Genomic DNA, 288,358 nt, shown 5'->3' on the forward strand with positions numbered 1-288,358 from the left:
AAATTACATATTTGTTTACTCTAAATTTAGGGGATAATCTACCCCCCCAAAAAAAAAAATGTCTCAATTGAGATGTCTTAATAAGAAACAGGTCTACTGTATCATCACTGTAGACAGCAGCTATTTTATATGGACAGTCAGATTGTCACTTTATATATAAATACAGACCATCATAGACAGTTACATGTAGCATGGACCTATTACGAATAGGAATCATGCATAATAGGTCCATGCATGTAGCCAGGCAAGTCTGCTATTTACTAACTGCTAAAAGAAGAAAATTTAAGAATAAAATGAAACATTGCTCAAATATCACAATCCATCTTGACAATATTTTGCCATAGATGTACAAAATCCTTGCTTCAAAACTAAGGTACACCAATCATGTCTGGTCTCTACATGTTTCATTTGCAGTCAAACCATTTCTATGTTTTACAGAGCAGAATATTAAAATATTACATAATTGGTATGATCTTCTGACACCATCGGCTTTTTATAATACATAAGTACATAAGCCTATGTTTGGCATTTATAAATGTTTTATAAATGATTCACTCAACAAAACAAATCTTAATTGCTCCAACTTAACATCATTCACATCCAAATTTTATTTTGACTGTCTTGCATGTGTCCCTTTAGAGAGATTGATTCATCAGAAGTACACATACCTGGGGGTGAGATCATATGCTCTTATTTCAAGAGAGGATAATACCATACTAAATTAAAAGCTGCTTGCATACTATGAGTATAAGTGCACAATGGATATATGAAGGGACTATTAATATTGACCATCTGTTTCTATAGAGATTAAGTACAGGTCGGTGTTTGGAATACATTACACGTTGACTGTAAAATCTAGTGTTTTAAAGAACACCACTCAGTTTTCTGTGAGAACCACAACCATGAGTGTTAGAAATACACCATGGATTTAAATACTTATAACATCAAATAGTGTAAAAATAATCAAGAAGGAAAGGTATATATCGAAATTTTTAACATGCAACATTCAGTTTATATTTACACGTATAACAAAATCAATGTTTTCCTTGCATCACATTTATCCTTTCATGCAGCAGCAGTATCAAATTGGCAATATTCTACATCTTACATGGCAATACACCCAACACCCAAATACCTCTATTGTGAGATTTTGAATATCATTTTATCACACATTAGATTGGGGCAACTAGCAAGACTAAATTACAGAATAAAATTTAAAAAATTCAAGCATACATCCATGACATGTTCATGGTGCATTATTGTGAAGAAGAATCTTTCATAATGCTGACATGAACAAATACAATTAATGAATTTACTTTCATATAACAGAATAAAAAGGACTTAAATTATATTAAGATAACATTACAGATACGCATCACTGATGTTATTCAAGATATAACTTTTAAAAATAAGACAAATAAAAGGTGATGAAACATGTTGATCAATGCAGAACAAGGTGATGAGCTAATAAACAAAATAATAATGCTGATCTTAAGTATAGTAAATCACATACTCCAGCATGCCACTTACCACTGATGAAAAATGTAGGGTAATAATCTTTAAGGTCCTTTAAAGCCTGGTAAAGAGACAGTAAGTGTGAATTACATGTATACTCCGGTATCATTATCTAACATTGAAATTGTGTTGTGGAAATTGAATCTTTTTTTATCTGTTGATTCATTATGAAAATTTAAAGTTTGAATTTGAGGACATCTACACTACCAGTCACAATTCTTTGACTCACTAGTGCCCTCATTCGATGTATTTATTTTAATTTTTGAAAGGGACTCTGCACATTAATCGTACAAATTTTAGTGATTGAGCGTTAGAAAGTTGAAGGCAAAGATCCTCTGCATCGTTTAGGGCTTACATATAATCAAGTATTGGATTTGAATAGTGACAGACAGTTTTTTTTTTTTTGGGGGGGGGGGTTGCCATGCTTTAACCAACATTGCACTTTCTAAGCCTGCAAATATGTTGCAAAAAGGTAGGAATCCCTATTGTAGCATCCCTGATTATGAATGTACAACATGTGTATTATAATGTCAAAGCCTTGGAATATTGTAAACAATAGAACAAAGTTATTAGATTAAGAACTTAGTTTCTCTTGCATTAAATTATAAACTTGGCATAGTTTGATATTTCCTGTCATTTGATGAAACAATGGGTACAGATGAAACAGTGCCAAACAAAATCTCTGTTTCTTTCTCATGTCAATTTCATAACTGTATACTGCACTTTACTGTAAGTACTGTATCAGGAATCTAATAAACAAAGACATGTTTGAATTAATATCATTACCAGTGAGTTCTGTAGTGGAACAAGGACAACTTTTAAAAAAAATCCAACATAGGAAAGTGGTGTGGCGGTCCTGCTAGTCCAACTCTCTTGTAGAAACTTCCTCAGAAGAATGCTACCAGTATTTGCTTGTTGGTAGTGCGAGAAACTAGTGGTTCCCCTCAATTTTGAATTTACACTATTAAGTTTCCATGGTGATATCATTATCCATGGTAATAAGAACAGGGTTCTCGAGGCCTTCAAATGAACTAAAGATAATGCTTGGTGCTTGAAGTGAGAATACAAAGAAGGCAAATGGCCTTTCTGGGAGCACACTAGAGGTGCCACTATCACATCATTGTCCTTAGCAATGAGAACAAGTGTTATAAACTACATAAAAGGCTTGTTGCTACATGTAGAAGTGAGAACGCCAATGACTCTCCTCAGTGAACGCTCAGTGCACCACTATCTTAGAAATCCCAGCATTACCCTTAGTAATGAGAACATGCTAATGAAGTCATACAAAATGTTATGCAATATCTATGCAAAACCTACTGCTAAATGCAAACATACACTCAAGTTACTTATACATGTAAGTAGGAGTATTACGTAATGTAGGAGTATCATGTAATGTAAGAGTATCACATAATGTAGAGTGGGCAAAGGATTGTCAACTTTTAAGGACGTTCCACAGTTATGTTTGTGCGCATCATGATCTGCGCATATTTTACACTCTGCGCGCTGATGTCACAATGGATGAACTGGTGATTTAATCAGCTGTAGGTAATGTGAGCTGATTTTTCTCCTTATCTGCACTAACTGCAGATCCGATGTGTTATTTTATGAAGCTAATAAACTAGAATTATACCATGGACCATTTTTTTTATTCCTCTACAATTTCAAAATAGTATCTCTGTAGTGCTGCAAAGTATGATGAATATGACCCCGAGTTTGAATAAATGGAAAAGTGGTTTGGAATTTTTCCTCATATAGATACTGCTCTTGGCGCGTTTTCGGGTGTTTTAAGAAAAGCAAATTTGCTCTCATACATGTAATAAGAGTGCTGATAGTTTGAAAACAAGCACATGAACCCATAATTTTTAATGTTTGCACCTCTTAGGTTTGGTGTAAATGACATGGGTTTTGAATAAAGTGCATTTCTTTTACTTCTCAAGTTTGTTATTGAAATTTGACATTTTTGAGGTTGAATATCTTTCCCGCAATTTCTAAGAACTGAGAGTGTTGTTAGACTTAAATGAGTAAACAATTCACAGCAATAGAGATAGATTATCCATCTTACGGATACAATTATTAATCATATTGCAAAATTTGAGGAAATTTTCATGGATTTTGACTATTGGAATAGGGCTTTAAACTCATTGTTGTGATCTCGTGAGGTCTAAAAATGCCAAATTCTTTTGGATGCGCAATTCTTAAGAACATCATCCATTTTGGATTAACTTTGAAGCTCTATAGCAAAAAATCAAGCACATGGACCCATGTTAATTTTTGCATATTTGGAATATTCAGGTGCTAAAGTATCTACGTGCAAAGTATGATGAACATGACATGATTTTCAATGTTTGGGAGCAAGACTATGGAACCATTCGCATTTTAGACGGTATAAACAGACTTTTGCTTGTTTTCGGCGCATTTTGGGCTGTTTCAAGCCAACTCGCAATACTTTGGACACTGATAATTTGAAAACGAGCACATGGACCCCATAGTTTAAATGTCTTAACTTCTTCAGAATATATTCCTCTACAAATCTGGAGAGTATGATGAAAATGACATGGATTTTGAATGTTTGGGGGCAAAACTACGGAACCATTCGCATTTAGACAGCATTATTAGACTTTGGCACGTTTTGGGCGCATTTTGGGCAATTTTCATGCCAACTCGCATCACTTTGGACACTCATAGTTAAAAAAACGAGCACATGGACCCCATATTTTTAACTTCCCTACACCTTCGATATGCATTCCTCTACAATTTTGCCGAATTTGATGAAAACGACATGAATTTTGAAAAAAGTGCAGCTTACAAAATACTTTTTAAAATTTTTTAGTCGATTCACGTCTTTGATGATTTGTTTTTTCCAAGTTTTTGCACCATTCTTGCCAAATGAAGGCGCTGCTGACTCCAAATAGATATAGTTTTACCACTTAAAAGACTTTCTCTTACTTTGGTATACACTTTGTTATATATCTTGAAAATTTGATGAAGTTTGATTGCATATCATTCAAATACGGTGACTTTGAAGACCCGTAGAAGAAAAATGAGCACATGAACCTTTATTATTTTTAGCATTTTCATAATGCATAGATACCAAAGAAACTCTCTGCAAAATTTGGTGAAAATGACATGGACTTAATTTTAACTGTGGAACGTCCTTAACTGCACACAACTGATCATGTCTATTAATAGATGAACAAGTGGTTTCATTTATAGATACATGTATTCTGACAAAAAATCTAGTTTTTCCTTTGTTATATTGAATATGAGTGTTTCAGAACCATCACATCAGAGATAAAATACTCTTGAAAAATGTGAACACATTTGGCAAAAACTGTATAGCAGGGTACATGTTGAGTATCATTGGGGATTTCACTATAGATACATGTATGGGCCAGGTAAATTATTTTCATAAATGGACAGTGCATATAACCACATACTGACTACAAAAGGTCAGGAAATACTGAACATGTATTTACCACAAATAACACTTTGGGGCATGCATGTATTTATTCATATACAATTATAACTTTTCAAATATAAGCTCTGCTTTATAGAGGCAAGTTCATATTTGATCATGCAAGTAAATAATGTTGTTAATGAAAAGTAACTATTTAAATTTAAAAAAATGAATATTGATATCAAACTTATAATCAATGCTACATAAAGATAGAGTATTTTAAATACTGGAATAATATATGGTTTGATTGTGATAAAAAGAACAGTACATGTACAGTGCCAGGACCAAACGCAATAACTCAACCTTCTGTAATACAGGTTGGAAAGATACATAGGTTTCCATACCAATCAATCACATAATCTATGGTGTCTTTGAAAATCATTTTGTTTAGAACTGATAAAATTTTACTGTTATCTTCATTTGCATCTATCTAAAAGTGAAATAAATATAACATAAACCAACTAAGAACGAAATAAATAAAGGTTCTATATTTGGGAACTCCTCAAAGAGTAGTAACTTATTTCCTTTTCACCAATATTATGAATAAATAAAGGGTAGTAGCCAGAAGAGAAATAATAATTTTGAAATGAAATTTGAAAATAAGTTATTACCACCTTTAAAATGAAAGTCTTGACTCAAGAGTACAAGCATGTATACATGTACATCACATCATGGATGCAATATCAAAAGAGAAAGATTAAGTTTTATAATATAACAGATTAAAAAATATATAACCAGATACATGTACATGTATATTGTTCTTTCATACTTAACGGTCTCCATCATGTGTTGTATTACATTTGTGCTCGCTCACAATGACAGTAGTGACAAGAACTGTAACAGTATGACTGTATTTGATTCTCACATTTTGTGGGTAGGCGATATAACAGGGACTTTCCCGAAAACGAAATGTACAAGTACTTCATTATCAGAGACATAATACAGTACATGAACTTACAAATACTTTCTTAAATTGCACAAATACAAAACTAAACCATATAAAAAGGATACCCTTGAATTATAACACATGTAAATGACAGGTGGACCAATCTAGCTTATCAATTCATAATAACACTGGAGGAATTTGGCAAATAAGATAGGACTTTGAACTGTGTAATACCATTACAGTGTCTCCTTAAACAAATAATAATCTACACCCCATACACCTGGAAAACTACTCTGCATATTTTCAGAGATTGAACTTTTCCTATTGAACAGTAGGTTGTGGTATTGTGGAACACACTGTAAATCCAGAAAATACAAATCAGATCAATAAAATACCTGTAATGCAGGTACGGGTAATACGATATACAGTAGTACTACCACAGCAGTACAGCAGCAACAGAATTTATAACAAGATTTGAATTTGTGATCACTGCTATCAGTATACTGTAAATGGAAAACTGACAAATATTTTTACCATCAATGGACTTTTCCAGAGATACTTGTAAATGATTTGATTTGAAGTAAGATTTGAAGTCAAGAAAATTGCCAACATACATGTACATAATTTAATTGAATGTGCAATGTACAGAGTACATGTAATGTGTGTGTGTGTACCTGGAGCATGATCTGACCAATGATTGATGATATGGAATTACAACTGGAAATTTAAGAATAATTTTTAGTCACACTTACATCTCAATGAAAATACACCATGTTTAGTGTAGAATTGGAAAGAATGACATTCTGAATAGGAATAATCTTTCTTGCAGTATATCTGAACCTTTTGCAGACCTTGTCATCTGTTTTCACAAAAATCATGAAATCAAACAGATCAATTGCAATATTTAATTAAATTGAAGTGAAAGTGAGAAATATTTGTTAATGACCACAATGGAAATCAAACATTGCAAAATTGACAAACCAATATCTTGAATTTATTGCTGTCCCCACAACCAAATGAAGAACAGGACAAAACTACTCTTGACTTACGGAAATTATTAAAACCACAAGTGACATCACTGCTTATTAAACCTTTGTACTTACTGATGCTCCATGTAAAAAGCTCGAAGGGGATTTTTCTTTTGACAACTACAGTATGATGAAAAGTTAGAAATACTTCCTGTAACTTACTATAGCTGCATTTGATCTATAGATACCTTGTGGTACATGTAGATTTGCCCTGTGCCAACTGCTATCAGGTCTACTACTACCTCTACAAAAGCTTGTACATGTTCTGTAAACTTATCAATTTTCTTTTTTTTCCCATGGAAGAAGACAATAACACTTGTACACAAAGTTAATATTAATGGAAGTTATGGAACTATCTCTATCTCATCTCTATATATTCTTAATCACTTAACTTTTGCATTAAGTTACTGAAAATATCAATTGAAATAATAATACAAATATTTAATCAATGATTTCTGTATTACCGTAATTCAAGCCAGTTTTGATTTCCATTTATCACAGACCCCATACATGTACGAGTGACATACAAAATGCACTACATGTACATGTGTATTTTACACTCTACAGTCCATCTCAGGGGTCTCGAGTGTATACAAATTATTTTTTATGGCAAGGCACTACGTTTTTGTACATAATATTAACCACAAAACACCATTTAAGTCCGAACTATTACAAATCTATAAAAAAGTTATTCTTTTAATAAAGCTATATGATATATGGCAGTTAGCTTTTTTGTAAGACACATTGGGTGTATCGATCAATGTATTGCTCCATTTAAAACGTTTGTATTGAAATAAATCATTGCTATAGTAATCCTGAATGATTTACCATACATTTTGCTTTTATATTCTTGGTTGTACATTTGTAAAACTACACATCTATCATGAAGATCCTGAATTTTAGGATATCTCCTGATTTGATTTGTGAAATAATTATCTTTGCCAGTATTGTATACAAAAAGTGTATGCATTATCACCAAAACTCTATTGTTGTAACATGACGGAATCAGAAAAAATAATTGTTGGTTCTTGACACTACTGGTGCCACTATGTGCTACACTAAAATAGTAAATGTGAAATATTTGCAGCTTTCATAAACCAATCAAATTTGTATCTTAATTATATATTATTGACTCAGATAGAATAGAGAGAGACAGCAGCAAATTGAGTGAAAAGGTTACACATTTACTGTTGAACTCGCTCGTAATTTTCATTCTGATTAAAAGCTTCTTAAAGATCCCTGGCTAATCAATCATTACAACAAAGTGTGGCTACATACATGTAGCTATTATCATTTTGTAATGATGTCTTTTTGTGACCTACATTCCTAGAAGATATGTCTCAGGGGCAATACTGATGTCTCTGGTTGTTGCCATGTTTGATAAAACTCTGACAAGCACTCTGATGAGATTCCAGCATTCATTCACCCTCCTTAAACTCAGAATGGTATCTCCTCGGACTTGGAGCTGATGCCTTTCTTTTTTAAAAACATGTGCACAGTTCAATTAAAACCATCACCTCCGGAAAGTGTTCAAGAGAAATAGAGCTAGAATAAATAGTTAGACTTAACTTTTGGTCTTCCATTCTTGAACAGCAACATATAAAATGAGCATATTTCCTGCGGCCTGCTCACTCTTTCAATAACTCCACAACCATAAATCTCCACCCAGGCAGCTTTACATTGTCCTGACCTTACAACTCCTTTCAGATGGTGTGAGAGCAGCATATTCATTGACTCTTCGCCTCTGTTCCCAGAAAGATTTCAACAATTTGTTGCCTTCTCTTGAACAAGGATTCACTGTAGAACACATGACTTTGACTTGTCAGTTTGATGACTGATTGCTTTGGCAAAACAAATGGCTGACATCCACTCCAACTGGTCGGCTTCATTTTCTGCTTGCAGAAAGAAGGACCGATTGTAGTTCAGTGGCTGGAGTTTGAACACAAACAACTTTTGGTCCATGATTGAATCTGAAATGTCTGTCCCATCCAATGGTATGCTTTTGTCCAATGACTACATGAAAGGAAGAAAAAAAAAAAAAAAAAACATTTCATACATATATTCATTTTAATGCAATTAAAATGTTTAGCTTCTTGGTTTAATCCTTTTTTTTTAATTGGAGACAACTGACCCCACCCAAATTAATTGCATCTCAATGAGGTACATTTTTTTATTTTTTATTAGAGCTTAACTTCCCTTAAAGGTCAAGTCCACCCCAGAAAAATGATGATTTGAATAAATAGAGAAAAATCCAACGAGCAAAACGCTAAAAATTTCATCAAAATCGGATGTAAAATAAGAAATCTATGACAATTTAAAGTTCCGCTTATTTTTCACAAAACAATTATATGCACATGTACAGTATCTCAGTGACATGCAAATGACACAGTCGATGATGTCCATCACTCACTATTTCTTTTGTTTTTCATTGTTTGAATTATACAATATTTCATTTTTTACAGATTTGACAATAAAGACCAACTTGACTGGACAATATAGTATTAAAACAATATGCTAATTCCACATGTTCAGGGAGGAATTAATCTTTGTTTCACTTGACAATGAGGAGAAAATTAGAATATTTTATATGAAATACAACAGAAATAGTGAGTGGATGACGTCATTAGTTCATTCGCATACCGACCAGGATGTACATATAACTGTTTTGTGAAATTAAGCAAAACTTTAAAATGTCATAACTTTCTTATTTTACATCCGATTTTGATGAAATTTTCAGTGTTATACTTGTTGGATTTTTCTCTTTTTATTCAAATCAATTAATGGTTGGGGTGGACTTGTCCCTTAAGTTGGACCTTTCTACTCTGTCACTAGGAGCGTAACAAATCATGTGGCCACTCTCATTATTCTATCACTTTCATCATCAAACTTAACCCAGGGAGCTCTGGCCCGCGAAGCGGGCCGAAGCCTCGGAGTCCACCATGCATTTAGACATAGACACAGGACTAGGGTAGATTGTGGTCTCAATAACTTGGAAAGAAAATTGTGAAAACAGAAATTATGCACTTACCACGATTATATGGATGAAGGTCTATCGCGTGGCAGTATCCTGACATCGAGGCACAGACTGGAACCTCAAAAAAACGAAAAGTTCTGTCGCGATACCTCTCCTAATTCTTTCAAAATTCATAACAAAATTGCCGATCGAGACTGGGGTAGGAGAGAACTTTTTGTTTTTTTGAGGTTCCAGTCTGTGCCTCGATGTCAGGATACACGACAGACCTTCATCCATATAATCGTGTAAGTGCATAATTTCTGTTTTCACAATTTTCTTTCCAAGTTATTGAGACCACAAACTACCCTAGTCCCGTGTCTATGTGTAAATGCACGGTGGACTCCGGGGGAGTGATTCATCAACATTTTTGTCCGACAAGTTGTCAGATCTGACAACTTTCCTTGATGTTGATTGGCTATGGAGCACTGTTACTATGGCAACTGTCGGATAAAATGGGACTTGTCAGATAAAACGTCCGACAAGTCCTTTCAAAGTTTCATGAAACGCTCCTTGGGCTTGGGTTACATCAAACTCTAATTTACTAGTCTAATCCTTTTCAAATTAATTAAGATACAGGATGGGTAGATCTACTATAAGGTAGATCTTACCCACCCACTTTCCTCTTTTTCTCCCCGCCTCCAAAACAAACTCATCATCATTTTCAACCATGACATGCATGTATCACATGATCATCACACAACCGCTTCAATTCATCACCTCTGAGTTGTGTCCATAAATTAGCTCATCCCTCCTCAACGCGAACCAACGCTTTTTCCATTTTTTCGACACCCGGGATCTTTTCAATAACCAGCCGCATTTTGTGTCATCCAAGTCATAAATATCATGGCTACTTCTCGTGCTTAAAGTGTTGTTCTTGGAGCCTGATGAATTAGAGGAAGAACAGGCAGAAGATCTCTCTGAGGCGTGAGAAGAGCAGGAGCCGTTCCTCCCTGGATTGGCAGCCATGGTTGTTTTGATTCTCAATGCAATGCAATTGCAAATAACCAACCACACATGATAATTATGTACGTTTGTCAATAATACTATTATGGTATCCGCAAGGCGGCTAAGAACTGTACTAGTAGTCCAGGAAAAATAAGGTTTGACCTCAAACAAATTGCAACAGAATTTTTTTCACCACAATGCATTTCCTTGAAGTCCCCAAAATGACATACTAAAAGTCCAGAAAAATCCAAGTGGTGGAAAGACGTCTAATTTGCATAAATCCAAAATGGCGGCCATCGTGAGAACTTTTCATGATTATTAATAGTAGTACAAACACTAGTCTGATCATAGCACCTTTAAAAATAATGATTAAAGCATCAAAAGTTCACCAGTGTTATATCTTACCATAGGCTTCATTCTAAAATTAGAATGCAAGTCAGATTTGACCTCTGATGACCTCTAGAGGTCAATGACCTTTAGGTCAATGACCTCAAAATATCAGAAAAATTGATGATTTGCATCATTAGTTCATGATAAATATGGTTATAATGCAAAAAAAATCAATATTGACTTTCAGGGTATCCTGATATTCTAGAATGAAGTTTGTGTATTATAAGTTTTAACCTTTGACCCCGGAGCACAGGCAAAGTTCAATGACCTTAACATATTCGAATATTGACACTTAGCATCAATGGTTTATGGAAAATAGGCCTCTTGTGTAAAATTGCTGTACAATTTATTTCAGCATGAAAATATTGTAATGCATTTCCATGAAGTCTCTAATACGACATACTAAAAGTCCAGAAAAATCCATGTCGTGGAAAGACGTCTAATTTGCATAAATCAACAATGGCGGCCATCGTGAGTATCTTTCATATTTATTAAGAGTGGTACTAATACTGATCTAATCATAGCTCTTTCAAAATTATGATTAAAGCATTAAACTTTCACCAATTGGTATTATATTTTATTATATGCTTGATTTCAAAATTAGGATGCAAGTCAGAGTTGACCTATGCTGACCTCTAGAGGTCAATGACCTTAAAAATAAGAACATTTATGTTTTGCATCATAAGCTCATAATAACAATGGTTTTAATGCAAACAAAAATATTAAATATTGACTTTCAAGGTATCCTGATATTCTAGTAAGAATTTGGTGGGTTTTAAGATTTGACCTTTGACCCTGCAGAGCTAGAAAAGGTCAATGTCCTTAATATTGTGGAGTATTGATGCTCAGTGCTCACTGTTTTACGATAGGCTTAAATAGGCCTATCATGTAAAAAAAATTGCAATACTATTTATTTCAACACAGTGCATTTCCATGAAGTCTCTAAAATGACATACACGAAGCAAAAGTCCCGAAAAACCCAAGTGGTGGAAAGGCGTCGAATTTGCATATATCCAAAGTGATCCAAAATGATTAATGGTAGTAGTACAAACACTGGTCTGATCATAACACTAAAATTATGATTAAAGCATTGAACTTTCACCCATGTTACATCTTATCATAGGTTTCATTAAAAAAATGTGGATGTAAGTCAGATTTGATGTCTGCTGAACTCTAGAGGCAATGACCTAAATGATTATTGACGTCGAAATATCATAAAAATTGATGTTTTGCATCATAAGTTCGTTATAAACATTGTTAGTTTGTGAGAATAATTAATTCTAACTTGTAAGGTCCTTTTATATTCATGAGAAAATAGATAAGTATTAAAAGTTGTGACCTTTAACCCTGAGGGCTTCAAAGGTCACTGGATTTAAAATATCCAGTAAATCCAGTAAACTTAACTAGTTTACTAACCAGCTTCTGCTGAATAGAGCAACCCGGTACAAGCCACAGCAAAGTGAATATCTTCCATGGAACCAATCGCTTTGCAGCACGCTTTGCTATACAGTCCCATTTTCCAGAAATGTAGAGGAAGGGTAAAGTAATTGCTATCCTCAAACCTGGGCAAGATCCAAATGTGCCTAAAAGCTTTAGGCCAATCCCCCTACTATGATATCTCTACAAGCTACTTAAGCATCTCATCCTGAACAAAAGATGGTCCAATTATAGAACAACATCCTATTCCTAACCAGGCTGGTTTTTAACTTGGGAAATAATATACAGGCTAGGTTCTCAACCAGACTCAGTTAACTGAGGACAGTTAAGTAACTAACGGGTGTAGAACATTTTGTTGAATTAACAACTGCATCTGACACTGTGATCTACTCATATAATGGTACAACACATTGAAGACATTCATCTGACCAAACTCATCAAACTTCTACTAGAAAACAGATTTCTCTTGATGGAGCTCAACAGGAAGACCAGCTGTAAAGAATTCGAAAGAATTGACTCTTTCAAGGTAGTGTTCTCGCTCGAGTCCCGTCTTCTTCTCTTCTTCTAACCCAACCTAGACAAAGGTTAGCTTGTTTCATCCCCGCAATCCTCATGCTTGGAGGAAATTCAAAACAACCTATGGTTGGAATTCCCTTATAGAACTGTGACCATGCAATTTATCTTGGTGTCACTAATGGTCAGTCACATTAAGATGAAGGGGGAAAGTGAGGATCCATAACAACCTTGTCAGGAACTGACAAACTCCTCCTGGAAGCCAGTACTCTGCTACAGAGTATGCATGTCTCTAGACAATAAGTGGGAATATCACACACTATCTAAGGCCAAAAAAAGTGAAGTCTGTATGTCCTGTCAGGTATTACCCATCTTATGCAGATCAATAGCTAGCACCACAGAGCTCTTAGCAAAGCGAATATACCGTCCATCCATTCTATGATACCAAACTAGTTGAAAAAAACTAAAATCTAGGAAACATATTTTTAATTCTGTTCAACCTCTGACAGAGTCACCATTATGACTAAGTGCAAGTTATGGGAAGAGAAGGGCAATGTCATCCAGCATCATTGTAAGCTGCATCTCCCTTCTAAAGGGCAACTACACAAGATACAATCTAGATAGGAAAACTTCCATATCTGTCGGGGAGTATACACAGATTATAACAGCAAAATTTTAATTGAGGCATTTCACATATCATGTCAAACCTACCCAATGCTCTAACCTCAGTCAGGATCGTACTAGCAAAAAAAGACCTGGGGTTCGTTTTACTCATGCAACTTTACCATTGTGTCAGTTACCATTGTAACATGGCTCAGCAGCCAATCAAAATCAAGGTAACCATGGTAGTTGCCATCGTGGCAAAGTACAGCAGTTGTAACTCTTTATGAAACGGGCCCCTGATGACTGCAAACAGAAGGCTGTGCAATAGTCCCGGTCTAACATTGTCTAATCAAATATATGGCATTGAATTGTAGGGCCTACATGTAGACGATGGGCACAAAAGATTAACTTTTAAATAGTCAAAATAATTAAGAGGGAATTGCTGAGTATTGAAGATTTTAACCCTTGACATCTGAGGGCCTTTAGAGGTCATTTTCAGAGGTCAATGACCTCAAAGTATGAGAATGTTAGTACTTAGCGTCATTGGTTCATAACAAACAAGGCTATCGTATACAAATGATACAGTTTTGTTATTTTTCAACAGATCATTTGGGTAAAGTCGCAGATCTCAGCATTTGACTGCTGAGAAAAGTGAAGGTCAATTATCTCAATTATCAGTGATGCCGAGTACCAACATTTTTACATTTTAAGACCAATCATCTTTAAAGGTCTTCAAATTTCAAAACTCAAAGCCTGTAGCAATTATCTCTTGAATTTTCAGGCACATAAGAGTTGATATGACAAATATTTAAACACGAACATGCGAATCAGGAACTATCGATATAAAACATCAATTTGCTGATATTTCAAAGTCGTTGACCTTGAGGTCATTGCCCCGTAGAGGTTAATGACATTATAACCACGGAGCTACTCACCAGTGACTGTTTAAGGCTTTCATTTTTAAAAGAGTTATGATAAACCAGTGTTTCTACCGTACCTGGAATGGGATAATCATGTAACATTCTAACGATGACAGCCATTTTGGATTTATGCAAATTGGCATCTTTCCACCTCTTGGATTTTACTGGACTTAAAGTATATCATCTTGGAAACTCTATGGAAATGTATTGTGTTGATATAAAATGTATTGCAATATTTTTACGTGAAAGCCTTGTATATCATTAACCAGTCAGTGTCAATATTCTATAACTTATAGCTCATTGACCTTTGTCATCTCTCCAGACAGTGTCAGAGGTCAGAACTTCAATTTACAAAATTCTCTCTAGACTATCAGGAACGATACCTTGAAAGTCAATAAAACATATTTATTTTGCATTTTAACCATTGTTTTATGAAATAATGATGCAAAACATCAATTGTCTGATATTTCAAAGTCATTGACCTATGATCTGACCAGTGTTGGTATACTGCTACTATAGTAACCATGAAAAATTCTAACGATGACCTCCATTTTTTATTTATGCAAATTAGATGTCTTTCCACAACATTGATATTTCTGGACTTTTAATGTCATTTTGCAGACTTCATGGAAATTCATTGTGCTGAAATAAATTATATTGCACTTTTTACACGAGATGCCTGTTTATCATAAACTACTGAAGCTAAGTATCAATATTCTAACATGTAAAAGTTATTGACCTTTGCCAGGTCAAAGGTCAGAATCTATAATACACAAAATTCTTTCTAGAATAACAGGATACCTTGAAAGTCAATATTGAATGATTTTGTTTGCTTTATAAATATTATAATATTCATCATGAACTAAAAATGTAAAACATCAATTTTCTGATATTATGAGGTCGTTGACCTTAAGGTCATGACCTCTAGAGGTTAAATATAATTTTAAAATGAAGGCTATGGTGAGATGAAGCCGTATGGCAAGTGAAAGTTAAATACTTTAATCATAATTTTTAAAAGTGCTATGATTATACCAGTGTTTGTACTAATATAAGTAATCATGAAAATTCTCATGATGGCGGCCATTTTGAATTTATGCAAATTAGACGTCTTTCCACGACATGGATTTTTCTGGACTTTTAGTATGTAATTTTGGGGACTTAAGGGAAATACATTGCAGTGAAAAAATTTGTTGCAATTTGTTTGCGGTTGACCCCCCAATTCAGTTATTTTTCCTGGACTGTAGAGCTAACACAATTTTTACAAATTTGAAATGAAATGTGGTTGCGTTTATTTTGATACACACTGCACAACATGATATATCCAGGGGCGTGGCTTCGTCAGTCCCCCCCCCCCCTCCCCCGAGAGGGCTAGGCCTTGATGTGGCAGCACTTTTTATGTAGCTGACAGAGAAACGGCTAATCTTATCTCTCCAAGTGGTTAAAAAAGAGTAGATAAATACATACAATTTTTAACTATACTCTATACATTATACATATAGTCTTCGAAAATGCATACAAAAGCGACATTTGTGAAATTTGAGTAGTCAATTTTGATACCTTATAAATTTATTAAAAAGAAAGAGATCAAGTTAGAATTTCATCCACATGCTAATAGTATATCAATAAGGTTTTCTGGAACATTTCTAGGTAATTGCTTTATTTTTCTCCGATTTATGTAAAATCATGTATTTCCAAAATTTTAAATTTTTGGGAAAAATGACAAAAAATGAAGTTTTCCACTTAAAATATCATCCAAATGACCAATTTATCCCATATGAATAGTACCAAATTGTAGGAAATTTATTTCTGCTTCATATGACACCAATTTTGTGGCAATTAGATGTTCATGTCAAAATCTATGTACAAAAATTCAAATTTTCTGAAAATTTGGCGGCCATTTTGGATTTATGCAAATTAGGCGTCTTTCCACCACTGGGATTTTTCTGGACTTTTAGTATGTCATTTTGGGGACTTCAGGGAAATGCATTGCGGTGAAAAAAATTATGTTGCAATTTGTTTGAGGTTGACCCCCCAAATCGGCTATTTTTCCTGGGCTATAGTGTACTATGCACATATCAAACTTGTTATACTATAGTAGTCCAGTGGCAGATAGATAGGGGGCCCACGATGAACGGAGATTTGCGAAGATTACTCGAGCCAGGCCTAGCTCAAAACCACTACGTTTGGCGACTTTAGTATCCCTTTAAAAGAAAATTAAAGTGGAAAGGTTTCAAAGGTTGAGTAATGACATTCGATAAATTTGTCAGAAAAGAACCAAAAGACTGTTTAATAGCACTCACTACACCACCGTACTCTATAAAGTTTGTACGAACATTGAATCTTTCTCTAAATTTATTCAACGAAAGAAAATTTCCTGAATCATTCAAAATATCATTTATAAATCTCACTCCCTTCTTGGGTATTAGACCATCCGATAATTCACCATTTGAAGCACTTGATTTATAATCATGTATACGAAACATATTTCGTTAACATAATAATGAAAACTGGAATATAGGGTATGAATATACATATATTTATTTATATTGACTTGAAAACGGGATATTTTAAGCGCCATGTAATCCTCTTCAACGGGACATTTTCACTGAACAGGCGATTCGAGGGCGACTTTGATATTTTCCCCCACTTCTTCCCATTTTATATTTCACCTTTCTTTCTTATCTTTCTTTCCCCTATATTCCCCCCCCCCCTCCCCCGAAATTTTTGAAAACTTAAAATAAAAATGTATGGTAAATGCTGCCACAGGCATCGTCTTCAAGATGTAAAATGCTCCAAAACAGCATTTTTCCCTCTTCGAATATTTAAATTTTCTTATCTGTTTGAAAATTTCGCTTTCGCTTCGTCGTCGAAATGCATCATTTAAAAAAACTTTTTAGCCATCCAAAGGCGTTTTATTTGGTCAAATAATTTCATAGTATAAACAAGCAAAAATTATTACAAAATCAATAAATGAAAACAATAAACAATACTACAATTTTCTCTCAAGTAGATAAAGAATGAAGTACCATCCATTTAATATCAAATTTGTTAAACAAACCCTATTTAGAACTAATATAATATGACAAATATATCCAGGGGCGGATCCAGGATTTTCCAAAGGGGGGGGGGGGGAAACATTTTTCGGAGGAAAAAAATTAACAAGCAAAAAAAATGGTTTTTAACCCCAAATTAACGATATTTCGTACCAGAGAAAATTTGACAAGCTAAAAAAAGTATTCACTTTTAAAAGAGGGGGCACACCTCTCTTTTAATGTCATTTTTACATTAACAATTTTAATTTTGCTTCTCAAAGGGAGGGGGCACGGGCGGGCTGTGCCCCCTGGATTCTCCAGTGAATATGTCTCTCATTTTCACAATAAATAATGTTTTTCATTTCGTTTATTTCCATTTTCAACAATTACAGTTTGTTTTGTACATTTTGACATACAAATAACAAAACATATTTCAAGTATATATCCCTGTACAAAAATTATATGCAAGATTATTACATATCAGGTTAATGGAGGAGGCTGCTAAAAAGCGGTGCTTGTAGAGTGCAGCCTCCTAATAAATATTCTTGTAGTTACATGTATACAAATCAAAATAACAACTTGAGCATTAACCAGTACAATAAAAAGAAATAGGGGGAAATTAAAATAGAAAAAGAAAATAAGAAAAAGAGAGATTTAAGGTCTCCAGAATCCAGCCCCTACTCACAAACGGACCTCGCTGATCAACAGGAAGAGATGGAAAAGTGTACGTCACACGATAATCATGTTTGATTTTTAAAAAAATACAAGAGTTTGAGTGATGAAAGGTTAATTCAATGGTTATCTTAGAGAAATTTTGTGATTTTATATTTAAAGAATTTAGGCTTGGTGATTCTTTGATGTTATTATTAATAGTTCCCCAGAGTCTAGGGCCTTCATAAGTAAAAATTGATTTTGCAAGGATGGTCCGTGGTAGTGGTAAATGGAATTCATCTGATTGACGTTTGGGATATTTGTGAAGAGAGTTTTGTTTTTGTTGAATGAAGAATCAAACATGGGTGGTAACATATTGTTGTTTAACTGATACATGAATTGACCTAAGTCTAAGTTATATGTGTTTTTATTTTTAGAATGTTATTGTTGAAAAACTAGTGATCTGTGTGGGATCTCCAGGACAAGTTGAAAATAACACACAACGCCTTCTTTTGTAAAAGCAATATTCTATCTAGGTAGATTGAGTGTGTATTTCCCCCAAACAATTACTCCATAATTTAGATACTAAAATTAATGTTGAATAAAGCATTTTTAGGGAGGAAGTTGGAAGAAAACAATTTACTTTGTTGATAACACCAATATTGCGTGAAATTGTACGACATATAAAGTCAATGTGTGTTTTCCAAGATAATTTGTTGTCTATTATAAGACCTAAAAATGTTGTTGTAGTAACAACTTCAATGTCTTTATTGTCCAGTTTAATATTAAATGGCAATTGTTGTGAAGAATTGCTAAAAAGCATGCATTTCGTTTTTTTTTACATTAATTTACAATAATTTTATTAGCCTTAATCCACTGTACCAACTTTTCCAGTTCAGTACATTATTTAAGATATCGGGGTTAGAATGGGAGAAGAGTACATTTGAGTCATCTGCAAAATGGACATAAGATAATATTTCAGAGGAGTTCAGGGGGGCGTTTCATCAACATTTTTGTCGACAAGTTGTCAGATCTGACATCTTTCTCTGATGTTGATTGGCTGAGAGGTACTGTTACTATGGTAACTGTCGGATAAAATGGGACTTGTCGGATAAAACGTCCGACAAGTCGGATAAAACGTCCGACAAGTCCTTTCATGAAACGCCCCCCTGGATGTCATTTATATATTATAAATAAAAGTGGGCCCGGAAGGCTGCCTAGAGGAACACCCCTTTGCATTAAATTCAGTTTGGATAGTACTTTGGCAACCTTGGATATTTTTTTATAGCATATATACTCCTATAGCATAGTGTTGCTAGTATTGAATACGAAAGCCCGAAAACACAAATAATACATCTTCTGTAAGGTTTACTACTGTGTGATGAGGAATTCTTTAATAACAGTTTATATTTATATTTAAGGGGGATGGTTATGGGTCAATTGTTAGGCCCCTAGAAAAGAGGGATGGGGTACATCATTGATGGGCCCAAGAGTACCAGATGCGGGGGGAATAGGGGCGCCCCATATTTGACCCTATAAACACTATATATCTATTTCGTTTCTATCAAGATATCAGAGCTCAACAGGAACACCATAATTGAAACAAAGAATAAAAAGCACCATGCAGCTAATGCATGAGGTAGGGGTGGCGGAACCCGGAGAGGGAGGGGGCTTCCTTTTTCCGAAACCCTGTATAAAAAAACGTAAACATGCTTGCTTAACCAGTGATTATTTTTTTACATGGCTCGTGCACCACCCCTCCCCCCTTTGTGCTCAGCCCCTACTTTCAAAACCGTTCAGATGTCACCAAAGGGCCCTATGCCTAATATGTACATGACTTGTAGTCTATATCTTTCTTTTCTTTTTTTCTTAAGAAAAAGAAATAGAAACACATCATTACTAAACAATCCTTCGCCACGGAGGGCTTCCGTTGACGCTAACTTATATGAGCCACTTTTTAAACAAAATTGAACAGAAGAGGTAAAAAGGGTATAATTTCGGGTGCACCTTTGGGTGATATAGGGAATACGTATTTAAAGATTCATGTAGACCTAATTTTGTAACTAAATATATTGTGATATGTCAAACTAAAAAAAAAACATATATACCTCCCAGTATCAAAAGTGAAAGAAAATGCCCGATTTCACCATATTTATTTCTTCTTATCGAGATAATGGCTCTCTCTATTCGCCAAAATGATCAAATCAAAGGAATTCCTGTTAACGGGCATGATGCAAAGATTTCTCTTTTAGCAGATGACTGTTGTATTTTTGGATGGTTCTAATTATTCTTTTAATCACCTTTTTAATACTTTACTACATTTGGTTTGCATTCTGGATGCATAATTAATTCATCTAAAACAGAAGCCTGGATTGGTTCTAAGCGGAATTGCCAAGTATTGCTAACCGGAGAATAACGTGGAAGACAAATACATTTAAATCTTCGGGAATCCCCTTTTCACTTAATTTTGGTTCATTCTTTGATTTCAATTATAAAGTAACGTTGAAAAGAATGGAACAGACTATTAACTGCTGGCAAATGAGGAATCTTTCTTTGATTGGTAGAATTTGTGTTATCAAGTCTCTTATTTTGCCTCAACTTTTATACCTTTTTCTGTTCTTGGTATGCAAGTTCCTTCTAAATTTTATAAGGACTTGAATAAAATGTTTTTTTAGATTAATTTGGAAAGGAGGCAAGGACAGGGAAGAAAACTGATGTGCAATGATTATAGCCAATGGGGCCTTCGAATGGTAGACCACTATGCATTTGCCCTAGCTCAAAAGATGTATCGGGTGCAATATCTTCTTGATGACAGATATACTTCGACATGGAAATATATTGAATTGTGCTTTTTGGAATCTTTTCATCAAGACTGAATGTGTTTTAAGATCTCTTGGATGGGTTGGGTGTATATACACAACTTGATGACTCTTTAGGCACTTGGTAATGAGAACAGGCCACTTTTTATATCTTTGATTGTAGTTTTTCTGACTTAGGTGCATGTCAGTCATAAAAGTTTAACAGATTGATTCGTTCCAAATCCAAACAATACTTTTATTATGGTGCATGGTATGATAAAAATGTTCACACAATATCAGATTTGCTTAATCCACCCACCCTTCCCTGGCCATAAATGTTTTAAGAACTAATCTTGGATTTTAATATACCCCATTCTGACAGAATATCCCTAAAGACTGGCATATTCCCAATCTTCAAAATACTGATGTCCATAACAGTGATGATGTTCATCATATGTTAATTCTAAAATATAGGTATTAAAAAATTACCCAGCTACGCTTATAATATAAAAATTATTGAGTGTCAAATCTAGCCCTGACGCACGTTGTGAATATTGGAGCAGTATCTTACCCATTCCTGACAATATTTCATATGAGAAAATACATTGCAATAACTTCAAATGTTCGATAGACACTAAAATTCGTTCTTTTTATTTTAAAGTTTTTCACAAATGCATTGCTTTTCATTATTTTCTTTTCAAATTAAAAGGAAAGATTCCCCTTTGTGTGAACTTTGCAACAAATTCCCTGAAACATCGGTTTATATATTTTGTGATTGTGAAGATTTTTTAACTATTTTAATACAGAAATTTAATTCCAATTTTACTTTATCTTATTTTAGAAAAATGTTTGGTGATCCGGATGATAAGTTCATATCCTACTTATTTTTATTATTAAAGTACTTCATTTTCATTCAGCAAAGTTGATCCAAACTTTTGAGCATTTAGATCTTATTTTAAGAAGCAAAAAGAAATTGAATATTGTGTGACCAGAAAAGACACAAACTCTCGGATCATTCTAAGAAATGGAATTTTGAATTATAATTTGTTTGTCATCTGCTCATGTATCATTGATATGTATCCTGTTTACTGTGTATAAGCATACGAATACTTGCCATCAAAGTTGTGTAAAATATCACGTCTGTGTCATTGCATAAAACTTTCCGCTTTTTTTCAAAATTATAATTTATATGAAGAGTTTGGTTGCAAAAGGGGTTAGGTCCACTTTGGACCATTCCGAGAAAAAACATTATTCTCACTCATTGCAATATTCTCATGAGAAACTAAATTGTCATGATGTACTACCCTATCATGTGAACATAAAATTAAAAGAAATCTACCTGTCTTCAATTTTTTTCTATATATTCTTTTAAAAATTATCATTGTGGACCTAACCCCTTTTGCAAGCAAACTTTTATTCTGCTCGCGATTCGAGTTGAATTGTTTTTTTTAGCGAGATGCGAAATTTGTTCATTAGCGTTAAAATATATTTTCAGCTCACCCTATGCGCTCACATTATTTGGCTAACGAGGTGGGAGCAAGATAACGTATCCTTTTCCCAAATTCAGCATAAACAGCTCTTTCGAATTCCCCCTTTACAGGTTATAGGCCTGCATATATTTTCAGTGTTTTGCATTTGCACTGCGGTAGGTATAAAGATACTCTTCGTGTACATGATAAAATAATCAAGTCATGCTTCACACTGTTATGTTTAATGAGATAAATAGATCGTTCTGTATTGAAATGACAAAAAAGTTACACCTCCCACTTCGCGGTCTCATCATATTTAGCAAAATACCTATCTTTTTTTATAATTTTAAAAAGTGAATAAAATGTCCCCATCATCATCATCATCATCATCATCATCACCATCATCATCATCATCATCATCATCATTATCATCATCATCATCATCATCATCATCATCATCATCATCATCATCATTATCATCATCATCACCACCATCACCACCATCACCACCACCACCACCACCACCACCATCACCATTACGCTCCTCCTCCTAGAATGACCTAGATCCTCATCATCAGTGCACTATCAACGAGTATCGAGTATAGTAGTGCAGGAAAATTTGCAGTCTAGCGCCATCTGCGAACTTTATCTGTTCAATGTTATTCAGATATTATTTTCCTGGAAAGTGAAACTCTTGCAACAGCATTCAGGCCTTAGAAGTGGGCAAATTTGCCCTAAATTCTATTGACGGAGTGTGGAAATGGCGCAGGCTAATGTTGGAGATACACTGATGGTCAGGCATGAACTGAAACATGGTAAGTATACTTCATTTTCGTACGAAATTGTAAAACATGGTCAATTATGTGGGACCTCTTCTCCAAAATATGACAGGCACTGGACTGGTTTCGGTACGGTACGGTACCGTACATACCGGGTACAGTGCGTCGCGCTGCTGCCGCGGCCGTGGAGTTCGCGCTGAACTAACTGTACTATGACTATGAAGTATGATTATGAATTAGGAAGGATTGGTTGGTGAATGGTGATGGTGTTTACTGTATGATCATGATGGGGTGACCATAATTTGCGCACATTTTAAAAATTATTTTGAAGTTGATTTTAAATTAAAAAATGATCACAGTTCACACAAAATTAGTCAAAATCATGACATAAATACCTAGCCTTAAAGGGGAAGTTCATCCTGAAGAAAACTTTGTTGTAAAAATAGCAGAAAAAATAGTGAAAAATATTGGTGAAGGTTTGAGGAAAATCCATTAAAGAGTAAGAAAGTTATTAGAGTTCAAAGTTTTGGATTTGTGACGTCATAAACGAGCAGCTGCCCCATGTCATGTGTTATGTAATATAAAATGCATGAATTTCAAATTTTGTATGGTTCCTGGGGCCCGTTTCTCAACACCGTCATAAGTCTAACTTCTTGACTAAATCGGAGATAGTGAGCTACTTGTCCGCTAACCGTTTCACGAAGCCCTCTTTACCAAGATCGGGTACAACAACCTCACTAAATATTTATGACACCTCCGAACCTGTCATAACTTCTTTCTTAATGACGTAGAGGCATCACGTGGGTAGACTATGACCACTCCTAGTACCAATGAGGTCTAAACATTAGCATGTATGGACCTCATAGGCGACAATGCGTTAAAAACAGGTTAGAACTTCTAACCGTACTGTTTCCTGCACCCAAGTATGATATTACTCCCAAAATATGAGTTTTGTCCTCGTTTGTTTATCATTTATTAAAAGATTGCCCATTAAATATATTCCTATTCCTAATTTGAATTTAATAAAATAAAGGTAAACTTACATTTGAGTCATTTTTCGATCTTTTTTTGGCAGTCAGTCCGGTCACCGTCGAGTGCGATCAAAGCGGTATGAAGCTGATTTTCAGATCACGTGATACGTGTGGTCATCACCTGATCAATCGACTATCCTTTTTTAAAGACCGCAACAATTATAAATTTTATTATAAAATATATATAGAATAAATTATTGCATAATATTATGTATATTTCTACAATTAAAAAATATTTTGTGATATAAATTTAATATTTGACGTAAAAATCGCTATTGAACAAAATATTTATTAAAAAATAAAAAATCAAACAAAATAAAAAAGCCTTGGACACAGTGCAAAAAACCTAACGATTTGGCCGCGTTGTTAACAACTATCGTAAGGGGCGCTTTATTTATAAATAAAAAAGAATGTACAGCTGTCTACCGCGACGTGGTTTGTCGCAAGATTTGGGACAAATCCGTGGGAATTCTGGAGAAAATACATCAAAAGAACTGGTGAGTACCGTTTAAACATTATCAAATTACTAAATAGATTATACATACCTTGTAGATTTAGTTTTTAAGGTGATATTAGTGCTTAGTTCTAAGCTAGGGAGGCCCAAACGCGCGTGAGCGGAGTCCCAATTTATTAACACGGGTAAGTATTGCGGTGTCGCCTAGAGTGACTATGACATGCAAAAGTGCCTAGAAATTTTAAAATTATAATCTTACGTAATCAATCATAGAGCTTGAAATAACATCACAAAACAAGTGGGTTAATGCATTCAAGGATAATTGTAATACAAAGAAACTGTAAAAACTGTTGGTAAAACGCCACAAAACCATTCATTTTGAAATAGTAAAATGATTTAATCGATAAAGATTCTACCACGTCAGGCCATCCATAACTGAACTCGTATTTGTTGTTTTCAGACCCCTTTGAGACAGTTGGATAAAATCTATTTCTAATTTATGCATAATTTGTCAAATATCGTATGTTTCGGTATCAATGATTAAAAATGTTTCGTTGAACTATATTTTGATGACGTTTGGAATCGTTAAAGACCGTATAATTATCATCATTTTACAAAGAAAACTGTTATGGTTTACTTTCGTAAACTATTAAAATTGGATATCCCGGGGGTACCCATCTCAACGTCCACAAGTGATTTTTTAGTCATGAAATGAATTATTCATAATTTAATTTTCTCTGCAATTGAAGCTCCAGTATTCATGGTCTAAGTATGTATGATGCATAATTTACCGGTGCTATTGTTTTGAAAAGATTAATATCGCAATTTATCACAATATTTGCAATTTTGTTATAATTTTTCTTTTTGAAAATTATGCTATATTGTGACTAAGGCTACGTCTCGTCTGCTCTTTTTACCGTTAGTATCGATATCAAGGTATTCTAGTTAGGAAAACTTTCGAGAAACAGGTTTAGTAAGATTAGAACTAACTCCGTGGTTGGTGGATAAAGATAATGACTAACTTGTCCATGTGTTGAGAAACGGGCCCCTGATGACTTAATTTTGTTTTCAATTCATGATCGGGTGTGAAATGATTTGTCTTTTGATATACAAAAGGTACAGTGAAAACCATTTTCAATTTTCTGAGAAAATGACATTTCATTGATTTTTTACCATTTGCTATGTAGGAATGCTGCTCGCATCTGACGTCACAAATCAAATAATTGAAATTCTAGTAACTTTTTAATTGTTTGATGAATTTATCTCAAACCTTCGGCAATATTTTTTATTATTTTTTCTGCTATTTTTACAATAAACTTTTTGTCAGGGTGAACTTCCCCTTTAACTTAAGTTTATGTAATGTAGGCATGGTAGGTATGTGACAAAAAAATGAAAATCATCAAATATCAATAAATTTGGTATCATTTGAAAGCTCTTAAAAAGACCTTTCAAATGATACCAAGAACTCTAATTTTCATCAAGAAATTATAAAGTTATTCCAATTTTAGTCGCGCATATTCATCCAATTTGTGGTCATCGTCTTAAAAAGTCAATGGAATATAAAACCGATTTTTGTTACCATTTTGAACCCAAGTCTTCAACAGGCTCTAACTTCTTTGTTTTTGAGCCCTTTTAAGTAATTTAGGTATCAATGGAAAGGTGAAAGAAAGCTCAATTGACGTGTAATCATGTCACTTTGCAATTATTCTTCTTAATATGTGTAAAATAATTTCTTCTTATTAATTTTAATTAATTAGGCAAATTACTCAAAATAACAATTACTCGCCTCTTTTTTTGCTAAGTAGAGGTGATCATGATATTTATATAATTTAGTTGGCATCAAAACAGCATCATATAATTTCCTAAATGAATTTGTTTAAAGTATTGTTTATGTAATTTCTAATGTATTTCTTTGTTTTTCTGATATAAATTACAAGCTCTTTTTCAACTTTAGTATTGTATACATGTATGTACGGGGGACTTTTTGTACATATGAAAATTATCATTCCTTTTGTACTTTGTATGACCAAATGAAAATACAAGTGTGCTATTTTCTGATGTATTTGATTGTTTCACCAATTCCTTATGTATTCTATTGTTTCAACAATTTGTTATACAATATGTAGCTTTTGATTTTAGAGACAATGGACAATTGATTACAATTTTTTCGGAGGGATGAGCAGCTGAGTGTAAAATATGTATGTAGCATTGTATGTAATTTATTACAAGTATCAAGAAGGATAAAAAATTAAGCTTTAATATATTCTATCAGTTTTCAATGCATTTATTAGATTTGTATACATACATTGTATATCAAAGGCCCTGTTTGAGCTCTCTTTTTTAAGAAAAATAAATAAATTCAGATTCTAGAGTGAAATCACTGCACATAAATGTACACATTTTTTACACATACTTCCATATTATTATGAAAAAAAGATTTTGTAGAAAAGAACTTAACAATCCAAACTTACCAATCTCCCCATGGATAGACTTGAAAGGCACCAAATTATTAGTTGAAGCAAAAAGAAAAGGAAAAGAGTGGTCTGTTTCTTTCAAAACAAAACAACCAGGAAAAACAGATATCAAAGCTACAAAAACAGACATCAAAGCTCCAAACAAACACAACAAGAGAAACAAAAGTGACACAAAAACTTGTACCAATCCCATCCCCATTTTCCAGTTTAAAACACAACCCCCACCTGCACCCCTAACAAAACAAAAAAAAATTAATAAAATAGAGAAAAAAAATCATAAATACAGGACTTAGACCCATCTGGAAATGAAATATTCTTTCTTCTGAGTTTTCATGTATTTTCTTACAAGAGTGAAAAAAAAAACCAACAACAACAAAATAAACAACATAGTTCTTGTATTTTAATTAAAAAAAATCAACATTTAAGATATTCCCCTTTCAAAAGCAAATCCAGTGTCCAAATAATGAAACATGATAAAAAAAAAAGAAACTACAAAAAATTAAAAAAGAAACCAAAAAATAAACAAAAAATAAATAAACAACAAAATGTTTGTATTTTAATTAAAAGTCAAGTGAAGTCAACATTTATGACATTCCCCTTTCTAAAGCAAATCCAGTCTCAAAATAATGAAACATGATTGAAAAGTTTCCAAATATATATTTTTTCCTACAAAAGAAAAAAATAAATACTATAGATTTTGCATTTTAATTTAAAAGTCAACATTCATTGATATTCCACTTAAAAAAGAATCCAGTTTCCAAATGATGAAAAATGATTGAACAATCAACCACCTTGACTCTTGACTTGGGAAGAAGAAATATTTTTGTGACAAAATGTACAGGTATTAAAATCAATATCAGAATAATAATCTACGGTATAATAACATAAATTTTCAGAAAAAGGCACAATATTATGAAGTAACAAACAATTCAGATCCAGTCCAATCCAGCATGAACAACTCACTATCGACCGCTCCCGTCACCCAGCCCTCCACATCGGGTAGCTAGACTGCCGAGAGACCGGCGGGAGCCCACCGCATCGAGTAAGAGTTTCTAGAACATATTTGAATTTTGAATATGATGAAGTTATTATAAAGTGTACACTATTTTGTATGTGAAATGTATGTGAAATAATTTTTTCCATAAAGGAAACCAAAAGCGAAGAAGCGAAGCAATCTTACTGGAAAAAGTAAAATGAGAGGAACAATTTGAAACAAGTTTCATCATAATCGGTTGATAGATAAGCAAGTTATGGACGTTTGAAATGTCTTGTTGCACTTTCTATGGGGATCCTTGAATTGACCACCATGCTTCAGAATTGCAGATTTTGTGGACAACTCTTCATTTGTTTTGTACACAAATTTTCAGATTTTCCCCATTATCTTTCAAATTGCACCTTTCCTCCTGAGCATATGTCATGGGCAAATGTTATTCACACGGCATATTTTACGGTCAGAAGGAGATGTGGAATATGTGAAATAAAGGGAAAAATTTGAAGAGTTGTCCACAAAATCAGCCATTTTGAAGCATGTTTGCCAATTTGAAGATCCCCATAGAAAGTACGAGACTTTTCAAAATTCCATATTATATAGCTTACAGCTTATTCTATAGCTTTTTCTACAGTATAACAGATTTTGATGAAACAAGTTTTAGATTGCTCCACTCATTTTCTGATAAGATTCTCTCCTTGTATTTTGGTTTCCTTTAGTACACTGGGGGTTAATGAGGTGTCAAGATGTTGTTGACTCGTATGGTAGAATAAGGCCGTGTTTATGCTTCCACTTTTCAGGCCACAATCAGCGTTTCCAAACGTGATTAGTCCAAAACACGGTTGCGTCCATTCTTACTTTCATTTAAACGCTGTTTCAAAACGCCGATCGTAAACTCACAAAAAGGTGCGTTTGTAAACGTCGTTCGACCAGAATCAGGCTTTCTGGGGTGGTATAAACAGAACCACGATAGTAAACGTGTTTAAATGACGTCATTTGGTACATGCTTCCGGTGAGATGAAAATCCGCGGGCAAATACAGTCACATTGCTCCATGGTCGCATGTTACCTCCACGGAATTACCTCTCATCAGCTCTCATCTCCCTTGTTTTGCATTAGTACTATTACTAGTATTACTCTTCCAATTTGTCATCACGATGAACGTTGAGGGATTTACACCAAAAAATAACCTGGAACATGAGTTATAATGAGGAGACATCGCAAGATGCCCCAGTAGCATAAACAAATAGATATTTTATTATTTTGTATACTTAATATTCTTTTTTTTTTTTTACTATTATCCTCACCATGGTGGAAATTATATGGCTATATCAAGAAGCTCTATGCAATGACTAAAATATCGGAAATTGTTCGATGTTTATATAACAGTCGACGTACCTTCCCCATAACAACACTCGAAAAAGGGCACGCCCAATTTGACCTCGTTTTCCTGCTCAACAAAAATTACGATGTGAAGCCAGCTGGAGATCGTGATTTCGCCTCTGAAAAGTTAAGCATAAACAGCACTCCCAGAACCACGTTTACGATTGGCGTTTTGGATCGACGTTTGAAAACGCTGATTCTGTCCTCACAATGGAAGCATAAACACACCCTTTAGTATACCCAGTTGTGGTGTGTCCGGACAGGTTGTGTGTGCTTACGATCAATTTTAGAAAGTCATTTGGAAAAAGTTCAGCAATTTTTAGCACAAAATGATAAAAAATATTATAGAGAACAAAATAGAAGATGACTACAAATATTGAATTTATTCTTAGTGTAATCCAAAGACAAAAAAGGAGGCTTCAAAAATATAAAATGTCCAGACACCCGACCCCCTATCCTATGCCTATATTGTATGCTATATAAAGAGGATTTAAAAAACTCAGTAAGTTGATGATAAATAACGTGATAGTTTCACTGGCATACAGAATGGGGTTGGTGGGCTTAGGGGCCATTACCCCACCAGAATTTTTTTCAACCCCCCAAAAAAAAGAGGAAGGGAAAGAAATTAAAAGGAAAGAGTGAATTACTATTTTCTGAATATTACGTCAAATTGTATCCAAAATTATTTTTTTGTATTAGAAAAGGCAAATTTTTGCTCGCTCGCGCACTTTGCTCGCTTGCAAATTTTAGAATGTTTCCTCCACCTGCCATATCTGCCCACTCAAAAGTTTTGGCTCATCATGCCACCTTAATACATGTACATGTATATTAATTTTCACATCTGTGTCAACTTATTTGATTAATTTAATTCTGGCATATTAATCTTTTGTGTCACCTGAAAATAGTGGCGTTAGCCTGGCCAGGGATGTTAAAGTCTAAATAATATAGGCCTACATGATATCCTGTATGAATGTATTATTTCGACTGTCTAAATCTGGTCACCCGACTCCTTGGCTCTGTAACACATACTGTACATGTAGGTTTGCAGTGGATAGCAAGTATGAAAGAACATCGTTCATTTGTTCTCAGTCATTGAATTGAACAAAATGTGCCCAGGAGCCCCATAACAAACAAACTTGATTGGCCATTGGTAATTGATTGCAACCTTTTTTGTTCCAGATCTTTATTTTCTGTCAATGTTATTTCTCCCTTTTGGGGTCAAAAGTCTTAGAGGTGAGTGTAAGAACTTTTGTTATAAACATAGATCATCTCATAGCAGTGACTATGATCTACATGTAGATTATTATAGGGTAAGAAAGGTCAAAGATCAAAGAAGTCTTGTGTTTTTTTGTGTTTGCTGAAAGAAGTTTGCCAGAAACCTAATAAATACTTTTCCCCGTTGGTCTGTTAAGGCGATGCTGCACCATCCAGAGTTTGCTCAATCTCGAGATTTTAGCCCGATCGACCCTCTTCGCGATTAATCTCGAGATTCAAGAAACCCCGTCTCCATCATCGCAAGAAGAGCGATTCCTGCTTGAGCGAGGCATCGATGCATTATTGTCTGACGCCGTGAATAAATAATCCCGAGTGCGTCTGCACCTGCGAATTAGCGCGATAATTCGTAAAATAGCGTGCTATTTTGCAAATAATCCCAAGTTGACTTGGGATTGCAATCTCGAGATTAATCCTACGAACTAGCGCGATAATTGCGTCTCCATTACAAATAATCTCAAGATTGTTCAGATCGGGATAATTTGCCGGATTAGTAAACTCGGGATGGTGCAGACGGCCCTTTAGTCTGTTGGTATTTTGTTCAACCTGTATTTCTGCTTCAATTATGTTGACACTTCGGACATATGATTCTTGGACAATACCACAGGTGTGTTCATGGGGGATAGGGTCAAAGGTCATCAAGGGGTCAAAAGGGCAAATGGTATGAGGTCATCCCTTATCTGAAGTTTTTGTTCAACTTGCTCTCATTTCTTTATTTCTGCATCAATTATGTTCATACTTGGTTAAAAATGATCCTTGTCTAATACCAAATGTGTGTTCATTAGGACGATGGGGTCAAAGGTCATCTACAGGTCAAAAGGTAAAATGGTATGAGGTCATGTCCATCCTTTTTTTGCAGTTTTTGTCTCACCTGCATAGCAGAGTGAGACTATAGGCGCCGCTTTTCCAGCGGCGGCGGCGTCAACACCAAATCTTAACCTAAGGTTAAGTTTTTGAAATGACAGCATAACTTAGAAAATATATAGACCTAGTTCATGAAACTTGGCCATAAGGTTAATCAAGTATTACTGAACATATTGCCTGAGTTTCAGGTCACATGAGTAAGGTCAAAGGTCATTTAGGGTCAATGAACTTAGACCATGTTGGGGGAATCAACATCAAAATCTTAACCTACATGTAAGGTTAAGTTTTTGAAATGTCATCATAACTTAGAAAATATATGGACCTAGTTCATGAAACTGAGGTTAATCAATTCTTACTAAACATACTGCCTGAGTTTCACGTCACATGACCAAGGTCAAAGGTAATGTAAGGTCAATGAACTTTGGCCAAGTTGGGGGTATTTGTTGAATTACCATCATAACTTTCAAAGTTTATTGGTCTAGTTCATAAAACTTGGACATAAGAGTAATCAAGTATCACTGAACATCTTGTGCGCATTTCATGTCACATGACCAAGGTCAAAGGTCAATGAACTTTGGCCATAATGGGGATATCTGTTGAATTACCATCATAACTTTGAAAGTTTATGGATCTGACTCATGAAACTTGGACATAAGAGTAATCAAGTATCACTGAACATCTTGTGCAAGTTTCAGGTCACATGATCAAGGTCAAAGGTAATGTAAGGTCAATGAACTTTGGCCAAGTTGGGGGTATTTGTTGAATTACCATCATAACTTTGAAAGTTTATTGGTCTAGTTCATAAAACGTGGACATAAGAGTAATCAAGTATCACTGAACATCCTGTGCGATTTTCAGGTCGCATGACCAAGGTCAAAGGTCAATGAACTTTGGCCATGGGGGGGGGGGTTATCTGTTGAATTACCATCATAACTTTGAAAGTTTATGGATGTGATTCATGAAACTTGGACATGAGAGTAATCAAGTATTTTTGAAAATTTCGTCCGAGTTTCAGGTCACATGACCAAAGTCAAAAGTCATTTAAGGTCATTGAACTTTGGCCATATTAGAGGTAATTATTAGATTGCTCTCATACCTTTTAAAGTTTATAGATACATGTATAGTGTATAATATGTGGATATAGGGGTAATCAAGTTTCACTGACAAGTTTTAGGTCACATGATCAAGGTCAAATGTCAATGAACGTAGTATTGTATCATTATATGAATGGTGTTTTTTGTGACTAATTATTTGATAGTAGTTTTCAAAGTCAGCACTGCTGCTATATTGAATCGCGTGATGCAGGTGAGACCGCCAGAGGCATTCCACTTGTTGTTCAATTTGCTCTCATGTCTTCATTTTCTCCATCATCGATTATGATTACACTTATTTATCTCACACGGTAATAATACTGATTATTTGGTAAAAATACTGATTTGGGGGGATAAGAATACTGAAAATGCAAAATACAACTTGGCAGCTCTGCACTTGGTACAAATGATCCTTACAATTCTTATTTCTTTGTGTTTACACTTGGTATAATACAATCCTTGGGTAATACCCCATGTGTGTTCATGAGGATGATAACGTCAAAGGTCATCTTGGGGTCAAAATATCATATGCATATTTAATTGATCGCGAAATCAGGCAAGACTCATGTAAAATGTCCTTGAATGAAATTAAAAATCTGATTCATGCGTATATGTGGGAATGACAATCTGATTATAATTTCCAATATATGACAATGTTAGGAGTGAAATGTGCAGGCCTGCATGTTTTATTCTTTTGGCAATGCCGGACAACATGGGGCAAAATCACATGGGGGAGGGGGGGGGGGGGCTTGGGGCGAAAACGCCCCAGCAATGCTCAAAAGAGCACTGGTAATTCAAAAGGGAGCCGTAGAAAACTTACATTCATTGCAATGTTATATGTTGCATATCTAGGCAGTAAGTTGTGAAAAGAATAGCCCCCAATATAATTTTTTTTTTTTTTTTGGCCTGACAGACACACACTGTAGACTGTGGGCAGTGAAGCACCCTTCCATGCGTCTTGACTTAGGTATTGAGTGGTAAAAATGTACTTGAGGAGGGTGAGCATAACATAGCACCCTGACATTAAGTTAATCTTGATAACAGCAGGTCAAATTAGAAACATACTAAGGTTTTGTTAAAATTTGTTCCAGAATAATCAAGTTACATATAGGCTTACTTTCAAATTTCTCATTTTGTGATGTCACATGCGAGCAGCTCCCTCATATGTCTTGTGCAGAGCTGCCAACCATTACGTTTTTGCCGTAATCATTACGTTTTTTCATTCAAATTACGGCATTCTGGTTTTTCTTTTCAAATTACGTTTTTTGACAATTTTGATAATGTGTGTACATAATTGTATGTATGTGGAGTGCGTGTTGAGCCCACTGAACTAGAAATACGTATTTCTAGTTCAGTGGTTGAGCCCGAGATGAGCCTGGTATTTGCGCGTGCGTAGTCGCCCGCCGGCCGGTTTTCCAACGCACTTTAATAATTTGATAGCGTGCACCTACATATACGTTAGTTGAATATGCGAGCGGCATGCATGGTACGAATCGCGATGTATAGCGACTGGTAAATACGTCTGTAAGGATGATGACGTCATCCAAGATGGCAACTTACGATGACAAACGAAAGGATCGAGGATGATATGTTTTGATCATCATTTGAAAGGAAATAACAGTAACTGCGGTCTAAGGTACGATATTTCTGAATTTTATATATTTTATCTTAAATTTGCATGTAATTTCTTTCCTATAAAGTGATGTTTTATGTACAAAAAAACGATCCGAAAATCAGATTTCAGAATTTAGATCTAACGTTACTGCTAATACGTTGTCTTTACGCACGGGCCAACACTCTTCAGGTGATCGAGCCAACGTTTGTTCTTGCAGCGCAGAGCGAGGAGTACGATGAATTGGATAGGGTAATTCCCAAATGTAGTAAGAGAAGAGTCCATTTGTAATGGAGGGGGATTTCCCGGGTGGGCCACTTACATTGACGAGTGGATACCATGCGCGACCAAAAAAACACGTAAAAAGGATGTCTTTTTTACGATAGGGCACGTTACGTACGTACGTGATAAGGGTGTCAAAAACACAAAAATAATGAAAAAAGGGTATCTATTTCGCTAGGAAAATTACGTGTTTAGGGTCGAATTCGCGGGGATGATAAAACAAAATTAAAACGTTTTATAAAGGATGTCCTTTTTGCCCCAACACTTCGTGTTTAGAGTCCGATTTGCGCGAGGTGTAGAAGGTGGGGTCGTACTAAACCAAATAAGGTAAAGCCGACGACCGAAGGACCCGTAACAATAAAACATTCCTGTACTTGTTTAGGGGTTCATTTCAGGGAACATTTGCCAAGAGTATCGTTTTGTTACCAATACTTGTTAAGGGTAGGGTTTCACACGCCAATACTTGTTAAGGGGCGCATTTTCAGAATATAGAAATTACGTGTTTAGGGTGCTTTTCGAGACCCAATGGTCGCGCATGGTATCCACTCGTGAATGGAAGTGGCCCCCCCGGGGGGGATTTGGAGGTTTGAGGGAAATTATTATTCCATTTGCAAAATTTTACAAAAATACTCATCATATATATTAAAGATTGAATCATCAAAAGATATTTTTCATATACTTTAAAATTAATTGTTGTGATAAAGAAATGACATTTTGAGGCTATTTTCTTGAATTGATTAATATCAATTCCCTTCGGATAACGGTACTGTCTGGTTAATTTTCATCAACTCGTAATCGTATTAAACAAATACGATCAATTCGGCTTTGAAAAGACCTGGAAAGCTCTTCATTGTCCCTTGAAGTAATAATTCTGGGTGATATTCAACATTTATTGATAGTTTCACATGATTTATACTAGAGAGATGTCCTACTGCCTTTGGAATTCATTAAAAAAGTCGGCACTTTAGCATTCAGTTTAGCAGGAATGGGAAGATTTCTTCCCCGGTTCTGGCGGCCTAGATGTCTGCTCTATAGTGCCGTCAGTGCTGGTGATGATTGAGTGTGCGTGCAGTGTGATTGAGGCTGAGCTGTGCACATCGTGAAGTGATTTACGATGGGACTTTTGTGGAATGATTTCAACTTCTTATCTATAGATCTATTTGAATTTTAGATTAGATTGATTTATGAATAATTTTTCTATATTTGTGGAATGTTACATGTACACTTCCATTTTATGACACTTTAATTTTAAAGGGTACTGTTTGGCAAAAACAATGTTACTTGGGAAGAGAAGTCTGAATTGATGTCAACTTTTTTTTATTATTTCTCTTAGTCTACAATTTGGTAGTTTTGTCAGGAAACTCAACATAAAACAATTAATTATTTTAGAAGTGGAAAGGAAGCCCCAGAAAAATGGGGCCCTAAAAATGTTCACCAGAACTGATTTTGGTGCCCCTGAAAGAATTTTTTCTCGACAGATCTTCACTTTGATAAGTGCTGGAGTAGGTTGCACTACAAAATGAAAGGCCTACTTGTCATTTTTAGAAAAATTTGCCTAGGTGCCCATTTGACTAGAATAAAAGTGGCCTTCATGTCCTTTAGAATGGCCTTGATACCCCTTGAAATTTTGGGGCATCCAAGGCCACTTTGCCGGTTGCCCCAAGCTGAAAGTGCCCATTTGAAAATGGCCTTGCCCCTCTCAATTCTTAATTCAAGCCCTGCTACTGACTTAATTAAAATAAGGGTCCAATTTGTAACGCTCCGTTACTTAGCCCAGACTAGGCCTAGAGATTAACTTTTTTTAAATTGTTCACTGCATACATACTTTTTGCATTGGATGTTTGTCGCATGTGGTTTTAAGGTTCGTTTTAACACATTCCTTTTTTTTGTTGGAAATTCCTTTTTTTGGCCATAATGATTCCTTTTTTTGCTTGCACAAGGTTGGCAGCTCTGCTTGTGATGCAAACTTCATAAAATTCTACTTTCTCATATAATTGAAAATAGTTATACATGCAGAGAATTTGTCAGTCATCTTGAACTGAAAAAAAGCAACCAATGGACTTATTACATAACCCATCGGGCAGCTGCTATAAACCCATACATGTATATGATGTCGCAAAATTAAAAGGCAAGTCCACCCCAGTAAAATATTGATTTGAATAAATAGAGAAAAATTAAACTTGCATAACACTGAAAATTTCATAAAAATCGGTTGTAAAATAAGAATGTTATGGCATTTTAAAGTTTCGCTTATTTTTCACAAAGTGATATGCACAACTCTGTGACATGCAAATGAGTCAGTCGATGATGTCCATCACTCACTATTTATTTTGTTTTTTATTGTTTGAATTATACAATATTTCATTTTTTTACAGATTTGACCATAGGGACCGACTTGACTGAATCATATAGTATTAAACAATGCTAATTCCACATGTTCAGGGAGAAACTAATCACTGTTTCACTTGACAATGAGAAACAAAATACAAAAGAAATAGTGAGTGGATGATGTCATCAGTCTCCTCATTTGTATACCAACCAGGATGTGCATATAACTGTTTTGTGAAATTAAGCGAAACTTTAAAATGTCATAACTTTCTTATTTTACATCCGATTTTGATGAAATTTTCAGTGTTATGCTTGTTGGATTTTTTACTTTTTACTCATATTATTTTTTTATTGGGGTAGACTTGTCCTTTAAAACTGGAAAAAAAATTTCGATCATAACTTGGTTCTACTTTGTTGGATTTTCCCCAAACCACCAAATTTCTGCATTCTTTTACTAAAATCAGCCTTCTTCCTCGATTCTACCGATTGATAATAGACTGTACTTTGGTGTTGTAAGTGCAATTGTGCAAACTGTTATTGTGGTTTTACATGTAATTGGTGTTAAAATTAATGCATGTCTGGTAACCAGACAGACAAGGTTGCCAGGTGAAAGGTCACAACATGCATGTAATTTACACTGTACATGTGTGCATGGAGAAGAATTACATGTACACTGTACTCTGAAACCTGATTCACATTAAATGCGAGAATCATACCATAATAGAACTTGCTAATCCATCAAGGATGGAAGACAATACAGACTGACCTAGGAATACTGGCATTCCCAAGGGCAACATGCCCCAGGCCCCTGGGCCAGAGCTAGCTGGTATTACAGAACCCAACCAACCAGAACCCTTGGAGTCCCTGGAAACAGATCCCAAACAATATAACGCGCCAGTTTGGTTCTAACCGGTCACTTGATCCTGCACTGTCTACATTGAAGCAGGGGACCCTAGAATTGTACAGACAATAAATACAACCCTGGGAAAGTTAGGTGTTTTCCTGCTTGCTTGCATATGCTGTTTAGTGCATGTACTGTGCTAACGGCAACAAACGTTATGTATGGTTTTTGCACAATCATATCATATCATGTGTATGTATGTATACACTATTTAGTAGATTGTGTGTAATGCATGATTGTGCTTGTTATATTGGGAAATAATGTAAAATAACATGAATACGTGTAGGCCTATAAAAGTAGACCTACATGTACTTGTACATTGCAGATAATGGAATTGTTGAAATTTTACTATAAAAAATAGAGTAAAAATATTGTTACAAGAGTATTGATATTTTTTATTCTTCAAATTCCCCCCCCTATTTACTGCTACAAAGTGAAAAGTTCTGTTTCAATTAAAAAACAAATCATAGGGTGTATGTAGGCCTACATGTACATGTAGGCCTACTATAATTACTCTAAATTTGAATAAGGTTTTGAAAGAAAATGCTACTGTATCTGCACATTCCTTATCCACATGTCAATTCCTGAAAAGAGTTCAATCTCAGTTATACATTGAAAAAAAAAGACGTACATGATTTATACATTTTTTTCAGTTTACAAAAATCATGTTGATCAATAAACATATAAACAAATAGATGAATTAATACTGCACACTGATAAATGAATGAATTACAGGAATAAATAAATAAATTGATTAGTGATATATGAATAAATAAATAAATGAATACTTGATACATTATAACATGATGTCTATTCATTGAATAAACTGTAAAACATCCTTTCCTTATTTGATCAAAATGTGTGAAGATTGCTCATTAAACTGGGTTCCAAAATAAACTTATCAAACTGCACAAGCGCACTACACAAATTCCACTCAGTCAAAATGAACAAAATTTTGACATGGGCTAGCTTCAATAATCTTTACTAAACACATGTCCAAAAAGAGATATGGTTTAATCACAAAGAAGCTGTAGGCTGTAGCCCCTCAAATCGATTGGTTCTGGAATCCAGTCACAAAATGGCAAAAGAAAAACCATTGAAAATGAGATTGAATTACTTTGTGATTAAACCAATCTTTTAATTATTGACATGTGCTTTATTAGTAGAGATTATTGAAGCTAGCCTGTGTGAAAATTTTTGTTCATTTTGACTGAGTGGAATTTGTATAGTGCGCTTGTGAAGTTTGGTAAGTTTTTTTTGGAACCCAGTTATTGTATGGACTATCAATATAAAACAAATTTAATTATAAAAGCAACAAAGCACATAACAAACTTATAATCGAAAAACAGAATACAACAAAAAAATAAACACAAATAAGCATTTAGAAGTACATGTAGGTTATGGATAGATGGCTACAAGAGCTACTTTAATGGTAATTCATAACTTTTAAAGCATTTATTTTAAATTGTTTCAGACATTTAGAAGTGTGGACTGGCCTAAAGCCGTCCTTCCCAATGAAGAATGTCACATGATATTGCTTAGTACTATCAAGTTCATTTATTTATTGTTTTTCAGAGTTGAGCTGATATTGGTTCCCATGGTAGCAGTGTATTTCAGCTCCACCCATCTGTTTAGTCACAGGTGTGATGAGCTCACACTATCTATATGCTAGGGTCTTGTTTCACAAAACTTAAGGACGTTCCACAGTTATGTTTGTGCGCATTATGATCTGCGCATATTTTACACTCTGCGCGCTGACGTCACAATGGATGAACAGGCGATTAATTAGCTGTGGTTATGAGCTGATTTTTCTCATCATCTGCATGCTAACTACAGATCCGATGCATTATTTTATGAAGCTAAAAAATGGAATTATTCCATGGACCATTTTTAAAAATATGTCTACAATTTTGAAATACTTTACTCTGCAGTGCTGCCAAGAATCACGAATATTACCCCGATTTTGAATAAATGGTAGTGGCTTTGTTTTTTGTCTTCACATAGATACAAAGCATTTGGCGCATTTTTGGTGTTTTAGAAAGCACATTTGCTCTAATAAAAATACTGATAGTTTGAAAACAAGCACATGAACCCCTATTTTTTAATGTTTGCACCTCTTATGTATACCTTCCTCTACAACTTTGCAAATTTTGGTGAATATGACATGGATTTTGAATAAAGTGCAACATTTTTTGTACTTTTGTAGTTTGTTATTGTAATTTCACATTTTTGAGATTTGGTTTTTGTTATCTCTTACGCCATTTTTAAGAACTGACAGTGCTGTTAGACTTAAAATTGCAAACAAATAGCACTATAAATAGATTCTCCATTCTAACAATACAATGATTAACTCTCTTGCAAAATTTGATGACTTTTTCATGTATCTTGACTGAGTATTATAGGTTTAAACTCATTGTAGTGATATTGCGAGGTCTAAAAATGCCAAATTCTTTTGAATGCGCAATTCTTAAGAACATCAATTTAGGTGAACTTTGAAGCTCTATAGCAAAAAATCAAGCACATGGACCTATGTTAATTTTTGCATATTTCGAATATTCAGGTTCTAAAGTATCTATGTGCAAAGTTTGGTGAAAATGACATGGATTTCACTTTAACTGTGGAACGTCCTTAAACTACATTTGTATAACAAGTGTTAGAATTTTATGAAAGATCTGCCCTTGACCGATGAACAGCACATGTGCAAGTGGGTATCATGAATAATGTTTTCTGGATGTGCGATGTACATCTGCCATTATTATTATCCGGTATAGGAAATGTAAAGGTGGATCTTTGTGTTTTCCATGGCTGTTTATATGTAAGTGTTTGATGATGTTTGGAGGTTATTGAATTATGGTGTGGAATTCTTGTTTTTAAAATGATCTGTCATTTCCTACATTGATTTTAGGGGAGAATGGGGGTCATGTGTCTCCTTCATTGAAAAATGTCATTGATATTCAGGGTTATTTATGGAAACATTATAGACTTATGTATTATTGTAGTGACAATATGAATGCTTTCAATAGGTGCTTTCACAACTTCCCAATTGGTATTTATAACACAGTCTTTAGGTGCATGTAACTTTGGATTTTGTGTGAAGTATCACATTATTTGATGAAGTACAGTATCTAACATATTCACTGGTGAAGATGCACTTTGGTTTTGGCTGAGGAAAAAATATAAGAGTAAGTAAACTCGGTTTGATGGAAAAACCACATTTGATGCGGACTATATCTAGTCTACAGTTGAAGAACTTTTCTTTCTTTTATAGATTACTGGGTATTTAATCTTTAAGGCCCCCTCACACCTAACCGAATTGCGATGGCTGGCGAAAGGCATTTATTTTAAATTGTTTTCAATGGTAACTGATAGTAAATCATATTTACCCTTCGTGTTTTGGGTTCGTACATCTTCTGAACTAACAGCTGCAATTATTCAAATTTGCACGGAAATTTTGAACATGTTAAAAATTTCCCAACGAATTGAAAAATCGTTGGTCATCTGTTTTAATTTGCATCTCTTATTTAGTCTGCGGTAATCATTCGTTTATTGTTCGTGTGTTTTTGTCGCGCATAGTCCCTCTTCGCGCTATTGCCAAAGTGGACCGAAAGACTCGAAAGAACCTGTAACGAAGCAACACAATGACACAACGAACAAGATTGCCCGATCTATTCCCTCGTCTTCGTTTCTAATCGCACGCCATATCAAACCATTGCTCACTTTTCGTTCGTCTTATTGGGTTATATCAACCCTTCGCTCGCCTTCGGCCGTAATTTTCTCAAAGAGGTGAAACCGGAAAATCGATATCCTTCGCATGTCATATTTATCCTTCGCTTACCGTTCGTTGATAAAATTTGACAATAGTTACTGATCGCATGATTTGACAGAAATTTAATTTGAATTCGTTGAATTCGCGTGCATTTCGTTCATTTTTCCCATTCGTCACCCTTCGTCTGCCTACATTCGGTTAGGTGTGAGGGGGCTTTTAAGGCCTGAAGAAAGTATTTTAATTCACATATATTTTTCTGATGGGGCAGATGTGAATAAGCTTCTGGTGTGTGCTAAAGATTGTTAGAAGATATTGTACAGGAAGTTTTTATTTGTGTCAGTGTCATGTGCTAAGTTCATATGGCCTGATCTCAAGGATTAACTACTTTTCAAATTCCCTATCCAATTAAAATATGGCCTAATATTGAGGATCAACTACTCTCATGAATTCCCTATTGGCAGGTATTTTGAAATGTTCAATATTACGTATGCGGTTTTATGGTTTTATATGCCATGGCATTGGAATTGTTTATCTAGTACAAGTTTATTATAGGCCTAAGGGAAACTTACACTTTTCCTGTGGTAATTTTGGTGGAAAAGAGACACATAGATTAGAAAATGTGAAAAGTAAAATCTTCAAGTTATGAGTATTCCAAGACTCTTTGTTTGTAATTTTCCTTTTTTTTTTTTTGGGGGGGGGGAGGGGGTAGTGAGAAACCCTTACCAGTTTACTTGTATGGAGAAAGTTTAAACATGTAGACCTACATGTAAATATGGGATGTCTGTGAATGTGATCTCTCCTGACTGAGTTTGACAAAAAAAACAACATACATGTAGGCCTATACAAGTAAAGAAGAAGAAAGAAAAATGAAACCAGATACGTTTTCGTCGATTGTGGTTATTTTGTGGCATGAAGGGTCTTGTAAAGGCCACAATGTTGACAATTCCTTGTAATGGAGTAAATAATTCTAATGAAATAGTTCCTTGATTGTTTACATACTGTACATGTACATCCGGTGGTATTCATGTTGATTATTTCCGGCCATTCCCATTTTAGATAACATCTTATACCTGAATAGATGGATTTAATGTGCACATGATCTCTGTTTGTATTCAGTATTGTTTATGAGTACATGTATGAGATTATAGAGTCATGGAACATATTATAAAAGTCTAAATGCATTCTCAAAGAAGAACCATTTTTGAAAAAGTAGAATTTAAAATGGAAAAGAATGGAAAAAAATTGAAATTTTAATGTCGATTCCTTCAATAAATCTGCTTTTGTACAAAAAAGTCAGAAGTCAAGGAATGGCTAGCCATTTTGATTTTAATAAGTAATGCTGTCACATCCACGAAAAAAGGACCAAGAGATCGATTTGTGAGCTACCCTGTATAGAGAATCCATTAATTACCTATTTGTTTGTATTATTGTTCTTAACTTGTTATTAAGGACCAATGTACATGTACACAGCCTCTATTAGGTGTTATACCTACATGGATTAAAATCTTTATTTTTCTTCATGAGCTACATGTATCACTCTTTGCCAGTTTGCCTGCACATCTGTTCTCACTTTTCTTATTTGACAATTGACATGATATCAGTATCTACACTCTAGTTGTTGTACCTTCTAATTTATTAAAGGTTCATTCAGTAATCTGCAAACTGCCTGGGGGCTGTACAAAAAACACACATGTAGTGAAAAATGCTGGAGATGTCTGATATAATGTATGTATACATTGATCATACATAGATTTGAACACTTTGATTTCACACAGTGATCAATGTAATTGATCTTAAAAATCAGCACAATGATCAAACACTATGCTTTTTGTCACAGGGCCCTGGTTCAATAACAGTGTTAACGTCTTCCTATTGTTGTGTTTTTTCTTTATGATTATAGCCAACCTAACAGGACATGCAGAGAAGGTGGGGCGAGAGAACTTTGAACTGTTGAAGGTGTTAGGAACAGGAGGTAAGATACTGGTGCTTTCACACCTCTTGTCACTGTAGAAAAATTATTGAAGTAGCATCAATATTCATTGCTATTGAAAAATATTTTTTCAACTATATTCGCAATTTCGTATCATTCGAAATTGAAGAATGTTATTTAATGTTTATCTTCAATTTTTCCAAGATGTGCAAAAGTAGAGGATTGCAATGGCAGTACACACATGCACTATATGTATTATGATTGAGATAACTGTTTGTAGCAACTATTGCAATTTGCAAATTAGAAAATACATTGTACATGATAACTCTGTCTCTGCTTTGAAAACGAGATCCAAGATTGCATTGTATTTGTGAGCAATTCATGTGTCCTTGATCTGTTTCAGTGTTTCTTGTCTTAATTTGTTTACCTGTAGGCTATTATGTCAACCAAGCTGATGCTTCTGTTGTTATGATTCACTCACATATCCTAGACATGTACAATGGAGTGACAGTATCAATCACTCGTCCTCTCTGTAAGAATTCATTCCACACCTGTTATTGTTTTTAGGAAGTCTTCAAGGATATGTCCAAGATAGAAAGAAGATCTCCAATCGTCTGAAAGATTGAAATTTAACCCTATCAGTCCTATAATGTAGGAAATCCCATTCTTCTTTTAATAATTATGTAAGGTTACTTTAGCTCCAGATTGTGTGCACTCTTGGATAGGGTCTCCACTTTGAAGGCAATTTTGTGAATTCCGGGAAACCTGGACCATCTTTGGGAAATTTTGGGGAAGTAAAAATAAATTCTCTTCTGATTATAATTATACAATGATTGAATACATTAGCAAGTTTCAATAAATTGATGTTAAAGGGATGGTCGGGGCTGAAAATATTTATATCTAAATAAATAGAGTAAAATTCACAGAGCAAAATGCTGAAAACTTCATAAAAATCAAATAACAAATAATGAAGTTATTGAATTCTAAAGTTTATCAATATTTTGTGAAAACAGTTATATGCATATCGTCATGAGTATTCATTAGGTGGGCTGATGATGTCACATCCCCACTTTCCTTTTTCTTATGTTATTACATGAAATCATAATTGTTTCATTTTTTTCATATGTTTGTAAATTACATGTATGTCTCTCCATTATGATGATATAATTTGCGGCAATAAATAACTAATGCACTTAATCAGTTGAATAAAACTGATTTCATATAATGAAATATAAAAGAGCAAATGGGGATATGACATCATCAGCCTACCTAATGAATATTCATGAAGACATGCCTAGAACTGTTTCACTGGAATAATGCAAATCTTGAAAATTCAATAACTTTGTTATTTGTTATCCGATTTTTATCAAATTTCCAGCATTTTGCTCTGTGAATTTTACTCTATCCGGCCTAGATCATCCCTTTAATTCATAGAATGATTTGCCTTATAAGTTATTATTTAGCTAAAAAACTTCCTACTCTTGCTTTGTGCTCCCATTGGTGAGTTTGTCCCTATTTTAGGAAGTGTGTGAACAAAAGAGGTATTCAATTCCTTGATTTTTGTCACGAGGGTCAAGTTCAGGCTCGCTTTTTGAATTTCTTTTAAAAACGAAGTTTTCAGGAAAGCCCTTTTAATTTTTGGAAATCTTGGATTCACTTTTGGGTAATTTATTTTTTGTTTTTTCTGTACTGTTTTGGAGAGAATGTGATTGTCTTGTACTTTAAATACATTTGAGGTAAAATTTGAGTATTTGTTCACCTGCAAAGTAAGAGGCTTTATTAGGGTTAATCCTAAAAACAGACAATTTTGTCAAGAAGCTGTAGTTTATTTTGCATTGTTGTAATCAAAAGCTTGCTAATTTCATTTTCATTTCAACTTAACTGGAGCTCCTATCGACCAAGTCAAGTTACTGTGATCTGAATTCACTTGCATGTTTTGAAAATGATTAGGCTGAAGAGCACAGGCTTTGATAATGGTCGATGACTGGAATTTACATTAATCATTGCAGTAGCTAGAATTACAAATTACTGTACATACCATAGCTGTCATGTAGTATGTTGGAAGCTCCTTGCACACAATTGCCAATTTCACAAAATAAAGTCCTTGAACTGATTTCTTGAAGGGAACATGAGACCTTGAAAATGAAATTGATTTCTACTACTGTACATGCATTCTTATTTTGCTTGCCATTGAGGTAGAAAAATAAGAAAATTGATTTGAATCTTCAAAAAATTTGATTATTGTTACAAATTGGGAAAAGTTGTTACATGTACATGGAACAAATTTATTACCAATAAACTTTGTAGTTTTCCTTCATTTATGAACAATAGTGAAGAATGACAGAAGATTTCTATAATTATGATAAAATTTGAAATTTTAATAATTGAAATTGTAATATTTTTTTTTTATTTGTGAGTCATATGCCAACAGCTCCCCCATTTATCTGGTGGTAAAAAAATTGTAGAGTACCTGCAATTTCAATTTGATTTTGAACCTTGATTACATGCCAGAATTGTCAATCTTCACATTACCATCATAACTGGAATACATGTATCTACTACCTGTAAGTACATTTTTTTCTCAGATTTTAAAATATAATTCATGGAAGTCATTTCCAATATTATTTCTGCAGGGTTGACAACTGCTACCACTGAGGGCCCTGCATATAACAATTACACACTGTTCCAAATAAACTTACCTGCCTATAACATTCACAGGTTGACGTGATCAAGTATTGAAAAAAGGGATACATGTATTTTGTATAGTACTTTAAAACGTTAATCACAAGTCAAACTAAAAACAATTTGGCAAACTTTCTTCTCCTTGACACAGAAATAAAGACTCTAAAACATTTGTTTAGGCCTAAATGTACATCCTCAGTAATGTTCTGTTTCAAAGAAGGATGGTAGGTATATCAAAGAGTTGAAAATACCTAGTCAAATCTATTGGACCTTTGTAACCTACATTCATGTTTAAAAGACATACTGTAATAAAATCTTCCCTATCCTGCCTGTGTTTATGGTACCATGTGAAAACATGATTTTAACACCCACATAACGAGGCCCTCCCGTATGCCTTGGCATTATTAAATGACTTGTGATTTCTCAGAAGAGTCATAGCTTCAGTGTCACTCACCTTCTCTCTTTTATGTGACTGCACTTGGACAGGCAGCAAATCTAGGAAATGTCAATTGCAACCCCACTGGTTATTCTTAATGCCCCTATTATCAAATACGATAAATGAATTATTGTATTGTCTGAAATAAAACCACTGAATTATCACATTACATCACCATTATTCATAATAAATAAGACAAATGTTATACAATTGAACGAGCAGATTGGAGACAGTTATATCAATAAGATGAGGGTATGAAGGGCAATAAAAAGCAGAGCTTGTAATTTACAGTTTCCCTATAAAGCTTGTAATTTAAATGATATAACAAGGGCGGAAAGGGATTTAAAAAATATCAAAGAGAAATTGATTTTTGAATGATAAAATTGTTCTGAGACATTAGAAAAAATGAGAATAAAACAATAGAGAAGGCATAGAACGAGTAAAAAACAACTGAGCAAACAGTAAAGCTGGAAAGAACTTCAAGAGATAGTTAGAAGTGTTGTGGCTCTCAATATACAATGCCTATCAGACCATCACATAATAAGTGATGTTCTATTAATGTTTACTATCGTATTTCACTTGGTTTTATCAGATTATCACTGAATGCAATTTCTATAGATCAGATTACAATTTGCACAGAAATGATTAAATTCCGTTGAAGGCATCTGCTTTTATTGATCAAAAAGATGTTTCAACTGCCCGGGAGTTTCATTATCATTCAATTGAAGACGTATCCTCAAGGAAAATGACCTGAAATTGATGACTCCACAGAGTATCCTTTATTCAAATGTAATGACGAAGAAGGATTTGTAAAGATTCTAAAGGAAGAATACAGTGGGCGAGACAATAATAAAAATGTTTGACATAAACCTATATTTTCACATTTTGCATAGAAATCTGACATATATTTCAAGCCTACATTGTGCAAATTTCCATACACTTTGTTGGATCTGTTTGAGGTCGTTTTGTGATTGTTACCACAAATGGAGTTTATCATTTACCATGCAGTAATCAGGTTTTATTTCCATTGTAGTTTGGAGATTAATAATTATTCAAGAATGATTTCATCCTGCCCCTTTCCCCCGAAATAAATATAAACAGATGAAGAGTGATCAGTGTAGTTGAATATGAATGATGATGAAATCACAGATGTTTATTTTCTTTGAATTTTATTTCCTTTGCTTCTACACTTGTAATTATTCAATATGATTGTGCCATTATTTGCTTCTCGGCCTGAATACAACGCACAGTTTTATCTTTGTGAATGTAGCCTGCAGAGCCCTTTGAAGAAATTCTTACTACAAGAAGGAATCTCTATCTTTCTGTCCTTGTCTCAATTGTATCTTTCCTTCTGTGTTTTCCTGTCACAAACTTGTGATGAGTATGATTCACAATGTTACATCTAATTTTATCAGCCTCCATTGAGCACGTAATGGTTTCAGATTAACATGAGTGCAGAGATTGATGGCTGTCATTTAGGCGGTGTTCATCAAAAAAGATTTTAGACTGAGGGATCGTTTGATCATAGAGGTAAAAAGGTCCTTGATTATAGGCCTGCCCCAACTCCCGGGTCTAACCCGTGAGGTGAGTCTGATTCACACTTTTTTCTGCGTGTAAACATTTTAACCTTGTTCAGTGAGCTCGAGCTGACTCGCCTTGTTTGCTCCGCCAAAATATTAGGACAAGACCTGCGAGTTGGGGCAGACACAGCAACTTTTCTCCGTGTAAATACAAAGTTGAGTCGGGCCCGGCAACGCGATGCTGGATAATCTGTGGGCCGAGTCTGCTCCACGAGGTGGGTCTGCCCCACAAGCTGGTGTAGCGTGTAAACGCCATAGTAGTTATGATATTAATAAAAGGCCCCTTTCCAAGAGTCTGAGCTAGTATGTTCAGGGAACTCCCCGGTCTGTTGATGGCTGTCATTGAGGGTGTGTTCATAAAACCAGATTTAAGACTCTTGAGTCAGTTGATTGATACTGTGCTTTACATTACAAGGCACCTTTCCAAGAAAGAGCTGTGTCTGTTGATTGCTGTTATTTAGGCTGTGTAACTCAATTTTAGACTGGGAAGTCATTTCATTGTAGTTGAGGACTGAGGTACCCTACCCAAAACTGTCAGTGGTATCTTTCCCTGTAGGAATCTGCAAGCATCTTTACATTGCTGCTTACCCTCACATTTATCATGAACAAAGCAATGGAGAATGTGGGGAAAGTGGCTATGAAAGAGGAGGCACTGACTTTAAAGCTGGATTTTCGCTTAAAGACTTGGCTCTGATTTTTGGTAAAGTGCCCAAAGGCCATATTGGCATTAGGCAGCAAAAGATTATTGATCTGAAACTGATTAATTGTGCTATCGAATTATCTGCATTGAATATCAAGTATGCAAGATCATCTGACAATTTCAGTCATCATATATGATGAATTTCAAATTCTGAAATTCACACAATTTCCAACCACTGCTGTTGACCTCTGCTAGGAAATTGATGTTTTGACCTAGCAATATGCAAAAGGCAACTGTTTGGTATAGGTGCAGAACTCTCTATTGGTGGCTTCAGACTGCCTTTAAGTTCATCAGTTCCAGGTATTTGGGCAGTGTGAAAGCAAATTACGGGAACTTTTAGCTCAGCGTGTACTGTAGTTGGGTGCGGGCTAGCGATTTTGAATCTCATGCCTTGCTTGCTTATAAGACCATATTGCGCATGCCGGTAACTTTAGGAACTTATCCTGAAGGGTAGGTATCGGGACTGTGTGAATGCGAAAAATAATTAACTGGTATTTTTTTAGCCTGAAAAAGTTCTTGTAATTTAACGGGATTCTTTGAAACCACCTTCTGTATCTTTACAGGAAGAGCAGAGCCAGGATGATTTAAGGATGATTTTAGAATTAGAATTTATGTATGCTTACAGTAAATTTGGATGCTTCTGGTGAATGGTAGTTATTGCCTGATATCAAGCAACCTTCTTCAATCCGAAAACAGGTCACATGCTGTTTGAGAAATGAGCAAGGAACCCTATCGACTTGATAGTAGGAAATCTATGAGTCATAGATAGTGAGAACCTCAGTCAGAGGCCATTTTATGTGCAACCTTACTCAAGTCAACAACTTATGAATGTTGAATTCATATATGTATGTATTGGCATTGAGCCTTCATAGTAATTACTCAAGAATAACAATGGTTCTTTATAAGCCCACCCTGTCAATATTGTCATGCTGTTGCATAGAATTTACCATTGATGAAAACAACTAATGATATTTACCTTGGTAACAGGGCTCAGGCCGCTCAGGAGCCAATTAAAAATAATGTTTCCATGCTTGTGTCACATAATGGCAAAGTTATCAAAATATTAGGTTTTGGGCAACTGGAATTTATTTTCAGCACCCTTCAAAATTCATAACACTGCAATCACAATAACCTCATCTAACCCTGGGTGGAGTGTGGTAAATGTTTGGTGTTCCATCAATGGATATCAGTAATATGTTTCTCCTCTGGGGGGGGGGGGGGATTCATAACTGGTATTGTTGCAACTCCTACATGTATCATTTACTGATACTTGTATGAGAATGTGAGGAAATTCATTTTGTATAATTTTCATTCAATAGTAAAGGGAGTAAAGTTTGTAAAGATTATACATGTAGATGTACAGAAAACAGCATGTTGAATATATACAGTACAGAGGCCATCATAATTTCGCTGACTGGTAAGGCAAAGGTCTGCCTGCCAGCATGCTCATCTGTGAGAATTTCTTGAAAGCTAAAAAAAAATTCTTAGGATATAATGATTTCATATTAGTCCCCAAATAGATAATTCAATAAAATTATTAAGGAATCACACAGATCAGAAAAAGAATCACAAGGACCTAAAAGTCATGGTTAATACAAGTGTAGATCTTTCCTTATAATTCTAAAAACAGTTTTGCATTGAATGTTCTGATTCATAAAGGGGAATGATATTCATGGTCCATTGCAAGACATTCAAGCACTAGTTGTTTTGTATTGATTATACAATTTGTATGGTGATACTTGAAATGTATTGCTCAATATGTTCATTATAATATACATTTGTTTATTAAACATGCCTAACGGCATTTTGACCCCTGTGGAGTATTGTACATTTCCTCATGTATGTACATGTACCCTCTATCCATGTGCTCATCAGTCATTATTTACCTGCAGGCACATGTAGTTTTGTATTCTATGGCAAATCAGGAATCAACATGCTCTTTCTGTCTTGGTTTTGTTGTGGTCCAGGTAACTAGAGCATAACGTACAGAGTAGCACAAATCATAAATCTCATGATTACTGTAAGAATTTGAAATATATCTGATTTCAAAACTTACATAGAACTGCCAACTGGAATTTTATGAGATACTAGTACTTCACAATTTGTTTTGTATGTATACATGCATTCTTAATTGAATCATTTGCTTTTTTGTATGCACCGTGTATGGAACTAATTTGTAGAATTAAACATATGCCTGAATAATCATTGATTTAAGTACCATGAATAAATTCAGTCATAATAAAAGTACATTTGATGAGTACACTCGGTTTTTGTCTCGCCTGCATAGCAGAGCGAGACTATAGGCGCCGCTTTTCCGACGGCGGCGGCGGCGTCAACATCAAATCTTAATCTAAGGTTAAGTTTTTGAAATGACATCATAACTTAGAAAGTCTATGGACCTAGTTCATGAAACTTGGAAATAAGGTTAATCAAGTATTACTGAACATCCTGCCTGAGTTTCAGGTCACATGACCAAGGTCAAAGGTCATTTAGGGTCAATGAACTTTGACCATGTTGGGAGAATTATTTTCAAAATCTTAACCGAAGGTTAAGTTTTAGAAATGACATCATAACTTAGAAAGTATATGGACCTAGTTCATGAAACTTGGGCATAAGGTTAATCAAGTATAAGTAAACATCCTGCTCGAGTTTCAGGTCACGTGACCAATGTCAAAGGTCATTTAGGGTCAATGAACTTTGGTCAAGTTGGGGGTATTTGTTGAATTACTATCATAACTTTGAAAATTTATGGATCTAGTTCATGAAACTTGGACATAAGATTAATCAAGTATTAGTGAACATCCTGCCTGAGTTTCAGGTCACATGACCAAGGTCAAAGGTCATTTAGGGTCAATGAACTTTGGCCAAGTTGGATGTATTTGTTGAATTACCATCATAACTTTGAAAATTTATAGATCTAGTTCATAAAACTTGGGATATAAGAGTAATCAAGTATCACTGAACATCCCCTGTGAGTTTCAGGTCACAAAACCAAGGTCAAAGGTCAGTTAAGGTCAATAAACTTAGGCCATGTTGGGGTAATTGTTGAATTGCCATCATAACTTTGAAAGTTTATAGATAGAGTGAATGAAATGTGGACATGGGTGTAGTTGACAAGTCTTATGTCACCGTTCAAATGTCATTTATGGTCAATGAACGTGGTATTATGTCATTATATGAACAGTGTTTTTGTGAATGATTATTTTATAGTAGTTTTCAAAGTTAGCACTGCTGCGATATTAAAATCGCGTAATGCAGGCGAGACTGCCAGAGACGTTCCACTTGTTTTAGTTTAACTTCACTGGACACCTTTTTTGTTAAGGTGATTTATAATGAATTAAAGTACATGTAGTTGAATTGTACAGTTTTATTTACTCTTGTTGAAGGAGAAACTATACAAAATAAAGTTTCAAGTTTCTTAGATTATATTTTATTAGCGCTTGCACCAACAACTTTTGCTATAAAAAGGAAATGCCAAAACGAATCTCTGATAACATTGCAATTTTCAGTTAGATGTACACGTACACAAGTAAGCAACGGATGGAAACTGAATTGATAAATTCATGATTATCATAAACAGTGGATTTTTGTCATCACAATATACATGTAGGTTATTTCATACATGTATGTTCCAAATCAATTGTTGGGTATATAGGTCTACATGTTGGTCTTCATTTGAGCTATATGCAGAAATATGCAAGCCATAGTCAGCTCTAGGTGTCCCTTGGCATTAGCCTATAGGCCTACAGTAATTACGGGTATTAACTGTCTTTGTGGGTTTAGTAAAAAAGATTATTTCATGGTAAACATAAGCTTTATGAAATATTCATTAAAGTTGGTGATAATAATCCACTTTGATATAGCCTACAGTAGGCCTAGGGTTTGAGACATCGTCAATGTTTCTACGTGCCTTACGCATCAGTAAGGATGCAGCTGCTTGCAAAAGAATTTAGTAACAAGATTTGGCAGTGGAAAAGAGAAAAACACAGTTGAGCAACCTTTAATGAAATCCAATATGTTTTTGAATAATAATTAAAATCAGCTAGTGCCCCTTTAATCAATACATTCTGGTTCATGTAAAGGTCCCTGGATTGAAATTATGTTGCTTTTATCCTTGAGTTGTGTTCAATCAACAGTTGTAAAGATCTCTCTCACTTCCCCTATTTCCTTTCTACCAACTGACACGTTCCGTTCCTCCCTCTTTTTCTTTCTTTGGACCCCATTCACACTATTAATGTGAGTGTTGAATGTCTTTCTTCATATGATATGTGAGATTATCTAATCCATCTTAGCAATTGTTTATATTTGTATACATGTGAATTTTGCTTATCTTCACTTTCATTAGGCATTCTCAATGTTCAAACTTCCATTATTTTTAAAATTATATGAAAATAAGATATGTTTTGTTACTCAGCTGACTGTACAGTGATTAGATGGGACTTGCAGAAATATAATGCACATTGGCCATTTTCTGACTCTTGTAATGGTTGAGGATTAGGGGTCCATTTTATTGAAGACTTACAATGATATCTTTGCTACTTTGCCAATTATATACCATAGAAAACTTGATTTTTTACGGTTGAACATTGTTACTGTGCAGAAGTCATCATAATGGTAAAGTTAGAACAGTTACGTCCTCTTTGAAAAGGAGCCCCTGAATTTAATTTTCTGGGTATGTTTTATGATGGAACATTATTCTTTCTCCCTGATGTAAAATGGAAACCTGGTAGGAACTAAGAAGTGATAGCCAATATATTTGTATTTGTGTATCCTTAGAACCTCCCCAGGTGGTGGAGAATATTCATGCGTACACATGTATGTGCAGGGAAGCCTGAATCATATGACCAGGGATCTGTAAAGTGTTATATAGAGTCATTTATTGAATGCTAAATATCAAAACTCACACCTCAGTCACATTTGCTCTACAACGGCCGTACGTCAAGTAAAAGCAGCCATTGTATTCATTTTTATTCAAACCAACTCTATGTAGCTTGTAAAAAAAAAGTTAAAACGGCTGTTTGCGACTCGACGTAAGGCTGCCATAGAGCCAATGTGACTGAGGTATGAAGAACAGTCTTTTTCAAATCAATGTCAGTTTGTAAGGGAGCGTGGGCCCAGTGTGGGTAGCAAGACAAGATGATGAAACCCTTTTTACTGTAAATATAGAAACTTTTTACTTAAACTGACATTTTACTTTAATAAACTGTCATTCAAGTAGCAATATGAAAAATAATTTCTTGTCAAAAGGTTATCGTCAATTTGCTTGGGAACATGGACAGCATGTCATTTAAAGTCACTCCTTGCACTTGTAAAAGACAAGTATATATTATTCAAATTACGTACTGCATGATCAGGCAAGCAAACTCTTGTAAATGCAGAATGATAATTTTTTACAATGACAATTTTCCTATTCCAATCCCAATTGAATTGTACAGTATGGTTTCTCTTTGTTTGGTGCGCCCATCATTAGTCAATAGCCCATTCATATACTAGCTGTTCTTGTAAAACCAAATCATCAGGGCTAACCCCATGGACTACAGTAAAGAGCAGACTTGGCTTTAATGTACAATATGTATTTAACAGGACTCATATTAAAAACAAGTGTGAAAAGCAAACAAAATGTTCCTGGGTTCAGGAAAGTAGGGCCACCCTTCATGAGGGTTAAGGATATTACAGGGCTAAGAATATAGTGTTATACAGTGAACAAATGACATACATAGGGAGGATTGACAATGAAAGGACATGATCCAGCCACTTGTTGAGGTTTTCCTCCTCAAATATTGACAATCAAAAGGACAGAGTGTAAGGTACAGATTAGGACCTTGTTAATTTAAAATTAATTGATAAATTAATATTTTGTGATAGACAAGTTGCTTGCATAGTTAGGGTTATTCCCCCACCCATATCATTGGCATGGAATCCAATTGCTTTTAACAGTCACAAGGAAATCTGCATGTGTGATAAACATTTTAAAGCATGGAATAAATTATGTGGATGCAATAAAATGGACATCATGTAGGATGTGTATATTTTTTATACTTTGTACGGGCCAGAGGTGGCCAGAGTGGGAATACTGGTGGTAAATACTGTCTCGATAATTTTTGAGGAAGATGGGAAATAGTTGGAAATGCAGTGAAACACTACAAAATATACTTATTTAATGATTTTGAATATTGCCCAGGTGTTTCTCAAGAATATTCTAGCATTTCCCTCAAGTACTTCCAAGCATTTACATATTTTTCAAATATTCCCCACCTGGATGGGAAATGCCTAAATTTCCTTGGAAATTGCTGACCCGGATTTTGTATAATTCTAGGGCACAGCATGGAAAGTATTGATGTGATCACTTTGTCCTGAATAGATGTCAACTCCATTTTCTCTTCTCCTTTCAGCATATGGTAAGGTATTCCTGGTTCGGAAGGTCGGTAACCATAACCAGGGTAAGCTCTATGCCATGAAGGTCCTAAAGAAAGCAACGATCGTCCAGAAAGCCAAGACTGCAGAACACACTATGACTGAGAGGCAGGTCCTAGAAGCAGTTAGAAGTTGTCCATTCCTAGTCACATTACACTATGCCTTCCAGACTGACTCCAAGCTCAACCTTATACTTGGTAAGACCTAAGGGCCTTATTCTATTGTCACTATTACCGTTACAGGATTAAGCCATTGTTAAAGAGGGCAGCCTTTGATCTTGCCATGCAAAAAAAAAAAAAAAACAATCCAATTTTATCTTTGCTTCTACTTGCAGTCACAGCAACATTGTAAATGGTGGTGTCACTGGCCTGGTTTCCTAAAGACGAGAGTGATTTGATCGATCGCATATCTTTGTAAAGCAGGGCCAAGATCTCATATGCACAAATGTAACGGCTGAATGGGTATAGTTATATAAACCAAACTGTTGGCTGAGAGCGATAACAAGATTATTTTCATCTTTCTCTTGAGATGTCTTGAATAAATTAACAGTGAAGTACCGGCACTGTGCTAAAAGGTTTCAACTGAAAGTGATTTTGTGGTATCCTTGTAGATTATGTGAGTGGAGGAGAACTATTCACCCACCTTTATCAGAGGGAGCACTTCAGAGAGAGTGAAGTCCGTATCTACATTGCTGAGATTGTCATAGCTTTAGATTGCCTTCATCAGGTGAGTCAAAACTTTCTCCTTTTTTGTTTTGTAAGTTTTAAGGAAGCATCATGATGTAGTGGTTCTGACACTTGCCCTATAGTCAGAGGGTTGTGTGTTCAAATCCGTTCTTGGCATGCATGTTCGTTGGCAGGATAACTATCACCACTATCCATCGATGTGGTTCATTCACTTGTCCCTCAGTACTCATCACAAGGGTTGAGGGTACCAAACCAAAGACACTACTAGGGGAAGACTGGACACTTCAACGATTTTTGGAAACACTGTTTTGTTCATGAGGAAGGGCACCCACCAGCGTTGAACAAGTAAATCTACGCACATCCGCACGGGGTTGTGTATAAAACATATGGGAAAATTATAGAGGGTGTGATGAAGAGGGCACTGAGATGGCGCATGGGAATTATTCCACCTTCCTTCCCCAGGAGTATCTAAAATATATCCACTTCATAATTTGTGGGCATTTTTTGAAGAGTGAAATTAAAAAAAAATTAAATATCAAAATCGTTCCCTCCTTCACCCCACTACCATTTCCCCCATATGTTTTATACACGACCCAAAATGACAATATGTGAATGCATACCTAAGCAATGCTTTCAGGGGCTCTTCCCATGTGTTTCATTATGCGCTCTACCGAGTGACCAGACTTCCCCTTGTAGTGTCTTTGACCAAACTGAGAGTAGTATTATTTGGCACCCAGATGGATATGAGTCACAATGTCCTTGTCATTATAACTAGCTCTTCTCACTTAATATATACAATAGTAACAACTTGAACTGAAAGGTAAATAGAAATCACATAAAGGGAAGTCTTATTGTAAATAATGCTCATTACCCATTGGGGGATTACCCATGGGGGATTCCCCCACTTGAGAACTACGCATTGGTATACTGTGATCTATTCTATTAATTTCTATCTGGCTGAAACCATGCATATCATGCTTGTTGGAACGAGCAAATAAATATTTGTCGGGCTCATGAGCATGTTGTTACATGTTATTGTAATACTACATGTAGATTATAAATACATGCATAAGTATTTTTTCTGTTAATTGGTTAAGATTTCAATACATCATATTTGTGCATTTCAATAAGAACAGTGTCATTTCCTAATATCTTAAACTCTTCTTGTCTTTCCAATTTAAACATATCAAATATTGTTTTGCTACTTGAATTTCTTTTTAAAATTTTCTGTCATGGGATAGAAATGACTTGCCCATACCAGAATTTTCGCCCATTCTTAGTAAGATAGGTGACAAAATCAAATTCAACTAGAATTGGGAATTAGAGTTTGATGGCTAAACCAGACCTGCCAACCAGTACGTTTTTGGCGTATTTAGTACGTTTTTGCAACCAAAATACGGCAGTATGTTTTTTCCTTTAAAAATATGTTTTCGTAAAAAAAAAAAATTGTAATTTATTGAGAAAAATCATCTCTATATGTCTCTATTTCATAAAACTTACACAAATATGTTTATTAGATCAATGTAATTTCAGGTAACTTGTTTTTTTTTCAATCATTTTGTTAAAACCAGGGTGAGATATACACATGTTTAATTTTTTTTTTTCATCTGCAAGAGCATTTTAGCTTGCATGCTGCTTGAGCGCCAATACACTTTTTGGGGGAAAATACACTTTTTTTTAATCACAGAATACAATTTTCATTCCCAGAGGTTGCCAGGTCTGCTAAACAGTAAGTTTCCATAAACATTCACTTCAGTATTTATTTTACTGCCCCCTTTTCACATTCACTTTTTAAAGAATTAATCAACTTTATTACTTATGAATATTTATCTACCCCTGATGTGAACATATTATGAATATATTTGTAGACTCATGTCTATGTGGATTTGGTTGTAAAATTTGATTTTATACCTGAGAAAAGTAAGCTATTCAGCTTAGAAAATCTTATTAAAGTTGTCAGTAATTTCGCAACAACTTGGAAAAAATGGGAAGACCAGGAAATGTCCTTTCATCTTTGTATTGTGAGATAATTGTGAGATACTTTCCCCTAACTGGAGAATTAGAGAATCCTGTTTGCTGAGAGCTGCTCATGATTCTTTTTTTTATTGCCAATCAGTTATGTTAGTGTTACCTTTTTTTATTCAATTACTTTTATGGAAAATGAAGACTTTGTTCAGAAATGATAGGAATCCTCATTTGATATTGAGTGCTTTTGATTTGGATATATACTTGTACAACAATCCAGCTCTATGATATTACACATTTCAAGTGTAATCTTGTGACATTTATTCGTGTTATCTTTGTTTTCTGCATGAGATTGAGAGTGGCTTAATAGTACTGATGTATGCAAATCAAAGAGAATGCTTGTTAAGTTGTGTATAATGTGAAAACTATTAGTAAAATTCTGCCTCTATTTGAGCTCCACCTTTATCCAACTAGCAAGATTTTATCAAGGGTGTAATCAAACCAAATTATGAAACTAGCCTTTGCGATTCTTCTTCGGCTGTCAGAGATGCACAAGCCAAACATCGTCATGGCAACAGCAATGGAAGCTGTTAGATGTGTGGGTGGACTGGCTGGCAGGGTGGAATATTATCCAGTGGTTTGCATGCATTATGAATGGCACTTCCTGCTTATTTCTTGCTTTCTTGCACTCTCTCATCTCTCCCTCTCTCTCTTTCCTCCCTCTCCCACTTTCTCCCTGTCCATCTATCATTCTCTTTTTTTTCTTTCCTGCCCAGGGTTGCTTGTCACTCTTCTCTTAAAGGACAAGTCCACCCCAACAAAAAGTTGATTTTGATAAAAAGACAAAAATCCAAAGAGCATAACATTGACAATTTTATCAAAATTGGATGTAAAGTAGAAAGTTATGACACTTTAAATTTTGCTTAATTTCACAAAACAGTTATATGCACATCGTGGTTGGCATTATATGAAACATGAAATACAGTGTATTCTAATGTTATCCTCATTGTCAAGTGAAACAACGATTAATTCCTACCTGAACATGGGAATTAGCATTATTTAATACTTTATGATTCAGCCAAGTTGGTTCATATTGTCAAATCTGCAAAAAATGAAATATTGTATGATTCAAACAATAAAAAACAAAAGAAATTAGAGGGACATCATACGACTTCCTCATTTCCATGTCACTGACTTGTGCACATCACTGTTTTATGAAAAATAAGCGAAACTTTAAAATGTCATAACTTTCTTATTTTGCATCCGATTTTGATGAAATTTTCAGTGTCATGCTAGTTTTATTTTCTCTATTTATTCAAATCAAATTTTTTTTGGGTGAATTTGACCTTTAATGTCTCCCTCTCTACTCTTCCTTTTATCCCCTCCCTTCATTTTCTATGAAAATAAGTCTCTCTGTTTTTATACTATCTATGTTTTTATACTATCTATGTTTGTCTGATCGCTACATTTGTTCTCTTCTCCCTCCTCTCTCTTTTTCCCTTTCCTCTCTGTCTCCCCTTCTCTTCATAAAAGTATCTTCTGGCATATATCCCCCCATCCATCCTTTTTTGTTGTTCTTGCTCCAGGTCTCTTTCTTTTAATGTTCTATCTCTCTTATCACTCTCATAACTCTTTCTTCCTCCGTCTTTTTCCTCTCTTTCTCCATGGTGTCCATTTATCACTATCACTCTTTGCCTGCCCAGGGTCCTTTTGCGGTGAATGTGTGGGGGCAGGGAGTTGGCTTCAACATTCAGACCCTATCTGTCACTCTCTTGATTACCCATCCAATACTAAAATTCTCTGTATAATGATGTTTGGCATGGTTAAGGCAGAGTACTTCGACATTCTTTCTCTTTTCATAGGGTAATACACCATTTAGATGTGGAATTAGCAAAAGAAAAATGACAGATGCCTTGATAGAGAGAGGAGAATTAAGTATTCTAAACATACCATTATTTTTTTTTTCTGTTCTGTACATATTCAGATGTTGTATCTAGATTTTATTTAAACCAAAAACTTCTGAAATATGCAATTTGGCTTTATCACAAAAAGCTAAAGATGGGTCATTGAGAGCATAGTGATCTTTGTATTTAAATTATCCTGAAATCCCTACATAGTTATTATTTTTAACTATTCAAAAAAAAATCTGTATGAACAATAATTTTCATAAATTTCACCTGTTTCTACAGACAAAAAAATGATGCTTTGATAAAAGACTAGCTATCACCAGAAACCATAGAATTTTAAGTGGTAATTTTGTATGTTAAGGAGGGTGACAAATTTTAGGGAAAAAATATGAATAAAATGAATACCTCCAAAATTAAGCCTGCATCATGAGTTTCATAATCATTTTAGCAATTTGGTGAGAAATTTTGACTACCAAATAGTTTGTTCTTGCTTTCAGAGTAAATTCAGACACAAAATGTCTATTAAGAGGAGACTATGTATTAGGGCAATATTCAGAACCCTGGGCAAAGATATTGTATGAACCCTTTTCATGGATTTGAACATTGTCAAATATGGCACACTATCATGAACCATATTCTTCTTTTCAAATTCTTCTCAACAAATTGGAATGGAAAGCAGAGAGGGAGAAACCCTGGATCACATTAATATCTGCCGTAGATTCCATGTGTATCAGAATAATTAAACACCACAGGAGTCTGTTGCAGAAAGAGTTGCGTTTAAACGCAAGTAAAAAAATCAATCGCAAGTCCCAAATGCACGCTGTTAGTAGAAAATCAAGTTCAATTCAATTTTATTTCAATCATAAAATCATAAAATATATACAAAGTAACATGCAACAATCGAGATTTAATCTAATGAATGAAATTGGAGACTAATATGAAAGTTTAAAAAACTTGTAAGTTTATAGTCCCCCAAAACAGGGAAAAGAAACACATGTTACGATATAATACAAACACACACACACTATCACACACACATACACCATGACACGCATGATACATAGGTACTTAAAATAGAGTTACAAGGAATAGGAAGAGACGAGCTGTCTCTTCAATAAGACCTTAAAAGATGACAATGTAGTGCATGACATAAAATTATTAGGTAAATTGTTCCAAATACGGGGACTGTTGTGTCTAAAAGAGTTGAGTAAGGACTGAGACGAAACCTTTGGTTAATGGTATTTTATACATGAGCGGGTATTATGGGAATGGATAGATTTATTAAGAGTAAACATTTGACAAATTATTTTAGGTGCAATACTATTATTAACATTAAACATCATTATGGCAATTTGGAATGTATATATATCATAAATCGTAAGTGTTTGTAACCTAAAAAATAAAGGACGAGAGTGAGCTTGAAAATGAGAATTTGTACATATTCTAAGAGCTTTCTTTTGCAGTTTGTATAAAGATTCTAATTTAGTTTTCCCCACTGCTGCCCAGGTAATGGTACAATAACATAAGTATGGTAAAATTAAACAGTTATACAACATAAATAATACATTTTGAGGTAGGGATATACGTAATTTACGGAGGATACCAATGTTTTTAGATATTTTGTTTGCAATATATTGTCGATGGTCCTGGAAAGATAGAGTATCATCAAGAATTATTCCTAAAAATTTAACTGAAGTGCTCACATTCAAATTAACATGGTTTATAAGTATTATAATATTATTACAATTATATGGGTGGGATTTTCTTTTAAAATATAATACACACTTTTTGTCATTGTTTATAATTAATTCATTAGCATCAAACCATTGTATAACATTTTCTAATTCTCTATTTACCTGTAATATTAATCTATTGAAATCTTTATGACATGCAATTAAGTTGGTATAGTCGGCAAACAGTATAAAACGAAAAAAGGATGAAGAAGAGCTCAGATCATTTATATAGCTCAAGAAAAGGAGAGGATCCAGTATAGAGCCCTGTGGGACTCCACACTGGATCCTCTTTCTATCGGAAACAAAATTATTATAACATGTGAAATGGAAACGATTACTCAAATAATTCTTAAACCACTGTAAGGCTACACCACGTATACCAAACTGTAATTTACAGAGGAGAATATCATGGTTGATGACATCAAACGCTTTAGATAGATCAAGAAATAAGCCTAATGTTTGTTAATTTATTTTGGGTGTAATCATGAAGGTCAAGTTGTGCATGATTTTTAGAGTTGCAATTGATTGCAACTCTTTTTGCAACGGACCCCAGGTTTTGATAAGATCTCAAAACCAATTGGTTACAGTTTATTTTATCCTATCCATTAGCACCAAGGAAAATCTAAGTTTCTTAATATTTTGTCTGATCAAAAATTGTAAAAGAATATTTAGAAAAACAATGCAAAAATATCTTACCAACAACCCATTACTTTCTATGAAATCTCTGTCGTGTATTCATTGTAGGGGAAATGAGAGAAGTTGTAGATGATTTCACATGACACTGTGCCAGTGTCCCATTTCATAAAGACTTTGATATAATAACAAATACATAATTTGTAGAAATTATTAATATCTACAACAAATTTACTATTAGCCAAACAATTAAATGATTTCAGTAGCTTCAAAATTTTGTTGCGAAATTGTTATTACAATACGTGTCAAGTTTTATGAAATAGGTCCCTAGAGTTTTTCATAGCAGGCAGCCTTTCTAGCTTCCTGAAGTTCCTGACTCTGAACTCGTGTTTTAAACAGCTCTAATGATCACAGCCGCAAAGGAGTAGGGTAACTCTCGCGAGTTGACTTATTTCTTATGAACCCCAATCTTGTCCATTTTTCAAATTATGTCATTGATGTACATACAGTGTGACAAAGGCACAATTCATTTCCTAATTGTGTTGATGACTGCACCTTTAATATAAAATGAAACTAACTCATTTTTTATTGTATATTAAAGGGCCTCTATTGATTATACTATTGTACTATAATACTCATAGTATTCATACTGTACATGCACAATGTAAGAGGGCTCATGTACTGTATGTACAGGACTCAAAAGCAGAAGTTCATCTGAATTCAAAATACATGTAATCTTCAACAATATCTAACCAAAAATGTACATGTAGTAAGATTTCGATTTCAGTATATTTTAGCAACTTCTGTTTTTTAGTTTCCATTGCAGTTGACCCGTATCGTCAAAGCAACAAGTTAGTTTATTGTACAATTTATCAAAATGTTCACTAAGGATATATTGTACAGTCTGGTACACAAATATAATGCAGTGCATGAAGCTCGGAAATTATAATTGTGTCAAATTTTGTACATAAAATCAGAGGTCAACCATGACCAGGCCACAACTATTTTACCAAAATGCATTTATGGATTGAATAATCTCATTTTCATTATATTTATTCTGAGAACTAAATTCTTTATCATGTCATGTATTGATTGAAACAATTGACTATTGGATCCACTTTAAGAAAAGGAAATAATATTACCTTGTGTAATTGCCCATTGCTTTAGAAAGGGAAAAGTGTGTGGGTGTGTCTCCTCAAGTTGATCTAATTTAGGGCATGTGCAAAGTGAGTAAGAAAATCGCACTTGATCCAAACAATCTCATTTTTTTCTGAAGTTCATGTACAACAAGAAATTTCTCCATTGGTGTATCAAGCTTGTTGAAGCAACAGAATGTGAAAATGATCAGTTAAGGGTTGTTTTCCTATTTTTGAGTGCCACATTATGGTTGATTAGCATTACATGTATATGTCACTTATTCACTCATCAAATATACGCTTTACCGAGAGCCTCTGTCACACCCATCTGATCATGAACTTTGTCAATGTGAAAGCAAAGTATGCATTACTAAACTTTGTCAATGTGAAAGCAAAGTATGCATTACTAAACTTTGTCAGTGTGAAAGCAAAGTATGCATTACTAATATATCCTTATTAGAAAATTACATGTACCTGCAAGTAAGTAGGTACTTGACTAACAATGGTATCATTTTATGAATTGGAATTAGAAGAATCAAGCTGAACTACTATAAGCTATGAATATCTTTCGATAAAATAGCATTTATGATTAGTTGCCTATTCAGTGGCACACTTTTCAAAGATTACAAGATGAAAAATACTTCTTGAACAATGTCAGTATGATGAGTCACAGTAAGAATTCTAGTCTTTTGTATTATGTATGAGTGAACTTGTTACTACGTAAATTTGTACTGATGAATTGTATAGACCTGCAGGGCATCGATGAGGTCTTTAACCCCATGAATTCATGTGTATTATCTGTTTGAACATGCTCGCCCCCAAAAATGTACTATTTGCTCATAGGGAGTAAAGGGCACAATTATTATTTGGGCTTAATTTGAATGTGACAGTGTGTTGCTTTGTTGGTTTTTACAAAAAGTAAAAACGGGTATGTGACCTACATGTTCTAGTATTTTGTAAGGTTTTAGGTTTTACCTACATGTATGTGGTATGTACACAGAAAGAAATGAAATTTGGAGCAAGGAGACACTCCTGGAGTTATTCCAATTGCTGTACATCTTTGTTGTTTATGGATTTATTTTCAAATGATTTTTCTATATGTTTGTTTAGAAACAGTATGGAATGTGTTTAGGCATTATTTTTGTCAGATACTTAATTGAAATCATAATTTTATTATTATGTCAACACTTGTGATTAGGAATACCTTTTGATAGGCATTCAGTATTATTCTTGTATGACTTTTCTCCATTAGTCTTATAATTATTTTTTTTGTTGGAACCTGACTTTCAAGTTACAAAGAAATATTGATGAGTCCATCTGAAAAAGCCTTTGATTTTGTACTCTTTGGAGTCTGATTGTATAATTATAAGAATACTTGTTCAACTGTTATCACTCATAACCTGAAAAATGTAATCATTATAGTCATTTATGTGAATGTCTGTTAAAGGCAAAATGTGTGTATTAAAAAGTTACAATCAAATAACGCATATCACTTCATGTAAACAGGACAATGAACTAGACATTATAATGATGTGTTAGCACTCACAGGTGTGCCTTTCATTTCCTAATGATTCCTTACATCTTTATTTCACTTGCATTTTTGGCTTCTTCAGCTTGGAATTATCTACCGTGACATCAAGCTCGAGAACATCCTATTGGACAAGGATGGTCATGTGGTCTTGACAGACTTTGGACTTAGTAAAGAATTCCTCACAAGTAATGTAAGTATTGGACAACATTTTCTTGAATTTAGGCTATTTAATCTTGTAATCTCAACATGGTATGGAGTAAATTGCCACTCTAACTTTTGTCTTGCGTGCATAGCAGAGTGAGACTATGGTTACCAAGTTTTACTGAACATCCTGCCATAGTTTGAGGTCACATGTCATGACCAAGGTCAAATGCCATTTAGGGTCAATGAACTTAGACCATGTTGGGGGAATCAACATCAAAATCTTAACCAAAGGTTAAGTTCCTGAAATGTCACTATAGAAAGTATATGGACCTAGTTCATAAAACTTGGACATAAGGGTAATCAAGTATTACTGAATATCCTGCCTGAGTTTCAGGTAACATGACCAAGGTCAAAGTTTGTTTAGGGTCAATGAACTTTGGCCATGTTGGGGGTATTTGTTGATTTCCATCATAACTTAAAAAGTTTATGGATCTGGTTCATGAAACTTGTACATAAGAGTAATCAAGTATCACTGAACATCCTTTTTTAGTTTTAGGTCACATGACCAAGGTCAAACGTCATTAAGGGTCAATGAACTTAGAATATATGTTGGGGAAAACAAAACAAAATCTTAACCAAGGTTAAGTTTTTTTTAATGTCATAACTCTAAAGTATGGATCTGGTTCATGAAACTTGTACATAAGAGTAATCAAGTATCACTGAACATCCTTTTTGAGTTTTAGGTCACATGACCAAGGTCAAACGTCATTAAGGGTCAATGAACTTAGAATATATGTTGGGGAAAACAAAACAAAATCTTAACCAAGGTTAAGTTTTTTTTAATGTCATAACTCTAAAGTATGGATCTGGTTCATGAAACTTGGACATAAGAGTAATTAAGCATCAGTAAACATCCTGCATGAGTTTCAGGTCACATGACCAAGGTCAATGAACTTTGGCCGTGTTGGGGGGTAATTGTTGAATGCCATCATAACTTTGAAAGTTTATGGATATAGTTCGTGAAATGTGGACATAAGGGTATCAAGTATCACTGATCGTCTTGCACAAGTCTTTTGTCACACGATCAAGGTCAAATGTCATTTGGGGTCAATGAACATAGTATATTATCATCATATGAATGATGTTTTTTGTGAATGATTATTCGATAGTTGTTTTCAAAGTCAGCACTGCTGCTATATTGAATCGCGTAATGCAGGCGAGACTGCTAGAGGCGCTCCACTTGTTGCAAATTATTTTCTCTGAAAAAGCATGACTGTGTATGTTGATTAACCAATCTTATTGTATTTATGATTTTAAACTGCATAAAACTAGTCTTAAACAAGCATTTTAAAATTAAACTTATTTTTTAATGCATTTTCTACCAATATCCATGCCATGGACAGTCCTGCATTTTTCATCTTCAGTTTTTTAACATTATCATAATTTTTTTGGATCATTTTTCTTCACTTCTTTCATTTTTTTTTCAATATCGATTTCAGTGGTTTTTTTACATTCGATTTATTACACAAGCTTGTAGAATACAAATATATAAACATGCTTAATGAAAATTGAAAGTGAATTTTTTTTCAATGGTTTCTTGGTATAAGTGAGCTTGCAGTTGAATTATGAAAGCAATTTTTTTTAAAGACCCATTTATTTTCTTTTTAGTGCTAATAATATTGTTCATCTTAATTTTACACTGAAAGCAAGAGTAAAATCCTTTCTTTGATGTGAGTCAAAATACTTGGCATTTCGTTCATGCATGTACAATAAAGAGGAACAGATCAGAAATAATATGTCCAGAAACTCATCTAGGTGAATCTGAATACTCTCATAGATTTTGTAATAAAAACATAAAGAACATTATAAGAAATGCTTGTGAGCTATCTCATTTGTTTGTAAGGTCATTGTCTTCTATTAACATTATTCTTCTGAATTTTAACATTAAGATTTAAATTTTATTCTTTTCATATATGTGACACTTTAGTATAAAAATAAAGAAAAACTGAAGAATCATAACATAACAGAATCCAATTTTCTGTTTTTTTGCTCTGCACATGCTGTAGACTAGAAGTTTGAAACCATCAAAATGATAACAAGATATAGGCCTAACCATAATTTTCAGAATCATACATGTAAAGTTTCAAATCCACAACTACATTATGTAAAGGAAAAAATAATTGGCCATTGAAGTATTTGAATATCTCAGAAAGTGATAATACTTTTTCTATCAAAGACAATGATGTTAAGTCCAATTATACTTTTTCAGAATTTTTAAAGGCATTTTCTTTAAATAGGAAAGAGGAAAATGTTTAAACTTATTTGATATGTCTATTTCCTTAAAGAGCAATTAGCATCATCATGTGGCTTAAATAACACAATTAATTATTAGTGTTGGTTTACTGAACTGATTTATCATATGCTATTCCAACCTATGATCATATGGTTCTTTTATGTGAAAGCATCGTGGTGTAACAATTCTGACTCTCACCTTGTAAAAAAGTAAAAAAAAGGGGTTGTGTGTTCGAATCCCACCATGGCCTAGCATCCTTTGGCGAGGCATCATTCCACAATATGCCACTCTCCACCCAGGTGTTTAATGGGTAACTGGTAGGATGCAAAAGCCTATGTACAATAGTATGTCTAGCAATTGAGTCTTGAAACTCTTGTTGAAATGCTCCCCAGGCTTGCCATTATCCGATGACCATAATAATTACATTATGCACCCCCTAAGCGCTTAGAAACATAAATGATAATAATAATTATAAAAAATAATAATAGTATAATAATGATAATATAATAATAATGATAATGATAATGGTAATAATAATGATAATAATGATAATAATAATAATGATAATGATAATGATAATAATAATAATAATGATGATAATGATAATATTATTATCATTATTAGTATTATTATCATTATTATTATTGTTATCATAAATTATTTAAATCTTTTCCTCTACTATCCTATTTGCTGTAAAGAGGCTACCAAACAGCTATATTTACATTTCTGTTTTGCTCTGCCCGCTTGTTATGATAGAATTTGGTAATAAAATTTAATTCGCTATTATGAAGAATTATATGTACATGTAATGTATGTTTAAAGCATACTGTGTATTTCATAAAATGCACTGAAGGTTAATATCGTAAAATTATCTAAATATATTTATTTTATAAGATACCGCGTTCTCACTTAGCCCAGCTTGCGGATCAGACTCGCCTTGCGAGTCAGCCTCGGCTCGTGGGGTCTTCTCCTTCGCGTTCACATTTAGCCCCAGGTTGCGGAGCAGGCTCCCCTCGCTTGTCAGTTCTGCCAATTACCCACAATCCTCTGCAATAAATATGTAAACCGACTCTGGCGCGAAAAGTAGGCCTGTGCGAATGCATGTACTATGGAGGGAGTTCATATACCAGTGGTACAGTGCAGTGAACTGATGGAAATCGGTTTCACGATACACAATTCGTAAGGTAATATGACTGTGTATAAAATCGAGTGTACACTGGACGGACTGCATGCATAGAAAAACAAAACTCGAATAAAGCGTGTGAGATACACCGGAAGTTCGCTATCAATTGCCAGGGTAGACTCGGCTTTCTGTCCACACTGCAAAAAATTGCCGTGTCTCCCCCAGCTCGCAGGTCTGATCCTACCTTATTGCTGGGGCAGAAAAGGAGAGTCAGACTTGCCTCGCGGGGCTGATAATTTCCCTTCACATTGGGGAAAAAAGTGGGTCTAAGTCACGAGCTGGGGCTAAGTGAGAATGTGGTATGAGTTTGTTTTATGCTTGTAATTATTATTTTGATGGCTCTATTCAGCTGAATAATCATACTTCTACAATAGATGTGAACCTCCTCACCCGAATGGTGCCATTTACCCCCCATGATACAAGCACTGCTGAATGATGTTTCGTAAAGCTATTTTTGTAAATACTATGTAAGACTTTACGCATAACTGGTAACCCTTATCGATGCCAAATCATATTCTCAATCATTTTGATTCCCATTTGCTAAAGTTGAAATCCGATCTCTGTATATTTAAATTACTTTTATATAGCATCTGAAATGCAAATTTCGTAATTTGGCAATTTGATTAGGGTTATGGGAATTTCACACCTACATAGTTAAAACTGGAAAAATCGGAAAATCGTTTAAAGGGATGGTCCCCACTGAAAATATATCTAAATAAATAGAGTAAAATTCACAGAGCAAAATGCTAAAAATTTCACCAAAATCGGATAACAAAGAACAAAGTTATTGAATTTTAAAGATTTGCATTATTCTGGTGAAACAGTTCTAGGCATGTCATGAATATTCATTAGATGGGCTGACGATGTCATATCCCCACTTGTTCTTTTGTATTTTATTATATAAAATTAGGTTGATGTGGAAGAGGTTCATCGTGGTGAAGGATTGAGTAGAAGAAATAACCAGTTGTCTCACTGTATCAAACGTAGTAGGAAAGAGACGTTTCGTCTGCAAGCTGCTAGACTTCATCAGGCAATGAGCAAAGACGCTGCTGCGCATGGGTTATAGCGTCGGGAGCTATTGTCTGGCTCCACTCGGGTGTGAGCCGCGCTGTGATTGGCCGAAGCCGCTGGCCAATCAGGGTCCGCTCTAGTGCTTGGTGCCCGCTGGAGCGTGCACCGTGCGCTGTGACTGGCGGATGCAGCCGGCCAATCAGCGTCCGCGCTGGTGTCAGGCACCCGCTAAAATTAGGTTTATTCAAAATTTTCCACCAAGAACTAAAACAGTTGGATTGACAACTGATTAAAGTGCATTAGTTATTTATTGCCGCAACTTGTTTCATCATAACTGAGACACATCATTTACACATGTATGAAAAAATGAAACATTTATGATTTCATGTAATAACATAAGAAAAAAGAAAGTGGGTATGTGTCACATCATCACCCCACCTAATGAATATTCACGGAATGTGCATATAACTGTTTTCACAAAATATTTATAAACTTTAAAATTCAATAACTGTTATTTGTGTCCGATTTTGATGAAATTTTCAGCATTTTGCCCAATGAATTTTACTCTATTTATTTAGATATAAAAATTTTCAGCCCGGACCATCCCTTTAATAATATTTAGGCACAAGAACAGAGCAAACTAATCAGTATTGAACTAGAATCAATGACTATTTGTTTCATGTAATGCCTCACAGTTCACCAGTCATGTGTTAAATTGTGTATATTCATTTCAATTTTCATAATGATCTATTTTGAATATTCATATGATTTATGAATAAAAAGTAATGAGCATCAGAGAATTTTCTACGATTAAACACTTTCTTAATATTAAATCAAGCTAGCACTGCATGCTGACACACAAGTTAGACATATTCATTTCTTATTCCTGTGATATATCATAGGGGTCATAGAACTAGATATTCTGGATATTCAGTGTAACATTACAGCATAACATGATACGCTTCTGCTATGAAAAGTGCGTTCACCCACCAATGCTGTATATCATGATACTGTGCTAGAAGCAATCATTAGGGGCACTATCCATAATAGAACGTACTGTACATGTATCATTAATGTATGATGTAGGCTCAGGAACAAACATGTACAATATGCTAATTAATGTTGTACAGCTACATTTACATACATGTATGTAAAAAAACAAAAACAATAGTGATACCTAAATGAACATTGAGTGTGTTTAAATAATGTTAAAGGAAATTTGTCCTTTCACATCTTACTATCTAAACTCAGTCAAAAGAGCTATCTGGTCCCTTATCACACTCTTCAAGGAGTGAGACAAACTCTCATTTTCGAGTGAGATTTGCATCTTTCTAGAGTGATTTTACCTCTTTCTGGAGTGAAAGTGTCTAAAAAGATGCAGAGTTCACTTCAGAAGGAGCTATATAATTCACTCTATAAGGAAGTACAGTTCACTCCAAAGGGATTAGTCCCATCTGTCACTCTGAGAGGAGTTTGATTACAGACCAGATTATCTCTTTTGCATTTAGAGAGTAAGTGCTTTTTATGGTTTAATTGAAAATGATATTTTCAGTCCAGGGTCCCGTAACACAAAGGTTAGCAATTGATCGTACGCTTGATTTACAGGATTGATTGTACATTGTAGTCAATGTAATCAATCGTAGAAAAATGAAAAATGTTCTACACTCATTGCTATGCTTTGTGTTATGGGCCCCATGTGTTATTTATCCTTCCATTCATTCCAAATTACCTTTAATTTTGATATGGGCTATTTTGATAATTTGAGGGCTAAATTGCCTTTGAATTAGCCCCTAACCAAGAATGCACATCAAAGTGACCACCCAAGTATTTGTAATTGAAATTTAAAAAAATTCTAAATGAATTTGGTTGAAAATGAGTATTTGCTGAGTAAAAAGCAAACAAGCAATAAAACAAAACCACAGAGCATCAGGTGGAAGTGTATTTTTCAAAGCAATAAACAAATTTGTTTTTTGTCTGGATTTCCTTATTTTATCAAGTTTTGTTGAAGTAATGACTTTCAGTTCTTTTAAAATAATTTCTCAATGCCTTTTCTCTAGTTTAGCTTTAATTGTATTCCGCTTGTATTAGCAATTGAATTATTCTGGTATTTCAGATTATCGTTCTTTTCCCAATTCATTTTAACAGGATGACAGAGCATACTCGTTCTGTGGAACGATAGAGTACATGGCTCCGGAGGTAGTGAGGGGCGGGAGTGACGGTCATAACAAGGCTGTTGATTGGTGGTCTCTAGGTGTGTTGACCTATGAACTTCTTACAGGGGCTTCCCCATTCACAGTGGAAGGGGAGAGGAATTCACAATCACAGATATCACAGTGAGTATCAAAGTCACAATCTTTGGGGAGCATTGGAGGCAAATAGTGATTTTGTAGATCGTGTTATTTGGCTAAATAGAAGGAAAAAAATAAAATAAAAGAAGATGGAATTAAGATGTATTTGCCTTTTTCCGGCAACCCATTTTATTGGATAACATGATTATTTTCCCCCTGTAAGAAAGAATTTAATTATTTTCATTCTTTTGTGATGCACCTTACGATTCATAAATCTAAAGTGCGCACAGTCAGCCTTGTTGATGCGCTCACTTCCATGCGCGCAAACACACGTGCATACAAAATATGCATGTACACATGCTCAGTGGTATACCCTGAGGGAGAGAGCTCAACTGTGCAGTGGAAAAATAAAAATGCATGTTTGCAGTGCAACGGAAAATAAAATTTGTATGCAGCACAAAATGAATCAAATATTGAATGGCTTTCAATCAATCAAATGACAAGAATCTTTGAATGAGTTGTATGATTTGATATCTTTTTGGTAATTCCAATCAACAAAATTTCTTTTAATTTTTGATATCGCAATCTAGCTTACGACATTATTCCTTAGCCGTAGCTAAACAAGCTCAGCACATGCACAAAAAATGAAAAGACAATTGTAAACATTACTTCTTATCGATTACAAAAGGTGTCAAAACTTTAAATTACAACATATTTTAGAAAGATTATAAGCCCCCCAAAAAAGAAGTCAAGAGTATTTTCACATTTTCAGTGCATATTTAGCATAGAAGACGCTTTTGTTATAAATATTGTTATTTAAAAAAAAGAAACTATATATTTAAAGATAAATTCCAGTTTTGGTAACGATCTCAAAATGACTTTTTACAAAATCTAATATAATGACCACCCAAGTGTCTGTTTGTATGAATAAAAAATATGTGCCAAAGGATTCTGGAAGAAATTGTGTAATTGCTGAGAAATAAGCAAAATAAGCGCGGATTCTGTCACTTCCGTCGGGTCTTTATTCCAGCAATAATAATACACTGTCCCACGTGCGCTTATCTGTGTTGGTGATCTTCAGTGTGAACATTTTTCAGCGTAGATTTCAAGATTTCACAAAGTTCAGTTTATGTAACTGTACCAGATCTAGATCCTCGATGATATACTGACAATTAAGCCTGGTTTTACAGACTTTCTCAAGAAATCAGTGTTTACTGCAAATACTGGCATTTCTCTTTAAGGGTATTTCACTCTTGATTAATCAACCATCCGCTTTATTCAGCACTTGGAATCACAAGTTGAGGGGATTTCGGGGATATGAAATTTGACCACTGGCGTCATTTTAGCAGGGAAGTTCTCCAGTGAGCTTTCATATTGGCCTTTTCCCCGGTGAAGTTTGCCGGAGAAACCGTTTCACCTGGGAAGTAAAGTTATCCACCTCTCGAGGTGGAAAGGTTTGCCGGGGAAGTTCTCCTGTGTACCTTTCATACTGGACGCTTTCCCCTTCGCTGACGAACATCACCGGCGAAGCTTACCAGGGAAAAGCGCAATATGAAAGGGGTATTAGAGCAAAGGCCATTCAGAACTATCTTTTCAGCTATGTAAGTCTTTCATACCTGCCAAATACGAAAAACATTATTTTTGGTCAGTGTTAAACAAGTACTTGTATTATCCCTGAAAAATTCTGCAAATCGGTAGGCCAATGTTGAGATTAATTACACCTTGCTTGTTCACGTAATACGGGAAATATCTACATTCTTGGTTCCATATTTAATAAGACAGGAGGCTGAAAGGAATATGGAACCAGAATGTAAATATTTCCTGTATTCCATAAGAACATGCAGGGTGTAACGGTTTTATCACTTTAAGTGTACCCTTATTGTAGAATAAGGGGAAATCACGACAATGAACTGAAACCCTGCATTTTGTGAGTAAATCTTGAAAGGAATCCTTCATGCCACAGTAAAAAGGGAGTGCATTTAACCATTGATATTGTTTGGCAAATAGTAGTGTGCAGCGCGATGCTTGAGTATGCTGTATTAAACATGCTACGTAATATGGCCTCATATTACGTGGTTGACTTGAAATCAGTTCTGGGCATGCGCCTAACAATGAAAACAACATTGAAACAACAGTCGAACATCAAATATATGATACAGGCTCATTACCTGTTTGATCTCTTTGACCAAGTAATGCGAGATTGTCTTTCAGATAAATTGACCAATCAGAATACAAATTCATGAATACGAGGGCCCACTAAGTGATAAATTATGATATTTCCAGAACATTTGCTGGGATATATCCAAGGTTGAGGTGATATAATAAGTGTGAAAACACACTGTTTCAAGAACATACTAACTTTTAGGCAAGAGTAATGCATGTCTTATGCTATAGCAATGCAATCATCTTGTTGCTTGGTTATAACCAAGGGAACTTTATATTTTGTCCAGGTGGATATACCTATGTATACACAAAATAAATTATTGGTATTTTGGGGCCTGAACGAGTTTTGTTTACATACATTTTTGTAATCAGGCTGGTGTGAATATGCCCATTTTCTCCATTTATTTTGGGTACAAAATGGTTCATTAGCTAAATTCAGTTCCAGTGTTTGGAATATAAATGGAGGAAGGACTTTATTGTCTCTATTTGATCTAGTGATCTACTTTTGGTCCAGCTCCATATGCTGGTTCTCATCAGCCTAAAGTTTTACTCAAATTTTATAATATCTTTAACTCCTTTTAAAAAAAGTTCAATCTCAAGATTAACAAAGTTATGTATCTATTGACCTGGCGGATTCTTACTTGAACATGGACATTGACATTCAGTTAGAAAGCCTTTGTAATTTTGGCTCAATGAATACCTTGCAGGTATGGACAATATCATGATTTGTAAATCATCCTGACCCCAATTGGAATGCATCTTCATGCGTAAATTAGCTTTGATAATTCCCAAATATTTTTTTTCCTATCAAAATGGGGAAAATTATCCCAAGATGAACACCACAAAAAAAACGCTATTTGTGTCCTCATTACAAATAATGAATTTTTAAGATTTGAGATAATTTGCCAGATCAGAAATAGTAGGATAGTTCAGAAAGCCTGGCTGATTGGGACAAGCCTCACATTCAAATAGCTCTGTCTGACCCAAATTCTAGTGACCTGGGAAGGTCATTTGGGGCAAGTGTCTGGCGTAGCTAGCCTTTGCTACAGCTCCCCATCAAAAGGGAAATAAGGTGATAAACTGTAGTTCATTGTAAAAATTAACACTGAAATTCTTAAGCTAAATGAATTCATCTTGATATGTGATCCCTATGGTGCCATTACTTATATTGGTTTTAAAATGATGTAAAATACAAATAATAACACAATGCAATAGATTCTCCTTGAAAGTATTAGAAATAACATTTATTTTAAAAATAAATGAAGAAATATAGAATTGTATCATCTGGTAATTCTAAGGTAAATATCAACCATTCCCTGTAACTGTTGGTGCAATAAAACAACATTTGCCAAATATTTTTTTTCAGTGTTTCCATAGCTCGAAAACAAATTTCCTGAAACTGAACCAAAATTTCCCTAATTTCAGAGGAATTTCCTGGAATCTTTTTTTTTAAAAATCATACAAATATACAGCGAGTCTGAACTTGGGCCTAGTGACTAAATTTAAAGAATTTAAGATCTTAATTTTCATGCACTTCCAATTGGAACAAAATAAGTCACTAATGTGAGCAAAAAGTGCAAAAATATTTCTTTTCCTGAGCCTTCCACTCTTCCTGATATTCCAGGAAGAGTGGAAACACTGGTTTCTTTGTACATACAATACGTGCCACGAGACCAGAGCAAATCTCTATCTATGATGGATGTCCTGTCTGTGAGGTGATTGATTTGATTCCATAGACCTAATTTACTTGTGAATTGTTAACTTATTAATGTTGACAAATAGTATCTAAAGAATGTTTAGGGATGGTCTTTCCTTTGTTAGAAGAAGAATCTTGGGATGATGTATTTAGTACAGAATGTGTTGACGAGTCCTACGAAACATTTATTGATATCTTCATGAGTCATGTTAATGAAAATATTCCCTTTGCAAAGCCCAAGTCCAAAAATTATAAAAGATCACCCAGACTACCTTGGATAACGAATTCAATTCTTCGTTCGATAAATAGAAAAAATCGATTATACTATAAATATATATCAAGATTAACTGAGAATACTCGGAGCCAATATACTAATTATAAGAATACACTTACAGGGGTCATCCGTACTGCTAAAAAGGCATATTACCATGATCAATTTAATCAATGCAAGAATGATCTTAAAAAAACATGGAAATTGATCAATTCTACCATCAATAATGGACCAAAGTTTTCAAAGATAACTAAGCTTATGCATAATGATTCTATTATTGAAGATAAAGTTCAGATGGCAAATATTTTCAACAATTACTTTTCACAAGTTGGATTTAAGCTCTCTAGAAGTATACCAACAAACTCCCATTCATTTCATCAATATCTGGGGGATAGAAATCAAAGTTCTATGTTTTTCTCTCCTACGAACGCACAGGAGATAATTAAAATTATATCTAGCCTAAAATCAAATAAAAGTGCAGGATTTGATAACATTGATAACAACCTTTTACTAAAAACTATGAATTATATAATTGACCCTCTTATTTATATATTCAATTTGTCATTATCATCGGGAAATATTCCAAAATCAATGAAAATTTCTAAGATAATACCAGTCTTCAAAAAAGGTGATAGTTCTTTAGCAAGTAATTACAGACCGATTTCATTGCTTACAAACTTATCTAAAATTCTTGAAAAATTGGTTCACATACGAACCATATGTTTTTTTAAAAAGCACAACATCCTATCCGATACTCAATTTGGTTTCCGGGAAAAGAGTAGCACTTCCCACGCAATACTTTCTTTGGTTCAAACAGTTGCCAAAGCTTATGACAAGTCTTCGAATACGATTGGTTTGTTTTTAGATTTTTCAAAAGCATTCGATACAGTTGATCATAACATTCTCCTTTATAAACTTTCTCATTATGGAATAAGAGGGGAACCACTAAAGTGGTTCAAGAATTATCTAACCGGGCGTTCACAGTTCGTTTCACTTGATTGTAATATTTCTGAACGTAAACCTGTCCTTTGTGGAGTTCCACAGGGCAGCATTCTTGGCCCACTTTTGTTCATTACTTATATAAATGATATTGATATGTCATCTAGATTGCTCCAATTTATACTTTTCGCTGATGACTCTAATATATTTCTGTCGCACCCCGACCCAGAGCAATTGACGCAAATATTCAATGACGAACTAAAAAATGTGTCTAATTGGATAACAGCTAACAAACTCTCTCTTAACCTAGAAAAAACTAGCTACATGCTATTTAGCAACAAGATTACGAGTGTACCAAAAGATGTAATTTTAAATGATATTGTCATTCAAAGAGTGCGATCTACTAAATTTTTGGGACTGATCATTGACGACAAACTTTCTTGGAAAGCACATATTGATAATATTTGTAAAATCATTGCTCGCAACATCGGTGTCATTAGAAAATTAAGTTACTTCTTACCCCATTATATTTTGTTATCATTGTATTCAACGTTAATTTTACCTTACTTGAATTACGGAGTTGTTGCGTGGGGTAATGCAGCGAATTATCAAATTAATAGACTTTTTATTTTACAAAAAAGAGTGATTCGTATTATTAGTCATGCAGAATTCAGGGCACATACAAATATTCTGTTTTTGAGAAATAAAGTCTTGAAGATTAAAGATTTATATTCTTTTCAACTCGGACAGTTAATGTTCAAGTTTATCAATAAACAATTACCGTTACCTTTTAATAATATGTTTATAAAAAATGATACAATTCATAAACACTTCACTCGCCAGGCGAGTTCCTTTCATTTACCTCTGAATAGAACATCGTTTGCACAGAAGACATTTGTTTTTACTGGTCCAAAATTATGGAATTATTTTTCAAAGGATATTATACAATGTAATTCAATACACAATTTCAAAGGAAAACTTAAAAAATATCTTCTGAATTCATATTAGATTATCGTTTTTTCCCAAAGTAATGTAATTCAGAACTTAATATGTAAATGTGTTTATTAATTTCTCTTTGTATATATGTTTAATCGTTTTATGATTTCTGTATACAGTGTATACTGAATCATTTATTTTTATTATTATTTAATTTAATTTTAATTTTTTTAATTTTTTTATTCATTATATATATATATATATTGTTTATTTCTTTATTTTATCTTATTTTTAATTCATAAAATTTACTTATAAAAGGGGGCCTTCACCCTACAAGCTCTGCTTTTTAGTTGGTCTCCTTCCCTTTCGATTTCATGGTATTATTGTATTATAAAAAAATGATTTAAATGTTATATTTTGTAAATATGTATATTGAACTATCATTGTAAATGTAAAAAGATTGAAAGAGAAAATAAATGAATTGAATTGAAAATTGAATTGAAATTGAAATTGTTTACCAGTATATTATACAAATATTGACTGCTCATGAGGATGACTGTGGAATCATTCCCCAGGTGTTTTTCAAACCAGCCCTTCTATCACCCCAAGACCTTGGCTGAGGGGTGATAGAAGGTGATAGAGGGGCCGGTGTGAAAAACATGGAGGGAGTGATGATTCTACCATCATAATACAGAGCATTCCATATTTGTTTTATTTGCCTCATCGATAATAACAAGATCTGTTTTACACTAAATCGATACTCAAGGGCTATGGGTATCTATAGGTGGTTTCAAACCGCCTCGATCACAATAATCCCCGTTAAATTACGAGAACTTTTTCATGCTAAAAAATACCAGATAATTATTCCTGCATTCAGACCGCCCCGAAACACACTCTTCTGGGAAATTTCTCGAAGTTATGAGCGTTCGCAGTACTGTCTGGTAGCAGACGGAAGAAGTGTACGCTTTTCAACAGCGGTATGTATCGCGATCTGGGACGGCCGGCCAGGGCGGGAGATCCGCCTGCGGCCGGCCTAGCTCTAGCACGTACTAACTACATGTATACTCGATGCGCAAATCATTTGTTCCCTTGATCATCTGCAATTGCACTAGATTTCTCTCCACATTGAAATTAAGGCCTTGGTGGCCTCCTCACTCCAGTGCGATGTCATCTGGTATGAAAATGTAGAATACCTGTAAATATCACCCTTAATTCGTAAAAATAATTTTTTGAAGAAGAATCAACCGCCGAGTCAAAGTCGAAACCCTGAGTCACGTTGCATGAAAAGTGCAGGTATGTTTATCGCTGCATGCACTGGCGCTGGCCGGCTGACCGTGCCGGCTTGCTCGCTCGGTAGGCCTCGCATCAGCCTCGCATATCCATGCATACTGAACAGCGCGCGCTATGTACTGGAAATTCACTTATCGCGGTGATCGATGGGATACAAGTGCTCGTACTTTGCTTTCAGATTGCCAAAATACCCACGACCTTGGAAAAATCCCCACGAAAGTTCTCGTAATTTCGCCAAGTACCTACTATATAGCGGGTATTTTCTTTCGGGGAAATTACGCATAGTTTGCTTTCACATTACCAAAATACCTGGTATTTTCTGATTGGGGTAAATTTCCCGAAAATTCCTGGAACTGACAAACTTTGAGGCGGTCTGAAACCACCTTATTTTAGGACCACTTAAACTCTTTGTCATATAAAGCTAGTTATTTTGATCCAATAATTCAAATGAGCTGCTATGCTGTTTGTCAATTGGCACCACCGTAGCACTTGAGCCGGTAGCCGGCTGCGCGTTTGAGATCTAGCAGCAGCCAGCAGCAGATAGCTCAACCCTGGAGCCACCTACATGTAGCTGCGCTTGTATCAACACAAGGTGTGGCCCCGTCCTCGGGGGTTATGCATTCTATCACAGGGTTTGATAGAAGAAATTGAAAGCAAGTCAAAACCCTGAGATGATAATAGACAGAACTATGACATCTCACATGATGTACTTTTGACCAAAAAGTGATTATTAGTATGAAGTATAGTAATTAGCACATTTTTTTAGACCAGAATTATTTAATTAAGGCTAATCATATTTTTAATGCTATTCAGAATAATTTCCACATATTTTTTTTCAATTCAGATCATTAAACCAATATTAAATATAAATCAATTACAAAGCATAATTACTAGTATATTATGTAACAAAATGGTTAGGACCAAAAAAGGAGCTGGAGCTTGTAAAACGTACAGTATAGATTCAGTGTTCATGAAGCAGATAAAATGTGCACTCTTCAAGTCCTGACATTAAATTAAAACTTTTAATAAAGAAAAAAAAAAGCAGATGTAATTTTTTCTTCAAAGTGATAAATAATCTGTTTGTAATAAAACTTGTCATGATATTTATGCTTGGCTATTAATGGAAAATATCAATTAAGCAATGCAATGCAGGCTGAATAGTCTTGTATTTTAATCAGATGATGTAACCCAGGGATTCTCAAATGGTGGCGAACGCGCCACTTGTGGCGCACCGAGCGCTTGTGGTGCTTGGGAGCCGGTATAAAAAAAATAAAAATAAAGGAAAATTGGGGAGAAAAAAATGTATTTACCAGTACCCTGGGCTGGAAATAAGGATTTGGTGATCATTTTAATACAAAGAGAAAACAAAAACTCTTTACTTGACGCTTAATTGCTAATTGATTTCTTCAAATTTTGTCCAGTTTAGCACTCGATAACCCCTTTTATGGAGGATCAATGGTGTTCTCCTTTTTATTTATTCTATGCTGTACAAAGTTTATGTGCCACACAAGTGATTTGAAAGCCCCGTTTGTAGGATTTCTATTTCTACGGCGAGTAATTTTGCATTTCCATATACGTTTTGGTTAAGAGTTAAACATCAAATAATTTGATATTCAAAGAACATCCTGATCATAAAAGATTATAAATTTGGGACATAACAAACAGAAACTTTGTTTCCGAAGCCTATTAAAATCCGAAGTTGTAAAAGTGAAATATGCTCAGATGTATTGCCTGCCGTGATTGCCTGCATGCACTCTTGCTTAACATGAACTGAATGAATGATACTGCACGTGAGTTGTAGAGAGAGAGGGGCAGTTTTGGGCATTAGTGCAATGCAACGCGTGATTTTCAGCCCTTGCAAAATCGGGTAATATAACTTCAGCCACTGGCTTACAGATGGGGGTGTGGATTGGGGGGCCCCCAAGTGTTTCACGGCCAAGAAAAAAAAGGAGAAAAGGAAAGAAAAAGAAGGGGAAAGAGTGGAATATTGTATTATTTTTTAAATATTATGTCAAATATAGATTTTTGTATTGAAAAGTTCAACATTTTTGCTTCAGCTGCCATATCTATATAGCCCCCTCATTTTTTTTTCTCATTACGCCATTTGCTTCAGCCAATAGATCTGGTGCAGAACAGTCTGAACTAGTGGTATCATTGGTACATGTATGTTGTGAAATAGTTACTAATCATTTTTCTTTTAATAAATATTGTGTAGTTTTTAGGCATTTGTATTTCTTCTGTTGATATTAATTAGAGCCCCTCTGGGCAATTTAAAAGGCCTCATATTCCAAAACTTCTGGGGGCTCTGCCCCCTCGACCCCCACCAGGGGCCTCTGGACCCTCTCCGCAATACTTTGCTGGTTTGCGTAATGGATAGTGGAGCATTACAGATTCTCAGCAAGAAATGTGGAGCTTCAAAAAAAGTAATTGAGAATGGCTGATGTAACCAGTCAATGAGACTTGAAAAATTATTTTCCCTGAATTTAATAACAAAAAATTGCAAGGTAGCTTCATTTACACTGGTAGCAATTTTTTTTCTAATATATTGGTATTTTGTTTGAATTTAATACAGATCAGCAACCATCTGTAGATTTGCAAAAAGTTCCTTGTTACTGCATCATTTTAACACTGCTTATAAAAACAGTATGAATAATGTTATTAAATTATGATATTAAATAAGCTTCAAAGGGTCGTTATAAATAGCAATACTCATATCAACAGGTCATTGCTGATTTTCCTAAGTACTGCTCTGTATAATGATGTAGTAAAAAAAATCTGATGTTCCCTTTGTTTTCTTAAGATAATTCTTAATTCGTTCACAATTATTTTTTGTGTAAATGAACCTATATCTGGTAGTGAGCAATAGAATAAATTGCCTTGACACTAATAATATTCAATACTTATAGACATGAAATGAGTCATGTTTATTATAGAGAGGCCTTGCTAAGACTATTATATTTTATTTGTATCTTATGTGTTGCTTTGGAAATATTTAATTTAGCTTTCTGATTTGATGAAAAAAAAATCTTCATTGAATTATTTGGCATGCTATTTAAGATGAACATTTGATTATATGAAATATAGAATACTTTAATTGCACATTCTACTACAAGGAAACAACCTGAATGAATCACAATAGGTTACAACAATGGCAATCCCACATATTCAAGGCGTTAAACCTTGTTCATGTTATAATGAGGAAAAGAGTTGGATATTTCTTTTTTTCATAATTCATTTGTCATAAATTAAAATACAAAAGAAATGAGTGGGTGATGTCATCAGTTTTCTCATTTGCATATATCAAACCGAACTGTATTATGAAAGTAAGTGAATATTTCACAGCATCATAAAATTCTTTTGTATTGTAGTTTGAAATCAAATTTAATTAAATTGTCAGCAGATTATGCTACTTTGACTTTTCTCTTTTCATTTAAATCAAATTTTGATTGGGGGTGGACTTGCCCTAAATATTAAGAAAAACAAGTTTTGGAACAGACTAGCGAGAGCAGACTATTTGTTGTGTGTTATCTGGTCACTGATCAGTCTACACCTGGTGACCTTATGTCACCTACATGTACAAATAGGTCATGTTCACATCAGGATTACACCGTTATGTTGGATCATCAAGCAAATTGTTAAGTAATGGTACAACTCGTGTTCACACTCTATATAAGTACAGATCACTGTACAATGTTTCTCTCTGGACATGATAGGTTCACAATTCATTAATGCTGTAGAATGTATTATGTAGATTGATTACTCTAGAATTACATAAGAGCCCTGGTTGTGTTCACATAATTTGTTTTTTACCATAAGGTCATATGAGAGAAATGATACATGTTTCTGTGATAGCTAATTTGCTAATTTTAGTCTATTAAAAATGAATAAATTGAGAAAATTCAAACATTTAGTCCTAAATGCTAGAAATATAATTGAAAGTGGATGTTAAATGAGAAAACTGACATTCTAAGGTCTCTCTTGTTTACACAAAAACTGTTATATGCACATCACTGATGATTTGTCTATGACTTTAATATTATTTTATGTTATCACATAGAACACATCATTTTTCCTCCAATGATATCTTCAGAAGTTCCTCTAATTCCTAATGGAAAATGGACTATCATGATAATTTATTGTTAATTGGTGGCGATCTCATGTAGCATCAAATTTATCTAAAAATAAAAAACTACTACTATTGTACATGTGTAACAAAATTGTGAGTGTGTGATAATTTTTCACATGCTTTTTACTCTGTATTATATTAGTTATACATGTGTATTGTATGTATGAAATGCTCTTAAAGGAGAATAAAACCCTTGAAACCAGCTGAATCCATATCAAAGAGAAAAATCAAAGAAACATATTGTTGAAAGTTTGAGGAAGATTGAATGAATAATAAGAAAGTTATGAGCATTTGAATGTCGAGATCACTAATGCCACGTAGATCCTCCCATTGGCAATGCGATCAATATCTGTGATGTCACACACGTACAACTCCCTCATTACTTTAGTACTTATTTCACTTATATTCTCACTTTTATAGAGTCTATCACAAGGTGAGGTGTTCTCTTTATGAGAGGACAAGTACAGAGGTTCCACAACATTATATCATTGATGAATCGTTTGTCATATGATTAGAATGAGCAAAAAGAGATGTTTTGGGGTATATTTTCAGTGTCCAAAAGGGGAGAGTTGTTCATCTGTGACATCATAGATCTTGGTCGCATTGCCAATGGGAGGATCTCCATAGCATTAGTGATCTTGACATTCAAATGCTCATAACTTTCTTATTATTCATTCAAACTTTCAACAATATGTTTCTTTGATTTTTCTCTTTGATATGGATTCAGCTGGTTTCAAGGGTTTCATTCTCCTTTAAGGTATGCATGTACTTGTATCAAATTGAATTTGTCATTGACTGAGGTCAAATGTTTATGAAAAAAAATCAAATATAGGCAGATATTTTTTTTGGCTGCTTGTCACTGGGTATTTTTGTATCAGCTGGCCTTTTCACAGAAAATCTTACCTGTAAGGTCACTGGACATATTTCTTGGTGTTATGGTTTTTTTTGTAGTCATATTACTCAAATCAATACTGGTACATATATGTAGATGACAGAGTATGGTTTCAAAATAGCTCAGGCCATATTCACATCTGAACCACTTAGATAGGTTTCTCTTATGCTTTTCACACTGCACTTTTTTCCCTTAGCCCCAGGAAATTGGTGGGGCTAAGGGGGGTCCTAGCCCCACCAATTACCCGGGGTTAAGCTTAGCCCACTTCGTTTTCACACTACGTTTTAGCAAAGTGGGCTAGCACGGTAAATTGTACGGTACTATCTGGCCATGCAAAAAAGCAGGGTTAGCTGGCTTATTGTGCCACAATTGCGGTGCTAAGAGATGCAGTGGGAAACGAAACAGGGCTAAGCAAAAGTGGGGCTAAGCATTAGCTAATCACAGAAGTCGAAATTGCACGTTAATCGCGCTCAGTATGGTAAAATCATCAATATTTATGAGCTGTGTGATTGCCGGGGGTTAAGGCGTTAACCCCAGCTAAGCAATAGTACGGGGTTAAGAAAGACAGTGTGAATCGAAAAAAAGATGGTATGGGGTTAAGGATAGTCCGGGGTTAAGGATAGTATGGGGTTAAGGATATGCAGTGTGAAAAGCATATCTGTGTATTTGTTAATAGGTCCGACTACTGTCTCTGTTCACATGTGCTTTAGATTGTAAGGTCTACTGAATTCCTCTGGTATTTGTGACGAGTGTGTCTACATACATGTAGATATGTGCAGATAGTATGGAAGTGAACACAGAAATACCCAGATATCTGAGTGTGCCATGTTCACATCTGCTGTAGATGTATGGTATACCGTATTTCACTGGTGTTTGTGTCGAGTGTGACTTCATGTACGTACATAATAAAATGAAAACAGATATATCCAGATAATCTTTTTTTTCAAATCATGGTCAATGCACCATTCATCATTCATCAATCATTTCATCAAAGTAAAAACATCTCTAACCAGTAACGCCCTTGTGTGCTTATGGTATGTAATGCTCATGTCTAAATCGCTTCTCAAGAGCGAGACTTAAATGATAATGTGAACACTCCCTTGATCTGTGCACTTGAAGTAAGAGCAAGATGTTGGACAGGAAGAAGGAAGAGGCTTGGAAAAAAAATCATTTAAGAAGGATGTGTGTAAAAGACATTAACTACCCTAACAACTCCGTTCTATGCTTTGATTTATAAAGTTTAAGGGAAAATCCTGTTGTTGGAAGCTGAAAAGAATTGTGAGGATTTTTAATGTTGGTTTTCCAATCATTTAGGAAGAAATTTACAATAAAGGGGTCATCTCTTCTCAGATCCCCTCAAATTCAAGCAATGATAAAAGATAGCTAGGATATTGTGGAGGGTAATTTGTGCATTCTGTGTGGAGTGCATGTTACTTGTATGATATGAATCAATTCTTTTCATTTTGGTGATTCCAAAATTTTGCAGTGGCTCATTGAGAAAAAGTTTGCAACAGTTTTGTGGCATTTTCTTCCAAAGTTTAATCTTATGACTAGAAAGGAAATATATCTTTATTGTACAGTGCATAATCCTTTGCATTATTTTTTAAAAAGAATAAGTTTGTAAGTTTCCTCTCAGAATACAATTACAAACAATAAACCTTCCTCCAGCTACATGATTGTTATTTCCTCCATTATCTTCATGTAGTTTTCAGATAAGTAATGTTTTCGTAAAGTATTTAGTCGCTGTCACATACCTTAATTAGTATATGCATGATAGAGGAACAATTCTTCTGAGCAGTCAGATAATTGATGTTCAGTCGATCAATTTCATTGTAACTGTGGGAATAAATTGGTACAAGCCACATGAATCACAGATACATCTTGGTTTACACCACTTTCAAAGTGTGATGATGTTCCTTGTGGTCAGATAAGTGCTGTTTTGTGGTTAAAACAAGAAGCCATGGATGTCATGATGTATCGGTTAAAGAGATACATTGTATTTACATGTATATAAAAAAGTTGAATCCCTTCATGTGTTTTTTTTGTGGGGGGGGGGGGAGGGGCAAAGCAGATGTCATTCATTTGCACAGTTGATATACATATTTTTCAAATAATAAATTTTGATGAAGGAGGATTGTTTTAGTTTGTTTGTTTTGTTTTACATATTTAGTCCTCAGTTTGCTTGATCCTGTTGCAGTCTCTATAAAAGATATTTACTGTCATTCTTGTTTCACACTCACATTCAATGAAAGATAATATAATACAGTCTGTCTTTAGATTTCTTTGATAATGCTTGTGAACAAATACATGAAAAATGGAAATATGTAATAGATGAATGATTTTATTAAATTCCTAGAACTTAAAAGATTTTCTGATGCATGATGTGTAACATGTTTTCCAAGTTTATATAATTTCACTGTTTTCCCTTTGAAATTTATCACAGACGGATCTTAACCAGCCACCCTCCAATGCCGCATACATTCTCCAAAGAGGTCAAAGATTTTATCAACAAGTTACTCATCAAGGATCCAACCAAAAGACTTGGATGTAACGGGGTGAAAGACGTCAAATCTCATTCCTTCTTCAAGGTATGGTCTATTTTAATAGTGAAGGTAAAATGAAAAGAAAAAGAACAGGTGACCTAGTAATGAGAATATATAAAGACAGGCCCACTGATGAAACCTGGTTATATTCCATGTTCCTTGCTAAGCATATACACTGGATAGAAGTTTCTTTTATTCATACATTCTAGTGGGTGTTTTATAAAGCTATTTGTAAGTTAAGTATGACTGGTGAACCTTTTTTATGCGCAAAATAATCACCAATGAACATTTAATAGTCAATATCATTTACCACAAGAAAGTATCACCAGTCGTTCTGAAATTCGCTCTTAACTTATATCAGCATTATGAAATGGCCTCAGGTCTGATAAAATATACAAATATGATAGGAATTCATTTTAATGTAGTTTCATAATGGTCTTGCATTGTTGCAATTCTGAGCTGATTGAGCTGTTCATTTTGTCAGAAAAAACAAGAGACTTCTTGAAATAGAGTTTTCTCAATGAAGAATAAAAGTTATTAGTCATATGGGTTTTAATTTTTTAGATATATTGCAGACGTGTGGATCAGTGGATATGTCCCCAGATTTTGAGCCATGAGGTCCCAAATTCAAATCCCACCATACAATAAGCATCCTCTGACAAGGCAGTAATCTGCGTATCTTGCCAAAGCCTGGTTAATGATTTGTAAACGCTCAAAATCATTGGTATTACATGATTCAAAATTATTTTATTACATTATTTTGTTGAGGGATTGAGCCTAGAAAATGTCTGTGACAATAGGTACCTGCACCCTTCAGAACTCATATCGACTGAGAACAGGACACCAGAATTCCTTTGGGTGCTTCATTTGTTTTTTACAGGGTTGAACTGGGAAGATCTGGCAAAGAAGGTATCTCCTCTCGCCATCGGACTTCTCCTCAAGGGGGAACTGGATACCAGTAACTCTGAATCTATTATTTTTTGACAGGAATAGAAATGGGAAGAAATGGAGGCTACAGTGGTACCTCTAGCGATCACACCCCACACTGGGAACTGGACACTAGTATTATTTAGTTAGTTTTAGTTTTATTATTTTTTTACAGGGGTTGAAATGGGAAGATGTAGAGGCCAAGAGGGTACCTCCACCCTTCAGACCCCACATCAATGGGGAACTGGATACCAGCAACTTTGCAGAGGAGTTCACATCTCTCATCCCTGCCGACTCTCCAGCAGACATTCCCAAGACGGCCGATGCAAGGGTCTTTAGGGTAAGTCTATAATATATGTTAAGATCTTGGAAATCATGTGAATTTTTAAATTACAGAAATGTACAAATTTTGAATCGAAAGTTTTACTTTGAAATATGGAGCATTTATCCTTATTACAATGGATATCCCACAAATAGATCTCACTTTTGCAATGGTTATTATCTTGGTGACCTTCAGATCATAATAAACATATTTTGATTCCGGTGAGATTCAGTTATCGTTTGCTGTGCTGTCCTGGATAAGCATGTGTGTTTGTCGTGAATGAGGTTATCTGTGACACAAATCAACCTCCATGTTTTTCGTCTGCAATATTTCATGGAAATTGTATACTGTATGAACATTATTGATGCCAGACTTTCTTAGGGTGATTGACCCAATGTATTGAAGACAGTGATATATGGAGAGAATGGGAAGGCTACAGATAGGGAGAGAGAAATGGGGGAGGAATGGCACAGATAGTCTTTTCAGTTATTGACTCATGGCATATAGACAGACATGCTGATAAAAACACCTACACACGCCGCTGAACACTGATACAGACAACTGAGAGACACAGAGACAGACAGTTATAGAGAAAGATGATAAAATGAGGGAAAGAAACGATATAGATTGCAAAAATGAGGAGGAAGGGGTGGAAGGGAAGGGGGAGAGGGGGTTAGGGAGTAGAGAGCAAGACACTGAATAGAGAGGGAAACGGAAGGAGCCGGGAAATAAAGAATAAAGGGTGAGAAATATAAAGAGAGAGAGAGAAAGAGGAGTGGGGAAGGATATAAAAAGAATGGGGAGAGAGGGGGATAGGGGAAGAAAGAAAGATAATAAGAGAGGGGGGATAAAGGAGAGGCAGGCAGGAGGGTGAAGATAGAGAAAGAAAGAGAGAGAGAGAGAGAGAGAGAGACACTGGCACTGAGACAGCAATGTGACAGCCCTCCTCTTTATCCTCAAGGAAAGTCAAATTTACTTTCATTATGGATGTATTCCGCTGTGTCTGTGCTCTCAATTATATCCTATCAGCGAATGACTTCAGTCTCCTCTCCCTTCAAAATCTAGATGGCTACCAGAAGAATATAAAGGTCATTGGCCTGTATTTTCACAAAATTCCTATAAACTTCAAGCCAGGATCTATTGCAGTGCGTGGACCGCTGATTTTATGAATTCTCCAAATGTCAATCTTTTATCTTACACAGCTTACTGCAAATGTATGATATTGAAGTGAAATAATGTAACATATGTTATCTTTGTATAAAATGTATATATGATCTTTAATTTGTAGCTGAAATTCCCTCATTTTTTGGGTAAATAGCAATATTGATAAAAAAAACTGAAAAAAAGTTAATTTGAATTATCTCCCGTAATTCAGGCCATTGATTCAAAGTCAAATTCTACTATTCCTAGAAATTATTAAAGATTATATAAAAAGATTAAAGCATGTTAGTGGCAGGTTTACAAGTAAAATATAAACAAGTTTGTCTTAGGCTGTCATTCACCAAAAAAAAGAAGAGTAAATACAGTTTTTCTCACTTTAAGATGAACCCCTTTAAAACAAATTCCTGTCTGGGGGCTTTGACTGTATCATTTCCAGATTTTTGAAATATTCTGCAGGAAATTTGCTTAACAATCATGACTGCATTCTCTCCTGTATGAGGCATATTAAAAGTATTTTTCTTGGAAAAATAGTAGTTAATTCGGTACAGTTACAGTGGGAAGTATTTCATTTGCTGGGGGGAAGTGTGATGGTGAGAAGTGGAAAAAGGAAGTGGGAGGGGAGAGACGAGAAGAAAGAGAGTCGTGGAGAATAAGCAGATCAATGTATTGTCTTTATGGTGTGAATAAACAAAAGTATTATATGTACTACTTTTTCTTTGAAGAAACAGTATTTTACGGTAATATGCTACAGTTGAAGAGGGAAGTTGTTCATTGGCAGGGGAAGTGTGATCGCGACAAGGGAATAGGGGAAGGTGGTTTGAGATATTGCATGATGGAATGGGTGGGGGTGTGTAGGTGTGAGTAAGAGAGGGGTGAGGGTTTGGAGGAAAGGGAAGGGGTGAGATGAGTGAAGATGGGAAGGGAGGGGAGGGTAGAAATAGTCATGGTGTAAGGATGTGTATGTGTATGAGAGAGCGAGAGAAAGAGAGAGAGAGACTGTGTTACAGATAGACAGAGATAGCATGACAGGCGAGGGGATGGACATCCATGAGGAAGGGGAGAAGAGGAGCAAGAGAGAGAGAGAGAGAGATGTAGAGTGGGTGTGTGGCTGATGATCTAAGAAGTCAAGATCTAAGAAGTCAAACTCTTAGCATATTTCCACTCTAAATTTAAATAATCAACATCCATGTCATTGTTAATTTAATCTTTATCTCTTTGATTAGGAACGAGCGATTACTTTCTTCTTGGTGTATTAGTTTAACACATCTTCAAGCCGTGATTCATTTCCTAAATGATTCATGTTAGGTTGGGGAAGCTCAAATTGCACGTGTCCTGCTACTTATCTGTCATATCATGTCAAGTTAATTCTCATGTGTTCATTATCATATTGTAGTAGAGAGGGAGAGGGGAAGGGAATGCCGGGGGGGGGGGGGGACAGGGAGAGAGAAAAGGGAGGGGGCAGAAAGGAGGCTAACGGCTCTGGCACACACATTAGCTTTGCCTGCTAAATGATCTCATGCACGGTGACGGTGTGCGACAAACCTCCATTATTTATCATTTTTAGATAGCTTATTTCTTCTATTTCATCTAAAACAGTCTAGGAAAAGGTACAATATACCTCACATTTCACCATAATATTTTTTCTACAATAGCTAATTAGTACTTAAAATAACAGATCGTTGTGTAAAGTTAAGAGTTATAATTCATACTGTATAAAGAGCTCTGTTTCCCAATCTAATGCTTGCTAAGGAAGCTCTTATGATCATCTGTAATACCTACGTTCATGCTTGAACCTTTGTTCCTTTTGATTATTTCAAATAGTTTCACACATCTCAATTATAAATTTAGTATGATTTTTTTCCTTGTGACTTTTTATTAGTCCTTGAGAAACTGGTGTATGATAACAAACATATAAGTAATTACTAGTAGTTACATCAGCAAAGCTCTTATCAATTTGATTTGGTAGGCATTTATTGTTGGTATCATAAAGTGTATCATGGTAATGTATTGCTATGAAACCAATACAACAAGGGTTTGATCACCTGATACTCTTTTGAAAACTTGCATACCAGCTGATAAACTCGCTTTTACCTCTACTTGTATCATAATTTCTCTTGTTATTTCATATAGCATGCTTTCAGTATACATGTATGTTAGTATTACATGATATCAAAGAAAAGGGGGTACATGGTGTCATTCTACGCCGTAGAAGTCGGGGCAAGGGGCCTAGTAGACCGGAATAATAAACACCGCCTTAAAAAACTCCTCAGAACAACAAGCTCAAAAAACCGACCAACAGAATTTTTCCATACCCTTTCTAAACTCGCCATACTCTCCTCTTTTTCGATATTCTACGCAAGAAAAGAGCGAACCTGGGGGGAGGTACGTCACTTGGACCCGTAACCATCCCCAAGGGCCCAAGATAATTTGCCTAACTATGTTTTTTGCGCAAGGCAAATGTACTTTACTAATATTACTCTCATAACTTTGTGATGTCAGTAGCTAATTAAGTTGATTTGAATACACAAAAACATATAATGATCACAGCCGTATATATAATGATAATAATTAAGAAGATACCGTAGTGGAAATTGGGTACAAAACACCTCTCATAATGTTGTCTGTACATTTCAGGTTGTATGCAGTAGTTGATTAATTCCATTTACATATCCAGCTCTGATTTAGAAGACTGATTGAGTGTTTTTTTTTCCAACGTGATATCAACGACAGCTTTAACTAATTATTTTCCTGCATTTATGTTACTCTAAATAATTCTCTATATTGGTATATATACGTATTACTTGTCTTGTAATCCATGTACTGACCTGCCATTTGTTTGGAATGGAAACGATGGACCTGGTCTCTTTATGTATATATTGTATATCAGTGTCTTTGAACTTGAATAAAGTCATGATGAAACAACAACATCTTGTTCATCATAAACGTACCTCAATAAACATCAATGAGATTTATTTTAATCTGTTATTCTTTTATGTTCTATTATTTCCTCTGCAATATAATCATGTGGTGTTTATATATTGACTGAGTTTTGGTTTTGTGTTTTAGATTAAGCATGGATGGAACACTGTGCTTTGAGCATGTTGAGCATAATAATTTAGCAGAATGGACAAGTGGTAGTGGGTGTTTTAGTAGTCTCTGTTGAAAAACCTTAGATGACATTGACAGCTATAGGTGTGAATGGAAAGTTTTAGGATGATATTTTGGTATTTGGTAATATGATCAGGCTTTTATCCATTTAATTTGGTTCCCCCAATCTCTGGCCTTTTTTAATATTACCAATCTTGTTTCCAAAATCTCTGGCATTTTTTTTTTATATTACCAATCTCATCTCCCAGTGTAATACATTCTATACTCCTAGTCGTTCAATCCTTTGGTAACACTTGAAAAGTAATTGCTTGAATTTAAAAAGGGTGTTTTGAATCCACTGTCTAATAATAGATTCCATGTATTAATTATAATTAAGGTTTATTTATTTTGCATGCATGAAGAAAGAATCTAATTATATATATATATATATATTAAAAATGCCTTAATTTTTTTAACAAAAAAGTTCTGTGAACTCAATGACATTGACAAAAGGGCAAATTTATTATTGGATTCTTTCTTGGTTTCAGCATCCTATTTTGGGCAAGACATGTCAGTAGCAAGGCAACTATGGCAAAACTGAGATATTTTTATTTATTTATCAAGGTGAATTTTAAGCAAATAAGAGGCATAGAGGCATAAATTATTAAAGATAGATTAGGACATACTGGTAAATTCTGGTTTTGCATTCATGTGTAAAACCAATAAAAGATCTTGTTACTGGATAACAGATTCAAATTACTATGATTTCAGACACAGGCAAGCCATGGGACAATTCCACACACCTTGAGTCATTTTTACATCAATATTAATTTTGCTACAAATATTGGACATGACCTTTAATTTCCTTTTACTACATTACATGTATGTACAACTTCCGGTTCCTACCAGTAGTGCAGTGCAAACACAGGTCTAGGATGTCAAGACTAGTCAATCGAAGTCATTGCCATGGCCAATATTTTTTGGTGACCATGCGTATCATCTTGTGTCTCAGGGCTCTAACCATGCGAGAGATTCTCCTGAGATGCAGTAACAATGAGAGAGACAGCAAGGCAGATGGTGATGTTGTCTCATAAGGGCCGTCTGCACCATCCCGAAGTTTCAAATTAGCGCGCTATTTCTGATCCGGCAAATTATCCCGATCTGAAAAATCTCGAGATAGTTGGCGGTGCAGACGCAATTATCGCGCTAGTTCGTAGGATTAATCTCGAGATTGCAATCCCAAGTCAACTCGGGTTTATTTGCAAAATAGCGCGCTATTTTACGAATTATCCCGCTAATTCGTCGGTGCAGACGCACTCGAGATTGGACTCGGGGTAATTTATTCATGACGTCAGTCCATAATGCAATTCGCGTTCCACTTCCGCCTTGGTCAAAACATAAACACGTGCGGAAGTCAACTTTATACATGCGAATAGCGTTCATAAGCAACGATGGTGTCCCACCAGTGAATGGATTTTGGGAGAGACCAGACCGAAGGGGGAGGCGCTCATCGACGATGGTCATATTCAATAACAACACTGACAGCAGTGTTGTCTTATTCCTTCGCAAAATGTGAGCAAATAGCATTTCTTTCCTCCTTCTCTCCCTCTCTCTCTCTCTGTCGTTGCCTCCTACTCTGCCATCATATTTAACGAAGAATACATCACTTCTTCACTCGCTGAGCTGAGAGGATTGTTGCATAACACCGGTTGAATTCGGCGAAAGTGCTAGTGAAAGGAGTACATTGCTTGCATATCGCGGGAAGTTATTCAAAAGCGCGGGCCGTTGAAACTCCAAGATCCGAAAGTGCGCATGCTCGTAATATCGGGCTTGTTGCCTCGCTCGAGCAGGAATCGCTGTCGTGGGATGGTGCAGACGGGGTTTCTTGAATCTCGAGATTAATCGCGAAGAGGGCTGATCGGGCTAAAATCTCGAGATTGAGCAAACTCGGGATGGTGCAGCACCGCCTATATAGACCGTAGCAGACTATGTTTGAACGACCATTGGTGTGTACCATTTTGGTACTTCCGGAGTTGTTGGACACAAACATGTCACCTTTTACTTTATTTGGTTTGTTCTGACTAATGTGATCTATTCCACTGCTGCTTCAGATATTGTTTAAGATCAGGAAGGAGTTCTGGACTTCCGGCTTGTCTTGATATTAACATGTTTTCTTCTTCCTCTATTTGTTTTGTCACTAAGAAATAGATTGTGTTTAATGACTAAGAACGGGAGCATATATTCATACATGAGATAAATAGCTAGATTGTTAATCATTGTAATGTTTATGTGAGATTAAGTTTTACTTACCCTTTAAATAGGTATTCTACATGGAAGTGGTGATTTGTTTCACTTTCACAGTCAACTTCTAGAGTACAACAAGTATATGGCATATTGTATTGTGGAATTTCTTGCAGTCCTCTGCCGTGTATTGACCTATTCCATTTTTTAAACAGTGAATTTTGTCTGCAAGAATTGCAGGGGGGGGGTGTATTATAAACTAAGAAGAAAAGAACATTCAATTGATCATACAATGATTCAGTGCTATCTATTCTTATGTAAAGTTCTCATTTAGATAATTCCTTCACCAAACCAGATTGATGAAAATTTTATGATCAGGGCCTTGTTGCATACAAATTACTAGTGTGTGCTAACTTTTCTATCCAATGGTAACTACCATGGTAACGATGATCAACAGCCAATCAAAATCAAGGAGGATTCCATGCAAGTGACCATTAAATGGCAAAGTTACCATAATGGTAACTTATATGTAATGGGCCCAGGTCTTGTTATTCTAATTATCCATTTCTTGAGAGTTTTTCAAGTGTCATGTAAATGTCTTTCTTTTAAAGTACCTCTGTAAAACAAAATATAAGACTTAACGAGACAAACATACTTAAGAATGATTCCAGTGTAATGTTTTCTTTCAAGCTTCTGGTGTTCCTAGCCTTTTGTTTAAATCATGTTATTTGCTACATTGTAATACCTTGTTGTTAAAGGAGAAATATATTGATTATGAATATGGCCTTATTATATATCAGTGGAAAGGTCATGATGTGGGGATTATCATTTGGTCATTCAAAAATACCATAAGTAATTACATAAGGTGGAAATCGCCCATTAAAAAGCGCTAAAATGCCTCTCCGAAATACGCCTCCCAGCGGTCTCTGAATTGACTCGAATTTGATCACGTGTATGAGTGTACAAGAGACGTAATTGGCTCTCCCACGTCAAGCTCCATTGCATGCAAAACCTGTTGCGAGGGTACGTTTTCTCCACACTGTCACTGAATACTTTGATCACGAAATGAAAGAAAATCCAGAAGTTTATCTAGATTTTGGATTTTCAAATTGATGATTTTGAAGATGAAGAGAATGATGATGAAGTTTCTAGCTCTAGTGACGTGGATGGAGGTAAATTAGGGGAATTACGCCTCTGATGATGAGTCTGACAATTCAACTTGCATGCCGATTCGCTACTCATGCAGCTGCTAGTGCTAGCTGCACGTACCGCGGGTCAAAATAAATCCATGATAATTAATTCCAGTCTGACAATCTAGACAGAGTCTCTTCCCTCATTTACTCTAAAGATGGAAAATAATGATATAACTGTACTTACAAACAAGTGAATATATCCGAATCTGAAGGCAAATCAACTCAACCAATAGCAGCAGACGATATGCACCGACTATAATATTCACGTGGCTGGGATAAATTGTCACTCGTTCTGTTAAAATTAAAATTAGATGTAAAAGATCATCCGCATGCAACATGCGTATAGCTCGTATGTAAACAAACCATCACAAACACACATTGCTTGCTCGCTTTGGCTGAGCTGAGAGAGTACGGTAGATGCACGTGTTGCACAGCTCTCAACCGGCATTTTGGATGGTTTGTTTACAATCACATACGGAACGAGCTACGCATGTTGGGGATGATCTTTACATCTAATTTTAATTTACCTCAACTATTTACCTAAAAAAAGGTTTTATCGTAATTTAAAAATAGTACGAGGTGTTACTATATTTTTTATAGATAAATAATTCCCCGAGATTCGTAATTTTGTCAAAATATAATGAGGTAGAAATTATACCTAACAGAACGAGTGACAATTTATCCCAGCCACGTGAAGTTTATCGTCGGTGCATATCGTCTGCTGCTATTGGTTGAGTTGATTTGCCTTCAGATTCGGATATATTCACTTGTTTGTAAGTACAGTTATATCATTATTTTCCTTCTTTAGAGTAAATGAGGGAAGAGACTCTGTCTGGATGGTCAGGCTGGAATTCATTTTTATGGATTTATTTTGGCCCGCGGTACGTGCAGCATGCAGCTAGCACTAGCAGCTGCATGAGTTGGTAGCGAATCGGCATGCAAGTTGAATTGTCCGACTCATCATCATAGGTGTAATTCCCCTAATTTACCTCCATCCACGTCACTAGAGCTAGAAACTTCATCAATTTTCTCTTCATCTTCAAAATCATCAATTTGAAAATCCAAAATCTAGATAAACTTCTGGATTTTCTTTCATTTCGTGATCGAAGTATTCAGTGACAGTGTGGAGAAAACGTACCCTTGCAACAAGTTTTGCATGCAAGTGGAGCTTGACCTGGGAGAGCCAATCACGTCTCTCGTACACTTATACATATCATTTAAAAAAAACCAATTTCGCGGACGTAATTGTGCGTGTTTGAAGCATTCAGAGAGAGAACTTTAAACTATCAATTAAGTGACTTTCATCGGTCTCCATGATAAATGATGTACACCATCGTGTTCTTCTTATTTTCCCCTTTGATTTGATATATAATTCTTTATTTTTATGATTTTCAATATATTTCTACTTTAAATTTGCATTTCATGAATGTAGGTTAAATACAACCATTAGCTAAATCCCATTGTTTTTGTATAATGATGTGTTCAATTAAGCAAGTGGAGGCTTTATAAACCCTGGGTTAACTTAACCCACTTTTTACATTTTACATTTTAACACGATGGGGTTGTATTTATGCCATGAGGCCAAATGATGTGATTCAAATCCTTAGGTTTTAATGAACCCAACTTCATGAATTTAGGCGGAAATGTTAAACTCTGAAGTGATTGTAAGAACAATTGGGCATATTCCCTATATTCACACTGTCTCTTTCTGTCATTATTTCTTTTCTTGCAGGGTTATTCCTTCATAGCTCCTTCCATCCTTTACAGTGACAATGCCATAACCCAAGACATGCTCACCAAGCCGTCTGAACACAACCGTCCATCTCTTTCCTCTATTCTCTCAATACATGAGCTTAAGGTAGGTACATCTGTCAATTTATCCCTGAGTAATGTCAATAAAAATAATCTCTTCACTGGTTTTTTGATTAGAAACTTTGGGAAAGTCAAGCTTGGAAAAGGGGAAACATTATTAGGTGGTTTCAGACCGCCTCGAAGTTCGTCAGTTCCAGGTATTCTCTGATCGGGAAATTTACCCCGATCAGAAAATACCAGGTATTTTGGTAATGTAAAAGCAAACTACGCGTAATTTCCCCAAAAGAAAATACCCGCTAAATAGTAGGTACTTGGCGAAATTACGAGAACTTTCGCAGGGATTTTTCCAAGGTCGCAGGTATTTTGGCAATGTGAAAGCAATTTACGGGAACTTTTAGCCCAGCATGTCGTTGGGCGCGGGCGCCGTGGGTGGCTGCTGGGCTAGTGGTTTTGAATCTCGCACCTTGCCTGCTTATTAGACCATACTGCGCATGCTCCTAACTCCAGGAATTTATCCCGAAGAGGATGTTTCGGGGCGGTGTGAATGCAGGAATAATTAATGGGTATTTTTCGGCCTAAAAATGTTCTCGTAATTTAACGGGGATTCTTGTGATCGAGGCGGTCTGAAACCACCTATTGTGAGCTTACAAGTTTTGTCATGTAGGAATAGTAGGCCTACTGTAGTTCCACTGTATTAAAGGATTGCTGTTCTGACGCCATCATATTCACATAAAATCATTAAATTGTTGAGGTTGAATGTTTGTGTGTAGTCCCATACATGCATTGTGTGTGCAGTGCACTTGGTGCTCAGCAGAATTTCATATTTTTTGAAATAATTTTGATAATTCCAAATCTTACAGCATATTACAGTAATTCTTAAATGCATTTCAGTCACTATTTCTCATTGATTTTGATACAGTTTCTTTGATGATCTTGAGCCTAAAATAGAAATTGTAGTGACGATCAGTTTTCAAGATAGATTGTACTCCAGTCAATACAGTTCTATCATAAAATTTGTTTTCTACAATCAGTAACTCAGTTTGTGTCACAGAGCCCAGAGTTGATTTTTAAAAAATCTTTAAGTGAAACATTACTGCAGGGATTTCGTTCAACAAAGGCATTTTCTTTTGCTGTACTTGATTGAAATCTTTAGGATTCTACATTATTTAAAATAAAGCCAAGCTCTAAGTATGGGTTGCTACACTTATTGGATACACTAAATGATACAAATGTTATTTTAAAGCCATAATCCATTCCAGGGTAGTGAAAACACAATCTAGGTTGATAGATTATCATAATAACATTTTGGCCATTGTCATGTCATCATTCATGTTGATTATCAAAACAATCCAAGTGATTCGTGAAACAAAATGGAAGAGACAAAGAAGGGTGTTCCATTACAGTGAAGGCTGTATTAGTAATGCAACAATTTTACTTCCAATTTTAACGTCCTAGATATACATACAAATTGGAGAATTCTGTGTAAAGTGAACTTTGTTTACAGCTTAATTGAAAGTGATATTCTGGTTGATGGGAAGATGTAAGATGATATTTTGTTTGAAATCATAGAAAGTTTTCTACTGTATTGTATTGCTCTTCAAATGTCCTCACATTTATATAATCTTCAAATAAGACCCTGCCATGTTTATATGAATTTATGTGCGTAGAACCTCTGACTCTTGACATCAAGGTGTCTAAATTTTTGATGACTTCATAACTTGCAGGAAAATACTAGTTCAGATCTTTGATAAACCTTTCCCAACAACTTATATACAGTTTCAGTTAGACCTGGGTCATCCAGGTTTTTTTTTTGTAGACCAGTGCCAGCTCAGGATATTTTGGAGACCAATGGACCACCAAAATAATGAAAAACATAAGAGATTCAGTATCACCAAAGACTATGAATATCAACCAGATCAACTAGAAATCAATATCACTGTAATTCTACAGTGGAGTAACTAAAAGTGCAAACAATGCAAACAGAACAAAATGGTTGCACCCATGCAATTGGGATTATAAATTTTTGTGCCAGTGAATTAAAGCAAGAAAGTAGAGAAATCCTGCTCCAATACTATTATGTTCATTGTTATACTCAGTTGATTTATTGTTTAGGAATATAGTTAGTATCATGTGAGAGTTTAAATACATAGATCTAGATAAGGAAAGAAAGGACTTAAAAGTGGTTGATGTTTTTATTTATTTTAGCGGTCCACTGGTCTGGAAGAAATTTCACCAGTGACTGACTGCCTCGGGCAGGCACTGGAGGAACTCCCGGTCTGACTCAGGCCTTATCTCAGTAACAGTTTCTTTCAAAATTCAATCTCATACTAATCTCTTCTTGGGTTCTTATTACTATGTCAGTGTTCTTTTATTTTCATCAGGACTCTCTCTTCACCAAGCAGTATGTGTTGGACATGGAGTCAGCCCCCTTAGGGGATGGTAGTTTCTCAGTTTGCAGGTATAACATTCTTCCCTAATCCCTACTTATCACAAACAAGTGTTCTTTTTGAACTTTTATTTTTATCAAGTGTTTTATTTTCCTGAATTTCCCATTTTACTGTGTAAAGAAATACTTCTCCCCAATAACTTGGTTGAATTTGATTTTTTTAATTTGATTTGAAATTATTTGTTCCACTTCTTCAACAAACAACATATATGGAGTCTGTTCAAGATAGATCTTCCTGATTTATTATTAAATTCTCAGTGAGTATGAGATATAGCTGGCAGCTCTAAAAACGTGATTTTAACATAAAAATAAATTACTTTATACATGTAAAAATACACAAATCAATTGTCTTGTATTTAATCAAACTGTCAAGAAAGGAAAACTTTCTAACTTAGTGTCTTATCAAAGTTTCAAGAAGGGACAACTTTGTAACTTTAATTTTTATGTTCCTTAACTATTTCTATAGATATCAAATGATATTGCTTCTTTTTTATATATATCATTTATACTACAATATTATTAAGACACACTTTAGGTTTCATAGAAAGTACTCTAATCCCAAAATATTACAAAATGGGTATCACCAAATATGTTATGTAACAATCATATTGCGCTTTTTACAAATGTTTCAAGTACTGGCAATATTATCAACCCCAATCATGTTATAATTTTACTACGTTTTCAGGAGATGTACACATATAAAGACTGGCCAGGAATATGCTGTGAAAATTGTCAGTCGAAGGGTTGCCTGTACACAGGAGATTACAACGTTACAACTCTGTCAGAAACATCCTAACATTGTACATTTCAAAGAAGAATTCAAAGACCAGGTATAAACTTAAACAGTTGTTTGTGATGATAACTGATATTTGATCATTATAACAAGTATGACGATCATGAGGAAAATATGACCTGAATTTCAATGAGGTAATTTAGTTTTCTCTAGGACCAAACATACCCCTGGAAATACATGGTGTATCGTGAAGCATCCACACTAATACTTTTTATTCAGTGGAATTAATGACTATTGAGAGTTGTGAAAGCTAAAATGGTAAATAAATTGCTAATTACCTTGGTTTGAAACTGAATCAAGGCATGAGCACCCTTTGGTAGTCATTACTACCATTGCTAAGTCACTCAGAATAATAGGAGGACTGTGCTCTCCTCCAACACTGAGGATGAATGCCCTTAGTACTGAAGGTCAATAGCATATTGACTTTGTTTCATAACTGAGGTATCATGAGAAAAATTACTTGGCACTGTTTCCTTCAAACTTGTTATGAATGATAATTGTTAGAATCTATGAGCCCTCGGCCAATGAGATTTCATCATTTCGGTACCTTATAACAATGTCTTGTGGATTGATATGTCGAGTTTACCTCAGCCAGTGGGCTTCCCTGACACTGAGTTTATTTATTATTTTGATCTCCATCCTGCAGCTCCATACATACATCATCATGGAATTATGTAAAGGAGGAGAACTATTGAGTAGAATAAAAAAGAAGAAACATTTTGACGAGCTTGAAGCCAGCATGATCATGAAGAAACTGGTCTCTGCCGTGGAGTACATGCATAGTAGAGGGATCGTTCATCGGGATTTGAAACCAGAGGTAAAATGAAGCCCATTTCTTTTTAACTGTTTATTGTCCACATTCTGAACTTGGGTTTAATTTAAACTGAAGTTGTGGTTTCACTATGGATATCCGAATGTGACACAAGTCTCTTAATAGTAAAGATTTAATGTGTCAAGCTTATTCTGCACCGAAACCATTTACAACTCTGTAAGAATAATCAGTTTTCTTTACCATTTATACATGATGAATTTGTGTAATAAACACTTGGAGAATGAAACATAAACAAAATCTTTTGATATTTTGGCTTCTAATAATTTTAGTACTGACAAAAAACATGTTCTAAATTAAACCAGACTTCAACATAGAGTTCCGAAGTGTGACTTCATCAGTTTTCAATTTTTGCATGTTTAGCATTTTTTATACCATATTTTGGTAGAGCATGATGAAAACCCCCCCCACAACCCAATTTGGTGGGAATCGGTCAATGGGGCACCAAGATATGACCTCATGAATACATAATAGTAATTAGCCCTATCGAAGTCAATGTATTATTGGCCTGGTTCCTAACATTTAGAGGCTTTTTTGTGACGTCATCACTTCGGTACTCTAAATGTGCTTACGTATTCAGTACTGTGGAAAGTTGCAGTGAAAGTGGCATTTAAATATAGCTTCATAACTTAAAAAATCAACTGTTAATGCGTGCATCTGATTGGTTGAAAGTAAATTTGCCACCTTTGAGCCATAAGAGTTAAAACCTCTTTAGTGATGAATACAGAAAAGATAGAAAGTGGATTCCAGTTAGCTTTTTGGAGCTGCAAGAGGATATCAAGTATCAATTCAAAAAAGAGAAAAGTGATGAAAGAGCATGTAATAGAGAATAGAATTGTAATTGAAAATCCCTCTTTTATATCTTACAGAATATCCTTTTCACTGATGATTCTGATGATGCCGAACTGAAGATCATAGACTTTGGATTTGCGCGTATCACCAACAGCAATCAGCCTTTGAAGACACCATGCTTCTCCCTTCACTTTGCCGCTCCTGAAGTGCTCAAGAGAACGCACGAACCAGAAGGGGAGTATGATGCTTCCTGTGATGTCTGGAGTCTCGGAGTCATCCTGGTAAGTGTCCAAAGATGGTGTTGGTGAATATGTTTGAAGTGAGTGATTTAAAATCTGGTATTAATGTTGTCATAGGTGTTGGTGCAATACAAGCACTCATCACCTGGTAAGTGTACAGCGTCTGGTTTCAAGTCTGGTGTTAAAAGATGTGTTTGGAGAAAAAAACTGATCAACTGTTTTTTTTAATATGTAGATGATTTTAAATGTATATACAATATTTGACTGTTAATCATTTCTTTATGTAAACATTGTACAATTAGTTTTCAGACTACAGCATTGTATTATTTTTTAACATTCCCCTCTTCTCTCTTCTTCTTTTATAGTACACCATGCTGTCTGGGAGGGTACCATTCCAGGATCCCAGTATATCAAAGAGCAATAGTGCTTCAGAGATTATGAAGAGAATCAAGCACGGTAACTTTAGCTTTGATGGAGAAGAATGGAATTCAGTCTCCGTTCCTGCCAAGGAATTAATCAAAGGTAATTGATGTGGTTCATGTCATTGCATTTGTTTTTCATTATAGAAAATATTAAAATGTTTGAAGAGTGGACTCATGATTGAAAAAGCGTATCTAACTATGGCAACAGGCGTTAATTTGGTGCACTGTTACAAAAGCACGCATCAGCATTGGACATTTTTAATATATTCGGTAAATAAGCATAATTTGTACAGGAAATCTGCATAAACCATGGGTTCAACTGATGGTATAAAAAACCTCCTTTGTGAATTCAGGCCTTTATGTCTATGAAAGTTTTTTACATGCATTAAAAAAATTATATAAGTGTAGGAATATTTGAGAGAAGACCATTTATTTAGATTTGTTCAGTAAAAGACAAATTTAAATTTATCTTTTAGCTGGAACTACAGGCTTAGAAATATCATGTCCTTACTTAGACTTGCTGCAAATATAATGAGGTAACCAATGTTCTATTTGTTTTCTCTTGAGGTTTGCTCACTGTTGACCCAAGTCAGAGGATAACCACTGATGATCTCCTACACAATGAATGGATCCAGGGACAGCAGCTATCCAGTTCAACGCCTCTTATGACCCCAGACATACTCAATTCATGTGCCTCAATCCAGAAGCGTATGAAGGCTACCATGCATGCATTCCATACTGCCCATCGTGAAGGATTTCTCCTCACCGACGTGTCCAATGCACCCCTGGCCAAACGACGGAAGAAGAAGAAGGATTCATCGACGGAGACTCGCAGCAGCTCCAGCGAAAGTTCTCACTCCCAGGGTTCGTCCTCCCAAGAGAGTACGACTCCGACCCCTACAGCCAACCCTGTTCTGAATTTGCCTGTAACAACAGTTCCATATGCACCAATAGCAATCGCGACGAGTGTTTCGTCAATCCCATCTGTTCAGCCTCTTCCAAGTCTCAGCAAGCAAACATTTGCCAGATTGGACCAGTATGAGAGCTCAGACTCATTAGGTTTCTCACCAATCCTGCCAATCTCCGCAGGAAGCTCTCAGGAGCCCCCACCCTTGCTTGTTAGGCAGGATTCGGGTTATGTTGGACAGCTGTCTGAAACCCAGGTCACACCAGTGCCAAGGACAAATGTAGGAGGACCCCATGAGGTTACCTTCAACCCTATTCTCGACTCCTCCATGTACCCATACAGACTCCAACAACCTCTCATGGGTTATACTAGTTCCATCCCAGAGTATCTTTCGGTGCAATACTCGTCATCAGATCAACCTTCAATACCTAGGACAGTACCCCGAACCGTGCACCAACCGCACCCCCTTCCAGTTCCTCCTCAACACCTTTCGCATTTGCCAACCATCAGTGAAGACCCTTCTACAACGTGATTCTCATCTACAACGTGATTCTACCCCCCTTTCCTAGGACACTGGGTGTCTTCACAGACTGTTTGAATGAACATGAAAAATATCAGGGCTGTATTATTAAGTAACCTCATAAAGTGTTTTTTATTATTGTACTAATTGATTTTTAGCATGTTTAATAGTATTGTATTTATGAGAATCAGTAATACTATGTGAAGTACCTGAGGGGGAAACCAAAGATGTTGTTATGTCTGCGCCATTGGTGCTTTGGCTCTTGTAAAAGAATAATAAAAGGAGCTGCACAGCTAAAATTGAGTAAAGATATCAAGAAATGCCTTTGCATTAGTTGCTTTGCCATGATGTGATAGATGGTCCATTTGAAAAAGTAAATGAAAGGCAACCTCATGATATATTATCTGGGCAATGTCAATGGAAGAATCTAGTCAGGATCCAGTGGGTGGTATAACCACAGGAGCAGCCTAATCATGATCTGGATCAAACATAGTGATGACAGTCATGATTCATGATTGGAATGTAACTCACAACTTAGATTTGGTGTAATGCTTCTAGGACAGGAGCATCACCTGAACCCTGTAACACAAAGGTTTGCAATGCACTGCCAAATGAAATAAGCATTCTACTTGGTTTTTGGTCAGGGTTTTGAAACAAATGCACATGCAACATTGATCTTGATTGGTCATTGCCATTTAGTGATTGATTGCAAACCTTTGGAGCCCATGATCATGGTTAAAGAGCTTGCCTTACCCAAGAAGGACCTAAATCATCATTTAGTCTATTGCTTGAAATGTATGATAGGACTGTTAAAAGACTGAATCAGGCATTAGTCATTGAAATGGTTTGTGCATGTGGACTTTGCGAAGACAGCTTGGAGAAATCTCTGAACTTGATTGATTGTTTAAGGAGAAACATATGACAATTCCAACTCTTAGAAATATATGCACATTTAACCAAAGTCAGTATTTTCTATGGTGTCATGCAAGCAATAACATTTGTTGAAAATATATATTTGTGTGTGCGTCAAAAATAATTCCATTGATTGATTGATTAGTTAGTTAATTAATTGAGTGAGTAACACAATTGCAAACTATATGTAAGCCAACAGTTGAATTGAATATTGTCTCGAAAATCACCTAGAAAATGGGTGATAAATGGGGATAAACAAGGGATGTCTGTGTCTTTGAAAGTTATCTTTACTAAAGCGTGACATCTGATGTCATGCCAAGATTCATAGGTATTTTGATGTACTGATCATTTGATGACAAGTTTGGTGTTGATTTTGCTTGTCTCTAGGAAAAAACATGGAGCAATTGTGTTTGTATGTGACTGGAGAACAAGCACAAAGCCAATCATAGTTCATTCATACTTGGATACACTGCCATCTGCAGTGTTGGGTAATGTCTGCTGAAGCATTGGTGTGCTTTATACACACATATACCTTGTGCTGGCCTTCTTAAAATCACAGAGCTTGCAGTTGGTTCATCCTTTCCTAAAACTCCCATTTTACAGAGAGCAAGACTGCTGAAAAACCACTGGAAGACCATGAACTGGCTTGATCTTGTAGTGATCTCTTGATCTTTCAATGATCTCTGAGGTCTTTCAGGATTCTTGATTGATCTTTCAGTGATCTTTGTAGTCTTTGTGATTTAAAAAAAAAAAAAACTTTTGAAATTGATCTTGGGGTTGTAGATAGAGTGAAGGATCTTGCCAATGTTAGATTTTTCAGTGGTCTTTTAAGGACCTCAGTTCTCTTGAATGGGGCCTACCTAATAACAGACATCCAGGCTGCCCTCAGACATGTCTGACTAAAGGGATGTTGATGATTTTTCACAGGAGTTAAGTTGCATCATAAAAACGTCCAAAGGCAGTCTCCTACAACGTAGTTACCATTTTAATGTTTGATTGAAAATGGAAGTCTTCAGTAAAGTTTTTGAGTGATCATGAATGTCAATTTCATGGAGAGATGGTGGAAGAAAATAGGTTTAATTTTTGGCGAAAAAATTGAGCCTTAAGTGAAGTTATGTCCATTTCATGAAGAGATGGTGGAGAGATATTGGTGTCACGAGCAGTTTTTTAACTTATGACCACATTTTCTCTCCATGGAAATGCATAAGAAACTTGTTTAGTGTTGCCATAGCAAGTTCAGGGAAATAGTTGCACCATTGGAAGCTGTTCCTGGTTGATCAGTTATGACATACAGCAGCTGTCTCTTCCACAGAGATCTTATTCACATGGGATAAAACAAGTTCTCACTTGTGGTTGTGTCACAACTCTGTTTATATACACGGATATGCAACAAGTGTGGCATTTTATTGATTGATGGGGGTGGATTGCAAGCAGCGAGTGCCTTAAGCTTTCTTAATTTATTTGTTTTTAACAACCAAACATGAGATTCACAGGAATAAGAAGGAAAATAATAAACTTAATGTTTTATGATCCTAAGATCAAATTAATTGACAATCTGAGATGGAAAATCAGGTTTATGTTCATGAATGCCTTCTAAAGAAGAATCCAATTGAAGAAACATCTTGTTGGTACAGGGCAATTAAGTCTTCATGATAGGTAATGACTTAAGGTTTTTCATTGTTTGATTTGATTAACTGTGATTTTAAGACTAATTTGATTGTATGTTGATCCATGAAAGTGATCATGTCAGTAATTAATTATTTTGTTTGTCTTGTCTGATCTGTCATACTTAATTTTGTGTCTGTGCTTCCAAGAGTGAGGATTTTCAAAAGATATAAGTAATTGGTAATATTTTTCATAAAGTCAATATTTTATTTATTCATTGACTTTCAAGGAGAAAAATCCTTACAAAAACTATCACTCCAAAAAATAGTTTCTGAAAAGAATGAAGTCTTACCTGTGATATCTCTATACTTGATTCACTTCATTTGACTTTGGCTTTGATTGATTGGTTGGTCTATAGTTGCATCTAATGTTAAAACAAACTACTACATATTTTCATGTTTAACCAGGCAGGCAAAGTATCATGGGAATTATGGCTTTAACTCTCATCTGAATGAATGTTAGTAATGGAAAGTTGAATGATGCATGATGTAGTGCCTTTTTTTATGAGTTTTTAACTTACTATCTGACATATGCCACAAAGGAACACAGTCTTTGTTACCTTATACTTTTTAATACTGTGCCATTTATGGAATGCTGAAGTTTTGTCATGTATGGAACCCCTGACTGATAATTTACATCATCTGCTTGGATCATTAGAATAGTACCGTGATGGCATACTCCCCAGTGAGTGGGGAATGTGTATACATTGACTCTGCTTATTAGGCTCATCATTATGTATGCAGTGACTGTTGAATATGAAAGTAAATCTTGTCATGCGGACTTGAAATTTGCCAAAGTGAACATATCTGATCCTTGATGCTGCTTTAGGTCATCTGAGTTAGTGGCCAGAAAACGCTGTCACCAATTGACGTAGGCACAACTACTGTTGATCATGTAAATGCATAATATCATTGTTTTGGAAACTGTACGGCCTTTAAAGAGACTCTTATGTACAGGCCTTCTTTAAAAGGTCTTTTTGAAAAAAAACACAGGTAACTATGCCCAAGTTAAACCTCTTGGGACTACGGTATACAGGTGTTTGACTTTTTGAGTTTTAGGTAATTGATACATGTGTTGCATCATCTGGTCTGAAAAATAGGTTTGACTTCGATGATTGCTATGGAGAGTTTAGTTTAAGTTTAGTGTTATACCAATGGAAGTAAAGTTTACTGCCTATGATTGGCAGGATTGCTTTCACCTGGGAAGCAAACATACTATCTGCTTGTCACAGACAAACTTGGATGTCTGTACCAAATCATAAAAATAGGAATATTTTTCTTCCGTATTCATATTACATACTTTGATGAGCATGTATCAAGCTTCAATATTTGTATTTCACATGCAATCAATGAATATTTCTTCTCTGTGGTGCTTTTTCATCTTCTATCAATATTAGATGAGTGATGTAATTGAAGAAGACAGGTACTGAATGGCAAATAATTTGAATTTGTCTTCCAACTTTGAGAATAGAGTGAGCATCGCTTGATGAAAAAAAAAGAATAGAAATAGACAATGGATGCTGGCTTAGATAGTCTTAGCAATTTGATAAGGAGCTGAAAGGGGGCTTTTTATTGCATAAACAGACTCATGATTCTTTTTATTAATTTATGTTTGTAATGGAATGGGATTTTTTACAGCCCCATTGTACATTGTATTTTACCTGTTTGTTATTCAACATCTTACGGAATAAGACACAGAATTACCCTTCAACGATGTTGATTGTGTTCATTCTTGTGGTGATAGGCAATCACATTTTCATGGAAGGATATTCAGAAAAGATTTATCAACCTGAAGAATTTGATAATAAAATTGTCTTATGTATATGTTTGCCACATTAGAAATATTCAACCAATGATACAAAATTTGCAATAAGCACTGATTTCATGAGAAAGTCTGTTAAACCAAGGTCAATTATCTGGTACAGTTACATAAACTAAACGTTTTGAAATCATGTAATCTAAGCTGAAAAACAATCACACTGAAGATTGTCAACACAGAGAAGCACATGTAGGAAAATGTATTATTATTGCATGGAAAAGACCCAACATCTAAGTGGAATGTGATGCTTACTAATTTCCCAGCAATTACGTAATTTCTTCCAAAATCCTTTCGCACATTTTAAAAATTTATCTGTCTTCATAAATTTGATGTGGTTGTTTTATTACATTCTGTAAGATCTCATTTTGAAATCATTGCAACAACAAGAACTTGCATTCATCTTTTAGTTGTGTATTCAGGTTGTCTAACCAAATACTGCTCTGCCTACTATTGGACCCTGTATCATAAATCATACAATCAATCATACAAACAATCAAAGCTATAAGCCTTTGACAAACCATCTACATAAAATCACAATTGTTTGTATACATTGATTGTATCTCTCCATGTTATAGGGTCCAGAATAACTAAAGAGACTGATACTGTGATTTTAGCAATGGAAATATATGCATGGTATATTCAAAATGGCTACTCTGATACCACATGAGAATGCTCCCTGGTGGAGACAACAAAATTGTGTGTAGTCTGCAATGCAAATTCATGCACAATGTAGAGTAATTGGATCAATCACTTTATTGAAAATTGTTTGATACACAGATCTACAGATTGTAATTTGTATGAATATTGGTTACATATGGATGAAAATCTATACAGTGTCAGTTGCTTGATATTTTGACAATAGTCTATGCAGATCAAGTAAATGTTGAAGAGAAGGTTGTTTACTTTAGATATATAAAAACTATTTATTGGTTGTTTTGTAAAGGTCACCTTGTAGATTGGATAACTAAAAAAGTGAGTTCACATGCTGGTCTAGTACCAGATGAGACCTGGGGCCCTGTAACACAAATGCTAGCGAATGAACAGAAAATGAGTTTTTCATACTAGAGTGCATTGATACAGTCAGTTTTTCAACCAATCACTATAAACTTTTTGCTACATGGCCCAGATTGAAAGCCATTTTAAACAGACAGTTGTGTCACTGATAAGATTTTCACAGGACTAGTTTTATTCACCCTTAGAATTGATTACATATCTCTTTTTGGTCCTTCTGACATACAGTATAAATCATTAGAGGGTTTGTCTGTTGTTTGACTTTAAAAATCAAGGTATCAAATGTTAGTACACGTATGTATATCAATTCAGTAGAAAGTTTCTGAGACAGAAAGGGGGCTTCTCCCAAAGTTGGTTCAATTTCTCCTAATCCCATGGACTCTGAAGATTCTTTTTTAGTAGAAAATGAATACAATCATGTGTTTTCCATCTCTTTCATCAAGAACAACAATGATAAGAAAAAAACAACATATAAACAATGGTAATATCAGTTATTGCTTTAATTATGAAAAGAAAACTTAAACATTCACCATGATATGGCACCAGAATTTGCACATGAACCCACTGCTTAGTAATAATTACCAATAATAACTTCATTTAAAGACTCTATAAAGTGTCTACTTTCATGGGAAATTTGATACCATCACAGTGTTCACTTAGTAACTGGTGGTATCAATCGCCCAGCATGGAATGCTGTGTACATTGAATAAATGGAATCATATGATGAAGTCATGATTGATCTACATGTACATACAGTGCTCAAATCAGACTAATGAATGTCTAAAAATGGGACAGCCTGTCTGATGGGACAGTATAATTGGCTGAACCCTGGTGTCATTGTATTCTTAGTGCATTTCTGGTGTCAGCAAATGATGATTTTCTCCCAACAAAAGCTCAAAACAGACTGACTATACAAGAATGTTAGGGGATGTATTATAGGATAGTTTTTATCAATTGTAAAGTAATCTTTAATGACATAAAAATATGTTTGCTGAAATCCCCTAAAAATGTTGAAAACTGCAAGTAATGTTTTAAAAATATAAATTATAGACATTGTTATGTCATCTACACCACTGAGGTTTTTTCATGTGATCAATTTTTGGAAATTTACAGAACCCTAATTTTACAGCCAGTTTTCTAAGCTTGAATTTGTATTATAAATTCAGCATAAATTAGTAAAATTAAGAGAGAGTGCATTCCTTTCTTGTCAGATATATTTATCATGTACAAAAGATATCAGTATTTTTTTCAGTCTTTAGTGGAAATTGCTCTTCTCTTTACATCATAAAGAGGTGTCTGTATAGTGTTAGTTGTAATAGCAGTATCCTATATTTTATATTGTACAGAGAGTTTGACGAATTGTATTTTCTTAACTATATTTCAAACATTATTTTATTTAATATGTGCTAAGCACAGTAAAACAGTTCATTTTTTAATGTTTTGAAGTTCAAGCTACGTCTGCCAATCCTCTTGGTCTCTTATTACTTGTCAAAATCACAGCCGAGTAGACTAAAATTACATAAATGGTTAAATCCCATGAAAAGTTGTCCACCCAAGGGATAATAAGTCCAATCTGGGTGGTGTGATATTGAATTTGTTCACCAAAGTCTCATCTAAATGTATGTTCATTTGCCTTGTGTAACGATTCATGGAATAACCAGTCTGTCCCAAGGGGAGCTGGCCTGGACTCCTGGAAGTCTCTTCATATGTTTTAATGGAATTGTGTTGGATACAAAATGGGACTGTTTTTATCATGTGAACAAAACAAAAAAACCTTTGGTAGGCATGTTGGTGCATATGATTCAGTTACGTTTAATTTTTCTTTGCTAGAATTACAAATTTATTTTGTTCTTCTTAATTCAAATTTTAAGATTTCTTTCTAATGTGAATGGTTTGTGAGAAATCTAAGTCAGGATTTATGAGGAGTGATGTGACTTTTTAATTCATAAGAATTGTTTTATATTTATATTTAAATATTTTAAAGAAAATATTACATATTTAAGCAGTGTCTTGAGAGAAAAAGTGCATGAATGAACAACTGTATGTAATTAATTTTAGCCTATCGAATTCCATTGTATTTACCATGTACTGTAATTTATGAAAATATGAAATTTGTAAATTGAGATTAGCATTTCAAACTATCATATTTTAGATACTTTAATAAGATATATTGTATAGAAATCCCTGTGGCATTCTCAAACATATTGCACAATTTAACAGAGATGTAAAATATCTACTAGTTTTTTTTTTATTATTACTATCATATATTCTATGGGACCAAACATACTAGCTTTTCTATATAGGTCTATGTATATAATATAAAAACTATATCATGATGTATATATAAGTCTATGTTACAATGAATTTACAAATAATATTGAATTAAGAAAGAGTAATGATGTGAAAATATAGAAAATTTACTCATTTTATCAGTATCTGAAATTGTCAAATTTTGCTAATTTTCCAGAGCAGGAAGAATCTCGTCTTAGAAAGCTTTGTTCCTAAATGTTGTGCTTGCCGAGTTTACAGTTTTATGTAAATATATTATGTCTTTGGGTTTATGAATTTACTATTAATGTCATATAATCAAATTTCCTATTTGTTATATAATTTTCTTTCCTGTTCTGGAGCACCGCTATCATCATGAGACATGATTACCTATTTTCATTTTATATGGAGGGAGACATTGAGAGATAATTGCAATTATCCATTGATGCATTTTTTTTTCAGAGGAAAATTGGAACACAAGGAGTATAGGCCATTTATTAATGCTATTGAAATTTATGCATATTATGTGGTTGTGAAGTGCCTGAATAAAAAAAAAGTTGATTTACATTTACCCATTACACCCTTTGTATATTAAAGTGTAAGGGGAAACCCGGGTGTAGTGGTCCACCTGCACTTCCCCAATCAGTTATATCTGGAGGAGAAACCTGTAGGTCATAGTGATCCAGTTCAACGTTCTCCCATGCGACAGGTGACTCCAAACTAATAATCATAATAACATGGTATATGTAGTTTAATCATATTTTATAAGATTTAAATATCAAATAATAGAATGTAGCAATGGGGCCTGCAAGCCATATTTCTTTAATCTCACATTACATAATTTTAAAGATAAATTCAATTTACATTCAGATCATGCTATTTCAATTACATTTGAATTAGTATGAGTAAAAACAAGAACCATTCATATTCAGATTATACACATAATTTACACAAAATTTTAGTAGCATTACAAAAATGGCCCGAAAGTGCTGGTAGGTGTGATATTAATCTTTGTTGCCATATCAGCTTTAAGAGCCAGGGGGTATGACCTGTTTAAGAATATATTTTTACATTAAGAATTGGTATATGATCACCTCTCTTGTTCATTCAAACAGATAATTATACATTTATAGGTAATGATGTAGCTCATGTTTGTCTCTAATAGAAACTGTATTTTGTGATTGATTCTATAAAAGATATGAATATGGTCACATGAAATAAAGGTTGAATCCCTTTATTACTGACTGCAATGCAGTAGTCTGCTGGCTCAAAACCATGATTTTTGTAGAGTGCATTACACAGAGTCTGAAAGTAGAGACTAGGTTCACCGTAGTGTTGCTAAGTTGACAGTCTCCACCTTAGACAATAGTTTCAAATTTCAATCTGCAATTTCAGACTAGTATGAAAGTATTAAAAAAAAACTGTGTTTTACCAAACTGTAGACCTTTTGGAGTATATAGAATGTAATTATTGTCATTGTGTCCCTCAAAGGTATATAAAGGGCAACTTTCTTACCATTTTATCAGCTCAATACATACTATTTGATATTCATAATAAATTCCTTCTCTGGTTGAAAAGTGTTGTATTCTTTTACTTTGTCTTGTAAATGAAAAATGTGTTGTTGAGGGTGTCATAATTTGCATTCACATACATGTACCTAAAAATAACCAGTATTTTTTTCTTTAATTCAGTATAATTTGTTAGACATGTGGGAGCCCTTGAATATTTAACTTTTTGTTCTTAACATGATTCACATTATTGATGCGGAATTGCACGACATGAAATATATTTTTTCAAAATTATGATTTTAAATTGCATTTATTTCTGTATGTGAATGCATCTACTATCACATCCTGCATCAACCTTGAGTGATTAGTGATGTCACTGTAAAGTGGAGTAGTGGACCTATCACTGGACTGGGAACTATCAATGTTTGAGGTTCAGACAACTCGGGTCTCTTTGATCCAATGGTTATTGTTGGGAGAGGATAAAACCTTGTGAAAATCAACAAAATTGGATGACAAATAACTTCTTGCACTTTGAAAACAGTTTTAAAGTTAGAGCAATTAATTTTATTTGTATTACCCACAGAGGTTTTCAATAAAAATTTTGCAAACTGCACAAGACATTATGCACATGTATGTATAGAAAATTCACAATACACAAAATATATATATCTCATTTCATAATTTCTGATAAAATAATTATCTGAGAACAATGGCTATTACAGCACCAATGTCATCAATAATTACCATACCATCCTTTAATATTGATTCTCCCATAGAAATTACTTTCTTACTATATTAGACAGTTATATTCAGAGTTTTCATATCAAGAACTTTCATAAATCTTCTCACTTTGGACCTAGAATCTGTCAAAGTCATCTATTTGAGTGAGGATAAATAAGAGGAAGATAATGCATGCTTTGCATGTTCTGGTCTAAAAAAGTACTATCATTTAACTCACAGCAAGTAGAATTATGCAGACATAATACCTCGGTCACATTTGCTCTACGGCGGCCTTACGGGGAGTCAAAAACAGCCATTTTAACATTTTCTACCATAGCTACATATAGGTAGTATGAATAATAATGAATAAAACAGCTGTTTTCGACTCGCCGTAAAGCAAATGTGACCGAGGTATAACTATTTGAAAAAAAAAAGCCCACCTTGCATAATCTCAAGCCAAAGAAGTGATTCCTGATAACTAGGTATGAGATGTTTTAAAATAACCCAAAATACAGACACACTTTAATAAGCATCTTGATATGTACTGAATTGAGTATGATGGCCCAATACATCTTATGTATTACTTTATTGCTTTATTCATGTCTGTATTTCATGCTGTTTTAAATAATCACTAAGATACACAATAAAAATAGTATAAAACTTTTAACCACCCTTAAAAAAGGAGGAAAAAAAGAGCACTTCTAGATGCACTTTGTTTTCTCTTTCATAATTCAAATAATCAATTTGCTTGCCTTCATTAAAGAGCATTATCATTCATTAGAAACTACAATCAATATTCAAATCCTATAATTACTTGAGAACAAAAAAAAATTGAATTGTGATTAAAACGTACACAACACTGAAGGCAATAAGAAATGTTATGAATTATATAATCAATTTGAATACATTATTAACTTAAAGACTGTATATAAAATAATCTACAATATATCACACACAAAGTTGTATTGTACAGTAGTGCAAAGGTTCTGACTCTCGCCTTATAATCAGAGGGTCTCGTGTTCGAATCCCAACGCGGCCAAGCATCCTTTGGCAAAGCATCAATCCACACTTTGCCACTCTCCATCCAGATGTTAAATGTAGTAGTTAAGCTTTTCAATGAAGTAGTATGCTAAGCAATTAAGTCTTGGAACTCTTGTTGGAATGCTCTCCAAGGAGTTGAGAAAGTGCATACATTGTGTGCGGGTATGCCAGGATCCGATGACCAGGGTAATAATTGCAATGTAATATGAATGTAACTATTCTTGTTAATTTCATTCTCCAAACAAGCAGCCAATCATGATTGGTCCACACTGGATCTCTATGATGTACACGATGGCTGAAAGCAAAACAAGAACTGCATTTTTTAATTTCATTCGGCAAAAGAAGATGCATTTATGCCCAGGAGAGCCCTGCATCGTACACATCCAGAACACAAATAATGTAATATTTATATTGATTTGATAGTATGGAAAGTGGAGGATGATACTTTCTCCCCTTGGATTATTTTGTTTGTCCCATACATCAAATTTGCACTTTGAAATTTCCTTTATTGTTACCAACAGGGATATGAATTCAATTAAAATTATGTACATTATATCTGGTTTCTACCACAGAGGATCTTTTATTATAAGCATTTAATAACATACCTTGCTTAATATAATATATACATGCACAGTAGGCAATACTAGCTAGATTCCTTGATGTCTGATGTTTTATCCCTTACAGCCTTCATTTGTCTTACTGCTGAGTCTGTAATACACTTCTTGAATGCTGCTACATGGTCTTGGCATTTCCTCCAGTCACGATTATCAGCCATGCATTCCTAAAAAAAAACAATCAAAAGATATTAAATCCTGGAGTTTGACAAGTAATTTTTATTCGCAAAACACATTGGTATGGTGTAGAACTAACTTTATAAATTATTCCTGAAGCAGCAATATTGCAGGGTTCAGCTTTTCCACTTATCAAATGTAACAAAATTTATAAATCAAGGTATGATATAACAAGATTATAATAATATAACAATGTTTATACCGGTATTACTTTTTTATTTTTTGATTATACATTGTACTATAAGCTCTCACCTTAAACATGATTCATTTATTGGTCTGATATAAGTATGTTTCAAAAGTGAACTGGACAATGTTTAAGTTGCTTATTTCCTCTTGATATAGCAGATGAATATTTGATTTTTATTTGCAGTCAGTTCCTACTAGTTATTCATCATATGCACTGGCCACAAACTTAATTGAAATCTTGAAATTATTACTTTTTTAAATTCAAATCAAAGTTAACGGGCTACATTATAGATCTATATTTTTTACTTCCCACCAAAACGCCAGTAGAGAGGGCCTCACTTAAATATGCTGAAAGTATTAGAGAGATTAATCAATATCTGTCATAAGCATGTGTGAGTTGGTTGAGATGTTATAGCTTTGCATAATGTGTTAAATATTCATGAAGTTTAATCTTTGACGGAACTATTCTGACGCCGGGAAGAAATGAAAATTTAAGGAAAATAGCTGCCCCCGGCTCACCCGCTTTCCTATTCAGACCAAATAAGATGTAAATAACATTTTAAAGTTTCGCTTATTCTTTTCACAAAAAATGGGCACCATTGTTTTTTTTTTTTCCAATATGAAAATGACTGACAAAAGCTTTTTCGGAGTAAGAAAGTTATATAGAATTCTAGATCTATTTCTTTCAGATTTTTATGAGATTTTTGGTAGTTTATTTGGTACACTTAGACACCGTTCTCACTACTGTCCTAAAACTTGTTTAGTGGAAACTAGTTTAACATGAGAATAGTCAGAGCGGTCTTGGAAGCAATCTTCCAAACCGGTTCAAAAAAACACTTCACGATGTAGCAAAAAACCATTTCGCTTTGCCTCGTTAAACTGGTTTTAGCGTGAGGACACAACCGTTCTTCGGGAAGCGATCTTTGTACATTTCAAGCGCCACTGCACACACTGTATGTGGAATGCCTACACAGCGGTTTCAAATTTCGTGTGAAACATGTCACCTACTGAGAGTGTTCCCATCCCATAGCAACAAGACGGCTTTCGTGAAGTGGTTTTGAAAACCACTTTTGGGTGATCAAATGAGAACGATAGCAAAGCGAGATTCCAAACTGGTTTCCTGAACTGTTTTCCAGAAAACCAGTTTTAGAAAGTAAAATGAGAATGGTGTCTTACTCTTACTCATAAGATAAATTTTTTGTTGTGAATTAAAAAGAAATTCATGTTAAATCTTTAAGGAGAAATATATTGATTATAAATATATGGTCTTATTATATATTAATGGAAAGGTATAATGATTTGGGGATTATCATTAGGTCATTTGAAAATAACGAAAATTATACATATGGTGGAAATCGCCAATTAAAAATCGCTAAAATGCCTCGCCGAAATATGCCTCAGATCGGTCTCTGAATTGACTCGAATTACTATAAATGACGTGTATGATGGTACCAGAGACATGATTGGCTCTCCTACATCAAGCTCCACTCACGTGCAAAACCTAATGCAAATGCTAGTGAGTGTGCAATTTCTCTACACTGACACTGAATGGTTCGATCATGAAATGGAAGAAAATCCTGAAGTTACATTTTATATGCCGCGGTTGAGACCCCCCTTTTCAGCCTAAATTTCTGTTCCAGAGCATCACCCATTAAGGCAGCCATAGAAATTCCCATTTTTTCCCGTTCCGGAGACCCTCAAATTTGTGATTTCTCGCTCCAGAGAGCATCCGATCGCATCGTCATGATCTACTCAGCCAGTCAGAGCGGTGAGCTCGATAAGCACGAGCCGAGCCATTATATGCCGGCGCACCTAAGCTCCCCGAGCCAGCAGCTAGTTTGCACTGGCCCGATATGAATCCGTATGAATCTAGCAAGACACACACGCGTTTTTTTTTACAAAGCTGCTACTGATTATGCCTACGATCTAACGTTAATGAGTTCCAGAGACCCCCGTTTTTTTATGTGGTCCGTTCCAGCTAGAGCAAAGCCATTGGCATTGCATTTTTATCAATCGTTGATCCAAGAGCTTCTTCGGAGCGGAGGCCCTCATTTTATGACCAATATTTTGTTCCAGAGCCCCCTATTTTCTATTTTCGAGTTGGCGCGGCACATAGGTATCCACTTGCCAATGAAAGTGGCCACCCAACTTCCCCCCCCCCCCCCCCGGTATATGAACATCATCATGAATTTTCATTAGGTGGGCTGAGGCTGATGTCATGTTCCCGCTTCCCCTTTTTTTAATGGCATTACGGTACATGAAATAATGAAAATTGTCTGATTTTTTTCTGTCAGTTCAAATCATAATTTGTGGAGAGCGCTAGGCTAAAGTTAATCTCTTTGACCTGCTTGCTGCAAGCACCAGTACAGCGGCCCAGATACCGATACCACTGCATGCATGCGCATGCCCGGCGCAGTCCCGCGCGCCGCGCTGGCTGAGATGCCGGCGCGGCCGATATCCGCCCGGTACGTACCAGCACTCACGTCACTGGCAGACGGCCTTACCTGAACAGCGTAGTGGAGCTCCAAACAACCAGTCTGATTGATCATTTTCTCTACTGGATCCTCTTCATCGTCTGGATCAGGCCTGGATCTTACATGGGGCTGAGGTGATGGCACTGCCTGATCTGGAGTACTAGACGTCTCATTTGTCATTTTCAATATATAGAGAGTGTTAGTAGTTTGTGCATGCGTAGCCGTAGACAGTTGCATGTTTAGTTATCTAGTTAATAAGCAGCGTACGTAGCGTCGCGTCGCTACCGGCACGGTAGTCTCTTGATCAGCCACGCCGCACCGCGAATGGCTGCCTTGGCGGGGTACAGCTCAGCTATATAGTGTGTGTTTTGGGAGTTATTTTGTAGTTGTACAGGGCCAGGGTTGGTGTTATCATGAAATGAACGTTACTGCATTAACAATTAGACCTAACATTAGAAGAAGATAGACTAGAAGAAGGAACAGGATCATGGATGAGGAGAAAAAGTGTACCGGTAATACTGTAGGGGGGGGGGGCAGAATGTGAGTGTGGGTGGTCCCCAAGTCTGCGCACCTAACGATTAGAGTTACGATTTAACAAACATGAATTTCATTTTAATTTCACAAAATCTTTCAGTTAATTATGTTCCTTTAATTATTACGAGTAAGTGTGCCAAATATCTCATCAAAATTGGAAATTATTAGATGATTTTCTTGATAAAAGCAGTAATTTTCACATAAAACGAAAAAATGGTGCCCCATGTCAGCGCACCCATTCACTTTGCATGCGATCCAAGGATTTTTATGAGAAAGGCTGCATTTTGAGGCTGTCATATGAAATGCCCAAAATTCATTACCACCATTTTGAGTCGTATTTTTTAATGAATAGCTGTCAATAGATGCGTATAGTTTGTGCTTGTTTTGTTCTTTTATGGTACTAGAATTGCGCAGATACGCATATCCGCAGACAGACTTGGGAGACCTTGCCATACACATGTATCTCATTGGTGGCATGAAGCAGAATTTCAATTTTATAAGGTCCCTCCCCCGGCCAAGTCCACGCCAACAAAAAAGGAAATCTTAATTCAGTGTAATTTTTTGTCATAAGACAAATAAATTTGCTTCATGAGATGATGGCCACGATTGCCATATTGGCCAATTTTCATGATAATAAAATTCTAAAAATAATTATTTTTTATTATGAATAAAAGGTGCAATTTGTGAAAAACATTTGCAAATTTAACACCCAATTTCACTTCAATTTTTTTTTTTTTTTCCAGATGTGTAATCTAATTTTAAGGTTTCCACAAAGAAAAATTGTGAAAGCCAATTTTTTTTTCCTTATGTATTTTTTTGCTTTTAGAATTTATGTATTTCTTTGTTTTTTCTTTTGTTTTTCATTGTTTTTTCTATAGAAACTATTACAGACCACTTAACAACTGAATTTAACCCTAAGTTAATTCAGCAGACCAATTAAAACGAAAAATAATCACCCTTTTATGAATTTCATCTCCTATAGACTTTGTACACAAAGTATAAAAATGAGCTATTTTCGACATGTCTCGTATGAAGTCACCTGTATGTCACAAATTTGGTCTCAAAAGTTGCGCGAGACTTTGAAGAAAAATTCTTAAAATTTTGCAACGCTATCTTATTGCGTTTTGGAAATATCGCGCTCAGTGTCGAGGGGGCCCATCATGCCCCCCCCACCAGTCAGATACTCTAGACCTACATCAATGAAAAGATATGCTTCCCCTCTATCATTTAAAGCCCATCTCAACATTTATAATGCATGCATGACTGAGTTAGATCAATGCTGCTACCAAATTTTAATTTGCACTAGAAAATTACTATTTTGAGTGGGTTTTTCTGGCTTTTCAGTACTGCTATTTATTTGGAAAACAAAGTTAATAATTTGAATATCCATCTTTTCCTCTTCCATATGAAACATGCGTAAAATATGAATGATCGAGAAAAAGTGCATGAAAACATGCTTCATTCTTCCTTTTAGACAGATCGTTGAAAAGCAAGCATTTCGTTTTTCAACAAAGCAGCAGATAGTATTTAAAAAAATCAGGCATATATTTTATGTTTTTTCAATATTTAATTAATTTCCACAGTCCATTCTGATGGTATACAGGTAACTCTGCCTAAGTCAAATCTCTTGGGACTAGAAAAATCTGTTAGACTTAGGCAAAATTTGACTTAGAAGAGGTATTATAACACATTTTTTTTTCAATCTGGTCTAAAAAAAATTACATCAACTTGGGCAATTATTTGACTTATGGCAGGTCGACTTAGGCAGAGTTTCCTGTATTTGTATTCTATTATGTTCAACTGAAGTTGATCTATTCTTTTAGGGATTATGCTCTATTTCCATCCAGTAACGAGCTTCTTAATGGCAGAGGAAAAGAAGAGTGGTGTGACTAGTAATCTGAAAGCCAAGATTGTGATTCAACAATGTCTGTCTGCAACACTACAAGTCAAACCTCAATCTGATGGTGTAGAGGCTGAATATGTAGAGGTCTGCTTCAATTAATCACTCATTCCTTTTTGTAATTGTGACTCTGCCTCTTGGGACCACAGACTTAGATGATATTTGATTAAATGTTTTGCATATTCTGAAAAAAATGAATGCTTTGAGTTAGATGATTATTAGAACCTTGGAAGGTCGACTTATGTAGAATCTACTGTACATGTCATATCTTAAAGGAAAATTGTTATGAAATTTCCAACAAAATCTATTGAGTATTGGCTTTAACTTCATTGCAGGCAATTGCAGATATCATGGGATGTCAATTGGCTATTGCATTTAGCCACACAGCCAAGAACGTGAGTGTAGGTTAATAACATAAGATAAAAGAAAACAAAAACGCATTGAAAATAACCTAAATTTTAGAGTGGCTTTCATTCAATACTAATTATCTGTTGATCACCAAATTGTGTAACTCTCATGGAGACCCTATGATTACCGGTACACTATTGTTTGTTGTTATGTTATTCCTCCAACAGATTGATCGAGGAGTAGTTCTCTATGTGTGTTTCTTGAAGGGAGCAGATGAAGAAACAGTAGAAAAGATGGGTGAGTTCCTGAATTTCACAGTAGTTTATCAGGTAGTATTGTTTGTTTTATAAAATTTCCACATCCATCCCCTGCATCTTGCTCTCTGGAATTGGTCATCCCTATTCCTAATTTTTGTATGTTTGCTGAGTATCTCTTCTTTAAACTCTTACATAAATCACTCTCCCACTCCCTTTCATATTTCATTCTCCCATATTTCCACATCTCTTTCTCATTCTCAACTCTCTATTATCCGTGTTCTTCCCCCATCTCCTACCTCTCCCCCTCCAGTAATCCCCCTCTTTCTTTTGTTCTGTATTACTATTCATTCCTAGTCTTTCCACTCTGTTTTTGTATTCTTCTATCTTCTTTTACGATGATTTTCCAAAACAATTATATTTTTGTGAACATAAACATACTTGCTCTCATTTAGTACAGACATTAAATGTAAATCAACATTGTTTGCTAATTTTTACAGCTAAGTTTGCCCTCAACATTCGGTTGAGCGAAGCACTCACTGGCTCCAAGTTGGTGTCCATCTTAGACCTGCCCGGAGACATCCTCGTTGTTCCCCAGGCAACACTTGGTGGCAAGGCTAAAGGGAAGATGATGCAATACCATTCCAACATCTCAAAGGACACTGGGAGAGAACTCTATCAAAAGTTTGTTGATCTCTGTGAAGCTGATATAGCACGCAATGCAAGGACTTCAGAAGCAAATTGTAAGGTCAGGGGCGGGACCTATGGAAATAGGCAAGTGTTATCTCTTCAGACTAATGGACCATTTACACATACTATGGAGTTTTGATGCCTTTCCATGATTTGATGGTCTTCAAAATATGGTCAGAAGCAGGACCTCGGGTAGTGAGCAAATGCTGCCTTTGTTACCGATGGACCCTTACACATAGTCACATACCATGAAGTATTATTGCCAACCAGTGACTTGATGACTTTGTTTCAATATAAGTTAAATTTGGAATACATGGACGTTTTACATTCCTACTATCAACATATATTTTGGAAATATTTCATTTGAAAATTGTTCTATGTATAAATGCCATGAATAAAGTGCCAGTAGTTTTGCAGTTCACATTTCAGTTGTAAAGAGTAATATACAAGACAATATGAAACATTCCTCTGATATAGAAAGACCTGTTGAATCCAGCTTCAATGTACCTCGTTATAGCAGTAAATCTTGATAGATTGGATCTGATTAATAAAATAAAATCAAGAACTAAAATTAGAAATGTGTAGCTTGTTATACAGGAGTGCTGATTTATGAAATCTCTTTACCATAACATTAATGTACCTTTGTATTGTAGGTTAATATAAAACCAAGGGTCTGTTGAAACAAAAGTAAAATTTTGTTTTCTTCTTGAATCATGGAACATTATTCAGCATATTAGACGGCTGAAGTATTTCAATCAAATTCAAAACATGAACTTGCTGAAAGTATATTCCGCAACATTTCAACAGGGTATATTCATTTTCATCAGATGGTAGAAGGAGTCCGAGCCAGGTTTTAGAGAAGTCTGCAAGGCCCAAGATGTCCCTCTATTGTCTACCCAAGTGAAAGATCACATGACACCCAACTCTTTGCCACATACTCGCTCTACAACCTTTTAATATTGGGAGAGGTGTCCTTGTCTGAATTTTGTGGAATATATTTTTGATAAGTCCAAATGTAGATTTGTAATTCTCAAACTGTTTGCAGTCAAAGCAAATGAATGATAATATCACCATACAGTTCTATAGAAAATATATATATTTTTCATCATATTGATATTGTCATAAAAGAGAATATTACCAGCCAATAAATTGCTTCTCAACTCATCCACTGTTTTTTTTTGTGTTTTGTTTTTTGCCATGCTAGCAATAAAGTTCTGCTTTGCTTTCTTTTAATTTAATTGATTGAGTATGAGGGAGAAACAATAAATAATTTAAAAAAACACAAAAAACAGATTGTTTTAGTGCTATAGCAAATGAAATGATCTCTGGAGAGGATAGATATTAAGTTCTTTGAAAATTTGGTCACAATGATCCTAAATCAGGAATGTTGCTTAAATAAAAGATGTAGGGTTGTATGTCAAATACATAATCCAATGAAATACAAGTATCTTGAGCTATTAAAGGACACGGGCTGTTTCTTGAGCAATAATGAAAAACATCCATGTGTACGACCACATTGATTTCTATCCAGGGTTTTCATTCAGAAAAGTAGAGATGTGGTAAGGTCTTTTAGCTATTCGACTAATGGCTCTCAGGTTGTCCTCAAGGAGTTCTCTTACAGGGGATTTTCACCCTGATAACAAAGGTGTCTACATAAAAGCAGGAATAAAGAAGAGATACATTTTGGTAAATGTTTGGCAAAAATCCAAAGACTTATGAATTTTTAAACTTGAAATTGTGATTTCATATACAAAAAGCTGCCCCATATGGCATGTTATATAAAGTTCATAGATTCATTTGTGTAATGGCTTACAATTACTGAAAATATTCTACTGATAGAAGTGGGTATGAAATGATGATTTAATGAATGCACAAGTAAACTCATTTTGCTTTAAGATATTGCATTTTATGAAAATGACTTTTCTGCATGTGAAATTACAATATTTAAACTAAAAAAAAACAACTCATGGATGGATTTTCCCTGATCTTTCACCAATATGTTTCATTTGGTCTGCTTTCGACAAAAAGTGACAAATTGAAAAAAAAAGTATCACTCCAAACACTTATCTTTTTTTCATAGAAAAAAACCCATCTTGATAATGGAATGGTTTCAAACTAGCATGATGAAATATTAAAAAAAAATATCTTTCTGCATTCACTTAATTTGTTAAGGCCCTTTTTAAGAAATATAAAATCATGATTTAGAGACGGCGCGATATATCTTGACAGGTAAAATTCAAATTATACAAAGAATCAACAGATGAAAAAAAAAGACTTATTTTATCCCTTCACTTTTGTACAGTTGGAGTGTGGGATGATACTGTGATATTATTCACATTTAGAGTTCAAAACCAGAACCTTTTACCTTAGCTTTAGACAAGCTTTTCAACAGTGTTATATGAAACATGGGTAATCTGCAAAAAAAATTGTGCATGAAAAAAAAAGTGAATTTTTTTTAATGAAAGGTGTCGTGTGTGAATGTGATGGTGGAAAATAATTTGTGGCGAGACTTGTGTGCATCAGTGAATGATGTAAGTGATATGAACTCTTAACATTGAACGATTGTAAATACAAGATAATTACTTTTTATATAAAGCAATTTAATATCACTTATCCATTACTTCTACATGTACATGTTACATGATAAATATAAAATCAATATTTTTTTAACAATTCTGAAACTTGTGAGTTAATTGTGAATGAATTTTGTTTACAATTTTTTCTAAAGAAACATAAGGACCCATGCTTGTGATAAGAAAATTCATATGAAATAACATGATTACTTTGGAAATGCATATTTCTATGCCATCAATCATGCATTGATCAATATCTCTGAATAATTGGATTGTGAACTACCAAACAAATCAATAAATCATTACATATCTATGCCACTGAATACCAGTAATTCCTTAGGGAATGCCCAATTTGATTTCAATGTGTTTTGTGATAAATATTTGAATCACAAAAGACTATCATGAAAGGAGGAATAATAGATTTCGTTAGCATGGCAAGAGGGAGTCTTTTCCCTTAGGAGAGTTACATGTATGTCCACACAGTACAACCTTTAACTCCTTAAGACAGTGAAACCTTTTAAAGAAACACTTATATTCAAACTGAAAGAAATGTTCCTTCCAATATGCTATTTTACCTAGTTTCCACTTTCATCATTTGCACGATTGAAACCGTGGTCTAAATCATGGATTAATTGTATTGATTGTGTCAGATCTTAAGGTCAGTCGTGATTGTAGAGAAATATTCTGATGGTTAAAAAAATTTCCTGTTCAGCTACGACACGCCAATCATAACAGGTGAACGGCAGTGGGAACAGGGTATTAAGAAAGGTATGTATTACATTTCTTCTTTGCTCATGCACAAAGTGGTCCGAGTACCTGATCACCCTTTATTCAATACTCAGGAATCAGCCAGGCTAGCCAGCTTTCCATGTCGGACATGACTTTATAGAGTTCTCTACTGACTTAACTTATAAGCTGTTCTTAAAAGCGCTGGCTGGATGGAGAGGCTGGGGGCAAACTGGGGCTCATGCACTGCTGTGAGAGCTAGCACCTATGAAACAATGCATAAAACATGTTTATTCCAGTGTATAAGGAGTTACCCTCATTACATTTTACATCATACAGTCCAATGCTTTCATTGTGTAGTCTCATTTGGCAAGGGTTGCGAGAAGCATCTCCATCTTATGGATGAAGTTTCGTCCTGGCATCCGAGCCATGTCCACCTCCCGGAAGCCCTTGGGTAGATTCTCCCACTTCTCATCGGTAACAACATCGCTGAGGATCTCAGGTTGGGGTAAAAGGGGCGATGCCTTGCACCCCTGAACCATCACGGTGATGCCTTCCAGGGGATCAGAGCGCACTGCTACAGTCCTGTAGGATGACACAAACAGAGCAACTTCCAATAATACCTTTCAAAGACAATGCACATTAAGGCACACATTTCTTAAGAAAAACTGAAATAGAGACATCACACTAGTATTTACAACTCCCAAATCAGAAAAATCCGAAATTTTGCAAGTGTAATATAAGTAAAATATTTATATTTTCAAATTATGAGAAATTTTTGAGGAAATTATTGAGATCGTAGGGAATTTACAATATAAATTGAACATGCATCAGATTAGAACTCAATGGTAACTTGCAAAATCATTAGGTATTTCAATGAACTGAAAAAAATTATCATACAGTGTTTCTTCTGATCAGACAGGTATGAATACACCTACCTAATATTAAATAACAATTACTTCATACTCAATAAGCCAAGGATATGGTTAATTGATCAAAATAATGCATTTTTTCATATGCATCATAGATGACGTCTTTGTTCTCATCTACAACCAATCACAGCATACAACCTAAAATGAGATAATAATTGACATTTTACAACAATTGACAAATACACAAATTATACGTTTGCAATTGTACTTACTTCTGACCATTGGGTGTTGTGAACATGAGTGCTGAGGTACTGCCTAGCTTGGCAGCTGGTCCTGTCCCAACTTGAATGTTATTTTGAAGCATGTGCATGCTCATGTGTTTACATAGCTGGGCCAGGATTAACACTTGATGTTGCGAGACCTGAAAAAAATAACAAAATATTAGCCAATAATAAAGAATGTTCGAGATTTTTGAAATGGTACTGCTTAATTTGTTAACAGGGGATTTCTCATAAGACTTAGAAACTTGAATATGGCAATCAAACGCAATATTTTAAATTGCATCAGCTATTTTGGAAGCATGGCCACAATAATGAAAACATAGGCACAAAGTTTGGTTATCTCATCTCAGTAATACTTAAAATTCTAGTCATTTATAAATATACTTTTGCAATGTGTACCTTGCTATTAACAGTTTTCTAAAACAGCCCTCCTCGTGTAATTGGCCACCGAGGAGAGGGAGGATAAAACTGGAGCACATTTAGCACCTTGTCTAGAAGATGTGTTTTGTTGGTACTGTCAAACCTGCTCTACCTCCCATCTGTATGGAAGAACCATCTCTCTATAAAATAAGTTTAGTTTCCAATGAATACATTTCCCATTGAAACATACCACCTTCCTTGTTTTCTGTATGGAAGAACCATCTCTCTATAAAATAAGTTTAGTTTCCAATGAATAAATTTCCCATTGAAACATACCACCTTCCTTGTTTCCTGTATGGAAGAACCATCTCTCTATAAAATAAGTTTAGTTTCCAATGAATAAATTTCCCATTGAAACATACCACCTTCCTTGTTTTCTGTATGGAAGAACCATCTCTCTATAAAATAAGTTTAGTTTCCAATGAATAAATTTCCCATTGAAACATACCACCTTCCTTGTTTTCTGTATGGAAGAACCATCTCTCTATAAAATAAGTTTAGTTTCCAATGAATAAATTTCCCATTGAAACATACCACCTTCCTTGTTTTCTGTATGGAAGAACCATCTCTCTATAAAATAAGTTTAGTTTCCAATGAATAAATTTCCCATTGAAACATACCACCTTCCTTGTTTTCTGTATGGAAGAACCATCTCTCTATAAAATAAGTTTAGTTTCCAATGAATAAATTTCCCATTGAAACATACCACCTTCCTTGTTTTCTGTATGGAAGAACCATCTCTCTATAAAATAAGTTTAGTTTCCAATGAATACATTTCCCATTGAAACATACCACCTTCCTTGTTTTCTGTATGGAAGAACCATCTCTCTATAAAATGAGTTTAGTTTCCAATGAATAAATTTCCCATTGAAACATACCACCTTCCTTGTTTTCTGTATGGAAGAACCATCTCTCTATAAAATAAGTTTAGTTTCCAATGAATACATTTCCCATTGAAACATACCACCTTCCTTGTTTTCTGTATGGAAGAACCATCTCTCTATAAAATAAGTTTAGTTTCCAATGAATAAATTTCCCATTGAAACATACCACCTTCCTTGTTTTCTGTATGGAAGAACCATCTCTCTATAAAATAAGTTTAGTTTCCAATGAATACATTTCCCATTGAAACATACCACCTTCCTTGTTTTCTGTATGGAAGAACCATCTCTCTATAAAATAAGTTTAGTTTCCAATGAATAAATTTCCCATTGAAACATACCACCTTCCTTGTTTTCTGTATGGAAGAACCATCTCTCTATAAAATAAGTTTAGTTTCCAATGAATAAATTTCCCATTGAAACATACCACCTTCCTTGTTTCCTGTATGGAAGAACCATCTCTCTATAAAATAAGTTTAGTTTCCAATGAATAAATTTCCCATTGAAACATACCACCTTCCTTGTTTTCTGTATGGAAGAACCATCTCTCTATAAAATAAGTTTAGTTTCCAATGAATAAATTTCCCATTGAAACATACCACCTTCCTTGTTTTCTGTATGGAAGAACCATCTCTCTATAAAATAAGTTTAGTTTCCAATGAATAAATTTCCCATTGAAACATACCACCTTCCTTGTTTTCTGTATGGAAGAACCATCTCTCTATAAAATAAGTTTAGTTTCCAATGAATAAATTTCCCATTGAAACATACCACCTTCCTTGTTTTCTGTATGGAAGAACCATCTCTCTATAAAATAAGTTTAGTTTCCAATGAATAAATTTCCCATTGAAACATACCACCTTCCTTGTTTTCTGTATGGAAGAACCATCTCTCTATAAAATAAGTTTAGTTTCCAATGAATAAATTTCCCATTGAAACATACCACCTTCCTTGTTATCTGTATGGAAGAACCATCTCTCTATAAAATAAGTTTAGTTTCCAATGAACAAATTTCCCATTGAAACATACCACCTTCCTTGTTTCCTGTATGGAAGGACCATCTCTCTATAAAATAAGTTTAGTTTCCAATGAATAAATTTCCCATTGAAACATACCACCTTCCTTGTTTCCTGTATGGAAGAACCATCTCTCTATAAAATAAGTTTAGTTTCCAATGAATAAATTTCCCATTGAAACATACCACCTTCCTTGTTTCCCTTTGGTGGTCTTTATAGAAAGATTCATTGTCCCTTACCATACACGTGATGAGATCTCGTAGTTCTTGTAGATGGTGTGTAAGTTTAACGACCCGCCCATCTTTCATTACCGCCTGAATACTTTCCGTCTCTACACATAAGTGGAGAGAAGACCTGCAAACAACCACATATAGATATTCATAAATATATCATCAATCTAGGTCAGTAGTGTTAGTTGATTTGTATGAATTAAATTTTAATGAAAAAAAAAAATCCCTGGAATTATTCATATTCTAATTCTCTTTACCATGTAGGCACAAATAATTTGTTCCTTGCTACACAAATTATGCTTTGTAAAGCAAAATCCTATTTCCTCCTCATGGGCAACAAATTCAAAGAGAACTTATGTTGACATTAAAGTCGAAATTAGCAAATAAGCAACAACATAATTTACCTGAGTAGTTGTTCATAGATGTATCCACTGGAGGTCATATGAACTTTGACTGTTGATTGCAATGGTTGAGTCATAGCTCCCCAATGTGCCTGGATACTGGGATCTTCATACTCTCCTGACATGTCATCTAGTAACTTCCCAACCCTGTAAAAACATAGATATAATCTTTAAGTAAAAATCATAAATGTAGATTTTATTTGTATATAAATATTCAAAAGAATTCTATATTCATTGATTTATCAGGAATAATAGAGCAAATGTTCTCCTTGACAGGATAAAAACCATAGATTTCATTGAAAAAAAAATCAATTGTGATTAAAGAATTGTCTAAACTCACCTGTGCCTGAGGACAATGTGCTTTGCCTGCTTCATAATCTTCTCCAGTAAACATTCCCTAAAGAAACAAATTAAACAACAAATTCAAAATTTTGACTTAAGGCAAATCCTTATACAGACCTTACTGTATATTAATTCAACTCAACCAAACTGATTACATAACTACAGAAAATAATATCATAGTTTTTTTATCTGTTAAAACAATTAATAAAAGACTAATTGAAAACTGAATAATATTAAAATTTTCTGTTGCTGTTACATTCTATATCCCAAGTACATGATCCATATTCTGAATGATAAAGTGATTATATTTAAATAAACAAATATAATAAACAAATGTTTAAATTGCTTCAAAATAAGATAATGCTACTTTAAATTAAATTCAACTGACTAGTGATTTATGGTCCCCAAAGCAATAATAAATACAAAGGTTTGTTCTGAGTGCTTACGTCTGTTGAATTTGAGCAATTTCCTTGTGCCCTGCAGCCTGAAGAGACATAGTTCTCCTACGTTTTGCCGCTGCAGTGTGAACAGCTGTGATAGGCCTAGGGGTAGCTCCATTCAGGTTGCCACGGTGAAGTTCTCGAAGCAACTGATGGAGGGAATGCTCAAGGGCATGGCTATGGTTTGGTTTCACTGCAGCCTCAGTCTATGCATGTATGCATCAAGAGAAAAAAGGTAGAATGTTTAGTCATTTACATACATTTTTTTTTTGTTGTTGAAACGTTTTTATTTAGTATAACCATCTCATACACATATTACAAAACGAGTTTAATAACCATATAAAATAACAATGTACAGTATGGATAGGTTACATTTTGATAAAAAAAATACATACAACACAAAAACAACAAAGGGAAAAGAAAAGAAACACAGAGAAGCAATACAGGTCTGTTCGTCTACATTACCCAAAATCTAATAAACTCAATTTTTTAAAAAATCTATACATAGTAGAGTCCCTATAAGCAATACACTTTTCTGTTCGGTACACTTGTTTTAATTTACTGGTAAACAAGTCAAAACAAGGAAGGATATTAATATATCTACACAGATATAAAGTTTTCTTTGCTACAATAAGGCAATGATTCAATAACACATCTTGCTTGTTTTTAATTCCGAATAAAACCTCTTCATCCTTTACTTGGATAATTTCTTTTTTAAATTTAGTATGCCACCATCTTAGAAATTCATTCCAAAAATATCGAGTATGCGAACATTCTACCAACAGGTGTTCAATTGTTTCCTGTTCTTGTTTACAAAAAGAACACATCTCATTATCTACAACTTTCATTTTCTTTAACTTTGCATTTACTAGTAAGCATCTTGTATTTATTTTATATTGAAATATTCTTGTTCTTGTATCTGGAATAACTTTAAAAGGCAACTCGTAAATAAAACTAAAATCATCTTCACTTATAGCATACCTTGATCTCCAATATATTTCAGAAGTAGGGGTTTGGTATTTATCTTCTTTTAATATCATATTTATGATCTTGGTTGACAATTTTGATATAAATATTTTTTTATTACCAAAAACTATACAAATATCTAGCTTTTTTAACAGATGTCGCCTCTCGAAACAACGAGCTTTAACTGTCTGTGGAATAGCAGAAACAATTGAACGCCAAAGAAGATAGTTTTTAAAGCCAATTTGTTGCCACTTTATAAAAGGGATTAATTGACCATTTTCATCAAATAAATCTTGTATAAACCAAACACCAATATTGAACAATTCCTTCACAAAACAACTGACACCTGCTATTTTTTTTGTCTATTATTCCAAATAATACTTTCATGAGAAAATGCATCATGGTTACTCAGATCTCTTAACTCAAAATAGGCATATAAGACCTCTTTATAAAAAGAGGGTACAAATCTTAGTTTTAAACAATCTTTTTTATCAAAATTACAATAGAGTAAAAAGTGACCACCATATTTTCTTATAAAATGATTAAAATATATCTTCCATGAAGAAAGTCCTTCATCAAAAAATCTTACTATCCATTTTATTTTGAGTGCCTTAAACATTGAACGAATATCGATCATATTCAGTCCCCCTTTAGAATAAGGGGCAATCAGTGTTGACTTTTTTATATAGTTCTTTTTTCCATTCCATAAAAAGGCATGTATAATTTTCTCAAGTTCTTCCACCACATGTTCAGGGACAGACAAAACTGAGGCACAAAATATGAACTTTGACAATTTACATACATGGCATAGGGCCATCATAAAGAGTATAAAGTTTGTAAGACTTATGGCAATTAATTAACTTAATACTAAATAGGCAAGGTAAAGTTACGCAGATTTTAAATGTATAACTGATTAATATTTTCAAGTTTACTGGATAAATCATACTATTCATGGCTTCATTCCTTTACATTATATTACAAAGTTATTACTGAATAGCTTTTGATCTTATCTATGAACATCAAAATATTTCAGTTTGGGACCTGCATCCTCTTGAAAGTGCATATAAATATGAAAGCCAAGTATACATAACTTGCATAATGGATACAAACATTCATCTAAGTATACATTATTTTCCTATTGAGTTTAACTCTAAAACCGCCGGGGGAGGGATTGAATCAACCCCCCCTTGATTTTCTGTGACAATTCCGCTGCAAGAAATTTCTCGACCGTGCCACTCACTGACTTTTTACTATGAAGTCTTGCGCATCTTTCAAGACCAAATTTATGATGCCCGAGTATGTGGTCGAAAAATTACGCAACATAACGTAAGGTCAGACCCCAAATTGCTCCAAAACGTGATTTTGTGTACAAAGTCAATGTAAATTGAGTTCTCTTATCTTCTTCATAAAGATATTATTTTTTTTACTTTCAGCATATGATATTTTAGCATAATTTTACTTCAAAATGGTTCTGCTATAAATTTGGTAAAGAAAAGAAAGAAAAACAAAAGGTCTAAAAACAGAGAAATATATAAATTCATAAAACAATAGATAACATGTGAAATTAATTTCCTAACAAGATTTTTTTCATTTGTAATTGTTAGCAATGGTATAAAGAATATTAACACCAAAACTTAGCATCCTAGGAGCTTTTTTTAGTGAATTAGAGTAAAAAGTATGATTTACTTATGAATTAGCATAATGAATGAATATTTTAAAAAATCTTACTATTTCTAAAAAATTGTCCATAAAGCCCCGTAGATAACATCCTACACCATTGTCATGCCAATTTTCACTGCGTTCGCGCGATCAGCGGCTGAGATCTCAAATTCACCCCCCCCCCCCCCGGGTCACATAACATCCAAAAAAGCCCAATCTGTGTAGGGTTAAGAAGATCACTATCAATAAAGAGTGGTTTTCCAGCATTTTCAATGAGATTCATGTACAACAGTAAACTTTATACAATTGCTACAAAGAAACAAATAAGAAGTATAATTAAAGCCCACAGACAGAAGGAACAATGGATCACTTTAGGATGGAGTACAACATGCAAAATAAATTTCTATATTTTCCACAACCAACAAAATTCATGTGATACAGGGTTACATAAAAATTCAAATTTAATTTATATACCCAAATGGAAGAAATAATAGTAAGCAATCCCTTATTCGGAAAATGTATACTAAGTTGCCTAGACAAACTTAAAACATCAACTAATTAAGTGGTGAAAAAATTAGTTTCTCAATTCATCCTCCACAAAGAAATAAAACAATCATGCACATATTTACAATATCATATCCATTACAACTTTACATATTAGGGTAACAATGATTGTGATTTAAATTATGTAAACATCAGCGAACGTAAGCAACCAATGGCAGGGCTCAATTCAATAGATTTCCTTAGAATTTTATGAGAAAACTTTTTAAGACTAACCTAATAAAATTACCCAACCCATGTTTATGATTCTGGTTTCACATTTTGGGGGTCTATAAAAAAATCTATTTCTGCATGGTATTCCCAATAATATTTTACAAATCCATAACTTAACATCTATACAAAGTACCAACATATTAATAATAGGCTGTAGGGGAATATCCATGCAGTTAGCGGCCTGAAATAATTAACATTTACTCACTTTAGATGGTAAAATTCTCTGAAAAAGAATATAATTGAGTGAGGGAAAGCTGATCATTATACTTACAATAAAATTATCAAAGTTCATATGCAACACTACATTATTTTTCTCAGAGATTCAAGTACATGTTTACATACTCCAACTTGTCACTTTTTTTCTAATAACATTAGGCAGTAAATTTGCATCAACATGAACAAATATCACATACCATAGTACAAATAAATAACAAGTGGAGCGCCTCTGGCAGTCTTGCCTGCATTACGCAATTCAATATACCAGCAGTGCCGACTTTGAAAACAACTATAGAATAATCATTCACAAAAAACACCTTTCATATGATGGTAATATACTAGGTTCATTGTCCCTAAATGATATTTGACCTTGATCGTATGACCAAAGATTTGTGCAAGACGATCAGTGATACTTGATTACCCCTATGTCCACATTTCATGAAGTAGATCCATAAACTTTTTAAGTTATGATGGGAATTTAACAAATACCCCAACACAGCCAAAGTTCATTGACCTTGGTCGTGTGACCTGAAATTCACGCAGGATGTTCACTGATGCTTGATTACTCTTACTAGATCCATATACTTTCAGAGTTATGACATTAAAAAAAACTTAACCTTGGTTAAGATTTCATTTTGATTCCCCCAACATAAAGTTCATTGAACCTAAATAACCCTTGACCTTGGATATGTGACCTGAAACTCACAAAGGATGTTCAGTGATACTTGATTACTCTTATGTCCAAGTTCCATAAACTAGGCCCATATACTTTCTAAGTTATCATGTGATTTAAAAAACTTAACCTTAGGTTAAGATTTGATGTTGACGCCGCCTCCATCGGAAAAGCGGGGCCTATAGTCTCGCTCTGCTAAACAGACGAGACAAAAATGATCCATTGAAATCACACATATATTCTAAGATCAAGACTGTATTTTTCCTTCATTATTTCATAAAACAATCACATTTTTTGTTAATCCGACCTCATTTTTTTTTTTCGTTCTTACCCAACTTCATGAATATAATTTGAGAGCATTACAACCTTTCATATATGAATTACAGACACAAATCATTTCATGGGTCCAACATACAGGGGGTCAGAGGTACACTAAATACTTCATAGAATTGCCTGAAAGCTTATGCACTTGAAAGTAGTATATGGAGGTGTTTGTTTTGTTTTTATTTTTGATCTGATAGCTATTATCAGACATAGTAATGCAAAACAGCTTCATGAGACATAACACCTACCCTCCTCTGTGTATAGACTTGTTTAACAAAACCATCAGTCACCACCAGCCCTTTCAATTCCATGCACACTTCATTATCTCACAAGCAAATTCAAACTTAAGATAGTATTTTGAAAGGCTACCAAGTAGTATTGAACCTTACCTTTTTGTCCATATTAGTGTCATGACAAAGTGTGATACAGAGTTGAACACCATGAAAGATGTGAGAGATTATCTGATTCCCAACTACAAGGTGAGGGACTGGTGCTTTTAGTTGCACTGCTTCTCTAGCAATCTGCAGATGTGGATGAAAACAGAGGAGCATGAGTTGAAATTAGATTTTTATTACTGTCAATGCAAAATACTCAAATTAAAGAACTTAACATAACTACACATAATTTTACTCTTAAAAATATGATTGTGTATGTGGGGATGAGTGACTGGGTAAACAGAATATATTTTATTGAGTTCAAATGACAGCAAAAATATGCTAATCTAGTTATCAAAGTTTAAGGAATTTTCTTCTGAATATATACCGGTACATACAAACTGACAGGATATAATCAATTATTTTCATCATTATTAAACATTAACATTATCAAAATACCATTGATGCATTCATGCAAAATAGCAACAAAACAGCAATGGCGAAATACAATTATCTTTGTTGTCCATTTACTTAAAGGGTTTTTGTCTTTTTTGAACTTTTAATGATATTGACAATAAAATTATTATTTTAATTGATAACTAATTTTCTAACTTAATTATATATGAATAAAGCTCCCTTCACTGGCCAACACTGATCCAACAGAGTTCGAGAAAAGACAACCAGAGACTATGCCCTCTTACATTTCCTGGTGAAAATCATTCAACAACTGATAAATATTAACACCATAAAAACAACAACATCAACAATAACAACATAAACAAACAAACAAGGCTTTGTTCGTACCTGTGCAAAGAGTTCCTTACAGAAGAGAACATTCTGAGCAGCTTCTAACCTCTCCTGCCAGTGCGCATCAGAAGAGACATGGCTTCTGCTGGGATTCTGCACCAAGGCACTGGCAATATCAGCTTGGCCTGTGGGGGTTTCACAAAGATTTAAGTGTGATTTAGAATGCATCAATTGGTCAGCTAATGTTCAGGGAATATGTGTTACTGTGAATTCATCAATGAGATTACATGTTGATTACGTTCTTTCAATAAGAGTGGCTTCCAGTAATCTTGCCTTCAAAACTTCCCTTAAAACTTACCCTGTTCCTCAGTATTGCATTGTCTTTACTATTCCTTAAAAGAATTCTTGTTTATGTATTAATCAATTGTATCCACTTAGTGCTTCTAAATAGTGGTGATGTTGCGTCTCAGTGGATAAGTCACCAAACTTTGAATCAAAAGGTCCGGGGTTCGAATCCCACCACAGCACTCGTGTCTTTTGGCAAGGCGTAAATCTACGTTTGCCACTCTCCACCCAGGTGTAGTAAATGGGTACCCAATAGGAAGAAATTCCTTGAATTCCGATCAGGGTAGCTGTGCCAAAGCAGGGTTAATAATATGCAGTGCTTAAAAAAATTGTATTAAGCGCCATATGAATGTTGCATATTATTTTTATTTTTAATTATCAAATATTCTTTATCATTACTACTATTATTGCATTTATAATCAACTTTACCTTCTTGTATTAGCACCTGTATGTAGCTAGTACCCTGTAGATCAGATGGTATGGTAACCCTAATAGCACAAGGTGGGATACCTTTCTGTTCAGCCTCCTCTATCTCCTGGTCAGTAGACTTAGCCACTTCAAAGGTGCCCGTGTGCCAAAAACGAGAACCAGCTACAAAGGAAATACAGAATGAAAGTTGGGTAATTTCCAAGTTTGATGTTGACGTTGAGAGTGAAGCTCAAAACACTGAAAGTTGGTTTACGAACATGATACCAATGTCAGAAATTATGTTAGCTCAACATCTAATGAAGTCAGTCTCGTCATCAACTTCAACTGGCATATGATTTGTGCTAGATGAGATGCCAATAATTTTCCCTTGTATTTTTGATAGAGTGGTCCTGACTTCTGACAAGAGTATCAATCTACAACGACTGCATCACCACTTTAGTTGATGCATATTTAAATGATTGAGAATCTAACGTGCACAAAAACATGTTCAATTCGTTGGTAAAGTCATACCTACTCCATTAAAAGCTTTATGAAACCAACTTGAGCAACAAAGAAATTATCACTGAAACTGACCAGTCTTGAAGCTAAGATCTCCTAGAATGTTGTTGCCAATTTTCTTCAGCCTCCAATGCATTCTGAGTCGATGGAGTTCTCCAAAGAAATCATCCTTTGCATTCTTCTTCTCTGCGCTGCCTCCAAATCGTCTGGACTGCAGCATGCGGGTAGCTCCATTGGTCAAGATGCTGGCAGCTGCATCCAAACTCTGTAATGAAAATATAAAACTTATTAAAACACAATCACAATTGAAAGTCAAACTTTGATATGCAATATTTTGTTCACCCTAGCAATGGATACTAAGATTACTCTGTTTTTAAAATGATTTTTTTTTTTCGTTTCTCACGTTTGTATTTGTAGGGTAAACCTGATTCATATGTTACACAGGTTTAATTTTTTTTTAATCTGAAATTTTCTAGTAATATTCATCATCAGCATCACATGGCCAGTACTACTATTCAACAGATCAAGGGAAAAGCCCATATCCATGTGCCCCACTTCTATTTGCTAAAATATTGGAATTGTGTTCCCACTTTGGGGAAATGCCCTTTTTTAAAAGTAATAATCCTTTTCAACCAATCAGTGACAAACTTTAAGAGGAGAGTATTTTGAAAAATTTCAAATATTTTCCTTGCCCAAACTAATATGAAATCCTTGATTGGCCTTACAAAGCAAAGAAACGATAAGTGCCATTAGACCTGATACCTTCTTTTTTTCAACAATTTGCAGAGCATGCTGCTTGGGTGTGCTTCCCTCTACTGATACTGGATCCAGTACCATGTAGGGTTGTTCCTTGTTGGCTGATCTGGCTATGTGAAGAACATCTGACAGTACACTCATCTCTGTCAAAGCAGCCCTGACATTTTAAAAAAAAAAAAAAATGACAAAAAACATACATCCTCAGAAAATCTGGATAAGGTGATTAATATCATAACGTTCATAGAGCTTCTTCAAGAATATATCCACTGAAATAAAGAGTTCTTGACAGTAGGTAATCACATGGCTGAAGTTTTGTTTTGTTTCTTAACCCTATGTTGCATGATTACTGAATTCTTGAGTTTATACAGTGACCACTCAGTTCCAATAAGAAATTGGTGAATGCAGAATTATAATAATTAATGCTATTTCTCCTGATTAAACATGAATCATATTAGTGCACTGAACACAGAGAGATCTTGTGTCAATTTAAATGTTAAAAAAAAATCTATAGTTCGCTGATAAGGTTAAATGATATCTATGCAAATGTAACAGTGGCCCTGATTGCCAACGATCTAGCAGTTGATTGCAAGCCCTTACTAGCCCCAGGAATCTCACCTGACTTTGTTCCTCACTGACTCCCATGGCCATTGTGGCTGCTGGAATGAAGTTGTAGCCTCTTTATCTTCTGTGTCCTGAGCATCTTTCTGTGGTGATTCAGCATCAGACTGGGTAGCGAAATCTATCTTGTGGGCCAATTTTGCCAAGTTTTCTGACATAGACAGGGGTCTAAACACATAAATGAAAATTAACTTTAAGAGTATTCTAATATAATATATAAATAATTTCATCACTAGCTCTTTAACAAGACTTTTCATCAAACACACTGGTCTAAACATCAGAATCTAGATCTAATTGCACAAATAACAAAAACAATGACATCAAAAGTCATAAACAAACTCTTAAAATGCCTGATAATATAGAGGAAAGGGGTTCTATTCTATTGGTAAATGAAATAATAATTACTTAAACTACAGTACCAATTCAGATAGATATTTTTTTTTTTTTTTTTGGGGGGGGGGCTGCAGAAATCGTCAGTTATGGTGGTGTGACCTTAATTCGCGCATTACCTAATTTTGTGCACAGTCGAATATCTCAATATCTAATCAAAATCTTGAAAAACTGATATCATCAACAGAAAAAGTGACACAAAACTACGCAGTGTATTAATTTTTTTTAGGTAGGGTCTTAATTTGTGAAAATATTGGCAAAACATCGGCAAATTTTGTTATCGTTTGCGTCTGCTCCGAGAAAATCTGAACTTATCAACAAGCTTCAAGAAATTGTCGGTTTGCAAGCAGAGGTCTCCAAAGAAGTAAGTAAACTGTGATACCATCCGAATTTATGGTATTTTAACTTCCATCTGATACAATTATCTTACCTTTGTCTGCTTGATTTCTTTTCTAAATCTTTGCAAAACGATTGTGCGTAAACTAAGGTCACACTTTTATATGGCACTTTTTCAGCTGAGCGCACACTAGTCGATCGTCATGGAATTTTGAGATCGCGATACCAACGAAACCCATGACCTATTTTACAATTCCGTCAAGCTAATTTGACTTTAGGATCTTGCCTTCCGTTTGGTATTTATGATTTTGATTAATTTCGTGTTGAGAAATGTCTGATTGAAAATCAACTTCATGATGATTTTTAAAATGTGCGCAAATCATACTTAAATTTAAAATAAAGTGCCAAGTCCCTTCCAAAATTCATCTCAAATACGCCTCTGAAAAAACACAATTTTTATGATGATCATACCTGGATGAGACATGATTACCCCCTCCCCCCCACACACACAAACACTAACAAGCTCGCCTGTAATTGTATATTTTCTGATTTTTTTTGGTCTCCTGCCTCCTGGGGCCCGTTGGCGTTGCAGAAATTCCGCCAGAAAGAGATGCGATCAATCGCAACTCTAAAAATCATGCACAACTTGATTTTCAACCAATCAACAGCGCACATTTGGGACTTACGATTTATTTTTTGACTTGCGTTTAAACGCAATTCTTTCTGCAACGGACCCCAGAGCTCCCGGTCTGGGTCACTCATTCAATGAACAAGGTTATGATATAAGTTATAACCTTGTTCTCAGTTACATATCCATGTGTGGCAAAATAAGGGTGGCAATTTTGGCTTATTTTCTCTTTTTCTATGGGACAAATGCCTTGATTTTCTTACACTGTCAGTTTCCAACACAGCTATTCATCATATAACTTGGCTCTTATGTAAATTTGATTCTTTGAATTATTTTTTCTTAATTAAAAATAGAGATTGAAAAATGAAAATTTTCTTGCCATATTACTTTCCACCAATAGAGGGCGTACACAAACATATGCCCAAAATTCAAGTTTTTGAGCGCTCTGGTGAATACAAAAATTATTCCCAAGTTACTAATGAAAAGTACATTGCAACTGTATGGAAATTAGTAATTTTGGTCACAAAAGTGATATTTAAATGATTTTTTAAAGTGTGTGCTATGTATAGTGAGTGATTGTATTACCGACCGGCCTTGTATTACCGAACGCGCGCAACATACCGTATGGGTACTAGTATTCAACCCGGCATAATTCAAAGATTTTGACATATTCCCCAAAATATTTAGAAATAGGGAATTTATCTTAATTTCACACCTTTGTTATTTCCAGGGTAATCTGTTGTCGATATTTTCTTTGTCAATCTGTCGACTCTACGCGCGGAGGATCGAATTATGAGGCGATGGCCTTTTGCACTGAATGGTACTAGTATTCAACCTAGTGAGGATTGATAGCAAATCTCAAAAGGGTTTAGATTGCTAAATTAGATCTAGATCTATGTAAATCTCTGGCTTTGATTAATTCCCTGTTTGGTCTCATCTCAAATGGTCTAGTCCATAGTCGGATGGGACAAGGGCAGATTGAGAGATAGGGCCATCTTTCATCGCTAGGTTGAATACTAGTACCAAAATCCATCGCCGTATAATTCGATCGCCCGCGCACACAGTCAACTGGTTGAAGAAAAAAATAACGGAAAAAGAATAACCAGCATTTGCTCTTGGAAATAAGACGGGTCTGAAATTCAGGTAAATTCTATATTTCTATATATTTGAGGAAACTCTCCAAACGGGTTGAATACTAGTGCCCTTACGGTACGCATCAGAAAATAATTTCATATGCTCAAAATTTTGCAACATCCTTACAAAGAGAACTTGAATAGAAAGATGATGAAAAATTGTAAAAAACACATTTTCAAAGTCTTAATATTCTTAAAATAATAAAATATGGTCAAAATAGCTCATCAGTGATTTTGTTGTTTTCTCAACTTTTCCCATAGATAACACACGTTCGGTAATACGATACCTTTTTCAAGTGACCAAAATATTTCACATGCAAAGAGGGGTCCGATTGGAAGCTAATATCGTAAAAAGAAAAAACGATTTAGGCAAAATTTTTACATATTTATATTTTGTAGGTAATTGTGTATTTATGGTGAAAGTTTGGTGAATTTTATGAGAATAATGTGTTTGATATGATTGAATTCATGAAAAGTGTTCGGTAATACGATCCACTACCATACAGCATTGGCATACCATAATCCTATCTGTAGTCGTGTAGATTCCCCACAGCCTCAGGCAGGATGGTTGCAGTGAACAAGTGGTCTGGGGCCGATTGCACGAAAGGGTCTTTGCAAGGACCGTCTTTCGTGTCGCCCATTTTTTATGATGCGCCATGAGAAACGCATTTCAAATAAATAATCTGCAAACATATTTTATTCGTCCGTTATACTTATAATAAACAAAATATTTGTTTATAAAATGATGTGATATCTAACAAAATTGTATAAAATTTGATTTAAAAGCAAGCTTACGAATTGTATTTGTTTATCATAAATTTCAGAAACACCCCGCTTATAGCGCATCATAATTAAGATGGGCGACACGAAAGACGGTCCTTGGAAAGACCCTTTCGTGCAATCGGCCCCTGGGTCGTCGACTTGACCCCGTACACAACAACAACAAAATCGCACAAAAAGCAATATGTGGGACCGAAGATATAATTTGTAAGTGTAACTGTGTCGAACATGAATTAAGACAACAATCAATGCAATTGAACTATTTAAAAAAAATCTTACTTTGTGTAAGTCTCCAATCCATCGAGAGAAATTTCTTGCACTTTGTGCTCCTGTAGAGATTCAAGGCTGAGTTTTACAGAAGGTCCTGCCATTTCAATCTTGATCGGCAAGTTTTCTCTTTTTTTCTCTGCAACAGACAAAGTTGCATTGTGGGTGAAGGTCTAATGACGTCATCAGCTGCCGGTGTGCGAGAATTCCCCGTCCGTCCCCAGAAATGGCCGGTGAGTTACTCTGTTTATCGACTGTTTATTTGAACTTTAACGTGTTTTTATGTCGACTAATCTACTTTATTAACATTTTACATTATTTTTCTTTCAGAGAGCCCCCCAAGATTGTATTGCAACTACTGCCAAGAGGAGTTAAAGTCCTTCAGTGTGAAATGTTGCGACTGCTCCGATGCCGAGACTTTCGATCTTTGTTTACAGGCAAGTTAAAAATAGCACAGCAAGTCGGCTGCTTACACTTTCAAGGTCAACGTCATTAAAGCCCATTTAAACTGTTGTTCACTGCAATACACATAATTTTAAAATAAAACATGGGCAATAAATGCTTAAGGACGTTGCTCCCATCTTATATTAGGCTTACATATTGAAGAGCGGCAACGCCATTGTGTGTAACATGGTTTTGAGTAAACGGTATAAGCTTAGTGGTGGTGTTGTGTGTGATCTTCCCCCATCCGCCCAGGGCATTCTTCCATACATGTGCGTTGTACTACACACAAACACATGTTCATTGATAACACGTTGTGTGTGTACTGAAGCCAACGGGGGTCCGTTTTGGTATTCATTTCCTGTTGGCTCACACTGGCTTGCATGTTGTACTCTACATTGTTCAATGTTTTATGAAGGGGCTTGCAAAGGACAATGGTCGTACAGCAGTACCAGTGCAATGTATTATTTGTAGTTTTTATTGCTAATGCAAGCTGATGCTACATTGCTAGCCTCTCATGCATTCAGTAATTCCCTTTGTCCCCTTTGTTCTATTAACTGAGTCTTATTATATTATATGAGCCAGCCATCTTGAGGAGGAAAAACCTAGAAGTGATAGAACTGAATACAGAGGCATAACATGCCTACATTCATAAACTTCCCTAGGTATATTATAACAGACTAAAGTCCAGGCTCAATCAGCTAAGATCTAGAATCTACATATATTGTTAAAAATCCATGGTTAATTTAATATGGAGCCATTTAAATTTCAGTGTTGGGCATGAAAGGCTGAATTCGTGTTGTCTACTTTAATTTTTTTTCTTTGATTAAAAATGTTATTCTTGCCTTGCACTCATAATTTATAATTTTTACTTTCATTTTGGAATATTGTTATGAAATTTATGTAATTGCATGTCAAATAATCCTGAAAATGTGAGGATTCCTTTTTTTTTTTTGGGGGGGGGGTCGAAAAGGTCTTCTTGTAGCTATTATGTCTATTTGAGTTGGCAATAAGTATGCATTTAAATGCAAGCTACATGTACCTGTCCTTGTGATAATGCAGGGTTTTAAATAGTTAATGCAAACAACTGTTTTGATTTATTGAGCAGAAGTAATTTTTAGCAGTATTACAATGAATGTTTACAGAATTTTTTGTGTTATGATATGATGTATAGATTCTAGATTGTGAAATTCAAAGAGTATAGATAATTTTTTGTTCTGTCATGTGAAGTGCCTGGACATCAAATCCCTATCATATGACGTGTGCTTTTGTAGCTTCATATTGATGAAGGCTAGAATAGGGAAGGGTAATGTACATGTAAGAAGGCCCATGAACTCGAGTTTTGTTGACCCCTTCTCCCCCTTCCCACCCACCCAACAAGGTGGAGTTACATGTAGTTTTCTATTAGTAATGCTTTTTGGAAACTTTAAAATGAAAGACTTTTTAGTAAATTTGTTTGATATTTATCAAAGTTGGCAGTACATGTATGTTCAGTAGGATATATCATATTGAATGTCATCTCCAGAGGCAATACATGTTTAAGTCCAAGGTCAAACTTGATAGATCTGTAAATTATTAAATTTTACTGGGGTCAAAAACATTTGAAAGTATAAAAGCAATACAACCAGAACATGTACGTATTATTATGATGTTGGATTGTTTTTATAGTCAAGGTCAGATACTATTGAGTACACAGAAAGTAAAGAAATTATATGATAATGATAGCTTATCTCCTTGTGGTTTTATTTTGAGGTTGCTTTGAGATTTGTAGAAATCACTAGTATGAACTGATTCAACTGAAACAAAATTATTTATTTTGTATTTTCTTGTTTGGAATACGAAGCAGCCTGGGGATTAATAACCTACATAGTCCAGAGGGAGAAAGAGTGATGCAAAATTTAATAAATTGCCTTTTCATTTAATTTCCTGACATGTGTGCCCTGTTTTTCAGCTATGACTATATTTTTAGGGGTTACAAAAAAAAATCCCAAGTTGATCCACCTCATCTCCATTTTGAAATCATTAAAAACTTGTTAATATATATCAAGAACCCACAAGTTTTGTACTTTATATAAATTATTATTTCAATGTTTCACCAACAGTGTTTTCGTGCTGGAGCTGAAATTGGTACTCACAAGAGAGATCATGGATATCAGATAATGGTTGGTCAAAGTTTTTTTATATTTTCATAGTTATGTTGAGGGTTGGCAAACAAAAGGCCTTAACAAAATAAAACAAGTGTTGTTTTTTTTTTTGTTTTTTTAATAGAAAATTGGAGTCGAGTAATTTTATTACTACCAATTAACTATGTTTGGATTTACTGAAGTGTAAATTGAATTTGTAATTGTAGGCAGTGGGTACAATAGTTGAATTGAGCTCATGCTTCATGATATATTTATATTTTGTTGGTGTTACTAATTATTTGGTATATTTGGCAATTTTTCAGGTATTAGAATGATGAATCTTCAGTTCAAGAAATATTGCAATCACTTGAAATTGCCATTTTTTCAGGAAGGATTGTGTGTACAGTGTGATGTTGTGGTTATGGCTTCTATTGATTTAACCTTAGATTTGTGTGCAGAGTTTGGACTGATAAGCACTGGCATAAAAAGTTGTGTTTAAATGGCCCAGACTGGTGTGTTTTCAGTAAATGATTAAAATGGGTCAGTGAGCATGAATAGAAGGAATCTTTAGTCTGAAGTAAACATTGTTTGGGGGTGGGGAGAAGGGGCGTTTTCACAAGCATTTAATTCCTTGTTCAGACTGTTGTGTGTGGGGAGGAGAAGTCCCTCCTGACCAAAGTTTTTATGATCCCATTGTTTTATGGAGTCTGTGTCCAAGCCTCATGGAGAATGCATTTTGTATCCATGTAGGCCCTATGTGTATTACTAATATCACACTGTACATGTATGGGCACATTGCAACATTCAATGTAAATTATCTGTGTCCTATCATTTCACTTGCAAAGTTTACACTATCTCCTCCATATTAGTCTCCAAGGTCCTTGAACAAGGGGTTTGGTCAAGGAGGTTTTGTACAGTAAAAGATAATGAGCCCGCCCCCTAAAAAAAAAAAATAAATAAAAAAAATAAATAAATAAAAGGTCTTCAGTCTTCATTCCCAAATAATGATGATTTATATCAGGAAAAATTCGACAAGGAAAAAAAAGGTCCTCACTTGTGTGTGCATGAAATTTTGAGGGAAATAAAAGTCCTCACTTGCATATATGCACAACATATTCCCCTATTAAAAAACAAATATTTCTTATGGCTCTCAAAATGGGGGCGGGTGGGGGGGGGGGCACAGGCCAGATGTGCCTCTACCTGGATCTGCCATTGGTCTTGGTGACCATTCATATATAACAGTATTTGAGAAAATTTTCTTATTTGGGGTTTCTCCCCTCAAACAACAGTCTGAATATGGGGTTAGTTACCCAGTGATTTCACACAACCTTTGTTCACTCATGCATAAGTGATGTGTCATGAGTGGCTTTGATTGTAAAGTGTTTTATTTTTCTTTAGTGCTTTGTTCTCAATTAGTTATGGTGAGCCACAAATACAAACTTTTGTGTGTGTGTGTTTGTGTGGGTGTGTGGTAAAGTTTGTCTTCAATTCTGTTACTATTTTATGATATGTTGTCTGTAATTTAGTCTAATAGTGGCTAGTAGCCTACTATAAACCTGAATTCAGAATTGTTATTTGTCTTTGTCTAAAAGTAGTAATAAAATGGCATTTTAAAGGGATTGTCCAGGCTGAAAATATTTCTAAATAAAGAGAGTAAAATTTACAGAGCAAAATGCTGAGAATTTCATCAAAATCGGATAACAAATAACAAAGTTATTGAATTTTAAAGTTAATCAATATTTTGTGAAAACAGTTATATGCACATAGTCATGAATATCCCCACTTTCCTTTTTCTTATGTTAATACATGAATACTACAGTACTTCTTTCATTTTTTCATATTGTGTAAATGATCTGTCTCCATTATGATGAAATACATGTATGTTGCGGCTATAAATAACTAATGCTCTTAATCAGTTGTCAATCCAATTGTTTTAGTTCTTGGTAGAAAAAATCTGAATAAACCTAATTTCATAATATACAAAAGAACAAGTGGGGATATGACATCATCAGCCCACCTAATGAGTATTCATGACATGCCTAGAACTGTTTCACCGAAATAATGCAAATCTTGAATTTCTGTTCAGACACCTGTGACTTTCGACTAACACTATTTCAATTATCAGAATATGATTACCGTACTATGATTAAGATTTAGAAATATAGAAAAGAATGGGATGGAAAGAGAGAGAGAGGGAGGATACAGAGGTATCAAATAATCTAAATATATGTGAAATATATGAAGCTGTTTCCCATTTGTACAATATTCTCATCAATAACTATCCCTGATGCAATAAAACTAAAGGCAAAAACTTGTCAGTGGTGAAGTTGCATTTGGAACTCCACTCAAGTACCGTACCTGTATATTTTGATTGTTGCATAAAAATCCATTTATGCATGAATGTGTAGTACATGATCAATTTTTTTATGATGAATATCAGATTTCATATGGATGGTATATCATCAGAGGGGATTAACACTAAGGACAATAAGCTCAGTACATCAATCAGAGGAAATCTCTGAGCATATTAATCGATCCTGTGAGTTAGTATTGTATACAATGTGTATAGAGAGTGGGAAACAAGTAATACCCCGTTTAGATCTACCAAAAATCTAGAGTGCTCTCGGAGGCTACCGCAGGTCGTCCTAGACGAGTCGTTAGATATAAATGGTCTAGCACAAAGCACGAATCTGAGGGAATTGCGAGGGGAAGTTCACTCTAGACAGTCTAGCACAATTGCAGCATCACGCGGCGTGATCCACTGTTGGACTGTAGATCTAAACGGTCTCGGCGTGAATGCAGCGTAGAAAACGGAAGTCCTTCATCGGAGCGCGCGATTCTCTCATATATGTATGCACGTGATAGTCATCGTGTAAACAATGAGGCCGATTTGCCAAACATATATTGACAAAAATAATATATGACACTATTGACTTTTAAAATGTATACTAAAAATTGTGTTACATTTTATATATATATTTTGTATTGGTACATGTATGTTGATTATTTTCTTATATTTTTATTCGCAAGGACGTTTTCAAAACAAGTGACTCGCTGGACTAGGCTAGCATGTGCAATTGTGATTGAAGTTTGGTAGTGAAAGTTGGTGTTTTGAAAGCTGTGGTTCGCTTTGAAAGTCCGAAAGTTGTTGTGTGGCGTGCGCTTTCCTCCTTGATTGACATTTTTGCCATGACAACGCAATTTGCGTGTCCAAGGGAGACGATGTATCTCGCGATCACCGCAGATGATCTAAACGGGCCCCCAATGTTCACCTCGTGTTTTGATATTGAATTTCATGCTGTGTTCGTTCTAGCCGATTGTCTAGCGTGACACCAGAGAGAGGTAGATCTAAACGGGGTATAAGAGGGAGAAAAATTGTGAAGGGAATGGGGTGAAGGGGCAGGTGGAGAAGTGAGAGGGGACGGGAGGCAAAGGTGTTTGCATGGTGAGGGGAGAGGGGAAAGATGGGAGAAACAGAAAGAGAGGAAAAAGGGGGATTATGAAAGAATCTATTGAATGAGAGTAGTAGGGTTACAATAATATGACACTACAACCAGCTGTTGATTCACAATTCATGTTTTGTTTACATTTGCGAGTTTCTTTATTGACATCACAATATGCACTGTACATACTTGTATCGTAGTGTTCAAAACAGAAATCAGTAGGCGATAATTGAGAGAGATGGAGGGGGGGGTATTACATTACATGTACCAGAGAATATATCCAGAAAGAAATAATGTAAGTTACATAGGCCTACATACATTTAAATATAGTCGGGGCCATCCATCATATTTCCATAATGAACAATCTCCAAGTATGTTAATGCCTGTTATAGACCACTCAAAGCCTTCCACATGTCACTGATCGTGTGCATAATTCATCTCTACTCTGTATGAAATGCATTTAATATGAGAACCTGGGAAGGAGTAGGCCGCCCACTCCATTCATAGTATATGAAGGATCTGCAATCTATTCATGTACGTTGTCATGATCAGTGTCCCCCTGCCGTGTGTATGTGTAATTTACCGGTATTAATTGATTCGCCCACTGTGAATGTGTACATTGTAGGTATGGATGAGAACTTGTATTGTGTATGAGGTACAGTATGAATGAAATAAATGATATTTGTTATACTGTGCAGCATATTTTATTGTAAAATGTGTTGATTTTGTGAGGTAAGAAACCCCAGCTGGGAAATAGTGATTGATTTACTCCATATATTTTTTCCTCTACATTGTTTTGTTACATTGTGCTTTCAAGTAATGTACAAACGTCACATAAGTTTAATTTATTTAAACATTTTTTTACAAAAGATCATTGCGCGGAAGTACTATTAAAGCACACTTTTTACAATCATTAAAACCAACATTTTGAAGAAAGTTGTTATTATTCAAATTCAAGACATATTTTCATTTTAATTGTACATCTGAAGAAAACAATTACCAGGTATATTGATCCATAGCAATTTACTTACAATATTATACTGCATCAAGTTAAAACAAGTACATCACTACATGTTAAGCTCCTGAAGTGCCCCTTTTCATTACTTCAATGAAACCCTTGATTTTTAATGAACTGTTGATCAGTGTTTCCATGGTAGTTATTGCAAAATTACAGTGATAGTAAATTCAACAGGTTTACTCGTTTCTATAGATATAATCACTGACTTCCCCTCTTTCAGAATTTGTAATTTACCAACATCACCTCATCTTTTCAAGAATTAAAAGAAGGCCTCAAGTTTATTGGGGCATAGCCACTTTTCAAGTGGGCACACTGTCATGTTACAGCACAAAGTCAGTTTGTTAATATGTCATGAAATTCTTTGGGTTTGCCCTCGGGTACTTCATATTCCAGTTACTCATAATTTTCTATGCAACTTACTGTATAAACAGTTTTTATGAAATGAACTGCGTGGACATCTAAGTGAAAATATTACTATGGATGTCATCATGTCAGTACAAGTAAATGATCTTTCTGGTATGGAAGGGACAAGTTGGAAAACATCCAAACATTTATAGAATCAATAGGATTTTATGATTAATTTGAATACTAGTGAAATATTTATTTTGTCATTTTTTCTGTCGAATTGTTATTATTTAATGCAGGACAATTCTCTATTCCCTTCTGGAGGTAGAAGTAATTGGAGCACAACAGAAGAGAACAGTTTGCTGGATGCAATTGAGTCATTTGGTTTTGGAAATTGGTAAGAAATGCCACAAAGGGTTTGCTTGTGATTTCATTTCCAAATCCCCCATGATGTTTTGTCTAGAAATTGGAGGATCAGGAGAGAAAAGTTTTATTTACTGTTAAACAGTTTTTTTAGATACCTTATTTATGTCATTTTATTTAGGCTGTTTATCTTCATTATCATGGAAGGTATTTTAAATCAATTACCATGATTCAATGTTTTGCTCACTTTGTTGAATATCTAATACAGCTCATATTAATTTTTTAAATTAAAAATCAGTATTTGCATATTGCTTTTTGAAGATACTCATATTGTCTGCCTTCCATGTTACATACTGTAGATATCGTGTTTATCTTTATGTGTATTTTGCAAATTCATAAAATTCTCTAAATTCATGCAAACCACTTGTAACTGTGATTTCATCATTTGGCTCATACTCATATAGATTTGTGATGCCATGCTATTCAAGTAGGGGAGACGGTGGCGCAATAAATCAATCCTCCTTTCCCTTTAACAGTATTGTCTACTGCTTGATCTAAACCTGTATGCCTGTGCTCGAATTTGTGCTACAGTCTCCTTTAAATATATGCCTAACTTAATTTTTTAGAAGAGTAGAGCAGGATTATATAGACCTTGGTGAAGTCAATTATTTGTTTTGGTATTGATTTTCTTCATTTTTTTTCTTCACAGGGATGGAGTTGGTAACCATGTAGGCTCCAAGACAAAAGAAGAATGTTCTGACCATTATAACACTTTCTATGTACAGGGAAAGATAGGAAATGGTAAGTAATTCATCAACTAAATGTTGATGAGAAAATTCACCTTGTACTCTATATACTGGGAATATTTTTTTAAATAAATTATGACATTTGCCCTCAATAAAACTGACCTTCCTGGAATGATTTGGCTTAGTTTCCTAGTTCATGTGAAAAATTCTAATGCTCTTAAATTACCTTGAATTAAGCTGTTCATGACATGAGATAAGAATGGAGCTAAATGTGGGTCAGATGTACCAATAGATCAATTACCTTATGGCATTGCCCCTGAAAAATGAGGACCAGAGATATAGACCTACAGGAAGAATTTTATCAAATAGATTGTCAGGATGCTTAAGATATGACTGTTCAATTGAAGGAATAGATAGCTTGTGCAAAGCATCTTACTTAGCAAAGGAGTGGAAGAATTGTCAGGAAATCATGGAGCGAATGTCAACAATTGACACATTGTTGGAATGGAAGGCATAAAGCACTTAATTATATCCCTTTGAAATTAATACTCTCTTCATTGTGCCAAATCACAATATTTCGGTAATATCACCAATGCCCATCATTACGAACATTCTAAACCCCATGCCTGTATGCTTTAGAATCAAAGTTAGTTCCGTATTGGGCTTTTATAGATTGGTGGCAGCCATAGCGATGCAATAAAATAAAGCCAATGCACATCTTTAACAAAAAAGGTCGAGCATTTTTCATCTTCATTATTAAAAGAGAAGTGACTGTAACCAAAACTATATGCATATATCAACATTTCTAGCTCTTTGAGGGATGTAGTATTTTGATGTGTCATTAAGATTTCAGGCTCACATACTGTAGAAGCTTCATTTTCCAGTTGTTAGTAAAGTCATGTGTAACTTTGCAAAGTTTGTCACTCGTAACAAATGAAGTTTGATGAAACAAATTATTATGATTTGGTTCACAAGATTTGCATGTTGAAATAATGACTTTTGATAAGTATACATTGATTGTAAAAAATGAGAAGAAAGTTTGATAGAAGTGTTTTTTTTTAAACCACTTTTTCACCCTTTTCCTGCAGCAACATTACCCGAAACCCGATCTGTCAACTTTATAGACCACACAGGGCCAGAAGATGGTAAGACTTCTGTTGTTAATTTCTCTCTCTCTCTCTTTTATCTTTCAGCCAGAAAATTATTCTTATATGAAAATCCCTTTTATGGTATCAATCTCGAGATGAAAGTATCACCAAATTGTCTTTTTTATGAATAAAGACTATGTGCCAAATTATTTTGATACCGAATTCTATTAATTCCTTAAAAATCAGCAAAATAATCATGGTATTTCCTGCTAGGTGACCAGTCTTTTCTCAAGTAATAGTAATAAAAGTTCCCTCTTGCTTAAAGATAAATACCATTTGTGGTAACGATCTCAAAAAGAATTTAAACAGAATCCAATAAAATGACCACCTAAGTGTTGTATGTATAAATAAAAGATATGTGCAGAATTGCACTGGAAAAAATGTATAATTGCTGAGAAATGAGGAAAATTAGCAAAGAACTCCATTATATGTTGGGTATTTTTCCAAATAATTTTAATAAACCATCCCACATATGCCTTTTTGTGTTAGTGATCATCAGAATTATTGGTTTTCAGCCAAGATTTCATGATTTCACACAGATAAGTTTATTTAAATATACCAAAACTAGATCTATGATAATATGCTAGCATTTGACCTTGATTTTAAAGACTTTTTCACGAAATAATTATTTGCTGCATCTACTTTCTTTTACCTTTAACTGTGTTGACGTTCTTGTGTATGATGGCTTTTCAGCAAAGATTTCATTATTTCACAAAGTTTGAATTTACTATGTTTAGCCGGACAGTGATACGGTTACAATCAGCCTTAATTATAAAGATTTTCTCATGAAATTATTGCTTGCTGCAACTACTAACTTTTAGCTTTAAATTCTCACAGCCATTTGCTATGTTACTTTTCTGTAGGTGAGGTTTCAACTTTATTACATTTTTAGTATTTTTAGTACTTGCTTGTTAAACCTCTCACTGCATATTTTGTATCCTTTGTGTTTTAGGGCCATTATCTCCTACATTAGGATTAACATTCAAGCCCGTCGACCTGACGACATCAGAGCAACAAGAACTATGCTACATGCCATTAAGAGATGACTTTGAAAGGGTAGGTCAATGAAGTGCTACATAGATTTATTTTCACAGCATTTGTATACATATGCAAATTCTGTTAATTATAATAGCAAAAATGAAACAAATCTGTCACAAAATGTCCCAACTAGTAGAAATTATCAAAATATGTATGTATGTTTTATTTTTATTTTTTAAGTGCATATTGACAAACTACACCTTTAAGAATTACAGGGTGGCATCTGCATCAATAGTCCTTTTTATTGATGCCATAAGAATAATTTTTGGAAAGAATGTTGTATCTTTGAAAGAGCAATAGCTTGCTAACTAAACTAGCATTTTAGTCAGCAAGTGTTAAAATCAAAATGAATATGGTGCTTGCTGGACCAATATATTTTTTTCACCAAATAAATTCTTATTGCTCTTTTTGCTTTTGTCTTCTAACCAGGAATTCGATAATGATGCAGAAACACTTATTAGCAACTTAGCAATAACATCAGAGGATGATGAATTAGATATATGTAAGTATCATGACAACAGTGTTAACAAATATGTAATACTTGTATCTGAAAGGGCATTCAGATATGAGATGTGATTAGTCTTCAGCTAGTCAATAGTCACATGATATCAATTACATGGTCAATTATATGATCCATAAATTGCACCTTTTGTGAATTCACAGGTCAATCCACACAAATGTTTTAGTATGTATAGTAGTAGAAATGTAACAAATCATGAAACTTAACCCTTGGAAACCTGACAACCTTGTCAATTTAACTTAACAGGAAACTCTTTGTTCTGTTCATAGAATGTGCCAAGCAGGCCAAGATGCTGTAAATTCTGAAATTTCTTTTTAAAAATACAACTAATGTGATTATTAGGCTTTCTAGAGATTGTTTAGATCACACATACTAAATTGTACCCAAAAGATTGCAACTCAATCTAAAAAGTAGTGAGAACAAGTTTTGGCTACTGTGAGATATGAAAATGAAGAAAAAAATGAATATGAACCTGTCACCTATTGTTTGCTGGTCAGTGACTCTACCTACTTGACCACTTCTAGTCCATGACACAGTCCTGACAAACCAAAAGCTCATAAATGTATATCTTTATAATTGAAACAGAATGTGTTTACAGCACTCCCATTTCTGTTTATCTACAGCACTCAAGCTAGCTCATGTAGATATGTATTCAAAGAGATTAAAGGAGAGAGGTAGAAGGAAAACAATATCTAGAGAGAATGGTCTTATCAACGCTGCAGTGTCAACAGCAACAACAGCTTCACCTGGACCTCCTCCGTCTTCATCATCACAAAAACAAAAGTCAGCTTGTAAGTTGGATGTTCAGGTTTTGATAATGACCATTTATTTATACCATTTTTAAAGATAGACAGAATTACAACAATGTTCATAGGTACGATACAACAAACATAATACAAGTTAAAGAGAGTGCTTTGAAGGAGTATAAACTTGTAGGTAGGGCTCCCTACAAGTGAACAAGTAAGAATCGATCATCACAACAGGATATCCAAGAGTATTTGATATCATTATATGCAAATCATAGAAAAAGGTCATGAATACTCCAATGAATTATGTGTATACATTTAGTGCTGTGATACTTGCTCTGTGATGTCAAAGAGTTAATGGTGCTACTGTACGTATTCAAAATGTCAAAGGTTTCTGAATAAACATAAATCTTCAACAAAGATTTTTTAAATGAGAGGAAGCTTTCCATATTGCTCTGATAGTGTTTTAAAAACGGTTTGATGAGTAATAGCATAAGATAGTTGAGATGCTGCTGAGTCATTGAAGATCTCAGTTAGCTCTTTGTGTTCTTCACAGCAATGGAGGAGCACTCACTAGCTGTCTTCTTCTCTGGAATAACTAAAATTTGCTTCAGGAGAGTGCATACTTGAGATAGTGATCATGGTCCCAGTCCTCAGGTGTAATAACCTTTGGCAATGTCTTATATTGGTTGTAAGTTTTGAAAGTGGCTTTCATGGTCTATATCTAGTAGGGGTCTTGGATCATACTTTGAGATCAATTCTTTGTCCACTTTATGATAGTTGCAGGTTTTGGACAGCAGCTAACAAAGTTTTGCATACCCTTCATACCAGTCTTGTTTGAATCTGTTTTGAGTTTAGCTCTTCACCTTTTCAATTCATTTATTAATCATAAAACCATAGCAACCTAAATGGAAGACATCAATACTAAGAACAAAACAGTCTTTATTCTAAATAAATAAAATACAGGTTGCATACACAGTAATGGTCAGGAACAAAGGTGGTTTTAATGGAGGTCCTGCATACAGGTACATGCAAATTATATGAACATATGAAGAGTTTGGTTGCAAAAGGGGATAGGTCCAATTTGGACCATTCAGAGAAAAACCATGTTTTTATTCTCACTCATTGCAATATGATAATAATAATGATAATAGCTGGATCTATATAGCACTTTTTGCCTGAGGATACAAAGCGTTTTTTCTATTATTACCCCGGCTTTAGCTCGAGCTACCATCACCGGCGCTCATTGCATGCAAGGATTGAATCCTGCCGGGTACCCATTCACCTCACCTGGGGTAGTCGTCATCCCCTTTGCGGGCCTTGGCACTGTAGGATCACAAGAATCACTGGCAGCTCCCCTGTGTGTGGATAGGCTCTCACCTGGCCGATCGTTTCGATGCTTGGGAACACCAGTAGATACGGCTGATAGAGCTCTGCAGAACAAGTCCATACCGCTCTAAGGCGTCATGAATCATTTTAATGAAGTGTGACGCCCAAGACTCTAGGCAAAAAGAGGCAAGACTGCCTGATTCGTGGGGGCTTACGTTCTTGTGACTCCTCCTTATTCTTCTTTATGGGGGGCTCCTCGGGAGGAGAAGGTACTCGGGAGGAGAAGGTACAAGAGGCTCTGGGCCTGGCTGAGGTTCCTTGTCAGCCACCGTCCTGGGAAATTAAAAGCGAAATTTGTTATTACCATTCATAATGTCATTAATTCAATCCTCACCACACAATCTAATTCATTCCATACTGTATGATGTTCACTTAAAAATTACGTAAAGAATTGTGTGTTTTATATAAAATTAACTCCAGATAATTTCAACTGTTCTTTCTGGTTATGTTATGAATACAACAAAAATAAGCAAATCTTCATCTTTTATAGTTAATTTTTTCCCCTGTCTTCTCCTTCTGATTTCCAGCTCAAAAACGCAAGCCTTCCAAGGAGGAGTTAGAGTTCCGGGAGAAGCTGAGACCATTAGTTAGATTCATCCCTTCCACAGACCTTGAAGAAATGTTTGATAATATACAGAGTAAGTATCATGCTGTCTAATCCATATCAATTCCCAAATGTAGATATATCTTAGAAGATGTTGTGGTCTTGTGAAATGTTCTTTAGAATATCAAGGTACAGGATACACATCCCAGGTATGTCACTAGGATCCTTTCCAAAACATTTTAATTTACTTTTCACTTTTTTCACTGTTAACTTTGACTTGAGTGAGGAAGATAAAACCATTTGGCCCCCAGTACCTACAGTAAAACAACTCAACTTACGACTTGAGAAAAGGGTTACTTGTTACCCCATGATGCTACCCCTATATTGTTGTTGAGTTGGTCTAAACATTTTTGAAACATTCAAGCTACTTCTTCCCCTTTTTACCTTTGATTTGAGTGAGAAAGATGAAATTTATATTTCTGTATCTACAGTGAAACAGCTTGACATATGGTGGAGGAGCTGTGGTGTAGTGGTTCTGACTCTCGCCTTGTAAATAGAGGGTCGTGTGTTCGAATCCCCCCACGGTCGGGCGTCCTTTGGCAAGGCGTTAATCCACACTTTGCCACTCTCGAACCAGGTGCTAAATGGGTACCCGGTAGGATGTGAAAGTCATTGTAGCTTGTCCAGTATTGTGTGCGCCTCACCAGCGACTGACTGGAATACTCCACAGGGAGTGGAGGATGTGCACACATTGTGTGCGGGAATGACTGATTGAATCCGATGACCGGGGTAATAATATATCTGTAAAGCGCTTAGACACGTCGTTCCGATGTATTAAGCGCTATATAAAAGCGGATTATTTTTATGGATTGACAAAAGGGGAACTTGTTAACAACAAATTTGTACATTTCATGCTCATTTTGATCTCTAATAACTGGCAAGGGAAGAAGTACATTCTAAGAAACTCTAAGAATATTTCCAGACAAATTGGTTACCATTTAAACCATTTTTGAAAGAACAACAAATAGTAAAAAATCACTGAATGAGACAGGTTTTAAGATTTAGATATTCAATGATAGATTGATCTTGTATATGTGTGCTATTGAATTTTACAGACATGTATCAATCAGATATGATTATTTACTTCTGGGGCCAACCATCTAAATAAGCGAATTTGAAGTTCCACTCTGCGCATGATCAGAAGATTCTGTTCATGATCAGAGGAGGGTCATTAAAGTGCTATAGTAGTTTGAAATTTAATGAGATAAGCACCAACTTTAATGTCGTGATTATTCATATATTCTTTTGAATTATGTTTTTCATTTACATCCACAAGCAACAACAATGCATCTACGAACGGCTGGTATTTTACTGTTTGCCATGTACATTGTACAACATGCTATTAATATGCATTCAAAGTAGAAATGCAACAAATACCTTCATAGAGTGTTCATTGGTATGCTATTCTAGTCACCTGGGGTGGTATTCTGAAAACGTTCTTATCTTTGTTCTTATCTTTTATCTTATCTCATTGAGATAAGAAGACGCTAAAATCATTGCAAATCGGTATTCTGAAAATCTTCTTAACGCGTTCTTATCTCTGTAAGGACTGCCTCCTTCTTATCTTCAACACGCCCATTTTTAGGATATTACCAATCAAAATGCGCTTTATATTGGCAGTTTAACCAATAGAAGCGTTCCTTATGTCAAGAGAATCATGGGCGCTGCGCGTACACTGTTTCTGGCCAATTGCGCGAAATAGGCATTTTATACGCAATGACTGATTATTATTTCGAGACACGTGCACAATTAAAGAAAGAAAGAAAGAAAGTAACGAAAAAAAGTTAATAAAGCATGTACGAATAAAGAATAAAATAGGAAGAAAGAAAGTAAGTATGTAAGAAAGGAGACAGAAAATGGTCAGAATGAAGCAGAAATGAAAAAAAATAGAAATAAAAGGAACAAAGCAGAAAATAATGAAAGAAAGAGTAAACGAAAGAAAGCAAGAAGAAAGAGCTTTAAAAAAATTAAAAGAAAGAAAAAAGAATGAATAAAAGAAATAAAAAGGAGGAGAAATAGAACGATTATCAATGATAAAGTGAGCAATAAAAATGAAGGTAAAAATAAAGAAAGAAAGAAACGGAAAGAAAGAAACTTAAAGGAAAAAAACGAAAAAGGACAAAATAAAAAGATTAACAAGGATAAAATGAAGGAATAAAGAATCAAAAAAAGAAACGAGTCAGAAAAAAACAAGTGAAAGAAAGTAAGAAAGAAAGAAAGAAAGAAAAGGAAGGAAGGAATAAAAAACGTAAAAAGTGAAGGAAGAGAGAAAAAAGGACAATGAAACAAAGAAAGAGAGAGAGAGAAAGAAAGAAAAAGATAGGAGAGAAAAGATAAAAGAGAAATTAAAGCAAAAATAAAGACTAAAGAAAGATAAATCGAAAAAAAGGTAAATTCAAAGAAAGGAAGATAAAGAACGAAAAGGGAAAATAAAAAGACAGGAAAAATGAAGAATGAATTTTTAAAAAAAGAAACGAAGAAAAAATAATGGAAAGAATAAAGAAAAAGATTTTAAGAAATCAAAAGAAAGAAAGTAAGACACAAAAGTGTCAGCAAGCAGAAAAAAATGAAAGAAAGAACAAACGAACAAAAAAAACGAACCAAACAAATAAAAAGAAAAAAATAATAAAAGAAAGATAACAAAGACGAATAAGGGGAAAGATTTTAAAATTAAGGGAAGGAAGAAAGAAAGAAAAGGGAAAAAATAAAATGAATGAATAAAAAGGGGGAAAAACAAATATAAAGACGAAATAATAGATGAAAAAAAGAAAAAGAAGGAAGAAATATGAGATTACAAAAAAAATGAAGGAAGAAAGAAAAGGAAAAAAAAGAAAGAAAAAGAAAGAAACAGAGGAAAGGGGGAAAAGCAATAATAAAGAGTCAGGAAAAAAAAAAAGGAAAAAAACGAGAAGGGAAAATAAAAAAGGATGAAAGATGAAGAATAAAAGAAACAAAGCAAAATAAAAATAGGAAGAAATTAACAAGTTCAAAAGAATAAAAACAAAGATATAAAAGAAGAATGAAAGAAAGGAAGAAAGACAGAAAGGAAGAAAAATAGAAAATAAACAAAGAAAGAAAAAAGAGACACAAAACAAAATAAAGGGTGGATGAAAGAAAGGGTGGGAAGAATACTTGTTACAACCAGTGGCCATCTATTTTGAGCAAGAAAGAACGCGGACATCATGAAATGTGATAAGCCTCTAGCTATCTTAAATATTATCATAAATATCATGAAAGATAAGAAAGAAAAAAGATTAGAAAGTTTTCAGAATACCACTTATTTTTATTTTGTTCTTATCTCTTTAGCGCGCTTTTGTATTGTATGCGTGAGTAATGAATTTACGCGCTCAGCATAGGATGGAAAGCAAGATAAGAAAGAGATAAGAACAAAAGATAAGAAAAAGATAAGAACGTTTTCAGAATACCAATTTGAGATCGTGACGTAGATAAGAACAAAATTAAGATAAGAACGTTTTCAGAATACCGCCCCAGGTCTATTCAATTTCTTCATCCTGATATGTAAGGCATGCTTACATAATATCTTGCTTTGAAATCTGCCTATGATAATGAAAGAAATGAAAGCTCCTTTGACCAAAATTATTCATAAAGTAACTATGAACTGGTCTATTAAAGAACGTGACTGGGCTTGGACATTAAACCTATGCATCAATTCATAGCTTCCCCACTCAGCTTGAATTAAAAGTGCATCCCACAATGCCCAGCTCTTGTCCTGCCCTCAGTTTACTTGGTGATTTTTTTTTTTTACTTTTTCAAGATAGAATTCTAGCTTTAAATAGTTTTGGTGCCAATGTTCATGTTCATCTTTGCAGAAGAGAAAGAAATTAAATCAAGAATAAAAGAAGTGGTCAGATGTAGAAGAAATGGAATCACAAAATTAAAAGGTAAGTTACTATTTATTGACACATTAATTCAATAATTGGATGAAGCAAAACTCTTACTTTTTTGCTTGGCTAAGAAATTTGGCTAAGTGGTATCCAATAGAATACTTGTGTTATTATACTTCCGGACAGTCCCATTAAGTATTTTGGGGCTTTATAAACTCTTGAAATTATTTGTCTCTGTTTTCTATTTCACATCAAACGTTGTGATGCTATTGAGTTACTATAGCTTGAGCAGTTCATGAAGTGCAGTAAAACTGGAGAAAAATTTGAGTTTGACATATAATAAGGGTTTGCTTTTTTATGGAATCACCCTTCAGTAAGCCAAGTTCTAGCAAAAATTCAGACTGAGAAGCAATATGAAATTTCATGTCATCGCAAAATGCTAGGCTGTTTACATCTCAAACTAAATTGTAATCCTGTATAGCTCAAGATTACTGCAAAAGAAATTCTGTACTTGTAAATTACATGTAAGAATTCAAAATAAGTGTAGAGATGTCTCTCATGCTTGACCAAATCCATGATTTTAATATCAATTTGACTGTATTTATCTAAGTAATATACATGTACTGATTTTTCTGACTTCAGTAGCTACATGTAATTGAATACTGTCTTTAAAATCATGAAACTGAAAATGTTTTCAAAGACCAAAGAGCCATCGAATAGACCCAATATTGATTTCAATCGCAAAATGAGTATTTCACTTTAATTTGAGAAAATGATGGGCTGTGTTTTATGTTATTTAGTACTCAATACTTGAATTAATTAAACTATGTATTTTGCTTTGAATTCCAGACACCTTCCATTGAGTCTCAAGCATGATATTTCAGACAGTTTATGCATACACAGTAACAAAATTATTCCCTCACTGACTTCTTCTGCTCATCAGATTCAAGCAAAAATATGAAATATATAATGTTATTATCTTGGGTGAAATTATATGCCGATTAACAAGAATATGTTCTTTGCCTTTATCAAAAAGTTTTGGCTCATTTGATTGGTAACATAGTCTTTGTGTGTGGATGTCTGACCTTTCTTGTAGAGTTCTCTTCTTTGTGTCTTTACCATTGAGTAGTTTCTTTCATTTTATTTCCCAGGTAAAGTGATAAACAATTTACAACTTAGAAAACATAACATAATTGACACAAATGTGAACGGTATGTAATATATGTGTGCCAGCTAATGTATGGGAGTCATGTGAGAATTAACTGTCAAAAAAGCTCTCTCTATTGGCTGGAGCACACATGAGTGAAAAATATATAGGACGGATAGGACATAACTTGAGAAGAAATAACTATTCAAATTAAATTTGGTATACATGTATGTGATATGAAATATGAATTTTGCAGCCAGCTCTTGCTTCATATGGTAATATATTCATTTTGTATATGTTATATCATTACTATTTAAATCTTTTGTTTCATATTATTTGCCATTTTTCTTTTAGAATGTGAAGAGTATGAGGAAGCCAAAGCAAAGAGAGAAAAGCGGAAAGAAAATAAGAAAAAGTTGGCTGAAAAGACAAAGAAAGGGAACTCAATAACTGCCAAAAAACCTGAGTAAGTACATATTAAATTCTTTCACAAGTGATAAATTCTACATATTATGTGTAACGAAGCAAGTTTATACATGCTAATACACTGAACTGGTGAGATTTTCTCATATATGTTTGAATACAGGGTACTGAATTGAAAATCAAAGAAAAAGATTCAGTAGTTGGAATGAGTTGGTGCTTCAAAATTTTAATGTGATTATCAGCTGAAATAAAAGTGATTTCATAAGCTGAGGTGAGTGAGTTGAGTTGACTTGACTTGAGTTGATTGAGTTGAATTGAGTTTCGTATTAGTTGAGTTAGTTAAGTTGAGTAAAGAAGTGTGGTATGTGAGCTGATGCTGAATTATAGATTTAAAATGTACAAGTTATTACTTGAGCTAAGTTGGTTTTAAGAATGGCTTTAATATCATACTTAAAATACAAGTGATTATTTTAGAAAAGTTAATTTTAAAAATGCTGAAATATCAGTGAAATAAACTTTTCAGAGTCCAGAGCTCTATCACTTTAGATATACACATGTAATATATTTTTGAAAAGCCCTATCTACTGTATATCTAGAATGATGATGCATTGAATGAGGAAAGCTAGCTATCCTCTTTTTGGAAAAAAAACAAACTATTTGATAATATAATTATGAAACATGCATTGAACTGATTTCCGGGACTACTCTGAATAGAGGATGGATATACTACATTTCCACATATTTGATGATATACCATACTATCTCTATGGTTACATTAACTTCAATTAATGAATGCACTTTTCAGAAAATTGGTGTTGATCATCCTTATTTACGTCTTGTTGCAAGAAACCCCTTTTTCCACAGGAAAATAATCAAAGTCTAATTTTGCTATTATTATGAAATTATGGGGAACCTTTACATCAGACTTAATTTCACCTTGACCTGTAATTAGATACAGTAATTTTTTAAGATTCTTCTGAATCTGTACTTTGAAAGTTAAGGGAAGTTTTTTTTAAATTAAATCCCTAACATTTTTTACATCAAGATAAAGAAGAGCAATTACTGGAAAACATGAGAGAACATTGGTTGGTCACAGGTAGATTTTATGTGAGTTTTATTAGTGGCTCAAGAATACCCATGATCACTAGTGCTACAACCAAGATTTTAGGATAGTCTAGGTTGCTGTTCCTCAACACAGTTAAAGTGTTACAGTTAAAGTGTTGAAAAAAAATCTTTTTAGGATATGAAAGATATTACAATTCATGAACTACCAAATGGTAAAGATTTGAATGTATCCAATATAATAATTTTTTTTTCATTGCATTTATATGGCATTCATGACTATAGGTGGAGAAAAAATTACTTGTCTGTTGCCCTGTATACCTTCTTCATATAAAAAGTGTATAGCGCCATCTTTTGATAGTGTAGAAAATAGTTGTGATTTCTCTGTGTGATTTGTTGACTGTTCAATTGGCAGGGTACTGAATTGATTGTAATGAAAGGAAATTGAATTGAGAATAGGTGGGCTCTAGAATTGAAATGATTCTGTAATTTGAACAAATTCAAAAGTGTTTTTGGTAGATCTTATCAGTATGTGTGTTAAGTGTTAAAATGGATTCCATTGATATAACTCTTCATGAACATGATGACTGTTTTTTATTTTTTTTTTATTGAATCAAGGCTGAAATGATTTAGTCATCTTTCAAGAAAATAAAATCAATGCTCCCTATTCCTAAAGCCTCGTGGGAGAAAATTAAGGAAACAAAATAAAAGAAAGATGGAGGTGGCAAGGGGAAAATGTAGCAGCTGTAAATAGGTTATTTTTTGAGCGAACACCCTTTGGAGTGATAATAGGTGTAACACTTCATTGAATGTACTTGAATGCAATGTTATGAGCGTAGACTGACGCACAGCAGAGATGCTATTGTGACTTTACAAAAGCGGCAGCTGTCAAATGAGGCTGAGAGATGTAAGTTGACCCCCCTCTCCCCCATTCATGCCCTCGAGGGCTAGTGAAAATTGCCATTGTACTGACGGGGTAGGGGCGGCGGCTTGCCATGTGTTTGTGCATTTGATCGAGATGTAATGTTCAGCTGAAAATGTGCGCTGCATAATTGACCGCATTTTGATGGGAAAGTGATTTTTACCCTCTCTCTCTCTTTTAAATAATGCTCAGTTTTTGTCACATAGTGTATGCTAGGGCGATCATGTGATTTTAATGTGAGTACAGTAGTTCACTACTTCTATGCATGCAAGTCTTTTTTCAAGAATCTTTTAAAGAGTTGATATCTTAAAAGTGTCAGCTATGTACTACTAAATTTCATCATTAACTTTTTACATATCTATTTTTACCTTATTGCAATGCCAATAATAACATAAGGAATGGATTATGAAATCCTACATTTACCTGTGGCTCTACATGTACAGTAAGTGTGAAGATTAGTTTTAATTATTGAAGTGATGTGAAATTTTGAATCTAATGATATATTGAATAAGGAACGGCAAAGAACCAAAATGATGAGAAAAGGATTTATAATGTTCAATATCTAATTAGCACCTTGCTTGTTGATGGAAATGAATTTAAACAGCTTTTGGCAATTCCTGATTAGAAGGATTAAGCAGATAATATCTTCATAATCAAATAATTTAAGCTTGTCAAAATCAATAAGTGTTGAGCGAAAAGGGCCTAGGTTTTGATTCACTTATGATATCCATTTTCAGTTTTCCCCATGTATGTTTTACAAGTGATAATTCTTCAATATTGCAGAATGTGAAACAGATTCATGTATTTTTGAAATTCATAAAGAGTTGTTTATAGCTCGGTCACATTTGTTCTACGGCGAGTCGAAAACAGCTGTTTTATTAATTCTCATTCAAACCATCAATACAGTAAGTAGCTGGTAAAAATGTTAAAACGGCTGTTTTTGACTCCGTACGGCCGCCGTAGAGCAAATGTGACCGAGGTATTAGCTTTCACTTTGGAATACTGCAATGTTTTTTCTAGCAATCAAACCTCTCCCTATTTAAAAAAAAGTCATAGAAATTGAAATAGAAATTAAGATAAAATAATAATGAAATGAAAATAAAGTATCTATTAATTTTATATTATTGAAGAATCCATCTTCTTGGTCTTTATATATATTTTTTTTAAATAGCCCACCCCTGGCCTGGAATATTTTCAATACCTTAAGTGTGATACAAGTATGACAACTGTGAAAAATGTAGGTCTATTTTCTATGTCACTTAAATTAGAGGGATAGATTGATAAATTCCTGTATATGTATGACAGGTTTAAATACCAGCATACCTTTACCTTTCATTTTCATGCCAACCAAAGTTGAATTTATTTTTAAAATTGACAAATCATGCAATTTTTTTGGCACTGCTTATTACAAGGTCACATCTCTGTAATTTGAAAAAAATGTTTAATGACTTCTTTGATAATGACAGGAAAGTAGAAAAAAAAGCACATTTAAAGTTAACAAGTCATTTCTTATAATTGAAACCATAATGAATGATATATAAAACTATCATTCTCATTTGTGACTGGACAATGTGGTAAAAAGTTGCTTTGTCCTTAAAAAAAAAATCATTCCATTCAGCTTAAAGTCAATATTTACCCCCTGATAAATCACTGTTTTGTATTTTATCTAAGTGCTTTTCAAATGTACTGATAAGATTTAATCTTTAATCAGCAATTAAAATCATCAATGTTATTTAAGTCTTGACCTCTTGAACTTCTTTTCTGCAATAGAACAAAATATATTTTTATGTGTTAAATTTTCTTGATATAGATTTACAACAAAGTGTGGAAGGATATGGAAGAGTGATCTTGACATAGCGATGCAATGAATCGTGTAAATTTTTTAAATGGTATCGGCTCCAGATCTTTATAGATGGTTAAACAAATATTCATTGAACCCAGTTATTGAGGTGTTAAACAGATATTAAAATATTCGCCATGGTTTTTTGTTAGCTTTTTCTTTTTAGAACTTGCCCAGTCTGACTAGTCTAAGGTCTAATGAGCCAGTGATTCCATGTAAATATATAAACTGTCAGTTAGGGCAGCATATTTCTGTTGTTATCAGCTCAGACTTGTATTTGAAGACCTTTCTTACAAAAGGCACTACCTCTTTTTAGTACTTTGGAGAAAAATACATCTTGTTTACCTATATTTGTACCTAGGCAGCTATGGAAACATGATATTACAAATTATGTTTTGTTATAGATGCAATGCAAATTGAGGATAAAACTTGTGTTTGAAGATCAACCAGATAGGTATAGAAGCCTGTTATTAATAACAAGATTTTCATCAAAAGTGGATTTAATACCCTTTGTACCAAGCATTTTATATAGTGGGAGGTACATGTAGTTTCTTATATCATTTCATAACTCAGTATCAATGGTGGTTCTTCTAATAGTGAACAATAATTTATACCTTAATAGTAGCACAGAGCCTGTACACATTTTAACTTGTTTTCATATCAGTGGACCATTTTTGTGTGTGATATGGTCAAAGTAGACCTTAAATATCCTCAGAGGTGCAAATCTACATACAGTATTTGACAGTGTAATTACTTTTTGTGGGAATTGAACCTGAACCTTGTTTCAGATATTGATCCATATTTTTTTTAATGCAAATTTTGTCACTTAAAATTATTAATTTCAAAGATTTAAAAGAAATCTTTGCTAACTTCATGAATATGTTTGTAGATAAATGGTTTTTGTCTCACCTGCATAGCAGAGTGAGACTATAGGCGCCGCTTTTCCGACGGCGGCGGCGACGGCGGCGGCGGCGGCGACGGCGACGGCGGCGGCGACGGCGGCGGCGGCGTCAACACCAAATCTTAACCTGAGGTTAAGTTTTTGAAATGACAGCATAACTTAGAAAGTATATGGACCTAGTTCATGAAACTTGGCCATAAGGTTAATCAAGTATTACTGAACATCCTGCCTGAGTTTCATGTCACATGACCAAGGTCAAAGGTCATTTAGGGTCAATGAACTTAGACCATGTTGGGGGAATCAACATCAAAATCTTAACCTAAGGTTAAGTTTTTGAAATGTCATCATAACTTAGAAAATATATGGACCTAGTTCATGAAACTTATACATAAGGTTAATCAAGTATCACTTAACATCCTGCATGAGTTTCACGTCACATGACCAAGGTCAAAGGTCATTTAGGGTCAATGAACTTTGGCCGAATTGGGGGTATCTGTTGAATTACCATCATAACTTTGAAAGTTTATGGATCTGATTCATGAAACTTGGACATAATAGTAATCAAGTATTACTGAACATCCTGTGCAAGTTTCAGGTCACATGATCAAGGTCAAAGGTCATTTAGGGTCAATGAACTTTGGCCAAATTGGGGTATTTGTTGAATTACAGCCATAAATTTGAAAGTGTGTTGGTCTAGTTCATAAAACTTGGACATAATAGTAATCAAGTATCACTGAACATCCTGTGCGAGTTTCAGGTCACATGATCAAGGTCAAAGGTCATGTAAGGTCAAAGAACTTTGGCCACGTTGGGGGTATTTGTTGAATTGCCATCATATCTCTATAAGTGTATTGGTCTAGTTCATAAAACGTGGAAATAAGAGTAACCAAGTATCACTGAACATCTTGTGCGAGTTATAGTAGTTTTCAAAATCAGCACTGCTGCTATATTGAATCGCGTGATGCAGGTGAGACGGCCAGAGGCATTCCACTTGTTTAGCTTTATTTAGTGATTTTATTGTTATTTCTTAAAAAAAAAAAAATTTTGTGTTTAAGGTTGGAGGTAGGGTGGGGTTGATAAGTGTAATCTGTAACTTTGACTGTAAAATGAATTACAGTAGCTAAGCTAATACCTTGGTAAGTTTTTTAAATGTAGTTCTACTGGGATAGTATTATTAAGCATGTGTCAACTACTACTGTCCTATTTAATATTTTAGTACCTGGTGGGTGTTTCATAAAGCTGTGCGCAAGTTAAGAGCGACTTTAAGAACGACTGGTGATCCTTTCTTGTGGTAAATGGTATATTCATTGGCGACGGTTTAGCGCGTAAGAAAGGATCACCAGTCGTTCTTAAATTCGCTCTTAACTTACGAACAGCTTTATGAAACGGCCCCCGGGGCCCATTTCATTATAAAGGATCTTCACCAGTTCCATAGAAAAATTCATTTTTAATTGGTTACTGAGCCCTGTTACTATGTAGTTGCCGTAATGGAGAAGTTATCACAGTTGTTACTCTTCATTAAACTGGCCCCAGGTCTGCTTCAAATATCTGTGGTTATGAGTTATGACCCTCTTTATTGCTCTCCATAATATACAACTGTATGTGTAGATATTAACTTAATCCTTTGTTCATACATGTATATATATTTTCTTTTATTGAATTACAAGATTTCTCTTTTTTTCAATTCTATTGGTTGGTAATTGTACTATGAACACATGTACTCTGTGGGCGGTAGATCTACTCTGCTGTTATTGACAAGTCACAAAACTGAGTGGACAATATATTGTGGGAGAATAATCATCAGTTCAACATTCCTACTCAATGAAAATACCTTACACTTATTGTTGAAAGTGAACTGTTTGATCGCTGTCAATAAATTGTTATTACAGTGAAATTGGTTGATTCAGTCATCAGCTAACTAGCCCAGACAGCTCTCCCTTCTTAAAACACCTGTTCAAATATTAGCAGTAAATAAGAATCAAATAGAGTTGGGTGGGGGGAGGGGGACTAGACCAAGGAATGATTGATTATAAATTTGGGTGTTTTCAAACAACTTTTTTTTACTTAGAATCACAATTATGAATCAAATTAGAATACCAACATAAAAGCATGGTTTCTGCACGAGGTGTTTAAGGTATTTTACATGAGAGATGATTTCCACCTAATTTTATCATAATAGGGTCTGTAGATCACTTGTCAAGAGGCTTAAATCATCCTTGTTATCTGGCAAGTTGAAGCAGCCCAATATTTTTGTTAAATATCAAACTTGACTGCAAACTCCCACAATTCCACATCTATGAATCGGTGTATTGATGGCACTGCAATATGCAGAATCAATAAATTATTTACTTGTAGATAGCTAACTATTAAAACTAAATTTTTTTGGAAAGTACTAAAGGGGTTTTACAAGTGGTTGCACATGTACATCTTTGACTGTTGCGTTTGTGCACATAAAGCAAATGGTCGCAAACAGTCACACGGCCAATTGTGAAATCCCCTTTAAACTTTGAGTGTCTAAATTTCCATTGGTCCATCTGGCACTGTGCAGTTCAACCTGTTTCCTCATATAGTCAGATTTGCACCCTTTGACATTCTTTGCTAAGATATTTCTACCTGGCAAATATGAAAATATTTATACAGATTAGGTTTAATCCATTCCTGGCATATGTTTTTCCAGTGGATTGGCAAAAAAAAAAAAAAAAGATGGGAGAAAATGCGAACAAAATATTGCAGCCAGGGTATGAAGAACAGAATGAGGGAGAGAAGTGGAGAAAAGGAAAGAAATGGAGAGAGGTCACTGTGGACTCCACCAAATAATGAATGTATTATAATGATGTACATGTACATCACTAGAAAACACTTGTTGCCATTATTTGAAATTCATAATTAATTTTTTCTTCCATTAATAGCCCCCATTGATGAAAAGAAAATCATGCAAATTGCTAAATGCTACAGACACTTGTCTGAAAGCCCCTACATGTACGTCCATTATGATGGAAATGTTTGGGTTCTAAAGTTAAATCTATCCTCCGGGTGGTTCACTTTTGTGAGGTACATGTAGTATTGCAGTGTTCTTTTTTTTTGTTCTGCTAAAATCAGAAGCATTTTTCATGATATCTTTTAAATTTTACCTGCCAGATATAGTAACTTCACTTAAGGCTGACTACTAAAATTTCATCAGTTTTAGTACAATTTTTAAAGTATATGTATGCAACCTGAATATGTTGAATTCTACTTGTGTGGCAAAAGAATGTTATGGAATTGATTGAATGAAGTAAAAATGATGGAATTGTAGCGTATAGTACCCAGGATAAGATTGAACAATTTCCTTGCCAAAACCAAGCCTTAACCTAGGAGCTATTTGGGTTATATTTTCCACATTGGCCTTGATATTTTCATAGACTGAAGTGTACATGTATGATTTCTGCCAAACCAGCTTGTTAGCAAGATATTGACTTTAAAAGAAAAGTATCAGGTGTGTGTTGATTTGCAAGAGCTCTGCAAAAAAAGAGCTTAAAGGGCTTTATAAAGGTAAGTAGTGAATATTTTTCTATGGTTTTTATTGAATAAACAGATTGAAAAAAAAATGAGAAAAGGGGTTGGAATTTGCCAGAGATGAAGAAATTTGTTTTACTTTGGTTGAAAAGAGAGATCTTCTTAGAAGTATTTGATAGAATGCAAGTTCAACCTATATACATGTTGTACATGATATGAGGGAGGGTAATGTTGAAAGAAATGGTGGCATAGTGAGGATTCTTGTGTTTTTTTTTCTCAAAAAATTGGCGAGAGGAGGGTAGAGTGAAGAGACGGCCAAGAGGAGGTGTTTGTTGCTAGAGATGGAGACTTTTTAGAAAGAACTTGATGGAATGCAAGTTCAAGCTACACACATGACGGTGGGATATGTTGATTGAAACAGAGGCAGAGTAGGGATTTTTGTGTTTTTATTAAACAAACGGGTCAAATTGAGAAGTATAGCTAGAGGAGGATAAAGTGAATAGATAGCCCAGAAGGGTGGGAAGTTGTTTTAATGAGGGACAGGAACCAAGCAATCATGACCGGTCTCTGTCAGCACAAGAAAAGAGCCCTCGCTTGTTTAAACGCTCTATTTAAGATCAGACTTCCTCCTCGACTAATCGCAAGCAACACTGGTCCTGCCCTATCATCTTGCATTCTGATCGGAGGGAGGGTAAAGGCTAACGCCAAGTGTCCCAAGTCAGAACCAATTGGAAGGAGTGCATCAGTTTATCTTCTTTATGCATCACTTTTTTATTGAGGTTTATAGCGAAAAGGATTTCTTCTTTGTAATGCTTCAAAAATACAATATAATCCTGTATGTAACTTATTTTTTCTCTCTTTCTGTCTTGTAATTGAAAATCTCATGCTGGCTTGAATTTCCATGTAGATAGATTTGTTGGAAAAAAAAAGCAATCTAGGTTTATATACATGTACATGTATTAGTGAGCTTAATTATAGCTGTCTTTGAAAATATGCTAAGTCATGAATATTTATAACCCACTTTCTTTAATAGACTTTGTGGTTTAATTTGCCATAGTTGTACATGTATTTGAGTTTTATTTGAAATCTTCCTCTAAGTTGTGTCTATAGTTTTGTGTCCTAGGTTTTGATGATTTTTCTTCTGAAGTGCAAGAAGTGTCCACATATCCATCACTTAGCTGAGTCCCCCTTTCCTCTCTGATTGTTTTTATGTCGGATTGGTTTCATTTCTTGACCATTCGTAAAGTGATCACTTTACCTTACAATCCATTTCAAATATTGCATTATGGCCATTTTTATGCAATCATATTCACTCAGGCAGGGTTGACCCTTTTAACCAAAATCTTACAAAATTAACTTCTCATAAGGTTTGAAATGGTCATTTGTTTCTCTCTTGAACAGTTGTTTTTCGATAAATATTTTGTGTTTTGTTATACAGTAGTTCCTTGATAATGCAGTTTCATTGTTAATGTTCATTGACAGCAGATTCCCAATAATGAAGAAAGAAGAGTATCAAACAGAGAATATTGGAGGACATTATTATAGGAAGACAAGGTGGAAATGGGCACCAACCACATCTCATCTTACAATAAACTGCTTTATGAAGCAATATATACAATTTTTAAAAAGGATTCAAATTTTAAAAGAGATCTTTGGATTCTTCATAGAAGAAAAATTGTGGAAAGAAAATAAACGAGTTGTATTGAGGATTTATGTAAATCAAAACGATCTTTTTCGTATGTTTCAATGTATTTTCCTTCTTTTGCCATAATATAATGCCTAATTTTTATTTGTTATGTATCTATACCTTATTTGACTTACGTTTATTTTTAATTTGCTATTGACTGATTGTTTTAAAAGTTTATGCAACAACTATAGGTGGTTTCAAACCACCTCGATCACAAGAATCCCCGTTAAATTACGAGAACTTTTTTAGGCTGAAAAATACCCATTAATTATTTCTGCATTCACACCACCCTGAAACATACCCTTCGGGATAAGTTCCTGAAGTAGTTCCTGAAGTTACGAACATGCGCAGTATGGTCTGATAAGCAAGCAAGGCGCGAGATTCAAATTCACTAGCCCAGCAGCCACCCACGGCGCCGCACCCAACGACACGCTGGGCTAAAAGTTCCCGTAATTTGCTTTCACATCGCCAAAATACCTGCGACCTTGGAAAAATCCCCGCGAAAGTTCTCGTAATTTCGCCAAGTACCTACTATTTAGCGGGTATTTTCTTTCGGGGAAATTACGCGTAGTTTGCTTTCACATTACCAAAATACCTGGTATTTTCTGATCGGGGTAAATTTCCCGATCAGAGAATACCTGGAACTGACGAACTTCGAGGCGGTCTGAAACCACCTAATGAAGACATTAACTTTATTCCTATGAACTCCTCCACAGCAAAGACAAACAGTGTTCGTCATGCATTGTTATCATCAGCACTGAACAAACAAGGCTTAACTGTCAGTTATTATTCTATTTGTTCCTCTGAATAGGTCGGGTGTGAATATGATACGCTCATTTCCTTGACAACAGCAGACAAAATTAGCGCCTCTACAAGCTGAGTGAAAGATGAAATAACAATTTTTCCTTGTGATGTAACATTGTGTTGTTATTGTACCGAAGGGGGACGAAAATTATGAGTCTACGAGAAATCCCAACTTGTCAACGCCACTAATTGCATCCCTGTCACGTCATATTGTCATGGACTGGTTCTGAAGAACCATGCTTAAAGATAAATTCTGGTTGTGGTATTGGTAAGGATCACAAAAGAAATTATGAAAGAATGCCACCAAGAATTACCTCCATTTTTTATTTGTACAGTATATAAAAGATACCATGTACATGTACATGTACATATACCAAATTATTAAGAAAAATGTTAATCAGAAGGCCTAATTGGCAAAACGAGCAAGGCATTCCATTGTACGAAGGGTCTTCTTCAAAGTTTTGTTTTGATATAACATTTCACATTCTCATTGTGTGCCTCTCTGTGTTGGCAGTTTTCAGCTTTTTATCTGTGTTACTCTTTTCCCAGCCACTTATCATTATTTGATATTCTAAAATTACTTTATAATTTATTTTGATGGCATAACAATTCACCTTGGTTCAAAAAGGCTTTCTATTGAATTGCTGTTTGCTCGTTGACTACATGTATTTGAGTTTGTCTTTAACTAGGACTTTTTGTGTTTATGTGCATGACCTGTTAGCATAAACGTGTTCAACAAGGGATTGTCGAAAGCGAAAGTTGAATTTGTAGTAGAAATCTGTATGATTATGAAAGATGATCATATTATTGAAAGGCTAGTCTCAAAGTATTTTAGGCTTCTTTTGTTAAATATTGTCCTCGCATAGCAAATAGTTAATGAAGCATATTGGGTGGCGAGACTATTCAAGCTTTATTTGCTTTGTAAGATGGCCAAAGGGGGCGTTTTGATCCGACTTCAGCCAGGCACTGGGGGGCAGGCAGGCACCCACCCGTTGAAATGGGGATTTCCCTCGGGAGAGAGAAGTTGGGGTGGTTAGGGGGTTGATGGGTGGTGCTGAAAGACGAGGGGTCAAGTCTGCTGTACAATCTGTATGATCATGTTTGAGCTATGCTCCTATCGATAGCACACCTCCTGTTGCAATTGCTCATTTACTCCCTTGTGACTCAATGATGTCATTGTCTCTCTCTCTCTCTCTTAAGGCGGTGGAGTCTTGAAATATTTCTTGTATGCAATTAAAATGAAAACAAAACAAGTTTTGACATACTTATCACTTTTAGAAGCAGCCATTTAGCTGTATCAATAGGATTGCAAAAAGATCTTAGGCCTATATTTTGGGGTGGGCCTACTCAAGTTTAAATTTGGCTCAAATAAGTTTTTACATCATGGAATAACTTAAAGTTAATGATGACATCCATTGGCGTGGTACCTGGGGATTTCCAACCTAACCCTTGTAATAATGAAAACACTAGCCAAAAATAAGACACTTAAATTACCAATAATTTTAGAATGAGATTTGTGGCATGCTATAATTCATTGAAAGCCAAATTCAAAACGAGGTACAAACACTGAGAGAACCTCCCTATTTATTTTCCTTCTATTGAATTGGAAGATATGTATGCCTATTTAAAACTTTGAATCTGAAAGTCTGGGAGTACACCAAGAAATTGGACGAAATGTTTATATTCTTTAGTGGAAAAGAGTTTCATTGTAGAGCTGTCAATATTGTTATTTAAGGCCAATATCCTTTAATCATGGAGTATTATCTATTCACCATTTCAAATCATTGATTAAGTGTTTTCAATTAAACCTTTGTACCCTGTAATTTCTCCTTTAAGTGAGAGCTTGAGCTACATATATGCTTTTCACACTACTTTTTTTCCTTAACCCCGGGAAATTGGTGGGGCTAAGGGGGGGCCTTAGCCTTAGCCCCACTGATTTCCCGGGGTTAAGCTTAGCCCACTTCGTTTTCACACTATGTTTTAGCAAAGTGGGCTAGCACGGTAAATAGTACGGTACTATCTGGCCCTGCAAAAAGCAGGGTTAGCCGGCTTATTGTGGTGCTAGCACCACAATTGCGGTGCTAAGAGATGCAGTGTGAAACGAAACTGGGCTAAGGAAAAGTTGGGCTAAGCAATAGCCAATCACAGAAGTCGAAATTGCACGTTAATCACGCTCTGTATGGTAAAACATCAATATTCATGATCTGTGGGATAGTCCGGGGTTAAGGCGTTAACTCCGGCTAAGCAGATAGTATGGGGTTAAGAAAGACAGTGTGAATAAAAAAAAAAGATAGTATAGGGTTAAGGATAGTCCGGGCCCGATAGTATGGGGTTAAGGAAATGCAATGTGAAAAGCATAATAGTGAATTGCTATAAAACGTTTCAAGCATTGAACAAAAATAGTACGGATCACGTTTGATATTAGATGAATAGGCAGATGAGCTTCTATTTAAAAATATTCTTTATCTATATAAGCAGTCAAGATTGTTAAGTAGTAATATGAGCAAATTTCAAAGAAAAAGATTCTTGAATGGCTTATGATTTTGTGATATACCCGGTATGTCCTAAAATAGAACTCTTCTTTTTTAAGGGGAGGGGTCTTAATTCTTCTTATTCAAAGCTGATGATACCAATGTGTGATGACAACACCCCATTTAATTGCTTGATAGCCTTATAATTGATGCAAATATCTCAATTTACTTGTACATGGTATCTTCTATTGACAGTGGTCCATGAATCATCACTGGGAATGTTGGCAATGTTTTCACCAAGGGTTATTTACCCTTAAACAAGCAACCCTCCCCTGTCTTTCGTTACAGAAGGAGGTGTTGACATCTACCTCTGCATGGGCGCTCTATTGATCGGTTATTAAAGGCTGGAGTTTTGTATTTTGCCCTCCTCCATCAAAGCTCAAATGCAGTTCACATCTGTCTAAATGTTTCACATGAAACTGCGTTTTGATACTTGATTTCCTAATCTCCTCTATCGACCCAATCATATTTATTTCCAGCAGCTAAAGTTGCGAAAATTTTGAAATCAAAGTTCTCAGGGGCTCTTTTCTCATATATCTGAGCATCTAGAATGGCTAGTGCCACAACAGTGTGTTTTATTTAGCAATGCTTTTGTATTGTTGGTCGAGCTACTCAATTTAATGTTGAAAAAAGTGCGCCTTGTCCAAATCCCTCATAGGGTAAAGAATCTGATGAGAAACAAAATTACTTAGGGTATTTGGAAGATTTTCGTAGTCTGCATGTAGTTGAGTCGGGGGGGGGGGGGGGCACTTCTATTGACGGGTGGATACCATGCGCGACCATGGGGTCTCGAAAATCACCCTAAACAAGTATTTTCCATACAGTGTATTCTGAAAATGCACCCCTTAACAAGTATTGGTGTGTGAAACCCTACCCTTAAGAAGTATTGGAAACAAAACGATACCCTTGGCAAGTATTCCCTGAATTGAAGTACAGTGATATTTTAATTGTTATGTCACGGACGTCGGTTTTACCTTATTACCTATATCATTGGGTTTAGTACCTCCTACGCCTCGCGCAAATCTGACTCTAAACAAGTAGTGTTGACTGCTGGGGCAAAAAGTACGTCCTTTATAAAACATTTTAGTCTTTTTCATACCCTTGCAAATATGACCCTAAACACGTAGCTTTACTAGCGAAAAAGATACCCCTTTTTCTTTATTTTAGTGTTTTTAACACCCTTATTACGTTACGTACATAACGTGCCCTATCTGGAAAAAGACATCCTTTTTAATACGTGCTGTTTGGTCGCGCATGGTATCCACTCGTCAATGTAAGTGCCCCCCCCCCTCCCCCCGGAGTTGAGTGGAAAAATTGTGAGAATGGTCATCAAAATCCCATGTTCCCATAGCATGATGAATTCAAATGTCCTTCCCCCCTTGATCCCCACCAAGCCAAAGTACTGTCAATCTGCAGGATAAACATTTGATAATCTTAAAAACTCTATTGATTAGAGAGTGGGAAAAGATTTGAACCTCCAACCTTGTAGAGATTTAAAGCGAAAGAAGATTTGCCACTCGAATTTATCATTAGTCTTCATATGATCTTCCTATTCCAAAATTCTTGGGGAATCATCAGGAACAGGATTGAATCTGAGAAATCATGAGGAGTTTAGAAGGACTGTCATCATCAGCCTGAGTTTTACATCATCTGCCTATTTCTGATCTACATTAGCAATCAATCCTCTCAGACCCAGCTTGTGCATATTTGTACCATGGAGCTTTAGCTTCATGTTTGTACTAGGTGGATCTTGCAAACTAAATGTAGAAGCATGGAGCTATAAAACACAGATAGCTTCATGGTAGAAGTAGCATATCAGCTTTTTGATGTTATCAAAGCTCTGTATGATTTATATGCTTTTTAATTCCTCTGTATGTCACCGAGCAAAAAAAAACTTGTTAATGCGCTGCATGCAATCAGATGGGTACAATATATATTTATTGAGTTTCCTCTCAAGATACAATCCTTAATTCACTTTTTTCCTTAAATAAGTTCAAAATAACATGCTACATGTAGTTCGCAAATTATTCCATCTATTACATGTAATTCATAGGTGACAATACACTTTTGTTTTGGCTTGGAATTATGTATTCGTAATACCATAAATGGGCATGCTCCACAGTACAAGGTCATATTCTATTCCTCAAAGAAGAATACCCCTTTTGAGCTGATGGAGACAGGATCTGTTGGAATCTTGAGGATTGAGATAAGGATTGGTCTGGAGGCCCCAAAGAGTTGCAATTAATTCAAGTCAAATTCATATTGCAATCAATCTCTTAACTACCTAAATTTAGATCAATTGCAATTTGAGATTGATTTGAATTTATTGTAACTCTTTGTGACATTGGGTCTGATGGAAGTGTATCTAGAAAAGAAGAGAGTGAAATAAAAAATGCAGGTTAGACATGGACCTAGTCATGGTTAGACTGATGATGAAGGGAAATACCCTAGAGGACCAGGATTTCTGCTTTGTATTCTCCCAGAAGTCATTATTTATTCTTATGTCTGGCCTTAGCATTAGAGAACTCCTCTCATAAACAACCCACAGATTAACGGAGGTCGATGACCTTTGATTCGATCCTATTCGCTTGCTTGAAATCTATAATAGGTTTCTTGTATCATTTTCAACCACATTCCCCTTGGTAGTGTAATCCTGAACCATGCATACACTATTGAATTCACAAATCAAATGCTACAATTTTGTATGCATTTAGCTTTTGGGGGTGTGGTGATCAATGTATGTTACTAATAGGCAAAAGAAAATATTGTTTTATATCCAGGGGGGCTACATTTCTCAATCTACTGCCTAAATCTATAACATGCACACAGTCATGATAAGCTTAAACATTGCAGTGATCAGGGATTTTCCAGAGCTCTTTTTGGTATTTCAGGGGTAATATCGCCTAAGCCCCAGTGTATATTTTCCTGGTTACTGATGTTGAGCATGTTTCAAGGAAAATGACAATAAATATGTAGTCTTAGGTTATATACAAATATTGGTGAACTCTTATGGTACCTCCTGTAATATGAAAATATGAAGAAGAAGAAATACTTACAATTATGGTAATTTTAATGAAAAACAGTTTGCTAAAATGAAGTTTGTTATTATTGTGATAAATAGCTGATCGCTGACCTGGGCATTTCCATACTGTGGATGGGAAATTTAACAAATCAACAAACAAAATAAATTGATACTGAAATTCTTCTCTGTGAAAAAAAAGAAAACCAAATGAAAACTAAAACCAATGAATTTGATCACAGCTTCATCACTGAACATGCATAGATTACATGTATTTTGGTGCCTGTTTTGAAGAAACTGCTGGAGGTAGTACAGGTAGTATCTATAAATTTGGCTATTTGATCCCATGATCCCAACTTTGATGATTAATGGCATACATTGGTCACAGTCTTTTATCAGCAGGGGCAGAACATGAAGGTGCCCCCCCCCCCTGTTTCAGTTTTCACTAACCTTTGGTTTATTTGTGACCTGAATTATCATTGTTATTTCAAGATGATTTCATTCCTTGTTGAATTCAAGGTTTTATAAGATTGCTGTATTTAGAATACTATCAATTTTCAATTTATGGATGATATCAATCTTTATTTTGCAACTTTCTTTCCAGAAATGCATTTAGATTACTATTAACTTTCAATTTGTGGATGTCAATTTTTATTTTGCAACTTTGTTTTCAGGAATGTAGGATATATCACAGGGTCTTACATGTTATAACAGTTTAAGTCTATTTAATATTATCCAGGTCTGTATTAATGCTAAAACATGTAAATGTATTGCTTACATACATGTATAAATTCAAAGTCATCAAAGTTCTTCAAATTATTTGAAGTAATCAACAAACCACATAACTTTACCACAGGTTGAGTACAAAACAGAAATGTAATTAAAATGTAATAATGATAAAAAAATGTTTTTATTCAAATCATTGCTCAAGCATCTGGCCTTTTAAATAAAATATCTTTTCTGTGTGTGAACACAGGTCTTGAGAATGATGGATTATAAAAGACAATAAGAACCATGAAAGTGTACATTTGGCATCCACACCACTTTAAATGATGGGCTTAACATAAAATTCAAATACGAGGAAAGGAGATATGAATTTGAGCCATGTTTTATGACATAAAGGGCCAAGTCATGATTTCCGTTGAGTTCCGTTATTGCAATGAAATTATTTACGATTTATGCAAGAAAAAATACACATGTACAAAGATGAGGAAATCACAATTTTTTAATGTGATATATTTCAAGGAATCAAAATCTTTATAGAAATGGAGGGGATGTATCCTTAATTTTATTCAATCATTTATGTCTCAATGTACGCTACATGTAGGCCGTACATGTACATGTATGTACATGGTATCTTCTGGGCAGGCAATCTCTGGTAAAACACAATTGTATTGTGGTTTTTAACAGGTTTGTGGTTGTTAGGTTTGATTCACTTTTTTTTTGTTGGTATATTTCATAGTACAAACTCAGTGAAAATTGGGAGCAGTTTTGGTCAATTGTCATTTTACCTTATTATCAATAATAAAGGAAGATATGTATGACTAATGAAAATATTTTTCACAAAATTAAAATGATCAAGATGACTTGAAACACTAAAATTACTGGTACATGAAAGTTATGATATCTGCCAAGTTCCGGCCGTGGAGGTTAACGCGTAATAGTTCGTCCAGAAAGTGTTCCACCAGGTGTGAAGTATAAACCAACAATTATTTTGAGCAGTTTTGGTCAATTGTCATTTTACCTTATCAATAATAAAGGAAGATATGTATGACTAATGAAAATATTTTTCACAAAATTAAAATGATCAAGATGGCTTGAAACACTAAAATTACTGGTACATGAAAGTTATGATATCTGCCAAGTTCCGGCCTTGAAGGTTAACGCGTAATAGTTCGTCCAGAAAGTGTTCCACCAGGTGTGTAGTATAAACCAACAATTATTTTGACATATGAAGGGATGTTATTTTCATGGACAAAATGAAATCATCACTTGCTTAGGTTGTAAAAACTGTCTGGCACATTGCCCACCTGTCTGACTCTCCCTGCGCATGTGATAATGATATGTTATCAAAGTATCATTATCGATCTAAGATTGTGATCAATAGTCTAGGGAAGCCTTTTGAACTATGATATTTGAGATGGCTTAATTTTCTATTCAACCGTGAATTTTGTATCATATGCATCCAAAATGATCATGGATGAATAAAGCACACTTTCAGAGGTCCTATCAATATTAAATTTATGTGATTAGGTTTTAAGGATTGAATGGGAAACCTGAATATTAACTTGGTTTTTAAAGTTCTAGCAATTTAACAATGAAATATGTTCTCACACAATTTACAGTCATTCATGCATTTAATATAGACATCTTAATTAAACTGATAAAGAAAATTAATTAATGTTCGGATTTTTTTTGTAAAGGGTGGGCCTATATTTCTGAGAGGATCTAATTTCATCAGAAACGGTGCCTTCTACCAATGTCTCAGTGTTTTTGTTCGATTTACTAGAGCATTTATTGACAACCTATCCTTTCATTATTGTGCTTTTGATAAATTGATTATTTTCTTATGATCTTGTGTGAAATGAATGTTTGATTACAGGAACAGGAACATCCCCTTTTATTATTACCCCCCCCCCCCCCCATCGGACTCATCCTCTATTGCATCTCTGAACAATTGCTCTTGAATCTTTTTGTTCTTGTAACATTCTCACCCCCCCCCCTCATCATAGTTCACCTATTTCTCTCCTTGCTTGCCTGTGCTGTTTTCTTCTTCACCGATGCACAATCAATCGCATTCCCTGGTGTCACACAGAAGTGCAGGAAGCCTCTGAGATATTCTTTATTCTCATAAAAAATTATTTTGCCCCTCTCTTTCTTCTTCCATCTCTGTATTTTCCCTCTTGGCGAGATGCCTGGGCAAACTCTTGGTAAATGAAGACAGCCCAATGAAGGAAATTTTTATTTACTTCGTCTCCCAAGAGTGTCTGGTTTCATCTTCCATGTATACTCTGCACTAATGATATCATTGGCAAAGAATGTTTAGAGGGTCACTTTCACAAGTTCAGAAGCAGTTAAGCATAGTCACCCCTGCCCAACTGGGAAAATATTGCTATCTTTTAAAAACTATTTCAGGCATCAAAATACCTGCTGATTTTTTTTTGCACCTTCAAACCCCTATAAACTAAATAAGGTCCTTATAGGTATGAATCTGTAACAAGAATTTGTCATGTTGATGCAAGAACGCCCTTACGCAATGCACTCATGTGCCCTGCTAAGGGCATGCGAGACACGAAAGTGTGTTGTTAATACCTCTGTCCCATTTACTCTACGGCGGCCGTACAGCGAGTCGAAAACAGCCGTTTTAACATTTTTTGTACCAGCTATACATAGGTGGTTTGAATAAAAATGAATAAAACGGCTGTGTTCGACTCGCAGTACGGCCGCCGTAGAGCAAATGTGACCGAGGTATAAGGGTGTTCTTGCACCGACATGACAAAGTTCACATTCCTGTAGCAAAGGATGCACATTCTTCTTTCTTTGTATAGAAATTTACTGCATACATGTACATGTATATCTCTGCTGTCTTGGGGGAATTCCTGCAACATTCATTGTAATATTGAAAAAGTTCTCTATATTCTTTCAGGCTATTTTATAAACTTTGCTTTCACAAATCTATCTTTTTCTGTTCGGGGTAGTATATTTTATTATTAAATTTGATGTTGATTTTGCTTTCCTTGGTCAATAGCACTGAAATATTCAGTAATTTTTCTAATTTCACAAATATTTCCATGGGAGTTGCCCTCCTTGGCCTTGTTTGTTGTCATCAAGTGTTTAGCAGCATGGTCCTGGAAACCTCCCAAACCTCTGTCTGTGAAAACTGGCCCTCTTTTCAGCCCAACCACCACTCTCTCGCTCCAGTTGACATAGGGTTAATGATTAACGGTAGCATGGGACATAACATGACCTGATAGGACGTGTCAATATTGACATCCTCTGTTGGGGTTTCACTGGATACTCCCCCCTCCCTCTCTCTTTCTGTATGCCTGATGATATGATGAACCCTTGGAGAATTGATTAAATTATAATTTTTGTGCGTTTATAAGGCAGGCCTAATACACTCTTTTCTATCTGATGTGATGATGTGGTAAGATAGTTTGTGGTTTGGCTTGGTATATGTTGGCTAATCTAAAGACCTGGAAAATAACATGAATAGCGATTATTATCAAAATTCTGCATACATGTAGTTTTTTACGATTTTTTAAACGGAAATAGTTTTGAAAAATCCTGAAATTTGCATCAACTTGAGAAATTCCAAGTTACGTCATTTCTACCCCACAAAATGTCATTTTTAGCTTGTGGCGTGTCGTCCGTCGTCTGTCATCCGTCCACAATTTCAAAATGCTTCTTCTTCGCCATTTCAAGTCCGATTTCAATTCTGTTTGCTTTTTATGATAGCACTAGGTGGGGGATTGAAAACTTCTACACAGAATTTTGAAACTCATTAAATATGCTAATTTATGCACATTTTCAAAATTCACAAAAAATGCTTCTTTATTTGTTGACTGATTTTAAATTTTTTGCTTCCATCTGGTAGAGCTTCATGAGGTCAACCAAACTTCTACACAGAATTTTGAAATTTTGACTAGAACAATTTTTATGCTAATTTACATGTATGCGAAATTAAATTATGTATATTTTTAAAAATTCACATAAAATGCTTCTTCTTTATTTGTTGACCGATTTTGATTTTTTTTCTTCCATCTGGTAGAGCTTCATGGGGTTCATGGAACTTCTACATAGAATATTTTAATTTGGAGTAGAAATTATTTATGGCAATTTATGCGAAATTCATAAATCACAGAAAATGCCTCTTTATTTGTTGACTGAATTTCAAAATGCTTCTTCTTCGTCATTTCATGTCTGATTACAATTCTTTTTGCTTTATATGATAGCATTAGGTGGGGGATTCAAAATTTCTACACAGAATTTTGAAACTCATTAAATATGCTAATTTATGCGTATTTTTAAAAATTCACATAAAATGCTTCTTCATTTTTGTTGACTGATTTTGATTTTTTTTTCTTCCATCTAGTAGAACTTCATGAGGTTCACCAAACTTCTACACAGAATTTTGTAATTTTCAGTAGAAAATTATTTATACTAATTTATGCAAAATTTATTCATAAATCACAGAAAATGCCTCTTCTTTATTTGTTGACCGATTTTGATTTTTTTTCTTCCATCTGCATGAGGTTCACCAAACTGGTACACAAAATTTTGTCTAGAAAATTATTTATACTAATTTATGCAAAATTTATTCATAAATCACACACAAAAAAGTTTTTTCTTCTTCATTTGTCGATCAATTTCAATTTTGTTTGCTTTATATGATAGCTCGAGGTGGTGATACAAAATTTCAACACAGAATTTTGAAACTCATTAAATATGCTAATTTAGGCGCATTTTTCAAAATTCACAAAAAATGCTTTTTTTGTTCTCCGATTTTGATTTTTTTGCTTCCTTCTGGTAGAGCTTCATGAGGTTCACCAAACATCTACACAGAATTTTGTAATTTTGACTAGAAAATTTTGTATGCGTAATTAATTTACATGTATCTGTATTTTTAAAAATTCACATAAAATGCTTCTTCTTCTTAGATAATTGTTGACCGATTTTGATTTTTTCTTCTTCTATCTGGTAGAACTTCATGAGGTTCACCAAATTTCCACATAGAATTTTGAAATTTTGACTAGAAAACTATTTATGCTGATTTATGCTAATTTTATTCATAAATCACAAAGAAAAGCTTTTTCTCCATTTGTTGATCAATTTCAATTTTGTTTGCTTTATATGATTGCTCTCGATGGGGAAATAAAATTTCAAGATTTTTGAAACTCAAGACATTAAATATGCTATTTTATTTTCAAAATTCACAAAAAATATTTTTTGTTGACTGATCTTGATTTTTTTTGTTCCATCTGAGAGCTACATGTACATGAGGTTCACCAAGGTTCTACACAGAATTTAGAAATTTTGAATAGAAAATTATTTATGCTAATTTATACACAATTTATTTATAAATCACAAAAAATGCTTCTATGTCATTTCTTCATCGATTTCAATTCTGTTTCCTCAATTTTTGTCACCAATATAATTCACTACAGTGTCAATTGAGCTGAAATTAAAAATTGTGTTAAATTTTGTTGCGAGATGCCGGATGAGCTCCACATCATTGATGTGCTAATTGAAAGAATTTTTACTTTCTTTTTCTTGCTTTGATTGCTCCAAAAACATTCAAAATAATTCTGTGATAGTAGCATTAAAAGGGAGATGTTATTTTTGCTGATTAGGAGAAGAATCCGTGACAATTTATCAAATCCTTACACAATCTCATGATTTATCAAGCTTAAATCTGTATTTACTCATAAGTAGGTGTGACAAAAAATCTCATTTTTGCACAGGGAATAATATAAGGATTTAGGCCTTGTATACTTATCATTTGGTGAAATTAGAATGATCGCCATTTTAGTATCATTTCAGTTTTGTCATCCCCAAATAAGCATTTCTCTTAATAATAATGGTATTTCCAGCTTAATCTGATAATTTCACATTTCTGAATTCCCATTTTGTCAATTATGGTCTGAAAATAATAAGCATTCATATTCAGTGCAGAGTATAACTGACTATCAAAGCGCTCTTTAGGTTACTGAATCTTCTCTTTGAAATGAGATCAAAACATTTTTTACCTTTGAATAGTTAAATGAAAAGAAATAAAGCAAAATGGTCTAACGACCATGAAAGTTGTTACTAGCTAAATACCATTTCTCAGCATGCGACAGCTTACTCCATCTCATTCTCAGCATGAATTGCAGTTTATTTATGATGCTATTGACAATTTGCAATGAGAGGTGTGAAATGAAATATTTCTTGTGTTTGTTAACTTTGTTTTCTCAACACTGCAATATTTGATACTATTGAATTAAATGCATTATAAGAAAATCTCTCTTTGAGTGTTCCAAAACATGAATGATTTCCCTTAGTTGATGAAATGAATATTAAAATTGAATTGAATGGAATGTGAATATTCACTGTACTTGAAATTATTGTGACATTACCCATGTTACATATGGAATGCAAACGAATTTCATGCCTTATACCATGCATATATACAGTCAGACTGCAGGTCCCAAGAAAGTGGCTTGTTTCATACAAGTGATATTCATGACTTGAGATGTTTTGCATATTTAATGAGCTTGATGCGGACCAAAACACCTCTTTTCATTCGGTCATTGCTGCTCTAATTGTGCATCGAATTTCATGAATTTGGTACCATTGTAAAGAAGAAGAATCATTCTTTCAGGTCATGTGTTTGGATTTATTCAAAGATTTTGTAATATAGGTTAAAATTTTGATCTAAAATATGCTACAAAATAAATATTTTCACCTGACAAAAGCTGCTATTTTCACACTTTATTTTTGTTTGAGCCCAAATGATTTTTTTATCATGATAAAGCTGAATATGTATGCTTTGAAATGATATAGGTTTCAAAATAAGAATTGGTTTAATCGGGTCAAGATCACAGTTTTCATTTGCCAAGTACATAAAGCAGCTTGAAAACAAGAATACTGCACTCTGATTGGTCAAAGAGACCGCACACTGGCAAATTCCAACGGTTCCAGTGCCTGGGTTTGTGGGAAGGTCACACTTCCCATGTGGTAATCTCCTCAAATACCCCGCGCCTGTTGTTCTGTGAATCTTATCCAGCCAATCAGAACTCTGGATTTCATGCAAGTACAAAATTTCAGAAATCTCGTCTTGTACCTTGGTGGGAAAAGTGTGATCTTGACCCGATTAAAAGGTGCTGCATATCAAGAGTGGCATTGTGAGAAAGTACAGACGTTCAGCTTTATGTTGATATAAATATCATTGAGGCTCAAAATAAAAAGTTTTGCACAATTTGCAAAAGAAAACAGAGGAAGAAAATTCAGTTTTGAGGCACATTTTCAGGCCAGAAATTTACTTATTTAAAAAAATATTGTATACAAAATAAATGACCAATATGAAAGATTAACTTTTACTCTATCTGATGGTGCAATAATATTTCATTTAACTTGAGGTTAAAACAGGTAAATTCTTAGAGAAAGAATATCTCACGAATCACGAGATTTTGCAAGGAGGAGGATTCAGCCACGAGATGATTTGGATGAATCTGGCCTTTTTGCTCATTAGCATAGGGACCTGCGGTCTGACTATATAATGACAATGTTATGTGTATATTTAGTGCTTTATATGACTGTCTCGTGGGTGAAGGAGCAAAAAATATGAAGTTACATACCTTTTATTGATAAAATTACAAATAAAAACAGTTATGTGTTGTCATGATATAGTCCATAAAATGCATTGATTGTTACTGAGTTGTTTGTACTCAAATATGGAAATTATTAAAAACTCACTCTTTTTTAAACTTAAAGGAAACCAAAACCCAGAAAGAAAAGCAATCTTATTGGAAAGAGTAAAACAAGAGGAACAATTTAAAACAAGTTTCATCAAAATCGGTTATGAAATAGGCAAGTTATGGACGTTTAAAAAGTCTTGTTGTACTTTCTATGGGGATACTCAAATTGGCAAACATGCTTCAAAATGGCTGATTTTGTGGACAACCCTCCATTTGTTTTGTAGGCTACACAAATTTTCAGATTTTCCCATTTATTTTACATCATTTCCTCCTGACCTTGACATATGTGGTGTGAATTATATTTTCCCATGACATATATTATGCTCAGAATGAGGCAATTTGTAATTTGAAAGATAATGGGGGAAATCTGAAAAATTATCGACAAAACAAATGGAGAGTTGTCCACAAAATCAGCAATTTTGAAGCTTGTTTGCCAATTTGAGGATCCCCATAGAAAGTACAACAAGACCTTTTGAACGTCCATAACTTGCTTATTTCACAACCTGTTTTAAGTTGTTCCTCTCATTTTACTATTTTTAATAAGATTGCTTCTCTTAGAACCTGTCACCTAAATGGGTTTTTTTTTATACTGATTCTGGTACAGATGTATTCAATTATCCCCACTGATCAGACACAATTGTATTGCACTTTATCTCATCAAACACTCACTTGATGTTTTAATTGACACTTCAAATGTCTCTTTTTTCTGTACCTCATACATGTAATGATCACAAACATTAATTCTTATTACAATACATCATTATTAATTTGTTATCTTTTTTTGTCTTTTCTACCAACAGTTCCAAGGATGTCAAAGAAGAAGTAAAGGAGGAAAAGATGGGTAATTATAAAATTCTCACATTTATTGCTGAATTCTACATCTATCCACAATTTTCATTAATTTTGTTCTTTCCTCATACTTTTCTTCATAAAGTTCATTGCTAGTCAGCATTCATTGTCTTCAATTTAAAATTTGAAATGTCAAAACAATAGAATAGATTTGATGCACCTACAAATAGCATGGCTTTTTAAACCCATTATTCTGGCCAATAAAATAATAGTCAATGAATGTTGATTACCACTTTATAAATTTTGGTGTTTTTTTTTCTATGTTTAAATTATTCTCCTGTGTACTTATTTGCTATTCATTTCATCTCATTGATGCTATGTCAGGTATGTATAGGTGAAATATAAGACCAATTATAGCAGTGCTAGAACAACTCTACCTAGATATAACAATCATAAAATTCAATGTTTAGCTTCTTTCCTTCCTTCACAGAATTTGATCAGAAGGAAATACAAACTGTACTTTTAGCTCACAGATTGAAAAAAAAAAAGATCCATTGCTCTGAATGAACATGTTCACAGCTATTTCTGATTTCATGAAAGAAAAAGAAGTCCCAAATTAGATTGTAGTTGGTATTGTATTTAGATTCTTTTTTGAAATATATTTACTCACACTTGACTGGCAGGCTCCTGGAATGGTGCCCATGGCAAGCTGGGTGTTGAAAAGACAGAGCGCGGCGCTCGACACCTTTCGCCGGAAAGCAATAAATTAAATCGCATCCAACGGTGCATGGGAGAACATTCGCTGCTAATGTTGTTGCTCTCAAGATAAGTGCTGTTTCACGAAATGTGACATTTGTAAATGGATTCATGTTTCGCTGTTTCAAAGGAAAGAACTCGAGGCAGCTTAAACTCAGGGTTAGTACAAGCATGAGATGTAGGGGCCATTGACCAGTGTGCTAAGCGATATAGCAAATAGGTAACAAAAAATCCAAACTGCTGATTTTTAGGACTGTGTACAAACCCTCTGGATACAAAATAACACTACACACTTTCTTTTTTTTTTACTATTCTCTTCATTACTGTATATGTCATTTCATCCTCTTTTTCTCCTATTTATTCTCCTTCTGTCTTTTCCCACTTCTTCTCTCAATGGTTTTGTTCTTTTCCCTATCATCTCACTGCATCAACCACTTCTCCCCCCATCTTGTCTGTACCCCCTCTTTACCTTTACCCCACCCCACCCCATTTTATTTTTCTCATTGTTTCTGTTTACCTCATCATATATTTGTCTCTCTTATTCTGTTTACTCTTTTTACCTCATGCTCCTCCCCCTCTCTCTCTGTCCTAATCACTCTCCCTCTTTCTTTCGCTCACCCCCCTCTCTCTCTCTTGATCTATTATACTCTCCACTTTTTCTAACTATATTATCAATATTCCCATCCTCCTACAACCACCATTTATGTTATAGTGACCAATCTATCCTTTGAACGAGAAACTCTTGAGGTATTTGAACGTTGAGGTTAACATGGGTCATGTGTTAAAAAGCGCTGGATCAGGGTAGAAAATGGGGTTTGCAGAATATCCTGTCAACAGCTGGGGACTTTGATGCATTCACTGCAAATCCATTAGGATATGATAAAAACAATAGGGAAAGAGTTTATACGTGAAAAGTATGGAAAATATTTTCGGTTTTTAAGCCTCCAATAATAGATAAGCATATTGTATCTCGACACTATTATGTTTTAATCATGTGTGAAATTGCCTGTAATTGAACCAATGTACATTTAGGTATTTGAGTCTAGATCTTCTGATTAAATCTCATAATCAAAATCTGAATCTAGTTGATACATGGGTCTTTAACCCCTAATTCTGTCTTCTATATTTGCAAATACCTTTCAGCATCATGCTTGGATATTCTCAAAACATTCCTTGTGATAGACACAACCTTTAACAATACTAATACTATCATCATAGAGATACGCTTGTCCTGTCTTAGCCTATAATCTAGGCAGAGGCTGCAGTTATTGTCTTTGCTGTTATGCTGAACGCAAGAGATACGTCTGATCTGGCGAGACTACGCATTTGTTGCTGCGAAGCAGCCACCGCCTATAGACTCCCGTCTTGCTTTGGATGTTGTTTTTTTATTATCGACTTTGAAATGACATAAGTTTTACGTACGAAAAATTATCATGAATATGTATGAGAAGAAATAAATTGGACCAATCAGAAATACGTTGGAAAGAAGAAGGTAATGCATATAAGTCACGTGACATGACGTCACTTTCTTTATCCACAATGGCGAGTATGAGTACACGCGAGAAACTTCTGCGAGAGTTTGGATTATGCTGCCGATAAACTCCGCATTCCTAGTGGAAAATTCCGAGACCTTTATGAATCTACCATTCGTAGCATTATTGACAACGGGAGGGATGTGGAAAAGCGAAATCTACCAGGCAATCCCTCTGTGAAACGATAATATCTTCGCTTTTATGATCTCAATTCGTTGGCACACGACAGCAATATAGGTACCGGTACGGATCCCGGTACCACAACACGTCAAACGACGAGATGAATACATGAATTTTGATAGGGCAGACGGGTGTCTATAGGCGGTGGATGCTTTGCATCCACAAATTCGTAGTCTTCGCCAGATCAGCCGTATCTCTTGCGTTCAGCATAACAGCAAAGACAATAACTGCAGCCTCCGCCTAGATTATAGGCTAGTCCTGTCTCCATCAGTCAAAATTTTTGAACTATTCTGATACTTATGATTTAGCACATTATCCAAATTAGAGCAATATCAAAATAATTTATACTGGAAATGAACATACAAATAGCCAGTATTTTGGGATTTCCTATTAAAATTAGAGTCGATATCATACAGGAATTTTTGTCAAAAAGTTGCTATATTTAATGAATCATCAAGCCAGTAACATGCACTTAGGTTTAATATGGCAGAGAAGAATTCATTCATGGTACTATACCATCTTACGATTCTTACGCTATTCAGACTTGGAGTCCAAAATGAGCATGCTCTGTCGCCATGATCAAATTTTAAGCTTCAGTGAGAGTGCCTCCATTTGATGAAGATGTAGTTTCTTGAATCTTCAGATTAATCTATAAGAAAGCTGATTGGGCAAGCATATTAAAATTATGCCAATTGAGGCTGATAGAGAACTATCTACATTTGTTCTATGGCATTGAGAACATACATTTGGAGATAATTTGCATCCTTCTCTCTCCCTTCTCTTCATTCAATAGTATCCCATAAAGACCCAATCCAGTAAAATCCACCTTTTTTTCCCCATGACACATTTATACATTGTATAGCTTTTACAATAGTTGTTTGGAACACATTATCAGCAAAGCTTTTTGATGAAGATAAATACTAAATAAGTTTCTATTACCCTTATTTTCCAACTACCCAATCAGTTTGAAGGGTAAATGCATTTTATTTTCCTTTTCTCCTGTTTTCATGGGAGAAATAACTTGTTTTTATCAAGGTACCACTGTACCCCCTTTTATTTCCTGGATTAAACGAAGCATGGGCTGTGCTATGTCATGCACAATTTAGCTCAAGAATATTGCGATTAAGGGTTTAATAAAGGATAGTATAATAAACCATTATCCTCATTGCTTTGAAATCAACGGTATTTATTTTATGTCGATTTTATATTGATGAGGTATTTTCTGCAATTTTAAACACTTTTGAGCCTGTCCTTGCATCCTAAGGTCAAGATATAAAGGGTAAACTATTAAAAAGCAGAGCTTGTTATTCATAGTTTCCCTATGAATAAGTATTGACAAATTATCTTAATATCAATATGTCTTAGAAAATTTTAGAAAGCTTGATCTGCTTGTGATGAATATCAGTTTCTTGTTCAATATCTTAAATGCTATCATCACTGCTCATTTGATTAAATTTTCATAAGGAAAATTTGATATAAACTCAATTTTTTGTTTTATTCTAATACATATATAATATTTCTAAAAAAGTCAACCAAAGGGTCCTTATACCAATAATGTCACATTTTGAGTAGTTATAATGAAAATAGAAGAAAAAAATCTGACTTAACTTTGAGAGAAATTATATATTTCAAAGATATGACCAGGCTTGTAGTCAGTTCAGGTGTATGCTGCAGGATTATTGATATATTTCCCATTTAAGGATTACAGCTATACAATTCCCCAACTTCATGACTCAATGAAATATATTAATATAAGGTTGGCGTATAGGATTACATTAAATGGGGTTTTATTTAGCCAACTAAAAAAAAGACGACAAGATCAAAAGTCGGGCAATCATGCATAAATTGCGTATATTTATGAACCAACAAAAATTGATAATTCAACCTTTCCACCTCATGCTAGAGGCAAAGAAGACATCATTCATTCTGAATAAAGAGAGGTGTAATAATGTGGTTGACATATGAGATGGAGAGACAAATTAAGATGCACGGGGAAGACTAAGTATGCATCTCGTTGTCCTTTGCACTTCGAGGTAGGAAATAAAGAGAGGGAAAAGAGGGTTTTTAGGGCATTGGCCCAGTAACATTTCGGAGCAATTTTGTGACAAATGGAGAAATAATGTCTGCCCTTTTCCCCTGGAGATACTAGCCATCTTGACGAAGCATTGTTCATACGGGACCTGGCATGCACCTACATGTATGGAGAAAAATGCATTGGAAAAAAATTGTTAAAGCGTTTAGGCCTGAATTCACAAAATGGTATTAAAACATGTATTTCATGTATTAATTAGACTTTATTTAGAGTACAAGTATGTTGAGAAGGGGTCCACTGATGAATGCCCTCTTTTGTCACAGGTTGCTTGATTCATGCTACTTGTTATGATTTGAATCCAATGTTCATGTATAGTAATTTTCATAAATGGTGCATTTATTAATTCAAAATTGTGTAAATTGTGTGCTTATTAATGCTCTAACCTTGGAACAAAATTGATGTAAAGTCACCACCCAGTGATAAAAGCAGGTGTTTATTATTGGGTTTCCATGACTTTTGCTCTGGCGACAATTGCTCGGATGAATAACCTGCATGTTAAACCAAATATCAAACCCAACTTCCAAAACTAAAGACACCCTAATCCTAATTTGAACATGATTCTGAACTGAAAATTCTGATACAATCTTAATTCTAACCCTATGCCATCTGGGATTTTAAGACCTGAGCAAATGTCGCTGTAGCACATGTCATGTCACCCATTATTGGACCCCTTGTCAATGCACATGCTAAATTAAGCATTAAGTCATACACAAAAATTGCATGCACCAAAGTTTGAATCACTGATTCAAACCACTGATTCAAACCACCTATGTGAAATTCAGGCCTTAGTTTCTGAAAAAAGAATAAAACAAGAAGCTTTGAAAATGGAAGTATTTTTGTGTCTTATTGTTATATCATATACATGTATCAAAAGAAAACACTTTGAACCTGCACTCAATTCATATTGTTTGCTGCATCATTTAGATAGTTTACCGTCTTTTGTATAAACCAGGCTTAAATGAGGCAATACAGCTGGATGGTAAGTGACATTAAAGTGGCAAAGAATTAGAGTAATGTAGGGAAATGGGTACGGGGCAGGACTTCTTTCTCTAGAATCCCATCAATTTATTCTTTTTATAGCCCTCACCAGACGACAAAAAACCTGATGCCTTGAAGAGAGATGGGGGAGATTGATTGAGTAGTCCGATGATTCTCATACAAATTACTTTATAATCATCTTTCTCTTTTCACTAGTTTTGTGTAGATAATTTTTTCCTGTCTTCATCTCTCTTCTCCGGCATTACTTCTGAATTCATGAGCAAATCAACTTTGTTCCCATTTTGGCTCTCTACATTTCATTGTTATTGCCAGAAGAAAAAAATAATTAATGAAATTCTGCATGTCAAATGCGCTTGTATAATTTTTTTGTTCGAGATTTTTTGGGATGAATTTTTGATAAATTTATTGATATCTACATTGTCTTTTGATTTGAAAAGTAGTGCCATGTAAATCATATTGTTACTTGAAATGAGAATTTTCTGTCATAATTTGTCTTTTAAAACATTTCTTATGAACCCATTTATCTCTATGTCTGGAATAAACTTGGCTAGGGTCTACAGTATGGAAATGTGATGTACCTGAATCAAATTGTGTTTAGCAGGTTAAAATAAAGTCCCTCAAAAGAGAGTTAATTGATCTGTTCATGTATATAGCAATAATATCTTGCTCAGATATCTCTAGGGGTTTTGATTTATGGAGAAAATAATTTCACTTAATTCATATTTTGTCCTACTTTTATTTGCTTAATATAATGGTAATATAGAAATATAATCCATTGTGAGCACATGTCCGCAGTTTGGGTGGGAAGGACGTATAACTTTGTAATAATTCTGAGACCAAGATGAGATCAGTTATTTTTCAAAACAATTACTCAACCTTTATAAACTGTCAATATTTTGAAACCGAATAAATCTGTTGACAGAAAGCTGTTCACTTCAGAGCAAAATATTTTGTCATTTTATATTATTATTCCTTATATGCTTAGTGACAAAAGGAGGAAACTATGATAATATTGTTAATGATAGTTTGTTCTTAGATATTACTCACGTCTGTCCAATTTCACACTCGTTGCACTCCACAATTATGTTATGGTGTAGGGTCAGGCCCGGGGGGGGGCACTCAGTATATAATGCATAGTGTGTATGTGCCGCGGAGGGGACCCCCATTTTTACACTCAAATTTCCGTTCCAAAGCATAGCATTTTTGTCTTATTGAGAAAAAGAACAAAGAAAGCCGCTCCAAGGCATAGCATTTCCTTCTTATCGAGAAAAAAGAAGAAAGAAATCAGCTCCAAAGCTTCGCATATTTTTCGTTACGCCGTTCCGGTCGCATTGATCTGCTACAATTTTGGTGAAAAGCGGCCATATAGCGCTTTTCGACCATCGCCTAAGCGCGAGCGCACCCGGCGGAGGCCGCGCTAGCTGCGTCATGCACGATTGCCCGTTCCATAGGGATGCATACGCACTCACAGAGATACGGAGATCCGTTCCGAGGACCCCCGTTTTCACAAACATTTGTAGTTCCGAAGCCCGTTCCGAGGACCCTCCTTTTTACAATAAGCCCGCTCCAAGGCCCCCGTTTTTTGCCTCGCCCGCGGCACACCCCTACCACTTTTTTGGTCGAGTGCCCCCCCTCCGGGGGGTCAGGTTTTTTTAGGAAGGTGTTTTCTCTGATGACCTGCTATATCCACTTATAAAAAAACAGTTAATGACATGCTGTACAATGCATATCAGGTGTCAGATGATGCTCTACAGCTTCCTTTATTATCTGCTTTGAAATTTTGATTTTCTTAAGTAATTTGGTAGCAATATTTATTTGTTCTCACTTCAATTTTTTGACCTATTTGAGCCTGTGGGAAAAGCAGCCTTGGCCATGTAAAAAAAAATCTTCCTTAATATTCCTCCTCAAGTCCCTCTGGTAGCTTTCTACAATCCATCTTCCAGCCCGCCCTACTGCTTCATCATTCCAAGTAGGTCATTGTATCCATGGCAACCTGTTATTCAATGGAGGAAATATAGGAAACTTGTGAACCAACAAGCAAAGAGAAAGTTGATTTAAACCTACCGCTCTTGCCTGCCTTCCGAGCTCCTGTGTCCACGTTCCGTTCGGTTTTGTCAATTTGATTGACCCAAAAACAATATTTAAAGGTGACGTCACCGAGATGCAAGATAGGCTGTCGTAGAAACAAGGCCTAACACTAACAGTATTGATCATCTTCAAAATAACTTTTTATCTTTCTCAGTTTCATTTTAGAGAGTGCTTCATTTTGTCTTAAGTTATGTTATAATTATTTTTTTTTTGACTGTGCACAACCTCAACCTGTCAAGTTGTATTCTTCCTTCGTTTTGCTCTATTTTTTTGTTGCTTTTTGATATAGATCTCCTTTTATTGAAACTTGTTTGAGCAATCAAGTTAACATTGATGTTTTAATTGATTGATATTGGAAACAGCAACTCACTTCAGAATGTAATATGGTCATGTTCATGTGTGCATTTTCCCCATTATTTTTTTAATAAAGTCAGAGGAGGAATATGTTTCTGTATAGCATAATTTAGTAAGATGAAATTGAATTGAATTAAATTACATTTTACCCCTGAACCAATTATTTCTTTATGTTGTATGAATGCTCTTACACCAGCAGACCTGCCAACCAGTACGTTATAGCCCTATTTTTTTGTTTTTTTACTAAATCGTAATTTATTGAGAAAAATAATCTCTATATGTCTCTATTTCATAAAACGTACACAAATATGGTTATTAGATCAATGTAATTTCAGGTAACTTTTTTTTTTATCTGCAAGAGCAGTGCGCATTTTAGCTAGATTGCAGTATGAGCGAGTGCGCCAAGCATTTTATTATGAAATACACTTTTTTGGGGGAAAATAAATTTTTTTAAATCACAGAATACAGTTTTTCATTCCCAGAGGTTGGCAGGTCTGCATATTTATCTCACACGGTAAAAATACTGATTTTTTTGTCAAAATACTGATTTTGGGGGATAAGAATACTGAAAATGCAAAATACAACTTGGCAGCTCTGCACCAGGGAATGTTACATAAAGATCTTTAAGGGTACAAGATTTTGTGGCCTTAAAAGCAATTTTATTTCAGATACTTATCTGAAAGGAGAAAACAAAATAATACATTATTTTTCTGAATCAAATACAGTTCAATCATTCTCCAGGCGTATTGAAAATCATAAGAAAATAAGTTTCTTACTTTATTGCAGTCTTGGTACTGAAACCAACTGCATCTTGTTTGAATTCATAACTTTCTAATTTTTTTCTGATTAATTCAAACCTTATCAGGTTCTGAAGTTTGTCACTTTATTACAGTTGTGGTATTGAAACCGACTCCATCTTGTGTGAATTCATAACTCCCTTAATTTCATTTTATTAATTCAAATCTGATAGGGTTCTGATTTTCTACTCTCTTTTTGAGAAGTTGCCTACTCCGGTTGAATATCCAATCATAATCCATGTATATTAGAAACCCATTAGAAAGAAATGTATCAGTTGTGGTAAAGAAATAAGTGGTCTGCGATACTCTCAATTACACTAATGCTGTTTGAAAGGATTCTTCAGTATAAGTATGTGGTGAATCCATAGCCATAGAATTTGTAATTAAGACTACTCAATAAGGGGGGTGTGAGACAGCCCACACTTCTTATACTTCTATCAAAGTGTAATTTAATGCAGTATTTTTAAAATGGGGATTGTTACAGACTACTTTGTTACATGTATGTCATTCTATGTTTTGTAGCCTTTTGTCGTTGATACTTCATTTGTTGTTAGAGACATTTGTTCAGGCTTTATCTATGTAAAATAAACCCTTTGTAATGAATGATGAGGGGAGTAAATGAACATGGATTGTATAATTCTATTCATTTGAAGAAAAAAATGACACCATGACTTAATTTTTTTTTTTGTAATAATAGTCATACTTGCTTATATCGCTTAACACTTACGGTACTTTATCACAAGTCTCTAAGCGCTCTACAGTAATGCAGCATAATTACCCTGGCTTTAGCAGAACGGCTGTTACGTGCTCTGTGTTTCAAGGAATAAATTCCTACCGGGTACCCATTCACCACACCTGGGTTGAGTGCAACACAATGTGGGTGAATTAAACTTGCCATGGCTTGGAATCGAACCCATGGCCCTCAGATTGAAAGACGACAGTCATAACCACTAGACCACAATTAATGCCCCCACACGATTTTAATAGTAATATTTGTATAATCATTTTTTACTTGTACTTTCAGATGTTATAGAAGATGAATTTCCAACCCTGAGATCATCCCATGGATTCAACTACATATCGGAGAGGGAAAAGAAGGTGAGTTTAGCTTTAATCTATTTTATCAATTCAAAATTTTGATAACACTTGAATTACATAATTCCTGAAATTCAGATTTTCAAAATGCTATAACACCCATGATATTTCGTATATCAATCATTTTAAAGCCATCTCTCATTTTCTCTTCAGTTTCAAATTTTACAGAAGAATATTAAATGAAATACATTGTATTTGCATTATGAGGTAATTGGTCTTTATTATGAAGTGAGCCCTTTTTGTTTCATTATATTTTGTGTAAACCATTTCATATTTGTCATTTAATTTGGTTTTGATTATATTGAATATTTCTCAAACTACCAATAAGCAAGTATGTCCAGTTCTATGAATGTAGTTGATAGGTACTAGTACTTGCATTAGGTGTACAATAATAACTTATCAGTCTTAGTAATCAATATCTTTTTTATTGTTTGATCTTTAGCTCTGTTCCTCTATGAAGATGAAGCCAGCGAGATATGTTACTCTTAAAACACTCATCATCAAGGTAAATATTTTTTATTCGTATTTCTCTGTATACAACAGTTAACCTTCCAAAAAATCAAAAACTTCATCTTGTTCATGTGTATTTTTTGGAGGAGGGGGCATTAGGATATTAATCAAAGTTTGTCTAATTTTAAAAATCAAATGATATTTGATCTTTGTAAGGTTTAACACATTTATATCATGTACTGTATGTATTTCCAGATGACGTGTGTAGTAGTTAGAATATCAAAGTTGATGTAAAATTCAGTCCATAATCACAAGTTGCCCCTCCTCCTTCCTCAACAGAAAGAAATTATTGCAATATTCTTCCAGTTATAGTCAAGTGAATACTCAGGGGATATCCACTTTAGTATGCTATCTTGTTGAAGTATACTGCTAATTTTGCAAATCAAAATATCTTAATGTTAATTATTGTTCTTAGGACTGTCACTGTATGACTAGAAGGAAGTATTTCACACCATCTTGAATAATTTTCTTGTGTATTTTATAAACTTATGGAGAAGGTCCCCTGTCTGCAATTCAAATTATCAATTTTAATGTGTTGCCTAGTATGTGTTGAATGTCATGAAGTACGCTTAGACTTTATTAGACCCCTGGGATATGTATTGAAATCATATTTTGACAGAAACTTTTCCGCATTGAAACTTATTCCTCGCCTCCTTCTCTCCATTCCTCCCTCCCAGGACCATTACTTACGAAAACAAGGCATTCTTCCCAAGACCCGTTACCCTGGCAACCTGCACAAGTCTCATCGCAAGCGCATCGCCAACTTCCTCACCAAAAATGGCTGGATCAAGGCTAGTTGAGAATAATACTTGCCCTACCCCCTTCTCCATCATCACTCCAAAAATTTAAAAAACCTTGCCTTTTTGTTGTTGTTTTTTTTCTCTTCTCAATTCAACAAAGGATAGATTTTGTGATGTTAGAGTTACCATTACAAACCATCACTATTTATTGACCATTTACTATCTTGTATGTGTACATGTACTTTCCATTTATGATGTAATTCGGGTATTGCCCTTTTGTACCTCTCAGAACTTAAACGCGCAAGGCAGCCCCCTGTCATGTGCAATTTGCTTTTACTAGTGAATTCTTGATCATCGATTGAAGGAAAACAAAATATTCCTTGATTGATCAGGGTCCAATGTACATGATCAGTGGTGATGTTCTGCCAATTTAAGTGTGTCTAGCAATCAGTCTTCGATGCAAAATGTCTAAATTGTGCCAAATTAGGTTTCACGATCTCCATGTCAGCTCTAACTTTCATAATGAGTGATTCCTTCCATATCATTTAGGTTAGATGTGTGTTCACCAAATTCCCTGAAATTGCAACTTCTGTTCCAAATTCAAGTGAAAATTGATCACTTGACAATGAGTATAGGTATTTGTATGAGCCCTATTAACCTAGCTTATATTCAGGGATGGGAAACAGAAGGACCTATCTCACCTTGTGATGTTTTGTTTTTATCTAGGTACCAAAATAACCAGATACACCCCACATTTTCTGAAAACTATGAAACCTTAATTTGATTCAACTGTTAATTGCCTGTAGTAAAGTAATGACTGAAGGGGCTTGGTCATATGATGTATATAGTCTGTGTACTCAAGACTCTGCTTATATTTTCCTGCCATGAGTGAAGTAATGTGAAGTCTGAGAACAAAGTTAATGTTTGACAAGTACTGGTTACATATAAAACGGAAGATTTAGATTAATTACAAGTCATGATTGATTTGAATAGTAATTGAAGACAAAATCTACTAACACTAAATATCTGGAAGAGAGCAAGATAGATATACATTTAGCTGTAGAGATTTGTGACATCACTCTATTCAAGTAGGGGTGGCTGACACAAAAGACCCTCTAACGCCCCTCCCCGAAACAATAGTTACACTGCTGTAATCCTCCAGTTCATATGCTATACTTTTCATAATTACTAGCAAAACTGATTATACATGTAGCTTATGGGCAAGCGAGATAAAAACAAAAATGTTGTTTGTTAGTGTGTGATAACACAATCAAACTACTTGTATTACTTTTTCTCTGCCCTAAAGGATACCGTGCATTTACCTCTCATAATTCAATTTTGACCAGGATTTATCGAATAATCCCTTGCATTGAATAATATATTTTCAGAAAGGAGTCAGGATTTTGTGTTAATATCTTTTGAATCCAAACAGGGAACATACTTATATCTACACTAAAGCAAGTATAAAGTAATTTAGCTTAATCTACGTGACAACTAATCCTTATATCTCATCTCAAAAAAGGTAATAATTTGGAGTAATTGCTTTCCTTTATATCTGGCTTTATCCTAACTATTTCTGTGCCTTGAGCCTAAAATGATACTTACGGCTGATTTAAATTAAACAAATCTTCACAAGTGATCAGTTAACACTTAAGCACTTGAAGAGAACAGTAAACCACTTTCCTTTGATAATATACAACTCCCTTTTATTCAGTTTTGGTGGGAAATTTTACTTCTGTTTTCCCCTAATTTGTTTGCAAAAATAAAGACAGAAATATGCCTTCTAATTTAACGCCTAAATATTGATCTCTCTCCTTGGAAAATTTTAGGAGATATAACTCTACAGCATTTTCTGGAGACAAACATTAATTTTCAATGAGATGAAAGTATGTGAATAAAGTGTTTTAATTTCCTACTGTGCCAAAGTATTTTTTTTCTTGCCCATTGCACAGTAGATCAGTTTTCGGTATGTCCTCACTGGCTTCATATTGTTCTTATAATGATAAGGATTTCACAAAAGATTAAACATATTGAAAGGCTAGTACAATATGAAAGGTTATAACAGCCATGGTATACTTGAATTGCAGCCCCCCTCACACCTGGCCGAATGTAGGCGGACAAAGGGTGACGAATGGGAAAAATGCACAAAATGTACGCGAATTCAATTAATTAAAATAAAATTTCCGTCAAATGATGCGATCAGTAACTATTGTCAAATTTTATCAACGAATGGTAAGCGAAAGATAAATATGACATGCGAAGGTTATCGATTTTTCGGTACACCTCTTTGAGTAAATTGCAGCTGAAGGCGAGCGAAGGATTGATATTTAACCCAATAAAAACGAACGAACAGTGAGCAATGGTTTGGTATGGCGTTCGATTAGAAACGAAGACGAGGGAATAGATCGGGCATTCTTGTACGTTTGTGTCATCGTGTTGCTTCGTTAAGGGTTATTTCGAGATCGGTCCACTTTGGCAAAAGCGCGATGAGGGACTATGCACGACAATAACCACGAACGATAAACGAGCAATTACCGCAGACTGAATAAGAGATGCGAATTCAAACAGATGACCGACGGTTTTTCAATTCGTCTGGAAATTTTAAACATGTTCAAAATTTCCGCGCGAATTTGAATAATCACAGCTGTTAGTTCAGAAGGAGTACGAACCCAAACACGAAGGGTGAATATGATTTACTATCAGTTACCATTGAAAACGATTTTTAAAAAATGCCTTTCGCCAGCCATCGCAAGGCATATTTCAGGCAATTCGGTTAGGTGTGAGGGGGCCTCAAGATTAAGGGTTAAAAAATTAATCATAGTAGCAATGTTTTAAAGAAAGATATAACAGTTGATCCATTGTATCGCAATAGACTGATAGCAGAATGTATGTTCCAAATGCTTCCATGCTGGTTGTGAAGTGATTACAAGGCAAAGGAAATGTTGCTGATAATTTTCACATTGAAATTGAAATTATTATGGGCGTTACTTCAAGCTAAATGTTTCATAAGCATTATCCTTATTGTCCCAATTCCATGGTATACAAAACATAAGAATCACAAGCTTAACTTACATTTACAGACTGCGTGGGAACCTTTTGTTTGCCATTTTGCAAGGCTTGAAACCAGTGATTATTTTAATAGCCTGTCCATTCACAGGATGTTATTAATAATAAAGATGTGCTTGATAGTCCGATTAATAGGATTTCATGTGATGCTCCCTTCCACTCTTATTAGTGAAGTGATTGTCAGTATAATCGGTTTTAATCAATTAGGAGTACAATTGTACTCTGTCTCCTATTGTTTGGCTGTCAGGCTACATTTACTATGACAGGAGGAATTGGGAGTGAATTAGTTACAGTCCGCCCCCTGTCTGTGGTTTGTGGTGAGAAAAATCCCAATCAACCTTTCATACTTTCAAAGTATATGAAAGGAAAAACATACTTGACTTCACGTGGTAAAAACTAACAGATTAGAGTGTAGATCTATAGCCTGATAAAAACTGATTAATGACTTAATGGAAAATAACATTAAATCATGAAAAGGATGTTCACAACATTGCATGCAGATGTCAAACCCACTGGTGCATATATAATAAATAACAATATTTTGCTCATCTTTGAAGGTCAGTCCATTATTGTTGCTTAGAAAAAGACTCAATATTTGACTGGAATGTCATGCTTATTTTGCTAATTCATCAGCAATTACATAATTTCTTCCAGAATTTTTTGGCATATATTTTGTATTCATACATACAGGCACTTAGGTGATCATTTTATTGGATTATGTACAAACTCACTTTAAACATGTTGCTTCAACAGGCATTTTTCTTTCAACTGACCTAATTACAAGCTTTTAGTAAAACATGTAATCATTAACTGTTAAAAAGAGCTTTTGTTCTAGAGAGGATATGATGTTATTGAATACATGTTTGCAGCTGATTTTGTATTGATATTGCAGATAAGTGTTATCTTTCCCAGTCTGTTTAGCTTCTAATATGCACTACCTAAAATATGCAAGTATGTTTTAAATCCATCTAGTAAAAACAGGAAATCATTTCTAGTTTCAGTTTTTACTTCTTATATTCTTGTCCTTCCTTCAGAATAAACATATTTATCTTCTTTTGATTTTTTTCATTATAATACGCTCAGTAATAGTTGTTTATAATACCACAATTCAATGAGTTATTACTTGTACTTTTCTTGAGATCGTAGTTTCAATTGGGACCATTATATTTAAATGCACCTGCATAAATGCAATCATCATTAAGTTGGAAATCATTTTGCCATTTGAGGTATAAATGTGAGAATTATTTTTCTTTTACACCAAAATGTTGCTCACTTTAAGAATGTGAGTACTCTTTTCCCCTCTCGTTTGCCATTCAAAGAATAAAAGTGAGAATTTTGTTCCCTTTGACACAAAATGTTGTTCGATTTAAGAATGTGAATATTCTTAATCATTTTTTTCATTCACAGTACTGTGCCATGATCATGAAAATATGTTTTGTGTATGACTAGAGGACCTTATCGAACATACCACTCCTGTCAAGTTTAATTGAATTTATATATATATATATATTTGCCTATGTACAATCAGTGGGCCTTTTTTCCTTTATAGAGACTGTTCATTTTATTAATTTTTAAAGATATTGGTAAATAACCAAAAAAGACTGCTCTTCTAAAATAGACGAACTCCAAGTGTCATTATTTTTTAATCAACCAGACTACTCTTATACTTGTCAATTACCAGCATACCCATTTTGTGACAGGATTGTTTGAAAATACTCAAGTGAAATTGTTTACAAATTAGCTCACAAAAGCTGCGATGAAGAAGAATTGTAAACTGAAAATTGGGAGAAAGAATAGGTCACATTTAAAACTTAGCATCATGTTACTGGTATACTAATATCAAAGTATGGCTATAAAGACCATGCTCTGATGATTGGTTGTCTATCACATCACATGAATGAACATGCATTTTAGATGTTGACATTGCTGGCTTTCCATAGTTGTGGTTGATCAGATCTGTCCTAACTCTTTGTAAGGTTGTGCTTCCTCGATTAACTCTTACCCAGCCTGTATTCTCAGCAGTAAGAAAAGGGTGATGACAAATAATTACTTACAGCAGGTTCTAAACAGTAAACAATACAGAGTGTGAAAACCTTATTCAATTATCCTATTTATGTCAACATTTTTTTGTGAAAATATTGGTTCTCTTCTAGTGTTGATAGGCTGTGAGTTATGTTAAATGGGTATGCCTTGAATGAATTAATGACTGAATAGATAAATGGATGAATTGATGGAAGAAAATGTGACAGATTTTGAGTAGTGGAGTATAAGATATGTTGAGAAGGAAAAGGATTTGTAAAGTATTGTACAGCAACTCAACTTTGTGTATGACTTTGTAAATTGAATGTTATAAGTGATTGTATGGTTACACTTATATATATTATGCTCATTACTTCTTACATTCAAAGTATTGTCTCTCTTCACACATTCAAGTTCTCTTTGCCCCAACACTTCCCCCACATTTCTAATCTTGATTTATTCTCATTTTCATCTGTTTCACACTCATTCACCAAATATACTATGTTTCATATTTTTCCTACGATCTGAAGATTTCTTTGAGCATAATATGTAAGTGTAACTTCTTTGTGACTAGAAAGTCTCATTTCGAGTTTGTAAAGATTGAATGAAAGTGAAGAAAAAAGATTTTAAGTTTGAAAATGATTTCATGAAGTGAGGAGTAAAAGTACTTTTTCATATTACAATATAAAAGAAGACAGTTGTGATTACATGTACTTTTAAAACCAAGGAAGTGTCTTGTAATGTGTATATAGATTGTAAAGGAAAGAATATAAGAAAAGTGTTTAAAAAAAAAAAGACGAAAGTAACGTTTGGTAAGTTTGTAACAATACTTTGTTTTGCAAGAATTGCTTCAACTATTTTTTTGATTGCTCATGTTTTATTAGGTGTAGACTTATCAATTATTTTTGTTTTGTGCAATGAGATGATTTTCTCTCTTCCGATGCAGTTTGGTTCAGTATTTTTTTTTTGTAATAAGTTCTTGTGATTAGAGTAAAAGACGTTTGGTTGTATTATTATTTGCAATATACATTTTGATAGATGAGGGGAATTTTTCTGCACAATTGGAACAAGAAACACACGATCTTGTCCTAATTCACAGCTTATTGCCTGAGAGAAAGTTGTTGGCACTATCACACAGAAAGTAATGTAATTCTACTAGGATAAAATTTGCTACAAAACCCTTTTCTATCTACCTGTGGGATTTGCACGTGAAAGTGATTATTGCATGGGGATGCTTTATGCAAATTACATGAACTAGTTTGGGATTTTAAAAAAAGTGCTCATGTGAGAGTGGTATGTAGGGAAAGAACAAAGATACTATACTGCCCTAGACAATAAAATGATCTAATCCAACTATTCAGCATTAAGAGTAATAAGTATTCGAGATGGAGTTCATTATATCATATTCCTTTTGTGTCATTTAGTGAACAAAATATGATGTACATGTATTTGGGTGATTTATAATTCAGAATCCAGCCTAGATCTCAATATAATTCTTATAATGCTTTCAAAAGGTTGAGATATCTGTGAAATGTTCATCTTGTAACTCACATGTTTAAGTAAAACTCAGTGGCTTAGTTGAATCAGAGACTAGGATTCATCATCGTGAATGTTTGGACGAGATATTATTCTGGTTACTGCTCATTATTCTGATGGTTTGTTATTTTCTTACAACAGACCTTATATCATTTGGGACAATCAAACTTTCTGAATAACAAACTCTCTTTTCTTTTTGGATTGGCATGGCATGTGCAGTTTGCATGTTTCGGAATAAACATTTGAAGTATTTCAGAATAATGAACCTTTAGAATATCAGACATCACCCATTTTGTATCTTAGATTCTAGGCTGGGCCAGAGTAGTATGTATCTAATCACGTACATACACCATTTTCTTCCTATTTGGCTATGAGATGCAGTAACTATTTCCAACAAATTTGAACGACCACCAAAACAATTCTGTGTTTTTAGTTTAATTTGCCACTAGGTTTTGCTACCTTGAGCAAGATGCTACCACTTTTGTTTTCACTCTCTCTCTTTACTAAGTATGTGTAAATATATTTATAATTCAGTTCATTACCTTGTGTGCATAAGATTTTGCAACTCATACATTGCCAGCAGATCTGTTACATTGATCTAAAAATGTAAAGTCAGTGAAATTTTAGGCGCTAACAAACAGAACCTGTTCATTTTATTAGAATTGTAAGTGTCAAAGACAAGGTTTTGTATTCTTTAACTGACAAAAAATGTTACTTTCCTTAGGACTCCAATGGGAGATATGTCTTTGCCATATAAGGTGTTGAACACCAAAATAAAAATGATTGATTCTCATCTATTACTAGACACGGTGTGCTGTTAACCCATTCTACATGTACTTACCATGTGTTTGTGCGCAGGCCTCATTCAAATCATGCACCACAAAGATTAATGTACTAGACCAATTGTTATTGAATATAGTCAATATTTAATGATTATTGGAAAAATAGTAGTTGTATTTATTAATAAGCAACCATTCAAATCTTTCGTTGTGAATCTTCGTGTACTTATTACAGTGTCATTAATATGTAATGATTCTTGACAAGAAAAACACATGGTTCCCATTATGTCACATTGTTTTTCACTTTTGGTTTCTTATTCAATTCATGCACCTCTTTTTTTAATTGGCCATGGTACTAAGAGGGTAATATTATGCACAAGTTGCCAGCTCAGGATTGTTTTATTGTGTCTCAGCTCCTCATACTACACTTAATCTTAAAGGTAGCACTTACACTTTATCCAACATAGTGGAGAAAGATTGTATTTGTTGGTATATGTTCTGGAAGTATAAGTCTGTATTGGGTTTGTCAATGACTCTAATCTTTCTGGTTTTTTTTTTTTATTGATTATCACAAGAAGGTGGCAGTTTTGTTTATTTGAATTCGTCAGGAAAATATTTGTTTTTGTTAATGAGTGTTTTTTGTTATTTTCTGTTTATTCTGTTATGATAAAGTCCAAGTTGATGAAGATTAATCTCTGTTGTTTTTCAAAATGATTGGAAAGTGTTTATTAAGTACTAAGTATGTAAGAATTATTGAGAAGGTAGTATGCATTTCTAAATCATTTATCAGTATGTCCAAACATTACGGCACAGATAAGGTGTTATAATTTGTATAAGGATGTTGTTTTGATACTTTTTTACAATCATGTCTTTAAATATGTCAGATTAGATACAAGTCTTCATGTTATTATCCCTTATGTGAATCAATAAAGGATAATTTTGAAAGAAGTTAAAAGATATAGTTGATGTTTCCCACAACCCAATCTGACAACAAATTACACTCTAAAAAAACAAAGAGCTACGATGAGCGAATTTAGCTCTTAAAGAGCGTGTGTAGTGACTGCACTTCGGAGTGCTGATTTTTCTCATTCAAATTTGAACTAGACAAATCAGCACTCCGAAGTGCAGTCACTATACACGCTCTTTAAGATCTAAATTAGCTCTTAGTTTTTCAGAGTGTAATGCTGAATAACTAAAACATTGTGCAACTCATTCTAGACTGTAAGTATGATGTAATGTTTGTCTTATGTAAAGTAAATCAAATATCAAGTAAATAAAACCACTTTCCATTTTTTGAAATGTGTGACTATATCACATTCACTTTTGAGTACATATTCTACCCTTTCAGACATCACCACTTCTGATTGATCTTGCTTTCAATCACCAATGGTGATAGATAGGCATTTCTGAATATTCTTTATCTTGAGTGATGATTGATAACCACTCACGATTTGTCAAAAATTGTGACAATTTTTCACTTACACTTCAATTGCTCTTTTTGGAAATAGTGAAACAATGTCAAGCACTTGTGTGAAAACCAGGGCCCTCTAACACAAATATTCATAATCATTTTCAAAATCGATCAGTGATTTTGATTGGTTAACGATGGGTGTGTCAAACTCATTGTGCATGCAACTGCAAATTTGATTGGCCAATTATAGTTTGTGATTAATCGCTATTTTCTTGTTACAGAAGCTAGATGACACTTTTATGGCTCTAAGTATTTACAGATACATGTAGCATTGTGTAGCATTTTGATTAGCTCAATCAGTCCATTCAAATGCTTCATTTGAAATGACGTCATACACATTATTGATGTCAATCCTTGTCAATGGTGCTTTAGCAATAACCTTCAAACACAGTGTTTACATTTCGATGTCATCATGTTGAATAAATTCCCCTTCATTTGCAAACATTTTCATTTATAGTTTTTTTTTATTAGAAGTAGTATTGCATTAGTAATAATGTGATGGTGTCGGTCATTGGGATTTTTCGTGTGTGGTTTTAATGGTTGTGGGTTTGTGAGCATTATCTGTCGTGAGTAATTTGAATGAATTTATCAGTTTTGTTCATATAAGCTAATCCATATGGATCGGAATTTATATCAGCTGATCATTTTCATACATCCTATTTTTTCCCTTGAAATTCCTTGTATGCCTTGTAAAAGCTAAATATTTGTTTAGTTTTTAATTAAACAGAACCACGATCGCTGTCATTTTCTGCCTTGTAACTCGGATTATGATCTAGGAAAAATCACCAGCGTTTTTAGTACGGCACGGTGTAAAAATGGCAGAGGTAAAAATTGCAGAAGTATAAATGAAAGCGGTAAAATGACAGGTTTAAATGACCAGTCTTAAACCCCAATGCAAAAAAATTCCAAAACCCTCTCCATGTACAGTAGATTAAATAAGAAATGTTCTGAGAAGAAAATTATATTTATAATGTTGAACTAATGGAAAGGGTAACATTTTAAAATCATACTGTAGATCTTCTGCACCAAATTGATAACACTTGAGTTGGTAGCAGAAAATAATTAAAGCAATATTGGTGAGGGGTTTAAGGAATCCATCAAAGATTTAAAAAGCTATTAGAATTTTATATTTTAATGGTGACGTCATTTGCGAGCAGTTCTTCCCAATATATGGTGTAATAAAAATATCAATGAAATGTCATTAAAAAAAATGAAAATGGTTTTTATTGTACCTCAAGTATATCAACATACAAATCATTTCACATTCGCTCCTGAAAGATTTTTTTAGCAATCTTGACCCACTGATTATAAAATTGAAAAGTATACATTTTGGTGCATAAAATACGGGGCAGCTGCTAAAATATGACGTCACAGATAAAAACAAAGAAACTAAGATTCATAATAACTTTCTTAATCTTTGATGGGTTTTCCTCAAACGTTCACCGATATATTTTTCTGCTATTTTTATAGTAAACCATTTGTCAGGGTGAACTTCTCCTTCAAAACAGGTCGATAGAATGATACCTAAGAAACACCTATGATTATTTTTACCTCTGCCATTTTTACCTCTGCCATTATTACCTCTGCCATATTTACCTCTGCCATTTTTACCTCTGCCATTATAACCTCTGCCATTTTACCTCTGCTATTTTTACCTCTGCCATTTTTACCTCCACCATTTTTACCTCTGCCATTATTACCTCTGCCATTTTTACCTCTGCCATTTTTACCTCTGCCATCATTACCTCTGCCATTTTTAACTCTGCTATTTTTACCTGGCACCTTTATTACACTGTTTGTTAATTGTTTGCCTTTACATCGCACCAAATGGTCGACAAAAAACGCAATGAAAAAATAACACATTTCTTTCAAACTTGTTATCAGAGAATGTTCCTATCAAATTGAAAAACTACATGAATATACATGAATAAATAAATTGATATATAGATATATTGACAAAATATTCGATTAATTGAATGAACAAATCAATGAATTAATTGATAAATGAGTTTATAAAATAGTGAATGCTTTTGAAGGGGAAAGGAAGAAAGGCGAATATCGTAGGGCGAGGTGTGGATAGTGTAACTCTAGGCTTTATTATACTCCTGTTATTGAATTGAGAAGTAATGACGTCACCTCTAGGTCGTAATGCCACCCCCCCCATCACACATACAACTTTTCTCTTCCAATGCCCCTTTCGTAACCTCCATTTTCCCTTTCTCTTATTTTCTACTCTCGAGAGATGATATGATTTGATTGACCTTTTATTCATTTAACTGGAAAAGAGCTGCGTGTGAAATTTATATGGTGCGATTATTAGTCGCTCTCTTTTCACGCTGGAATTCACCCTGCTTAAAGAAATTTTTTTGAAGGCTAAAATGAAAAATTCTCCAGCCGAGGGCTAAGTGGATTTTACTCTCGACAGCACATAGGCGTTCTTATCTTTTCCATGGTTCGTGTTCTTGCTTCTAGGAAAGGGAAAGTTCTTAAAAATAATTAGATATTGCGTCAGAGAAAAAAGTATTCGTGTATAATGCAGGGTATAATGGTATATGAATATCCAGGAAATGTGAGAATCATATTTGATTTCATAACTTGTTCAACTGTGCAGAATGCAAGTAATCAAAGTATACAAATCTTTGTATTATCCATTTTGAGTAACAACTATTTAATTCGAATCCGCTTGCAACGATCTAAGAATTAAGCTGTTGGCAAAGAAGGAATTTTAAATTGAGGTGTCAATACTTGAATAAATCCGTAAGTGCTGGAAGATCATCATTAATTCCAAAATAATAATAAGATGTGTCATACTCAAGGGAAGTATGATGAATGCCTTCCTTCTAGCATCAAAACATGAGATAAAGATTAATCTTATTCCACCTTGTCAAAGAAAACTAGGACCTTATCCATCAAAATGGCCAGTGAATGATACGATAGTGTCTTGCTGGAACATTTCTGCTTCCGATGTGTTTAAAATACTTTATGATTATACGGAGAGCACAATAATCTAGATTTTACAGATAATGGATTATGGATATATTTTCTTATGCCACATCCTTTTTTGACATTCTTATGTTTATCCCTTTGTGCATGACTAACCAAAGTTACGAATATAAAGCGAACGTTCTCAATAGCCATCTATGTCCGCAAAAAAAGTAAATAAAAAATATATGAATACGATGCAGAAATTTCGAGGAGTTTATTTCATTAACTTTATCTGTACTTTGACGAGGTATGTAAGCTTAATTTCATTTTTAGCATTTTTACACTACAGTCGTGCTACCCTTTCCATGAATCTGTAAAAGGCTTTTCTGGCTGAAATCTACCTAAAACCCCTTTTCCAAATACTATCTTATATTCTTGAATAAAGGTCGGTGTGGTGAAATTAATATCTTTATTAAATGTAGAAGAGAAAATCAATTTGCCTCCAATGTTACGAGGGAATGATTCATTGGCGAGGCTGTGATATCATTGTTAATCATGATTCCTCAGACTCAGAGAGTGGCGCCCGAAGCGCTGAAGTCACGTGATTTTACTCTAATAACCAATGAGCGACGCGCTCTTTTTGGTCTGCATGTGCCGCATGTCTATCGCCATTGAAGTGTATCATCGCGCATGATAAGCACGTCAACACAGCCACATTAAAAGAGTTCTTATTTATCATGTTTATACACGAAAATCGCATTATAACGCCATAGTGGTAATCTCATTTTGACGAAATTTCGGGACACTTGAGTATGTGCCGAAGGCGGGGGAAAGGGAGGGGGTGGGAACGACGCAATAATTTTGTGGAAAAGCTTCGGGCATTTCCCGCTTTGCCACCTCGAGTTGGATGAAGCAGAAGACTTAGTCATCGAGTTCATTAAAACATGAAAGGGAATTCTCGGTACCCCTCGTATTTCTTTCGCTGAGTTGTCTTAGAATGTTAATGTCCATCTTGTTTTCAGAAATGTTCGATGCAAGGAGATGTTTTACATGTATTTGACCTCCATTGTCAGAAACTGGAACACGCCGTAATGTGTTATTGATAAAAATTGATACCCAAGCTAACGGTTGCCCCAGGTATATTTGATGATGAGCCTTTATGATTCAATACCCGATATCAGTGGTATTTTTGTTACTATAAAACATTGATCATACTATACTCAAAGTTAAGATTGGGAGAATTGATGTGGACGAAATAAACGATCATCTGTACTGGTTTCTGAATTAGTACTCAAAATTTCCACCGCTGATAATTATAAAGATGATAGAGCTTTGGTATGGTAATATCTTGAGGTATCACTTGTTGATGTAGAAGGAATCATAGTACATTTTTATACTCTACATTATGATTTATTACTTAATAAATTGTGATTTCATTAATTAATTTTTTTCTTTTTTAGTTGATTTTCATTTACTGATTAATTAATTAATTTCTTTCTTATCTATCTATTATTGTTGTCTTTAATTTATTCCGTAATAAAATAATTCATCTGTGCAGTCATAGGCCCTATGTCAATTATGTATAAAGGCCTGTTATGCATTGTATGCAACATTATTTTGGTTTATTTCACAGGGGGGCGTTAGCAGTTATTTTTTTATTTTCTATTCCCTTTGATCATTCGAATTCACAAAGTCAATACTAACCGTCTGATGTGAGAGCGCCTAACCTAAATACCATCGATTTCCCTCCTCTTTCTGGTTGCTTTCATGTAAAAAACGACCCAATTTTCCAGCTGACTCATCCTTCATCTCACAACGACCCACCTTTTCCATCCTCCTTTACTCTACTTTTCCCTCCAAGAGATGAAAATAATTACCCCAAATTACTTTTTTTAAGAGACAAAGAGCCCACATCACCATTTTATAAGTAGATGACCTGGTTACCTCCGTGTTGGTTTTTCCCTCGACACAGTTTGCGCAAGAAAGCATCAATTTTTGTCGCATTACCCTCGTTTTCTGCGTACGGAAATGTGATAGAAACTTGATGCATGCTTGGGGTGTCTTGTTGATGCTCTGTGACCTACCTGTAAATGCCTTTTTGGCGTTACCCATTACAAACTAAAGGCAGGTAAGCGGTTGAAGTTACGAAATTCATCAAAGTTCATTTTGTTCATGGAAAATTATCTTTAATGATACGAGTTTTCGTTTTTCATGATATTGTATTAAAACACTGGACAAATGTATGAATGGGAGAAACAAAGTTAGTGGTCATGATAAAGCGCACAGGCAATCGATAGTTTTTCTCCCTGCCTGCCATATTGCAACGGTGAATAGTGCAAATGCGGCGACATATATGATGATATATCAACCGATGAGAATGCAAATTGCATAAATAACGAAGAGCAATCCAGTTAAAGAGACCGTCAATGACCTCCATGATAGAATGATAACAACGTTAAAAATAACATGTATAAAGTACAAATTTCGACCTGTTCGTTGGTGGCACGGGGTGATGTTCCTTCTTTCGTGCAATCGTGTATTGACATCATCGACATTCTTTGTATATGATTTGGCTTATACCAGTATAAAAATAAAGAAATAATAATGACAATGATAGTGATGATGATAGTAACGATAATGGTGATAATGATAATATTAATAATTAGAATGACAGAATGATAATAATAATATTCATATTGTATTCTTATACTATAGCGCCAATGTCTGTCTGATTTTACACTCCTGGCACTCCAATACCCCGAATTTTTTTTTAAAGGAAAAAAAAAGGAAATCGTTAGATAAAAATGAAAATAAAGAGCAGAAAAACAGAAGAAAATGGTTCAGATTTTTCCACCTTAAGTTAACTTTTGCGGACGACCCGTGCGATCGATCCCAACGAGAAGATAATGCGTGATTCTCGGGTGACACGAAGGTGAGAAACAAACACCTTTTTTCAGAACAAAACGATTTGATGTCAGTCGTGATGCGGTCATGAAAAATTATCCAAGAGGGGCAACACCGGGACATCTAAGTTTCATCCGAGGCTGGAAAAAGAAAGAAATTGGAGTAATACTGCGAGATGAAAATGATCAATCCCATCTGATTTGGGTGCGCACATCTCTGTGAATGCGATTGGTCCACCCTATGTGGCTGTAAAAGGTCGCAAAGAAAAAAAAAGTGGGGGTAATTACAGGACATTGCAACTTATTTTCTCCTATACAAACACCGATTGCCATTTTATTTTTAAAACATCTGAAATAAATATTGCTCTTGATGTAGGTAATGATCCACTGTCGTAGATGACTGTGGTTAATCGGTTGTGCTTTATTATTATAGTCATTTATTATGATAGTTGGTATTATACATAGTACACTTCGTAGACCCTGCCAGTGTTGTGCATTGATTTATTGCTGTTTTTTATGTTTTCAAATATTATTTGAGTGAAAGCACTATTTTCGACATGCCACGCGAAAAAAATTGAGGATTGTGGTAATATTGTATCCACTATCTTCATCACATCCATGCCAGAGCTTTAATATCTAAAGTACTTCATTATTGATCAAAAGCTAACTTGTCATTATGTCTTGTTATCTGTTTTATCTCTGACGAATTTCATGAAACTGCCGGGCCCATGTCAATTTACTCCAGTGTACGGAGTGACATTATGTCGCCAAATACAATGGTGAAATTTTACTCTGCTTGAATCCACATAGTCAGCGTTGTACATTAATTTAAAAAGGATAGAATATCATCATAAGAGATGATGTGGTTATTGCTGATGAAGTTAACCGGATGGTTTATATGGCTTTAAAAGACAATGTTTATAAAAGTTTTTAAAATAAATGGAATGTGTTTTGGAGGAAGAAATAAACACAGGATGTGAATTGTAGAGGGAAAAAAGTAGGTCATCAGGATATCCGAGCAGCTAATAACACATTACTAAAAATTAAAAAAATATATCGCTTCTTAGTTTCTTCGTATTTGGTTCATCTGATTTGACATAATATTCCTTACATGTTAATTCGAAAAAGCTAGTCAAAAACCAAACGCGCTCATCTTTCGCGGGTAACTCCTTGTTATCACCTGATACAAGTGACGGGAGCACTGGCGTGGTGACTTGTCGTTTCCATGATAACGAAGGGTGTTGTTTCTGCGCTGAATAAAACAAGACCTCGGGCAATGCAGTGACAATATTTTCCTCTCTTATATTTGAAAGCATCTATTTCAACTGCTCATCTTCAGCAGTGACACAGACGGAAACTAGGTTCAATTATCGTTTCACTTTCTTCCTGTATTAGTTTATGATAAAGAAGATATCGAGATTGACAGACAAGTGACAATGTCCAGTCTTTGACTTCAGTTAAGGTGCTTTCCATGGTGTTATTTTAGGCGATTGTGTTTTCTCTTCACTGCCTTGGAAATTTTATTAATTAACTTTTTATCCCTTTGTGACTGATTTGTTTGCTAAGCCGGCATTCAAAAGCATTGATAAGTCAAAATAGAATTGTTTGAATTAAGTTACATGTAAATGCGAGAGAATAAAGAAACAGTTAATAAAATGACAACAATATTATTCTCCAATCATTGGCAGGATTTATATATATATATTTTATTAATAAACATGGTCCTTTTTGTGTAACATTGTTTACTACAAAACTGATGTTGCATAAGCTTTCAACCTGTTTATACGACCAATGTACAGGTTTGGGGGAAGCAGTTTATTTTTTATTCCTTTTGTTTCCTTCTTTCTTCATTAGATTTATTATAATGCTACTAATTTTGTCTCTCCTTCTGATTCTCCGTATCTCCTTCTTCTCCCCCATCTACTTCTGCTTCTTCTTTGTTGGCAATAAAAGCATAGATAGTTACCTGATCTTTTATTGTATTTCAAGTTTTAAACACGATTCGGAGGTTTACTTGTTATTACGCTTTGCCCGTTTTACTAACCTTTTTTTTTAATGCAAAATGAAGGTATTTTATTACCCCATTTTCGGGAACACTCTTTTTAGATATACATTGGAAGACGTGAAAAATCAGTGATCACCCATCATACTCTGCAAACTCAAAGAAATTGTATTTCAATCAGCATCGTCATTTGCAGCAACGGATTAAATTAGATCTCGTCATCACGATTATCATCTTTGCAGGTCAACTTTTTCCCCCTTCAATTGCCACCCGAAAATCTCCGAGCACACTGCCGAAGATAAGTCGATGTTATCCGATCCCTGGATTTCAGCGAGGCGGTGTAGAGTATTCCGGAGGTCGACACGCGTCGTCGCAAATCGGGACACCTTTCTTCCAGCCTCCGATGAGTCAATTTTTAGAAAGGCGCGTTCGTCTTCCATCCTCCTTGCGCACCGACAAGGTGCACATCCAACCTATTCCATCATATTATGAAAAGAAAAATGCAGTGTCGATGCTGAAGTCATATGACTTCATCGTGAATCAGAGAGAGTGTGAACGAGCTTGTGCGAAACTGTGGAAGGTGTTGTTAATAGGAAAATAATGATGAAATATAAGCGCAGGTTAGGAAATTCTCCATATACAGCAGTCATCTTTTTTTCACCTGCCACCTGGCGCCTTACAACCCCCTCTCTTTCCAAGCTTAAAGATATCTATAGGCCTATTTATACTGACTTAAATCCACGGAACCCAATATTTCGTGGGTGAAATTTGGAAGACAGTGTAAGTCTTGCATGCTATGACATAGTCCTTTATACCAAGAGATTTGTGAAAATGCAAAAAAAAACACGAGACACACACGAGAAAAATAACACTCCGAAAACCAATTTGATTTGATTTATATGAATCTTACAACTCAGTTGCTCATAGCATTGAACTTTGCAGATGACAGTGTGTTTAAGTTGTGTTTAATTTGATTTTTGCCGGTTAATAAGTTGAAATGCATCAACAAAACAATCATTTAGTTAGAAATCACCTGCATGTTAAGAGTTTGAGGATTATAAGTGAGTAAATCATCAATAAATAGAATAAAATGAACGACAAAACATAAAATTTAAACAACAAATCATAGAAATATACATAAAACAATAGCGGACCAAGAATATATCACTGATGAAAGCCAAATAAAAAATTGTGTAACCTTGACTCGATACTGCCAATAAAAGAAATAGATAGTGCTGTTGAGATGATTCGGGCTGATTAGAATACCCGGATTCATGCATGTGCATCGGTAAACAAAACATCCCTGTTATGTTAAATAATGTAGCAATAATAATTTTAAAGAATCATCAAATGGATGTAAACAGGTATGATAAAAATAAGTTTTAAGTATTATTAGCATCAAAAGAGAAATGCAAATTAGTGAGAAAGACATCCTAAGAGGTTAAATTCAGGGTAAATTCGTCAGAAGAATAATGTTCTGTTCTGTAGTACATGTATTCGGATGCAATCTACAGATCTAAAATATTAGCTAGTCGAAAACACGAGAGAATCTGAAAACTTTGACCACAGCATGGTCATGATGGTAGAAACTTATGAGCTTCCTTACATTTAATCAATTATGCAAACTAAAAGCAGACGATCTCTAAATAGGTCAAGTCAGACCAGAAAATATGTCACCTGAAAAATAATCACTTCCTTATTTTGAGGCGATCGCAATGCATTTTAACGTCTGGAAAATAGCTGGCGGAAAAGACGTGTGCGGAATTACAAACCATCCACTAATCCTAAAATAATGGAATTTCACACGCAGTCTTTTGTTGAAACGGATGTTTTAAATGGTAGGATGTATGAACAGTTTGTGTGTGTATTTTCGTGTCAAATTGAATAACGATGTGGATACAAGTTTAAAATGTCTGCTCTTTAACTAATATGTTCATCCTGTAATTATTTCCATATTAATTCATAGTAAATATTTCTCACCACTTGATATCCCATGGACTATAAAGCCATTCGATGTCTGATTGCATGTGTACGAAGATAAGAACATAATTATCATTAAGTGGCTTCAGTGGATTTCTCACCATTTGCTCTCATATTATTTATTTCCACTTTTCCATTTATCCAAACTTTCAACTCACTTTGATTATGTTGCATACATTACGACAACGTCTTCGTATCAATAAACATGTACTTTGATTCCGATAAGTTAACTTCTGATTTAACTGTTACCTGTTACGTTTTGGCTAATACATGAATTCATTGAGCAATCTATCTTTCCAAAGAGCTTCGCTCCTTGATCTTTCTACCTCTATTCAATCATCTATCAATCTATCTATCTATATATCTATATATCTATCTATCTATCTATCTATCTATCCGTCCATCTTTCAATATCTGTCTATATACATATATCTATGCATCTACTTATCTATCTACCTATAATAAATCACATCTTTCTCTCTCTCTCTCTTAGCCCCCAATGCGTAAGTTTAATGCACCTTTGTGGCAAAGTAGCTCCACGCCGACAGTGAAGTTAAGTGAGCATGAGTAATCGTAAAGTATCTTTCCCTTGAAACTCAACTTGACCCAAGGGGTGCGATGTACTCCTTTTAACTTACCCCGCGTAGTTCTTTATCGTGAGGTTATGAGATAAGGAGCGGTCCCTCTCCACTCCCCGACATCGTCGATTACCGCTGCCGAGGTCAATTACCGTGTCAACGAGATACTCACAAAGAGCATGATGTGTCATAGGATATTGGTTTGAATGAGGGTGATTATTGAAGACACTAAGTTTTAATGTTCGGTCATGGTTCTCCTCGTTCGTTTTAGTGAATTGCTAGCTGTGTTCAAGTCTAACATTAATTTTGGTATGATAGTACAAGATAATCTGAGCTAGGATCTCAAACAGCTGCTCTCATCTCACAATGAAGGCCATGACATTTGTGTCCTTAAAAAATGTATTCATGTGTTGCAATACCTAATATAATAAGAATTAAGAAATTACTTTTAAACTTATTGTATATTTAGTTATTTTCTGTTTTGTTTTACAAGGAGAAAAAAGAAAAAATGAAATCATCATTAAAATTTTTGAGTAGGACCTGTCTGGAAACTCACTTTTGATAGTTGTTAATGTTTTGGAAATTTGAAGGCGCGTACCATTCACGTGTAAATATATTGCCCTCTTATCAGTCTAAGTCGAATATATGGCTACATTAAATGAAAATAAACTCCAAATTAAGATACTAGATTCAAACATTTGGACCAAAAGAGTTACGACACAATAACCACACCTTAATTTGATCATGCATTTTTATAAATATTGTAACTAGGAAATCAATTACGTTTTTTTTTCTGTATCGATCGTGTTGATTGGATGTTTAATTTATAAAATAACAGTTTATTCAAACAAATCTATTATAAGAATTGTTATTCTTTTGTCTTTTAAAGCCATATAAACCACCCTGTTAAATTCATCAGCGATAACCACTTCCAAGCAACGCATTATTTGTTTCTGTTTGTTTCAAAGTGCATGTCTTTTCTTGTTATTTGGTAGGATGTTGGTCATGGTCAAAAGCTACTCAAGAAACCCCTTTTGTTTCATTGTCACGTATCATGAGAAAACTATATTTTGATCTCTTTGATCTTCCGTCTTCCTATATTTATGATTGATTATAGCTCACTTGCTATTGATTTCAAGCTTTCAATTTCTTTCTTGAATCATTCAGATATGGTTCTCTCCCTCTCTATTCCTTTTGATCGTTCAAATATCTGATATTTCGTTTACATCTTTCATTACCTTTATTTTTCCATTCAGTTAAATAATGCGTGTATAAAATATTTGATGTTTTCATAGGAATACTAAACATTTAAAAGGTGAAACAGAATGAGAAGTCATAGAACACTGTCGATAAAGGTGACTTGAATGTTCTCATGTTTTACAGATCCTACTCCCCTTCCCCCTCTCCCTCCCCTTTTCTCTCTGTCTCTCTATCTCTTTCCTTCTCTATCTCCCTCTGTCTCTCTCTCTCTCTCTCTTTCCAGTCTATTTATCCCATCATGCTCGTAGTCAGGTAACTATTTGTTCTCTTTCTCTCACGTTCTAAACCTACACACTATACAACCATCGATCAGGACATTGTGTATTTCCTCAATAGTTTCCTATAGTCTATAAATCCTTGTCTGTTGTCTTTATTAATCTTCCCGAAGTATAGACCGCGTCAATAAGCACCCACAAACCTTCCGTTGTAAAGTTCTGTAACCTAATTGTACTATGAGTGCTTGGTTTTGTCAAGGCATATGTAATGATGCATCAAATGATACAATAAATATATATATATAATTAAAAAGTAGATTTTATTCAAACATCCGTGGAAGCAATTATCATATAAATTTTCCCTCAATGCAATGCAATAAATGGGCACTACATTCATATATATCCTGATACTAATATCAATAATCCTGAATTTTCCTGGCCTTTCATCTTTCATGCAGGGCCCATTGAAGAAGGAGTTTCGTTGAACGCAACTCAAGTAATCAGACGCAAGTCTCCATTATGGGCTTCTGATTGATGGCTTAAGTTGCGTATGATTTGGGTTAGTTGAGAATATTTTGCAGTTGAATCTTTCTGCTACCCGCTCCACAACATATTAATGGAAATTTTATGCCAGCAATATAAGATTTAAAGACAATATTTATCCCAGCTTTCACAAAGGCACTAACACCGTTTATCCATTGATCACACATGTCTCTCCATTTGGACAATGGTTTACCCTAAAATATAATAAACTTCGGACCTTTATCATGTTTATCAATCCCACATAGGAGGGAATACCTACACAATGTGTCACTTTGACTTTCTCATGGGGGATGACACAGTTGGACCATTCAAAGTGGTCCCAACGTGGTATTCAAGATGCAGAGTTGAACCTTTCGTTTTATAAGAGTGAAACCTTGTCCAAATGGAGAGACACGTGTGGAGAGCGTTGAAATTATGTTAGCAAATTTGTAAAGGCTTGAACAAATATTTCGTTAAATTCTTATGTTTTGAGGATATGACAGAAAGAACTGCAATCAAACATAACTTAAAACATGAAGGTCACATGATTTCCAAACAATGATATCAGAAGCGAGCATTTTAGACTTGCGTGCTCTTGATTTTCTGACTTTAGATACCATTCTGTCTGTTGACTCCTTCTTTTTTTCTCTTGACATATCATATCACCTTCTCTTTTCTCCTTTTGCCATTGTATTTTTACGTTTCTAGTTGCATTAACTGTCATCAGTTTGGTCAATTTAGGATATACCATTTATTTGTTCTTGTATTAAGAAATCTCTTTAAATATACACGTAAGTAGTGCCGTTTAGTTTCGATACTTCAAGGTTTAAGGAATATATCGAAGGTGCGAAATTATGACAAGTCAAACAAAACTCGTGAACTGGGTTTTCTCTAAACTTATAGTCCATTAAGTTTGGAAGTACACACTCTTGGAATTCTTTTATACAGTTTCTCATAGTCTCGTCCTCGCGGTTCTGGATGGGGTTTCTTTAACCTTTCGTTTCGGACTGCTAACCGAATTTGCAAAGATTTCCCCAAAGTGCAAAGTGCGGGCACTCTGGCAAAGACGAAGACACTTCACAGTTTATTTAGGATCTCCTTTTGAAAATGATTGTTTGCTTTCTAGAAACCCAAACCTCTCATCTTTTGCTGACGACCAAACTCTTCTTTTTCTTTGCACGGATCTGGTTTAAGGGGGTAAGCGTTATTCAACTTTAAACGGAAAATGGAGAGCTTGCTCAAGCGACGTCACGTTTTCAGGTGCTCTTATAACACATGTACACAAAGAGTTATTCAATTGAACGTCTAAGTTAAAAAAAAAAGATAAATGATTCAGAACAAAGTATATGAAGTTTCATTTAATGTGAATCTATTATGTTTCTAAGTTAGATATATCTACTCTATTAATTACATGTACATGCGTTGTTATTGTAGGAGGTTCGGTGAGGATTATCGAAATACATGCCACTTCCAGTTTTCATCTCGAATAAGATTAAAATCAAGTTTGTGCTCTCTCTCGAAAGGTAGATTTTGGAAAAAGAACCGTATTTGCAAACAAACAGATTTTTAAAAACTTATTTGGGAAGTCATCTAAAATCGGAATAGCATAGTTTATATCATTAAGGAAAGAGGGCAGATTGGAAATAAGAAAAAAATCATACATTCTCGTCATTATCATTAATCAAAAGCGCATACTCTCCATTTTTGCAGTATATCATTTAATTTTATTTTTGTAGAATTCAAACACCATTTCTACTTTATTCGTCCTTGATGGTACAATTTCTAATCAATAAGATGCCCACGATAGATGATTTTCTTCATCTACTGCAGTCGGTCAAAAAGAATTAGACATCATTACGCATTAAAGGTAAATTACGTCATTACGTCAGCAGCAAAATTAAGTAATATTAGATATACAGATTTGTTTCTTTTCATGCAACCTATTTTCGATGATTTTATTCCTTATTATTATCACAACTTTTTCATTGACATTTTTGAAGTTAAGTGAATGACAGAGCGAGTTGATGTAGGGGATGTGTGGGTGTGTGTATGTGTGCCAGTGGGGGTGTGACTTGTGAGAGAGACAGATAGAGAGGGGAGGAGAGTGGAGGGCGAGGGAGAGAGAGAGAGAGGGTAGATTATAAAAGTGAGAGGGTGGAATGCTCACAGAAAGATACACTAAACATAATGAAAAAATACTAACTTTTGCTTTGTCATTACCATTTACAATTCCAATAATATTTCAAAAGCCGTTATAAAACTCACATCTTGTCGAACACAATTTTCTCGGGAGTATCATGATCGCTGGTCTAAGAGCAAAAAACTTATTTTGCAGAGTTTTCAAAAACGGGAAATGTCTGTAACAGCTTTCTCCTATATTCTGACACTGAAATTGGCATGGCATTTACCCCAGCACGGGCAAATTGTATGCTTCATACAAATCTACAGCAGTGCAGATGAAAGTTAATATTGGTCTGCACAATTATTAGAGTAAACTCAAATCTATTTAAAGTTGTAAGAGCAATATTTAAGTTTTAAAAGGGGGTTTGTGTGATCGTATTATTGTTCTAATTAAACATTTACTACAAAGGCAACGTGGGTTATCAAACGAAATGTTAAGCAATGTCGTGGTAGATGAACATTTAGTCTGTTGTCAACATGATGACGATTATGCTTACACAATTGCACAAGAGCATTTTGCTATAAGGAGAGTTATCAAAGTTAAATATCTAATAAAAAGAACGATTTATTTCTAAATGATGACATTTGCATGAAGTTAAAAGAAAGGAAGTGCTATTTTCAGTATGATCTGCATGCTGTTGTCTTTATATTTAAAGGATATTGTTTTCAATATCTTCTACCAAGTACAAGTACACATATAACAATTGAACACCACATAAAACTCTCTATAATTACTATATCATGTCAATAGTCATTTTTATACCGCTCTAAGGTTTTGTAGTGGAAACTATACTTTTAAGATGTGCTGCAGAAGTTCAATACAATAAACTTATACGGGATATAATTTACATCAGTAAATTTACAGAATGTTTCGCGTGATAGTACATTCTGTAGACATTTGATAAAATCGTTGCCTTCACATACTTTTTGTAGAGTATATTTTCGGTATAAGAGTGAAATGCAGTCAATGTAGGGCCTATATTTCTATGCATTTGTGAAAATATTCAATTTGCTTCACGTACTCAAATGTCAAGTCCACCGCAATAACAAGTTGCCATGAATAAACATAAAAAATACAGAAATTGCATCAAAATTGGACGTAAAATATGGTTTATGGCATTTTTAAAGTTAATTCATTTCGCAAAACAGTTACATGCATAAATATGCTCAATAACAGTGATATGCAAGAATATAGTTGACGACGTCACTCACTCACTTTTTGTATTTTCCTTACTACGAAGGTGTACATGTTTCAGCGTCGTGGATTTCATGATAAACCAAAGCTGTTGCTTAAACCGTAATACGTTACAACGATTGCTATATCATGGACCAGTCTTTTTTTAAATATTTTTTTAACATTAAAATTGGTATTTGTTTATGATTAATTATGATTAAATATGAAATAATAATTAATGAGCATTTGTCATCACCGACTCAGACTTTTGCATAATGTTTTATGCATATAACTGTTTTGTAAATTAAGCAAAACTTTAAGATGTCATTCCTTTGTGAATTTTCTTCCAATTTTGATTATGTTTTCACTGTTATCTATATTAAATATGTTGTTGGAGTAAATTCGGCTCATAGGTAAATTGGGTTTGTTTAGCGAAGCATGTTCATATAGATTTCCGCATATAGATATTGACTCCTCTGCATGTTAGAGTTATGATATTTACGCCCCGTGAAAGCTACTTTCAAATCAAAATTTGAAGAATGAACACCGTTTAGCCCCCCCCCCATCTCTAATTAACTTTCTTTTAATGAGACCACGCAACGTCAAAACACAAGGATTTTGTTGGACTTCCTGCGATGATAAAACGATGACACTTGGTTCCGTGAAAAACAATTCATCTTCTTTACTTCTTGATATGGGATATGGGGATTAACGACAAAAAGACAAGAAGAAAACACAGTTTTGAAGAGAAATTAGTGGCCATAATCAAATTAGTCAAATCGGTGAAAACGCCACCTAGAATAACCCTGCGAACCCTCCCAGCGGCGTGGGCATGACTTCCGTCGGGGAAACTCATCGTTGAGAGTGGGATGGAGGTGTGGATGAATGTTTCAAAATACTTCAAAGGCAAAGTTTTTAGAGTGTTTTTTTTTAGTTTGAATAATGTAAAAGGGTTAGTAAAACTTAAAAAGATTTGTTTCGATAGAAATGAAAGAATTCCCTCTGCATTGAAATTGTTGCGTCTCAACAATGTGGAGGGTGTGGGATATTGTTTTTTTTTTATAATGTACCTAGGCCTATGTTTTATAATGATGAATTGACCTGTTTCATATTGGTTGACTTTCTAGGAGGCTTATGACGTTTTCTTCTGTTAAACGATATACCAAAAGCATTTTCAGAACCCTTATCAAATTTTGACAAATAATAACATTTATATTCACTTGCTATAGTTAACATAATTAGTATTAGTAAAAAAAAAAGGAATATATCAGTTTTCAACTTAAGCTGATGGGAATACAAAATGAAGTCGGGCATGACGTTACAAATATTTTTACGAAACACATCCATCTATGGCATACCTCAGAGAACACTTTATTGGGGTGCCCCTACCCGCCCCAAAAACTATACTTTGATCATCTTTAGTGGGGTAAACAGGGGTTACAGGGGCATGTGCTCCATTCACTTTCGCTTGTCGGCAAATACTGAGGTAATCAACCAACCCTCTGCACACTCGAAAAAAATATTTACCCAATATTGGGTGAACTGGGAACATACATGCTTGTTGGGTAAAAAGATCCCAAATATCTTGTAAATTGTACGCAATGTTGCGTTGTAATTTATTCTTCACTCATGCACTTTGCCCAATATTGGGGAACAAAATTACTCAGCAAACATGCATGTTCCCTTTTTACCCAATATTGGGTAAATTTTTGCTCTCTGCTTTTAGAGTGTGTGTGTCCCTTATGTATATCAAAATTATGAAATCCTAGAATCTGCTCCTCGTTTATAATGTTATTTTTAAACCATGACACCTTTAAACTCAATTCTTCATCCTTGAAAGACACGAAAGAACTTCAATGATTCATCTTACTTGTCTACCCCCCGGTCACAATATTCACAAATACAGCCTATAAACTGTAAGTTGAAAGAAATTTGATGAGTTAAGAAAATATATATCGTGTGTAAGTAGGGTGCCACCATAGACTATTGGGCAACCACCCTTCATGATCTTTTACGTGATTAGAATAAAAATATAATTTGAAATGAAAGGAGAAGAACAGGAGCAATGAAAAAAAAAACATGAAACTCTTTTTTCATTTAGAAAAGTAATTATGAAATCTCCTTTGGCCTACCCCCCTCTCAAATATAATGACCCCGCCCCTACCATAAATGCTTGATGTCGCTAGTACTGATCAATAAAATGGGGGCGGGGTGTTATGTTGTAAATTTTTTTAAACAAAAAATGTTTTATTAAGAGTTTGTCCTTATGCTTATAACAACAATTATGACGAATTTGTTAGATGTGATAAACCTAGGTACGGATTTCCTCAAGGACATCAGTGACGATTTTGACCCATTGCTTTATATAGATATACTTGAATCTTTCGTCATTTAACTTTTGAATAATTAGATTATTATTATGCCTTACTTAATTCATTTACAATCCATCTGATCACGTTAATACTACTTTAAAAATTATACCATAATGAAATGACGCAATAGACGAGAAGATTGAAGTAAAATGTCTGATACCGTTTGATCCGACCGTAGCCCCCCCCCCCCCCGCCTCAAAGAAGATGTTTACTGTATTTCACTTTTGAAAATATCTTCCTATATGCATTGATCGATCTTCGTTTGTTGGGTGAATGTGCATCACAGGCCGGTATCAAAGCCGAACTCATAGTTTATCCCGACTTCGTACTCGTGTATGTCCGGAACAAACGAATCGGCGGTCGTGACCCCAGGATGGGTTGTCGGGGAACCGAATAATGCCTTTTGTTTGATTCGTGACTCATCGATTACCTACATCAAATACAAAATATAAAGTCCACATCGCGTGGTATGCAAAGTGGGAGAATTATATAAAGTGAAAGAAGGATGAATAATTTGGTGATAAATTTGGACTCATTAATGACTCTGTGAACCGGATAGAATGACCAACATGACGAAAATGGCTTGGAAATGGCTTTGTACGCAAAGTAGGCATCTCTGTCATTTGCCCTTCTTGAGAGTGGGAAAGGAAGGCAGACAGGAATATAAAAGAGAGAGCGACAGAGACAAAGACAAAGAAAGACAGAGGGTGGGTGGAATGGGTGATGGGTCTACCCTCATTTGAGAGATAGTTGGGGCAGAGAATTTTAGAGAGAATATAACTCACGAAAGAGCAATTGGCTGTAGAGGTGCAGAAATAAGTCAGAAAATAAAAAAGTCATACTTCAAAAGTTTAAACGATGACGAACTTTATTAGGTATTCAGTCGCATACCTTATCAACATTGTTTTTGGCTAATATTTTCATTAGGTTGCCCGGCCCAGCTTACTTTTTAGCCACCCTCAACATAGCTTGTCTAAAGCTCAGCTTGCTCAGGGACCCAATCGCTGTCATCGCCCTTAAATTTGACGATAGAATATCGGCAAGTTTAGGAGTCAATGTCCGCTCTTGAAACTAAGGCGGTTTCTCCCGAATTACACCATAAGCCCTCCCCGCAGCTAGCCGATATTTTGTCTTCAAAGTGAGGCGACATAATACCAGTGATGTATTCAAAAGGAACAACAAATTGATATTACTTTTCAGGAGGGGCATGATTTACTTTCATAATGAAAACGTAACATGTCACGACCATGAATAACAATGAAAATGTTAACCGTCTCCCTAAGTTTCAATAACGTCCTTTTCTGTATTAACAGAGCTGAAGACGAAATATTGTTCCTCCAATTCGTTTGATGTCGACGCACGCGCGCGCTCGCACGTCTGCTAACAAAATATCGTCTGCAACGATTACACAGCGCAGACTCAGGAATAGCGAGAAGCTTTTTGCTCACAATTTTTTTTTTCTCCCAGCGCGAGCAAGCTCCAATAAATCACTACTGATCATTTTTCTCTGGGCAGACATCAGTCATCACTTCGTTCCATGTCGATGCAAACCGGCTCGGAATCAACCTGAATGGATTGAGTGGAATTAGTCACACCTTTATAAGCTTGGGATCTAACCAACTGACCGCGGCCAGATTTTCTTCAATATATCAACACCTGCAACTGGATTTTTAGAGGACAATTTTCCCTCACCGAACTCAAGGCAAGAGAGAAACTCCACCAGAAATGTCATCAATCAGTTCACTCGAGTGAATCGTACAAAAATATATTAATCTCATTACAAAAAGTACACACATTGTTTGCAGTCGAATTTCTGTTGGCAAATATGAAATTCCAAGAGTGTGTGGGTCAAAACTAAAAAAATATTTTCAAAGGAAATAATTTTGTATGACAGTTTCACGCTTCGGTTGGTCAGCTCGGGTCTGGAGAGGGTTAGCTGGAATATCAACTGCTTGCTGTCGCGATCGGACGCCAGTCATTCGGCTGGAAAGTGGCAGAAACAAAGCGGTGTTTCCCGCAGACGTGGATATTGTGCCTGTGGTTCCTATTTGCATTTAAACGGAAATATCACGGTAACCAGGTTGGAAATCTTACAAGTTGCTGAAAACGAGGAATATTTCCGGTATGTATCATCTATTACCATAATCGGTCTACTATTCATAATTATGTCCAAGTAGTTACACAGACTCCTGATAATTAGGCCTATATGAAGCCTAAAACCCCTAATTACAATGATACGTCATGAGCTAAAATCATACATAATTCACAAACTTCAATTCCAGCATGCAAAGAAGATATTTCCCAATTTTATCAATGTAGGCCTATAGGCCTACATGGCAAGGCGAGATATAGCTCTTTTAAAAAATATTTTGCGGTTAATAGCCAGAAATAATGATTTCATGAGTCATTTACGAAGTAAAATCTGTATTCATTGTTTGCAAATGATAGTTATCTTTGATTCTCGTTTAAAGCAAACATGATTTACCTCAGCCATTAACATTTCACAACACTGTTCATTTAGCAGGCCAGGCATGGAGGAGGCTGTTGATTTATGACATGTAGTTTCAAAGGTATATTTGGGAAATAAATATTTGCATTTGGAGCTCTGAAAATGAACCCGATAAACAAGATTACCATATGAACTATATTAATATGGTATGGATGGAATCCAGATACGACTCAATGGATTTTACATCTTAGGTCAGTTGCTGATGAAAATGAAATTGAGAACTCATTGGCACTAATTCTCCGTTTCTCGTTCTGTTGCTTCAGCAATGGGCTTCGTATGGTGCTTGAATATAGTTTAAATATGTCGTTACTAGATGGAATAAATCGTGAAAGCATCGAAGAAGTTTTATTTCTTTGGTCATACAAATACAAATAGGTATGAAACTGCCTTTAATCTAGTTTACATGCCGAAAGAAGCAAACCGTCTAACATTAACCCTTACGGTGACCCTCTAGCGAAACAAATGTCATCATTCAGTTCATCACTGCCAATTACGCCATCTAGTAATTTAGGTTTATGGGCTTAATACACTCCAGCCTTGTGTAGTTAAACCAACTATAGGTCTAATTCAAATGACCTCATTCAGTTATACATGCATCGATCAGCCTCCTTAATGAGATCTACTCGATCACTGTCAATAGTTCCAGGGCTGTGTTTCGTGACGTTAATTTTATGAACGACTTGACATCGCATAAATACTGATTTCCATATAAAAAATATTCAAGTATGTTATGACAGAATATTTGTCAATAATGAAAACGTTTTTATCAGCATCCTAATGTTTCAAATTAGACTATATTGCAATTCTCAATATCAGAAGGATCGCATTTCAAATGTGATTATTCAAATATTGCATAAAATTGTACCTAAACTAACGAAAAGCGTTGTGAAACCAGTCCTGACTGAGCGTCTGTTTTAATGTCATGTTTAATCATAACCCAGTCTGGTTGAGGTATCTTGCTGTTCAGTACATTTGTATCAAGCTGAATGTCATTTGTGTAAACATAGAAGCCAAGTCATTATCGTGATCACAATGCATGGATTCCGCATGATAATAAGAATTGAAACGTGAATATCATGTGTTGCAAAACCGGTTTAATGTCTGTGCACTTTCTTTGAAAATGATAAGTTAATGTGATGCTTGCGGCTTCATTTTGCCATCAACTTGTATTAGCTATTGTATAATACGTGATCAGATGATATCATAGGAAGGTACAAATGTCATCGCAATCATCACAGCCGAAAATTCTTTGCTTGCAAGCAACCAAATAAATAAGGTATTATCACCATGGCTGAATAGAAATGAAAAGATTGCAACATTTTCCACGTAGACCTATATGATAAACCTTAAAGTTAATAACCCATAACTAATATATCATGTATCTCATGCTATTCAAAGATTCATGGTAAACATATTTGTAAACATTCTTTTAGCTTTATGCTGACCTTGTTGAATTTACCATTCTGACTTGTCAGACAATCGCCAAGGATCAATCTATTTTTAAATTACATCCTCTCGATTTCTTTCATCAAAACGACTTCGATAATTATCTCTCATCGATTAGCTTCGCTGCCATCGCCACAAAATAAAGGAGTCTTAATGATGTGTTCGTCGAGAGATCGTATGGAGTATAGAATCCTGCAAACCTTCCCGCGTTCAAATTCTTGTTAATTTCCCCTAAAATTTGATAAATTGTCTCCCCGTTGAATTAGCGCAGGAAATGTAACTATATGAAGCTACCCGACAATATTATATTGGCAGGTTGTGTGACATGTCCCAGAATGAATATAGCGTCGATTGATGGCGATGATGATTGTCATTGGGGTATCTGGAACAAGAAATTATACCAGGTTATTCAAAATTGGACTGAAAGGTATCTAGAAAATTGTTGAAATTTACATTGAGGCATGAGGTCATTTCGGACAGAACTATGGTGTGGCTTCCAAAAATACAAATCATATCTCTTTCCGATCAATATCATGATATTGATATGATAGCAAAGTTATTGTAACTGTATAAAGGGCCTAGATAATGGGGAAAGATTATTTCGTGTGCCAACAGGTTTTTACAGAATTGCTTATCAATTCGATTTCGAAAAAGTCTTAAAATCTTTGTCAACATATTTATGAGCGCCATTATAAAAGAAAGATGTGTGTTAAGGGGAAGACCGTGTTACAAGCAAAAGAGAAGGGAGAAATGAGTTTGGATACTAATAGGGTAGAAAAACTATTATTTTGTTATTATTTTGAACCACGTTAAGATGATCATAAAACAATTGTGGTATATAACAAGAAATCTCATGTTCAATTTCTTTTCCGTACATAACTTAGTTCTCGGGTGAAAACATATATTTCAATATGTCGTGCATGTGAGCAGTTTCCACACATTCCGTACAGATTACCACTGTCACAGCACGAGTTTTTTAGTTTTAATTGCTTTGTTGTTTACACACAGAGTGCTTGCAGTGTTACTGTAAAAAGTAATTTGCGAGTGTAATTAATCAATCAATATAATATTGAATGCGAGTACTGCTCACGACTTTTTGCATAAAGAAATAATTAGTCATTGTTGCGATTGTAGAAATTCTATTGATTTATTTATTCATAAATGTCATTCAAAATTCATGGGTGTGGAAATTCAAGTCAACTTTGCGACCAAAAAAATGGGTATCAACTTTTAAAGTAAACAAATTAGCTTGTAGATTGTGGCTGAAAATAGCAACACCTTAACCTCGATGCTAGCTAGAAGTTAGAACCACTAATCAAATTTTGATTCGACCAGGGAGTGGTAATTATTCTTTTTGGCAAGATTTTCGAGAGTGATTTTGCAAGATGGAAAGTGTGTATGAGAGTGGATTGAAGAGAGAGAGTGGGAAGTTGAGGGAGGGGAGAAGAAAGAAAGCGAAGGTGGAGAAGGGGAGAGAGAAAGATAGGACGAGACAAACACGAGACTCACTCACACACACACACACACACACCCACCCTCACATATCATAAACGAAAACCATCTCCTTCACACACTCCCTCCCGCCCATCGTAGTCCTCATCACTACACCCACACACGCTCAATCACACTCACACACCATCACGCACACTCATAAACGCACACCCTCTAACACCACTCCCACCCTCCTGTCCATCTTTGTCCTCATCACCATACATGTAAACCATTGTTCACATGCAATTCTCACAAATTCACACTTTCAGACACCACTTCCCACCTCCTTATACAATGACCATTGCAATGACTCACATTTTACATTTTACGTATAAACAGTAAAATATCACGAGACATGGAATGTATCCCATACGTTCAAAATATCAGTGATGAAAGAATGCAAATATTGCCGGAATAAAATCAGCACACCCCCATCCATATCCTTTGCTCCTAATGGTCTTGATATTCTTTTTAATATATCTATACTGCAATTGACCCTCAAATAACTTTACGGGTGTACCATAATTATTTAACACAATATAACTTGAAAAAATCTCACCTTAGGTCTCGTGTCGTATTTTCTCGACCGAAATATGAAGTAATAATTCGCTCTGCTGAGTATCTTCCCATGGATGTTTTTTATTGTGCCCCTATTGTTCCCATATTCTTCATATTTATATAATTGGCACAATGTCGTTCATGACATGCTTCAAGCTCTGGTAGGTCGATTTATCTGTCTTTCATGATAGTTCTTTATGGTATCGCTCTCTTAAATCCCAAGGTTAATTGTAAAATTTCTTCCATACCATGGTTGAATTTGTAAATGTGTACTTCTCAACAATACACGGAGCATGTCTCTGAAAACATTTTAGGTCATACCAATTGTATGAAATAAATTTGCTAAACTTAGGAGTGACCTTGAAGTATGAAATGACTTTGTACTATACACACCAACCCCTTTTGGTGAGACGTCCAATGATTAATATCGTTTGGAAATGATACAATAAAAAAAATGTCAGCAAATTCATCATTCTCAGTGTTTGCTCATATATGCTCCGTTGTTTGTTGTGAAATCCTTTTCATCTTATCGAGTTGGATATAAAAATCTCAGATGTTTATGTATGACGAGTCATTTACCGCAGAATGAAAGGAATTGGAATTCTTCTCGGATGTACGAGTTTTCGTGAATTACTGCCCGGTTCCCAATCCGATATCTTGTACTTGTACAATTCATTTAGCTTGTGCATTGTGTGGTTTCTAACAAAGTATGGCTTCTTTGAAAATGGTTCTCAATCATTCATAAAATTTCGAGATATTAACATACTGTGTTTTGACTCATCCACATTAACGATTCTTAGCGGAATCGAATTCAATATATTGATGTCATAATTATGGATATTTGAAATTTGATATTCATTTCTATTTTCTATTTTATTAAAAATAACCACATTTTCAAAATGCTTATCATCATGCTTATGTATGTAACATGCGACTTGTGCGATACACGCTGTGTAAAAATAATAATATTCAATGTTGAATAGAGGTCCATGAAGGCAAATCAAATTATTTTACACCATATATAGACAAAAAACGTACAGTGATATTTACTTAATGCGTGCATCAAATAAAAGATACCTCCAACAAAAAGTTAATACGTATTTTTTTGTCCACTTTGTCATTCTTTACGCCACTCTGATGATATCTAATGTCCGTCTTCCATATAATGATTAATAATTCCGTCTGTGATCATCAATTAACTATTCGTAAAATTTGTAAAAGGTAAAGTCAATCATAATATTTATTTCATATTTTATTTTTATATTGCAATAAGTTGGAAAAAAACCAACACAACACTTTGTACGAAGTAATGTATACATGTACCACATTATAGAAGTATATGTATATGACTTATGAGTGTACTACATCATTCCTGATGCCAATATCTATGTGTGATTCATAATTCCTTCTGTCATCATACCAGTGCATCACATGTCATATATTGCTTGCCTATCATCTACGAATGTCATACAAAAGTGAGAAACGTTTCCTGTTGTTATTAGCACGGTCTAATTCAATTTACAGTCCACCTTCCTCTCATATCATAGTCACTGGTAATAGGAAGTTTCTTCCGAATCTTGTCAATTTTTGTCTGATAATTCTGCTTGAAATTGAAGTTTATTGTTTGATCCTGAATGATTGACGTTGATTGATTTTAAAATGATTAAAAGGTGCTATACTGTTGATCATAATTATGTTTTAACAATTTTAACTCCTTGATTTTATAACTTTATCAAAAGAATCAAATAAGTTCATTAGTGTCCTCGCACGTTTCATCAATAAAATGCCATGATATGAGCTAGAAAAATACATGCCCAAGAGTTAAGTCAAAATTGCTTACATATAAAAGCAATTTTATTCAAGTCAGTGAGTACAATAAGGACGAAACTTGAAAAAAAAAATTTAGTGATAAATGTATACCTGGATTTTTTTTTAAATCCAGACTTCTTTTTTGCATTTGTCCTATTACAATCGTGAAATACTTATCCAGCACGGGATGCATGATTTTTGTTTAGAAACGCATTACACAGTTGCATTGCTTCTCTTTCCATTCTCTTTTTTTTAATCCTTATTCCCTTTGTATTTTGACCCATTCTTATTTAATCACTTGAAAATTTATGGGAGGCGACACACACTGCCCCATGTAGAGCTGCTCCTGATTAAAGTCGTTCGGAAACACTTCCTCTTTCATTTGACGCTAATACACTTTCCAGTGTGGCCGTGATCGGTGCTTCTAGAAACACGTCCGCTTTGACTTTGAGCATATTCGTAATTCTGTATCTACTTGTTAATCGGAATTCTCAATCAAAAAGGATAAATTATTGCTTATGTTGGATGTTTTGTTGTAATTTTGATGTATTTAGCACGTGTGAGGTCAATAAGTCGTGCTATCTTATTTGTACATTTTAATCGGTCGTAACTACTGGGAGTCTGGGATTTTTCAAATCAGTTCGACATTGAATATGACATTTGAATAAAAAGATTAATCTTATCAATTTTAAAGAATTTCAATGCAATGCATGGTTAGAGATACAAAATCGATCAAAATTCATTATAAAGATGTGCATGAAAAAATCTGGTGCTACATGTAAAGATCTCGATCATCTCGTAAATGTAATGCTATTGGAATGCACATTTTGATTTGAGTTTATCTACGCATACTAAATCATATCATGGAATATATATTGATAAACAAAATTACGTGTAATTTGCAAAGCCTGTATTGTGTGTAGAGAGTAAAATCGTTCACATAATAATTAGAAATAAAACTTGAGATGTTTTTTTTTTAATCCATATTTTATTGTTCGAAATAGACATGAAATGAAATACTCCAAAAATTTGCTTTGCCCAATTGATCGTGGGCCCGGCAGCCGCTATGCAGCGCCAGATCGACGAGGCTCTATCCCTTTAATCCTTGAACGCCAAACAAGGGTAGCAGCAACTCCCATCTTTTAACGTCTTTTGGTCTGACGCGGCCGGGGTTTGAACCCCGACCTCCCGGTTGTGAGACGGACGCTCTACCAACTGAGCCAACACACCGGATTTATAGAATTTCTTAAATCCTTTAACCTTTTATAATTCCATAACACTCGCTGAATCGCATGCCTTGTGTAGAACAATAAAAATAATAATAATAATAATAACCAATTTTTATATAGCGCTTTTCCCTGAATGGCTCAAAGCGCGTTACAGCATATTATTACCCCGGTCATTGGATTCATTTCAATCCCGCACGAAAAGTGCACAATTTCCACTCCCTGGGGAGCATTCCTTGCATTCATCGCAGCCTCATTATGGCGCTGGCAAAATCAAACATACAATATATTTCGCATCCTACCGGGTACCCATTTAGCACCTGGGTCGAGAGTGGCAAAGTGTGGATTAACGCCTTGCCAAAGGACGCTAGACCGCGGTGGGATTCGAACACACGACCCTCTGTTTACAAGGTGAGAGTCAGAACCACTACACCACGGCTCTTCCAAATTAAAAATAATCAAATAAGGTGTTACATTAATATTTTTCTTTTTTATATCTTTATAGTCATATCATACTGGGTTTCTACTTAATTTTATTTGGAGATCATGGTAATTTTTTCTCAGAGAGAATACTGACTGACAATTTCAATAATTATGATATATAATCCCCCAACCCTGCCAACGTAATCATATTGATCTCGCTTATGATTTCGTATGCAGTTTGGGACGCACTTAGAGGTACATGTTAGTAGAAAAGGGCACTCCTCCCAATTCCAGCTTCCCAAGAGGGTGGGTCGACCCACGATAGGGCGCTTAGCTCATCACTCCATATTTCCTCGTGTTAACCCGTAAATTATTACCAAGTATGGAACTGAACGGATCACTCGACACCAAGATTAAATCACATGATATCAAATCAAAATGGGGGCGTGGGGGCAGCACCGATATGCTCATGATTGTGTACACTGCGTTAACATCATTGGCATGTGTGGACCAGACACGGGGGGGGGGTCCAGGTATATGTTCTATTAAAATATGTTATATGTATGTTATATTAAAATATGATACGCTTAACGACAATATCATTTTAATCAAAAATTGAAATTAGTAACCAACAGATATTAGGGCTTTATATCTAAGGTGTGATCCAGGACGGATGCCAGACGAATCACCGGTAGCCATGATGAGCAACTCAGTGTATCATCCTCTACCATTATTGCATACTGTAATTAAAATGTTAAATGAATTTTGGTTGGAGAACTGTGGAATACATCTTACTTTTCAAGCGTTATGTTTTTATCCATTTCTTCTTTTACCATTTCTTATTCGCCATTCAACACCTGCCGCATGTGGTACCTGCCCATGTACCCCCTCCTTATCGCTTCGACACCTGATAAAGTTACTAATATCTTTCCTTCAAAAATCAGTATTTGATTCGAAGTCATTCAATTATATTTAACTCATTTGAATTCACATGCATTTGTTTGTCTGGGTTAACCCCTTAAAGACAATTCCCCAAGAGTTTTCGCCAGTTAGGAAACTATTTTTTAACATAAAACGGAACTTTACAGGAAATTTGTCCTGTATTTTTTGCAAAGCAGTTAAAAGTCTACATCTTGAGGATAATCAAGAATTTTCGCACACCAGGCCACGTAACACAAGTTTTGTGATGAAGTGTAAATTTCAAACAACCAAAAATTGTGATTGGTTCAAAGTCAAGTCCACCCCAGAAAATGTTGATTTGAATAAATAGAGAAAAATCAAACTAGCATAATGCTGAAAATTTCATCAAAATCGGATGTAAAATAAGAAAGTTATGGCATTTTGAAGTTTCGCTTATTTTTCACAAAACAGTGATATGCAAAACTCAGTGACATGAGTCAGTCGATGATGTCCATCACTCACTATTTTTTTGTTTTTTATTGTTTGAATTATACAATATTTCATTTTTTTACATTTTTGACGATGAGGACCATGCAGCTTGACTGAACCATATAGTATTAAACAAAGCTCATTCCGCATGTTTTGTGAAATTAAGCGAAACTTTAAAATGTTATAACTTTCTTATTTTACAACCGATTTTGATGAAATTTTCAATATCATGCTTGTTGGATTTTTCTCTTTTTATTCAACTCACCTTTTTGTTGGGGTGGACTTGTCCTTTAATATGAACACATGTGTGCATGATCGTATTGACCAATTATTTTTGTGTTACAGTTGCAAATTGCAGCCAGCATTTTAAAAATAAAAATTGATAATATCCATTGTGCACGAAAATGACCTGAATAAGCTTTTGTTTGCTTTTTGTATAACGTTTCAACAAAAAAATGAAAAGTAGAAGCAGGTCATCGAAAGAAGAATAAAAATTAAGATGTTCAGGGGAATATTAATTTTGATAAAGCTTTTTTTGTCGAAATTTCAAAATTAATGTCGTGAGTTACCTACAAGCCTCGCATTGATTGGCAATGTTGGCTGATACTCTTGAGAGCGAATTTATTAGCGTAAATCACCGAGATGCTTCGTGAAGTGCTCACCTAATCTCTTGATTAGTTTAAATTTAGGGAGCACCATTCTCTCTCATTCAAATAGTAAAGTGATGTGACCATGATTTAATTCTATCCCTTCTTCTAATGTGAGTAATTTGATCACCAACTCGTATTTAGCCTGCATTCACGTTTAAGACACGACATAGGGGATTGCTCTTCATCTTACACCCAAACTAGGTTTCCTTTGTTCAAGCAAACCTACGGGCTTGAAACTGAATCAAACAGTTTTTGTACTTTGGTGTTTTTCTGGCCCATTTCGGATGGAATTCTCAGGGAATTAGAAACTCTACCGGGACACGCGGAGGAGATAGGAAAATGGGACAGGATTCGCTCCAGTGTAAATTTTCCCCTAAGAACATTAGGCTCTCGCAGCGAATGCGAAACTTTATCTGGACATGCACAATGACCGCCCAATCGCAAAAATAGGACAAGCATTTTACCCTTGGGTTTTTATCTTCCTTCTGCATTGGTAGCCCGCCTCTATGCCAGTCAAAAAAGACGGCAAATATAGAAAGAGACAGAATAAACACGATTCAACAGCCTGATCAAATGTAATGTGTTTTCACTGCTGTAATATGTGTCACCGATTACACAATTACCACGGGAATGTGCACATTTCTCCTTCCTTTGCATCGATTCTCTCTATCTTCATTGCATTTCCCCCTTTTTTTGGTCTGCATTTTATCTCTTCTCCTTTCCATTTCTAAATCTTTATATGTTCATCCCGTTCACAGACGACTGTATGCTGTTATCAATATATGATGAGTCTTTATTATTTCCATGTATTATACCCCCTTCCATTATACATCGTCTTACCCCTCTCTCCCTCCTCCCTCTGCCACCCCTCTCCCCATCTTCACGTTTCAAAATTCCCAAAGTTTCTTTAATAATTATTTTTTATTTAAGGGGTAAAATGTATAGATAATTCAAAATAAAATACATTCTTGTTAAGTAGCATGATGTGCAACAAACTTTCATACGGAGAAAGAGATGTTTTTACGGTTTTATCTGATTTTCCTCATCCGGGATTGTTAAGTGCAATATACTAATGTGTTTTTAGATAAAACATCTCATTATTGGAGACTTATATGAGTTCATGATGCATTACAAAATAAGTCTATCAAAAATTTGTACTTACAAAAATGTCTGAAAAATAGTTAAAGCAAAATGATATCAAGCAGTTTCTCTGTGTAAATCAATGTACGGCTTCGAAGAGCAGTTTTTTCTCAAGTTAACGATTTTTCTGAAGAGGATCGGTGTTCAAAAACACTTCTGGTTCGTTGAATGACGAAAGAACTAAGAAGAAAAGTTTTCTTTCTATTTGTTCAGGATCAGTGATATCAGGAGTTTTTCATGCCGTGGTAGTGGACTTGGATTTAAGAATCGAACCTGCGATAATTACGGCTAAAATCAATGAAATTTCAAAGCATCGTATCAATGAACGTCCCAAACAACAACAACCACGCTTGATAATGACTACTCAACCAAAACAACAATCGAATCAACCATTCAAATAAAAAAAATCAACGTGGTGGATTTGGATTACTATTTGATTATTTGATTTCCAAGTTTGAAATATTTTTTTCCGATTGAACACCCCTTCGGGTTTTGGCCTGGACTTAAAATTAATGATGCGATCGTGATTGCCCCTTAAGTTTCCGCCACTTTGCGCAAAGTAAGGTTAATAGTGCAAAGAGAAGCCGATATAGGTACATTGATTTCAGCATTTTAAATCTTTTGAACATGAATGTCAAAAATATCGTTGGAAAGTATGACAGAAGCAGAATGAAGGTTTTCATGAATGTTTGATTTGATCTGAATGGTTTCTATTATACACCCTTCAACATTTGTCATCCTATGTTTAAAAAGGCTTTGCGTACGTCTAATTCGTACAAACAATCCGTATGTATATGGTGTATATGGCGATAAAAAGAAAATTGAGTTAAATGAATCTCCCTTAAAAAGGCAAATGTTTCACCCAGACCTTTGGAGATCCAAGTTAATGGTTACTTTATTTCCAGCCAAGGAGACCGAGGTTTCACTCACTTAAACTGAAAACATCCCATTGCCCCACACCTACCAGCCTTGAAACTTCATCTTTTATCATTCCCGGGTATTCCCAGAACTTCTAAGCCATTCAGTAACCCAACACAGCATTAGATACGTGGTCCGAATGAATTAAATACCGAACATGTATATCAGTTGCCGCTGCAGACACACAAGATTGTAGCAATTTCCCACATGTGCATACTTTGACTGCCAAGTCTAACTTGCTTAAGTGGCTGGAGATGGGTCTGTTAAGTGGCGTCCCAGCGGTTTTTCAGGAAAGGGTGGGAGTTGAAAGAATTAGACAGGTTTAGTACAGCTTTTATAACAAAATGGGAGTTTCCCACCAAAGAGCTTTTTATTTCTCCGTTTTGTTTTACTTATCTGTTATCTAAAGGTTTTTAGAAGCTACAATTAAATTAATCGCTGTATAAGTACATAGCCTAATACGTTTCAGGCGCCTAGGCCCTATATACAAATCATTATAATCACATTTTAACCGATAACGTAGACGCACTTTCTTCTTTGTAAATTCGGTCCTTGGAAAAGATTTTTTTTTTAATTATAGATGAATGTCTTGCTTAAGGTCATCTCGGATTATATAGTCCAAAACAATCATATAACAAGACACCTTCAGTTGGTTGCGCTTTATTACACATCAAGAACCTACATTATTTTCTCTGAATAGTCCGTCTTACAAACATGGAGGTCTTGGTACATATCGAATGGGCTCCTAAATATCACCAGACATTTAAGGAGGGGTGTCTCCTTGACCCCTTAAAGACGCCCATGGATCGATAATGACTTTGATGGCAGTCTGTTTGTAACCCACTGGATGCGTACTGAGATACCAGATGAACACAACAGCTGATATCCGTATATCCAGAGATAGGCTATACGTTGAATATGCTGCCGATGACCTCTCTCATTGACGAGGCACAATGATGAAATCTTTTCATATCGTATTATTCACTTTGATATATACGTACTGAATGGATATTCCATTCTTATCATTCTTGTATCTTTGTGATATATCGTCAAATTCTAGGTAAATATCGATTGAGAAATTGTATTTTAATCCCCTAACTATTTTAGTCCTTTGTATAATAATAATAATAATACCAACATGCTTATATAGCGCATATCACTGCCAAATGCGTCCCTATGCGCTTAATTTGATATTATGTATGTATGTATGTTTTATGAAAAATAGAAGTTTGATTAATGGGTGTAGCTATTAGTGGTAAGGCTAAATAAATGCACAATGGGTACCAGTGGCTATAAAAATGTGTACTTTATGATTTCGTGATAAATTTTGATATTTCATCCATAATTTACAAATACAACAGTTTACATACTTTGATATGCACTATTAACCTGCATTTCTTTAATGAAAAGTTAACAAAGTAATGAAAAACGAAAAAAAAATGATCTCCCTCTTTGCGATTTTTCGATCTTTTATTAATGTGGATAATATGTTTTATTTTTCATTTCAGTTCTATTTATTTTTCTCAGCATAAAAACAAGCAATATATTATACAAATGTGACACATAACAATACAATAACAAAAATATAATTTGTACTCTATATGCTGACAGGGTAGCAGCCAAAATGGAATAAACCTATACGGCCGACCCAAATTAGATAAACATGATATTGAACAAACATTAATACAGAAAGAAAGAAATCCCTAACAACCCATACCAAAAAAAATAAAATCGAAAATAATGATGATAACTTAGTATTCATAATTCCTTTTGAATGCGTCCGTCTCCCTGGCACTGCTATTAATATGAAAATGTTTAATATTTTGTGAAAATTGTTCTTTTAATCGAGTGTGAAATATCCACCGGAGAGGTGGGAGTGTATGGGAGGGCCCGTAACAAATATACTTGTATTAAAGAACTGCTCCCTTGTTTTATCGACCTGGACGGAATCGCAAAATTTGACAGGTCAACAATACATGAAGCTAAAATTGAATAGCTCTTAAAAACTACTAATATGAAGCAGTAAAATGTTCATGCTCACATTGATTGTGAATAAATGCAAAGGAAACAACCGCTCAGTTCCTGGCGTCACAACGCCTATTGCCTTACATGATATTGTGAGGGAGTTATATGGCGAAATGGATCATGGCAGTAACATGGAGAGTGCATAATGATGTTATTACTGTACTGCTTGGACGAGAGCAAGTCAACCTGAAGTTGACATTGTCAATTTTTCCATTACCACCAGACCAGAAAGTCAATATACTATCCGATCATGGCGACTGTTGTTTGCAATCAATCATAAAGTGATAATAACCAATCAAGATCATTGTTACATATTATTCAACACAACTCTTATCAACAGGTCGATATTAGTATTTTTAAATTTTAAATTGATTGCATATTTCTGTGCTACGAGGCCCTGGAGTATTGACGATGATGTTGGATAATGGAAACGAGGAAGAATTAGACAAGTTACTTGCTTATTTTGAATTATATGAAGTATATGTTAGTAGAGTTTAAACAACTTCTTCTCTCCATGGTATACCTTGTATTCTATAATCTATAAATTTAGTATCGTTAAAAAGGTATTGATATTCAGATGAAATTTCTGTGAATATATTTGTTTTATGTTTTAAGGTGAAGTTATAAAGAAGAGAATCATGAATGCAATTGTAACAAAAAAATTATATCTGAAGAAACCTTTAAAATAAATCAAGATCTCGATGGGATTGAAATATGATGCAATGAAATTGTCAGGCGTGAGCTCAGGAAATAGTAAAACAAGACGGTGCAACAGACCAAGTGAAAGAAATGAAGAAGATTCAGTAAATAGGTAATGTCTTCTGCATATCTCTTATCGTGCGTTTTATTTTCAGACAGAATGCGATTTCTTTCTCGAAATGTCATATCCATTGTGCACTTAGTAAATCTAGGTTAGATCGAAAACTGTTGCTAGCCGGAATGTTCACATGGCAGAAAGGTTACAGCGTTTGTGATATCGGGAACGCTCCCACTTTCAGGGGCCAATCGTTGCCCCTTTCACTTAAACGTCAAATCTAGACAATTGACCTGATAAAACAGGCGAATCTTTTTATCGTAGTCTAAATCTGTTGCTGATATCACCTTGTAGTTTTACGGGGGTGCGTCTGTTTGCAAGATCTGTGAATAAATTTCTTCAGAGGAAGCAATGTTTTTTTGCCCCGGTGCCTTATATGTATAGGTTATTTTTTCGCGGGTCGAAATCCTAAAACATTGTAACTTTGCACGGGTAAGCTATCTCGGGACCTATATTGCCTCGATTTCTCTTTGAGGGGATTATTTTTTCAAGATATACACAATATGGTAGTGTTTTGAAGCAGAGTTTCCCCTTATTACATCACATCACCACTGTATCACGTAGATCCTATTTCACTTGATGAATGAGAAAGTCCGAGGTAAAGTATCTAACAACGCAACGCTGACCAAGGTTACGAAAATGGCAATATTTATAACCACCTACACCACCTCCAAAATAGTAATAGAAATAACAGAAATACGATGCCCAGGCATAAGATCCACTGAAACTATTTCAAAATTCTGGAAAGCCCCCGCCCCCATCCATTCGTTTATATTTTTGTAGGCACATCCTACTCTGCCCCATCTTCAGACAGAACATCTTTCCCCAAAGTGCATATTACATCCTTCACATTTTCATCCTCATCTATATACAAGAAGGCCAATTGACAACCATCTGATTTGGTAGAAGTACGAATTATACATTCGGATTATACGCCTCCGCGGTCGACAGCCGGTGTCCCGTACTTTCTAGGGCCCTCCAAGAAAGAAATAAAAGAAGAGAGAGGGATGAGGTATGGGGGAGAGTGAGAGGGAGAGTGAGGGAGAGAGAGAGAGAGAGAGAGAGTGAGAGCGAGAAAGAAGAAATCCTTTACTTTTGCTTATTATCTTCAAGATTATCAAATTTGAGGCGAGAATAGCCGCAAATTTATGTAAAGTAGGGCTTATCATAGGAGATAATTTTTTAATGCCAGCTTTTAAGAATATCATTAAAATTCATGTGTTAAATACAATCGACAAGCAAACGATTGAACATAATAAACGTTCAATGAACCTCCTCTTTAGGAAAAGCAATCTTTGTAAATTGATTTTATATGGATGGGACAAACAAGATGATTAATATATTTCTATTGCTAAGCCATTAAGATAATGGCATTCTGCGGAATCGTTATGACTACGTCAATTCTTTTTCTGGTATTCTTTATTTTTAAAAATCCATAAATCTACTGAAAGTTTGTGTGCCGATTTTTTAGTAATTAGTAACACAAACGGGTTTAGACTAATAATGTGTTACACTCTAAGGTTTTGATTATAATTTTGCTAATATTAAGGTTTTTTGTTACACAGTAAGCTTTTAATGGCTATGAATTCTGAATTTAGAAATTGTAGATAATCGTTTTGATATGTTCGAAGATAGAAAACGTGATCTGATTATTTCATCTCGGTCCATATTCTGTAGTAATCATTGCGAGTATAGGTCCGTTGAGATTTCTCACGTCTCTCAACTTACAATTTCGTGCGAAAATGATGCGATCCTTTAATGCGCAAGATCATCTTGTCCCCACATCAGTATGATATCTAAGAAATCCTTACTCACACTAAATGTCGCATAAAAAGAATTAATTATCATTATTTCCCATGGCTGACTGCACTCATGTTTATTCCGATCCTTAGCCAAGAAGAAAGCGATACATTCACGATTATATAAATCACTCCTTCATGTCTTTGACGCCGTTGTTGAATCAACAGCAAATGATTTAGTCATTTTTCCTCGCTGCTTGTCGAGGCGAATCTCAATGTACTCATACACCAAAATACCCATAAGCACAATAAGTGGAGACGCCATGCCAAGATATGCCACCAGAAATCAAATTGCAAATTTCCCAAGCGAGTGGAAGTGTTTGTTGTAATAAAGCCCTATGTCTTTTTATAAAGTTTGATTTGGATATAGGCGACGTCTTATCGTATACACTTAATTTGTATTTTTGGTTGTCGAGATGTGATCTTAGGTTTCTCTATCTGCAAGTTTATAAGGATATTACTTTTCCATCAAATGTCATATCCTCCTAAAAGAACCCGTAATATGATCACTATATAAAAGAAATAATGCACTTGATTTCGCCTTTATTATTGTCGTTTCTCATACAGTTGTCAGCTTTCTTTAGGGTGTTTCAGAGAAGATAGTTGAACTTATATACTTTTTTATATTTTCGCCATGCCATCAGCTTACAATGTATCGTTACTTCACTTTCCTCACTTCAATATCAACAGAATATGTTTTCATGATGGTAATGTGTGTGGACTTGGTATAAATATGACATTTAAATCAATCATTAAATAGCAATGTCCAATCAAGATCATTGTTTCAAGTGCATTTTACTCAAAATACTGACAAGGAACCAATCAGAATTCTCCATTCATATAATACAATTGCAATCCATAGTCACATAATTTACACTGATTATCAATAGCTATATAATACATCATTGTCGTGGTTATTATGATTTTTATTGTTTTTATTAATAGTTGGTCTATTACTATCATTATCACCATGATGATCATCATCATTCTGAATTTTATTCAGCTTCTAACATAAAATTAAATGAGGATGGGGAACACTCCTTAACCATCCACCACCGCTGCACTGTTCTTTCTTCCAAGTCTGCGTCTCCAACTTCAAGGTTGATGCGATCAAGTTGAACGGGGGTTTCAATAAAGCAAAGCGAAACTAAGCGGAGACAGGGAGAAATGAAAATGTGATTTGACAGAAATAGGGGAAATCTGATGAATGCCACAATAGCGGTACATCTTCCCCTCCAGATAATAGCTGACGAGCGAAAGATGAAGCAAGCGAGACAGTGCCCCTTCCTGCTTTTAAGGAGCAAAGCGATCTTTTTGTTGTTTTTCTCTAGAATGTATTTCTTGGACTTGATAAAGATCTCGATATGTTTCTTGATGACTCATCTTTCCCTTTTTATCCTCAACCGTTTTGCCCTCGTCTTTAGTGTTAAAAACGAAAGAAAATGCCAATGTCATTGTATATATGTCTGGACATAGGCAAACAACAAAGAACCTTTCCTAGAAGAACTCCAGACTTAATGCGGAATTTATGTGTGTTGTTGCAAGAACTATAGGCCTATATGCACAAGGTTAACTTTATCATTGTTTTGAAGATATCTAACATCATTTATTTGGGCTTGTTTTTATTCATGTATCGCATACTGAGCAAAGCGAAATTGACAAACAGATTCCTGAATAATAACAGGGTTAATATACATCTTAGTTAATGCAATAGTTTGATAGCAATTAACTGATATCATAAACTCTTATTTGATATGCTTGAACTCATGTTACAATGACAATTGTTCGTCTAATGAAGATGTTAAGTAAGTAATCACTTAACATTGATCTCTACATTCTATACCTTTCTTTTTTCTTCCTATATCTATCTCTATTCTTCTCTTATGTGGATCAATATTTTTTAACATTCTTATTTTTAATTCCCCTGTTTATTTTCGTGGGGTGGGAGCTTCGTTGCATTTATAGATTTGTCTGAAAATGTACAAATCAATCTTTGCCTGATGACATAGTCGGCCTATATGTAATGCCTTTCCTTTTCTAGTCACCCCCTGAATCTCTCTTTGATAGCATTTGAAATGTTTGAATCTCTCTTTGAGCATTTCTCTTTATTGTGCATTCAATGTGGTATTAAATTGCGTCTGTTCTGTTATACGTGTCTCTTTCCCTTCCGACCTCTTCTATTCTATGTTCTTTCAATTATGTCAAGAAGAAATAATTCATGTTTGGTCATGCTGACGTCACTCTGAAATGGGTACCTCTGATTTCGCTTCAAGATTCTTAAATGCATACATACCCATTTCCATACATCAGTCTTTTTCCCTATATAAATTTACATAGAATTCCCTATACCAAAGGGTGAGTCACAGCTTCTCAGCCACATAATTGCACATATCTTGCCATGCCTACGCTCAAGCTCAAATACACATATCATATTTTTCTATCGATTCTATGGTACACTTTGAACCCCCATTTACTTAACAGCTCCCTCGGGTTTTGGAACCAGCTATCAAATTGTTGATTTACTAAGCTTCCAAATTGCACAGGGAGTGAATTCAAATCTTGTATTTGTAACCTCTATTTTTCGACTATGACCGAGTGCAGTTATAAGTCTGTAATTTGCCCTTAATTTGTTCTCGTAAAATGGCAACAATATCTGCGCCAACCTATAGGATGTGATTCCCCCGAGCCCGGCGGGGTGGCGAGCACTTAACATCCGGACCCAGGGGTCGTATACCAGCATTACATTTCGTGTCATCTTCAGCCGTTTACCTGAAGCGAATCGATATTTTGGAGTAAGGCGACACCATTTTGGGTGTTGTTTTTCTCGCAGCAGAACGGTGTGCAAGATACTCCTCCGCTCCCATCATGTTCGCATAATTGAATTGCCTTCCTCCTAATAGTACATTGAATGCAGAACGATTCCTACTTCTGTATATATAACCTAAATAAAGATCGCCTTCATTAAATCCATATCACCTGACTAAACATTATAGAATTTCAAGAAGAATTGTTTTCGCCATGTCAATTTAGGATATCGATCGAACCATTAATGAGATTACTAAATCTGCCATTTTAATTCCGACCGATGGATATCGAGACGAAAAAATAAAAACTTCCATGATTCATAGTTTTTAGGATATACCAAATAATAGAGTCTGACCTGATTCGTTACAAGTGATTTTCTGGTCATGAACAAAACGCGTATGTAGTCATAACAAAACCCATTTTATTTCGCATTCGAGAATGAATGACATTGCAGATCATAACGATAGAATATTAAATGAAATTGATCAACCTGCTGTGTTCATTTTTTTCTCAATGGATAGAAAAGAGAGTGCATCCAATTACTTCAGCGATGGATTTAATGAAGAATGCAAGTGTATACACACGTTTTTTAAATAATAGCATCTGACCTGATTTTTATAAGACATTTTTGAGCTCATAAGGAGAACAAAAACCTTTCATTACCGCGAATAAAAAAAATAGTCTGGTATTTAAAAAAAAATCTAAAGAGAGAGAGAGAGTAGGGGAAATGATTCGACTTGGATTTTTGTTATGATTGGTATCCAATCTACTTTGATAGTTCCATATTATGCACACCTCCTTACGTACCACCATTCTTTCTCACTGTAATCAAATATAATATTGGTTTTTAGAAACTGCATAAATAGTTACAACAAGCAAAATTGCAATTAAAATTTTTATTGCAACATTTACAAATTTTATTCTTTACTATGTTTGTTATATGATATAGAAATTCTGTTGAAGAGCATTAGGATGTTAATGTATGCCATCAATGTAGTTTTTTGGTTAAATTTGATTTTTTGTCCGTTCCGATAGAGATCTTTCAATAAAAGTCTACAATCAGATTTGACAATAAAAAATTGCTCGAAAAGAATAGCAAATGAATGATAATTCAATTTTTAACTCTTCATGTTCTATGTTCAATATCTTACCCAATTTCAGATTTATACATTTGCACATTCGAAATTCTTGAAATATCCACATTTGACATTAGAAATTCTTGGAGTATCCATTTTCAAGCATTGATGACAACCTTAATTTTTAGAAGGAAATATATAAATTTTGCTGTTTTTTTTGTAGAATCATAGGATTTTTTTATTACATTCAATTTTTTATTTCATGTTTAACCTTTCATTGTAAACCTTGGCTTGTCCATTTATGTTTAATTAACTCCACATTTAAAAAAAAATATTTCAGAATTTAACTTCAATACTTCTGAATATTAAATAAAAATTTCATCAATAGTGCAATACAAATTTTTTCCATAATCTACTGAAATGGGTAATTAGCATCCGCATCCAGACTTCCAGTGGTATTTAATAAAACCCCTTGTTCAAATGTGGGTCTAAAATTCCCCTCTCGAGCCCCTATAACGCCCTTCCGGCACAAGCCTTCACATAAACTTTATCGAATTTGCCACCTGACGATAACGTCGTGTCGTTTAATGATCGAAGCCGTGACACCTTAAGAAGATAACAAGGTGTATGAAGAGCACAAAACACGTGTTATAAATCAGGGGTGTATTAAGCCTTTGATCCAAAGGGAGGGGAACAACCAGTGCCGAAAAACATGAGCGAACAATGTGCGTACGAAGAGATTATAATTTTTGCGACGAGGGAGAAAATGATGATTTCAGAATAGAACACTTATTTTCCTGAAAAAAAGACAACATTGAGCATTCTCGATTACCAAGACATTTTCAAAGGATTTTGTTAGTATCAAAGCATATAATTCTTTTTTATAATAATGAGCTTTTCCTTTAGTCAGCTAGTGCAAATGGACTCATTTCTTTTGTAAATATTTTAGATTTTTTTCTGCCTTTTAAATTCACAGGGGTGCCATCGTTTCCCCTTATAGCCACCCCTTAGCGCCGCCCCAGGTAGTGGCGTTTATCCGTGATGAACATTTCCCCTTAACGTGATTCATTCCATGTCCAAAATATAATAACATTTTAAGTGGTGTAACACGACCTGTACGATGATGCAGGGCACAGGGGCGACCTTTATTTGAAACGTCATTCTCCTCTGCAGAATGATAATCATTTTTAGTGATCTCTTTCGAGTGATGAGAGATGAAATCGTCCATGTCATGTCATGAGGGAACGGTTAAGGTGCGGGGAAAGGTGAGGGGGTTGATCTGGTTGGTGCTTACGAAGAATCAGTAAGCTACCTCGGCGATACCATGATAGAATATATCATCATTAACACTGGTTGATTTATTTCTATTTTTGGAGGGAAACGCCGTTTATACATCGTTTGAAATAATAACTTGCACTCAGTGTACATTGGAAAGGTCCATGCAGGGATCTGTTATTGTATTTCTTTGGAAATTGTTTTTAAACTTGAGTGGCAAATCAGCGAAAACTAGAAAAAATGTAATTCACCGAAAAAAATATATAATTTCATTTTCTTAAGTTCTTTTCAGGGGTTTTTGAGGGAATTAATTCATCATACATGAAAATCGTCCGAATTGTTAAAGTTTTAGTTTATAGAATGCTGGATTCATCATACTTTTTTTTTAAATTCACAATTGGCTATATTGCCTTCCAGGGATATCTTTTACATTGTGCATGTAAAATGGGTTTTTCCTTGTTCCTCTTCTATCTATGAAGTAATATTTCATAAAATGAAATCACATGAGTAGATAATAAAGCATGTACTTTGTTCCACCAAGGTATAGGGATCTTCACATCAGTCTAGTAGTTAGCGTGGTGTGTGCGGAGGGGGCATGTTTAATCAACGCAATACATTTTCAGATGTGGCTTTTAAGTAGTAAACTGTCTTCCTAACTTGCAATAATAATATTTAACTTTTTGTTTATTCGTCATTTAATTTACATTCATATAACTTCAAAAGAGTCCTAAAGATCAGGTTAGGTTATCAGAGTTTTGGGGACGTCCTATCCCAGTTCCGACTGTAAATAACCCTTGACCAAATCACTTGAAGGAAATGCGCTCTTCAGCTTTCCCTAATAATTCGTTTACGTCATAAGCACATCAAAAACATTTTCAGACAGGCGCAAAGGGAGTTCACGGTAGTGTCTTCAATATGTCATAACCCAAGAATTCTTTTAATGAAGTGAGAGGAGTTTTGTACCTCAACAGCTGTTGAGTAATATCTTGTTGAAATAAAATTATAGATGTGTCACTGATCACATCTGCAAAATTGACTTAAGAATCCAGTTCATATAAAAACATAGGTATTCATTTGTCAAACTATAATTTTTCGAAAATTTATCACCAAAAAGAAGATCGACTTAATGGTACCAACGTTTAGCATATCTGAAGTCTTGATTTCAGATTATTTTATATTGTATACTGTGTTCTCTGTAAATCGTTGGTATTGGCTGACGGAAAACAAAATAAACTTGAAATATTGAACGAAAGTGGACTATAGGCCTAGCGGTTACTCATGACTTGCTATTTAAAATATCCGTAAACATTAAGATGTGATATAATCATATGAGTTGGTTGTGTGTTTGTCTTCACATTCAGAAAATAATTTATATTTTAACGCTCATTTGGGCCTATATAATAATCACCACAGTGACTATCATCGCCATGAAGCGTGATTATATCAATAAAATATCAATCTTCTTGAAACCCAATACTATCTAAATTGAGGCAGTGTATTTTTACACTTTGTCGGTCCGGTACCTGAGATCTTATTAATGAAAGGTCATCTCAAAATGATTATGTCTGTCTAATGAAGTTATAGGAAGACATGTGGCTGATCCTTTGGAGAAGTTAAGGCAATCTAAGTGAACAAAAATTAAGTTTTTAGTGTGACGTCATTGATAATTTGTATCTAATCAGGTGCACGGTTCGGGTTATGGGGATGGGTGAGGGGGGATGACAAAGGGCCTCAAAGTTGAAAATGACTGAATAAAAAGAATACTATCATGAATACAGAGTTATACGACCCGAATCTCACTTTTTGATATTTTTTACTACAGTCTTCCGTTTCTTGCATCCCTTTTTTGGTATTTTTCTTTATACACTATTATAAAAAATACACCATTTAATTAAGCAGCAACTCCTTTCTAACCTTGGTTATCGTGTAAGATATAGTTTAAATTTGATTTGAAATAAAATAAACGTTATCTGTGAACTGAAAAGAACTTCACGTTAGTTCATCTCTCATGCCCTAGGTATTGCATTATTCTATAAAGTCACATATAATTTTGCCCATAATTTCTTGTTGCTGAATGATGCCAAAATGCAGAGGTTGGTTTTAGATAGATATTTATCATTGAACATGATAAAATATGCAACAGCCACTCTTTGCAAACTGTGTGTAGAGAGAGAGAGAAAAAAAAATAATGGGGCGAATATTCCCCCTTTCATAAGAGGGGTTTTCCTATTTTTTGTTTTTACTTGGGTCAACTAAGACCATTTAAATGTTCAGACATGTGATGAATCAATGGAAAGGCAAAAAGACACAAAAGCTATTGTGAAGAAATGTCATGATAATGTGAAAACACAACAACCTGGATGATATTGTTAATCGGGATGAAAAGACTTCATTAAGGCTAGTTTATAGTATCACACCAATCGAGAAGAAAACTAGGACATTTTCTGTATGGAATCGTATTTGATTTAGAAGGTTTCATTCATCAGAAAACGATTTATCTTTACAATTCTCATTGTGCTTGGAACAAGTCTTTTCAATTAACCAACCGACTCGAAGAACATCTCTATATACTAGTTGTATCCATTGTTACGTAGGTGATTAGGTGACTATTATAAGTCTTTGTGATTACCTGACGTGGAAAGGTATACAACGGGATAAGTATGAAGGACCAAAGAAAGATTGCGTTGCTTCCGACAATAATCAATAAATTAGCTTTCACTCTATTTTCAATCCTCAAGATGAAAGGTCAATGAACTCCAATTTTCGACGATTCCAGTGGAAACTGCTTTTAATAACAAATTTGAAGATTAGGTCAACCATATAACATTGCTTCAAACCTAACCATTACGAACGCACAATTAACAAATGATATGCACCTAAAATAACCATTGTCGAAAAATAATTCTTATTGACCCAATAGTTGTACATTTAACCGGATTTCTGGTACTATTATCCATGACTATGACACATAATTCAATCTTCATCGTTGGTCGGACGCAATCACCGGCGCATCAGATGTATCTGTAGAGAAATTAAGACAGAAGCAATATTCTTAAAGAGCTGGACAAAATAAATCGATCCAACATTTGTAAGTTCACAAAGATGTCTATATCGTTTGATCCCAAATAACAATTCCTTTAATTTTGAAACGCATTTCCTTGATTTGAACACACACACAAACTCACATTTCCCGTCTTCATCTTCTGTGTGTAGTGACAGAAAATTATTTTGTATAGAGCACATTGCCCTGCAGCAGCTTACACATTCAAATCGCATAAAGATAATGTCATTTGGATTATGTGCCGGAAAATATTTATGCACACTAGAGGTACATTATATATTGTGTGCTGAAAATACAATAACTTCTATGATTATCGAGACGCAACAAACATTTTCTTGGAAGCAAATACCATTGCACATTTCGCGATTCACAGATAAGCCCATTCAGGGAAAAGTGGATGCAAAATCGAACAGTGGCCTCATTTGCAGCCAATAACGGCACACTTTACACGGTTTTGATTGCCCTTGGGGGACATTTGTTGCAATGCAGGATTTAAAAATGGTTGTATTTTTTGTGATACGGTCGAGCTTGGGACATGCCTCTGTATAAAGTCATTTTTATAAATTATGTTTATGTACATGTCATCTCATTTTCTTTCTTTTTTAAATATGTCCCTTTTATCAATCCTGGATTTCTTTGCAGTACAATTTCCCTCGTAAAAGTGAATGATTAATCTTATTTATGAGATCCAATATCATTTGACTGTATTGGAAGTAGACCTGGTTGATTCAATTTTGAAAAGATTTTAAGATATAATAGTATTTGTATATTCTAGGCCGAGTTCATCAACTTCGTGGTCCAAGAATACCGTTCGTGGTCCGAGAGTAACTGTTCAGTGCCCTAGACAAAGGGCACTGAACTCCATTGGCAGGGTAGAATCACAACTAAAATTTTGATCAATTTCAAGAATGTGTGTCAACCATCCAATGATATTAATTTTCGGCAGTATTTCAATCAATCTCAGTTCTCAGAATATGTTCTCTGGTAGGTTCATCGTCAAGCCTTTATATTGTTGAAATATAATGACGACCTATATAATTATCTATTATATTTTCAATTTGTCATCATTCACTGAAGTTTGACAGTAATAGCTAGAGAGTCACACGGACGAAACAGACTCCAAACTGACCGATGGTAGATTTAGTCGATCTGGGGCCTGTTGCAGACACAGTTGCAATCAAACGCAACTCATAAAATCAATTGTAACCTGACTTTCAACCATTGAAATGCGCATATTAGGGACTTGTGCATGATTTTTCAAGCTGTGTTTGAACGCAAATTCTCCTCCAAATAGCCCCTGAATTGGGTTTTGCCGATATGACCGTAGTATTATAAATGTCTTTTATATTGAAGCCATTGTATGTTTTGTGAATATTCTTTTATAATGGATAGTTCAACTGACACAAATATCTCCCCCCCAAAGAAAATGTCAACCACAGAGGTTCTGAAGTGCCGTTGTATAGGAATAGGCAATTCACTCGACGGTTCATAATTCTAAGAAAATTCTTCGAAAATTTTGATAAAAAAGGGGTTCGCTACAAAATGAAGGTGATATTGGTTACATATGTTATTTAACATACATACTTAGCAGATTCCCAAGGGGTGCTGCCTATGGTGACACGCAGCACCCCCAGGTAAATCTTGAGGGTGCTTCAGCACCCCCGCTTCCAAAGGCCATGAAATGTAGCTAAAAACAAGATAATTATATGAAATTTCACATATATGCTTCTCATCCAACTCCCAATTCCATTATTTTAAATGTTCATCATCCTTCATCAGCCAAATAATACATAGGCAAATTTTGATTTGATCATTTATCATGGATAACAAAAATTTAAGCGATAGAACAAGATAGTTGATCGCAGCAATGCACCATCGCATGCAATGTTGGAATCGTTTCAATCAATCCAATTTTATCATCCGGCCTTACTGTAATCTGTAAACAAAATGTTTGATAGATTATCTGCCAACAGAAAATTGCGTGATGATAATGAAGAAGAATTGATGACCTAAATTTCGGCTCTTCTTACATTTTCTTTTTATTTATTTTTTAATGTCAGTTGATCTATCGTTACTTTTTTTTTGCCTGCTCCGGGCAATTTCAGATTCAGTAGCATGTGCTTTGATTGAAGATGTGCCACATCCAGCTCTCTTTAGATTATTCCGACGAAAATTCATTGTTCTAGATGTCTGTTCTGCTTTCCTCACTGATTATGCAAACTTTTATTTGCAAAGATAAAGTTTTTATTTTTTAGACATTTAAGGAATTTCAATGCATTGCAATTTTGAAATATGCTATAGGCCTATAGGCATATTCAATTACATGTGATCATTTGTAATTTTCCTTTTCTGATATGGCTCCCGTTTTCTTTAAACATGTTCACCAGTGAACATGATGAACGTTGCACAGATAAGTTTTCTAATAAATATTGCACCATATTCCATTACATCTTGGTATAATACATGATGATTAATCATTCTTACTCAGATTATTAGAACGTTTTTGCAACAATTTCAAAGGTGAATTGGACACGTCCGTTATTACTATGTAATAATAATGATGCCCCCAAATAATACTTAAGTTTACCGGTTATTTTCGTTCGTGCTCAGACTACAGATGACTTGTGCTCCTTCGTTTTCCCAATATGAAATTTTACTCAATTATTTAATATAATCTATTTCAAGTGGCACGCTTTCAAAAACAGACAATAGTTTAAGTAGACCTTGATGCACAAAAGAGGCCATACCCTTGGGGTGTGTGGGATATAACGGGATAACTTTGCTTGTTCTAATATCTCGTTCTTCCGGTCACCAATTTTCAAGAATGGTTCAAGTCAGGTGAAATATGATTTTTTTCTTCATTTTTCCGAAGTTGTAGGTATACCGTATCAATAAACGTTATTTCAGTGATTAATTAAAGTTGTTCTAGATAGAAAGTAGGAGAACTGAATGTAGAGAGAGAGAGAGAGGGGAGGGGGGTAAAATAAATCGCTCTAATGATATGCACAAAATGTTGCTACAGCTATTAGTTCTACTACTTCTACTACTACTATTACTACTACTACTACTACTACTACTACTACTACTACTACTACTTCTACTACTTCTACTACTTCTACTACTTCTACTGCTGCTACTACTACTACAGCTGCTACCACTAATACTGCAACTACCACTACTATTACTACTGCTACTGCTACTACTGATAGTACTGCACTGCTAAAGGTAAATCTGTTAAATGGAAGTTTCAATACTAACGAACAACAAATTTCTCACCTGAAATACGCGACCATATATAGGTTCAAAATAATTTATGTATCCACAGTGCTTTTATTGTGACTTTCCACAATACTACCATAAACCCCACTTAAATTATTCACATTTCCAAAATTACTGCATCTATTGTTATGGCACATCTGTGAATGGTTGTTATGCTGCCTGTCACTCGTTATGATGATTTAAAAAGTATATATATTAGATTACGATAAACTGTTCTTTCAAAGAGTGTTATTTTTCCTTATAATTTATGAGAGCATTCTCCCCAACACGCCTTGATCGTACCCTACTGAGGCATTGAAATTATTTCCATAGAATTCATTTTCACAAACGGAGACCTTTCACGTTGCTCCATACATCACCTCCGGGTAGTATTATTATTAACTCTACAAGATCTACCGGTTCACCTCCTCTCCTATTGTGATTGGAAAGTCTTTGAATATTTGAAAAATATCATGTACTACAGGGGCGGAGTCAGAATCTCATACATCATGTACATGGGAGGTTGCATAGAAAGTCGATTGATTTTTTTTCCTCTGATCAATTTTGAAAATCAAAAGATGTAGGGGAATATCATACCAAAACTTTATGATTTCCCGCAAAAATAATTTTAGAATGGTTGTCATTCTATATAATTCAGAGGACCTAAATTGCCTGCTCTTTTTTTTAAAGGGGGTACTATTAGACTTTGAAACTTCTCCTCACAGGGGTATAAAAATGTACAACAGGGGGGGGGGGGCACATTTCCTAAGTGCCCTCTGGATTCTTCTAGTGTTGCTTCGATTATAAAGACTTTAAAGGAAGGTTTGATGAAAGAGCTTGTTCTGATAGAATGGTCGCCAATTAATGCAGTAACCAACGTAATTAGATTCGTTTGCACCGGGCAGGATCAATATTTAAGCTCACAGTTATTGATATCTTGCTGTATTATAAACATCGTGTTTTTTGGTCCCTTTGATATCCACATGGTACCTTACTGCATGTTATTACACACTTTTATACTATGTTGACCTTTCTTTTGCCGTTCTGATTTTTTAAAACCCAATTGAAAAATAAATTGGCTTGCAAGGTGAAAATCATATTTGATGTTTGCTCTAGATCCATATTCAAAATATTAATTTCATCATTACACTGAGGAAAAAAACATAAATTGGTCTTACCTTCGTAAATATTTCTTCAGTATTTCATAGATTATTGCATGTCACTCACAAAATTGTGTTGCTTTAAATAAATCTGCTTGAAATTCACCATGGAAATCCGATTGATTACAAATCAATTTTACCATTGATGCTTAAATACTTTAGTATTTATGCTACGGCCCACGTGAGATTTCAAAATTTATATCAGTTAATCGTTCTGTTCAAATATATTGCATTACTCGGCCCTGGGATAGATTATTACGTTATGTACTTACTAAATGTCTTTCTCATTCTGTCTCTCATCCAGGTTTATTCTGCATTCTTAAAACGGGAGGAATATATTTGGACGCAAGGCGAGTCGTTCACACACCTGGGTAGATCATCATGACGTCACAAACTAACACATTATGTATACTTTGTATCACGTTTCTCTTTGCAACATTCCACACAGTCACTTCAACCAGTACACGTGAGTTACCCCTCCTCGGGCAAATCTTTGCACTAATATGGCTTGAACATTTTAAATTGCATTTTCAATATAAATGGGAAAGTTTTCTTTCACTTTTGAGCAACAAAAGGAGCTTGACGGTGTCTTAATTAAATTCCCTTTTAAATCTAATCGAAAATCGAGCATTTATCATTTAAATGATCTACGCGGAGACAATTTTTGCTGGGAATTTGATTAGTTTTTCTCGTGGCAAGTTTATCACATTTTTGCATCTTCTCAGTTGATAGGATTGTCACCATGCATGCCATTTATCCTAATGTATTCGAAACTATTCTTGCTTTGAATCAAAATAGAATAATAATACATTCGTTTCGATATTCATTATGTAAAGAACTGTCTATAACAATATGATTTCGGAACATCTTTAATTGAAAAAAATATTTGTAGGTAATTGTAACGTATTTACATATATATCTAGTCTTAAATAGGTTGAAGATGTTCTTGTACATTTGTTTTTTCTCTAATTAAAGGCCCACAACCCCATGTATTTCATACTTACCTTAGCAAGTGTAGTTCTCAAGTCTTGTTGCTTTAAAAATTGTTTTCTTTATTGTCTCGTATTGTCTTAACCATTAAACTATTTTTAAGCGCAGTAGTCATCATTATACTTGGTTATAACTATTGAATTGAATTGAATTTATTACCAAATATCACTGTCAGGTACAATAACATGGAATAGTACATCACATATAAACAAAACATTTGGTAATTGGAGCTAACATAATAGCAAGATGCTAATCGAGGTTAGCCCCAAATAATGTCATTATAATACTTAAAAACAATAATTTTAACTAAATCTCTATATTGTACATCAAATTCAGTACTAATTCTACTTATTACTGTTGCAGAAAATTGCGATCATTTTTAGTGAACATATTTACACTATTTACAAGAAAAAATATCTTAATTATTCACAAAATCTTTATATATAATTATTTGTTTTCAGGCAGTATTTACCATGCCAAATTAATTATAATCTTCCAGTAGCATAAGATTTAACGATTTGCTAAATATCTTGCGACTGGGGGCGTTTCTGATATTACTATTCCACTAGACACTTTACCAGAAGTCCCTAATTTTGACCAAAGTACTGGTAAAGGATAATAACTCTTAAAGTCATTGATTAATTTTGCCCATCTCATTTTGATGTGAACTCCCATAGCCGCCGCTGTGCTGCCTCCATGTGCTAGCCATCCGTGTGAGAATGGAGGCACCTGTATCGAATATACCTCAGCATTCCAGTGTCGATGTACCAATGATTTCACAGGACTTAGATGTGAAATACCAGTATCAAATACAGGTAAATCTTAATTATAGAATACACTGGTATGGGGGCTTGGAGGCAATAGCCCCAAAAGTTCCACGACAGAGAACAACAAAACTGTGGGAAAAAAGTGAAAGAAAGAGGAAAGGGAAAAATATGAAACCATTTTCTAGATATTAAATGTTAATATCTGTCACAAATTGTATTTTCAATTTGAAAGATCTTGCTTCACTTGCTCACGACTATTTAAAAACTGTCCCTTGTACACTTTTGTTTATTACTCTACAGGAAGTAGGGAGTGATTGCCCAAATATGGTGTTTCAAGAAATTGAAAAAAAACCTGAAAAATAAGTAATATTGATTTCTTCATTCATTGATTGATGTATTTACTATTTTACAATCCCTGGACTTATCTCCAACTTACTTGAATAAATGGATCCCACAGAAAATCGGCACTACTTTAATGAGTATTTACCTTATTCTGTATTACATACGATCCTAATGCTCATAAAACTTGATTGTATTGTTCCTTATCATTTTTGTTAATTCTGCTACAACAATTATTTATCTTGGCACAAATCGTCTTAACGTTTCTTTGAAGTTGCTTGGACTTTTACAATATTGATTTTTAGTAAAATATAACCAGTTTTTGCTTTAGAGTGTGAACGGTTCTCTTTCGTTTATCTTACATTAGCGTCTGTATGTGATGATAATCCCTGCGCTCACGGTGCCTGTGTGAGTTCAGCTTCGGACCGTTTCACATGTATGTGCCCCGGAGGTTGGAGGGGGACAGCATGTGAGATAGATGTGAATGAGTGCAACGGAGAGAGGGGCCCGAACCCCTGCACCAACGGGACAGTCTGCATCAATGAAGATGGGGGATACCGGTGTGAAGGTATGGATGAAATTGTCCAAAACTCTTTGTTGTAAAATTTAGCATATCATTTGCAAGGTACTACTGTTGGAGGGTTAACCAAATTTTTATCATGGCAATTGCGATAGTTAGTAAAACCGAATGATAAATTCAATAGTATATTGTCTTATTTCCAAACATGAAATAATCTAGGATGCCCCTATACCAGAGAACATAAAAGGGGGGAAATCCCTGTACCGCTACCTTATATCACGACACTTCTATTAACATTATTGGGAGAACACAGTTGTCAGTTTATTCTTTCCAAAGAAAGGAAAATTTTGTTATGAAATATCAATGTAAAATAACATAATAATTCAATAACGATGATAATGGTAAGTGGTCTAATTTGAAGAGGTGCTAATTTTATAGTCACTGTATTCCAATGGTGTCGTATTTTCATAGGACAACAAGGATTTAACTTATATACTAAACAAGTAATTTACTCCACATTCTAATGGAGTGTTCAGTCTAGCTTATATAATTTAGATATGTCTTAAACCCGTATTAACTTATATGTTAATATACCACACATTGCGTTATATTATCAATCTTTCCAATAATCCATCCTAGCTCCTTGTGCCAGCCCTAGCCCTTGTCAAAACGGAGGTACTTGCTCGACGAAAAATACGAAGCCTTACTACACGTGCGAGTGCTTGCCAAACTACGAAGGAGAAACATGTGATATTGTTATTGAAAGTAAGTTATCGATTGTTGTGAGTGTTCCTTATTTCTGTATTCTTTTATCTTATAATCCTGAAATTGATAGAGAAGTTGGTCCCCTTTGTTTGCAACAATGATTTAAAATATACTAAATATATTGAATACATAACATATCTTTTCATCTGGGATGTTCTTTTAACCTGTAACAGTGCATTTTGTAGTGAGTCATTCAGTTTTGATGATTAAAAGGCAATTCTCCGAAATATGAACAAAATACAAAGTAATTTTTAGGATGTAATTTTTTAATTGTTTTTATCGACCAGGAAATATTTTTGACACTACATTAGGCATACCTTTGAAAATGAATCTTGATTAATAAATAATATGCAACAGTACACTTTTCGATGAATACGGATTTAATGTTTTGATTCACAGTTCGTATACACATTGAAACTCATGAAGCTCAAAAGTTGGGTTACACAGAAATCACACCCTGCAAAATTGCACTAGTTATTATTGTTGTCCCGCTTCTAGATGTTCAGTTGCACCAACTTAACCTGTTGTTACCAGCTAGTATCGCAGTACACATGTATGCACTTTACCACTTCTGTAAACATTCCCTTGTATTGTATACCATTTTCATGTAGTTGAATGTTCTTGATGTTTAGTGCAGTTTGTATGATATGTACTGATCGCCAAGATAGACTGACGTGAATAGTGTTGTGTGCATGAGATTTAATGTGAGCTTATTAGATATAGTAGAAGCCGTCGTCACAATTTATACAGTGTCATGATGCTTTACCCTTCTCTCAAAAGTTTCTCTCATACCAAAGGCATCTGGGTGCCGAGTCTGGACCCAAGTTAATTCGGGACAAATCGTGACAAGCCTTGGAAGTAACTCGTGAAAGATGCGAACAATTCGTAGTTCATTTCATGTTGACTCTCAGAGCTCGGGTCCAGCTCGTAACAAGCAGATCTGTTGGAAATTTTGAGAGGGGCTTTTGTGAAAACCACCCCTTTTCCAATTTCCCTCCCGTGCGCTTCCCCAATTTCAATTACCTCATATGCTGTCATTCGCCATCAAACCCAGGAGACGATCCTTGCCGATCGGTGGCGAACATGTGTCTGAATGGAGGCACGTGTTTCTCGTTCGGAGGGGCAGCTCTGTGTTATTGCATGCCTGGATTCCAAGGCCAGCACTGTGAGATTGACACAGGTAAGAGAGGCTCGATGACATCACATGCCTTGCTGGCTGGCTCAGAAACCAGTAGTGCTAATGTTAGATATGGTAGATTAGTGCACAGGCCGTTGCATGGACCGATGACAAAGATGGTTGTATGAACTAACTAACACCTTGCACTTGGATGTAAATCTGCCTTGCTGACATCAGTCAAAGGCGTCCCTGTTAGTTCGAACGTAGGGTGTGGGGGAACATTTCAAAAACTTACCAGAAATTCTGATTTTTTTTTTCAAATATCGGAGGCGCCGGTACGTTGTGATGAGGTAAAGGATGGGAGGGGCAAACTATTGTGTTGACAATGGATCGACCCTTATCAAGAACGTTGAGTGCCATACACACAATTATCATTGTCCAATAAATCTGATACGGTGATAGAAAGAGGTTAATGAATGTGAATTAGTTCCAAAAGACACAATCCTGTTTTGTGCCTCGGGCCGCAATCGATGGCTTTTCACTGTACATGATCCTCTCAACAATACCTCAACGTACTAATCGAAAGCGAAATCATATTGAATAATCTAAAATTCTAGTTTTCCCCAGCTGTACCGCGCACAATCAACCCCCTCCATTTTTATTCGAAATACAGTAACGCCTTCGACTGGTATATTGACACTCTTATTGATTTCCGTGATCTTCTTGATCCCTTTCAATCTAATTGTTGAACCTAGAGTATAACTAACAAATAATTAATGTTTCATATATTGATGTCAGAAACGTAATCTATCTCTGATGAATAATTATTAAATACTTATATATCATAATACATGGTCATACGATTGGTTTGCTGTATGGGGGTATAATTACGATTTCAAATCAGGGATTAAATCAATCACGATACACTACATATAATTATATATGATACAATGATTATTATTATCAAAGTAGTAACAGGTACGTCATCAATTTCTTTTTGCGAATGGATATTATATATTTTGTAGTCACACATAAACATAAAACTGAAATCCATTACATCATCATCATTATCATCATCATCGTCATCATCATCATCATCATCATCATCACCATCAAATCATCACCGTTATCACTATACTCACTGATATTTGTACTTTTTATTTCAAATTTTTATTACCGAATACATGTAACTATGTAACTATAGTAATTATCATGTTATTGACTAATATAACCTGGATTTCTTCGGTACCATGCATTGAAATATTTTGTTCTTAATCTCCTAACTCAGCTCCTTTGTCTAATCTTTCATGAGCTACAGATGTATGTCAGACCATTACATGCCAAAATGGCGGCACTTGTGAGAAGTCACGTGATCAAACAGCGTCGTGCATTTGCCCTCCCTATTATAGTGGCTTGCAATGTGACATATTTTTGTTATGTAAGTTAGCGTGTCAAATCTCTCCTATACATAAATACATATTTAAGACAGTTTGCCGTGGCGGGAATTGGGAACAGCTTTTTCTTATTTCAAATCATGCATGTTCTTTTGGTTATTTTTACCAAAATCATGCGGCCCTTTCGGTGAGCATTTGTTTTATCTCTGTCCCACATATTGGAACCTTGCAGTTTTGTTTCCTAAACCGTACAATGATTGATATGCATTGTCCTATAAAGATGTAGCAACCCTCTTCATCTTTCTCCTATTTTGGTAGCATATACTAATATTCTTGTTTTGTGAAATGCACCAAAACTTGAAGTTTCTCCTTTAGCCGATTACATGGCAGGTGTAGCTTTGGATTACTTGTTAGTAATTTCATTGAAGTCTTTCTTAAACTTTGAAATTATTGTTTAGATTACAACATTTTCCATTGAAAAGACGAAAAAAAATCTATTATTATTAATGAAATTCATTGTAGCCTATTTGGTTGCATCGTCATAATGGTGTTTGTCACTATTTCTTTTAGTTCCTTTATAGAGTTTCTTTTATATAAAAATAGGGTTTTTATATCGTTATTATATGAAGGCTTACACGTCGCGTCATTAACGTACTTTCCAATTCAGGAATGAAATAATATAATCATGATAATATTCAATCTTGTTAGCATGTTACCTTGTCCCATTACTATCAAACAAATGTCAGTTAGCCATATACATAGTATATTTCCATAGATTTTACTATCAGAATTATTATTGTCTTGCGTGCTAATGGCTGTAAGAACAGAAAAGATGAGTGAACGTGTGAATATAAGAAAAAAAGCTTTTGACGTTTTTCCTCTTCTTGTGCCTGCCATTTCAGCTCCCTGTGATAGCTTGCCTTGCAATGCATCTGCTACTTGTATTGAAGATTTAACACTGGATAGTGGTTTCGTATGCATGTGTGAGTTTGGTATACTAACCCTTGCCAGAGGTGGCGCCAGGTTGGGGGGGGGGGGGTGGTGACGACAACCTGAATGCCAATTTTCCTTTTCTCTCATTAAAAAGGGCTATTATAATAGGTTCATGCACACTCTTAATACCCTTCTTTATTTTGTTCCCGTATTTTGTTTCTCTCCTCCCCTTTTCAGTTTTTTTATTACTTACAAAAATTAAAGGGGACATTCAGCCCTCCCACTCCCAACATGGCGCCGTCCTCGAACCTTCTTAGCTAGGCATATATCGTTAATGGTTGCAAATGTTCCCGTTTGGTATGTCTTTTAACGATCTTTCAGCACGTCAATACCTTTGCACAGAAATTGAAATCTGTTTTAAAGTATTTCGTTTACATAATTTAGTTGATTGATTCAAAGAATTGGATCGAATAAACACACGAAGAGTAACAATATGTTTGTTGATTATTTATTACGGTTTTATTAATCGTTCAAATTCAAAGCTGGTTATTTATATCTTGAACGTTCCTCTATTTATTTATTCATTTATTATGGATATGATCTTTTGAATGAATAAATCCCTTTTCTTAAATGATTTTGGAGAACGGTTAATTAAACATACCTAGTATTAGCCTGTTTAGTCTTTCTTGTAGATTGCTTGATATATATAAAAAAAATACATGAATATAGCTGTAATTTAGGATGCTATAGTATTTGTATATTGGAGCATTATGCTCTGTGATATCTAATGGTATCTAGATTTGTCACTTTGAATAATGTGTAAGAAATTATATTGTATTGACATTTATTACTTTATAATATCTAGGGGCACTGTGTACATGACATTTTCCTCACTTATCCCAAACGGTTTAAAACTTTGCTCAAGTATAACTATAGTGTCATATAACAAAAACAAAAAAACCGGATGAATAATACTTACTTTAAAATGCATGTAAACGTTCGTGGATTCCATCACCCCTTGGGAGGTCACTAATGTTGATAATGATTGGATATTAAAAATATATATTTTTTATATTAAAAAGATAACTTACATGAAATACAATGTTACCACTTTGGGGAATCTATAGGTTCAAAATGAAGTTGTCATCCGTTAGATAATAAGGAAAAAACAACTCACATAGACTATCAAGTGACCTGAACAGTCTAATGAGCCTTGCTCGTATGATGGTACAAACATATCATTGCTTAAATCAGTCGAAAGAGGAAGCACGTTGTTTTCTAATCTTTAACTGACCCATTCAATCATATTAAAGTAATTATCACACGCTCGATATGATTTCCCATCGTGTATTCAAAATTAGTGCAGCTTAATAGACCTTATTTATGTCACTTCTTCTTGTGTGAATTTATTATTACAGGGAGGAAAGGCCAACATTACCATTTTAATACATAACAACATTACAATTTTATATGTATTACTTTAACAAACATAAATGCATCGGTATAAATTTTGCATCATTCCTGGCTCAAGATATAAACATTCATATTATGATAAGTTAGATCATGTATTGCAGTATACATGTAACCGATTTTATATTTTGAAATAGTTAATGAAAACCATATATTACGTGAAAGTGAAAGTGCTTGTTGAACGAAATCTCTAGAGAATTAAACTGCTTATCAACCTGTAAACGGAAGATTAATTGGGTATTCAAGGAGGCAATATATAATAAGTGACAGTTCGCGGTAAACTTTAGACCGTGGTTAATGAATTTGTATCCGCCCCCTGCATCCTTTTTAATAATTAACCATAACTGAGTAATCGTTTTCGAACAAAGCACCATAAATATCCTGTTATATCAGCATGGCGGTCTTGAGTGATAATAATCATGATAATCGAATTCAAACACAACGCACAAAAAAGCAAAACAGGAATGCATATTTCTATATTTAAAGTACATGTATAATTACCTCAGCATATTTAAGATAAAGCTCCAACTATAGTGATTAAGATTAGGCAATTAGAGAATATTGACGCTTTACAAGTAAAAATCTTTATTGGAATGGATGCATTTAATGTTTATACGATCGTCTCGCCTCTGATTTAGCGCCATATGTGAATAATACTTATAATTTTCGATGATATTTTAATCCGCTTTCTTATGTAGCGCCATGTGTGAAAGAACCTTGTCAACATGGTGCAACCTGCGTGCACAACCAGAGCACCCCTCTTGGCTTCACTTGTGAATGCACAGAAAATTACCAAGGATTATTGTGTGAAAATATGATACGTAAGTTTATAATGGTAACAATTTTGATAATTCTTTGAAATATAGCTGCCTTTCACTAAATGTATCAGAAGTCCCTTAGCTTTCTACAATACTGCGACAGTTAACCGACCGTTATCTCTGATTCAATTTTTAACCTCCATCAAGCGATTTTGAAAATGTCAAATTTATTCAAAAAATATTGGCGGCAATGAATGTTGTGTGATTCTTTGTAAAGTTGTTACACAATACCACACATTCCTTTAGTGAAGGTGAAACAACATAACTACAGAAGATTGAAGTAAATTACATTCACGTGATAATTAAGAAAGTCAACAATTGTAGTAGAAAGATCTAAAGAAACTATTTATCTCAAATTTCTCCCATATAGCCCCGTGTTCGAAGGAACCGTGTCTCAACGGTGCTACTTGTCAGCCAGATGAAACTGCGTCAACCGGTTACCAATGCTTATGCGATCAAGGATTTGAGGGACTAACGTGTGAAGTATATGTTATCTGTAAGCAAATATTATCCTCTTTATAATTGTTATATGTAATGTAATGCGAAAATTTTTATCTACTCTTCAATACCAAAATATGAAGTGAATTTTTGTGTAGTTGATAAATTGTAATGAACAATATATCAAAGGACTTGAGTTTCAGCAGTATAAAATATTAGAAAAAAATCATACTTTTTATATTCCATGTATATCCTCGTTATTGTGACAATCGTGTCAGAATGTCAGTTATTGTAATATACTTAAAGTTTTGAATTATCGTAAATAAAGTATGGAAACAATTAATTGTATCAGCAATTACTGACATTAATCGTGTCACACTTGTATTGTATTTATTTATTATCTAAAATCTTTCTTCAGCTCCATGTTCCGAAGATCCGTGTCTCAATGGTGGGACTTGTCAACCCAACGACACGGCGTCAACCGGTTACCAATGCTTATGCGATCAAGGATTCGAGGGACCAACGTGTGAAATAGCTGTAATATGTAAGTAAATATTATCATTTCAACCATCACAGTATGTATTCTATCCATTGTAAACCACTCTCAACAAGGAGGGAATTTGTGTCTATTATAAAACCGCAGTTAAATATGAATGTGAGCTGTGGAATTTTTTTTTATGATTGGACCCTTCCCTTCTTTCTTGGTCTCAGTATCTCTCTCCTCTCGATCTCTGCCTGTCTGTCTACCTGTCTATTCTCTCTTTCCTAGCTCATTCTTTCTCTCTTTGCTTCATAAGACTTTATTTTTAAATTACAACGGTAATTTCCTTTTCTCACAATTTCACAGCACCATGCACAAGCAACCCTTGTGATAATGGAGGAACTTGTGAGGCTGTAGGGGGCGCTCTTGCAGAATATAATTGCATCTGTCAGAAAGGTTATAGAGGAAAACAATGTGAAATTGTTCTTCATGGTAAGTCCTGTCTTTCTCTCCACGAATTTTCCTTCTTTTTAAGTGCATGAAATCTCCTATGTACTACAAATGAGACGTACAGGGTAGGTAAAAATAATGGTAACAAAAAATATGATAATTTCTTAGTGGTATTAAAATCTGTATGTAATCTGTTCCATATTTTGTAAGAAAGAAACAATTTGTTCCGGTTTGTCTGGTTCCCATTGCTACTTATGTAGTAGGTGTAGATTTATTATTACTTAAGGGTATACATTAATTTAAATAAATTAATGTAGCATAGTGTTTATCCACATTTCATAAATTGGAAATGAATACTTGACAAAAAGCTTTTATATACAGTAATCAACAAACACATTTTAATCAACAGAATATGATATCCATCTTAGAAACCGCCAGCACCTTACTTATTCCTTAGAGTATTATTATGGTAATAACAGATTTAATGATTTGATTAGATAATCATTCAATAGTACAATTTTTACAATTCTTTTGTAGCAGTCTGTACTTTTGAAGGTGTAACATATCAAGAAGGCAGTGAAAGAAAGGAAGATTGTAATATGTGGTAAGTTAAGTTTTATTCACCATGACTATAGGCTTACACTAAAGCCCGTCTCACATTGTGCGATCCGGTGCGACACGATTTTTCAAGAAACCGCACTTTGCATTAAATATGAAAGTTCAAATAAGTAAAAAAAAAATTATTTAAGGTTTGTCATTTTGTTAGGAAAACTAAAATCATATTTTTACTTTGCGGCAAGCCCTATGGTCGGAATAAATTCCAAATAGGCCTCAAATCGCAGCAGATGATAACGTCATTACGATTTGGAAGTGAAAATGTTTTTATTCATTCAGGGAGGCTCTAACTGGACTGAAAATCGATTTCAGTAGTCCTACCACTATTCTGAACTCTGATCCGTAATATTTTATTAGTTGGAATATCCATATCAAATGTTATCACAATTAATTTGAAATTTGGATCGCAATGAATCGCATAGTGTGAGACGGGCATTATAGATGAAAAGGGAACTGTTGCATTAACTTACAACTGGCCAACTCAGGTCATATTCTATCACTTTTTTTCTGTGCTGAAACCAATTATGAAGGACACTATAGGGCCATACAAACAATGATTTTATGCCCCCATCCCTGTAAAAAATAAAAACAAAAATAATGAAAGGTTGACAGCCTTTTTTTCGTGTCAGATTTTTGTAACAAAGTAACTTGTACAAGTTTATTATGATTCTCAATATAATTTATTTGATGTTTACCTAAGTATTGACCTATATGTATTATTGGCATACAAATTAAAATTGAGATGTAAGTTGAAAAGATTTTTAAAAACTTTTTGGAAACAGTGGTCCATAAATAAAGTGCGAAATTACAACTATGTTTAGAATATAGCAATAATCATGTTTCATTTGTTTCTGTACATAGTCATTGTCAGCAAGGTTCATGGCACTGTACAGACAAATTTTGCGGGTAAGTACATCACATTTTTACAAATTACAGTTGTTCTTTCTCAAAACACAACCCCCAAAATATAAAAAAAAATGTTTAAATCAACCAGGAATGTACTCAGTTCATTATAATGTCGACTTTGTATACGTTTTAGATACTTAAACATTTGAAATAACATCTTATGTTAAAAATCATTGCTCCAAATTGATTATTCGTGTTGTCAATCCCAAAAAAGGAGTTATTTTTATTTAAAAAATTCATAAACATATCCATGGTGTAAGATATTACACTGTATCAAAAAATCATCCACAACAACTCTTTAATCTTGATATGAAAGACATTTTGTTCAGCCATGTTTGCAAAATGAATATTATCTCCTATCTTCTGTTTTCTACGGTTACAGTGAATTCATGGTTTCATTTGCCTTTGCAAATACCAATTCTAATGAAAATGATGATGATGAGGAGGAATTTTCAAAGTGAGTATTTGTGTGTTTTTATTTTTTTGCAGGAGTTTCTGCATTTTTATCATAAATCAATGATAAATCAACATGTTCACATAATACCAAACACATAAATGAATACAATTTAAATGTGACAATTGAAGAGATACATTATAAATAATACAGAAAAGACTGATAATTAAATCATACATAAGCATGTGATGTACTGAGTTCGGGAAAATAAAGGGGCCAGCTATTATAAGCACAAAGGTGCTTGAAGCGATAGCAGCCAGGAGAGGGCTTTCATGAAAACCATCATGAATCATATTTTGACAAAATGATGTCATGAAATAATAAAAAAAAAAAAAAAATCGGTTGGGAAAATCATTTATGGTATAAAGCGAAATATTCTATTTAAATTTTTAAAAGATCTTTTTCACAGTTTATTACAATATCATCCATTTGTATCATAATATGAATAGTTCAAGACTTCCTCATACATCCCTTTTCATTTCAGAATAAAAAATTAAGTAAACTTCCTGAATGATTTAGAAATGCTAAACAAATTGAATGATATAGAAAAAGCTTAAGTTCCACAAACTTTTTTTTTTTTTTTTTTTGGGGGGGGTCAATTTTGCTTATTAATTTCCTTTACAGTTTCTCATAAATATCTCTGCACTCTTGACGGTTGAATATGATATATAGGCGTCATCTAGAGTAGCAAAGTCTAGTAGCAAGTATAAGAATTTGCTTTGGAGCTACCCTTGTATTAACAGTAGGACCACGTGGAAAAGAGTCAAATTTTGACTAATATCTTCTAACACTTCTACAATATTATGGTGTTAAAATTTCACAACCAGTGTCTATATACGATGACACAGAGGAATTTATAACATTGACTTAATTAACCCCAATATTTCTTCTCATTTTACAGTACACTCAAAGAAGACATTGCTGAATATTTTGATATCAATGTCAACATGATTCAAGTACTTACGGTAAATTCAATTTCTCTATTATTTCATGGTTCTATCACTGTAAAACAGCGATAATGAAAGTACACCATGTGGTGTCGTTTAACACTCATTTGTGCTACACTTTTAGAAAAGTTATCATTAAAATAAAAGAAGTTCCTGCAGCAGAGTCTCGAGAACACCTGTAATCTTACCAGATTGCGTAATCTTACAGGAAATTGGTATTTGGTGTATGGAATCTGACAAATTTCCTTGAATAAAACACCCTATTTAAACAGACCTGTTCTGTTAAATTGCAGAAAATTCCTGTTTTATGAATTTACAGAATGATTCTGTTATTGCTTTCTGCAAAATCTTCTTTTTTTCCTGTAAAATCACAGTTTTTTAAACAGTGTATAATAATAGATTATTCCTAGTATTTGAACACTATTTGATGTTATGCCCAAAGTTCATAGTGCATTTTTTTGTCAGTTCTATTAATAAACATTTAAATTCTTCCAACTGACATTCTCCTTTCATATAATAATTCAAAAATTGTAATACAATTCACTTGAATATTTAAAGGAGAATGAAACCCTTGAAACCAGCTGAATCCATATCAAAGAGAAAAATCAAAGAAACATATTGTTGAAAGTTTGAGGAAGATTGAATGAATAATGAGAAAGTTATGAGCATTCGAATATTGAGATCACTAGTGCCATGTAGATCCTCCCAACGGCAATGCGACCAAGATCTGTGATATCACACACATACAACTCCCTCATTACTTTAGTACTTATTTCACTTATATTCTCACTTTTATAGAGTCTATCACAAGGTGAGGTGTTCTCTTTATGAGATGACAAGTACAGAGGTTTCACAACATTATATCATTGATGAATCGTTTGTCATATGATTAGAATGAGCAAAAAGAGATGTTTTGGGGTATATTTTCAGTGTCCAAATGGGAGAGTTGTACGTGTGTGACATCACAGATCTTGGTCGCATTGCCAATGGGAGGATCTCCATAGCATTAGTGATCTCGACATTCAAATGCTCATAACTCTTTTATTGCTAGTCCTATTTTTCTCAAAGTTTTGTTGATCTTATTCTTTGATTTTTCTGCTTTCACAAAAGCTAACTTGCTCCAAGAGTTTCATTCTCCTTTAAGGTCTGGTCCTTGGTCAGAACACCAATCAGAGCACTGTCTGATGTTGTTCTTAAGACTGTAATTTACAGTATTGGCTACTTATTCAAATCATTGTTCATTGAGTATAGATATACATTTTCCCAAATTCTAAGTGATTCCTTACATTACTGTATACACATAGTCTTTGAGTTTGAGTAATATACGTGGCCTCTCAGATGCTCTCAAGCTTGAATTATCTTGAAACTCTAGTCATTTCACTAAATGAATAAATTTTACTGTGTATAAACTTTTTTATGTTTATTAAACTAAATCATTTATTTTCCTTGATTAGAAAATATTGAATATTTGTGAATATTAATTACTGTTTAAGAGAGAATAAATATGACTTCGTGCTTAATTGTGTTGATTTACACAGACCTTCATTTAATTTTCACTCTGAGCTATGGATACTGCTTTCAGAGTTTACAATAACTTTGCACTGAACAGTTTTAATGAGAAATTGAATAGTCTATTTCTATGAATCAAAGACCTAGGTTGTCACTGACCATTTTTCAACAATGATAATTCGATTACATTAATATACTCTCAAAACAATCTCTTATGATTTCCAACATTCACTGTTCAGGTATCTGGAAATCCAGCTCAAGTCCAGTTCCAGTTACAAGACACACTAGACTCTGAGGTTGATATAGAAAACGTTGCTGCAGATATGTTAAGACAGGTAAGAAAATGTTGCATTTCTATGTACATGTGTACTGGTGGATTGATTAATTGAATTTATTTCTGCGTTCAATAACATGGCAAAACATAAAACAGTATTACAAAAATTACATAATATTGTGCATATATCATACACTTTTTCATTCAAATACTAAAAAATATATGTATGGTAATGTTTTTTTTTTCAATCAATATTATATGTGAATGCAGGAAACTATATTGTGTGTGGTGTTGCGATTGGTGGCTGGAGTGTGGCTTTCAAATATTTCTAAATGTAGCTAATGAAAGTCATTTAATAATACTTTGAAAATTGTATTCAATGAGTTACTTAGTGTATTATTCCAGATGAATTTATCACAAAAAAATCTATTAAACACCCTTTCATCACAAAGAAATTAGAGTATTATAATATTTTTGACCATTGAGAATAGTCAATAGGAGAAATAGTCTCATTTGATATTTTATGAAAATTACTGTTATTAATATTCTTTTGCCTTTTTTTTTTTACATAGTTTGTGACAGGTACATATGCATTCCACTACAACCAAGCCTCATATTCCATCAATTCTCGGACGGTGGTCATCGAACGTCGAGATAGCGACAACCATGCTAACAATATCACTCATAAAGATGAGGGTCAACAGTTCATTAGTACAACATTGCTAATTGTGTGTATTGTTGTCAGTACAATACTGGTCTTTGCAGTTCTCTTTGGCATAGCAATTATAGTGGTAAGGATAAAACTAAAATTATTCATTTTATTACAGGGATAAAAACAATTGATTTTGATATTCTATTCGTGTCAATATATTGACAATTTTAAGCGAAATAGTATATGATTAAATAATTTTCCATCATTTGTTTTACCATTGCTGACCTCTGCAAACATTAAATTCTTTTCAGGTTTATTTGATTTACAGCATTTTAAGCTAAATTTGCTTTATCATTTCAGTGTAAGTTAAACAGAATGATGTCATTTTAAATCTTCTTTTTTTTCATTTCCATATTAGGTCTACAAAAGAAGATCAAGGAAAGAACAGATTTATTGCAGAAAAGACAAGAATACAAATGCGGTAGGTACCATAGTAATCACTGTTAAATAGTGGGTTATAGAGTGAATAATATGATTTATGTACTACTTATTCGGAAGGTGTCTCACTACATACCAATAACACCATGCAGTGTTGGAATAGAATGTACGATCATACTGTTTCAAATTTATAGTTATAAGTACATTTTTTTTTCTTTTTTTTTAAAATTCATTCTAAATTTGTGATAAATTAATAAAGGGTCTTAATTGCCAAACCACTCATTTTACAATGACAACATCATTTTTAAGAAGCTATTCAACATGATTGCTGATATCTTTAACAGTAATTGTAGAGTTTGTGCTGAATCTATTATTATCTTTCCTCAGAATGATAAAATTCAGCCCCATTGCTTAGCTACAGTTTACTGTTATGGTAGCTTTACCAACAATTACAATTACTATGGAAACAGGCTCAACATTTATTTAAAATTATGGTTTCTATGGAAGTTACCAATGATGGCAAAGTGTTCTTTGATATTTGGTGCAATGGATGTCGTGATAAAGGCCTATAGGGTGATGCTATGATCTTTATTTTAAATTATTATTAACACTTCTTCCTTTTCTATTCCCCTTCCTATCATGATCCATGCAGTCAAACAATGTGGCAGGAGGTGCAATAAAATACCATAAGAACGTGTACAACCCTGTCCCTCCGTGTCCACCAGCGAGAGATGTACCTGTAGAAGTAGCTGAAATTAGGTTACAAAATGGCGCCGGAAAACATGATGTTAACATCAACATGGAAGCCAGAGTATAGAACATGGAGGACCAAGTGTCTTCTGACCGTTCCTGAAAAATGCTAAGAAATGCTAACAATCGCGAATGGTCCCCAGAACTAAACAAGAACAATTTGTATTCGTGAAACTCTTGCCATAGTTGTACATTGTGGACCTAAACGCTGCAGTTCATCTCATTTGGAAGAAGTTTTTGTGTTTTCATTTTGTGGACATGGAAGATGAATTTGAAATACCAAGGAGAGAAACTCTTGTGTATACATATAAGACTAAGCTGTGACATGAAGTCTAGGTGATATAAAAAAAAACCCATGAGTGAATAACATGTTATTTGGTGCCATGCACCGATAGACACCAGTGTACGGATTAAAGTTAACTATTGTGCTCCAGTTATTTGGGTGTATATCTGGGCATTTTATACTCATCATTGTGGCAAGCAATTCCTTTAGAAGAAATTACTCTGGGACAGAAGCAACACTGCCGCACTATCGCCACCTTTTTAAATGATAAACTTTTTTGCCGCATGAAAAACATGATGGACTAGAACATTCATTCTACCTTTATTCCAAACTATTTACATCAACTTCAACAGATTATTTCATGGATATCCTTGATTGACTTTGGAACCAGTTCTATACAATATTATTATTGTTAAGTGATTACAACAACTGCTGCCCTTAGACCAAAGTGTGTGCCCAAAGACCAAAGGACAGAAAAGAGTTGATTACAATAAATGTAAAAAACAAAAACAAAAAACTATGAGACCAGGGGCAATCACCCTTTATGATATTTCAGGTGATAAAAACAAATACAAAAGGAGAAAACAAGGTAAAAGGAATCGAGAGGAGTCTTGAAAAGACAATACTGTGTCATGCCCTATTGTTTCATTCAGGGTATAAAATGAAGTCACCTGAAAAGTCATCAATACCCTGACGTCATTCCTCTCTATGTCATAATGATGTTCTTGAACATTAATATGTCAATATTTTCTTAGTATTATTCATATCTGAAAGTTGACAAGTCAGCATCATTAACAGATTTGATGAACAAATTCAATTTCATGTATTTTTCTTTTCAACTCATACCAAACTCGAACTCAATCGATGTAATACATCATAGTATGTCCAGCATAACTTATATGATTATATCATGCATTTATCATTTCATATATTACTAATAACTAAGATGGACGATGAATTTTGCTAATAAGATTATATTTATTGCTTTTGATTATGAAAATTATTCTTGCCAACATTCCGTTTCAAACCCTATTCTAGCTAATCATCTTAAGGAAGGGGAGTCTATTCCTATGCCCTCTTTATCCCCCTTTTCAAGATCAGTGACGAAAACATACAGTTTATAATTTTGTTGGTGTGTTATATGAATTTTCATTATTATTATTATTTAAGATATCAATATGCTAATGATTCTTCAAAATTCGATTGAGATTTCTTCTTGAGCCAATAATTTGTATTTCAACTTTGTTGAAAGAGTTTAAACTTTGCAATATTTAAATAAACAGATGGCATCATACCTTTCATTTCCAACCATTATAAAGTATCTGTTGGATCAATGAAGATAGAAAAAAAAAATCCGCATTTTTGATATTTTGATACGAAAAGGTATGTAGATTTTCAGTTAAAACATTTCCAAGTTTGTTTTAGTCATTCATATGAATATCCAGAGCTAACTAAAATAACATTTAACAATTTCCTTGATTTTAAATACAAACCTAGTTGATTTTTGGTGGAGAGCTGTCAAACTCTGCATAAAAGCTATTCAAACGTAGTAAATATGTAGTAAAATATGTGCCTAAATCATAAATTCCTTGTAATTAATGACTGTTTTGTGTCAATTTGTGAACGTATGTACTGCTGTTGAATAAATCCAATACTATAGAGAGTATCACATAAAATAATAATTTTGTTACATATGATCTGGCCAGAATACAAAGGTTTTACTTGTGGATACGACTCAATACTTTGGATTGTTCATATAATAATGCTGATGAATGATATCAATAAAAATTAAACACTTATGGGCATTAAATATAGCCGCAAGAAATGCTTGAACGAAATATCAGTTGTAAAATTTAATGTTTACGTTTTAATGTGTCGCAAATTTAGAAGATAAAATGCACTTGCAAAAAAAGTATTGATATCAAAAGCATGCACAAAGTTTTAATGAGTCTTGTTTGTAAATTCGAATGATGATAAGTGAGATTGTGATTTTCTGCAAAGTTCTTTTTTATTTTGTTCAACTTAAGTAAATGTTAATTGGAGCTGGAGCTTGTACAATAATATTTTGCTTTTTTCTTGGAAAAAACGAAATGTGCAATTCACAAGTTGTAATTTTTATACAACGCTACTATTTTATATTGTTCTCATCTAAAATATGTAATTTATCGATGTGCGTTTGTCTTATTTGTAAATGATTTAATCTGTTAGCATTTTAAATACTATTTTGCAAATTAGGAGCATAATTGGTGGGGTTTCGTGGTGTAGCCCCATATAAAATTATCAAAGTGATACAAAAACAGTTGATAAATGAATTTCACATTCTAATTTTGATATTGTTTTGTCAGCCAAAAGAAAATGAAGATAAAATCTCACAAAATAATGTATTCTTTATTCATATTGCATTTTGTATTCCCGCACCACCCTTAATGCCCAGTTGAATAAAAGTTGTCACTATTTTCTTGCTATGTGTAGAAATAAGACCTGCAAATGAACTTATACGAAGAATGATATGTACAAATTGTATTTAATTATGAGATCTTCCAATTATGAAGTTTACACGTTAATCTGTATATTTGGGTACCTGTCCGAAATGATTTGAATAAATTCTGTTTTATACGAAATAAAGTGTAATATGTTTTGTCTATGTAATTATTGGTTTTGTTTAGTTTTAGATGATACAAGAAGCTTAAGTCTCGGATTTCATGTAATTTGATTTTTCACAAATCCCATTTCCATTCAAAGTCGATCGAATGATATCTTAGAGAAAGTGATGTATGAATATATTTCTTTTTTTCGGTGAGACATAAACAAAAGGAAGACGAAGAGAAGAATGAAGATGAAGAAGAAGAAAAAAAGAAAGAAAAATAAGAAAGAGGAAAGGGGAAAAAAGGAGAAGAAGAAAAAAGAAGAAGAAGAAAACAGAACAAGACGTAGAAGAAGAGGAATAAAATAAAAGAGAAAGAGGAGAAGAAGGAAATAGGCGCATAGTTACGTTATTTCTTGAATAAGCTTCAAAATCATTTTAAAAAGGTGGTGTCGAGAGCGGACATTTTCACAGTAAAAAAAAAAACACTTGCTCAAGCCCTTCACTCTAACAACAAATTAATTAAACTTTTTAAAAATTGTTTGATTTTCAAACAACTTGTTTTAATACGTAAACAACTTCTTTAAAACTTTAAACAATAGTTGTTAGAGTGACAAGCTTAAACAATGTGACTCAAATTTGTAACAGCATGTTTTCCATTTCTCAAAATTGCATAGCCCATACAAGTCTCCTCCTTTATAAATTAATACTAACCAGATAATAATAATAATGAGGATGATGATGATGATAATAATATTAATGATAATAATAATAGTAATAATGATGATGATGATGATAATAATAATAATAATAAAAGCCTTCGCCAATGGGGGGGGGGGGGGCGAAATTTTTTCAGCCATATTTTCCCCGATCGGCCGCTCTAAGTTGATTTTTGTTTGTTTATTTGAAGGGGTTGTCCTAATAGTCATTTCTAAGCTTTATTCTTATAAATCAACATAAATATATGATAATCTTATATACCTTATTTAAATAGTGCGAGCGCGAAGCGCGAGCTATTTTTTTTTTTTAAATTTAAAGTATTTTTTTCAATAAAATTAAACATTCTGGGCGGCAATGCTGTGATCATAAACCAGATGTGTATCTAATTAAATCATTACTGCGAGCGCGAAGCGCGAGCAGAAATTTTTAATATACTTTTTGATCTGATAAAAAAAAGGATCTGTTAACGGCTGCTTGCAGTTAGCCATGGAGACCTTACATATTTCAACAATCAAACAATGCGAGCGCGAAGCGCGAGCTGAAAATGTTGACATTTTTACCTAAAGAATGGAAATCCTGAGCACTTTTTGTAATCGTGATAAGGATAAGTATATAACTAAACAATTGATGCGAGCGCGAAGCGCCAGCGGAAAAATTCGAGATTTATACCTAAATATGGGACACTCTATTAATGTTTTGTAAATCATGTAAATGATGAATAATTGGAAATTTTTCTACATAAATAATGCGAGCGCAAGCGCGAGCAGAAAATATATTTGATATATTGGATAATGATAAAGAACAAGCTGCGTATCTAAATAAAAATGCGCGATCTAGAATCTGGGCATTCTAAATACCCTTTTTATTATGAAAATCAATAAAGCGAGAGCGAAGCGCGAGCTAAAAATATTTGATATTCCGATCTGAAAAAGGGTCAATTTAAGCTCTGTATTTCATGTACTTTGTAGGAAACTTCTGAGGTGGATATGGATCAGTTAAAAAAGCTTTCAATATTATTACTTTGAATTTTGACATAGGACTGGGACATTCTAAGAACATTGTGTCATCATATGAAAATGATGACTATCTTTCTATTCCCCTTCCTAAGTGCGAGATGGAACTTGTCGATATTCCATTCTGAAAAAGGGACAGTTTGATTATTAAATGAATATCTTATTTATCTATCAAATAAGCCTAATGAGAGCGCGAAATCTGTTAATATTATGGCTTGAAAACTGGAAATTTAAAGCACTTTTGTAAATATGAATAAGATGCATGAGTTAATATATTTTAAACAATCAATACGAGCGCAAATCGCAAGCCGAAATTTTGAAAAACTGTTATGAAATTTGGATTTGAAGTAGTTTGTTAAAAAATTAGTATTGAGATATACATAACTCACCAAAATTTTATATAGTGTTATGACAAGAATTTTTTAAAAACTTTTTTACAAAGTCATCCCCTCATCTTATTTTATCCACTCGTCTTCCTCCTCTTATCGTTCCCCTTCTTTTTCTCCTCTCTTTTTCCCTTCTTTTTCTTTTTTTCTTTCTTTCCCCCTTTCTTTCTTTTAGTCCGCCAATAAGGGGGGGGGGGCAGGCCCCTCGGGCCCGGCCCCCTGGATCCGCCTATATGGAATAAGAGAAGAAGAAGAAGAAGAAGGTGATGATACAATTATTATAAAGGACTTTGACGAAAATGAAAGACTGGTTCTGTAGTGCGGGGTCATCTTCCACCGATTTGATACTAGTAGTTTCATAAAAAAAGGTAGGCATATAAATGTTTGATTCCCTCTTTCTACACATTCAGATAAAGTAGGAATATCACTTACCATCAGAAGTTTCTCCAAAAAGAAGATTACTGAGCCTATATTTCTTACCATCACTCATAATAAAAAGTATAAACGTAACTTGGGTTCTCGCTCTTCTCTCTCCCCCTCTCTCTTTGGTTCTTTCCCCCTCTCTCTTTTCCTCTTTCTCTCTCATTATTTTAGTCGGCTGGAAAACACCGTTCAGTCGTGAAGACTTCATATTCAATGCCGTACCATGGCGCCACCTCATGGGCAATGCCATAGAATATAACGTTACATTAAAGCAAATTTTGTTACTTTTTTATACAGCTGTTTTAAATTTATGTTTATGAAACCCTGTTTCATTACAATTTATGTTTAATAATAATTTAATTTCTGTCAATTTAATTTGGGATTTTCTACTCCTTCAAATTAACGTGATATAGGTCTACCCCCGGGGGTCCGTTTCATAAAGCTGTTCGTAAGTTAAGAGCAACTTTAAGAGTGACTGGTGATCATTTTTACGCTCTAAACCATCGCCAATGAATCTACCATTTACCACAAGAAAGGATCACCAGTCGTTCTTAAAGTCGCTCTTAACTTACGAACATCTTTATGAAACACCTACCCGTTAAGGTTAATGCCCAAAACATTTTAGATTAAAAACTCAAACTAATCTACAATCTATACGACTCAAACTATATTTTTCTCACGAGAAAATGATTGTCATTAAGAAATTGTTTGAAAGTTAGGCATATTAATATTCATCAACTAAAAATTCATGTTTTGATGCATTGAGATGGTGCACATATTCCCCACGTTTTCGTAAAATGAAGTAAATGTACATCGGTCCATTCCCCTGCAGATGGTGAAAGGAAATATGAGCTGTTCAGATCAAATAGACATGTCTTATAGTGTAGAGAGAAATAGATAAGTAACTAAACAAACAAATGAAGGGAGCTAAACGTTTTAAGGACTCATTTGCATTCGATATATTTATACCAATAGAATATTTGATGATCATAGGTAGGCCTATGGATGAAAAACTTACTAGTGTTGATTTCAGATGCAGAAGATAGTTTTGAGTGTTATATTTTAGAATATGAAAGTAAAGGACTGAGAAACTCGTAAGAATAACAGAAAATGGGATTATATTGTAAATGGGGAATGAAGGTTAATTGTCATTGCAGATAGAACAGATTGACAAATAATCATCTAAAAGAAGACTGACAAAAAGGATGACAGAAAGTGCAAGTGAGAATAGAGAAGTGTGGACATCGAGAGATCATAAACATTGTTATCTAAATGATTACCTATGAAAATGAATCCTCAGAACTATGGAATATTATTTCCCTCTCAAACTTGCCGAAGAAAATTATGTTTCTGTCAATGAATGAATAAAAATCTAATAAATATCTAGTTTCAAGAAAGTCTCGAATTGAAAAAGTGTGAACCCCGGAATGAGGGTGGAGGTTAAGTGATCAAGTTGAATTTGAATGTTTAGTGATCAAATTGACTGATATTTTGCCTAAAAGTTTCAGCAGGGAAAACCCCCTCCCGTGATGATCAGTTTATCAGAAATTGGATCTCATAAAAGAGAGCTCAAGTTGCCTCTTCATCCCTGTTACGTCCTATATGAAATAAGCCGTTTTTTATATTTAGAATATTAAGAGTCTAAAAATAGTCATATCTCTTTGAGCCCCTTTATTACTATTAGGTTGAATGGACATTAATAGTGACATGTATTTCTCTTGTATCATTAAGATTATTTTGATTTTTGGGGTCATTTTTGTTAAATGGGAACTGACTTGGATTAAAAAACATGAATGCAGTGACTGAGGCAATATTGCGAAGTAAAGTATTAGCCGGGAGTAGTGGAAGTGTCAAACCAAAATAAATCCGAAACACGAATGGGCGAAAACGTTTCCTCGTTCCTTTTTGCACCCCTCGAAATCTTAGCACAGACTTCAATGGGAATTGTTTACACAGCTTTGGTAACCATAGCGCACTGTATACAAGTGCAGGGGTGCACTCCGACACACATGCGGAGCGAACAAGCGCGCATCAACGCGACCACGAATACGGCTTGTATACATCATCAAAGTGTTTAGAAACTTTCTGCTGAAATCGCCAAAGGGACTATACATCGATAGGGCGTAAGAAAATTGATTCGCAGTCTCTTCTGAAGGAGTTGATCCAAGATTATAAAGACATATTGATTAAATCCGAAGTGTTAGAAAGGAGACTTCTTCAGATGGATGATTTTTTACGTCAATGTTTTTGAAAATCGAAGCTGGACATTGAGTAGAAGACTTCGACTACCAGTGGCAGCAGCTGTGGGGGCAATACCCAGTTTCTTTGGAAGTTTTCAACATGCTTACCGTTGCACCTGCCGTGAAGTCAATGCGTCGAACGAGAACGATTGAATTTCACTCTCCTGCAGCCCCATGTATAGTGTTGGATATTGAATAACCTTGGAATACATTTTGGGAATTCATTTTGTCTATATCAGTTTACTTTTGGAAATCAAGCGCTTTCAATTATTGTAAGCCTAATGTTAAAAAAAAAAAAAAACAGAGCAGAGGATTAAATTGTTTTCGTTATCAGGACCAGATCATTGCACTCGTACTTCGTAGATCAGTATGGAATCTGAAATTGTATGTGTGTTAACAAATTAATTGTTAATTTATGTTGATTCTTGATCGAACATAAGTATAACAACATTTCACAAGGTTGCTGTTTTTGATTGACAAAGTAAATTTAATTGCTGCCAGCTAGAGACTGATTTGACAAGATGTCAACTGGCGCTGGAAGCAGTTTTCGTGCGGCCAACAATGTCCTACAGAAGAAATGGAATCAGAGGACATATCAGATGCATGTAGCAAAGGTAAGTTGACTAAAAAAGGGTAGAATATGATTTCAGGGAAAATAGATTTCCAATCTTATTTATACATCTGTTGCTTTGTTGGTACAATACATCATCGCCTTGTTAAGTAACGAATATGTAAATGTTCAGATACATGCATGTACTTCACCCTTCAAATCAGCAAGAGATGGAAATGAAAAAAAATAATGCTACAACATAAAAATGTGGACTAATTTGGGTTTTACTTTAAAAACATTTACATGTAAGACTGACTTTGCTATTGCATCAATGGAGTCGAATTACATGAAAATATTTTTTAATGTTGATCTGCAAAATTCTGCTTATATACTGTAAGATATTTCTGTTTATCAATCCTTTTCCCCAGGATAATTTGCCTTCTGAGAGTGTAGCAGGTATAAGTGTAGATGTATTGTGAAATTGTTAAGGTGTGTCAAATTGAAAGGTGTTTTTCTTGTACTTATCTTGCCATGTCAAAGTCGATAATGTAGATACAAAAATGTAAAATCTTTAAACAAATGTAGGCCTACCTCAATCTTTAGAGACTTTATCTATTTTTAGAGAAATATCAACCAAAATATAATTAGTGACTGATTCAAATTTTTTAAAACAACAGCCAAAATCTAAATTAAAAATGAATATTTGTTGATGGATATTATGCACACGCTTGCCTTTGCCTGAAATATATTTCAGGCTGTACTAATATTTTGTACAGTTCTTGACTGGAATTCACTATTACTGTACTTGTACAGTATGCATTCACCTATTTTGATGGGAAAGAGTATGTGACATCACCATGGTTCCCTTATCACTTTCCGTAACGACTTGGGAATTTCATATTCATAATTCCATTAATTCACCAGAAGACTTTGTCAGAGCTGCGTATTGCTGATCCAGAGTTTAATCAATCATGATTTAATTTTAGGGTAACACACATTTTCCATAGATCCTAGCCCAATCTCATAACGGGGCTCAGTTGGTCAGCTAATTTGGGTTTCATCAAGGATTACATTGGGCACTATAAGGAAGCAATTTGTAAAGTTACAGTGGAAAATTCACTGTTCATGTGCACCTCTGACTTGTTTGTGGGTCAAATTTCAAAGCTTAAGAATTTTTTTTTATAAGCGTAAGGTCAGTAGCATTTACAGTACAGCCCAGGGATCCATGTCATACAGGGGGGAGGGGGTACACTTTCAAACATACAAGTACTTGTCCCCATATCCTTGAATAAGAGAATTTTACAAAATTGCAAAATGTAGTGATGGTGCTTAATATATTTCTCGTCCATTAGAGTATATCCCTCTTGTAGACTATTGTTGTTAGCGATGGACTTCCAATGATGATCATCAAATAAATGGACATCAAATAATTTCACAATAAATTTTCACCTGCTGCAACCCAATACCAAATGGACATAAAATAATTTTAAATGAATGCAATGGAGTGGATGTATTGTGGGGAAAGCATCGTATATTGTTGCTGACAATGTTATTCATATAAAAATTTGCCTAGTTCATTTAATGCTTGGCATCACTTTTCATCTTTTATTATTTTTATTCCTTTACCCACACACCAAATTAACTTGGTGAAGAGAAGAATAAAACTGTTTCATGCTTCTTGTCCCCGAGTCTCCAAAGAGATCATTCATACAAATGTATATATGTGGCCACAGTGGCCTTGTTTTTTTAAATCTGTTTCATATGAGCAGCTTCATTATACACTATATTATTGAGATCTGGTAGAACTGATATTTATAATGATCAGTTTGGAGTTAATTAATTCTTTACCTTCTGGAACTGGGTGGTCCCTGTTCAAAGTCAATGGGAATCACAGAATTCAGAAGTCAACAGGCTCATCATCAATCACTATCAGATACAATCAATCTGGAAATAAATAAGCAAAGACTTCATGGCAGTCCTCCACCAAATGTAGTCCGATTATGAATGCAGCTGTTTTCAATTTCATTGACACTGAATCAGATAATATATTAAAAATCAATGCTAAAATCAATAGGACATTAGTGGGAGGTATACATATATCTGCCGAGTGAAACCCAGAACTATGTTAACTCTTTATATTTGTATATTAGTAATATGTACATGTACAAGTAGGCTATCTGACTTCTTGTACCTTCCGTAAATTGGTAAATGCCCCCCAAACAAAGATATATTCTGAAATAAGTTGCATCAAGAGTACGGAGGAATCTGAAGAAATAACACCAATAGTATCAAATTTTGAAATTAAAATTTAAGAAAGCCATTTACTTTTGAGTTTTTGTCATGGAATGTTTCATTTTTTAGTACTTTATTGTAAAAGATCATTAGTTTTCACCTTTTTTTAAAGAGCTGTTGATGTCATAATTAGCTTAATTTACAATTTACCTTTTAATATGAATTATTGAAAGATATATATTTTTTTTGGTTCAAAGGATATAAATCATGGTGAGACTTACATGTAATGATTAAACTTGCTATTTCATATCCAAACTGTTGTATGTAACTTACTCTGATTAGAAAGAGAGATTATTTACATACATGAAGATCACAGCAAAAAAAGGGAAATCATTAGATGTTTAACATATTTCACATGATGCCTCTAGTGAGCACAAAATCAATAGTACCATATGGCATTACATGTATATGATTGATATACTGACAACTTGGTCCTTGCAAAAAGCTTCTTGTGTGCACTTTGTCCTGTAGAAATGATTATACTTGACTTTGAAAAATGAGGTGGATGGAATAGTTTTGCTGCAGCTATCGTTGCTTGGAAACATGGACAATGGAGTTGATTTTTAGTATCGGACAGTCATTTGTGTGAAATTTGTTTTTATATTGCATTACATGTATGATTACATGTATGTTGAAAAAAAAACCCAGAAAAGTTAACACACCAATAAATTTTCATAAGATAGAAAATATTCAAAGGTTCATGAACAATACTCTCTTTGGGTTAAAAAAAGTACTCTGTGGTGGGGGGGGGGGGGGGGGGGTAGGGAAGGCCCCTTGGGATGCTGAGCGCTTTCATAATGGAATACATGTACATATTATATGTATGGTCATCTGTGAGCTACAGACTTGTGTAGATGACATATTGTACACTGCATTGTAACTTTGTAAGTTAATGTGGGTGTGAAAATATATGAATAGAGCTTCGATTTGATAAAACACCATCTTAATCTAATTTGAATTAATCAAATAGTCTTTAATCATTCTTAACAAAAGGCTGAGCATGTGCAATTTCCTTTGTAATTCCTGTATTGTGGTATAATAATTTTTTGTTCATGCTGGTAATTAAGGATTTTTAATCACATCACTTGCAATTTACATACTGTATATTAAGTGAAAGTAGACAGCACATTTAAAGAGTGAAATAAGATTAAACACAAGAAATAATCCTTATTTGATATTTTTCTCAGTGGTGCCACTGGATTTTGTTTATATGTGTGTGTGGGGTGCAGATAGGGTGGTAGGAATGTATAAAGGGGTACTCCACAGGCTGAAAATAATGTGTCTTGAACAGATAGAGAAAAATCAGCCGAACACAACTCTGAAAAAATCAAAAAAATCGGACAAGAAATTTTAACGAAGTTATGACATTTTGAAGATTTGCATTATTATTGTGAAATGGTTCTATACATGTCTTCATGAATATTCAATGAGCAAACTGATAATGTTATATCCCCACATGTATTTTATCATGTAAAATCATATTCATTTAAATTTTGACCTCGAAGAACTAAAAAAGAATCGCATTGACAGCTGATTTAATGCATTATATACAGATATTCATCGCTGTACTTTTTTTATTTCAACAGAGACGTATCATGTAACACATACGTGTATGAAAATATGAAATAATTGTGATTTCATGAATAATATAAGAAAAAGGAAAGTGTGGATGTGCATGAAACTGTTTTCACAAAATATTGCTAAAATTAAAAATTCAATAACTTTGTTATTTGCTATAAGATCATTTTGAGGAAATTTTTATTCCTTTAACTGAATTTTACTCTATTAATTTAGATATACGTGTAATTATTTTTAGCCCCTGGTACTCCTATACATGTAGTCTTTGAATTCAAGAAAAATACAGGTATCATGAAAAGTTTAGTGTTGGCTTGGATTTTTTAAAGGATGAATGGAGATGTGGCAAGGGTAGGAGCCTATTGGTATTGCCAAAATTTGCAAAACACCCTCCAAAACCAGATGAATCTGTTGATTCAGATTAAATCAAAAGAATTGATATTGGGAGGAATTATTTACTAATTACCTCTTTGAGACTTTAATATCTGATTCCATGATATCTCATGTACAATTGCATAGGAAGATAATCTATGAATTTGCTTTTAAAGCCAATATTAAAATATTAAAACCTAACCATAATTCTATATGCCTATAGTGGAGCGTTGTGGCCCAGTGGATTAGTCTTCGGACTTTGAAACAGAGGGTCGTGGGTTCGAATCCCAGCCATGGCGCAATTTCCTTCAGCAAGAAACTGATCCACAGTGTGCTGCACTCAACCCAGGTGAGGTAAATGGGTACCGGTAGGAAGTAATTCCTTAAGAAGCTGTGTGCGCTGTGAACGCCTAGCTTAGCCTGGTAAAATAGGAGCGCCTTGAGCACCTAACAAGGTGGATATGTGCGCAATATAAATACCCTATATTATATCTGACAGGGAATTAACAGTCATAGCAGGATAAATTATCAGGTCTGACCATAGACATAGTATTTGCAAATATTTTATGGGAAATAATACACTTTTTAATCTTTTGTACATTCAAAAGAACCATTTGGTCTGAATTGAAAAAGTGTTTTCCTGTAACCTGAACCAATATATACAGGTACTGTATACATCCCTTACACTCAAACCACTTTCTGTTTCTGAGCATTGCATATGAGGCTCTCAGGTTGCCTAGCAACAGTGACTTGTTGATTTCACTTCGACACTTATGAATAATTCTATCAAAATAATGACAAGAAGAAACCATCAAAGTCTGAAACGTGGTTACACATTTTTATTGAAGAATTTTATTGTTATGGGAAATAGGTCAAGAATATGGTGAGTCGTTTGTAATTACATGATTAATATTCTCTTAAGGTACATTTGTGGTATACATGTAGGCCTACTGTATGTTCTGAAGGAAAAGTATTTACTTTAGTGATTCAACCTTTAAAAGGAATAAATAGATACTGTTTAGTTGACCAATTAGCATTACATGTATACGGTACAGTGTATTCATTATTAGAATAAGAAATGACATAAAATGAACAGGAACTTTGTCTGTCATTTACACTGTAATGTCTATTTCTTCTTTGTTTATTTTTGTTATAAGAGTTTTGTTATAAGAATGGTACAGTTTTAGGATATGAAGTGAAATTAAAAAACAATGTGTGATCTGTTTGTATTAGTTCTGATAATAATTTTGTTTTACATGGGAGGGGGAATCAGTTGGATATACAGTACAACATATCAAAGGTTGTAAAACATATTTTAATCACCAAAGTTTCAATTGTTTATGAATATGTTTATGCATGCTATTTACTTGAGTTCACTTTTCTTCCACTACATGTACATGTAATTGATGAGTCTAGATATTTTGTGCCTTTGAATTATTTTCTCAGAGTTTAATGACATTATTGATGTATCTTTTCTTTTCTTTTCCCCCAGAAAAATGGCATGAGGACCAAGATCGATGCCACCTCTCCCAAGGTCTTCCCCCATCTACAGGTTAACATGAAGAAGTTGCAGGTATTGGTTTCTTTCTTTTATAATAGTTGAGATCAGAAAAAATGACATTGAGAAAGGCTGAATCTTCAATATTGCAATGTAAGATTGTAAATTTATTATTTTGGTTGAGTTCACTATGGATACATGTAGCTTTGGAGCTGCTGAAACAGATAATTTTCAAGGTTCAAGACCCCTCACTTTGCTTTCATAGTGATTTCCTTGAAACAATCATATGCTATGAATGTTAATTAAACCTCAGTTTTAAAGAAACAAAGCATTTCAACCTGGCTATCTCGGTGACACCCGTGTAATTCATGTATTTGCTCAGTGAAAAGCTACATGTATTGGTCCGTTCTGAGATTTCAGTACTGGTTTGTTATAAATTTGAATGGATTACTTATGAGCTCTCTATAGAAAAAATTGATTGTGCATTTATTATCCAATATTTATCCTTTTTCCTTCATAGCAGGTACATTATAGTTCTCCAGGTAATAATTATTTTAATAGGGATTTGTTGCAATGAATCGAATGGTAAAGTATGTAGAAAGTTTCTCCTTCTCTTTCTCTTTCCTATAAAAGGTGAACCTTTATTTTGATTATTTTTTATATATTTATTTTCAGGCTGAAGAAGAGAAGCAAG

At 34.6% G+C, this 288,358-nt stretch overlaps 8 protein-coding genes across 22 annotated transcripts in view; 6 read left to right on the forward strand and 2 right to left on the reverse strand.

Moving 5' to 3' along the window:
* Positions 1-1,779: 1,779 nt before the first annotated feature.
* Positions 1,780-10,931, reverse strand: LOC129265996 (uncharacterized). Its single transcript, XM_054903886.2, has 2 exons — positions 10,617-10,931; positions 1,780-8,899 (listed from the first exon to the last, which is right to left on the reverse strand). The coding sequence occupies exons 1-2, from the start codon at positions 10,863-10,865 to the stop codon at positions 8,681-8,683; spliced, it is 468 nt and encodes a 155-aa protein (XP_054759861.2). The 5' UTR covers positions 10,866-10,931; the 3' UTR covers positions 1,780-8,680.
* Positions 10,932-53,648: 42,717 nt separating this feature from the next.
* On the forward strand, positions 53,649-72,951 carry LOC129265995 (ribosomal protein S6 kinase alpha-5-like). Its single transcript, XM_064101955.1, has 4 exons — positions 53,649-55,820; positions 56,234-56,349; positions 65,297-65,404; positions 71,991-72,951. The coding sequence occupies exons 1-4, from the start codon at positions 55,571-55,573 to the stop codon at positions 72,180-72,182; spliced, it is 666 nt and encodes a 221-aa protein (XP_063958025.1). The 5' UTR covers positions 53,649-55,570; the 3' UTR covers positions 72,183-72,951.
* Positions 72,952-86,887: 13,936 nt separating this feature from the next.
* LOC129264937 (ribosomal protein S6 kinase alpha-5-like) lies at positions 86,888-109,986 on the forward strand. Its single transcript, XM_054902906.2, has 9 exons — positions 86,888-87,034; positions 88,092-88,256; positions 97,653-97,778; positions 100,114-100,190; positions 100,864-101,008; positions 101,618-101,788; positions 102,670-102,873; positions 103,197-103,353; positions 103,821-109,986. The coding sequence occupies exons 1-9, from the start codon at positions 86,915-86,917 to the stop codon at positions 104,690-104,692; spliced, it is 2,037 nt and encodes a 678-aa protein (XP_054758881.2). The 5' UTR covers positions 86,888-86,914; the 3' UTR covers positions 104,693-109,986.
* A 9,026-nt stretch (positions 109,987-119,012) lies between these two features.
* On the forward strand, positions 119,013-123,964 carry LOC129264938 (D-aminoacyl-tRNA deacylase 2-like). 6 transcript variants are annotated; one of them, XM_054902908.2, is made up of 4 exons: positions 119,013-119,272; positions 121,456-121,595; positions 122,084-122,153; positions 122,611-123,964. In XM_054902908.2, exons 2-4 carry the CDS (start codon positions 121,470-121,472, stop codon positions 122,937-122,939), a joined length of 525 nt encoding a protein of 174 aa, XP_054758883.2. In that variant the 5' UTR covers positions 119,013-119,272; positions 121,456-121,469; the 3' UTR covers positions 122,940-123,964. The 6 variants fall into 6 exon arrangements, with proteins under 6 accessions (XP_054758883.2, XP_063958032.1, XP_063958029.1 ...); XM_064101962.1 differs by having other exon boundaries at positions 119,075-119,208; positions 121,432-121,595; XM_064101959.1 differs by having other exon boundaries at positions 119,078-119,425; positions 121,432-121,595.
* A 1,415-nt stretch (positions 123,965-125,379) lies between these two features.
* On the reverse strand, positions 125,380-143,617 carry LOC129264936 (mediator of RNA polymerase II transcription subunit 17-like). Its single transcript, XM_054902904.2, has 13 exons — positions 142,908-143,617; positions 139,359-139,529; positions 138,750-138,900; positions 138,063-138,252; positions 137,490-137,651; positions 136,773-136,900; positions 135,984-136,115; positions 130,989-131,188; positions 130,541-130,597; positions 130,204-130,347; positions 129,809-129,923; positions 127,244-127,392; positions 125,380-126,684 (listed from the first exon to the last, which is right to left on the reverse strand). Exons 1-13 carry the CDS (start codon positions 142,997-142,999, stop codon positions 126,462-126,464), a joined length of 1,914 nt encoding a protein of 637 aa, XP_054758879.2. The 5' UTR covers positions 143,000-143,617; the 3' UTR covers positions 125,380-126,461.
* On the forward strand, positions 143,041-203,797 carry LOC129264935 (transcriptional adapter 2-beta-like). Its single transcript, XM_064101957.1, has 16 exons — positions 143,041-143,128; positions 143,226-143,332; positions 145,439-145,498; positions 150,565-150,662; positions 151,338-151,429; positions 152,463-152,519; positions 153,475-153,578; positions 153,990-154,062; positions 154,704-154,871; positions 156,743-156,853; positions 160,650-160,721; positions 162,166-162,277; positions 187,755-187,795; positions 197,566-197,639; positions 198,079-198,141; positions 198,824-203,797. The coding sequence occupies exons 1-16, from the start codon at positions 143,122-143,124 to the stop codon at positions 198,944-198,946; spliced, it is 1,362 nt and encodes a 453-aa protein (XP_063958027.1). The 5' UTR covers positions 143,041-143,121; the 3' UTR covers positions 198,947-203,797.
* Positions 203,798-257,004: 53,207 nt separating this feature from the next.
* On the forward strand, positions 257,005-276,660 carry LOC129264932 (fibropellin-1-like). 10 transcript variants are annotated; one of them, XM_054902896.2, is made up of 19 exons: positions 257,005-257,167; positions 258,369-258,506; positions 259,165-259,365; positions 259,957-260,082; positions 261,137-261,262; positions 262,518-262,637; positions 263,496-263,576; positions 265,695-265,817; positions 266,185-266,310; positions 266,671-266,796; positions 267,100-267,225; positions 267,721-267,787; positions 268,660-268,704; positions 269,087-269,161; positions 270,060-270,123; positions 271,854-271,949; positions 272,461-272,679; positions 272,959-273,021; positions 273,631-276,660. In XM_054902896.2, exons 1-19 carry the CDS (start codon positions 257,083-257,085, stop codon positions 273,793-273,795), a joined length of 2,172 nt encoding a protein of 723 aa, XP_054758871.2. In that variant the 5' UTR covers positions 257,005-257,082; the 3' UTR covers positions 273,796-276,660. The 10 variants fall into 10 exon arrangements, with proteins under 10 accessions (XP_054758871.2, XP_054758872.2, XP_054758873.2 ...); XM_054902897.2 differs by having other exon boundaries at positions 267,724-267,787; XM_054902898.2 differs by lacking the exon at positions 263,496-263,576.
* Positions 276,661-281,104: 4,444 nt separating this feature from the next.
* LOC129264931 (neurofilament medium polypeptide-like) overlaps positions 281,105-288,358 on the forward strand; it is a 20,054-nt gene continuing 12,800 nt past the window's right edge. The window contains exons 1-3 of the mRNA XM_054902895.2: positions 281,105-281,991; positions 287,659-287,739; positions 288,340-288,358. The exon at positions 288,340-288,358 is cut by the window's right edge and continues 109 nt beyond it. Coding sequence (XP_054758870.2) covers positions 281,899-281,991; positions 287,659-287,739; positions 288,340-288,358 — 193 coding nt within the window. The 5' untranslated portion in view covers positions 281,105-281,898. The remainder of the gene's footprint in view (positions 281,992-287,658; positions 287,740-288,339) is intronic.

The sequence above is a fragment of the Lytechinus pictus genome, chromosome 7 (genome assembly GCF_037042905.1).
Source record: "Lytechinus pictus isolate F3 Inbred chromosome 7, Lp3.0, whole genome shotgun sequence".
Classification (NCBI taxonomy): Eukaryota; Metazoa; Echinodermata; class Echinoidea; order Temnopleuroida; family Toxopneustidae; genus Lytechinus; species Lytechinus pictus.

Excerpts from the sequence above, each read along its gene's own strand:
- LOC129265996 (XM_054903886.2), bottom strand. The coding sequence starts at position 10,865 with ATGGCTGCCAATCCAGGGAGGAACGGCTCCTGCTCTTCTCACGCCTCA. Across the intron at positions 8,900-10,616 it reads TTTATGGACACAACTCAGAG|TCATTGGACAAAAGCATACC; the intron begins GTGATGAATTGA and ends CCTTTCATGTAG.
- LOC129265995 (XM_064101955.1), top strand. The coding sequence starts at position 55,571 with ATGTCAACTCCATTTTCTCTTCTCCTTTCAGCATATGGTAAGGTATTC. Across the intron at positions 55,821-56,233 it reads CAAGCTCAACCTTATACTTG|ATTATGTGAGTGGAGGAGAA; the intron begins GTAAGACCTAAG and ends GTATCCTTGTAG. Across the intron at positions 56,350-65,296 it reads CTTTAGATTGCCTTCATCAG|CTTGGAATTATCTACCGTGA; the intron begins GTGAGTCAAAAC and ends TGGCTTCTTCAG.
- LOC129264937 (XM_054902906.2), top strand. The coding sequence starts at position 86,915 with ATGCCGCATACATTCTCCAAAGAGGTCAAAGATTTTATCAACAAGTTA. Across the intron at positions 100,191-100,863 it reads GGTAGTTTCTCAGTTTGCAG|GAGATGTACACATATAAAGA; the intron begins GTATAACATTCT and ends CTACGTTTTCAG. Across the intron at positions 103,354-103,820 it reads TGCCAAGGAATTAATCAAAG|GTTTGCTCACTGTTGACCCA; the intron begins GTAATTGATGTG and ends TTTTCTCTTGAG.
- LOC129264938 (XM_064101958.1), top strand. The coding sequence starts at position 119,562 with ATGGATGAGGAGAAAAAGTGTACCG. Across the intron at positions 119,587-121,455 it reads TGAGGAGAAAAAGTGTACCG|TAACGAGCTTCTTAATGGCA; the intron begins GTAATACTGTAG and ends ATTTCCATCCAG. Across the intron at positions 122,154-122,610 it reads AGAAACAGTAGAAAAGATGG|CTAAGTTTGCCCTCAACATT; the intron begins GTGAGTTCCTGA and ends TAATTTTTACAG.
- LOC129264936 (XM_054902904.2), bottom strand. The coding sequence starts at position 142,999 with ATGGCAGGACCTTCTGTAAAACTCAGCCTTGAATCTCTACAGGAGCAC. Across the intron at positions 136,901-137,489 it reads ACAGGTGCTAATACAAGAAG|GCCAAGCTGATATTGCCAGT; the intron begins GTAAAGTTGATT and ends AAACCCCCACAG. Across the intron at positions 127,393-129,808 it reads GAGATCTCATCACGTGTATG|GTCTCGCAACATCAAGTGTT; the intron begins GTAAGGGACAAT and ends TATTTTTTTCAG.
- LOC129264935 (XM_064101957.1), top strand. Across the intron at positions 197,640-198,078 it reads TATCGGAGAGGGAAAAGAAG|CTCTGTTCCTCTATGAAGAT; the intron begins GTGAGTTTAGCT and ends TTTGATCTTTAG. Across the intron at positions 198,142-198,823 it reads TTAAAACACTCATCATCAAG|GACCATTACTTACGAAAACA; the intron begins GTAAATATTTTT and ends CCTCCCTCCCAG.
- LOC129264932 (XM_054902896.2), top strand. The coding sequence starts at position 257,083 with ATGACGTCACAAACTAACACATTATGTATACTTTGTATCACGTTTCTC. Across the intron at positions 270,124-271,853 it reads ACATGATTCAAGTACTTACG|GTATCTGGAAATCCAGCTCA; the intron begins GTAAATTCAATT and ends TTCACTGTTCAG. Across the intron at positions 273,022-273,630 it reads AAGACAAGAATACAAATGCG|TCAAACAATGTGGCAGGAGG; the intron begins GTAGGTACCATA and ends TGATCCATGCAG.